The following is a 288,358-nucleotide window of genomic DNA, read 5'->3' on the forward strand; positions in this document are numbered from 1 at the left end:
CCCCCTTGAGGACGTGGTGACACCATTTGACATAAAAATGGTAAGCTACGCTGATGACACTCAACTGGTCATCTCCTTATCCCAACTAGTCGACCACCCAGAGAACCTGACCAACTGCCTCACAGTAATCCACAGCTGGATGAGTGACTCATCATTAAAATTAAATGGGTCAAAGACGGAAGTGATGCTCCTGGGGAAACAATGGACGACCATCCCTCCAGCACTCTGGCCCGACGTGTTCGGAGAAATCCCCCCCCCCCCCAAAGCGTGAAATCAAGACCCTCGGCGTATGGCTCGAACCAGAGCTTTCTATGAAGACGCAAGCAGCCAAAACCTCGGGCACCTGTTTCGGGCTCATGCGCACGACCCGCAAAATTCTCCCCTTACTGCCACCTGCTTCCAGGAAATTGCTTATCCAGGGACTAGTACTGTCTCGCCTGGACTATAGCAACATGGTCTACCTGGGAGCCCCTGAGGCCACCCTGACGAAACTGCAGCGGACACAGAACGCTGCAGCACGTCTGCTCACCAATCTTCCCCCTAGAGTGTCCGCCAGACCTGCCCTCAAGGCTCTGCACTGGCTCCCTGTGCGCCAAAGGGTGCATTTCAAAGCCATGTGCACAACACACAAGCTGATCAACGGATCTGGTCCCGCGATCCTCAGCAGCATGATCACTCCCTACAAAGCACCCAGATCCCTACGATCCGAGAATGAGCACCTGGCCAACATCCCCAGATTCAAAAAGACACGCACAGGAGGACGACGCTTCTCTGTTCAAGCAGCCACTGGATGGAACGCCCTACCACGTTCCCTCAGACTTGAACCCAACTACCTGGTATTTCGTAAAAAGTTGAAAACACACCTATTCCCTAATTAAACGTCTCTCCTCCCTTCTTCTCCCTCAACTGGATTACAACTCCTACAGCGCGGGGATGCCCTTGGGTCACCAGGCGCTTTACAAATCGTTATTAAATTAAATTAAATTAAAATTCCTGGCCAGTTTCTCCTCCCCGCTCCCGCCTCCCAGCTGACCCTTCCTCGCCCCGCCCCCCCTCCACTCTCCACTTATGACAGATGCATTTGCGCGTAGCGTTCACGCGCTGCAGACGCGCCCCATGCGCGCCAAAGGTGCGTCAAAGGTAAGCCTGTCTACGCCCGTCCGCTCCTGGACCGCGACCAGTGCCAGACCCCCTGGCCCCCGCACTATCCACTCCACCCGCATAACGTACGACGCCGCAACCCTTTCTGCACTTAACCCCGGCCGACCACCAAACTGCTACCAAGCCGCCCCTGGTCTCACCCATGGACCCTTCACCTGCCATTCCTGTAAGTTCGACTGCACCAAGATCCACACCAAATCCACAAACTCCAAACAGAGCTCCGACACTAACCACCTGAAGTGCATCCTGCTCAACACCCGCTCGCTCCACAGACACGCCATTAACCTTTGGAACCTACTAGACACCACAACGCCGGACGTCGCCTTTCTTACAGAAACCTGGATGAACGCCTCATCAGCACCCGACATCGCTATAGCCATCCCGGACGGTTACAAGATCATCCGAAAGGACCGCATCAACCAAATAGGAGGAGGCATCGCCATCGTCCATAAGAACATCATCCGCATCACGACCAGTTCCGACGATAACCTCGTAGCCGTCGAACACCTTCACTTCCAGATCCACACCGACCCCAAGACCACACTCAGAGGCACCCTCATCTACAGGCCACCAGGACCCCGCGCACAATTCAGCGAAGACATCACTGACTTCATCAGCCCACACGCCCTCCCTTCCGAGGACTACATTCTACTTGGAGACATCAACTTCCACTTGGAAAAGAAAAACGACAGCAACACCACCACCCTTCTGGACAACCTCGCCAATCTCGGACTCAAACAACTTGTCGACACCCCCACCCACTATGCCAGGCACACGCTCGACCCAATCTTCACCTCTAGCAAGCACATCTCCTTCAAATACACCACAGCTCTCCATTGGATGGACCACAGCTGCGTTCACTTCAACTACAAAAAGACTACAACCCACAACCACCCTCAACCAATCCCCCGCAGAAACTGGAATAAAATTACCACCGACCAGCTCTTCACATCACTCCACCAAAACCCTCCTACTATATCATCGGACCCAAACCTTGCAGCCACCAACCTCACACATTGGATCACCCACAGCGCTGACGAACTAGCACCCTTGAAAAAACATCAAATCAAGCAAGGTAACAAAAAAGCCCCCTGGTTCAACGATGACCTTAAGAAATCCAAGAAGATCTGTCGCACCCTCGAAAAAGCCTGGCGAAAAAACCCAACCAGTGACAACATGACCACCTTCAAAAATGCTACCCGCAAACACCACCAACTGATCTGATCCACCAAGAAATCAGCATTCAAGAATCGACTAGACAACAACATCCACAACAGCAAGGAACTATTCAACATTGTCAAAGAATTTACCAACCCCACCGCCGGCACCAACGACATCACTCCCTCTCAAGACCTCTGCGACTCCCTAGCCTCTTTCTTCCACAACAAAATCGCCGACATACATAACAGCTTTGTAAACCAGCCCGGAGAACAGCCCACCCCACCCACTTCTGAACATAAAACCCCCTCCAACTACCTTTGCGCATGGAACCCAATCACCACTGAAGACACCATCCGCCTAATGAACTCCATCCACTCAGGATCACCTACCGACCCATGTCCCCACCACATCTTCAACAAAGCTAACTCCATTATTGCTCCTCATCTCCGAGACGTCATCAACTGCTCCCTCAACTCCGCTACCTTCCCGGAAAGCTGGAAACATGCCGAACTCAGCGCCCTTCTGAAGAAACCCACAGCAGACCCCACTGAACTTAAGGACTACCGCCCCATCTCGCTCCTCCCATTCCCTGCCAAAGTCATAGAGAAAGCCGTCAACAGTCAGCTCGCCGCCTTCCTCGAATCCAACAAATCCCTCGACCCTTCACAGTCCGGCTTCCGAGCCAAACACAGCACCGAGACCGCACTCATCGCAGCACCAGACAACATTCGAACACTACTGGACAACGGAGAAACAGCTACCCTCATCCTACTTGACCTCTCCGCAGCCTTCGACACAGTCTGTCATAGCACCCTTATTCAACGCCTCAGCAACGTCGGAATACAAGGAAAAGCATTGGACTGGATCATCTCGTTCCTCGCCGGAAGAACCCAGAGAGTCCGCATCCCCCCTTTTAGATCAGAAGCCACCGAAGTAATCTGCGGTGTACCACAAGGATCATCTCTCAGTCCCACCCTCTTCAACGTATACATGAGTCCCCTCGCATCCATCGCGCGCCAACACAACCTCAACATCATCTCTTACGCAGACGACACCCAGCTGATCCTCTCCCTCACCAAAGAACCAAACACCGCCAAAACCAACCTACACGAAGGGATGAAAGAAGTAGCTGACTGGATGAAGAACAGCCGTTTAAAACTAAACTCGGACAAAACGGAAGTCCTCATCTTAGGATCATCCCCCTCCGCCTGGGACGACTCATGGTGGCCACCGGCCCTGGGACACGCACCCATACCCACGGACCACGCACGTAACCTAGGCTTCATCCTGGACTCCTCCGTCTCGATGACCAGACAAGTCAACGCCGTCTCTTCATCATGCTTCATCATCCTACGTATGCTCAAAAAAACCTTCAGTTGGATCCCCACCGAAACAAGAAAGACGGTCACCCACGCACTGGTCACAAGCCGACTGGACTACGGAAGCACCCTTTTCGCTGGAACCACAGCTAAACTACAGAAAAAACTCCAACGCATCCAAAACGCCTCAGCCAGACTCATACTAGACATCCCCCGCCACGCTCACATTTCCGGTCACCTGAAAGACCTACACTGGCTCCCCGTCAACAAGAGAATAACATTCCGTCTCCTCACCCACGCACACAAAGCCCTCTACGACCTAGGACCCGAATGCCTCAACACGCGCCTTTCCTTTTACACCCCCACCCGACAACTACGATCGTCCAATCAAGCCCTCGCCACTGTTCCACACATCCATAAATCCACCATGGGGGGAAGATCCTTCTCCTACTTAGCGGCAAAAACCTGGAATTCCCTCCCCACCCACCTCCGCCTTACACAGAACCACCTATCCTTCAGAAAACAACTAAAAACTTGGATATTAGAGAAGTAAAGTTCCCCCCTCCCTCAAGCGCCTTGAGACCCTCTGGGTGAGTAGTGCGCTATACAAATGCTAAACTTGAAACTTACTTCACATAAGGCCCAGATATGTGACGCAGGGCACCTGGAAAGCTTCGATCACCTGAGAGAAGTCTTCCTTAAGGGTGTATGCATGTTAAAGAACTCACCCTACTCGGAGGAGGTTTTGCACAGGTTGATCAGCAAAGTGGTTGCACCAGACTTTCACCTTGAGGAGGGGGCTCCAAACATGGGCAGAGTGACACAGATGAGGGCAGATCCTCAGATGAAGGTCAGGATTCAGGAAGACCCTGGTGCCCAGGCTCTGCCGCTTATGGATCCTTTGAAGGGGATTTCCCCTTGATGGACATGTTTGAGCCTGATGGTATCTACCACCCGAGATCCTCGAAATGGCTGCCTGACCAGAAAGTGTCAGATTATGTGGCCAGTAAAATACGCTAGCCCCTGGATAAAGAAGTGAGCGCCCGCTTGCAGGCGGAGTGCCCTAGGCCAGCCTTAGGGGGCAAAGTGGCAGCCACCCCTGACATAGACCCCAAGATGTGAACCTTTTTTTTTTCTCTAAGTACATGAAAGATCCCAAGAAGGGGATTGACCGCTCCTAGAGGGCATGTCAAGTTATTAGATGTCGGGGGACCCCTGACTAAAATCATTGAGTTGGCAGGCGGGGCAAACAGGGGTCAAGCCTGCCATAACAACAGATGGAATGACAGCCGGCAAAGAGCCTTCTTTCCCAACCAAGAAGACGGAAAGGGGAGAGCCAACCTCACTGCCCAAGGAGGGGCTAATGCACCTGGAGATTTCAACAGTATGCAATACCCTTTCTTTCCCTCAAAGACTGGAGGGAGGCTGAGACTGTTTATGCACAAGTGGGCAGAGATCACATCGGACCCTTGGGTCCTGGAGATGGTTTAAGGCTACCACATAGGGTTCTATGGACCTCTGGTTCAGATGGTAAAGCTGCATCTTTTGATTTTTTTCGGAGCAGGATACGGCTCTGATCGACTCAACGGATTGAGGGGTACCTGATTAAGAGCATTAGCGGAGCTGGCCAAAGACTTTTGGTGCTATGGCCTTCATCACCAGATTTCAGTGACAGCAGAGTCCCTTACGGGGTCTCAGAACACAGTGGTGAACTAGAACTAAAGACACTTCAAGGATACCAGCAACTGGCAGCTAAAGTAAGTGGTCTTTCGGTCCCTGATGGATTGTTGAAGTGCTTGCAAGGTGGACCTGTTTGCCTCCAGACTGAGCGCCCAACTGCCAAAGTATGTCAGCTGGAAACCAGATCCAAGCACCTTGGCGGTTGACGCTTTTCTGCAGGAGTGGATGACAGGTTAGGCCTATGCGTTCGCACCGTTTCTTCAGATTCCCAGAGTGGCTTCTCAAGTCTGACATCAGAGAGCTTTTTTGGTTCTTGTACCTCTGATCTGGAAGTCTCAGACAAGGTTCCTCACACTGCTGGAGTTGTCATGAGTCACACAGTGCAACTTCCATCTTCCCCAAGGATCTTACGGCATCCCAGCGGCCATCCACATCCACTGGTCTTGCAGGGTCACCTAAATCTCATGGCTTGGAGGATTTCAGGCAACACTGGGCAGATGGCAGACTTTTGGACGAAGCGGAGAGACTCATCCAGCAAGCATGGGCCCCATGGACAGTCAAGCTGTATAGATCGGCCTGGAGAAGATGGGTACAGTGGTGTGTGGAGAGACACCTGGATCCTGTGGGGACGCAGATTACCAACTTCTTGAATTTATTTGCAGAGCGGTCTAGCTCAGGTTTTCTTATTGAACAGCAAATTCTTTCAGATTGACAATTTCAGCTGGGCATTATCCCATCAATAACATCCTGGTGGGGGACCATTTGTGGGTTTGTAAACTGTTTAAAGGCATTAAATTGTCCCGCACCCCAGTACCCAGATATTCTGGTTATGGGATGTCAATTGGGTACTACGTCTTCTCTCAGACTGGCAGGATAATCAATTCCATTCCAGGAAGGAGATTTCAGCAAAATTGGCTATGTTGCTTCACTTCATTTTTTTTAATAGGGTTTCTGATGTCAGAGCCTTAAACATCACTGCAAGTGGTTTTAACCCAGATGGAGTTACTGTTACCATATCCTGACAGACCAAGACTAATACCAGGTCAGTAACCTATCCTGCTTTTGAGGGTTCTCCTAAACTTTGTGTTGTTCGATGCCTTAAGGCGTACGAGGAAATGACGCAGCTTGTGCTTTGCCCTGGAGTGAATATCATTTGCTAAATTCCTGTTACACAAGCAGAAAAAAAAACAGGAAACAAATGCACACACACAAACAGCATATTTAATAAGACTTATTATAAATGATGGTGACTCTGGTTAAGTTGTGTCTTTGTAGTGGTACGAGGGTCGGGTGAAATGTGAGCAACAGCATGGGGGCATTGGCCTGCTCACCGGACATGGAAGGGTTCCCGGAGAGAGGCGCTTAATTACCCTTGACACAGGAAAGGCAGATGGCCGCGTGTGCTTTCGCACGTACACTCAAGCTTGTAGCCAGCAAGCAAAGGCTGGGTTGCACTTTTCAGATCCCCATTTACTAAAAGTCGAGCAAGCTTGACCTAAAAAGCATGAGCCAGAGAATGAGGTTAAAGGAGTTAGACAGACAGAGAGAAAAAAAACACAATAGCGAGAGGGAGAAATGAATAAGTATTAGCAAGAGACCTCGAAGAAAAAAGCATGAGTCAGAGAAGAAAGTAAAATGTGAGCCAGAGAAAGACAGGAAATAAGTAACGAGCCTTCTAGAAAAAAAAAAAGCTCTCGCCATTGATGTGGCAGGGGAGTGCATTCCATTGAAGTCTGATGCGGGGGAGCAGCAGCCTTTGAAGTCTGATGCGGGGGAGCGGCAGCCTTTGAAGTCTGATGCCGAGGCACAGACAAATGGTGGTGAGTGATGTGGCTGGCGATGATGTGCGCGCGCATATCTCACATGAACTGTGCGCGATCCGCAGCTAGGTAGACTTTTCTTTTCCGCTTACTATAATCTCGCCTATTTATCCCTGTGGGATAGAATAGGCGAGACCTAAAAAATGTATGTGTACTGGGTCAATGAAACCATGACCCCAGGAGAATTTATCATATTTTTTTAAAGCAGCTCCACAGCTGTGACTGCAGTGCCACCTAGTGGCTAGTAATATTTTATGTGGGCTGAAGTAATAGCACACATAAAATACAATGCTTTTATGCTCTTTTTATGATGGCATTTTTTGGGGGTGTGTAAAATGATAAAATGCAGGCTAAGAAATGTGTTTGTTTTATTTTTTCTTGAAGAAAAAATCATTTATATCTATTTATGTTCACATTTTCCATCCCCGAATTGTAATAATAAAAAATATATAAAAAGAAACAGTCAGAGACAAGTAGTTTAATAAAACTTAATTAAAGGAGGGGTCTGCCGCAGTGTGGCCAACCCGCAACACTGTTTCGCGGCTGTCCCTTGTGGGTTTGGTCACCTGCGGGCGAAGGCCGTGAGCGGTGGTGGGTTAGCTTTACTTACGGGAAAAATATATTTGATGTTAAAAAAAAGCTAGAAATTCACAGAAAAAAACAAACGTCAAAGAAATGTTACAGGGAGGTCAAATGTTCAGTAACTATGTAACATTTTTAACTCTAAAAAACATAGAAATTCAGCAGTTATAGTTATCTCAAGTAATTATAACTCGTGCCCTGTGGTAACTATAACTTGCGCCCTCACCATGCATTTCTAATTGTCCCACATATTACATTACTCATGACATCTGCTATGACATCATTGATAATATCACTGCAACATTTGCAATGAAATTATTGATGAGAAAACTGTGCATGGCAGGGCGAGAGTTGTCGTTTCCCTTGGGCAGGAGTTATAGTTATTTGAGATAACTATAAGTACACCTGGGTGAATATCTATGGATTTTAGAGTTTAAAATGGTACGTTGTTGATGAACATTTCACCTAGCTATAACTTTAACCTTTGCTTTTTCAGTGAAGATAAAAAAGATGAATGCAGTCATGGACTTTTGGAACTTTCGACTGGTGGAATATTTTGTTGATGTTTATTGATATTAGCTACAACACTCATATGAAATGTAATTTATGTTACATATCCTGTTGCATTTAATACCTTTGTTGCTGACGAGCAGTAAAGGAATGTTAAAGCCCAATATTCGGCTTTGTATCTTTATTATAATCTATACTTTCATTTTTATTAATTTCAGTCCTCGAACTTGAAGACTCTCGCCACCCCAAATGGTTGATTATAGGATCCTGGTGTGTTTATTTCCAGTCACATAGTACGTGTCCACGAATTAAATTACCTTGCAGGTACATACACCCCAATAATACGTGTGGCCGTAGTTTACAGAACACGAGGCAAAATCAGAGCTGAGGGAAGAGGTAAGAAGACCTCAAAAGGGTGTACAAAAACTACTAAGTTTTGGAAGCAAATTACATTTTAAAAATTAAGGATATTTTGGATGAGAATAGTAATTTAAAAATATCATACGTTTTGAATAATTATCGCCTTCTTCATGTTCGGAAAATTGCTGAAATAGAGAACTTTTTCTAAAGCGAGTGTACAAAGGGACGGGGGTCCGCTTATACAGTGCAAATCCTCCCTTTCTCAAAACCGGTTTGACAGTGTCTAAACAGCTGCAGATCTCAAAGATGTCCACGATATTTATACATAGCATAGAGGGACGTCCCCGTTACACCTTCTTCTGTTTCTATTTATCTCAGTGCTTTCGGGAACGTTACTTCGTCCTCTTTTTATTTCCATAGTCGTGTTACTTTTCTATGCTCCTCCTACTTCCTATCATCTTCCCAAGCGTGCAGCTGTCTAGTGCTTGTATCGCCGGTTTTTAGGAGCTACTTACCGCAACGCCTGTGGAGCTGCCAGCATGGTGAGTTTGTTTGGGAGGGGGGACCCTTGCAGTGCCACACCCCATCAAAGCTGTGGGATTGTTATCGCCTTCTGAGAGATAGTGTTAAGTGCGATCCTGGGCTGTCACCTATCACTGACTACCACCCCAAGGAGCAGTAATCTTGGAGTTGTTATTTGTGTTCCACCTTACCCTTCACAATCTACAGCTGACGCATGCCTCAGCTATTAGCTGTTTTCTGAGCATTGACTCAGTGGTGTCACCTGTGCCATCTCCTTGCCACCTGATTACAAATGACACAGAGATAGATGAGACATTTTAGTGTCACTGGAATGTATCCGTGAATTCGAGATTTCCTCACCAGGTCTGGGAGCCATCGAGCAGTGTTCGTAAAACCTCTTTTGTCAGACACGCAGATTTAAGATAGTGATACTGGAATACACGTGTACATCTGCTTCTGAGTACAGAGAACAATAACGCTTAGACTGTCAACATCCTCTTCTTACCAAGCAACAACGATCGTAGGGGCTGTCAACAGTGCTTAATTTGTAAAAAAATAATAATAGGTGTAAGTGCAGGCGACCAACTCCCCCTCTCTCCCCAGGAGGTTGCAAGTTGCAGCCCAATGACTGTTGGTGTTGCCATTGAGCAAAATTGCCTAGCTGTTATTCCACAACATGCTTTTTCCCCCACCATCCTACATTTCCCCTTTGTTGCTTGAAATGATGGAATCTAGCTGGATAGCGTATCTGGCAGCGTTCGTTGCGCTAGTTTTGTGCCTGCCATAGTGTGACGTGCTGACCTCGTTCCTGTGCAATTTGTTGACTCCTAGGCATGTCTGGCAGTGCCTGCTCTTTGCTTGCTTTGTGTTCAGAGCAGCAACCTACAAGACGTGAGGGAAGTCTATTATGTTCGGTTCTAGTCATGCCCAACTCAAATGCCACACTTAAAGGGTCATTGACAATTATTTTGTTTGAGTCTTGACACTGCCGGGCTCTAGCTGCAGCTACACCCTGGTGCCAATGTCACCAAAGACATTCGCTTTTCGCTTCCCAAATGCTTACGAGATAAACTGATTAGGCTACAGTTAAAAAATTCTAAGCTTGGTATGCGAGATATTTATTCTGTATAGGAATGTCAGGTGTACCTATCTATATGTGTAAATTCACTAATGACTATTTATGTATCACTTACTAATATGTTAATTATTAACCAAAGAAACCCTTTTTAGCAACCTTAAAATAATGAAAATTTGTGGAAAAAGAACTACGGTTCTAAATGTATCCCTTAGCAGTCTTCATACAGCTCCATTATGACTCATTAACCAACTGAGTAATCCTAACTTACAGATCTAAGCTGCAGGTCCCTTAACCCCATTAGATATTTTAAAGTGCGACTTGTTTGTGACCAATTAAGTAAGTCAGAAAGGATTCACTTTTACAGTTGTCCTTGTTATCAGTTTCTTTGGGCCAGCTTTTTTTCCAAATAAATAATTGTCACACTCTGCTCTTTGTAACTCCACCCCTTTTTGCTGCCTCTCACTGACCTCCAATTTATGGGATCCATGAGTAAAATCTTTCTGTTTTCAGGACTGCCAGTCCCTCTCTCACACTCTTGCAGTTTGTTTTTCATACCTGCTTTTCTTCTTGTTTTTCTCTTCCTACTTTCTCCTTTTTCTGCCTTCATCACTTTCTCGGTGTCAAAATCTGATGATGAAAAGTTAGACCAGGTCCCTAAAACTAACTCCCAGTGCCCATCACCCTTAGTCATGAAGTAAAATTAAGCATTGGCTTTCAGTGACTTTTCCTCCTAATTATTCATTGATGGGTAACTATGGCACCGCCGCAGAGCTGGCTGGGGAATTCCTATCTTCTGATTCCCAGGATATATAGTTTGAGTTCAGGAACATTATTTTTCCATGCTTATTTTGTCCTTGCAGGGGTGTGGAATTTAATAAAATACCTACTTGTCCATGGGGTAGGTTGCTTCATAAATCTTCTTGTGCTGTAACAAAATCCACTTGTCCCTTTTGTACCAAGTAATGTGGCGAAAAAATTATGGCAGCAATCTCTTTATGTAGGAACTCTGAAATAGCCTCTCTGATTTGCCAGGGCTCCTTCCATAGTAGGGTTTGTATATCAGCAATTCCCTTATGTTGCCACAGGTCTACATACTGGGGCTGAAGGTAATGGTAAGCACCAGTTCCATGGTTGGAATGCCCTTTCGAGTCTGTTCAAACCTACTAACTTGCATGTGTTCACTGTTCTCATCAACCATTCTTTAATATTTTTCCATACTGAGAGAGGCTGGATATTATTCCTGACAATGGCAGACCTAAAACTTCCTCCACGGTTGTGGAAAAAAGTGGTTGGAGGGAAAGTAAACTTACACACACTCAGATTTTCATATGAGCAAATGTACAACTGCATATTTGCTCATGATAAAATAAAGTTCACAAATATTTTTTAGGAGTGCTGTTTCTTGGCCTACTTCTGTAAAGTCTTGTGAATTCATGAACGTCGTATATCTGCAATTTATCCAAGGACATGGGTGCACTTTATTTAATAATTGGGCCCACTTATTAGCTCTGGTGTAAACCATGATGTTTTGTGTTTATTAAAATTGTGAGTCTCTCTCTCGGTCTATCGGCAAGCTTCTCTGTGAGTGACAGCATTTTGTTCTTTCACAAGGAGCATATTGACACAACGTTGTTTTGTTCAGTGCCAGCAACTACTGTGCAATGTGTGCTTTTTGAGACCAAAACAATTTTTGCTTTTGCCAATGTTTGTTATAATTGTGAGGGCCCGGCAGCTTCCACACCAATAAGGTTTTACAAAAACCATGCTAAAACAAGAGACGCATTGACAAAACCAAAAGGCTGACCAACAATTTCAGACCTACTGGTTTTACCATTCCTTGTTTATTTTTGTTTCCCATAATCTTATTGAAACTGGTTACACTGATTTTCCATTATGAATATTTTTGGGAAATACTAGCGTACATCAACATACTTGCTGATGCTGCAAAGAAATGGTACCTACATTTTTTCAGTAGTTTAGCAAAATATTTTAGCATTTTTCTTGTGAACATTCTATTTTGAAAGCAAACGATCATCAATCTTGTTTACATGCTTCTGCAAATATTTGCATCTAATCAGAGAGCATTCTGGGAGCAGTATACATAGGCTCATATTGCTAAATATTGAAAACATGTGCGCAAATTCTTATACTCTAACCACTGTCAGTAGTGCAATCTGATCTTATAACATTAACTTAGAGTGTTCACCCTAATAAAGCCTTTACATCAATGAACCATAAATACAAGTTTAAACAGCATTAACACATGTACACAAATATTACCTTAACTGCAGGCAATGCCTCCCTGATCCAGGGAGGCATTGCTAATGTTGCTGACATTATTGTGTTTGGAAATTTTGCATAATAAAGTTATTAAATGATCATGGAATAGCTTCTTTCTTAACTTTAAGATGAATATATGTTTAGATAATAAACGCTCCTACCTTATCTTTGTAAAAAAAAGTATTTCCATGTAGTGATTCATGGGCAGTAGGATCAGAGTTGCACGATTTTTCTGTTTTACTGATAAGATAGATAAGATATGGTGCGATTGTTCTGATAGTCCTACTGCCGCCTTCCTTTTTTGCTGTAACAATCCTATGATGATTGAATACTATTCCTCTACTTGTGTGTTTTTGCAAACTGAAGAGTCACCAAGGACGGATGAAAAACTATATATTTTCAGTTTTTTTGTAATCGCTTTGGAGCCATTCAGACTGCATCTTAGGGCTAACCAGAATTAACTCTTGAACATCCTTACCAAATGCCCCATTGGGCAAATAACCAGACTTGTAATGCATTTCTAAGGTTCGGTTAACAGTTATTTCCCAGCCGGAAGATGGAATGGTATTCAAGAATTTGGCTTTGAACACTGAGAATGCTCTGCCTCCTTACCATGCTTTCTGTTCAGTGGAAACCCTTAAAACGTCCTTCATTACATGACAATGCTGGGTCTGGAACGTGTTAATACTTGATTTTATAAACAATAAGGGGTTCTTGACATGGTGGGATTTAGTTTTGTTTTTCCACCAGAAACCATATGAGGGAGCCCTGGGCTGAAGAACTAAGGCTTGGAAATAGTTATTCCTAACGTAACTACACTGCTGCGTTCTGCACTCTATGAAACTGTTGCATCTGTTGATAGGTTTTTGCTATCTGCAAATCCCAAAGAAACCAATGAACATGGCATAGACGTCTTGTAGAATGGTTAAGTCTAGCATCGCTTTCCTGCGTATGCAAGGATCGTAAATGGACATTGTGACTACTGTGTGAGGACAAAAAGAGATAATTCTGTATAATATGATCTAAAAGAATTTTTTTTCATGAGACACAGGTATGCACTGATGAACTTAAATATCAGTTTTATAGAGTATTGTGTCAAGTTTCAGACACAGCAGTAATTTTTTTTTTGTTTCTTACTGCTTTGTAGTAATAATGTTTACACTTTTACTCATAAGCCAAATAATATGCTTGAGCGATTTATATAGAATGTTGTTGTTAGATGCTAACTTAAACCTTCCTGCTTTCTTTTGTAGGCACGAAATGCAGAAAAGGCCATGTGAGTAAAACCACGTATATATTCCACAATTTATTCTCTAATGTTTGCAGATAAGGCCCTCTGTGGCCTGTTATTTTCTTTTATAAATCTTTACCCATAATTATTTTGTGAAAAAGGAGTTGTGGTTCTTTTGGTTGGGGCAATTGCTTAGGAATACAGCTGCCTATGCTTGACATTCTATATGAGATCCCCCTTCATCACAAATGCCTACTACTTCCAGCTACCTTTTTATCTATGACCACTGCATCTCCTCATCGTTATCTGACCCGGGACTTATAGGAAACCCTGCATTCCTAACCTTTCTGTTTCATTCATGGCTGGCATCCCCCGTAAGGGAAATAAGAGAAGTGAATCCTGCTCCTCTTTTTTTAGTTACCCCGGATGTAAATGGATAGAATAATTTCTTCATGCCTTTTGTCATTGTTCTATTGTTATGTTATAAATGATTTGTAGCGCGCACTAATACTCTGGAGTGTCCTGGAGCATATTACCCATCTCCTCAAAACTGTAGTTGTGCTTCATCTTGGTCTACTAACCCATTGCCAGAACCTGATCCTAGACCAACATGAAGATGGCATTGGTCTCACTAGAGACTTCTGGAAAACGTTTATTTAGCTTTTTATTAGGTATTTATGGTAGACATTGTTAATTTCTAAACAGGGTACATGGCAGTCTGCAGTGATTCTATTAAAGCACTGGATTAATGTCAAGTATGTAGTGCAGGCTATAAAGACAGCTTCATTCCATATGAGCTTTTTAGGGTATTACCCTCTACATTTATACAGTTCCAGAATGAGTTGACAAAAGCCATGTTGTCTATAGCCATCAGAGAAGCAAGGCTTATTTTGAGTCTCGATCTGCACTGTGGTGTTGACCATCTACGATTAAGTTGTTGCTGTGTGCATCTGTCAAATATGAAATTGGTTCTAGTGTAAAGCAAATGTAAATGTAAATGTGTTTGCATTTATATAGCGCCTTCTACCCAGAGGTCTCGTAGTCCTGTATTCATACCGCTGTGGAACCCTTCCTGGCTTTCCTGTGAGATGTCCACTCCTGGGCACCCCCAAGGTGAAGCAAGGCATCCAAACGCTGCTGGGGCCGTTGTGGAGATTAAGCAAGCTATTGCAGAGCTTCGTAGTGCCTGTCTTCAAGATGGCCGCTCCCAGCCCAGAATATCTATAGCGCCCCTTTTTAGCATGCAGCCCGGATCTGGGGGGCACGACCCTGGATTTCTCAGAACCCAAGTCTTGGCCATTTACCACTGGCTTTGAATTGTGCACAATTCACAATACTCGCTCAGGAATCACAGATGCCTGACCTTATGATGGCCGCCCCCCGGGGCTGATCTCGGAAGGATGACCCATGGCGCCTTATCTCGACACTGTAGCCCTGATCCAAGGATGCCTACCCCTGACTCCGAGCACCCCAACGCGCCGAGGAATCTCATCTCTCTATCTCCCTGCTCCAGAGTCTTGCCATCATATGCCAACTGCCTGAGATCTACAATGAGCAAATAAATAAGTCTTCCCACCATTTACCTCCCGCCTGCTCACTTCTAATCTACGCTGTGTCTCACGGTGTGACGGGTTTGGAGATGAAGCTAAGGAGTTCAACCACACGCATCTCACAAATTTTAACAGATCGTAAGGGACTGAGGCACATTGTGGACTAATGCAGGGCTGCTGAAAGACTCTACGGACGGACTCAGGGGACACACAGAGACTTGAGGTACTTGTTTGTTTCCCTCCCGCCTGCTCACTTCTAATCTACCTTCCTTTGTTCAAAATGGCTGGAGCCATAAACATGTAGCAGTAAATCCCCCCCACCCTCCCCCCGTACCTCTGTCCACGAGGCTCCTCACGTTAACTCCCCCACACAGCATTCCTCCCAGATAGCTGGAGCATTGCGGGCTCTGAGGGAAAGTGAAATTCCTCCCCCGATGCTGAAAGCAATAACAACAGACAGAGGACTAATATTTCCACCTCCCCTACAGGCATGAAGGAAAAGGGAAACTGCAACAAACAAAGGACTGATGTCTCTATCCTACCTACTTGGCGGACATGTCTGACTAGTCTCTCTCAGGGGCGGACTTCCTGGATTAGTCACTCTCTGCCTTACCTGAACACTCGATAAGAATTTTACTTTCTAGAATAATCACAACTGCTGAGCACTTGGCTCAGGGCAGCTGAAATTCCAGGAGCCTAGTCCCGACAGCTCGACGACTTCGGAGGGCTGGAAGAGGTCCCCCGCTACACGGCGGAGGAGGGCACTGGACATCGAATGCTGTCTCATACTATGTGACCTATTGTTCCACTACACCTCCCCGCCCGAACTCTCTCACTCAACCTTCCAGTACTGTTATTAATTGCACATCACAGGGGCAGCTGAAATTCCAGGAGCCTAGTCCCGACAGCTCGACGACTTCGGAGGGCTGGAAGAGGTCCCCCGCTACACGGCGGAGGAGGGCACTGGACATCGAATGCTGTCTCATACTATGTGACCTATTGTTCCACCTGTCTGTCTATGCTCCCCCAGGTACTTCTCTTGTAAAGCGCTCTGATATCCGCAAGGATCTTGTCCGCGCTATATAAAACTTTCTAAATAAAAAAAATAAAAATAAAATAAAAAATAAAATAAATTGCCCAGAGTCACAGAGTGGGACCCATGATTAGACTAGGCACGGAGGCGAGAATTATCAGGTCCGGGGAGATTGAGTCCAAGAGCCGCCGAGGCGGGAATTGAACCCTGGTCCTGGGCCAGACCTCTGCATCAGGGTCTGCCGCTCTAACCATTGAGCCATGCTTCTTTATGGCAAACGAGCCATAAAGCAGTGAAGGGACTAGTTTAGTAGCAGCCTCTGTAATAGTAGACCCAGTTGCCCAAACCCCATATTTCCTAGAGAAGCTCTTAAAGGCATTTATGTCCGAACATCAAGTTTCCAACTTAGCCCTCATGTACATCCCAGGTTAATTTATCAGTGATTACCCAAGATACATATATTTACTCACTAGGTCGATAAATAATGTACCTAGGATCACACACAGTGCACAGCACCCTTACATATTTTGAATAATTATTTTAATAAGCATTGCCGCTCTTCCCCACCTTATATACGATTTATAAATAAGACACATGATGATTTAAAGGTCTGGTGCAATACATTATCTTATTAGCTAGGGACTTGATTACGTTCACTTAGTTTCAAATGAGCAATTATGGAATCTCACTGTAATTTTTTAAAAAAGTTAGAAGCCTCAACACGTTGGAACATTATTGCACTTTTATATTACTTAATGGAACTTTGCTTAAATGGATCCAACCAGGAAAACTATACAGTCTTGTTTTCATTGGGGCCCTGCAGACAGAATTTGCATATTTGGTGCTTTCTGGGGGAATTTGTGGTAATACCTAAATGTTGTTATAAACAAATGAAATGTGACCAATTAACATTTGCAGTGTTGGTAATTGGCTGCACCATGTCCTGCAATTTGTTTAGTAACCTTTGATCTGTTTGAGCTAGAAACAATTTATCTTGTTGACATCAGCAAATTATGTTGCTGATTTTGGAATAGGGTCAAGTTATAAACAATTTTCAGTGTTGCATATTTGGGCACCATAGCTGCCATGTGACGATCAATGTCTTTTGTGACACCTTCAGCTACTCTTGGCTTTTAGTCAGGTCAGAAGCCCTCAGCAGCTGGAATATTTGAGCCCATGCTCACAACAGAAAAGGAAAACAATAACCTCCAGGCCTACTATTCAAAAAACCTTTAATATGTTCCAGTAACGTAGATATGTTGGTTATTGCACTCCTTATCAATATCTGAAGTCAACAGACACCAACTGCTAGTGTGACAGAACAAAGTCCAAAAGATACCCCCCTACAGCAGCGACACTGCACAACAAACTACACTTTCGAAAATGCAAAAAGTTGTGTTGGCCAAAACTTAGGATTGACTGAAGATAATATTCAGAAATATGTTGTCAAATAGCACTTCAGCAATTTATAAGTGATGTGATTAACAAGTCCGTGTTTCCATTTTAGTAGTACTCTGTTTACTGACCAAAAGTTGGTTATGTCAGATTCGAACTCATGACATGCAGACCACAGATCTAAATCTACTTTGATGAAAAATGCTCCCCCACAACCACAGTTCTGAAGAGTCACCTCAGCCGTTCTAAGATGAACATCACATTAGAATTGGTACACGAGTGGCCCAGAAACAGTGAGTGCCCTGGTAGCTGCAGCATGTGGGCTCAGGAGTAGGAAATGGATACTGTTCTCCAACAGTGGCCTTCTGTTGGCAGAGCACACAATCTGTCTAAAGACAGACCTTAAAGATGGGTAGTACAAACGGCTGGTTAACCGAACTTCCGATTTTATAGGTTTTTGATAGACGCTAATGCCATTTCTTTTCTGTTCTTTATTTCAGGACGGCCTTGGCAAGATTTCGCCAGGCACAGCTTGAGGATGGAAAAGTTAAGGTAAGCTACACAAAACATTTTGCTACTGTTCATACCTCTTTATGAAATGCCTTTAAAAATCAAATTGGCCAATGCACACTAAGCAAAATCCCTGAAGGAAACCTTTCCTTGCTGTTGCTGAACTTGTGGTTAGACATGGTCCCTCATTACAGATGGGCCGGTAAATCTGACTTGGGATGTTTGTGCCTCAGTCAGGTTTCGAAGTCGAGCTCAAATTTAACATAGACCTGGTGTTTTTTTCCCTGCACACATTTAGTAAGGTAGAGCTGCAGCATTCAGTGTTTTGCAGCTTGTAACTTGAGGACTCATGCAGCATTACTGCATTATCCTCCATCTTGACCGAGGAAGTAAAACTCCACAATTGAAACTGAACATGTATTTCATGAGGTTTTATTACTGCATAGTAAATTCCTAATACTTAGTATGAGTGGCACAGTCTTTATAGCCAAAAATATACATTTACTTTGCGTGCCTTGCTTTATGCCTAGTTTTGGTTGTCCAGTTTCATATCTCTATATGTATCACAGACAAGGTGATGAGTAGCATATTGTACACAATAGAAATTGAAACACTTCTACCCATACCATGGATGTCAATAAAAGCATCCCGCTATCCTTACACTTGTGATCCCGAAGCTAAACTATGCCAATAGTCTGTACCTTATTGACACCTGCTTAATTAAGCGCAAAATAAAACGAATCCAAAATGCTGTGGCAAGACTACTCCTTTGTCTTCACCCCAGAGAACTCATGATGACTGTATTGAAAGCACTCCACTGTCTACCTTTAGCTAGAACATCGATCTTCAAGGCAAGTTGTATCGTTCACAGTGCCTCCCTCAGAAAAGGACAACTGTACCTACACATTTACATTTAAGTAATACAAACCAAATTGAACGCTGCACTCTAGGCTAACACCATGGATCTATTGGCTTGTAATAAAAAAATACATAGGATGCTCCTCTTTCTCAGTGCAAGCCTTGTTACTAATTCCAGCCAAGTTTTGAAGCATTCAGTATTCTATAAAGCTCTGATGAGAGGTGAAAACACGTTTTTTCTAAAATAATGACATCAACCATTGGCCCTGGTAGAGAACCCAGAACAATAATCCATCCTGTTGGTGTAAGTACTATCCAGAGCTATGGAACATTCGTGGCCAGCACACCACACCACACCAAGGAGATCAATGCAGGCACCATACCCACTTCTATTAGTATAGGTACAGCCTAGAGCTATGGAACAGCGCTGACCAGCATACTGCACCATAAAGATAGACACAGACATCTCACCCAAACTGGCGACCACCGCCCAACTTAGCCATGCATTGATCTTGTCATACTGGTAGGGTATAACTATGCTATTTGTATCATAAGGTGTGCCTCTGTTTTTGATATTAGAAGTAACCCCAGCCACTCAGCACCTGAAGAACTGATTTCTGACTATGTTGTCCCCTCCTACATATGACAGGTAGAGTAAGCTGACTGCTCTACCTCCTACCTCTAACCAACAGAAGGATAATAGTAACTCTAGTCTTTCTGTTGGTCCTTGTGAAATGTTGTTAGGAAGCACAGAGACTTTGCTTGGCGTTAACAAGTGCTTTATTGGGCGTATTACACGCTTTTTGTAAGGAATGGGTCTATAGTAGGGTAGAGGGGGCTCCGAAGTCCTTTCTGCAGGATTCAAGTCCCGCGGCGGGTTCTGTCCTCTCTTGCACTCCAGTGCAGTGCCGTCAGGTCGAGGGTCAGGGTAGGGGATGTGTGTAGGGAAAAAACAAAAAAAGGACTTCGTTTCAGTATAGCGTTCCAACGCTCAATCAGTGCTGAGGGAGGGTCAGTGAAGGAACACTCGGTGCACACACTTCTATCTAAGTGATGGATGTGCTCGGGGCGGGGTTACCGGGAGGATAGGAACCGGTTCTCTAGCTCGTGGGCCTTCCCCTTCGGCCTGCCCACCCCGTGAAGCGCTCGCGTACCTGTGCTAGCAACGCTCTTCCTCCTAGAGTGTGGCTGGGCGACTCGTGGGGACGTTGACCTCCTGGCTCTGGGGCGTCGCCACACTCCCTTATTCCTCCGAACTCTGACTCTGTCTGTCTGCTTCCCGCGTTCTTGCCTACTCCGTCTCCTCTGGTGTACTCATACCCCACTTTCTGCTGACTTTCTGGATTTGACGGCCCGGGTCTTTCAACGTCATCAGTTAGGGCGGGGCTAGAGGATAGTTCTCCCCAGTTATAGAAACAGTTATAGAAACAGTGCCCTTTATCGCTGTCCTCGGAAATGAGCATATATCCTGGGTCTGTCCATTCATCCTGTTGCTGCAGAGAAAAGGGTTTTCAGGACATTCAGCAATACAGTTTTGTGCCCTGTTTACGGTCCGTCCGCCCTTGTCGCAGTCCTCCAATCGCAATGTGATCTAATCTTTCACCACCCAATGTCTTGGACCATTCCACTATTGGGCCCCTCATCATCAGGAGAGGCATATAATATATGAAAGGACCTGTGGAACCATGCTGGTAAATTCAGAGCTTGGAGACAGGCTATACCAATCCTCTCATCTAACCACTCAGTACTAGCCAGGCAGGCATGCAAAGATCGAAAGATCTACCACACATTGCTGGTCACTAGATGACTCTAACATAGTCCATCCTGTAGATCCCAGGTAGTTACATAGTCTGAGCACTGACCTAATGTCAAAGGTAACAAGCACTGGCGTTGCCAATAGGTCTCGCAGTAGGAAAGTTGGAGCTATTGGTTGTGTAAATGACAAAGCCCTTTATGTATTAAAAATGATAACAACAGTGAAAGGCATTGTTATTTGCAATTGTAATGGCTCCAACTGTCGTACTGCGAGATCTATTGGCAACGTGAGTGGTTTTCGTGTGTGAGTGGCGTTGTGTGTGTGAGTGGCGTTGTGTGTGTGAGTGGCGTTGCGTGTGTGAGTGGCGTTGCGTGTGTGAGTGGCGTTGCGTGTGTGAGTGGCGTTGCCTGTGTGAGAGGTGTTGCCTGTGTGAGAGGCGTTGCCTGTGTGAGTGGCGTTGCCTGTGTGAGTGGCGTTGCCTGTGTGAGTGGCGTTGGCTGTGTGAGTGGCGTTGGCTGTGTGAGTGGCGTTGGCTGTGTGAGTGGCGTTGGCTGTGTGAGTGGCGTTGCATGTGTGAGTGGCGTAGCATGTGTGAGTGGCGTTGCATGTGTGCGTAGTTGAGTGGCGTTGCGTAGTTGAGTGGCGTTGCGTGGTTGAGTGGCGTTGCATGTGTGAGTGGCGTTGCATGTGTGAGTGGCGTTGCATGTGTGAGTGTCGTTGCGTAGTTGAGTGGCATTGCGTAGTTGAGTGGCGTTGCGTAGTTGAGTGGCGTTGCGTAGAGTGGCGTTGCGTAGTTGAGTGGCGTTGCGTAGTTGAGTGGCGTTGCGTAGTTGAGTGGCGTTGTGTAGATGAGTGGCGTTGCGTAGTTGAGTGGCGTTGCGTAGTTGAGTGGCGTTGCGTAGTTGAGTGGCATTGCGTAGTTGAGTGGCGTTGCGTAGTTGAGTGGCGTTGCGTAGTTGAGTGGCGTTGCGTAGTTGAGTGGCGTTTTGTAGATGAGTGGCGTTTTGTAGATGAGTGGCGTTTTGTAGATGAGTGGCGTTTTGTAGATGAGTGGCGTTGCGCAGTTGAGTGGGCAGCGTTGCGTAGTTGAGTGGCGTTGCGTATTTGAGTGCCGTTGCGTAGTTGAGTGGCGTTGCGTAGTTGCGTTGAGTAGTTGCGTTGTGTAGTTGCGTTGCGTAGTTGCGTTGCGTAGTTGACAGTGGCGTTGCATGTGTGAGTGGTGTTGCATGTGTGAGTGGCGTTGCATGTGTGAGTGGCGTTGCATGTGTGAGTGGCGTTGCGTAGAGTGGCGTTGCGTAGTTGAGTGGCGTTGCGTAGAGTGGCGTTGCGTAGTTGAGTGGCGTTGCGTAGATGAGTGGCATTGCGTAGTTGAGTGGCGTTGCGTAGTTGAGTGGCGTTGCGTAGTTGAGTGGCGTTGCGTAGTTGAGTGGCGTTGCGTAGTTGAGTGGCGTTGCGTAGTTGAGTGGCGTTGCGTAGTTGCGTGTATTTGCGTGGCGTTGAGTAGTGAAGTTGCGTAGTTGAGTGGCGTTGCGTAGTTGACTGGCATTGCGTAGTTGAGTGGCGTTGCGTGTGCGTAGTTGAGTGGCGTTGCGTGGTTGAGTGGCGTTGCGTGGTTGAGTGGCGTTGCATGTGTGAGTGGCGTTGCATGTGTGAGTGGCGTTGCATGTGTGAGTGGCGTTGCATGTGTGAGCGTTGCGTAGTTGTTTAGTTGTGTGGTGGTGTTATTTATTGATTCTTTGTTGGTGCTGTCTGAGTGTATTTTAGTGTTGCTATGTTTATAGTGTGATGTGTATATTTGTAGATGTGATGTTGTGTAACTATTTTTTAGCATTATGTAATAAATGGAATGTGTATGTAATATTTTTGTATTTTTTTGTGTGTAGTAATATGTTGACTGCCTTTGTTGATGCTTATGTATGTTTTTGAAATCAAAAATGGCGGACGCAATGCGTCCCCTTCACGCAACCTCCGTTTAGTAGGTCATCGTTCTAGTTTTTTTTTGCTTTCCTTTTGGAAGTGTCCAATTTTTGATTGACGTTTTATTTCAGCCAATCGGAGCGCTACGTTTTTGACGTTGCGTTTCGATTGGCGTGCGTCAACGGTGGAATTCCCCAGAAGATCGAGATTCGCGGGTCGCAGAAGGCGTGTTCTTGTTCCTGTGCTGTTGTTGCGTCGTTAGACAGGTAAGACTTTATTTCTAATTGTTTTATTTATGTATTCGAATGTAGTATTGATAGTATGTATAAAGTAACGAATATTATATTTTTTATAAAAATGTAAATCTTTTGTTCGCGACTATATGACTTTTTTGTTATTTACTTATAATATAGTTAATTAACTGTTTCTAAAGTTGATATATAATGTCTGTTTCTGTCAATTTTAATGTTTTAATTGTTTCTATTTGTATTTTTACGTACATGATCTGTATTTTAACTTAGAAGAAGTATGTACTTTGTATTTATGTAATAACTGGATGTGATAAGTTTTAATGATTTAAATTGTTTATTTTTTCAATGACAATGTTTGTAAATGTTTCGGAGGCACAGTGTTTAATTGAAGATGTGTAAATGTATACTTTTGCGAATGTTATTTATGTTTTTAATTTTTATTAACGAAATATGCGAATAATGTAAGGCAACTGCAAATGTGGATGTTTCTTTGTGTTTTAATTTGCAAATGTATGTTGACGTTATTTTCATTATTCCTTCATTTATCTGTGTTGATTGTTTCGCTTTTAAATTTGTAGTTTTGTGATTGTTACCTAAAGGTGTTAATAATGTACGTATTATGAGTTAGTTATGTGGTTGTTAGCTAGTGTCGTTTTTATTTACTTGGTGCGTAACAGATCTTGTGCATTTTATTTATTTTTTATTTTATTTTTTTGCATTTTCGTTTTGTTGTTTGGCCTTAGTTTTGTAGTTGATTGTCTAGGTCTCAAAAGGATATCGTACATTATTTTTTTTAAAGTAGTTGATGTGAAACGTTAATAATAGTGTGTAAAAAAACTTGCTGTATAGTACTCGAATAAAAAGAGCATGCTAGTTTAATAATGATGTGAATTTTTTAAACGCCGGAAGTTGTCTGTAGGTGTTAATTGGAGGTGAAGATAGTTCTAGACAATGTACCCTTCAGAGTGAAGGCATCTTCTTTCAGCATAGCATTATTGTTAGGTTGATAAGTTGGCAGAAACCTTTATTTTTGATGTTTCCTATTTGTGGGTAGGCGGACATTTTCAGAATGTTCTGAATCCGTGACCTGGGGGACTCCTGTGTAGTGCCTTGTGGACGAAGCAACGATCCACAGTCTGAGCATGTGGTGTAAAGGGTGCTACCTGTAGCTTTGTTGTTTGATGATGAACAAGTTGTGTGTGATAGTAATGTGTTAATCCAGTCTAGGAGTGTTCACCGCAGGAGCAGGGTGCCCTTGTGTGGGCGAACAAGAATTTGCAAGAGTCCCCAAAGTAAGCTTAGGTGATAAAAGACACAATAGATTACGTCTTTGACATTATGAATGATAGTGAAGCATAATATTGTGTGTGTGAGGATGAGGGTGTGAGGGTAAATATTGCCTAACGCTATTTATGTGTTTTACGGTGTAGTTGGAGGGTGGACTTGGACGGTGTGAGTGTGAGTGGATGTGAGTGTCTGGGCATTTGATGTTGTGAGTGAGGCTGAGCGTGTGTTGGTGAGTGATGGTGTGTGAGGGTATGAGTGTGATTGAGGGTGTGAGGTTGTGAGAGTGTGAGAGTGTGATGTAGGGTGAGGATGAGTGAGGGTGTGTTCGGCTGAGGGTGTGATTCATAGTGATGATGCCTATAAGTGATCATTTTTTCCTTGTGAATATTGTACACTTCAAATGTATTAATGTTGTGAAGCGTTTTTTCAGAAAGCTAATCCTGCCCTATGTAATGTTGATTGATGCTGTTGTTAAGGCAGAATCAAAAAACAAACACATCAGTAACCTTTGTTATATAATGCATGTCAAAAGTAATCATTTTTTTGTACGGTACACATCAATTTGCACTGCAAAAGCTTGGCTTGCATTAACATAGATGCGCATTGATTTTGTCTGTGTTTGCTTATTCGAGACAATGTTTACCTCCTTATAAATTTCCGACAACAGATGTGCATTAATTGTGGCAAACTATAAGTATGAAGCCACCTTTAAAAATAGTATTGTTGTTGTTGTTTAGTTTGAGTGAAATTCTTTCTTGTACTTATTAGTGAATTGCAAGTAGGATGTGATGTCTAGTGTTCTTGTGATGACGGACTTTATTGTTTTTGTGGATTATTTCCACCATTGTTTAATTGTTTATTTACTTCCCCTTACTTTAGTGACTGCTTTATGTTGTGAATTCTTGTCCTTTAGAGGTGTTTGTCCCCTTTTAAATAGGTGTATTACTCGCTGTGTATTCAGATGTTTCCCTTTTTTCTTCGTATTTTTTTTGTTTCTTGAAAAAATGTTATATTGAACAATCCTTTACTGCGTTTTTATGTATTAATTTGTGCACTGTCCTTGCGATGCATTAAGTTTTAATTTTTGAATACCTACAAGTGTGTAATCTGATGTTTTGTTATTGAATTAAATTTTGCCTAATGCTATTTACTTTTGGAGTTGGAGGGTGGATTAGTAGTTGGAGGGTGCATTAGTAGTTGGAGGGTGGATTAGTAGTTGTAGGGTGTAGTTGTAGGGTGGTGTTGAAGGGTGGTGTTGTAGGGTGGAGTTGGAGGGTGGACTTGGACGGTGTGAGTTTGAGGGTGAGTGGATGTGAGGGTCAGGGGGTGTGAGGGTGTGTGATGGTGTGTAAGGGCGATTGAGGGTGACTGTGTGAGTATGAGTGAGGGTGTGAGAGTTGTGAGGGTGAGGGGGGTGAGGGTGTGTGAAGGTGAGGGGGTGAGGGTGTCTGAAGATGAGGGGGTGAGGGTAATGGGGTGTGAGTGTGTGTGATGGTAGGTGTGGGTGAGTTAGGGCGAGTGTTCTGAGGGTGTGAGTGTGTGAAGGTGAGTGAGGGTGTGCAAGTTTTAAGGTTGAGTGTGTGACTGTGGGTGAGGGTGTGTGAGGAGGTGTGAGGGTGAGGTTGTTGAGGGTGAGGGTGTGTGAGGAGGTGTGAGGGTGAGGGGGGGATGTAGAGTGAGGGTGAGTGGGGGAGGGTGAGTGAGGGTGTGTGAGGGTGATGTTGTTGAGGGTGAGGGTGTGTTGTTGAGTGATGTTGTTTGAGGTTGTGAGGGAGTTTGAGGATGAGTGATGGTGTGTGAGGCTGTGTGTGAGGGTGTGAGTGGGTGTGAGTGAGAGTTGTTGTGATGATGGCTCTAAGTGTTTATGTTTTTGCCTTGAAAATTGTCCACTTCAAATGTATTAATGTTGTGAAGCGTTGTTTCTGAAGCTAAGAGACCTATGTAATGTTTCTTGATGCTTTTGTTAGCGCTGAATCCAAAATCACAGACATCAGTAATTGTTTTATATGATACATGTAATTGTTTTTCATTACTTGTTTTGGTAAGGTACACATCAAGCCGCACTGCAAAAGCTTTGCTTGCATTAACATAGATGCGCAGTCATTTTGGAGGGTGGAGTTGTAGGGTGGTGTTGTAGGGTGGATTAGGAGGGTGGCCTTGGACGGTGTGAGTGTGATGGTTATTGGATGTGAAGTTCAGGGGGTGTGAGGGTGTGTGATGGTGTGTGAGTGTGAGTGAGGGTGACGGTGTGAGCATGAGTGAGGGTTGTGAGGGTGGACTTTGAAGGTGTGAGGGTGATTGGATGTGATGTTCAGGGGGTGTGAGGGTGTGTGATGGTGTGTGAGGGTGAGTGAGGGTGACGGTGTGAGTATGAGTGTGGGTGATGGGATGAGGGTGTGTGAAGATGAGGGGGTGAGGGTAATGGGATGTGAGAGTGTGTGATGATAGGTGTGGGTGAGTGAAGGTGAGAGTTTGAGCGTGAGTGAGGGTGAGTGTTGTGAGGGTGTGAAGGTGAGTGAGGGTGTGGGAGTTTGAATGTTGAGTGTGTGACTGTGGGTGAGGGTGAGGGTGTGTGAGGGTGAGGGTGAGTGAGGTGGTTTGTGGCTGAGAGTGTGTGATGTATAGTGAGTGTGAGAGTGTTGTGATGGGTGTGAGTTGATCGTGGGTGTGTGAGTGTAAGTTGTTTGAGGGTGAGGGGGTGTGTGAGTGGAGTTGCATGCGTGAGTGGCGTTGCATGGATGAGTGGCGTTGCATGCGTGAGTGGCGTTGCGTGGGTGAGTGGGGTTGCGTGGGTGAGTGGCGTTGCGTGGGTGAGTGGCGTTGCGTGTCTGAGTGGGGTTGCGTGGGTGAGTTGCGTTGCATGTGTGAGTGGCGTTGCGTGGTGAGTGGCTGAATGGGAAAGACATAGAGTCTGAGGGCTGTGTGTTAGTTACTGTGGTGCGTGTGGACGGGCCTGATTGGGATAGAAGAAGCAAGAGGCACGACCAGAAAGTTGATTTTGGTGGACTGTTTGTGCATGTTGCCTTGCGTGCTGAATGGAAGTGAGAGATGATTTGGTGTAATTGTTTCAGCAATTGAAAGTCAGGGTGTTATGCTTAAAAGGACCAAAATAACTGCACGCCTGAATAGGAAATGGAGAAAGGTGTAGATGAATGAATGAGACAGAAGGCAGGGGGGTTTGCTTGCAAGATGCACGTTTAAATGTGGTCAACGTGTACGTATTTCCGTGCGTCAATGGAAAAGAGAGAAAGTCTGTGAGCTAGTTGTTGTGCATGTTTGCGTGCGTGATTGGGATAGGATAACAAAGAGAGACGAACCGAGAGGTTTTTTTTTTTCGTGTATGTGTTCCAGCAATTGAAAGACAGGGAAATTATTGGATTTTCTGGATTTATGAGGCCAGTTCCAATGCACATGCTGCACGAAAGGAAAGCGTGTCTGTGAGAGTGTGTGCAATTTTTAGTGGAGACACTTTTTTTTGTAATCCTACAACATTTTTGTAGGCTCATACTGAATGTTTAACTTTGTCCGCACACGTAAAATGTCGTCTCATGATGGTCGATTTGTTGTGGGTGAATGGCCTAAGCAGGCCCTTAGGGATGTTGCTATGCATGTTTTGTGTGTAACTTTGCACTATGAAACGTAAGTATAAAAAAAACAACAATAAGACCATTGTACGTGCATGTCATCGAATGTGTAAAAGAACGTGCCGCTTGACACATTGTTTCTAAAGTTGCTTGCCTTGCTTTATGGTTTGGCGGAAAAAAAAGGCGCCTTTCGGTCTCTTTACTTAACATTTGCATTTCCCCGCGGATGGCCGACAACAGATTACAATCTTTACGACTCTGATGAAAGCAATTCAGTCTCCTGGGGTGGTTAGGCCCCAGACGTTTGACTCTGGCCCCCTCCCCACCTTACAGAGGGGAAAAGAAAGAAGAAAAAAAAGTTGTCGTGCATGAAAGTGAAAGAGTCTAGACTGTTTGTTCTTTTAGTGCGTATTTGCGCGAGTAAAAGGCCGAAAGGTGCAGATGAATGAATAAGACTGAAGTTAAGACAGGGAGGGATAAGCTAAGGCAGGGTGGGTATGCTTGCAAGATGCACGTGTAAATGTTGTGAACGTGTGCATGTTTCCGTGGATGAATGGAAAAGAGATAGTGTGATGGCTGTGTGTTACTGTCGTGCGTGTGGACGGGCCTGATTGGGATAGAATAAGCAAGAGCCACGACCAGAAAGCTGATTTTGGTGGACTGTTTGTGCATGTTGCCTTGCGTGCTGAATGCAACAGAGAGATGTTTTGATGTTATTGTTTCAGCAATTGAAAGACAGGGTGTTATGCTTCAAATGAAAAAAAAGTGCACGTCTGAATAGGAAAGGCAGAAAGGTGTAGATGAATGAATGAGACAGAAGGAAGGGGGTGTTTGTTTGCAAGAAGCACGTGTAAATGTGGTCAACGTGTACGTGTTTCTGTGCGTGAATGGAAAAGAGAAAGTCTGTTGTCTGTTTGTGCATGTTGGCGGCCGTGATTGGGATAGGATAACAAAGAGACACGAACAGAGATGTTTTTTTCGTGTATGTGTCCCAGCCATTGAAATAGTGTAAAATAATTTGATAGTATGGATTGCTGAGTCCGGTGTCACTGCACCTGCTGCACGAACGTAAAGCGTGTCTCTGAAAGAGTGTGTGCAAGGGAGAGGGGAGAGGCATGGTGAGTTGTGCTTGGTGTTTACTCAGAAGGAACGTGCAGGGCGTTGTAGGTGACAGGCCATGTCAGCAGAAGATATATATTCAAAAGAAATGCGCGTCCAACATTATTTACTGTGAAAATAAAGACAAAGATGTGTCAGAAATGTGCTGGAAGTAGAGGTGTGGTTCGGAAGAGACAGTAGCAGGGGGATTTTGTTTACAAGATGCACGTGTAAATGTCGATGCTACAGACTTTTATATATGTGTCGGCGTGTTGTGATCTGTGCGTGCATTAGGAGGTAGCTGCAGAATTGGATCAATATACTGTGTAGATAAAAGGTAGTGACGAAGGGTGTGCTATTTAAGAACACATACAGCTGTAGTTAGTATATAGTATTGAAGACGTGTGTCGTTCTTTTGAGTGAGTGCTGGGTGCACTGTAAGTTCTGTCTGTGTGCAGTAAGTGTGTGCAGTACGCACTGATAGCGTACTGTATGCAGTGTGTTTTCTGAAGTCTGTGTAAAGTCTTAGTGAGGGCTGTGTGCACTTTGAGTGAGGCCTGTGTGCAGTGTGAGTAAGTGCTGTGATCAGTGACTGAGAGGTGCTTGCACTGAGTAACGCACTTGCTTACAGTTTTCTTTTGATGGAAATGCGTTAGTGATATGTTTAGAATTAGTGTGCCCTGTGTGTTTGCAAAAGGAGTGAGCTGCGGAGTCTGAAAGCTAGTGTGTGCAGGCATGGCCTTATTATATGTACAAAGCATAGGCACTTTCGTTTCGTATTTGCAGGTCAAATCCTTCAAGAGATGTGGCAAAGTGGTATGAGCTCCCTGTGCCTAATGAGTGAGTAGCTGAATAGGATCACGATTGTGTAGATGCATGTCACTAATGTGTGTTGATAAGTAGTGTACATTTAGTGTGATGTGTGGCCAAGTTGTGTATTGTTTGTCAAACATTGTCAATTCCGATGACACAGACTTTTATATATGTGTCGCAGTGTTGTGATCTGTGCGTGCATTAGGAGGGAGCAGCAGAATTGGCTCAATATACTGTGTGGATAAAAGGTAGTGACGAAGGGTGTGCTATTTAAGAGCACGTACAGCTGTAGTTGGTATATAGTATTGAAGATGCATGTTATAAATAATTTGTTTGTCGTCAAATGCCTCACTTATTTAAAGTGTTGTGAGTTCTATGTAAAACGAAAGGATGGAATAGCGTAGTAGGAAGGATGGCCTATGGAGTCATGGGACAAATGTGTCTAAAATGCCGTGTAATATTTTCTGTTATTTTTCACGCAAAATATTTTTCAAGATGTGGCGAAGTGGTGTGATCTGCCTGTGCAAACTGAGTGAGCAGCAGTGTTGTTTTTCGAGGGTGTGCATTTATGTGACGAATGTGTGTTGTGAATGAGACTGAAGTTAAGACAGGGTGGAATAAGGTAAGGAAGGGTGGGTATGCTTGCAAGATGCACGTGTAAATGTTGTGAACGTGAAACTTTGCACTATGAAACGTAAGTATAAAAACTAAACTAATGAACAACAATAAGACCATTGTACGTGCATGTCATCGACAGTGTAAAAGAACGTGCCGCTTGTTTCTAAAGTTGCTTCCCTTGCTTTATGGTTTGGCGGAAAAAAAAGGCGCCTTTCGGTCTCTTTAGTTAACATTTGCATTTCCCCGCGGATGGCCGACAACAGATTACAATCTTTACGACTCTGATGAAAGCAATTCAGTCTCCTGGGGTGGTTAGGCCCCAGACGTTTGACTCTGGCCCCCTCCCCACCTTACAGAGGGGAAAAGAAAGAAGAAAAAAAAAAGTTGTCGTGCATGAAAGTGAAAGAGTCTAGCCTGTTTGTTCTTTTAGTGCGTATTTGCGCGAGTAAAAGGCCGAAAGGTGCAGATGAATGAATAAAAGTGAAGTTAAGACAGGGGGGGATAAGCTAAGGCAGGGTGGGTATGCTTGCAAGATGCACGTGTAAATGTTGTGAACGGGTGCATGTTTCCGTGGATGAATGGAAAAGAGATAGAGTGTGAGGGCTGTGTGTTACTGTCGTGCGTGTGGACGGGCCTGATTAAGATAAAATAAGCAAGAGCCACGACCAGAAAGCTGATTTTGGGGGACTGTTTGTGCATGTTGCCTTGCGTGCTGAATGGAACAGAGAGATGTTTTGGTGTTATTGTTTCAGCAATTGAAAGACAGGGTGTTATGCTTAAAATGAAAATAAAGTACACGTCTGAATAGGAAAGGCAGAAACGTGTAGATGAATGAATGACACACAAGGAAGGGGGTGTTTGTTTGCAAGAAGCACGTGTAAATGTGGTCAACGTGTACGTGTTTCTGTGCGTGAATGGAAAAGAGAAAGTCTGTTGTCTGTTTGTGCATGTTGGCGGCCGTGATAACAAAGAGACACGAACAGAGATGTTTTTTTTTCGTGTATGTGTCCCATCCATTGAAATCGTGGAAATTAATTTGATAGTATGGATTGCTGAGGCCGGTGTCACTGCACCTGCTGCACGAACGGAAAGCGTGTCTCTGAAAGAGTTTGGGCAAGGGACAGGGGAGAGCAGTGACGAAGGGTGTGCTATTTAAGAACACATACAGCTGTAGTTAGTATATAGTATTGAAGACGCATGTTATAAATATTTATTTTTTGTCGGAAAATAGGTCACTTAAAACTTTGAAAGTGTTGTGAGTTCTATGTAAAAAGAAAGGATGGAAGAGCGTAGTAGGAAGGATAGGCTATGGAGTCTTTGGACAAATGTAAATTATTTGATTTTATGTATTTTCTGCGTCCGGTTCCACTGCACGTGCTGCACGAACGGAAAGCGTGTCTCTGAAACAGTGTGTGCAAGGGAGATTGAAGACGCATGGGGAGAGGGTACACCGAGCAACAGGAAGGGAAGGCAAAGAAAGGAAGGTGGGTGAAGAAAGGTGGAGAAAAGAGCGCTGCGACGTGGAAAGGCAAGGAGGGGGGTATGGCAGAGATGTAAACAAACTACATGCGCGGCCGCCATTTTTTTTCGTGGGAGGTGCTGGTGTGGCAGGAGTGCTGATACGGCAAGGCTGTGTTGGCGGGGAGAAAGAGAGGAGGTGCTGATGTGGGAGGGGGAAGTCGCGGAGCGAGAGGGGAGGTGCTGTTGTGGGAGGGGGAAGTTGCTGGTGTGGGAGGAGTGCTGCTAGGGCAAGGCTGTGTTTGCGGGGGAGAGAGAGGGGAGGTGCTGGTGTGGGAGGGGGAAGTTGCTGGTGTGGGAGGAGTGCTGCTAGGGCAAGGCTGTGTTTGCGGGGAGAGAGAGGGGAGGTGCTGGTGTGGGAGGGGAGAGTTGCTGGTGTGGGAGGAGTGCTGCTAGGGGAGGAGAAGCCCTGGACGTGAATGCTCGTGCATGTTTGATCACGTGATTCACATGAACTGCAAGAAAACCGCGGCTGAAAGCCCTTTGGTTTGAAGAGAAAATAGCCGACTTGAATTCTCCCCATTTCCCATTCCTGCGGAATGGTAAAGGCGAGACCTAAAAAGGAAGAATATAACACAGTGCTTTCTGGCAAACTGCTTTCTTGACATCTCCTATTTGCAATCCTTTAAAGGAGGATAGTAAGAGTCTGTCATGCCTGATCTCTACACGTTTCCTCTCGCGGATCTATAAGTTCTTATAGAAGATGACCTCCTACTACAGCCAGCATATGAAATTAGATTGAGAACATATAAGAAAAAAATAAAGAACACAATGAATGAACCCTTAGAGCCAATCAGAGCTGCCAGCTTACCACATATTATAAAAGTGGGTGTCAATTTCTCAAGCTTCCTCTTCTATCACTTCGATAAGCACTATGTCCCATAACTCAATAACTTCACGTTTTGGTCTTCCTGCCCAAGATGGAAATACTTGCCACATAAGCTCAAAGCATAGACGACACATTTCCAACCCCACATCCACACAGTGTAGTTTGCTATCCATGTAGATAAGCGGGTCAGTACTCCATATAGCAGTAAGAATGCTACAGTACAGTACATACTGATGTTCTAAATGCAAGTTCTGCCTGCCAGAAGAAATTGAAAGTGTATTCTTTTATGGAGAAAGTGAAAAGGAAGCATTCTCTTCATTTTAAGATTGGAGCAAAAATCTATTGCCGTGCTCATACATTGCTGTTAACATATATTTTGCCAGTTTATCTGCCGTGGCACCTAAAGGCCACCGTCTGCAGATATCTGTATCCTGTCTTTACTTTCCTCATCCTTTTAGATTCAGCTGTGGTGTGTGACAAAGGCTGTTTTCCCGCACTCCCCCAGTTATTGGCATTATAACACTGGCTACATTTGTTAGTCGGTCATAGTGATTTTATTTTGGCTTGCACCATAAAGCTGCTCAGAATAGTGAAACAATCCACAGTCAAGTCCTATTAAGGTGTATGAAAACATTTTGTCTGAAATATGTGGAGAAGATAATGTATATATGCATTTTATAAAATCCACCCAGTTCTCCTTTCAAAATGATTTTTTTTCTGCTGCTTTTTTGACTGGGGCACAAACACTCAAAGTCAAATTTACCAGCCTCCAGTGATAAAATGTTCCAAGGCCCAGCATACTTGTATGTCATTCGTTAGTTTCATATAATAGGATGTTGTCTGAACAAGACTATAAGAAAAAGAATAACATGTACAGGATATATGGATGGATTCAGTTGTTTTGTGATAATCTGAGCCAACGGATGAGAGCAGAGGGAGTTGAATACTTCATCAGGTAGATGTTGTCAGAATAGATTTAAAAAGGAACTTAACTCAAACACATTTTATTTAATAATAGTATAGAAATCCATTTCAATGTTAGTCTTGTGCATAACATGGAAACATCAACATTGACACATTTCCGAAGTATCATAACATAAGAAAAGTACACTGTTTTAACTTCTAGTATAGCCAGTAAAAGGCAGCCTTAGTATATTCAGTGCTTAATCCTCTGCAGTGCCCACCTTCTCAGCGAACAACTGCTTGACTGAAGAAGGCGGAAATTAGCGTGAAGTTGTTTCAGTTGTCCAAGTTGGCCTAAGCTTTAAAACTGAAATGTAGTCGAACAAAGTGTACTTCGTGAGGGATACTGCAAGCGACAATATGTATTTCATTGCTGCTTTGAAAAAAAAGCATCACTGTAAGAATATATCTTGTGTAGTCACTACATCAATTTGGCAAAGGTGAATATAAAAACTTTTTCTCCATTTTTGAGTTGAGTACCACTTTTACACGAGAAGGGGAATATGCTTGTTACAATTAGCATGCATATTCTCATTACACCATTGGCAAACTCGTAGGAGTATGGTTGTACTTTAGTACAATTAAAATCCCCGACATAACATGGCTAAGACGATTTTCCAAATTTGGATAGCAACTCCGAATGTAAAGGACAAGTATGAATTGCTCTACCCACCAGCGACTAAAGTAGGTTGTTTGGTAAACCTGATCAAGCAACAATATCTCCTATAGGTCCTACAAATCCTAGAGGAGCCCACTGCTCACCTTGTAATGGCCTCTATGCATTTCTTTATCTCTGGGTGCCAACTTGGTATATGGAGTATGCATGGTAACCCGATATTGCCTGTTTAAAGAGGCATACCACTCCAGATTCGAATGCTAATTAGGTGTATGGCCTTGTTGGGGTATGGAACCCCTGAGTCCAAGGTCACTCCTTCATATTGGCCCCTCAGTTGCTTCAAAGTTATGATCTATTCCTCAACACATATGGCAGCGCAATGTGTTAAATTTGGGAGAACCTTAGGAAGTCTAGCTCAATTTTCTTATAAATCTGAGGGCAGAGGTGGCTTTAAAATGATACATTCATGTTCTGTAGCTTGTTTTATACTAACTTTATACATTTTGATGCACCTTGTACAGGAGATGGCTTATGTGGCATAGCTTCATAAGGTAGAGATACGTTTACGGTATCCACGTTGTCATCACATAACGATCACACTATTAATCTTTTTCTCCCAGGGGAGAACACAACAGACTACACGATGTCTCTGATTGAAGCTCCTGAGTGAGGGATGGTCCAGTCAGTTTAAATAGTCTTAGATTTTTTGCACAAATAGAGCTGCACCATCAGGGACTGGGTGAGCTCCTACATCATCAATGAATGGGGACCACACTTTATCATATTTATGTATTGTGTGATGTACAGTCGCTGTTAGCTTTTCCATGATGTAAACGTTCTGTATTTTGATCCACCATATGCTTGGTGGTGGTGTGGTATGTGCCTTACAATTATGTGCACTGTAGAGCTTTTCAGCTTGGAACATGTATGTTAGCAGTTTCCGATAGGTGTTGTGAAGGGATAGTAACTGTTATCCGATTGTACACCAATACAACAATCAAGGAGTCCAAGTTATAGTGCTACCTGTTATGTATCTAATTAAGAATACTATAGATGCCTAATATGCTTGGATATGGGTGAATTGCCAACATGTTTACCTTTATTACCTGTGTTTTAAGATCCCCTTCAGCATAAGTTTTACACCCCAAAGATCAACCCATCCTAGCTTCTGTGAGCTATGATGGCATCCGGATTTTGTGTGTGTTTTCCTTACTTTTTAGAGCACTTTGCTGACTGCAGCCCTTTGTGACGCCTGCTATCTCTGTGGTGTCTACTGATGAATCCAGTATATGTTGGGGTGTCGTTTCTTTGAATAGGAAGTGACCAATTCTTGTATGTATTCTATATGTATTAGAACAGAATGTGTTGTCTTTCTTCTTTATGTTAGGCTCGCATATGTCCATTAGATTTAGGTACCCTAATCCCTCTTTTAGGGATGCTCCTTCGAATTGCAGTGAATGCCCCTTTGAGGAGCTATAAATGCTGTTTTTTAAGACAGCATTGAGGTTTTCTCCTATTAATATGTCCCCCTGGGCAAACTCTGAAATTATGGGAAAAAGGTCACTGAAAAACTCCAATATTTTTGGTGCATTGTATAGGGAGAACAGGGTTGTCTATTTACATGCTACAGTTCCTTCACTAAGTTGAAATGACCCTGGCTTTGCCTGATGGTTGCTACAATCTAAATAAAATAATTATTTATTTAACTAACGCAGCAATAACCTTTTTGAAACAAGCATTTGCAATGCAGTTGTTCTCTCATTAGGAAAGTATGAGCTATTGGTATTGTAAATGACACATTTTTTATTTATGTGTTGGTTTTGAAAATAGCGAAATTAATAGCTTTGTCATTTACAATGCCAATAGTTATAACTTTGTGTGACACCTATAGCATTTGTAATGCAATATGTGTTGTATTTACGTGACTTAGATGTATTGATATTACAAATAACAATGGCTTTTAATTTTTTGAAATAATTAATACTTAAATAAGTTATTGTAATTTATAACGGCAATAGCTTAAACCTTTGTAAATAACTTTTGTGAAGATTATGTTCAGTGTATTTTATTGTGACGAAAATCCAAGAACAGAAGTGAAATATTAACATCTTTTTGTGACATTTGTAATAAAACTTGAAACATTGAGAGAACATATTTGAACCAGTTGTTGTTGAATGGTTGCACAGATTGATGCTGTAGTGGCACTGAGTGATGTTGTGGTGGTTACGAGTGATGCTGTGATGGTGCTGAGTGATGCTGTGGTGATGTGATAGATAGAGTGAGGGCGATTAGATAGATAGAAGGCGGGCGATAGATAGCTAGAGGGAGGGCAATAGATAGTTAGATTGATAGTGAGGGCGATTGATAGAGTGAGGGGCGATAGATAGAGTGAGGGGCGATAGATAGAGTGAGGGGCGATAGATAGAGTGAGGGGCGATAGAGTGAGGGGCGATAGAGTGAGGGGCGATAGATAGAGTGAGGGGCGATAGATAGAGTGAGGGGCGATAGATAGAGTGAGGGGCGATAGAGTGAGGGGCGATAGAGTGAGGGGCGATAGAGTGAGGGGCGATAGAGTGAGGGGCGATAGATAGAGTGAGGGGCGATAGAAAGAGTGAGGGGCGATAGAAAGAGTGAGGGGCGATAGATCGAGGGAGGGCGATAGATAGCTAGAGGGAGGGCGATAGAGTAATTATGTGGCGTGTAATTATGTAGCCCTGAGTGGTATTATGAGGAGTGTATGTTGTATTCAGTAGAGTGTAATTGTGTGGCGTGTAATTATGTGGCACTGAGTGGTATTGTTTGGAGTGTATGTTGCATTGTAATTCTGTAGCATATAATTATGTGGCACTGAGTGGTATTGTGTGGAGTGTGTGCTGCATTCAGTAGAGTGTAATTATGTGGTGTGTAATTATGTGGCACTGAGTGGTATTTGGAGTGTATGTTGCATTGAGCGCAGTGTAATTATGTAGCACTGAGTGGTATTGTATGGAGTGTATGTTGTACTCAGTAGAGTGTAATTATGTGGCATGTAATTATGTGACACTGAGTGGTATTTGGAGTGTATGTTGCATTGAGTGCAGTGTAATTCTGAAGCATATAATTATGTGGCACAGGTAAGCAATGTCAGTCAGTAAGGCCCCCAAAGGCGTGTGCCAATAGGATTTTCATACACCCATGTACCTTAAAAGTAATTTAACAAATCACACAAGGATAGGGTGCAACAGCTTAAATGTACATGATGAAACCCGGAAGAAAAATCTGTAAAGGAAGAGCCATGGAATCTACAAAAGAGAATCAACGGTTGTGTTTGAGGGATGCTCTCGCTGAAGGATGGCTAAGTTCGGCAAACATTGATGCAGCGCTATGAAGACCACAGTTCAAATCCCGAAAAGGTCGGCTCAACCGTCCACCTTCTGAGGGCGGTGAACTGAATACACATTACTAGAGTGACAGTAACCTACGTTATTTACAGCACTTAGACAAACAGTAGTTGTTACACAGAATGCCTAATTGATCCTTGCTGATATTTATACAAACTGGTACTTACCAACTCAGGTACTTCCGAGACGCCTACATAAAGAGCTTCGTCCTAACAGAATTTCACGCACAACTGTATGTTGTGTCGTATCATTTTAAGAACATTCCTGCATTTAATTGTCCGTTTTTAATTGATACACGAAGACTTGATTCAGTTAAGAACAACAAACGAGAGGAAGCCAGCACTCCACACACAGGAGAGACTCCATTTCTAGATAGCATACGATACACAGCCTTGAAAAAATCAAGGTGGCAAAACAAACACACAAGGCTGCTTCAATTGTACAGTATGGGAACCGAGAACTGTGATAACTGCGAACACAGCAAAAACTGTCCTCGATCGTAGCCCTCATCCCCCTTATTTAGCTTCCGTTTGGAACGTATCGGAACACAGCCGGAAATAATGCCGTTGTTTATTCCCATCACTGGAAGCAACTTTTGGACACCTGGCGGGAAAAGCACTTCTGTCCCATCCTGCTCCCACACATACACCCGACACTTCAGGATACTTTTAAGCCGTCGTGCCCAGCTTTGTCTTTATGAGGAGTGTTTCAATAACTTATAAATTCCCTATATGGCTTTGGTAATGTATTATACTTTGATGGGAGGGTGAGGCCTAATAAGAGGTAGAATGTGTAAATAATTGCAGCTAATCGCTAATTGGTGGCAGGGCCAGTGCTGCATTAAGGCGAGTGTTGACAACCGTATACTGCACCATTACAAATGGCTACAAGAGAGCGCCAAATTGCAACAAATGGCACCAACAGGCCTTGCTTCTAGGCGAGGTAGCACTCGAATGGCAAAAAGTAATTTAATCTGGTGCTTAAGATCCTTCCACTGGAGCAGGGTTGCAGGTCTAAGACAGTTGTGGTGTCTTAAAAGTCTTGTCTGGGTGAGCTTTCACGCAGAAGCAGCAGTGTCAAGCAGTAAAGTTTGCATTGTGAAAATGAAAGGGCACATTGCGCGCTGCAAATGCAATCCAAATACAATAGGTCTCGCGTTTACGTGAGTTTGATCTATTGACATTGCAAATGACAATGCCTTTTATGTATGTTTTTAAAAACATAAATAAAAGGCATTGTCATTTACAATGCCAATAGCTTAAACTCATGTAAGTGCGAGAACTATTGCATTGCAAAGTGCTTGTTTGTTGCTGAAACCGTAATCCTGCCTTCCTGTCCCAGTTTAGAGGGCAGCTAAGGAATGAGCTTCCCAGAGATAAGCAACTCATTTATGAGGTCTTTGAGCTCCGCATGAAGGCCCCTTGATGTTTACAATCCCTTACGTTTGCACTGAAAGAGGGGTTTTATGGCCTTCACAGTCGCCTGCTAGAAGCTTCTTGGATGCTAGCTGTGCACTGGCAGAGCTGTGGAGGTGTTTATCCAAGTACTAGAATATCTGTGTATACAGCCGATCAGGAGAGAGGTGCACTGGCAGAGCTGCAGATGTGTTTGTCCAAGTACTAGAATATCTGTGTGTACAGCCGATCCGGTGAGAGGTTCACTGGCAGAGCTGCAGAGGTGTTTGTCTGGGTACTAGAATGTGTGTACAGCTGATCAGGAGAGAGGTGCACTGGCAGAGCTGTGGAGGTGTTTGTCCGGGTACTAGAATGTGTATACAGCCGATCAGGAGGGAGGTGCACTGGCAGAGCTGCGAAGGTGTTTGTCCGGGTACTGGAATATCTGTGTGTACAGCCGATTAGAAGAGAGGTGCACTGGCAGAGCTGCGGAGGTGTTTGTCCGGGTACTAGAATGTGTGTATGTACAATCGATCAGGAGAGAGGTGCACTGGCAGAGCTCTGCAGGAGGCGGGGGCGGTCCGGATGCGAGCGATTAAAAGGCGTTAGGGCAATGACGTATCGTGACCTGAAGTTTGAGGGTGGGAGGGGTAGTTTTGGAGAATGCGGCAGTGTAGAGCAGGGAAGAAATGAGGCTGTAGCAGATAAAAGATAAATACATGGGCATGAGAGCAAATTCCAGGAGAATGGCGGAGAAGTGGGAGGATGTGGTGGGAGACGAGGAAGTAGGAAGTGAGTGGGGCAAGGAGGAGGCAGATGGCGAGAGGAGAGTACAGACACAGCTGGAGACGAGAGTCTCCCCCTGAGGGCGAGATGGCACACAAACGTGAGTGGTGAGGTTTCTAGATTGTACGAGTCCTTGGATGTAATCTGACAGCCGGATGGGTTCTGGGAGCTGTAGTGATCATTTCTTTAATGGCACCAAGTGGACTACAGCGCTTCATGACAATCTTTTACAACAGGATAAAGTCTGGACCTAAATGCCAGGCCCCCAGTGCCTTGAGACTCTCATGGGTGATTAGTTCACGCTTTACAAATACCGGGCTTATGTAGAGGAAGGTGGCACCCGCAGGGTGGGATTGCTGCATGGTGAGGCGAGGGGGGCTGCGGTTCGCTTTAGGAGCTTGTTAGGAGTAGTAAGCACTATCCATGCATTCCGTACAACCATGAGGGAAGTGGGTAGAAGGTGACGGTGAGAAAAAGATTGAAGTGGGGGTTTGACAGTCGTGCAATTGGCGAGCTGACTGTGGAGGACTGGTGGGGTGGGAGAGAGACAATCAGAAGTGGAAATTGAGGGGTCGAACTAGCAGAGGGATTACAAAGAAGGGGAGGGCGGACGGAGATGATGAGAATAAATGGGACTGGGAAGCGAAGATTGTGATTCTGGACCGATGGAAATAAGGTGAGGGGCAAGAGAATAGGACGTGCACAGACGCGCTGATGGGGTGGGTGGCAGATGAGACCTAGAGCTAGAAAGTGATGTGGTGTATTGAACGTGCATAGCAGGCAAATGGGAGGACAGAGGCGTGAGACGGAGGGGAGGCGAGAAGGGGGTGGGGCAGCAGCCGGCGGGGACAGGTAGAGAGTCACTCTGGGAGAAGGTGAGTTAGGAGGATGGAACAATGGGGGCAGAGAGCCAGGGAGAGGCCGGAGAAGGAGAAAAAGAGAAAACTCCCGCTTGGATATCAGTTAAAAGGGGAGGAATGAGCGGGAGAGAGTGAGCTAAGGGGGCAGAAGAAAGGTCTGCAGGGGAACAGAGACAGGAGAGAGATGCACAGAGACAAAAAAGATGAGAGGAAAGGGCGAACGGGGAGGCAGAATCGGACGTGGGAAGAGAAGCAACAGAGAGCAGCGGACATGGGTGGGACATTCAAGAGAGAAAGGTGAGACTAAAAGCAAAAGGCAGAGAAGTAGCGAAGGAGAGAAACCGAGGGACTGACAGGAGAGAGCTGGTGTGGGGGGTGGACAGAAGAACACACAGTGATGGAAAGAGGCTGAAAAATGGGTAGAACATGAGAGCGAAAGCAGCAAAGAAAGCGAGTAGCAACGATGATGAGTAGAAACAAGCTCTCGACATTGCTGTGGCGGGGGGGCGGGGGAGCGGGAGCACATTCCTTTGAAGTCTGATGGGGGGGGGGGGGCGGCTTGGAAGCGGATTCCTTTGAAGTCTGATGCTGAGTCATGGTGTGGGATGTGGCTGGCGATGATGTGCACGCGCCTGCCTCACATGAACTATACGTGATCCGCAGTTTGGTAGACTTCTTTGAACCGCTTACTATGATCTCGCCTATCCAATCCCTAATGGAATAGAATAGGCGAGACCTAAAAAGGGCCAGCAAGAGGACTTGTTTCATGTGCGCACTGAATGCTACTGTAGCAGACCATCAATAGATGAAGTACATACCGCTAGAGATGGCTTTACCCCATGAGATTGTGATCTGGTGTTAACTTGAGTTGGGAAGCAGGATCACTGCTTAATACCTGCGCGTGGTGACTCCTCTGGAAGGTTGTTAGATTTTCAGGAGCATTTTAAGAATGTTTGTACTGGGAGGCAGTTCTTTTGATCTGGAGCGGTTTGTGACCACATCATCACAGATAGTGGTAGCACTCAGAATATGCAGCGCAGATCCCATCACTGGGCTACGGCTTCACCGAGTCCTCATAGCAGTCTTTTCCGTCACCATTTCTTTTGACATATGGTGTAGCCACTGTGTTTGCACATAGAAAGCTATCATTTCCACATGCACACTTAGGCTAAGATGCAGAGAAGCGAGTGAGATAAATCCGAAATTCACTCACCCGGCAGTCTTAGGATATCTAAGGGCTATAAGCCACTGTAATGTGCAGCTTATTACATTTTACAGCAGTCAGCTCTCAGTTTTAGAAATCACAAGAGCCAGAAGCAATTGATTCACGCACTACTTTGTTGAAACCATTTCTTTTTAAAGTAGGTTACTTAAAAACCCATTCTGGCTTGTGATTCTCACTAGTACAGTTTTGTTTCCTGACCTGTGGGCAACGATATGCGAAAGGAGCACAGTGGCAATGGAGCACCTCAAACATAGCAAGTACAAGATCACAGTAGTCTCCAGCTGATAAGTGTTGTTTACATCTGCCTTTGCTGCTGTTTGCTTTGTAAGAGCATGTTACCATTCTCTGTGCTAAAATTGTGTATATTTGTTTTTTTAAATTCAATAGGAGCGAAGACCATTTCTTGCCTCAGAGTGCCACGAATTGCCGAAAGCTGAGAAATGGAGACGACAGGTATGGGTTGCAGGCCTAGCTCTAGGATTCTTGCTCGGGGAGGGCCATGAACAAGGATGTTTGGGCCACGAAGATGAATGGGCAGTGGTACAAAGTATTGCAGGAATCTAATATTTTAGGTAGTGACATTACCAACTTTTGATATTTTAACACCATAACCACCAACCAACAAGGTAACTACTTCGCTTTCCCTGCTTTGCTTCTGGATTTGCGGAAGGGGAGGGACACAGCATACAGATTTGGCCACATCCTGCTCCTGGTCATGCTACCACACATCGCTTTTCATGTTTTTTTAAAAACAAACTTGTCCGCTTTGCAGTTTGCAAAGCACATAGTTTAAAAATGTGGTGCAGTAATCCCTTGGACAACTTTGCAAACCCCTACCTAATTAAATAATGCAGACTTTACACTTATTTATCCTCCCTTTCTATGCACATGTTCATTAAAAAAACACAGTTAAAACTGAGTTATGGTTTTGACAAACGTGCAAAACCAAGGCAACTCAAAAGTTATGGCAACAAACTCTTACAATATAGGCTATTACTCACATTACCTGTCATGCTCAAAACCCATTCTCAACTGGGCCTGGGTCTTTCTCCCAACTGTTTTGAGGCCATTTCATCTGAGATATTGCTTTTTGGCCATTCTAGCCTCTGGAAGTCTTCCCTGTAGTGGCAATACTTTCAGAATACGCATATCTCCCTTACTGGAAGAAGTAATATATGCTTGAACTGCTAGTATTGAGTTCTCGTTGTTATGTAGCGTGCATTTGGTTTACAGTGTGTAAATGGTAATTAACGTGTACCAAGTAATAAAAGAAGCTTTATTCAGGAAAACAATACTGCAGTGCCATGTACTAAACAAACCAGCTCAGAATAGACAACACTATAGTGTGCACCACAGAACTCCGCTTAGTCTATCTTTAATGCACTGAAATACATAAGGTAATATGCTTGGCCTTGACCAACATGCCCCCCGAAGCTCAAGCTTATACTCTTGTCTGTAGGTTTCTGTTCACACTTAATAACCCATAGGTGCTGCTCATCCTCAGGTCTCCAGACTACCATCACTTGGTTTCTAAACTACCCTCTTATTAAAAGGACCCTGAAGCTCATTTCCTGTCTTGAAAATTCTCCCTTTCTTCAATTGTATTTTTAGTCACGCTCATTTCCCTCTAGTCTTTGAATTTGTTTGTGTCCTACACCTAATGTTATATTTCATTGTGTCCCATTTACTGAGTTGCTGCTTTCGGTATCTACCTGCTTATCAAACATTGACGTTCTCTGTAGACATTAAATAGATTCCTGTCCTCGTAAGTTCTTTCAGTTCTTAATGCTTTCAAAGGTTATTTATGAAAGTGGAGGGGCTTTGTTCTGCCTTTAGTAGAGATTAGACCAAAAGTATGTTTTATTGTTGAGTGGTAAAGGGAAATCCATCTATTTCTGCAGGAAATGTTAGATACAGTGGAGAATCCACAGATGGCATTCCTTTTACCATACTATCCCTTTCTTGAAGGGAGAGTATCATATTAGCCATTTCTTTGGGTTCTACTCCTTATTTGTCACTTCCTCTAGGTATCGCCAACCTCTAAATCAAGCTGTAGACTGCTCAACCATCTGAACCAAGAAGTGTGTGTGAGGCCTTGATTCATTCTTTCCTTATTACTACTGGTCAGGATACTGCTGACATCCTCTTCTGCATCCATCCTTCACTGTGTCATTCACTATTCTTTTTCTCCCTTTGTAATAACCCTTCTCTCCACTTTTGATTTCCTACCCTAACTTTATCAATCTCTTGTTCTACCTTTCTCTCCACTTAGACTGTCCTCACTTCATCTTTCCCTTGGCTGTTTCCCTCTCCTTTCCTCCTGATCTATAATTATATCCCTCCCATCTGGCCTCTTTTTATCACTTCTCTCGTCAATCATTTCTCCCTCCATGCTCTTACCTTTTGCTCCAACATGGATGCATTTTTTTTCCACTGCAACATTGTCAAAATAGAATCTTCCTTTTACCCATTCCTAGTCATATTTTTCTTTACGTGTAAAGTTATTTCAGTCCTTAGTATTTTTTTCTGAAGTTCTAACACTCTCCTGGTAGCATAAAAGGATGGAATCTCATTAGAATGAAAATTCAATTAAATCTGCAATGTCACTGCACAGTTTTTAAACCAAGAATGCTGGCATTGTGGCCTGCTGTGAGGGAATAAAGCCAATCTCCTCACCTAAGACTTGTTAATTGTGCTGCTCAAAAGCATCAGTAGCTCCCCGAGGACTCTGTCATCTCCTGAGACCTGGGGTGGAAAGAGATGCACCAAGCTGTTCCTCCTTTGCCGTTCCATTGTCATTCTGCCCATGATGATGGACCGGGCTGACTATGTGGCTTGCTGAGAGTCACACTAAAGCTGTAGCAGCCTTTGGGGTTGTGCGCTAGCAGAAAGGTCGGCACAGGTATGTGGGCCTTCGTTTCCATTTCTGAATGACCTTGGGTGGGCCAAGATCTTCTTTGGGTGGGCCTGGCCCACTCTCTAGAACCAAGCCCGATGGGTTGTATGACTGCTGTACACATGGTGACTGGGAGGTATGAAGCTTTCCTTTTAGAAGACTTTAACCGAAGCAGGTTGAATTTTTGATTTCTGTAAAAAGGGTCATGTTTTATTATTTTTTCATGCTCTTTGACCTGAAACAGGGTGGGAGAGCTATAGAAGTTCTGAAGTTTTATTTCTGCATTTCTGACATTATAGACACTTTCACCCCCGTGTGATGGTTGGAGGGAAATACTTGGTTACAATCGTCCTTGGGTCATCTCGTTTCACAGTTGTTTTGAAATTAGAAATCCGTCGATGCATTACCCGGCTGTGAAGGAAAAAGGTAAATTCATTAGAGCAGAGGTTTTCAACCTATTTTGGTCTTAGCTTCCTTCCCCAAGCAAAATGTTTTGAAGTCTGGTCAGCCCCCCAAACTTTAAGCTAGATTTGTGGAAGCGAGAATGGCAGGGCTGAGGTGTTATGAGCCCCTCACACTCATGGGACCCAATGCGGCCTCACCTGCTACACTAATGATCTTTATGGGCCTGAATATCAGGCTGTCTCCTCTGCCTCTTACATCCCTTCCCAACCATGCATGGCCATTATCACTCCAGTCTTGAATCGGGCTGTCCATTTCCAAAAATATAGCTCCCACTTGTTGCCTCCCACTTTGCAGCAAGGATTTTCTCAGCGCCAATGCTAATAAGGCCCCAAGCCTCTATTAAAAAGTAAGACAATGTTGATTGTGATGCAGTGGGCTCCTCACACACCCCTGGAATCCAGTGCGACTGCGTCTGCTTCACTGATAACCATCACCTTGCCAGATGAGTAGTCCCCTCTGACCTTTGTTAAAAACATGGGCCGATCTTGCCCTATCCACCTCTCTGTCTTTTCTCTGAGGCCCAAGCTAAGATGTCCTCTCTGCTTAAACATTCCCATCAGTACGATATCTAAATCAACACTGTCACACAAAGGGTGCACTGGTCCCTAATGCAAACAAGAAAGGATAGTCAAACAGCCATAATTTGGTTTTAGTTGGCCCTTCACACCTTGGGCCCTAGTGCCACTGCAACTGCACCACCAATTTAACCTACAGCCCGATGAAGCAGGTGTTTTTCTCTGCCCAATCCACTGAGCCATCACTCCTAGGCCTAAGTCCTAGGACTGCCTGCCCCTTGTGTAATAAGGGGGGAAATCCCCACGTTTAGCACCCTATTTATTGGCCCCTCTTCCCTGTGTAAGATTGGCGACTCTGGCCCCAACACCATCATTGCTAATAAGACAGCTATGATTGAGGTGCAGTGGCTCCTCACACTCTTGGCCTTAGTGCCCCTGTTTCAACAATTGTAGCGAAGGCCCATTCTTAAGAAAAAACTAAATGTTCCGATATCTTTTCACCTTCATCAGGGCTTCTCTCTGAAAAAGCTTCTGTGAAGCCAAGAGGGATGACAACAGAGGACCAAAGAAGAAATAAGCCTTCTCACATAGATGCCTGCTACCTGAGAGAAATGTAAATGTGTGCAATTGGATAATCGCTAAATGTTTGGGAGCCAAAATAGGCTGTAATTGATGGGAGTCACCTGAATCTTCATGATATCACAGATGTATTCTTTTTGGGAGGTAACGTAAGGATGTTGAGTTCTGGAAAGCGTCCTTTTAAAGGACATTTATAAAAAATGATTGCACTAGGGACAGTTTGATTAACTATTACTAAAATATATACTTTGAAAGCACTTGTTTTACATTAAACACTAAATTGTTTTGTGGCAACCTATCGTATACTGTGTGCAACAGAGTTTTAAAATAGCGACTTATATTTTTACAGTGCTCTGTTACCTGGGACCTTGTAGAACCAAAAATACATAAGCCCCTACTCCCCGCTGTGCGAACAAGGATTCAGTTTTGTCGCACACAAACAACTGCAACAAAACCGCATTAACCAATTGAGGTTTCATAACAAAAGAGTGCATTTCCTACTGATCCGTTTAACTTGCATTTATTTTTCATTTAAGGTGTGTGTATTTTTTTTACATGCAGTTACCTGAAGGTGGAAAAAACAATGAAATAAGTACAGAATGTTTTGGTTTTCTTTTAGTCATGGCTTTGATTCCGCCACCACAGGCTTCAGAATCACAGTTCCCCCCTATTTTGTATGCATTTCAGCTGCTGCATGTAAATGAAGACTGTCCGCTAGTGCTCCAAATAAACAAAGTCGCATTTCCAGGCCATCTTCACTTACAAGTTCTTACTGAGGCATTTGCGTCCCCTGGGAATAGAGCCACCGACCTCCGGGGTGCACGCCCCATAGTTTGAGGTCCATCAGCATTGGAGACACACAGATACAAGTTTTGCATTCACTTCTTTAAACTGTCAGTGGTTAATATTTTTAGTATGGGTAGAGTATGAGGAATGGTTTTAACCAAGTGAATTGTTGGTCCAGTCTACCAAGTCTTTTTACCCTATCTCTGTCATGTCTGTTGTGGTAAGTATTTCTACAATAACCTATAAAGTGTTTCTAGAATAACCTGTAAAACACTTCTTGAAATCGGGAACTCTGTCTCTAGTAACGTGACCCAGTTCTTCTTTGAACGTGATGTAAAATACAGTTCCTTCTAAATTGTCTCTCATTAGGCTATAAGGTAGTCACTCCAAATTGACTGCCACAGGAAAAATCAGCAAGGGTAATATGAATGCATAAATCTATGCCTTTGTGTCTTTTGCAACATACCTCCCATCATTTTTTTTTATGTAGATTGCATCCACTTTGGTAACCAATTTTAAGGATAAGTGTTGGCCACATTGAATTCTAAATGGTGTAGATTGCCGGCCTTTTACAAACAAATGACTCATTCTGCTGAGGCCATCTGAGAGGCAGATGGTACTTCCAGCTATTGTATTTATCCTACACTCCGCCACAGTGGTAGAAAAATAGGCACACTTAAACGCAGAGACACATGTTGTAATTAACAAGTCCATGAGTCAGGTATATAAAACACACTGGATTTAATAAAGCTTAGTTCCAAGTTAAATTTCAAGTAGATAAGTAAAAGATAACAAAGCTCCACCAGGAGCAGCCTCCCCGCTGCTCAGCCTGCATCCACCAACTGCCACTCCACACATCTTCAAACTCCAAGCATCCCGTGACATCACACACATCCAACATTCCAAACATCATCAAGTACACCAGCACTAACTCTGGCTGAGCAGTAGGGAAGAGACAAGTAAGTTATAACACATCCCCTTTAAAAGCAGAAATGATGCACATAAATTGAAGCATCATACACTACATTACATAAGAAGGGATGGAATCAATCCACAATATACATGCATAACATAGAAATAATGCAGATAAATGGAAAACCCCGGAAAAGATGGAAGTCCACCATACACATACATGAAATTATGGAATTGACCAAATACAAAAATAAATAAACTGGTAGAGATTAACAGCCTGCATCAACCAACTGCCACTCCACACATCTCCAGAATCCTAGCATCCCGTGACATCACACACATCCAACATTCCAAACATCATCAAGTACACCAGCACTCACTCTGGCTGAGCAGTAGGGAAGAGACAAGTAAGTTATTACAACCCACTTCCAGAGTGGCCCAGCTGCTCCCTTTTTTTTGCACCTTCAATTGGCGAGACTGCCAACCGTGAGGACCTGCGACACACTGGGCCAGCCGACTTAAACACTGTGTACCCGAGCACCCGCCCCTGATCTCCAAGAACCAACCGTGCTTTCTTGCTTCCAGGCCCTTTGTGAACCCGTGCAAAAACCACAGTTGATGGACAGAATGCAGAACAATGTCATACATTCACCCCAGTACAGAGATCTGGGCCTAAATCCATCGTTGTTTTGCACTCCATACCACCCCAGTTCGGACATGGCCATATGCAAATCAGTCTGACCCTGTGCCTCATGGGAACAGTCCAGCCCGAACTGCCAAGCCATGCCTTCCCTGGACCGGAAACAAGCTTCCGAGGACCGGTTTCTGGCATTCCAGCCGTCTTCAGCCCGGCTTCCTTGAATCCAGTGGTGTGGAGTGCATGGGACTCACGTCTGACTATACCCATCCCACTCGGGGTGACAAATGCAAAAACCACAGTTGATGGACAGAATGCAGATCAATGTCATACATTCACCCCTGTACAGAGATCTGGGCCTAAATCCATCGTTTATTTGCACTCCATACCACCCCAGTTCAGACATGGCCATATGCAAATCAGTCTGACCCTGTGCCTCATGGGAACAGTACAGCCCGAACTGCCAAGCCATGCCTTCCCTGGACCGGAAACAAGCTTCCGAGGACCAGTTTCTGGCATTCCAGCCGTTTTCAGCCCGGCTTGCTTGAATCCAGTGGTGTGGAGTGCATGGAACTCACGTCTGAGCATACCCATCCCACTCTGGGTGACAAATGCAAAAACCACAGTTGATGGACAGAATGCAGAACAATGTCATACATTCACCCCAGTACAGAGATCTGGGCCTAAATCCATCGTTTGTGAACCCAGCTCCCCGTCGGTCGCTCCTGGACTTGTCCGCAAGTCCCCCTCTGCAGCCTGTTTTCAGGTGGCCTCCTTCTCTCCTTTGGTGTAGCGCACAAAAGTAACAATCCGACCAGTGCCTCTGGACCCATACGCCCCAGGACAGGTAATGAGTAGCTGCTGGTGATTCTTTGGCCCTTGTCCCCCTACCACCTTAAGTCCTGAAGGGTACCTCCGAAACCTACCGTAACTAACTATTTGCAATATATGCCTTTTCTCCCTTAGGAAAGCATTACTGTGTAAAAACGCGTTTAATTAAACATTTTACTTACCTGTGACATTCGATATTTTATAAAGTACTTACTATTTTATGAAGTTCTTTCTATCAACATTTATATAAAAATAATGTATTTTTCTAAATTGATCTTGGATTTATTCTTTGAGTGTGTCTCGTTTATTGCCTCTGAGTACAACAAATGCTTAGCACTACCCTCTGATAAGCCTAAACTACTCGCCCACACTACTACAAAAGAGAGGATTTAGTGTTAAGCATTTTTGCCTCTGTAAACAAATAATGGTCACCTGTACTCTGCACAGTGTACCTCGTATTGATGCACTACATAGACAGCCAGCTTCTTACCCACGCGAATGTAACTGTGGTACTTATGTTCTTGTTTCACTCTATGCTTAACTGCTAATAAAGGTTCTCATTTCCCACACAGGGGAACACAAAGCCCCCCTCATCTTCCTATTGCCTGTGGTAGTGACACGTCCATTACTTACCACCCCGTCAACTGCAATCCTGGCACCTGAAAACTGTTTTCAAAGCTGCAACGTGGCCTCCCCCCATCCTTCCTAGTTAAAGTATTACTATTGTTTAGTTGGTATTATTCAAAGATAGTCCCCTCTAGCAGGGATACCTATACAGATTCTTTACGCTGTGATTGTTACCCATGGCAACAACGCATAAATATCCTCTTAGTATGGGTTGTTGAAACAGGCATGTGCAGACCTAGATGCATGAAATACTGACCGCTCTTACTAACTATTTCCCTTGTACGGTGGTTACTGTAAATATGTAAGCTTGAGAAATGTTTTAAAAAAAAAAAGTAAAAAAAACTGCTCTTAGAAGTTTTACACCACACCTTTAGCTCAACCTTCTGAACCCCATTCACAACACCTGTACTCTTCCTATGTAGGCCACTCTACACATCCACCCTCTATCGGCCATGTACAACAAACCAATGAATCTCCTATCCACCCAGCCTCAAGTGCTTTACGGCCTTAAAGGATAAAAGGAACTTTGCAAAAGCTGCAATAACATATAGCAGTAAAGCCTTCACTCATGCAGTACAAAGATCACTTTAGAGTGAGCCTCACTTGTTCCTTCAACAGAGACCCTTACCCTTTGGTTTTATGACCCATGTAGGCCTTATGACCCATGTAGGCCTTATGACCTTAGTAAGATTATACATGACAATATGTGGTTATTGGAAAAAAAATGAAATGTGGCTTTGCTACAGATGACTGGACAAGCTTCATAGACCTTCCTATATTTCAATACACAAACTTAGTTACTTTGAAACTCTGGATGATACATTAAAATTGAAGTCAGTATGTCCATTCATTGAAAATCCAGGCTTCTACATTAAAGAATGAAAGAGAATTTAAAAAACATACAGTTGGGATTATGGTTACACTGAGGAGGATTTGTTAAATTGGGTTTGTGGGGAGCACTCCGTTTTATATCCAAATACTCTTTGATTATCCAATGGTGCTGCGATTAATCAGGATAGTCACTCCTGAATGTTGTACAATGGTTATGATGGTTTTTTTGGTGCCCACCTAATCGCACGATTAGGTGGGCACCAAAAACCCATCATAACCATTTAGCAGTTTGAGAAACAAGACATGGCAGTGGACCGCAGAAAGGTAGGTAAGGAGAGGTTCCTTCCTTGGATGCCACAGCATAGCAAGCACAACTGCTGTCCTGGGTTTCACAAACCTGGGTACCACAAACAGATTGGCAGTGCTGGAGTAAAGCGATCTGGATAGTGACTGATGTTTCAGGTAGAAATTCATATAAATGTAGGATAGGGCATAGGTGTCCTTATGACAGAGATAAAGAGCTTTGAAAAGTCCGCATTTCACAATGTGCACCCAGGGTAAAGATTTAAGATAAGAGGAAATGCCTGTTTCGACCAAGTATGAGGTGTGCTTTGGCATTCTGAATAGTGTAGTTTGTTAGCGAGTACTCAGGAAGGCCTGACTGCAGTTCTACAGAAGGAATCTCGGAGGAGCGGAAAAACTACCTCCTTCACCTGCAAAATGAGGAAGTCAGTGAGCATGAGTTAATTCATGTGCAGAGTAAAGGTAAGCTGAGAGTCAAAAATCGCCGCACAATAACCGGCTGATGAGACAGGAGGGCAAGATGATCCGATAGATCAGAGTAAAATTATTACAACGGATACATAACAAAAACATTGACGTTCTTTATCCTAACATTGGTACCTTCTGTATGGTATGTTTAGCTGAAATGTGTTAACATTTTATTCCTGGTCACATGTAGAAAAAAGATTTGTAGTTATATAGTCATTTCACAAACAGGTGTACTCTTGTATCAGTAGCTTTAGAACATGTTACTCCTTTGAGCAATCTGCAAACTAAAAGTTGTGCACCTCATTAACCACCTGCTCAGACCCTTGGCCATGAAATCACTCGTTGGAACAAGTTAATGTTTCTTAAAGCTATTCTCTCTCCATTGGCACACAAGGGAAGGAAGTGAATGTACCATCTCTACCAAAGAAGACCAGTCTGGACCCATAACATTTTCTAACCTAAAATACTCCATAATTCAATTGTTGGAAGACCTGAGGGCCCATGATTTCTTTATAAAGATAAAAGCAATTGCTGAAAGGCCTTGGTCTCTCAAGGTCCCCTTGACATTTGAGGGGTACTATTGGAAGGTAGCCATACAAACACAGTGCTTTTGGACTGAAATCCTCTGGGGTCAGCTGGCATCAACAGACAAATCTGTGCTGGAAGGATGGTTAAGGGACAAACATATCTGTAGCACCTCTAATCTTTAACAAAATCACCCTGAGCTTGCCAAGTTACAAAAACCTACTGTCCTTTTAAAGCCTAAATAAAAGCAATGGAATAGCTCCAACTAGACAGCGCATTGAAGACCAAGAACAGCTCTGAAATCAACCTCTCAACCATATTTCAAAAATTCCACAGACTCTATATGAACACTTATAACGGTTCCTTAGAGCATGAGGATCTAAACACAGGTCCAAAAACAACAATATAGTGGCTTAGTTTCACAATCCCACTTTTAATAACTGGAACCTGCAGCCCTCAAGTTTGAAGTCTAGATTCTGAGCATATTCCCCCTATTAAAAGTGCCCTTGCACCTCAATGCTTCCCACATATCCTCCACTCCTCACCAATTTCAAAACGAAATCCTACTCCCAGTAGTATATTAATACTATAGCAAGTGGGACAAAAGTTATGAACTCCATAATGACAGCCCACAGCATTGGGAGGTGTACTCTTTCATTGAACACCAAAAGGTGGGTGACCATCTCATCACATAATCTAAGAGAGCAAAATCAAAGTATGTGAATTTCTCCGCTATAGCCAGATCAATTGTACCCATGGTATTCATATTCCCCAAGAGCATGTTTAGACCATATAGTGCAAGAAAGTGAACAGGTTAAGTGTCCACAATATCTATAATAGAGTTCAGAAAGAATTGCACGATGAGGGTAACCCATAGGATCGCTTACATGTCTTATACAGATATTGACAACATTTGGGGAAATTTGCGCCTGTGATCAAGGTCGGAACAACAAAACTCAAGAATTGACCTGCATGCAAATGGCACTGCAGGACCTAAAAATATTATATTTCAAAAAGATAAGACACTAATCATGCCATCAAATTCTGAGTATGAAAGGTGACTTCTTTAAAGTTATCTATTCTTCTTCTTGAATTTTGTGTATTGCCATTGATTGACCTTGATGTTTAAAGTAAAATAGCAAATATAGACAAAATGCTTAAAAGCCCATCATACTGAATAGTGTTGTTCTCTACCAAACCAATAGCTGTGAAATCAGGGGCTGAGAAAATGAGGGAAAGACTAGTGCCTGGTAATTGAGAGAGGGTGAATGTTAGTGTAAATGTGCTTTGTTTTCCAGGTTACTGAAAAGAATAGAGAATACTGGAAAAAGAAATGAAATGTGTAACTTCCTTGTCAATAGAAGTGATTATCATGACTGAGATGCACAAAGTTACTAGATCCACAGATGTTGTTTGTTTCTTCACTTGCCCATTCACTCTTAAATGTATTCAAAGCTGCACAGAAATATTGTCCCTTAGGTCTTTTTAATCTTGCAGACACATGTCCACTTTATTTTCTTCTGAATTTGTTCTTCAACAAAAAAAAGGTGGACGTCAACTTTTCAAATTTGTAGTAGAAAAAGCTCCAATTACAAAGGACTGTAACTCCCAAACCTTATCAGGAATGCCATCTTGTTTAGGACCCAGTCAGTGGTAGCCCTCTGATTTCTTGAATTCCGGTCGGCTAAAGCATTTCTCAGACCAGAAGGTAGTCCACCCCAAGAAAAATGCTCCCCAAGAAAAATACTCCCCCCGTATTCCAAAACTGTCTATTTCTGCCCAAAGTGTTGGAGGATCTCCCATCGTAATTATAAGCCCATATTGCCCATTACTGAAGAAAACAAACTGGGACCTGCTGAACCCTGGCAACTACAGATCAATTACAAATGGACCTTTCCTTGGTAAACTAAAAGAAAGAGCAGCATTAGACCAGATGTCACAATTCATTGAAGAGAATGCCATACTTTCAGACTTCCAATCGGGATTCCATCTGGGATGACCTGAATAACACAGTTGACCGCAACTGGGTTGCTGCGCTACTTCTCTTGCACCCCTCGGCTGCCATTGGCATGGTTGACCATGACACTCTGATACAAAGACTCTACGAAGCCTGCATTGAGGGGACTGCTCTTCTTGACTGGATTACATCCTACCTTTGCAACAGAACTAATTACATCCATACTCCCCTCCCCCCCCCCTTTCTTGTCCAAACCGTACTTCAGGAAAACCGTGGTCCTTCAAGGCTCTATCATCTCGCCCATGCTGTTCAACATCTACATGAAGTAGTTACTGTCACTGGTTAGCTCAACTGTTTGTATCCCAGCTTGTTAAATTAGAAAGCTTTAGCTTGGTTGAATTAAAATACATACAAAAACATTGAAATTATACAACACTAATAATATCAGTAGCTCTCCATGTGTTTCATTAAATATAAGTAGTTCTCAGTACAGAAAAGGTTGGAGACCCCTGACCTAAAGTATCAAAGGAAGTAAGAAACCTCATAATGACCATTGAACCCTATCAATGAATGCCCAAGTGAACAAACGAGCAAGAGCAAGCTTTGTTACTATTTAAACTCTGTGACAAATCTTCCCCCATTTGGGATTTCCACACATGGCCCCGGCTACCATCTCCTTTGTGCTGTCCAAACTTGATTCCGCCAATAGCCTCTACCATGGATCACCTTTAACGACTATGAAAAGACTACAACTGATTCAGAACTCGGCTGCGAGACTACTCTTACGTATAAAACCTTAAGACCACATCTCTCCTGCCTTGAAAGCCTTGCATTTGTTACCAGTTGCTAGAAGATCCACATTCAAGCTGCTTTGCATGACCCACAAAGCGATACATGGAACGGGACCGCTCTTCATCAGGAATAAAATCAACAAACAAATTCAACAAAGGAACCTCCCCTCTAGAGTGGCACGTCGCCTCAAAATCCCAACGTACAAGAAAAAACCATGGGTAGCTCATCCTTCTCAGTTTAAGCAGCCAAACTATGGAACTCTTAACCCCCGAACATAAAATCCACAGATAACCACCTTATTTTAAGGAATCTACTCAAGAATTGGCTCTTCACCACATAACCAACATACACAAACAGAAATATACAGCATATCCCTCTATCTATAAGCATTTATTTGTACTATAGATATGTACCTATATATGTGTATTTTGTATAAATGTGTAGAATAATTGTTTTTAAAAATATATATATTCATTAGTTCTGCTTAACAAATGTACATATTTCTTTCCATTATTCTGTTTTTAACTTGTATACAAGTGACTGCATAAATAAGTGTGGGCCAGATGTAGGTGGCCAAATACCGGTCGGTAACGGACGATTTCCAGTATTTGGAGTATGAAATGTAGGGGGCCTAAATATTACCGAATCTGTAAATTTACCAAATCGGTAAATCAAGATGTAGGTGGCACTGAAAACCGTGCCACAGGCCCTTAAGAATTCGTTATTTACCACAAAATAATATTTCGTGGTAAATAACGAATTCCAGTGTACATGCACATCTGTGCATGTACACCGGTGCCATGTGGCACACATACATGCCCTAAGGGCATGTATGTGTGTCACATGGCACGCAAGCCAGAATCAGGGGTGCAGCAGGGTGTCAAAGTGACACCCTGTCCCCCTTTACAATTCGGTAATTTTACCGAATCGGTATTTACCGATTCAGTAATTGCCATTGATTCCTATGGGCATCAAGGCCCATAGGAATCAATGGGCAATTACCGAATCGGTAAATACCGATTCGGAAATTACCGAATCTTAACGATTCGGTAAATGTTACAGAATATTTACCTACATGGCATTTACCGATTTAGTAAATACCGAATCTGTAAAATTCGGTATTTATGAATCGGTAAATGTCATTTACCTACATCTGGCCCTAAATCTTTTATCATAACTATCTACAAGTACAACAATTTTTGAAAGCCGGAGTTTATTTAATGCATCTTTAATCTACATGTACTACCTTCCTTTATACATCTATATACCTTTCATGTACTTATGGATCTATATATTTATTACTTCTCCTCTAATTCAGCATGTCCAACGCACTACCATATTTCTCACCCTATACTGTTCTCAATATATCTCTACCTCAACGCGTTGACTCATCTCAAACCTTTTTCTACTGCTCTTTCCAATGCTCTACCCTATTTCTCACCCTATACCTCTATCAATATATTGTCTACCTCCACTCTCATTCATCCCAAACCCCATACTACTACTATGATCCCTAAAATAACCCTTTCAAGATTCTTCACTACTCTACCCCTCCTTGTATCATCTCACACCTCTTTTACTCTTCCGATCCCCCAAAACAAGCTTATCTAAACCCTTCACTCTGACTCTTCTCCCCACCTATCTATTACTTATCCCAAGCCTCCTCCTACTGCTATAATCTCCAAAACATCCATCCACTATCCTTTTCATTCCAAATAACAGACTAACTCACCCACCACTCAAATTAATTTAATATTTCTTATATACTAATTACCACTAATTCTTTATAGGTTCCCAGGTAGGGTGCTACTCGCCGTAAGAGCGCTTCAACACCCCATCAGGGGTAGCAAGCACAATATAAATGCAAACCTTTTCCCTCTTCTATCCCTCCACTATCCTTCTCAATCCAAATAACTGACCAACATATCCACCACTCAAATTACTTTCATTTTTCACTATACTAATTCACCACTAATCCTTGATGGGTTCCGGAGTAGTGTGGCACTCGCCGAAAATGCGTTTTGATGCTTCGTCAGAGGTAGTAAGCGCTATATAAATGCATTTACAATACAATACAATACAATATGTTGACCGACTGAAATATTGCCCTTTCTTAGAAGGATGCCATCATTGAGCTTAGCTTTTGAAGACAACAATCCCACCAATAATTCCAAAGACTTGTTGTGGAGTCTCATTTCTTAACTGCTCTGTATCCCCCAGTGCAAGTCTTCTTGCCTTGTACCCTCATCTCATAAAGCTGCGGCTCTAGACTGTATTGAGACCAGGATCCTGACTAAACATGGCTTTCCATTTCCTAGTGTGTATATGCTTCAACCATCTTTCAAACTCTCCCTTTTCTTTGGTGATCATTGATTTCTGTCTTTCTTTGTATGCAAAGGATATATGCTGAGGAACCTATTGCAGCAAGTTCCTCAGAATAATTGTCTCAATGATGATACTTTCTTCATATTTGTAAGAGGACACTTGGACAATACTGTTCCCGTTTTGAGTTTCAGGCTGTCTTTGGTTTGGAACTTAGTACTATTATCAATAATTTAATCTCATCTGCTGTTCAGGGAGCCTTTTCACCTCAAGTATGTTTAATGAGTTTAGCAAGGAGATGCTGCCTGTTTTCCAGCTTTTATTATTGGCTTTTTTTATTTAAAGAATTGTTCTGTTCATTATACATTGAAGAAACGTCTTTGCTGGAAAACAATATTCCAACGGTGTGCATATGTCCAGTTTCTCATATCTAGCCTTTGCTGAAAGTTTGGACAAGACTGTTTATCTTGTGCAATAATTCCTTTAGGTCCACAACATCAGAGTCGGACTGCCTATAGGACAATCAGGCAGTGCTTGATGGGCTGGTCTCACAGTTCGACGTGTCGGCCGTTTTTGATCAGTTTTGGGAAGGTTTATGGGCAGGTGGACCGGTTTTATTACTGTTTATTTCCCATATATTACCACTTTTTTCAACTTAATGCTTCGCTAATGTGGGTCACTTTTTAATTTGGTGCCCCTACCTATTTTCTGTTTCAGTCTGACCCTGCATAACATTCTCGATGATGTGCAATCTTTGTTCCTTCTTAAAAGGGGCACAGAGGCTCCACTCTGACGTACACTCATTCATTCATAGTGTCTTGTCAAAAGGTAATCCTGCCATATTCATACTGTTGAATTTGTCAGCTGGTTTCAACACCTCCGATCTCCTTTGGCCTAAAATCAGTGAAGTGGCTTTGAGAGTTAAAGGTTGTAGACGAGTGGTTTCATTCTCATCTGGCAGGCAAATCAAGGTTTGCATCTGAGAGATATCTTTTGCTTATACTTCAGTCACTTTCTGTGTTCCTGTGAACCCTTGCTTATTTCCATCGTTCCTATCTACGTTGGGCCACTGCATCAGCTTCTCTTATTTCTTGATGACCATTTTAATAAATGCACGGAATGCACTCCAGATACAAGAAAATTAGGAACAGCTATTGGAACCTATGAGTAGGAGCAACTAAACTCAAATCCGCTGTAACAGTAAACACTTGGGAATGACAGACTTCTCCTATGGCATGTGACTGGCCTGCCTGCATTACACTTTTATATTAAGTTACTCCACTATCTCCGCCTGGTGCTGCAATTTTGGGTCAAAAGTAATTTGTATAATTTGTGGAACATTTTCGAACTCCAGGTGAGTTCAAATCTTGCTGCTAAAAAAGTTGCTCGCATTTCTAAAACTCAGCATACATCACTCATGGAAAAATCACTTCCTCAGGTTTTGGTTGAGTCCATATTACGTTTAAGCCCTTGACTTTGGCTTACAAATTTGTGCGGCAATGTCCAATTATATTTGTAACACTAAATGTAACACTAAATGAAAACGGTAGCTCTCCACAGAATTTAGCATTCTGGAAATAAATGATTTCTCAATCTGCCAACATTTTTAAAACCCAGGTCATTTGGTGTTGCTTTTCTTTTCTAACTGCCAAGCTATGTAATTTGCAGTTTACATAAGACAATTTAGGCCTCTTCTTGCTTTTAAGAGCGTGATCAAAACATTTCTTTTCTGATTCTTTACTCTCTCCTATGATGTCTGGAGTGGGCAAATATAAATCAATTGATGATGTTTATGTAAATCGATCTAGGCGACAAGGCAACTTTCTTAATGAGATTATCTAAGATCAAAACAGGCTGTTGTTCCTCTATTATAATTTGCAGCTTGGACAAATAAAAATAAAAGCATGTTGAAGGTATGTTTTCTTCGAATCCCAGGAGCTACAGATTCTGTTTTAAATGGAGAGCATTCTCTTGTGTCTGTCGCTTTATAACATTAATTTACCATTGCTATTAATCTCAATCAAATGATGGCCTTTGTCATCAAATGCCGCAACCATAGATTTCAGCATGTTTCTTGAAGCATCATGGATAATCTAATCAAGTGGATGAACAGGACTATCTTGAATTACCTTCAGCTGTGCAGTCAAAGAGGACAAACTGGCTATTTATGGTCTACATAGAAATCAATCTATATGCTGTGCTACAGATTGTGAACACAGAATATAATGTGCACAATTTTAAACATCTACAAAATTTCACATACCATAAATTGCATCATGAGATATCAAAAATATTTTTGATGTAAATGTAAATAGTACAAATATAAATTGCTTACAATGTAATATAACAACGAAAAAAACTAAACACTGCTGAAGGTCTCTTACTTTTACATTTTGATTAAAAAAATTAAAGGCTGGTCATCACATATTTTATTCTAAATGAAGATTGGAATATTGCTAAAGTAAACTCTTCTCTCACCAACTGTTGACACTTTTTAAAATGCAGTACACCTTGCTTTTCCATCCCATTTTTATTTCCGCCAACAAGAACTTCGAATATTCATTTATTATATATATTTTTTTGATTTTGCAAAAAGGGTTTTTTCCTGTTTTCTTTAAATCAAAATAATTTATCAGGTGTATATGTTTCTTCGCCTTGTCCTGATTAGAGCTGCTTCTTCACAGAGATAGTAGTTTTTGCAGCCAGACCTTTATGAGTTAACCAAGCTAGTAGACGTCACCATACAGTTAGCCACCTTTTCTTTTTACAGCAGAAAAAAGGATATGGATTTGAGCCTCGGACAGACCTTATGGACGTTATTTTGGAGCAAAGCCTTCTGCCATATTTCCCTTGGAGTCAGTCTGCACATTCCGTAAACATACTTCATTCAAAGTAACAATGTTCACCACAAATGGAGCATTTCTTGCAGTCAAAGATTCTGCAATGGCAAAACGATGTCCAATCATTGGCTCATACCTGCTTCATAAGAAGACAAGGTCTTGGGACCCAACTAAGCGATGCTGCTACAGCACACCTGGGTGAACGACTTAGCTTCTTGTGCTGCGGGCATGACATCTCACTTCTATTTTGCCTTGGCTTCATACATGTAGCTTAACCACCTTCTCAACAAGTAATAAAGTTATAAAGACAATATACAGCGCTACTCGCTTTGTGGAGGAAGTTGAAGTGGGTCCCCCAAAGTGGTCCAGCCTTAACACCATTAATTTGTATGTATATTTAATAAAGCAAAAACAAAATACATTGATTCAAACACCTCATTGACGGAGCAGCTAAGGAATTACATCAATAGAGACTTTGTGACCTTTGTACAAGTTAGTGCTAGCTCGTTGGTGTTAGTCTAATAAGTACCCAGTGTTTGCAGCATGTTGGCTCAAACATTTTTGGTCTGCACCATATGTGATCCCATTGCTGCTGACTTATCAAGCACAATTTAAGGTGACCGCTATTGCAGTAATTGTAGGGACAAATGTTTCAGTTTCTTTTTTGTTGTTTTTTTTAATTCTAGGGTGTTTCTGATCTTGAGTCAAAACTGTTATTGCACTGCTGGGAGAGAGCTATTTCACTTAGATTGAATCTTCGACTTAAATCTTCTATAAACAATTCTTCAGTGTGTCACTTTAACCATTCAGCCTTCTACTGGGAATAGTACCCATGACCTGCATGTTACACTTGGATGTCGCCAATGTGTTTGAGCCTTCTCAATTAGGATTGATAGGGGTGACCTGTAGTATGCATTTATATATCTGTAGTAGATACATTGCAACACTAAGGTATCTCACAAAAAATATAACCTCCAACGTGCAAAGCCTGAAGTGTGGTACGAGAATATTGTAAATGAATATGAAGAAATTAGAAGGACAGCATGGTCCAACCTAGAGCAGCAGGGAGTGCAAAAAATAGTATAATTTGTTTAGGGGAGATTGTGAATCGCCCTTGTTTTCTGATAGTGCTGCCCGAAGTATGGATGCCTAATTCCAGGTGACATATGGGTCTCTCATGTCTCGCAGGTGTTTAAATCTATCTGCCTGTCTTGTACACATACAGGAGTAGGGGGAGATAGAACAGTTGATTTTGTTGCTGCCTCTGTATTAAGTGATTCAATTCGGGTTAACAAAATAGTTTTAGCAATGGAAATAAAAAAAAAAGCCTGCATCGAAAGACCCTGGGTTTGAATGGTGTTCCAGTCGACACTTTTAAGGAGAATATGGCTTTTTGGGCCCCTTTACTTACTAATGTGCTTCGATCATCAATACTGGGACCATTGATTCCATCTTTGCAAGAGGCAACTGTTATACCTGTTTTTAAGAAGGGCAATAGGAATCTGCCAAATTGTTATAGCCTAATCTCGTTATTGGACTCTGGAATAAAAAATAACCACACTGGGTTCTCCTCTCTAGACCAGAGGTATAGGCTAAGACTAACAGTAATCTGTCAGATGCCCAATTTGGCTTTAGGCCTTGTATTGGGACCATGGAACAATGTTTAAATGTGTCCCTCCTAATAGGACAATATGTCCAATTAAAGAAAGGTGCTTTACATTTAGCATACATAGACCTTTCAAGCTTTTTTGATACTGTAAATCACTCGATGTTGGAAAGCCTTGGGGTTAGAAAAGGCACTGGTCACTTCATTAAGGCATTTACATTAGGATACAATGGTTAGGATCTAACACAGTCCCAAAGGCGAGTGTCCGTCACTGATAAGTTGTATTAGGGGTGTCCATCAGGAATGTGTCCTGACTCCATTTCTGTTTTCAATTTATATTGATTGGCTAGAAAGGCACTTACTTCATATTGGGAAGGATGTCCTGAAGGTGGGTTTTCGCTTCATCCCAACTTTATTATATGCGCGATGCAGTCCTCCTAGCGCAAACTGCATAAGGTCTGGAAATTTTGATAGACCCCTTCTCTGCTTTTATGAGCAATCTTTATTTAAAGGTATATCTATCTAAAACTTTTACTATGACTTGTGGCTCCAAATGTACAAAAAGTACATCTTACCAAAGGGGATCCCGTTGCTAAAGTGAGAAACTTTAATTACTTAGTAATCGCCTTTGACTCAGTTTGATACTTGTTTTCATGACGATTTGTCAAACAGCCCCAAAGATATAGGTAAGCCAAAATAAACGCTTTTTTCTAAAGAAACATGCTCCTAACTATACCTACTGGCGACTGCCAGTAGATAATATATATAGGCATTTGTTGCAGGGACCTCTCAAGGAGGTCCTCACATTTAAATGGCCCTCAGAAGTGTTCACTTTGTAAGAAAGCCTGCCTAAACCAGCTTTGATCTGCTACTCCCCAACATTTTTCTCCAAGAAAATAATAATCCAGAATAGGGCTATTCCACACTCCTCATCTTCCTCTCCCAAAGTTAATCACCTGTTGTAGTATTTCAAAATAAACCCACATGTGATTCCCTCCCCTAAGAAAGTTTCTCTTAGCCAACTTTGATGCCTTCTTCTGCCTTCCATTCATCAGAAATATTTAGGTGTAGTGCCTATATCATGTTTATCCACATTCCAGAATCAAATGCACACCGGCCATTGCAGGGGAGGCAAAGCTGTTAGCAAAGTGCAAATACTTGTGCTGTGAAAAAAACCAAATCATCCATGTTGTAGAAGTAGGTAACAGTTTGGGCACATGCTCCTGTGGAAAATATATGGGGAGGAGTAAGAAACTGAGAAAGGTGAAAAAAGAAACTGACCCATAAGAGAGAAGAGCACAGCATAAACTGTCTACCGTGGAATACCAATTTCAAGGCTTGGTGGGGATGGAACCTGGAAAAGTTGATCCTTTCCTACTTTTTACAGCAAAGCTAACTATCTTCCGTTCGAGACATGACCAGTATTCCATGGGGCAAGACCAGAAATGCAAATCTTCATGCCGTTTGGGGAATTTGGTATCAATTTTGCGGCCTTGCTTCTAACAAGAGATTGTATCTATTGATCAGTCTCAGGATATTCATGACCCGTTATTGTGGAGTTGTTTGATAATCCAGGGTGGTTTAACATTGATGTGGGACTCTTGCCTCAGTCCTTGTAAACATTTTAAGGAAGGTTTTATTTGGTTGCAAGCCTAGAAATATATTATTAGCCTGCCAGTCATATCTGAATTTCATATGATGATGTTAGCTTGATCCTGGAGAGTAAACATTTTCGGTTTACTGGTTAAAATATGGGGCAGATTTCCAGACTTCATCAACCATCTAAGCTATTTCAAAGGGAAAGAGTCAACAGTCCAAAGTCATGTGTATTGTAGGAAAAGTGTTTTTTCGATTTGTAAGGCATCAGGCAGTGTTTGCGAGCATCACCTTATTGTATTTACACTTCATTGCAAATAATGTTTCTCCTCTTAATAAATACAAGTTTGTTTATATTTATTGAAGATTTGATGATAAACACTGATAATCTCTTCATTTCCTGTTTATTTTTATTAACAGATTATTGGTGAAATTTCCAAAAAGGTTGCACAGATTCAAAACGGTAGGTTTCTTTGTCACTATGTCATTTATGTATGCAAAGGTTTTGAATGTATCTATTGTGTATGAGCAGTTCTTCAACTTTTTTTTTTTTTTTTAACCCAAAGCTGGTTTAGGTGAATTCAGGATTCGGGATTTGAATGACGAAATAAATAAACTACTCCGAGAAAAAGGACATTGGGAGGTGCGGATAAAGGAGCTGGGAGGCCCCGATTACACAGTAAGTTGAAGCATCTCATTCTTAACTCAAAGTTTAAAGTTGAGTTTCATGTAGAAAAGTTTGATGAAACTTCCAAGCGTGAGAGTAGAATGCCACAAATGACAACAATGCTCCGACTGTAAGAGTAGCCTCTGCAGTGCCTTCAAAACAACAAATGTATTGTAAAGTTTGTCAACTTCGTAACTCCAGTGAAGCACTTGTCCATTTTTATCCTTCAGATTCCTAACTTTTTATAACTATCATCTGGGTATAAAAAAGACTGCAATCTATTTCTTAGCATTAAATGTATGTACTCAATATTAACACACATTTTTTGTAGTCTCACTTTTATACATGTCTTGGCTCTTCAGAGATCATCCCCACTCGAGAGCTACTGCCATTTATAAAACCAAACTCACAATCTGAGAGCGCGTTTTTTCAAGCATAGTGGCTGGTTAAAGTGATTCTTCTTAGCTGCACTTGAATACACTCTAGTCCGTGTCTTTTGTAATCAATCAGAAGTTTTAATAGCTTGTTCTTGAAGTAGGAACTGAATAGACATTCAGGAAAAGGTAAACCTTAATGCCATGTATTATCTTACCACTGCACTAACTAAATCTAGGCATACCTTCAGCTACATGTTTTCACAAGCTCATTTTTAATGAATTTTCAGGTCGTAAAATCTTTCCACCCAATTTAGAGTCAATGTAACTACTCTCCAACTCTATACTTATTAACTAATTCAGGCCATGGAATTAGTGCTTGACAATCCTCACCCCTCAATTGATTATGCTCCTTGTGTAATCACATAGCCATTTTACCACCAACTAGTATTGTTATAATGGGATTTTAAATGAATTTGATACATTTCCAGATTGCCTCATGAGCTTGATTAATTCCTGATTAGTTCAATAGCAGAATCTTGATTATTGTATCCACCCACTTCATGAACACCAAAATAGTCTCATGTTTACAATGTTAAAGATCTGTGCTACATGTAACACATGAAGTAATATATTTACATTTCTTAAGAAAAAGTCTAGTAATCATACAGAATTCTAAAGAGAATAGAAATATCGTGTGCACCTGTGTCTCAAAATGAAATGTTAACTGGATTTCTGCCCACCCAATTACATCTTTTTGCAAGGGGCGGTTTAAAATCTCCCTCCATTTTAGAGTTCTTTGAGATGGTCCATCTCTCCTGCATGCTTAGCTTATTATCCCAACATTTAATCTTGAAACATGTTCTTGAGAACTCCGCTTTTATCACATTGCCCTAAGTGCTGCCCTTGGGGTTGCAGATGAAGTGGCTTAGCAGGGAGAGATAGATAACAGAATATTTGGTGGGGAAAGTACAACACTGGCATCACTCACATATAGCATTCTTTTCTGTAAGACATTGTTTTGGCTGTGCCCAAAGGAAAATCTCCATTTATCATATGTATAAGGAACTCAAATTGCTCACTAAATGCACTGGTTGTTACCAAGATATTCCCTTTTTACAGTTAGAATAAACTCGTAACTCAATCTCTAAACAGGTCTGATGGATTGTTTCCCTAATTGTAATTAGCACATGGTCAATGACCATGGTCCATTAAACATGAATAATGGATTTCTAACAGCCTGTGCAAAAATCAGCATTTTTGAAGACTCCTTCAGTGCCAAGTTTTTTTTCTGTGGTTAAATAAGTTCTGTGCTTTCTTTTGTGCTTACCGAAGTCACTACATGTGGAGGTGCTTTTTATGCTTTACAAGGTCACCTGATGTGAAAGTGCCTGCTACACCCTCTTCACAGTGAATATTCAGAGATGCCCCACCCCCCAGCTGGCATTCTGCCAACAAGTTTACTCTTAGGCATGCACTGTCTGCAAGTTGTGACTTTCACTCAATCTTCGGGTAAGTAAACCATAATTTCTAAGACCAATTTTGATAGAATCCCTGCTGTCATCCCATTTCTGTTTGCCAGACATTGTTATGGTAACTGAATTTGCAACTCACTCACTTGCCCTAAAGAGAGACTTCCTAGTGCAGGAAGAAGGATGCTGACTGGAGCTTAAGAATAGCCAGGTTTTGAACTTTGTTTGGAAAGTGGGAAGAAGCTAGTCCAACTCGGATCAATGGGGATTTTGTTCCAGCTTGTGGCTGTCAAATACAAAAAGGATCAACTTCCCCTTCTGGAGAGACAAATACATGGAAGAGTGGCTAAGCGCTGATGGCATGAGGAAAGAAACTGAGTAGGCTGAAGGACAGAGATGCTATTGGGCAGACACCTTGACCAGACATTGTAGAGTGCCCTGTGAGTGTGGCAAATAAGCTGAACATTTTAAAAATGGCCCTTTTCTGAACTCTGAGCCAGTAGAATGCCTTGAGCTGGGAAGATACCAAGGCCCACACAGTTCACTTAAGTACTAGCTTTTCAGCCACATTTTGACCTGTACAATCCTTTACTCAAGTGGTCAGGGATGCCTATACACAGAGCACTGTTAACTAGACTGCCAGTAACGAGGGAATTAGTTGCAGTTTTGCTTAATAGGAATCCATCTGAAAACTTTAAGAAGCATTCTCAAAATGCCAACGCAGGATGCAGAGACTGGATTAATTCGGTCAGCCATAGATCACCTGTTGTCTAGTACTATACCCAGGTTTCTGACCGGGTTGGTTGACCATGGGGTGTTCCCTAGCTCAGAATACCTCTAGCCTTCTACCCAATAAGATATGGTTTTTCAGAACAGCTTATCTTCAGGTTTTTTTCCAGTTTAGCTTAAGGTAGCTGGTTCTCATTCAGCCATCGACTTGGAGCATGCAACCATTGAAGTTAGTGTTTGTGATGTTTTCAGAGATGGAGATTATGAGCTGGGCATCTTCAGCATAGATGATTTCAAAGCTGTAGGATCTGATAAATATTCTAGAAGGATAGAGAGGGCCCACTTTACACCAAAGGAACAGGGTTCAAATAGTCTATTAGAGAGGGAAAACTTCCTTTGGGTTAATTCCACTGGTTCATACACCTCAGAGAACACACAATCATCCAATATTACTCACACACTGTACCCTGATGGGGGAATCCAATTGTCAACCCAAGGTCAAAACAAAAAGGAAAAGTTTTTCAAAAAATATATCAATTTATTCTTCTAATTTAAAAACAAGTACATGCCGGTATATTTACACAAATTAAAAGATATTCAATTAAAAGTTAATAAGTGTACTATTTTTTTTTGTCATGACCACATAACGTGCATAATATCAATATTTCTGCACACAGTATTTCTCAATGCCACCTAAGGCGCCACATAAAGTATATTACTGAATAATTCATATACCATATATTCATAACCATCTTCAGTGCTGAAAAATTCCTACACTGAAAACGCCTTCCACGGTCACTTCCAATGACCAGGAGCTGCCAATTTAGCAATGCCTGCAGCAGTAACTGGACGCCAAGCGGGAGCAGATCCCTTAAAGGCCCACGATACCAAAGCTCTCGCAGTGGAGCACTAAACCACCGGCCAAATTAAAGAAGCTCCAGGACTGGGGCACTAGCCCGCTTCAGCCTCCTCTTCGTCCTTCTTCTTTGCCCCACCACTGCTCCTGCACCTTTTTCTCCTCCTCCACAGGGTCACCCCTCATCACACTCACCAGGGGTTCTCCTCACTCGGGTGTGGGGTAGTCCTTCTTATTCCTTGGATCCCTATGAGGCTCCTTTGAAACTCGAACCCCATGAAGACCCTTGGAATGACTACAGCATAGCTTTCCCCTGGGGATACCGATCCAGACCTTTACCCTGACCTGCCTTCCCTCCCCACCCGACCCTCCTCCCACAGATGGTAGCACCTCGTATCACCAGCTCCTCCTCCATCAGGCTGCCGCCTTTCACAAGGCTGACTTGCATAAGATCCAGGAGGGTGAGGATTTCCTCGTGGAGATGCTATCTTCCACACAGTACTTCCTCCGATTCCTCCCCATACTCAAGGGCATGTTAAGGACTGCCACTGAGGCATTCAAGGAGCCGGTTAAAGCCAGGGTGGTCACACCCAGAGTGGACAAAAAACACAAAGCCTCCCCTTCTGACCCCCCCCCCCCCCCCCCTTATCAGGAGTCCACTCCCCTCTGGCTCCCTCGTGGTCCACACAGCCCGCAAGTGAGCAAATCCTCAGGGTACTGGTGATGCTCCACTACCGGACAAGGGACCTCAGGACCCTCAACAAATACATCCTGTCAGAATTCTTCCATATGGTGACACTCCTCAATGTCATACCTCTACTGCAGCAAGGCGACATAATGACCGCCCTTCACATGAAAGACACCTACCCTGCACATCGCCAGTACCTCTGGTTCGTGGTAAGTTGCCAGCATTATCAATTCAGAGCACTTCCCTTTGGGGTCCCTACCACCCCCAGGGTGTTTACAAAGTATCTCTCTGTGGTAGCCACTCATCGCAGGAGGAGCGGCATCTATGAGTTCCTTTACTTCGACGACTGGCTGATCAAGAGTGCATCTACAGTGCCTCACCCACGTGCCAGCCACCATCGACCTGCTACATGCTCTAGGGTTTGCCATCTATAATGCAAAGTCCAACTGTCAAGCTCTTCCTGACCAACCCTTCTTGGGGGCAATACTCAACATTGTTGCCAGCAAAGCCTATCCCAGCCCCGCAAGGGTTCAAGCTTTCCAGTCCCTGCTCTCCCTTTTTTACCAGATCACCAAGTAGCGGTTAGGACAGTCATGCACCTCCTCGTCCTGATGGCCTCTTGTAATGCCATAGTTCCCTGAAAGAACTTTTTTTCTCATTTCAAAATGACAGGGTAGTCCACTGGACATACCCCATGTTCCTCCCCAAGATGGTCTCTAGTTTCCACCTTAATCAAAGTTATTGAACCACCTGCATTCTTCCCACATCCAGAGGCAGTAACAGAAAGGGCTTTTCACACATTAGATGTCAAAAGGGCCCTCATGGACTTCATTGACAGGACAAAACTCTTCCATAAGACACTGCAGCAGTTTGCCTTAATTTCCATACCACACAAAGAATGTTCTCAGGCTCTAAAGCATGACTAGCATATGTTATGTTATGTTAGGTATTTTTACATAGTGCGCAGCTGCCTCAGTGAAGGGGTGTCTCGGCGCTGGGAGCCGTGTCGTTAGAGAAGGAGGGGATTAAACCAATGGGAACAGGTAGGCTTTGGTGGCTTTACGGAAGGACAACAGGCAATCCAGGTGCCGAATCTGGATAGGGAGGGAGTTCCACAGTTTCGTGGCAAGATAGCTGAAGGACCAACCCCCAGCACTGAGGCGCTTCACCCGAGGGACCGTAGCCAGATATTGCTCAGCCGAGCTTAACTGGCGGGTGGGTACATAGGACACTAGCAGATTGGACAGAATCTCAGGGGAAGAAAGTTTAAGTATTTTGAAAGTCAAGCAGAAAGTTTTGAATTCAATCTTTTTGGACATGGGTAACCAGTGTAAACGGGGAATGGCCCCCGTCACGGAACAGGTTCTAGGAGCCACAAAAGAACTCGAGCCGCTGCATTCTGGACTCGCTGCTAGTTAGCGTCTAACAGGAGTGAATTTGCATTGTCCAGTGTGGACAAAATAGACGCCTGGACTATTAACTGGCGGGTAGAAGGATCAAAGAAACCTAACATGGGCCTAAGTCCCCAGAGGAGGCCAAAGCAGGTGCCTGCAACCTTCTTAGTATGTTCCTGAAACCCAAGAGTGTAATCGAGCCAAACCCCAAGATTTTTTTACCCCCAACTTAGGGGAGGGGGCATTGCCCAAGGTCGCAGGCCACCATTGCGCACTCCAGAGCCCCTAATCTCTCCCCACCAACAGCACCTCTGACTTATTGGCATTGAGCTGAAGGCAGTTGGTGGTCATCCACCGCGTGACCGCCGCTAGTCCACTCCGAAATTTGGAGTTGCCCCACGTGGGGTCTTCGGAGAGGGCCACCACCAACTGCGTATCGTCAGCATACAAGAATATGGTCAAGCCATGGTCCCTTACCACCGCAGCTAGGGGTTGAACGTACAGGTTGAAAAGTACGGGGCTCAAAGCCGAGCCCTGAGATACCCCCTGCCCGATGGATTGAGCGCGGGAGAGAAAGGGGGGTGGGCAGTTACTTGTAGTGTTCTGTCGACCAGAAAATAGCGAAACCAGTCCAAGACGAGACCTACCACCCCAGCCTCCTCAAGGCGATGTAAGAGGATCCGGTGAGAGAGCGTATCAAAAGCGGCGCTGAGATCGAGCGATATCAGGGCCGCGGTATGTCCCTCATCCAGAATGGTTCGCAGATGTTCGGTCACTGCTAAGAGGGCGGTCTCAGTGCTTAGGCCCGGGAGGAAACCATTCTGGGACCGATCCAAGACGCCGTTGTTATTCAGAAAGCCTGAAAGGATGTTGTTGGTGTGGGCCTCAGCAACTTCAGCAACCCAAGGCATCGAGATATATGGCGGAGGTTTTCAAGTTTAGTCGGGTCTAGTGAGGGTTTTTTCAGCAAGGGGACCACGCTTGCTTGCTTCCATACCAGAGGCACGACTGCAGTGGTGAAAGAGGAGTTAATTGCCTGACACAATGACATAAGGAGTACAGGTAGGGAGTCCCTAAATTGGGCAGGTCTCAAAGGATCTACGGGGGAGCCCGATTTGACTTTTTTGCTCAGCATGAGGAACTCATTTTGGGAGATAGGGGGAATAGCTGCCAATGTGAGGGTGGGTGGGGGACCTTGCGAGGCGAAGTGATCGGTAGGGCAAGTAGGCAAAGACTCATAGATGGCTTACACCTTCTTAACAAAGAAGGTGGCCAAGTCCTCGCATTGCTGCCCAGACGTGATCACAGGGGTGGTGGGGTCTTTCCTGTTTTTGAGATCATTAAGTATTTTATAAATGCATTTGGGAGGGTTCTTACTAGACTTAATCTCATTAGAGAAGTAAGCCGCACATGCCGAATGTATGGCCTTGTGATAGCACTTGATCGCAACCTGTAGGACTTCTTAGTCCCAAGGTCATAGTCCCTTCTCCAGACCCATTCCATTTTTTACAAGTACTTCGCAAGACATCCAGAAAATCATTGAACCATGAATTAGAGTTCGAGCAGCGACCCTTGGACCATTTAGCTGGAATGTGTGGGTCTAGAGCATGTAGGATCCAGTCACAGAGAGATTTGAACGCCAAATCCGGATCGGTAGCTGGAGTAAGGGGGACAGCGTGCCAAGATGGCATGCAGGTCCTCCAGTTTAAGTTTACGCCAACATCGTCTAAAGGAGGCCTTAGGATCAGCTCTCGACACTGGCTCTGACAACGGGAGGGAGATAGAGACCATAAAATGGTCAGACCAACACACCGGGCTAGGTGTCTTGACTACAAGAGAGGGGATGCTGGAAAAGACAGGGTCAAGCAAGTGTCCGGCAATGTGGGTAGGGCCCACCACAAGCTGGCTTCATTGGCAAGCAGCGAAATCAGCAAGCAAGCTGCTGATTTCAGAATCAGAGGGACGATCGAAGTGTAAATTTAAATCACCAATGATACTAAAGTTGGTGGCCGTCAGTGCCAGGGAACCAGCAGCCTCAATGTTAGCAGCTTTGAAATCCAAGGCCGGCCCCGGGGCTTTTAAAACTCTCCACCCACTTCACGGGCACTCTGCACTTCGCCGAGCAGTCCCCCGCAGACCCCCTGAGACAGCGGATATTATCGCTGAAACAGGGAATCCCACCCTTCGCAGTCAGTAGGCGGAGACACGCCCACACGGGAGGCCACGCCCACCCGACCAACTACTTAAGCGCCGAGTGAACGCGCCATTGTAGATTGTGTTTACCTCTGAGGCGGAAGCCGGAGGACTTGTCTTACTTTTAAAAATTGCTATTACTTTTGTTGTGTGCTTTTAAAACTCTCCACCCACTTCACGGGCACTCTGCACTTCGCCGAGCAGTCCCCCGCAGACCCCCTGAGACAGCGGATATTATCGCTGAAACAGGGAATCCCACCCTTCGCAGTCAGTAGGCGGAGACACGCCCACACGGGAGGCCACGCCCACCCGACCAACTACTTAAGCGCCGAGTGAACGCGCCATTGTAGATTGTGTTTACCTCTGAGGCGGAAGCCGGAGGACTTGTCTTACTTTTAAAAATTGCTAATACTTTTGTTGTGTGCTTTTAAAACTCTCCACCCACTTCACGGGCACTCTGCACTTCGCTGAGCAGTCCCCCGCAGACCCCCTGAGACAGCGGATATTATCGCTGAAACAGGGAATCCCACCCTTCGCAGTCAGTAGGCAGAGACACGCCCACACGGGAGGCCACGCCCACCCGACCAACTACTTAAGCGCCGAGTGAACGCGCCATTGTAGATTGTGTTTACCTCTGAGGCGAAAGCCGGAGGACTTGTCTTACTTTTAAAAATTGCTAATACTTTTGTTGTGTGCTTTTAAAACTCTCCACCCACTTCACGGGCACTCTGCACTTCGCCGAGCAGTCCCCCGCAGACCCCCTGAGACAGCGGATATTATCGCTGAAACAGGGAATCCCACCCTTTGCAGTCAGTAGGCGGAGACACGCCCACACGGGAGGCCACGCCCACCCGACCAACTACTTAAGCGCCGAGTGAACGCGCCATTGTAGATTGTGTTTACCTCTGAGGCGGAAGCCGGAGGACTTGTCTTACTTTTAAAAATTGCTAATACTTTTGTTGTGTGCTTTTAAAACTCTCCACCCACTTCACGGGCACTCTGCACTTCGCCGAGCAGTCCCCCGCAGACCCCCTGAGACAGCGGATATTATCGCTGAAACAGGGAATCCCACCCTTCGCAGTCAGTAGGCGGAGACACGCCCACACGGGAGGCCACGCCCACCCGACCAACTACTTAAGCGCCGAGTGAACGCGCCATTGTAGATTGTGTTTACCTCTGAGGCGGAAGCCGGAGGACTTGTCTTACTTTTAAAAATTGCTAATACTTTTGTTGTGTGCTTTTAAAACTCTCCACCCACTTCACGGGCACTCTGCACTTCGCTGAGCAGTCCCCCGCAGACCCCCTGAGACAGCGGATATTATCGCTGAAACAGGGAATCCCACCCTTCGCAGTCAGTAGGCGGAGACACGCCCACACGGGAGGCCACGCCCCTTTCACCCCCATAAATGTGCCAGTTGAGCAAGCGCAGCGGACGAGCGCAGCGGGAGCGCCTAAGGCAAGCCCGTCTGCGCCCGTCCGCGCACGACCGGGCCCAGGGCCAGAACCCCTGTTGGACAAAGCTGCCCCTAAGGTAAGCTATTCTCGTCGGGACCTCCTAAGTCTCAGACCTCCCACCGCCCCCTCATGTGAATACGTTCATGACATGAATGGACCTTTCATCAGCTGCACGCACTGCCAGCCAGTTCAGCTCAAGCTCCCCACACCTCCTCGCAAGCCCACAGACCTTAAACTATCATTGCTGAACTGTCGATCTCTCCCTAAACACGCCACGATGATCCACCATCTCATAGAAGACCATGAGATAGACGTCCTCTTCCTGACGGAAACGTGGCTCGCTCCACACTCAGACTCAGATATGGTGCTAGCCACCCCACCGGGCTTCCTCATTCAGTCCCTACCTCGCCCCTTAGGTAGAGGTGGTGGTGTCGCCATTATTCACTGGGATCATCTCCCTTGCAAATCTAATGATGCGCAGATTCCCGACTCGGAAAGCCTACAGTTCACAATCAAGCTAGACCCGACTAACTCACTCTCAGGGATCCTAGTGTACCGCCCCCCCCGGTCATCCAGGTCCTTTTGCTAGCGCTCTCCTGGACACAGTAGCGACGCAGGCCCACTCCATCACCAATTACATGGTACTAGGAGACCTAAATATCCATTTTGATGACCCGTCAGACTCTGGGGCAGCCGACCTGATCACTGATCTGGCGGCCCTTGACATCCGTCTCCTAAACTCTGGAGCTACTCACATCAAAGATCACCTGTTGGATCCTGTGTTCACAAGCACCCCCTCGATGCAAGCTAGGGAGTCCCTTCCCCTCCCCTGGACGGACCACTCCCTAGTCTCCTTCCTACTACCAGGAACCTTTAAGAAACCTCCAAAAACGGCCCACTTACACCAGGGACAGGACCTGGTCCAAACTGCCCACCGAAGATTGGGCCAGGACCCTAAAGTCAACTACCCCTGCCTACGCAGAAGAATCGGCTATCGCCGACAGTCAATTTAGAGAGTGGATTACGACCTCCCTAGACTCCATACTCCCAATTAGAACTCGGGAGGACAAAAACGGGAAACCAGGTTCCGCCCCGTGGTACACCCCGGAACTCCGACTACTCCGTAAAAACTGTAAGAGAGCCGAACGGCTATGGAGAAAAAACTGGCAGCACGCCAGCAAAGAAGCCTACCAAATCGCGGTTAGACTATACAAAACTGCCATTAGACGCTCCAAAGCTTCTCACTACGACACCCGGATAAAAGAATCCTCCAACTCAGCCAGGGAATCCTTCATTATCGTGAAAGAGCTACTGAAAGTACCAACCACTCCCTCCACCACCACCCCCTCTGTAGACAGAAGCAATGAATTAGCCACCTATTTTAATGGCAAAATTGCTCGCATCTTAGCATCCCTACCCCCTCCCGGTCCCTCTAGCTACATGGACAATAACTCACCCCCTAGCCAGACTGGAAGCAGTTTACTTCCCCGACTTGCGACATTTAGACCAGTAACATCGAACGAGGTAGAAGTTACCATGACCAAAATGAAAAGCGGATCACCCCTGGACCCTGCACCCATTAGATTCCTCAAAACCGTAGCCCCCGCCATAGTCCCCACTCTTACAGAGCTTATTAACAGCTCACTTGCCCAGGGATCTGTTCCAGCCAGCTGGAAGAGCGCGGTGGTGAAAGCACTCCTTAAAAAACCCCAGCTCGACCCAGCAGATATGGCAAACTACCGGCCAATCTCCCTCCTCCCGGCCATTAGCACAGTAACCGAGAAATTGGTCAACGGACAATTGTCTCAGTTTTTCGAGACAAACAACATCCTACGGCAATCCCAAACTGGGTTTCGCCCAGGGCACGGTACAGACACCGCCCTTCTCGCCGTCATCGAGTAGGCAAGGCGCATTCTAGATTCAGGAGGGTCAGTGGCAGTGATCCTCCTGGATCTTAGCGCAGCCTTCGACACCGTCAACCATCGGGTCCTTCTTCATCGGCTGGCGGCAGCAGGGATCACCGGGACGGCACTCAGCTGGATTGAGTCCTTCCTCACCGGTCGCACGTTCCAAGTATGGGACGGCAATCACCACTCGTCCACCCTCCCCCTCACGAGCGGGGTCCCTCAGGGCTCGTCCCTGAGCCCTACACTTTTTAATGCGTACATGGCCCCCCTTGAAGATGTGGTGACACCATTCGGTATAAAAATAGTGAGCTATGCCGATGACACACAACTGGTCGTCTCCCTATCCCAACTAGACGACCACCCAGACAACCTGGCAAACTGCCTTACTGAAATCCACGGTTGGATGTGTGAATCATCTTTAAAATTAAACGGGTCAAAAACCGAAGTGATGCTCCTAGGAAAGCAATGGGCAACTATTCCTCCAGCGGTCTGGCCAGACGTGTTCGGGGAAACTTCCATCCCGAAACACGAAATTAAGACCCTGGGAGTCTGGCTAGAACCCGAGCTCTCAATGAAGACGCAAGCGGCCAAAACTGCTGGTACCTGTTTTGGGCTGATGCGCACTACCCGCAGGATTCTTCCCCTACTCCCACCCGCGTCCAGGAAACTACTAGTCCAAGGACTCATTTGTCACGGTTGGACTATAGTAATACGGTCTACCTGGGAGCCCCTGAGGCCACCCTGACGAAACTGCAACGAACACAGAACGCAGCAGCCCGTCTAATCATGAACCTCCCCTCCAGAGTGTCAGCTAAACCTGCCATCAAGGCCCTGCACTGGCTCCCTGTGCGCCAAAGGGTGGAATTCAAAGCCATGTGCACGGCATACAAACTAATCAATGGATCCGGCCCCGCGATTCTCAGCGGCCTGGTCACTCCCTACAAAGCACCCAGATCTCTACGGTCCGAGAATGAGCACCTAGCCAACATCCCCAAATTCAAAAAGACACGCACGGGAGGCAGACGGTTCTCGGTAAAAGCGTCCACTGGATGGAACTCCCTTCCACGTTCCCTCAGACTGGAACCCAGCTACCTGATTTTCAGAAAAAAACTTAAAACCCCTCTATTCCCCAAATAAATGTCCCTCTCCCCTTTTTCCCTCTCATCTGGATAACAAATCTTCATAGCGCGGGGATGCCCTCGGGTCACCAGGCGCTTTACAAATCGCTAAATAATAATAAATAATAATAATAACTGGAAGTGGATATGCACCGGCTGGGGCTATGCAGTACTCCGTCCACAACAAACAGCCCTCTAAAGGCTGCGGTGGACCTGGAGGTGCACAACCAGACAACACACGGTCTCCTCAATTTAAGTACAACTAAGTACGTGCAACAGGTAATTTTAAAAATGAGCACTAGTGGTTAGTCAAGTATATTCAGACATGTTACTTCAAGCCAAGAGATCTTTGCCTGCCCCAGGCCCCACTCTACCCACAAGAAAGGGACATCTACAGCTCTTTTGGATACCATCCCTGTCCGTTACATCTGCAAGGTAGCTACCTTGTCTACTCCTCACACTTTCAATAAGCATTACCATGTGTATGTCCTAGCACACCAGCAAGCTATCCTTGGCCAGGCTCTACTTTGTACACTTTTCCAGTCCTCTGCAACATCCTCTGGCTAGCCACAGCTTAGTGGAGAACTGTTTACAGTCTATGCACAGCATGTGTATCTACCGCTACTCATGCCACAAATTGAAAATGTATTGGCATGTAGTGCTGTAGATTCACATGCACCCTCCCACCTCCCGGGACACCTGGGGGTGTTGCATATGTCTTTCTTTTCTTATTTTTATTTTCGCATTGTCATTGACTTTTGTATCTCTACGTACCATTTCTCATCCTCGCCCACCGTGTGGAAAAATAGTTTAATAATGGTGCTGGTGCTCATGTGCATTCAGTAATTGGTGCAGTCACTATAGCTTGTGACTCTCTTTGAAGAAAAACAAGTTGCACACGTCTGAAACCAACTCTAGATGGCAGGAGTATGTACAGAATGTGGATCTACGACACTACATGCCACAAACGGATTCTTACATTGTAAGTAACATTTTCTTTGTACACACTGAAGCCCATTGAGTTTTTGAGTTTCATGTCTGCTGAAATAATATGTAAGTTGAATGTTCTTTATGGAAGCAAAAGACTATCATCATCATTGATTTTTTTTGGGTATGTTTGATTTGCAAGCAACAATTTTGCCTGTCTTTTTTCTTAAGCCTCGTACACCCTCAGTGGAGAGAGAACTCGATAAACATTACATTCTTAGTACTTAAAATGTTTTGTCTCGGACTGACTAGGATCAAACTTGGTTTTATGTCATATTGGCGAAGTTGGGCTACATTGACTGTGTGGCTGGGTACTTGTGTTAGCTCACTATGCTGGTATTGTTTTCTGTTTAAAAAAAAAACACATTTTATTGCTTTTTAATGAACAGTAAAATTCAATGCAACCGTCACACTACCCTCCCCTGGTTCAATGTAGGAGCATGAAATACAGACATATAATGTCAAAGACATCATGAACAACGTATGCAGTCACGGTGAGAAGAGAATTGGAACTCTATAATTAGTCAGCTCATCAAATATAGAAACATTCCTGCTACAGCTTCCGAGAAATAACTTAAAACCAGTCATGAGACATCCTCTCAGTCAGGCATATCTCTATTGCGCCCATGTTTACTATCATTTCTTGGGGCAGTGACATCCTTCATAGGTTTACAGTTTCATATCTATACACCAATACTTACCCTTCTCCAGGGCAGAACGATAATACCCTCTATTCTCGTTCGATGTCCCCATCAGCCAGTTTAAGGCCCATCATGTACAGGGCTACCTGATAGTTTGCACATCTCTATCACCCTTCCTGCCTGACTTAGCTGTTTGTAGAGCCGACAACAAGGTTAAGACCAGTATCATCACGATTTCTGCATTTACTACATCTAAAAAGTGCAAAAATGTAGAGTATGAAATAATATACCTGGGGCATCATGACATCATATATAGTGTCCCCAAATAGCCCACGGCAGATCCTTAATCCAATAAAAGGATATCACATTAAATATCTGAAGTTGACAACATCTCAAACTGGACGACATAGGAACAATGAGGGCTTCTTCCCAATCATGGAGTGCTCGATTGAGCCCAAATCAGTCATACACTTTTCTCTCAATCCTCCTAACAAGTTGAATTTCAAAATGGGTATTGTAAATTTTAGAAACTCCCCTACCCGGCAGTTCTTTCTTAATAACCTTGACCTCGATAGAAGCTGTCTGGTACTTCCCCTTTGCCTATGCTGAAGCTGAACAAGGTATATCTGATAAACAGTTAGAAATAAAATTCAGCCTGGGCCAGGTCAAAATTTTTGTGCTGCTTAGAGAAAGAATGTATTTCCCCATCACATAAACCTAACTTGCTGATCCGGTCACCTATTCAGATTTCTTAAAAACAGATGTCTTGTAATGGTATGCAGAGCTGCTGTCTGGTCTTTGTAATTTTTGCACACTGCTTACATTTTTTTTAGATCTTTCAGTAGTAGGTACGGTTGAACCCATTTCTACGCACGATACTGTCTCTACATTGCTTCATGTTTTGAGATCTATCAGTACTAGGCAGTGTTGCATAACCGTTTTGTCCAGAGTTCAGTTTTCCTAGTATTCAATATCTGTTTTACTATCGATAACTAGAGAATATATAATTAGAATTTAGCAGAAGTAATTTCCGTGGTAATCGTGGTACTGTTGTGTGTTCTGTGGGAAACCACGCCCTAAGACTTTTGACTGAAATAGCTTTTCTCTTCTGGATTGAAAACCCTTACCTGGGATAAAGCCGTTCATAACTGGATGAATAGATTTGCGCTGGTGAAGTCATCGGTAAACATGGTACCACTTTGAGGTTGTAGCGTCCTGTTCAAATATCTTCTTTAGGCTTGTTTTAGAAGTCTGTCATTTTGATTGGGGGTGCATCAGAATACCTACAGTGGTGTGAACATGCCTCACAGTATTCCACATAATATTAAGGAGTACCCAGTCTTGGGAGGTGGGCTGCAGAGGATTTTTCAGAACAAAATGACTCACTCTCACATATCTTTTTAATGTGTATCATATCATCTGGTGAAAAGACATTACATTTCTGCATTAACTATTACCTTTACAAGTGGTTTGCAATACCTCATTCTGAATGTAAGGCTTCTTCAGCACATCGCTGATTGGATGACTTATCATCTTCTTACAATTGAATGCTAATACATCAGAGAACCTTCTTTTGGGTAGTAATACTCACCGAGGGAGTGATCACTGGTGGCCTACCGCTCTAGGAGCCCCTCCGGTGCCCAAACAGACGCAAAAAATCTTGGGGTCTGGGTTGACTCCTCCCTAACTTACCAGGCGCAGACAAAGTCAGTTGCTGGTGTCTGTTTTGGACTCTTACGTAGACTCAAGCCACTGCTTGAATTCTTCAACGCCAACACCCGCCAGGCCATCATCCAGTCCAACATACTTTCGAGACTTGACTATTCAAACTCTCTGTATCTAGGTGATTACAAAGCAGGGATACACCGCCTGCAAAGGGCACAAAACGCTGCTGCTTGGATGCTCTTCTGCCGGCCCAAATCTTGCGTAGCCTCCAATCTCCTATGTAGGCTCCATTGGCACCCAGTGGAAAAGAGAATCAATTTCAAAGTCCTGTGCATCTCTCACAGAATTTCAAATGCTCTGGCTAGAATGTCTGGGGCAAATCTCCTCACTCCCTACATTCCCAACCGCGTGCTGCGCTCCTCTGCCCAACACTTAGCATGTGTCCCTCCCGTCAGAAGAGCGCGTGCCTGAGGTCAGTCTTTCCGAGACCTCGCGCCCATAATCTGTAACACCCTTCCGGCCAACATTAGAAGTATCCATGAGCAAGGATCTTTTCAGAAAGCTATTAAGACACTACTCTTTCCAAACTAATTTCTTCCATACCCTGCAGTTTTTCTGTTTTTTGTTGGTCTAGGGAATAGCCCTGGGAAGGCCTGTTGCTAGGGTAGCCATATGCTTTACACATTTTGTAACATTACATATTTGCTTGAGAGGCTAGTTTATCATTGGTTGCTAGTAAATGGATCCTTCAAACAGGGTTGACCTTGCCAGTGGCTAAGTGTTCTTTGTTTTTATCTTGATCTTTGTTTTCTTATTTTTTTAATCTTTTTATGAAGCATTTTCATTGTTTTACTTATCTAGCTTAATACGTAGTCGGCAGTTAACAAACTTGTTAAACAACGCCCTCCCATTAATGATAGAGCAGAAAGTGCACTGGTGTGCGGAACATAAGTTAATAGAAGTGTACATACACAGCATCTGAGTGGAGAGAGCATGGGGTTGCTAGGGTAATAAGAAGATAGAATGCACATCAACTTCAGACAGAAGAACTAGCCCATAACTACGCAGTGATCGAGGAGAACTGTTACGGTATTGGAGCATGGAAGTACACGTTACCTGAAATAGAGGGATGGACATCAGCACTCAAAATTGAAAGTGCCTATCGGGAAAACTAAGAACTGCAGTTGGGCCTAAGGTGTTGTGAAATCAAGGACGGAGATTATCATCCTTCAAGGAAGACTGCAGCTCATTCAGGACAGAGTACCAGCTGACAGAGATGTGGTGCTTACGCAAGCCCCTGATATCTTCCCGGTGTAGGGCAGTGCTCTCAGCCTTAGAACATGGCATCCATGGAGTGGGCCCAGGCGGAGAGTTGAGGAAGTGTAGGTGACTTCCATCTGCAGGTACTCAAATGTTTAGCTAGCAAATGGTTAGCTAGCAAAAATCAACAAGGGGAGCCGAGCAAGCGTCTTTGCTTCCTCCTCTTTCTCTCTACTTTACTTGCTAGCTAGCAAAATAGCCATGTCCAATAACCGCACAGTTACTTTGTTCTTTTTGGGGCGTTCAAACATACCCAGCAGGCACACCGCCTATGTGTGTTGCAAGGGGTTCCCAGTACAGCTAGCTAAGAGAGTTGTGATACTAAGCCAGTATAGGGAGAGTACATGGCACATCTACAACATATGCAGGAAATCAGCATCTGGCTGGTTGATTTCCTCTGGAGTGAGGTAGGCCCTGTGTAGTATGTAGTATGGTTTATCTTGATCTTCATTATCAAGAGACTTACTTATACCAGAAGTGCTCCTGAAGATCATATAGTCTTTTTTTAGACAGCAACTTAGGGAATTATTTTCTTTTGAAATCTTTGGACTGATACCTTGACAAACTGCTTGCTCCACCCTGGCCTTAGCCATGGTCCTCACTCATCAATTAATGCTATTTTCTCTGGCCAGGCCCTTCTGTTTTTTTATTTAGAGTAGTTTTGTTCTATAGGTTTAAAATATGTTAAATCTGTCAATAAAGATGGTAATGCTTGGCTTGTTTGGCGGGGGGGGGCTGTCAAGTGAGAAAAGAGCAAAAATATAAGAAAAATTTCTTACTAGTAAAACTATTTCCTGATGTAGTCGCCACAGAAGTCTAGCACATAGTCTTGGATGATTTGTGGGGTTGGGATTGCAGATTCATTATATGATAATTATTGTTGTTATTATTGTCTTCTGAAAGATGTTATGTTAATGAACATAAAATGTTGAGCGTTGTTTTATCAGTAATTGCCCATTATATATCTGCTTCTCTAATATGTATACTTTGAACATGTATGTGCCAGATGAGTAATCCAATATTCTGTTTCAAAATGACACTATGTGGTCTCTTGATGAAAATTCAAGAAATACTTTAGAATGGTACTCAGGCCCCAGTAGGTTTGCCACATAAAGAGAATGGCAAGTGACTTTACTTTTATTTTGTTTCTTCATATTTCTAAAGAGGATTGGACCGAAAATGCTGGATCATGAAGGAAAAGAGGTTCCTGGAAACAGAGGTTACAAATATTTTGGAGCAGCGAAGGACTTGCCAGGTGTTCGAGAACTTTTTGAGAAGGAACGTAAGTAAATTTGGACATGTTTGTTTGCAAATAGTAATCGATGTTAGTGAAACACCTAAATATTGTAATAGGATTGTATTTGTATTGCTCTTAACATTTTTAGAATTTTGTTTCACCTTTCCCGAAGCAGTGTCTTCACATCTCAGTCATATACATTGACACAGCTCGCATATGTTTTACTGACAGAATTCTCACATTTGTTAATTCATTGTGTCTGTCCTTCAGTTGTTTTATGTCCATGACATATAAGAGGACGTCATAATGTAACCACATAACATATTTAGCAGTAAAACTACAAAAGGTTTTCTGAACAGCCGTGTTTACAATATGGAAACTACTACTTCCAAGATAGGGGTAAAGGGCTCTGCTATTGAAGCAATGTCAGGCCTAGTTCTCTGAAGTGTGAAGTAGTAGAGGCCGCTGTGCCGAGGGGGAAAGTTATGGGTCATGGTCATCAGCACTCAAGAGTTCAAGCCCACAACTGAAAGTGAGCCACACCTATGTGTGTTTGATTCCGTGGGAAGCTCAGCAAGAGTTCTAGGTCTCTCCACTCAAGGTATGTGAAAGAAGCCTAGGTGCAATGTAAGACAGTTCTCATCGCCACCAAGGTTCATGTGTTACCACTACTTTAAACCCTTAAGTGTTGTTGTCGGACAGTAACCGACACCTGCCCCACCTCCCCAGTGCATCTGTTGGCCACTGGCCACACTGAGGAGGCACATAAAGGGCCTTCTGTTGCACAACACCAGAGCGATTCCTTTATTGAATTTTAAAGTTGGGCTGCTTGGGTAGAGCATTCAGAACAGACTGCATCTTTTTAAATTGCAATTTTTTTTGTGTAATGACATTCAGACGTACTTTCACTAAATTGAAAGTAAAATGAGCCAATGGACGTTCACTGCATTAGGATTGGGGGGTATCTCAGCCCCCCAATCACTGATTGGGGTGGGAGAGGTTTCATTGGTAAGGAGAGAATCTCCCCTTTTCAATGATAACTGTGCCCAGTGGATCCCTGCTTGAGGATCACCATAGGAGAGCAATTTCCAAGCAGGGATGCGTCAAATAGACACCAGGGATATTGGTGGAGCTGCCCCTTCAGCAACGGCCTGTGCTCCCAACCAATAATGTATCTGGTAATCACCACTAATCTGACTCCCTGGGGATGGAAGAAAGCCCACTAGACATAAGGGCTTAATTAAAAGAAAAATATTTTTTTGATATATAATATATATATATATATATATATATATATATATATCTCCTATCCCACCACCAACAAATATGCAGGCAGTCTTTCTGCACCCTGCGGATGCAGATGAGAGGATGATTATTCCCCCCCCCCCTCCACCCCCCTGGGGGCGGCAGAAAGTCCAGTAGACATCAGGGACTTATAAAAAAATGTATAGGGATGGGGAGGGACAGAATGATTACTCCAGTCTGTCCCGATGGAGACAGAAAGCCCACTAGACAACTGGGACTGTATTATTTCGGGTGGGGATGGCCCCCCTGGACATGGGCCAATGCTGTCTCCTCCTTGCTGCTCAGTACACTTTTGCATCCCCCGAAGGGTAGGTACGGGTCTTCACCCCCAATCTGCTTTCCCAGGGGGACAGAAAGCCCACTGAGCACAAGGGATTGCGCCAAAGCAAACAAAAGGAGGGGCCGGCTTACCCTGGCATCGAGCCATACCCTTGCCCCTAGACGAGAAAGAATATGGTGGCATTAGGACTTCATGAAATGTTGAGTGTAAATAGTCTGCAACCCAGGCTAATGATGCAACTCTGGACACTGAGATCTTGCCATCTATGGATAAGAACCTGGTAATCAGTGGTGTCAAGGGATGCTGATAAGTCCAGCAGTATCAGTACTGCAAAATTCCTCTCATAATTTTCTCGTCATCTAGTGCACCAACGATTACCCCTTCAGATCCGCTACAAGAGTGGAAATCTGCTTCCATAAGATGGATTCAACAAAGGCAGATAACTGCTTGTAAACTCTCTCTCTGTCTCTCTCTCTCTTGCTCGCTCTTTCTCTCTCTTGCTCGCTCTTTCTCTCTCTCACACACAGTTTGTCAACTTCGGAATCTTACTGCTGCTGAGGTCAGGGTATGCTTTGTTTACCTCAGAGATCATACGGTGGCAGTGATATGTTCAATGCCTGTCCCAAAGTTCTTACACTTTCCCAATCCGGAATGATGTACTTCACTGGAATCTAATGCAAGAGAAGTTTTGTTTGCGACATGAAATATCAAAGGAGAGAAATCATGCAGAAAGTCCAAGACTACTAAAGAAACGAAGCAACTGAATCAAGGGGGAGTGCCTTGCTGGAAGTAAGGATAATTCATTTTGAAGCATCCCTACAAAGACCGGGAACTCTTTTGGTGAAGCTATAGTAGCATGCTCATGTTGTCAGCAAACGGAACACTACAAAGAACAAGCAGTGGCAAAGCCAGTAGTTCTCACCTATGCAAGAGCTATTGACGTTGCAAATGTGTTCTAGCCATGTTGTACACCAGCTTGGCTGCTGTGTAGCATTTCTAAAAGTTAGTGGCATACAGGAGAGTTGTGCCTTCAGTGCAAGATTCTGTTCCGTAACCACAGGAATTTGGCACCTGATTTCTCTCAACCCAAATTTAGATGTTGAACCAGGCTACATGCAGATACAAAAGGAAGCAAAGAAATTAGTCCATAGGAGAAACTGCTCCTTGAAGTTACAAAGCTTCCTGGTCAGTTGTATACAGAAAGGATGCAATCTTCTTTGATGTCAAGAAGACAGTTCCTCCCTATTTTACACGTGATGCCATCAAGTCATGGATATTTTCCTTACGTGTTCATTTGTCTTCTATTATTGCTTACATAAATAACCTCTCTCAGATTAAATATTTTTACTGTGCATGTAATTAGAGACTTCTTAGAAGACCTTGAGGGTTTAAGAAATCCAGAATAACTGCAAACCGGATTTATGCTTACAGTTCTTCTGGGTATTACATTCCAAAGCAGGTAAGTCCCCGGGGTAAATTGTCCAGGCGCACAGATTTTACCGCATTACTCTTAATACCTAAGGCCTGGGAAACCCTTCATACGGAGTCCATCTGAGATTAAGAGTGACTTGTAATGGGAGGGCCCCAACAAGATTTAGTGCATGCAGGTTATTTGTTTGTTTTTTCCAGGTGTAAAATTACAGTTCACCTGCACATCACACCAAACACCATTAGATAAAGACGGCCAAACATCAACTCACATGTCCTAATGTAGGTCACAGAGAGTAGAAGACCCTAGTTGAAGGACAATGGACTTCAAAATCATGACTATGTACTGTCAAAGCAAATTTCTTTAGGTCTTACGTTCCACACAAATGGACATGAACATCAGTTTGCATATGAAGACCGAATTGTCAGACAACAACATTGGCAATGTTGTAGAAAGAGAAATACATACACATATATATATCACAGCTTCCTTCGTCAGGAAATCAGTACGCACTCACAAGATTCAGCGTTTCCCCTTATTTTCTTCAATTAAAGATAAAAACCCAGTTCAAAAAGAAATCCCGACGCGTTATGTTATCTACAGATAACTTGATCACGGTAGGTATTTCTTTTTGAACTGGGTGCTTATCTTTAATTAAAGAACATTTGGGGAAACGCTGAATCTTGTGAGTGCGTACTGATTTCCTGACGAAGGAAGCTGTGGTGAATATTTTCGGCGTGGCTCTGCCGACGAGTTCCGCGCAGAGAAGAGAAGCACCAGGGGTCCGTGCCTTTGAGCCTTGCTGTGGAGAATATAGATCTCCTGGGATCCTCAATATCTTGTCTGCTAATGCTCCAGGTTTTGCTGCTACAGAGACACAAGCGCATGTATAATCTTCTTGTACGGCATTGCCCACGACATCAACCACAACATTGTATGTAAGAACACAACTACAGACCATTATCCCCTTAACTGCTGGACCTTCCAATCCCTCGTGTTGAGCCATTTTTTACAGTTTTGGGTAGTTAGGGCTTAGGGTTCCATAACTTTCTTTCCACATAAGGTATCCACACGGAAATTGCGTCCTTTCTTTTCAAACATCCTGTGGATTCTATAGGTACCCAGGGTGTTTGGATTCCCCTGGAGCGGACTGAGATAATGTAGCTAAATTTTGAGGTTTTGGAGAAAATTAGGAAAGAAGTGCTCTGGATAAAAATGTCTGGCATTTTTCCCAAAAAATGTCCTTAACAAATGGACTGCTGTGCTAAGTCAACATCTTCCCAGCTTTCAGGAACATGCAGAGCTGAATTTAAAAAACGAAATGTTGTACCACAGTTTAGGTACTTTTCAAGAGGTACCCCATTTTTACCATTTCTTGTTCACTCAACCTACTTCCAGTTTGTGGTGGAAACCAGTGTGAAGCGCATGAGTCATCCAGAAAAGCTATAGATTTTTTGAAAAGTAGACAACATTCCAAATTCAGTATAGGGTTATATGTGTGGAGATCATCAAGGTTTTTCAACAGAAACTGTTGGGGAAAACAAAATATTGAAAATCAGTAGAAAAAAATGCTGGTTTGTGACCTTTTTTTATCTGTAACTTTTTGTCACGATGGACGATTTACAAAAGCAATACGCCAATATGTCTGCTAGCCTCCTCTAGTTGTCGGGAAATATATTTGTGGGTACCCGTACTAGCATATGATTTAGAGAGTACTATTCAAAATGTCTTCTTTCTTCCACACTGGCTTACATTTGGGAGGCACAAATGCAGCGAAATCCAATAGGTAATAACACATGTTCTACCATTCTATGCTCCCTCCTGTCTGCAGATGAAAATGGCACCTCTCTTGTGTGGGTGAAGGTTCACACATGAGATTCACACACGTCATTGTTCAGGTTATGCATTGTGTATAGATTTCCTAAGCCCATTATTTCAAGCTCTTCCAATTGCATGTCTTTCACATTCATCACACCATATGTACTTTTGTTGTCAACTATTTCTCTGCCCATAGATATAGCAGGCATCTGTTGGACTCACTTGCTCTTTCCTGCTCCTAAACCTTCAGCGGGCCTTTTACTTGTAAGGTTGATGATTAATTGAACCTCTTCCTCTCAGGGTTGGAGCTCCAAATATTGTTCTGTTCACCTTCATTGGCAAGAGACTCCCAATTTTATTTGGAGAGCAGCCTTGGATACTTTGCTTCAGGTCTTGAAAGCACTTTTTGTAATCATCGCACATTGCTTTCACTTTGTTTATGAACTGCTGCAGCAGTTTCTTCATGGCCCATGAACCTAGGATCCTAGTTCACCACCAACTCTTAAAGGAAGTGCAGTTCATATTCACTGAACTTTACTTTCCACACTCACTCTGAGGCAATGGTCATGAATTTGGCACTAGATCTGAAACTGCAGGAACTAAACAAAAAGAAAGAAAACAATTTGGGGTGTGGTAGCTGATTCTACACACCAGAATTTGTATTACCGCAAGTGGTTTTTCCTCATCCAGATAACATGCCACTTGTTATCTGCCCCCTAATGTGATGTTGATGCTGGGTGGGATCAATCAATCAATCAGGGAATTGTTAAGCTCGCTACTCACCTGTGAGGGTCTCAAGGCGCTGGAGGTGGTAAGCAGCTCCGGTCAGTGGAAAAGCCAGGTCTTGAGGGTCTTCCTGAAGATGTGCATAGAGGGGGGCGCATTTGATGTCGACGAGAGCTCGTTCCAGGTCTTGGCCGCGATGTAGGAGAAGGCTCTTCCACCCGTTCTGGCTTTGCGGGTGCCCGGGGTTTGGCAAGGGCGAGGTCAGTGAATCAGAGGTTTCTCTTGGGTACATAGAAGGAGATTCTTTCGTTAAGGTATCGGGGTCCGGTGTTGTGGAGGCATTTGTAATCGTGGGTGAGTATCTTGAAGGTTACTCTCTTCTCAACGGGGAGCCAGTGGAGGTCTCCCAGGTGTTGTGAGATGTGTACTTGTTGAGGGATGCCGAGAATGAGTCTGGCTGCAGTGTTCTGTGTGGTCTGGAGTTTGCGGAGCAGAGACTTGTTCATTCCGGAATAAAGAGCGTTTCTGTAGTGCAGTCAGCTGGTTATGAGTGCGTGGGTGACGGTCTTTCTTGATTTTGGGGAGATCTATTTAAAGGTCTTGGGAAGGATGCGGAGGGTGTTGAAAGAGGTGGAGGCGATGGCTTTGACCTGTCGGGTCATGGAGAGGGCGGAGTCCAGTACGATGCAGAGGTTCTGGCCATGGTCCATGGGGGTAGGAGGGCTGCCGAGGACTATGGGCCACCAGGTGTTGTCCCATGCAGTGGGAGAGGGTCCGATGACGAGTACCTCTGTCTTCTCCGGGTTGATCTTCAGGCAACTGCTGCTCATCCAGGATGCAATATCCTTCATTCCTTCCTGGAAGTTGAGTCTGGTGGTGACTGGATCCTTGGTGAGAGAGAGGATGAGCTGGGTGTCTTCAGCTTAGGAGACTATGTTGAGTCCATGCTGTCTGATGATGGCAGTGCGGGGAAGCCATGTAGAAGAGCGTTGGGCTGAGTGATGATCCTTGAGGTACTCTGCAGTTGATCTCTGTGTGTTCGGAGAGGAAGGGTTGCAGTCTTGATTCTTTGAGTTCTGCCGGTGAGAAAAGAGCAGAGCCATACAAGGGCCGTTTCCTGTATGCCGACGGCATGGGATCAGGCGGTGAGTGTGCAGTGGGAGACGGTGTCGATGGCTGCGGAGAGGTAGAGTAGGATCAGGGCCGTGGTGTGGCCTTGGTTGAGGAGGGTGCGGATGTCATCTGTGGTGGCAAGTAGGGCGGACCCGGTGCTGTGGTTGCTGCAGAATCCGGATTGGGAGGGGTCGAGGATGGAGTTCTCTTCGATGAATAGTTGGCCATTGACGGTCTTCTCTGTGACTTTGGCCGCAAAGGGGAGGAGGCAGATGAGTCGGTAGTTCCTGAGGTCTGATTGATCTGCTGAGGGCTTCTTGAGTAGGGCCTTGACTTCTACGTATTTCCAGTAGTCTGATAAAATGCTGGTTTCGAAGGTGGTGTTGATGGTGTGTCTTAGTTCCGGTGCTATGACAGTGGTGGCTCTGTGGAAGATGTGCGGAAGGCAGGGGTCCGTGGGTGCTCCTGAGTGAGTGGATGCCTTTCATGGGCGATTTGGTGTATTTGGTGATGGCTGGGGTCCAGGTGGAGATGGTGGGCTGCCTGGCGTTGCTGGAGGAGTGGGTGGTTTCGCTGTCTGGTATCAGTTCGTTAAAGTGGTTTGGATTGCAGATTCAGTCAGGGGAAAATTTGAGCTGATGGGTTAAAATATTCACATCACCTCAAAAACTGGGAAATGTGATATTCTGATTTCAGTGGATTATATTTTCCATGTTCACATCCATTTACCATGTACCAATCGCAATACTTATCATCCACAGATTACAAGTGAAATCCACAGACTACATGATGTCGGGAGATCCCCGGCTCATTTTGATTAGTGAACGCCATTACTATTCATTCTCAGCAAACTTTAAAACAAGATTTATAACAAAACCCATAAAATTAACTGAATACAACTGTGTTAATGTTGATTCACTTTATATTCTAAAACCCTCTGAAGCTGGCCACATACAGCTATCAACATCGAGTAACCCATCTGTTGATCTGCACAAGCCTTGAAGTGAAGAATCTGAGATGGCTGCCTCACTCCTCTGTTACATTTTGTGCAAATTTGTCAGATGTTGCCAAAGGTGTTAACAAATCAAAGCCTTTGTTATGGACGTTTCTCTTAATAATACTTACATGAACACTCTTGCCAACTTAGTAACGTATGATATGTTACACAGTGCAAACGGGATACATTGTATCAAGCACTATCTGAAAGATGTGTGTTGTGATGCCATGTGTAAATATGTGTAAGTTACCATGCTTTTTATATATTTAAAAGTTTTAAAGGCTTTCTTTAGCATAATTGCCACTATATTGTGCATTTTGAATGGATGGGTCAGATTGGAATTTCATGGTCACTAGGTCGTTATCTTAAGTTTTGTAGCATTTTTTTCAGCTTGATCATATGTTTTTTGAGTGAAGAGGCGTATACCGATGGTCGTCAGTGATTTTTCAGAAATGTCAATATTGTTTCACTCATGCATAGTTGCCCTTGTTAATCATTTAAGTGACTTCCCTGATCGCTTAATAGGCACTTCACTGGAACAAGACATCTTTAGTTGTCCTTTGATGATACAGATTTTGCTCTCTATGAGAGTGTTCTGTAATGCTTCTCTGGTAGCTTTGTGGAAGAGCGAATTATATTGACTCAATCATCTAGATGAGCTGTGGACGTGAGCCTTTCGCTTTCCTCTAACCCGTATAAGTTAGGCTTACGTATGTATTAACTTCCCATGGGATCATTTGGTGGCGCCCTAGAGCAAGATCTGAGATGGTAGTTAACTTTTACGGCTTCCGACCGGATTAACTTTTTCAAGACATTGTACTGTTTATCTCGACTGAAGTGAAGATGGAATGCTTTTAATTAATATAAAGAATCTGAGCTGTTATGATGTAGAATACTTCTTACACAAATCTGTAAAAGAGAATTATTGACGAAACCGAATGCAGAACTGTAGATAGGTTTATGGATGTTTTAACTTCTAGCCTTTTTCAAGTGTGGCTTCCAATTTCTAGGCAATTATCTATTGATAGAACCTCTATCTGCTAGCTCAGATCTTTTGTAGGAATGTTGATGTCGTTGCAACCATGGTCTCTTATGTTCCAAAATTCGTTCAATTTGCAAACCTAATTTTGGTGGCAAGGCAACAGTACAGTGAAGGTGAAATCAAAAACAGCTGTGCTCTGCAAGTTAGCAAAGACTGCAGTCTTAACCTGTTTCATTCATAAGAGAAAGGCATGGTGCACAAAAACGTATTTGGGGGTGAGAGGTGCGCTGTATGTTTAGAGACATATGGAGAGGGGTAATGCATGACCACCACAAAACCATGGAGTGAACCAGATAAAGGCCTGCACTGAGTGTTCAATGAGGGGATGTGCAAGAGGAGAGAGTGTTTCTGGCTTGTCATCTTCTGCCAGGAGATGAACAGACCCAGTCCCCCCCTTCCCCGCCCACACGCACACACTCTGGCTAAAGCACAAGTAGCAGGGCGTTCTGCTAGCCTGTTATATTTTACAGATGGGTAACTGTACTGGTACAGCCATGCGACGGTTGAGAAACTTCGTGTGCTTTCTCTATAGGGAGACAAGGTTTGTTTCTCAATTCTTGTTCTGAAAAGGTAAATTTAGATTTGATTTGAATTCCATTCCCCCCACATGCCACCATGATCACTTACGTTTTACCCATGTGCTTTCTAAACAAGAAAATTAACTAGCAGTAAATGTAAGTCATGTGCTTAATTAAACAAATTGGCATTCCTCCTCATTTCCTGCTGCCTAGGTCAAATGGAATGCTACAGGATCCCGAGAATTGTAGTGAAAAATGATGGCAGTTTCTGCATGTTTGTGAGATATAAGAAGAGCTTTGTTTATGATTGAATTTCCAAGCTGCAGTTTCCAATTTCGTAGTATGTCTTGTGACTCTGTTGGATTTCTAAATGGAAACATTGCTTTTTAAACATCAGAGCATATTAGAAATTATTATTTTTTTCTTAATGTTATTCATTATGGCCCAGATGTAGGTCGCCAATTACCGGTCGGTAACGGACGATTTCGGCCGTTACCGACCGGTAATTGGTTTTTGAGATGTAGGGGCCATTATTTTACAGAATCAGTAAATTTATCGAATCGGTAAATTTACCGATTCTGTAAAATACCGAATCGGTAATTTGACCGATTCGGTAAATCCCAGATATAGGTAGCACTGTTTACAGTGCTACAGGCCTTCAGAATTCGGTATTTTATCACCCAATACAATTGTGTGGTAAAATACCGAATTCAGGTGTACATGCACATCTGTGCATGTACACCTGTGCCATGTAACACACAGACTTGCCCTTAGGGCATGTATGTGTGCCACATGGCACACAAGCCTGGAATTGGGGTGCTACAGGGTGTCAAAGTGACACCCCGTTCACCCTTGCAGGATTCGGTATTTACCGATTCGGTAAATACCGAATTGGTATTTCCCACTGATTCCTATGGGCTTCAAGGCCCATAGGAATCAATAGGAAATACCGATTCGGTAAATACCGAATCATACCGATTCGGTAATTCTAAAATAAGAATTGCCTACATCTGCCCCCTTCCTATTTACCTACTCTTAAATACCGAATCGGTATGAATCGTATTTAAGAGTAGGTAAATAGGAATTGCCTACATCTGGCCCTATGTCTCCTGCCTCATGTGTGACCTTGATTATTATTATTCTTTTAAATGCAGTTTTTCTTAATGTTCATCTATGTGCTCCTCTTGAGAGTCTTTAAAGAACACAATATTACTTGAAAATTGATGCAGGACTGATGTGAAATACCACGAGTGAACCGAGTTAAATTCAGTATGTATGCAGATATGGTAGTTAAAGATTCAATTTATTCTGGATTAAGCCCCAGTCATGGAGGATGTGTCTACTATCTTGCTCACCCATGTCCTCTCTTTGAAATTATACATCACATTGAGTGTCACATTCCTAGATTCTTTCCAACCTGTACCAATGCTTGTTGGTCTCCTCAATACAATACCAAAGGGGATGATGGACGGAGCGCTTGAGCAAATCAAACACTCACCACCAGTCAACTGATCTGGGTTTAATCCATCACCATTCTTTAGCTCACTCAGCCACCCCAGTTCAGACGTGGCCATATGCAAATCAGTCTGACCCTGTGCCTCATGGGAACAGTCCAGCCCGAACTGCCAAGCCATGTCTTCCTTGGACCGGAAGCAAGCATCCTGGGACCGGTTTCGGATTCATAATCCTCATCAGCCAGGCTATCTTGAATCCAGTGGCCAAGTGAGCAAGGGACTCACGTCTGAGCATACCCTGCCAACTTAGGGCGAACAAAGCAATACAAAAGGGGATGATGGACGGAGCATTTGAGCAAATCAAACACTCACCCCCGTCAACTGATCTGGGTTTAATCCATCACCATTCTTTAGCTCACTCAGCCACCCCAGTTCAGACATGGCCATATGCAAATCAGTCTGACCCTGTACCTCATGGGAACAGTCCAGCCGGAATTGCCAAGCCATGTCTTCCATGGACCGGAAACAAGCATCCTGGGACCAGTGTTCCCTCTAACGTGCGCGCATGTGCACGCGCGCTCTCTAACTTCCCCGAGCGTGCAATCGAAGTTGTAAAGCGCGCACACTTCACAATTCACGCAAGAGAGCGTTTTGCAGCTGCTTTAAATAACATGAGGTGCATTGTATAACGGTCACTTGCTTGTTAGCATACCGCAGGAAGAATCAGAGGCAATATAGTGTGGAGAAGGAGTTCACTGTGGAATAAGCAGTTGGGGCGGGGGAGGGCTGCAGAGGGTCACAACTCACAAGCAGGGCTGGCCGTAATCGATTGACTTGGACTACGCCCTGGGCTGAAAGAAACTTTGATGTTTGTTGTGGGGGCAGGATCGTTTCAGTGTGCCTGCGAGAGGTGTGAGGAAGATGGGAGGAGGTCAGGGGGTTGATGGGTTGTTAAGAGTGGCTCTGAAGTACATCAAGGGCTGGTCTCAAGCTACGCACATGCCACTTGTTTCATAAGTTTTGATGAACTTGACGGTGGCTACAGGGATATAGAGGCAGCCTTGGCCTCTCTGATTAATGTATTTTTGTCACTGCCATGTATCAATTGTCATTTTTGAAAGGCCTGGTATTAATGTGCTCTGTGCATTGTCCCCGTTTATGACCGGACAGCTGATGTTTGTGGGTAAAGATCAGCCTGATAGTTCTTAGAATATCAGTGCACTGGCCTCATTTACGAGCTGAGCCCTTAAACGCTTGCCATTAATTATGCAGCAAACATCACCTAAAATAAGATAACGCCTCTTCAAAATAAAAATATGCACCGTTCTTCAACACGATGAAGCTTTGACATTAACATGTCACATGAGTATATAATTGCACAACACTGATTAAAAGTATGTTTTTTAATAATCAAACCAGTCTTTCCCTTCCCCTGTAGCAATACCATTTGTGAACCTAGGAAAGAAGTTGTCATGTGCACCCTATATGTGGCCCACATTCTTGTATAGAGAGCAACAACATTATAGTCTAGTGCACGGGTACTCGTAGTCCTGCCCGCGGGCCGCCAGCGGCCTGGCAAGCCTTCCCTGGCGGCCCGCGGACCTTGCAGACAGTTTCCCGTGTTGAAATTTTTTTTTTAAATTAAAGTGTGTCAGCAAACACTGCGTCCGGCAACTTTGAGAGACTCTGCTGCTCTGTGGGGGCTCGGGCATTCCAGTGATAGTCAGAGTGCAGCTGCAGGGGCGCTAAGAGGTGAAATAAAAAGCCTCATTAACATGCAAATGGTCTTTTAAAGACCTGTGAAGTGCTCGGGTGGGGCTGTGTGTGCCCGGAGGCTGTGTCAGCCCTGGTACACACAGGCAGGGTGAGATGAAGAGGGTGACAGAGGGAGGTAGAGGGAGAGAGACAGAGGGAGAGCGAGGGAGGGAGTGAAAGGGAGGGAGAGGGAGGGAGGGAAAGGGAGGGAGCGGGAGGGAGAGCGAGGGAGGGAGGGAGGGAGGGAAAGGGAGGCAGAAACAGACAAGAGGGAGGGAAAGGGAGGGAGAGCGAGGGAGGGGGGGAAAGGGAGGCAGACAGATGGAGAGCGAGGAAGGGAGGGAGGTGGAGGGAGGGAGACCGGGAGAGAGAGAAAGGGAGGGAGGGAAAGGGAGGGAGAGGAAGGCAGACAGAGGGAGAGAGAGGGGAGGGAGAGCGAGGGAGGGAAAGGGAGGCAGACAGAGGGAGAGCAAGGGAGGGAAAGGGAGGCAGACAGAGGGGGAGCGAGGGAAGGAAAAGGAGGGAGGGAAAGGGAGGCAGACAGAGGGAGAGCAAGGGAGGGAAAGGGAGGCAGACCTGGAGAGCGAAGGAGGGAGGGAGGGAAAGGGAGGCAGACAGGGAGAGCGAGGGAGGGAGGTGGAGGGAGGGAGACAGGGAGGTAGGGAAAGGGAGGGGGAAGGAGAGCGAGGGAAGGAGAGGGAGGAAGAGAAAGGGAGGCAGACAGAGGGAGAACGAGGGAGAGCGAGGGAGGGAAAGTGAGGCAGACAGAGGGAGGGAGAGAAAGGAGGGAGGGAAAGGGGGGCAGACAGAGGGAAAGCGAGGGAGGGAGAGGGAGGAAAAGCGAGGGAGAGAAAGGGAGGGAGAGAGAGAGGGAAAGTGAGGCAGAGCGAGAGAGGGAGGGAAAGGGAGGCAGACAGAGGGAAAGCGAGGGAGGGAGGGAAAGGGAGGCAGACAGGGAGAGCGAGGGAGGTGGAGGGAGGGAGACATGGAGGGAGAGCGAGGGAAGGAAAGGAAGGGCGAGGGAGGGAGAGAGAGGTAGGGAGGGAAAGGGAGGCAGACAGAGGAAGAGCGAGGGAGGGAAAGGGAGGGCGACAGAGTGAGGAGGGCGACAGAGTGAGGAGGGCGACAGAGTGAGGAGGGCGACAGAGTGAGGAGGGCGACAGAGTGAGGAGGGCGACAGAGTGAGGAGGGCGACAGAGTGAGGAGGGCGACAGAGTGAGGAGGGCGACAGAGTGAGGAGGGCGACAGAGTGAGGAGGGCGACAGAGTGAGGAGGGCGACAGTGAGGAGGGCGACAGTGAGGAGGGCGACAGTGAGGAGGGCGACAGTGAGGAGGGCGACAGTGAGGAGGGCGACAGTGAGGAGGGCGACAGTGAGGAGGGCGACAGTGAGGAGGGCGACAGTGAGGAGGGCGACAGTGAGGAGGGCGACAGTGAGGAGGGCGACAGTGAGGAGGGCGACAGTGAGGAGGGCGACAGTGAGGAGGGCGACAGTGAGGAGGGCGACAGAGTGAGGAGTGCGACAGAATGAGGGAGAGGGAAGGAGAGAGAGAGAGGGAGACAGAGAGAGAGAGAGAGAGAGGGAGACAGAGAGAGAGAAACAGAGAGAGAGAGAAACAGAGAGAGGGAGACAGAGAGAGACAGACAGACAGAGAGAGAGGGAGTGAGACAGAGGGCGTCAGGGCTGGAGAGAGAGGCAGTGAGACAGTCGGAGTGAGTGAGACAGAGGGAGTCGGGGAGGGAGAGAGGAGGGAGAAGGAGTGAGACAGTCTGAGTGAGAAATAGGGAGAGATGGAGGGAGAGGGAGAGAGAGAGAGAGAGAGAGAGAGAGAGAGAGACACTCAGTGGACGAAGGGGTCCGCTGCAGGGACCTGTGTTCAACCTCATGGTCACAGTTTTTTCTGTTGCTCTAGCCCCGCCCCCTCCCCCACTGACCCCGCCCCCACTGGTGCAGCCCTCGGACTCAAACCACACTGTAAATTTGGCCCCCGAGAAACGTTTGTGAGTACCCATGGTCTAGTGGATATGGCCAAACAGCCAGGGTTGTCGACCTCGAATCAGGGGAACTAGGTTCGAGTCTCTGCAGTGATGCTCAACATTCTGTGATTCTGGGCCAATCACTTAATCTCCCTGTGCCTAACAAAAATGAATGTGTCAGTCTGTAACGCAACAGGTGCTCATGTAAAGCGCTCTGATACATTTGGGTCGAGTTTGCACTATATATAAAATTCTGCCCCCAAAAATCTTACAATATATTTGTATGCCTCTTATGCTGAACTCACCTATTTAAACCATAGCATTTTCCTGAAATAAACTATTTGCCTAAGGCCACACAATTTAGTTATGTGAGAAAGCCGGGTTCAATCCCAGGTTTTCTAGTTTCACTTTGTACAAATCGACCACTAATGGGTGTTTGAACTGTGAAATACGGCAATAATCAGCATTCCGTGGGCCCCTCTGGCCCTGTGCCCCGATGTCATTGCACCTGCTGCACCAATGAAAGCTACACATCTGCACAACACTAATTGCAGCATTTTCTTTTAGAGGCATCAGCTCACTGTTTCCATGTAGTGGACATGCACCGATGTCAGTACCAGGGAAGTAACTACCATTGGTGCGGCAGGTGCAGAGGCACTGGGGACCATTACACCATGTAAAGTTCTGTATTTTCCTATCCCAACAAGAGTCAGAAGAGCCATTTCCCTTGTCTTCTCCAGAGCCCATGGCGTCATTTCTATGCTTCTGGCCGCCTGGTCCTTCCAAAATATGCATACACGTTAGCTAAGTGTTAGACGGACCGGGAGGGTCGGCCGAGATTACGGGGAGAGGTCTCCAGGGAGAGCCGTCTCCAACGACTGTACAGGTAAGTAACTTCCCCCCCACAGACGGACACCACACAAGATTGAAGGTTAACGAGACTTTATATGCAATTCTTAGGTTACGTCGCTATGATACAAGGAGGTCTGGACTCAGGGGTCCCCTCGGTTCTGATCTCTGGTTGAGGAGAAAGGGTAGCGGGACAGTCTTAGTTACCAATGAGTTAAATAGCTCTCAATCCTCGAGCTCGGCGTGGTTGCTGATCGGGCCGTGGAGGAGCCAAGCAGGTCCCGAGATGGATGAAGGATGGTCGACGGGCCGTGGAGAAGCCAAGCAGGTCCCGATGAAGATGATGGTTACAACGGTCCGCGGCCTCGCCAGCAGATCCGGACGACGGTGAAGAATGAAGGTTACGACGGCTGTGGCAGCGCCAACAGGCAGGACGATGGTGCACAGGACAGAGCTACGGCAGCGCCAGTAGTCCGTCCAGGATGAGTTCCTCTTACGTCTCTCGACTCCAAGATACAACTGACTTCCTGCTCTGGAGCTGTCCCAGTTATAGGGCTGGCGTGCTTTGATGTCCGGACCCTCGCACTTGGAGGTCGGGAGGTCCGGGATGAGGGAGTCCAGACACCCAGCAGGGGGGTGGAGCCAGCGCCCGGGGAGGCGATGGGCGAGCGGCACTGGGCGGGGGGAGAGCCATCGGCACCTCTCTCTCCCATTGACTTGCCAAGTAGCCCGCTCACCTCCTGGGTGGGGGGTGGTGCCGGATTGTCTGAGGCTGGGCTAGGCCCAGGGTTGAGGTCGATCGGGGGCCAGGCGGCCTCGTGGCGAGGCGTCCAAGATGGCGGCCCGGGCTGGGTGCATGGGCCGGCAGTGGATCGGACCCACGAGGTTATCATGTTCGAGGGCAGGGGTCCCTGAGGGGACGTAGGGCGTGCAATGGTGGTGTGTGGTGCTTGCGTGACTGGGCTCGGGCCTGGTCGAGCCGGGGGAGAGCGGCCCGTCATGTGGCCTGTCCAACATGCGTCCCCCCCAGCTGAAGGCGGGGAGAGTTACCCATCCTCTTGGGGACTCTCTTCGTCGAGGCGGAAAAACCGGGACAGGCCATCGGCGTTGGCGTGGTCGGACCCAGGCCGGTGTTCGACTGTGAAGTCCATACCTTGTAAGGAGATGGACCAGCGTAGCAATTTTGGGTTTTCCCCCCGCATATGCATCAACCACTGCAGGGGTCGGTGGTCAGTCTGCACCCGAAAGTGGGTGCCAAAAAGGTAGGGCCGGAGCTTCTTGAGGGCCCATACCACAGCGAAGGCTTCCCTCTCTATGGTGCTCCAGCGTTGTTCCCGGGGTAGGAGTCTCCGGCTGATGAAGGCCACCGGTTGATCGAGGCCTTCGGTGTTCACTTGGGACAGGACCGCCCCAATGCCCTGGTCGGAGGCGTCCGTCTGGACGACGAACTCCCGGCTGTAGTCTGGGGCCTGGAGCACAGGAGCGGAACACATGGCGGCCTTTAACTGTTCGAATGCCGCTTGACACTCTGGGGTCCAGTTCACCTTCTTGGGCTGATTTTTTGACGTGAGTTCGGTGAGAGGCCCCACGATGGTACCATAATCTTTCACGAACCTTCGGTAGTAGCCCGTGAGGCCCAGGAAGGCTCGCACCTCAGTTTGAGTGATAGGGGGTTGCCAGTTCTGGATGGCGGCAATTTTCAGCTGTAGGGGGGCCACTAGGCCGCTTCCCACCTGGTGTCCGAGGTAGGTCACCGACCCTTGTCCAATTTGGCATTTGCTGGCCTTGATCGTGAGGCCAGCTCGCTGAAGGGCTTGCAGCACTGCTTGGAGGTGGTGGAGGTGCTCGGTCCAATGGTGGCTGTACACAGCGATGTCGTCCAGGTAGGCGGCGCTGAACTCTTCGAGCCCCGCCAGGACCTGATTGACGAGCCGTTGGAACGTCGCTGGGGCGTTCTTCATGCCGAAGGGCATGACCGTAAAGTGATAGTGGCCATCGGGGGTGGAGAAGGCAGAGCGTTCTTGTGCTCGGGGTGTGAGGCCGATCTGCCAATAACCTGCCGTCAGGTCGAAGATGCTGAGGTAGCGGGCAGCGCCCATTCGGTCGACCAGTTCATCTGCCCGGGGGATGGGGTGTGCGTCCGTTCTGGTGACTTCATTCAGACCCCGGTAGTCGACACAGAACCGGAGTTCTGGTGTGGTCCCGGGGGCGGCTGCTTTGGGGACCAGTACGACCGGGCTGGCCCATGGACTGTCTGAGGGCTCGATGACCCCGAGCGTGAGCATCTTAGCTACTTCCGCCTGGATGCAGGCCCGTACCCGATCAGGTACGCGGTAGGCCCGGTGGCGGATAGGAGGGCTGTCTCCGGTGTCCACATCGTGCACACACCAGGAAGTGACACCCGGGGTGAGGGAGAACAGACTGGCGAACCGTGATAGGAGGGCTTGGCACTCTTGCCGTTGTTCTCTGGTGAGGGTCTCCGAGAGTCGGACCCCATCCACGGAGCCGTCTTGCTCCTGGGTCCGCAAGAGGTCAGGGAGAGGCTCGGAGTCGTCTTCAACCCCATTGTCTGTGGCCATCAAGAGGCTGAGTTCTGTTCGTGCAAAGTGGGGTTTCAGTCTGTTGGTGTGGAGGACTCGGAGCGGATTCCGGGCGGACTCCATATCGATCAGATAGGTGGCAGGACCCTTGCGCTCGATTACCTTGAAGGGTCCCGTCCATTTGTCTTGGAGAGCGCACGGTTCGGTGGGGGACATTACCCAGACCTGTTGCCCCGGCTCGAATTCAATGGATGAGGCGTTCTGGTCATACCATTTCTTCATGTCCTCTTGACTGGCCTCTAGGTTGGCTTTTGCTAGGTCTCTGAACCGCCGGGACTGGTTGCGGAGGGTGAGGAGGTACCGGAAGACATCTGGAGGACTCTTGGCCGGAGGCATCTCCCAGCCTTCTTTGATCAGGCTGAGTGGCCCCCGTACTGGGTGCCCATAGAGCAGCTCGAAGGGGCTGAAGCCTAGGGACTTCTGTGGGACCTCCCGGTAGGCGAAGAGGAGGCACGGCAGCAGCACGTCCCACTGGCGACGGAGGGGCTCTTCCAATCCCCCGATCATCCCTTTTAGCGTGCGATTGAACCGCTCAACAAGTCCGTTTCCTTGGGGGTGATAGGGGGTCGTGAAGCGGTAGGTGACCCCACACTGTTGCCAGAGGGACTTCATATATTTAGAAATGAAGTTCGTGCCTCTGTCACTGACGACTTCTCGGGGGAACCCCACACGGGAGAAGATCCCCATCAGGGCCCGGCCGACCACTGGGGCTGTCACGGTCCGGAGAGGAATAGCCTCAGGGTAGCGGGTGGCGTGGTCCACTAGTACCAGGATGAAGCGATGGCCTTGTCTTGTACGCGGGTCCAGGGGTCCCACAATGTCTATCCCGACCCTCTCAAATGGGGTTGTGACTACTGGAAAGGGTTGCAGGGGAGCCTTTAATTTGCGGCCGCTCTTCCCACTGGCTTGGCACGTGGGGCAAGATCGGCAATGCTGGTGCACATCGTTTCTCATTTTGGGCCAGAAGAAGTGGGTCACTAGGCGGCTGTAGGTTTTATCCTGTCCCAGGTGCCCTGCCAGGGGGGCATCGTGGGCCAGGTTTAGCAGGAAGTCTCTAAAGCGGAGGGGCACCACTAGTACTCGGTTGGCCCCCAGCTCGGCGATTCGTTGCTCGCTGTACAATAGATCATTGTCCCAGTAGACCCAATGAGTTCCGGAGGTATCCCCGGCGCTTTGGGCGAGCGCTTGTTGTCGGAGTCCCTCAAGGGAGGGACAGGTCTTCTGTTCCTGACGAAATTGTTCTTGTGTGGGTCCCCCTTCTTGAGCCCACTGATCAAGATTAGCGAGGTCGGAAGGTTGAGCAAGTTCGAGGGGGATGCCATGGTCGGGGGTCTCGGCGGGGGCGACCGGAGGCGGTGGCGCCGGCCATTCTGGTTCTTCCGGGTGATGGTTGGCACGGGCGGCCATGGACCGGGTGGTGACGCACGCCCAGTCTGGGACGCCCAACATCCCCAAGTGTTCTTTTCGCTCCACGGCTGCCCACGGGGAGCTTTCCAGGTCATTTCCGAGGAGGCAGTCCACGGGGGCGTCGTCTCGGACCGTTACCTTCAACATGCCGGAGACCCCTCCCCACTCAAAGGGGACGCAGGCCATCCGACACAGACTTTCCGAGTTGTCGGCTGATCGCACAGGGCAGAGAACGTTCGGTAGATATTGTTCTGGGGTCACCAGATGACAGCGGACGGCTGTCACACTGGCCCCGGTGTCTCGAAGGGCTTCGGCCCGTTGTCCATTGATGCTCACCCATTGGCTGTACTTCTGGGTGTTAGCGGGTAGGGGGACCCGCGGGACCATGTCTCTTCCCCCTAAGCACGCGAGAGTCATGGCGGCTGGCTCCCACTCTTGATACTCTTGCTCGCCTGTTTCTTGTTCCTCGGAGATCTGTTCTTCCCCTAGTGCCGCGGCGGCCACCTGGCGGGGTCTTGGACTCTGATACTGCGGGCAGCTTGGGTCGTTTGCATAGTGGCCGACTCGTTGGCATCGGTGACATGTAACATTGGCTCTGTATCCCGGTCGCGCCGGGGTGCTGCCCCGGTTGGCCGGGGGGGTGGTGCTGGTAGCGGGGGCGGCCGGAGTATTGTCTCTTCCTCGTCCTTGGCCCCCTCCTCCTCCTCTGGGTCGGTAGTGACCATTGTTGTTCCTGTTCTGCTCGTAGGACCCATTCCGGCCCACTCTGGTGATCTCCCACCGGTCAGCTTCGGCTGCGAGCTGCCGGGGATCGGTTAACTTGCTGTCGAGGAGGTGTTGGCGTAGTTCAATGAAGCAATTGTTGGACAGATGCTCCCATACCATCAGATTGAACAGCTGCTCGTAGGTCGTGACGTTGTTCCCTCTGATCCAGCCTTCGAAGGCTCGGCTAAAGTACGTTACATAGTCCACCCAAGTTGTACCTGGAATGCGTGTGCAGTCTCGGAACCTCTGACGGTACATCTCGGGCGTGAGGCCATAGCGGGTGAGGAGGGCCGCTTTCATATGGTCGTAGGAGGTCATCTGGTGGTCTGGGAGCTGTAACAGAGTATCGCGGCCCTCATTGAGGAATTTGCCCCATAGGCCGGCTCCCCAGTCGGTTCTATCGATCCGGTGCGCAGTCATCGCGATTTCATAGGCCTTAAACCATTGCTGGATGTCGTCTTCTCGAAAATATTCTCGGACCACATCCTTGGGGATGTGCACTTTTTTCTCCGCGGTCCCTGGGGTGGACGGTCTGTCGGGCACCCCTAACTCTTTATTTTGTTTGCGCAGGTTGATCTCGGCTAGGTTCCGTTCGTGCTCGTACGTTAGTCTTTTTTCCTCGAGCTCCCTTTGCCTCTGTTTCTCCTCTCTTTCTTCTCGGAGGCGAAGGTGCTCTAAGTTTATTTTTTGCTCGGCCAATTTGAGTTCTATGTCCATCTTGAGTCGGGCCATTTCGAGTTCGTGTAGTCGGGCTTTTTCTCTTTCTTGGATCTCGTCTTGCGAGAGACTGGTTCTTTGCCCCTCAGGGGCCGGGTTGGTATTTTTCGCGGTGCTTTGCTCAGGGGTTTCGACATCCCCGGTCTCTGCCCAAGATTCTAGGGCATGCTTAAAATCGTCCTTGGTACTTAGTCCGGTGGTAGCGATTCCTAGTTCGATGCAGAACTGCTTTAGTTCACGATGGCTGTATTCCTCTAGTTTTTCCATTTGGAACTTCTCAGTTGATCCGCTCTCTTTAGTCGACATTGTTGTTCGTTGTGGGGTGAGCTACTCTCTGTACGTTATGCGGTGATTCGGATCGCGCCGCTGGCCACCAATGTTAGACGGACCGGGAGGGTCGGCCGAGATTACGGGGAGAGGTCTCCAGGGAGAGCCGTCTCCAACGACTGTACAGGTAAGTAACTTCCCCCCCACAGACGGACACCACACAAGATTGAAGGTTAACGAGACTTTATATGCAATTCTTAGGTTACGTCGCTATGATACAAGGAGGTCTGGACTCAGGGGTCCCCTCGGTTCTGATCTCTGGTTGAGGAGAAAGGGTAGCGGGACAGTCTTAGTTACCAATGAGTTAAATAGCTCTCAATCCTCGAGCTCGGCGTGGTTGCTGATCGGGCCGTGGAGGAGCCAAGCAGGTCCCGAGATGGATGAAGGATGGTCGACGGGCCGTGGAGAAGCCAAGCAGGTCCCGATGAAGATGATGGTTACAACGGTCCGCGGCCTCGCCAGCAGATCCGGACGACGGTGAAGAATGAAGGTTACGACGGCTGTGGCAGCGCCAACAGGCAGGACGATGGTGCACAGGACAGAGCTACGGCAGCGCCAGTAGTCCGTCCAGGATGAGTTCCTCTTACGTCTCTCGACTCCAAGATACAACTGACTTCCTGCTCTGGAGCTGTCCCAGTTATAGGGCTGGCGTGCTTTGATGTCCGGACCCTCGCACTTGGAGGTCGGGAGGTCCGGGATGAGGGAGTCCAGACACCCAGCAGGGGGGTGGAGCCAGCGCCCGGGGAGGCGATGGGCGAGCGGCACTGGGCGGGGGGAGAGCCATCGGCACCTCTCTCTCCCATTGACTTGCCAAGTAGCCCGCTCACCTCCTGGGTGGGGGGTGGTGCCGGATTGTCTGAGGCTGGGCTAGGCCCAGGGTTGAGGTCGATCGGGGGCCAGGCGGCCTCGTGGCGAGGCGTCCAAGATGGCGGCCCGGGCTGGGTGCATGGGCCGGCAGTGGATCGGACCCACGAGGTTATCATGTTCGAGGGCAGGGGTCCCTGAGGGGACGTAGGGCGTGCAATGGTGGTGTGTGGTGCTTGCGTGACTGGGCTCGGGCCTGGTCGAGCCGGGGGAGAGCGGCCCGTCATGTGGCCTGTCCAACACTAAGTGCCACTGCTAGCAAAGATGGAGGACTATTTTTTGACAGGAAAGTGGATTTGCTCAGGACCTCCCACAAATAACAATAACAATATTACGTGTAACTGCAGCACCACTGTCGGAGCAGGTGTGAAACCTTTTCCTGCCTCTTCTTGGATCATGCAGACTTCCCTTCAACGTAAAATAAAGCTTTCCATTTGTTTCATTTACAAACACAGTTTGCCTTTATAAAAGTAGAAGTAATAATAATCACTGCACAGTGCATACAACAATAAATCCATGTTTTGGAAATGCACATCTCACACATTCTTACATCAACAGTCACTCCATTACTAGCCCATTTTACACAGATGTTGCTGAGATGCGTTTTATTGTGCATTACCTGAGCATATGAGGTTTTACAAACATTGTCTATTTGCAATTTATTATGCACTATATGACAGTGCATACTGTGAACTGAGTTGCAGCAATGTGTGCTTAATTGCGTAGAAAAAGTGGGTGCGTGATTATGATGGGACATGATTGAGAGCTTTGTAGTTAAGGCCGAATGCAGTGCCTGTTTCTCACAGTTCCTGTCAGTGAGTCCTAAAGCTGTTCAGACTACATGTACCTCCCATTATATAAATACATGTTAATTGTAAAAATTTGAAAATTGTATGGAAGACTTACACAACTTTCCAACTAAGACATCACCAAAGAGAAACAACACCTAGCACTTGCAGCAGGTGAATGGGTGTGTAATGTGAGTGTGTTGGAGGTGTTGAAGTAGAGGAGGTGAAATGAAGTATGTTCAGGAAAGAGTGAAAAAATGGTGCACATTAAGAAAGAGATGACGAGAGATATGCATATTGAAAGTTTCAGAAAGCTGTGGGGACAAAAAGGATATGTGTTGAGAGAAGATATTTTCATTTCACATTACCTTAACAAAATCGTTGTTACTCATTTGTTTGATACACCTAAAACGCATTGACAAAGCCAATAGGTCTGGCTTGTGTCAGTCTTATATCCCATTGTTGTGTTATGCCTGATGTAGTAACTGAAAAATCCCCATGTTATGGTATGTGGAACCTAATGGTATATTGAAGAATGGCTCTTGGGGTTACAATCTGATGCTGCATATTCCGTGCAATTATGCGTTCGGTTTTAGGGTTGTGGCAGTCTGCTACCCAATTCCTATGTGTCAAAGTTTGTCATCCTCATTTTGCTGTGCCGTCATTTATTGTACTGGGAACACATTCAAATTCGGCTGTTATTAAAATAATCTCTTTTTAATTTGAAAGTCTTTGTTATATTTTTTGCATGCCACTGCTGTATCATTTCATGTGGGATATTCTAAAGCAGGGGTCTCCAACCTTTCTGTAGTGAGAGCTACTTCTGGTCAGTGAAAATCGCCATGAGCTACTTAAGGCCAAGCAACTCGCGCATTTTTTCGAGAGACGCCGCACGCCCAGTTTCATTGACTTTAAGCCTAATTTCTTCAGAACCCTTACTTTTGTTTGAAGAAAATGGGCCACACTCCCTCTTTTGAATAACTTGGGCAAATGAGTCCAGAACTGTTTTCAAGGACAACAGCCAATTGTGATTAACTAATCACATCACTCTGTTTTCTCCCACGTCCCCATCTTCCCTTTCCCCTAGCAAACTTAACACGCCAGTTCCTCCACCAATTGAGGTCTTTAAGGTCCCTACACCTCGAGTAAAACAACAACAGCATCTTGAATTTGCTCAGCAACTGGTGAACACTTGTGCCTCCCCAAGTCCTCAAGAAAGTCTTTCCCTTGACTCTCAGCAAATAGCTAAAAAATAAATAAATAATATCGATAATAAAGGCAACACAGGTAAGGTAATAACACAAAACAAAACAGAGAGAGACTTGGAATCTGGGCTCTGCACACAAAATGGACTTGACTAGATCGAGTTCTTACTGGCACTCAGAACTAAAGGTACACAAGGTTGCAGATATACCACAAGAAAAGTTTGAGCCTTTTTCTGGTGTCGGAGCCTATGTTAGTACATGAAGGTAATCAAAAGATTTCTGAACTCAGGGTTGAAGTAGTTTGCTTTCTCAGCTCTGGAACAATCTCGGATATGTCACAAAGTCTTACATCTACAGATCTCTTACCCGAGCGGTCTAGCCTGAATCAAATACAATCTGCAAAAACCCTGTGCAAAGTTCGGACAACATTGTACCATCCTGCCCAATTGTTGTAAAAGCCCCTATTTGATGATAGAAACAGTAAGCTTGCTATTACAAATTAATTCTGGGAAACTATAATGAAAAAATCACAGCTCACTGTGGATGCTTAAACAAATTGTTTTAAATATCATTTTCCTATAATTTATTATGAATGTGGATGACGTGTGACGGTGTGCTACAGACCTTTTGCAGAGAATGTTTGTGTTAATATTCATGCAATATCCATAAATAAGTTTCTTTTCATCCAAACACATTACATTTTAGAAATGCGACCGCATCACAGAGACTATTTGCATTAAGTGAGCTGCTGCTGTGTCAAATATTGAAAACACGCATCCCTATCCCTGAATATTGGATAAAACAAATGCATAATTTAGACGAGCGTGCCTGTGCTCTGTCAATGACCAGGCCACAGAGAGTATGAAAGAGTTCAAACGGGATCATAAAATCGTAGCTTTCTGAAGAGAGGAACAATTATGTTGTTTTCAGGAGTGCAGATTTATCGTGTGCCTTCAGCAAAGGAAACTGGAACTTGGCAACACACTACGGTCCTGTTTATAACCAAGAGCTGGAAAGTGGGAGAAAAAGATATTTCCAGTCTTTCAAGAGCCTGTGGCATACCAACGGCCAAGGTTAGAAGACGCACATTGCAGCTCTAGTCTAGAGAACAATGCATTAGTATGGTGTTTACGGGCCAGGCCAGCGCTTACCGTTTGATCTGCTGATGACATATGTTCCAGGCAGAAAAAGGCGGCTGGTGGGGTTCGTAGCAGTTCAATACTGCTTGCGCCACCTGCATGCTAGCAGGCTTTCTGGGACTTCCTGCTCCACTCCGACCCACCTGGTGCTTGCTCCAGCACATGTCCTGACTTTCCAGTCAAGACTGCGGTGCCAGTGTGTGAATGCAGGTGGCGTGGAGCAACAGCGTCATCATCTTTGCCCTGCCCACCCCAGCTAAGCTCAGTTAGTGACGGCCAATCAGAGCAGGTGGTTTTGTTTATGGCAGGCAACGGCAATGAAAAAAGGACTGAGAACACTAAATGATGAGAACAGGCTACACAATTGAGATGCAAGGCACGAGCTACTCATGGGGGTTTGGCGAGCTACCGGTAGCTCGCGATCGACCGGTTGGAGACCCCTGTTCTAAAGGATTGTATCTGGCTCAACCCTCCCTATTAATTTCCAGTCTTGCATAGCTCTACCTCTTGTGCCGCATGAATGCCAGGAAAAGCTGCATCACAGAAGGACTAACAGACAATTTGGGTTTATAAACCTGTTTAGCATAACAAATGCTAATAAAAAAACATGTGAGTACATGCCTGTTTGGCCTAAAGTAGAAATCAGGGTAATGTATGCATGCATGGTCAGTTTCTTGGCACACATAGCCTTGACTGCATTGCACAGAGATGTTACATTGCCGCACACAGAGGAAATAAATTAGAGCAAACATTTCGTGGGACCGGTTTCGGCTTCATAACCCCCACTGGATTCAAGCTAGCCTGGCTGATGATGGCTGATTAGCCAGAAACCGGTCCCAGGATGCGTGTTTCTGGTCGAAGGAAGACTTGGCTTGGCAGTTCGGGCTGGACTGTTCCCATGAGGCACAGGGTCGGACTGATTTGCATATGGCCATGTTTGAACTGGGGTGGCGGAGTGAGCTAAAGAATGATGATGGATTAAACCCAGATCAGTTGACTGGGGGTTAGTGCTTGCAATGTTCAACACTCCGTCCATCATCCCCTTTGGTTTTGCTTTGTCCGCCCTAAGTTGGCAGGGTATGCCCAGATGTGGGTCTCTTGCTCACTTTGCCACTGGATTCAAGCTAGCCTGGCTGATGATGGCTGATTAGCAAGAAACCGGTCCCAGGATGCTTGTTTCCAGTCCAGGGAAGACATGGCTTGGCAGTTCGGGCTGGACTGTTCCCATGAGGCACAGGGTCAGACTGATTTGTTCCCATGAGGCACAGGGTCAGACTGATTTGCATATGGCCATGTCTGAACTGGAGTGGTGGAGTGAGCTAAAGAATGATGATGGATTAAACCCAGATCAGTTGACTGGGGGTGAGTGCTTGCAATGTTCAACACTCCGTCCATCATCCCCTTTGGTTTTGCTTTGGTCTCCTCAATGCAACAAAGACCTTGTCGTTGTGCCACCTAAAGGTGTCCTGAGATCCCAGGAAAATACAAAGATTACCTCTTGTTATCTTCTTTTACCAGGTTTCTCATTAAATCCCTACCTGCAATATCAATGCTGACTGTAGATTGTACATGTTTACGAGTGGCAGAGATGGAGAAGAATAAACATTGTGGTTTCTGAGAGCAGAACTCTGAAAAACACTGCTTGTTTCTTGTTGCGATGGGAATGTCCCCTTTTGACAAATAGACACCTCCGCCAGGGTTACTGAAGGACAAGCTTCTTTTGGCTCGGCACCTATAAAATCCTGATTATGTGCGAAGGCTTGTGCCAAACATTGACCTTGAGGCCCCAGAACTTGGTTCTTATGTTAAGCAGTGAGCAACAGAAGCATAACCCTTTAGTGATGCAAGTCTACTGTTTGAATCCTTGGGGTGGGGACAGGCTATTTCTAGAACTAAGCACGATGCCTAGCAGCCCCAGTTCTGTGCAGTGTGCCTGCTAGCAGGATTCCATGTTGATCATGAGTGTATGAATGCTATAAGCCATTGGGTTCGTGTTGGATTGCATTAGGTTTTGACATCTTACTAGACAGAGGGGATGGTACAGCATCCATGGAGTGTGCAAATGTATTGGCTGCATTCCTGAGAGGAAGGGTGTACTCCAGACACTGAGGAGGCACGAAGATAGGATTGGTCTTAGAAACTCCATTTAGCATAGGGTAGCTGATTAGCCCTGCCTCGGTACTGCTATTTGTGTAAAGTTAGGGAAATGGATGTGAGAGAGAGAAGCTCCTAGGATGGGCCTGGCTTTTTTGTCTTCCCTTAAGTGACCCATCTAGGCTGGCTGATGACAGCCAGGGGCAGAGCTTAACAGTCATTGTGCCAGTGTTAAGTTGCTCTGCTTTGTGCCAGCATTATCCGTACCTACTGTGGCAGCCATCATGTTACACAAATACTTTTTTGCACTGAAGGATGAAAATAAACCTCCCTGAATCGATTGGTGAGCTGTAGACAGTGTATCCACGTCCCTTGTCTAGAATATCTTGTTTCCTGTTCCATGTTGCTTCTCTGAGTAATGACAGGGGTGCTCCAAATAGTACTCCAAGAGATGCTGTGATCCAAGGTTCCTACTGATGATAGCAAATCTTCCAGAGGTATGGGGATAGCACCTTAAAGTAAACGTCTTGTAAGTCTGCCTGAGACCTGGGTGCCTACCTGTTGAAAGGGAAGAAAGCTGGTGTCTTGTCCTACAAGTGCAATCTGCCTCAGGAGCAGAAGCTCATCTACCAAGTCAAAAAGAGGAAAAGCTCAGAATAACCAGTTTGCCCAAAGAAGTATTCTCTGGACCGGACCTGTGTAAACACGAGGCACTGCCTACTTCCTCCTTTATCCAAAGACCTTATTCAACAACAAAGATTACCCCAAGTGCCTGCTTCTGTGACTGTCACAGAGGAAGACTGGAATCCTGTTCTGACTGCTTTCGCTGTACCCAAGGACTGCATCTCCACATCCAGACTGGAGAGAACTGACTTGTGTTCGCCCACATACCTGAAAGTGCTGAAGCTGTGGACCCTTGCCTGAGCCACTAATCCTGTTCCCTGCCAATGAGCAGCGAAAGAGGCGGTGCTACTGAGACAAGCTCTGGTGAAAGCGAGCATCTCCCCATGCAGAGAATGGCTGCTCATCAACTCTTGGACGATCCGTGTTGACCAACAATCACGTTACACACGTGCTTGAGAAAGATTGACTGTGACTTGGCTAAACAGAACCGTTTGGTGGGACTTTTAGTACGGTCTGAAATGATCAGACTAAAAATGTCTAGTCAAGTGTATGGAATGACCTCCAGGTCATAGACTACAGGAAAGTGGCTTCACTTTAGCTAGTGAGCCTGCAATTAATTGAGAGGTTTCTGGTTTACTGTGTAGTGAACCCTGTTTCGTTCATCCCATTAGTGTACTTTTTCTTTGTGTTATGTTAAGTTTGGTGTGAGGAAAGCATTTTTTTTCGAAATGAAAAGCACTGAACTCAACAATCACTTATTGTGTCTCTTGTGTGATTTTTGATCTCCACTCTTCCTCACTAACGCCCTGAGATACCTTAGACTGTTCGCCCTCACCCTCTTCAAAGTCAAGCGCAGTTGGGGTATACGTACACTTGGCCCAGTTTGTAGTGCCGTAGTAAGGTGGAGTCCGGGACATCAGTGGTAAACAACCCCAACCACCACATTGTCATCCAGGAACCCCTACATGACCTGTATACTTCTAGAAACGTTTCTGACACTTTTCATCCCTTATGGCTGCAAGCAAAAAGTTTTATATAACCTTATCACCACACCATTTACTTAATTTCACCACTATTTTACTTTTTTATCCAACTCTGTTAAATTCTTTCTTCCATTGATGTCTTGGTGACATGCATGCGCAAGAGCATATTTTCAGACACAAAATTTTGATTTTCAAAACTAACTCATGAAGAAAGCATGCCTAAAGTAGGCGACTTGTACGTCTATTTTTTAAACATACCTATTTGAAATTGATTTTGGGATAGCACACAACTAATTTGCTCCCTTTTTCTGCATGTTAGGTAGTTTATCTTTATCTTTTTTAATCGAACAGCGAGTTTCCTCAGCTCCTCTGTCACCCACTGTAAACTCCTCTTCCTGCGATGAACAAAAGTCTTTGAAAGTCAGACAGATAATTTGTTTGGTTTGCCATCTATACTGTCACATTATTAAGTGCAACATATCCCAAGAGATGCCGTGTTGAGCTTGAAGAGCTTGTGCTAATCTGAGCCTTTTTTGATAGAGAACATGTCCATGCATCCCATGGTTCAATTCATGAAAATGTGCCACTGCAGGAAATATTTCTGCCTAAGGGCTCGTTGGGACTCTCCTTGAGACTACCCTTTGAAAACCAAACTCACTTCAGTTCTACTTTCTGCCATTCAGTTTTGAGGCATTAGATGTTGAGAACTTTGCTGGTGGCCTGCTTGATAGCTGAAGCACCTTTCACCATCAAGGTCTTCCTTGATGTGAAGGGGTCCACTTTTGGATCACCATGAATAGCCTCGTCATTCAGCCCCCCATCACATTTGAGGTGAGCTCAAGATGAGCTTTGACATCTAGACCAATAATATTAACATCTCGTTTATAAGGACATTGAGAGCCTTGAGAAGTGGCCCAAGGCTCACAATTGCTGACACCTCAAGAAGATGACCCTCTACTCCACCCCACCGTAGCAGCCTTAGTCTCTAGTGGTGACTCCATGGTAACCATAACCCATACCTATGCCACCATACCAAGGACATTCTAGTCTCCTGCCAGAGGGCTCCACAGTGAAAGAAGACAAGTCTTACTGCAGAGACCAATCCCTTTAATGACACTGCCACCATACTATGTCCATAAAACTTCAAAGGCATTTCTTGACAGAAGAAGGTAACAGGGTAGTCTCATACTGTGGTGTGCGGAGTTCTTCATCTTTTAAAAGATGGAAAGTTTAGGTTTTCAAATCAAGCCCCTCAATCTCTTGGGAGAATCCCCTTCCAGGTCACTTGCTATTGTCAGCTTTTGGCAAGAGGTTCTCTCCAGTCCGCAGCAACATTGTTTTGATTTGGAAGCTGTACAGCCCTCCTGATGGCTTTAAATGAGCCATCTCGGGCTCCCCATATTGTGGGCTTGAGACAGTTGGTGTGATTGTGCCTCACTTCACCCACACAGAATACACAGTTGACAATGCAAGCACGTGCATTCTCCTACAAAACCCTCCTTTGATCTCTTGCAGATGAGTAGTTTAAAAAGAGCACAACCGAGGCTGAAACTCCGAATTTGGTTGAAGTATAAGTCTTATGGGATGTGAGAGGGGCTTCTCCTACCAACGGGTTCATTCACTGTACTTACAGAGACCGCATCATGAGTATCTGCAACAAGAATTACCTTCTATCGGCAAAGCAGAAGCAGCCACCATGGGAAGAGGAGACCAGTAAGTTTCATCTTCTCTGTGAAAAGCCCATTCAACAACTAGACAATGCCCTTTCCTGTTACTCTGCCACCCCTGTTCACCACTGCGCTCCAAGAAAGCGCACGTAGCCATCTGGCATCATGGCATAGCGTGCCCCCCTCTGCTCCCCAGCAATCCGAGACAGCCAGACATCCGTCAACTTCCTACTGTTGGTCATAAGTCTCCCATCCTACTATCACACCAGACTTCATTCATCCAGACATTCTGAGCTTTAAGTGTGGCGGCTCCCTCAGGGTTGCAAACCTGCCAGTAATTAAAAGCTGGCATTATAATTTGGGCCCTATGTACATGTCCTTAACTCCAATGGCAAAACACAGACCGATTTCTGAACAAGGACTGTAAAAACCATTAAAGTAATCCGTGTCTGTGATGTAGTTCTTGTTTACAGTTCCCATGGTTTACTCAATCTTACAATCTTTAAGAGTGTTTGCTTTAGCCTGTGGGTTGTTCCGTGCTATATTACATTTGTATCATGCGTACTGCTGAGTGGCGTCTGCGAGTTCAGGTCGTGGGCGGGTGTTTGTTTCCGCCCATGCTGGAGAGCACTGGAGTTGAAGGCAGTGCCAGTTTCTTCACAGTGCTTGTTCATGGGTCATAAGGGTGTTCCGAATGCATTCTCATCCTATCCTTGGCCCCTCTTCAGATTGCATAGAGTAATGTGGGCGTTAATTGTACTTGTTATTCTATGCAAACGTGTTTGAATGAGGTACACAGCTGTTGAAATACTGACAGGGAGAAAATAAAAGAAATTGCAATGGTTACAAGAGGGTGGATTGTGTGTGTAGGGGGTATGTAAGGGCAAGGAAGTACACCCAGGAGAGAATGAAAAGAGGGTGTTGAAGAGGAAAGCGATAAGGTGTGAGGTACGCAGATGGAGCATTTTCGAAAGGTGTAGGGGAAGAAATGCCATAAGTGTTTAAAAGAGACTGCAGAGGAAAGTGGTGTGAAGGGAAGACCAGGATTGATTTAAACACCACCGCTTCCACAGGCCGTAGTATCAATTTAATTCAGTCTCATAAATAAAATCTTTGTTAGTCAGTTATCTGACACTGGTAACAAGCATTGACAAAGCAAATAGGTGTGTCTTGTTTTTGGGTGCATTACTATTATGGAGTGGTGTATCTGGCTACAATAACAGGAAGCTCACAGAGAAGCACTAAAATACTGTAACGGCCGGAAGGTTATGGCAAGGAAAGGATTCTAGTTTACATGTTTTAAGCCACACCCATAATACATAGGTCAGCCTGTTGGAAAACATTGCTGATTACGCTCAATAAACCATGCTGCTTTTAGAGACCCCCCCCCCTTCACACTTTTTTTATCCCAATTAAAACCCTGAATGCATTGATTTATCCTACTTTCAAAGCGTCAGCCATCGAGTGAACCATCCATCTGACTAGCTTTTCTGATCTACACTATTGTCTGACGCTGCCTCTGCCCACTCTGGTCCCCATAACGGCGGCCTGAGTGGCTCCGTTTATAATGCAATAGCAAGTATTGGCTCACCCTCAATCCCTTTCGCCCCCTGCCACAATACTGTTATATGTGCCCTCCCACACAGCCAAACCTCCATCCAATTCATAAGCTACCGTTTAAGAATTAAAAAAAAAAAACTTCATTCATCAGGCTTCTCCATCAGGAAAAAGTTGCACTGGCTCCCCATGCAAGCAAGGATTGAATTTAAGGCCTTGTGCCTCACTCACCGTGCTCTGCATGGACTTGGGGCAGAAGATATCTGTTCTCTGGTGTCCCATCACATCCCCGGCAGGGCCCTTCGCTCAGCGAATAAAAACCTCCTTGTCATTCCCAGAAGTACTAAAGCAAGGTGGGGAGGGAGGGCCTTCTCCTCCCTCGTTCCAAGGATTTGGAACTCCCTTCCAGTGGAACTCAAGGCTCAATCATCCTACCTCTTTTTCCGAAAGGCCCTGAAGACCTGGCTCTTCAGTGAATTCTATTGCTAGTCGGCACGCCCCCCCCCCCCACAGACTTTTCCATCATCAGCGCCTTGACGCCTACGGGCTAAGTTGCGCTATATAAGGCTTTAATCATCATCATCATCAGTCAACCATCTGTCAATCTCACCTTCACAGAAAACTTTTCACACAGCCATCCGGTAGCTAGCTACCCGCTGTCAAAACATGTTAGCCAGCCCCTCATAGAGCCATCCACTTTCACATGTCTGCCATCCACATTCACAGGACACATTTCTATCCACAAAGCAGAATGATGGATTCAACCCAGTTCTGTGACTTGGGGGTGAGTGTCGGAAAAGTTTCATCACTCCGTCCATCATCACTTTGTGTTTCCTTTATCCACAAAGCCACCCAACTTCACACATCAGCACATCTTCCAGACATCTAAAAAAGGGTTCAACATTTGAGGTTCCGAGCCCTTCATTCCTAATCAGCTTAGATTAAAATCCTAAATAATTTCTAGACTTAATTAGTAATTAATATAGTATAGGTCTGTGCAAATAGGCATAACTAATTAAAAGCATATCATGATTAAATAATAAACTCTTGTTAATGTAAGTAGGCATGTGTACTGTCTGAAGATAATGTGTGTATACCCATCAACATTGAGTTTTCCTAAAAAATTCTCATCGCTGCTTAGTTTATATATTTGTATCGCCAACAATGCCAGGTAACCAGAATAAAATTGATTTGAGGTTGACCTACAAGAATCTCTAGAGTTTTTGAAAAATCGTCTCACCCACAACTTTATGTAATATGCTTCATCATCAGCGATTTTCAACACCATGGTAGGTAAATACCACCATGGTGGACTCAACCATTGCTGGGATTTCTAAGATACATGATTGTTGGATTATCGCAGGGGTACAATACGAATACCTTGAGATATTCCCTGGAGTTATCCTTTATCAGTGGGAATACCAGATATGATTAAAACCTCAACAAATATGGGTATACGATGAAATATAATGGCTTATCCACCATATAATTATGCCAACATGTTTTGGCTAGTCGGAAACACCATTCGGGTCTCCGGCCTTCGTTAGGGCTACTCTAATCCCTGCTTGACTGCACACTCATACCATGCAGATATAATGAGACCTAATGCTCTCACCTTTCTGAAACGCTCTTATGAGAGTAGAACCTGTAGGGATAAATATAACATAAGACAACAAAAATAAAGAATCAGTAGAAATATCTGTTCTTTCTTATGAAATGGGACACTCACCCAAGATTTGTAGACTCTACACAACTCTCTTCACACTCGTAGAATCAACACAGTACATGACTCCATCCAAGTCTCTGTTGAACCTAATCTTGGTGAAAAATGTGAGATGAGTGACAATCACAGCAAAGAATACTGCAACGTAACACTCCACATGTGGGCATGCTCAGGTGTTCGAATCACAAACCAAAATGTGTTGTCCTGCAAATCACTTACTCTAAACAACAAGTTGCTGGAAATAGTTATGGTCAGATCATGGAGAGACACTTATAATTTAAATGACGGAAAATGATTTTTGGTAAACAAATATCTAGTGCTGGTATTTCTAGTTTAAGAGATTAGTTCATCAATACTTCATTCAGAAGTAAATTCTTATTCTTGGTTCATAAATATTCCTATCACCTAACACTCAAAACAAACAATATGAAGACAAATAAGTTAAACTTGTTAGACAGGCCTTAATGGAGCCGAATGTACCATTGTTTTATCACGGTATAGTAGTACAAACCATTGCGTTGTTTTTGTATATGCTGCTGTTACCGAAGTCAGGTGAGGGAAAACCTTCCCGGAAATCGCTTGCCAAACCTACAGCCGACCCCTCTGACCTAAACAACTACCGTCCCATTACCAACATTCCGACTCTTGCCAAACTGCTGGAAAAATGCGCACAAACACATTTGACTAAACACATTACTCAGTTTGATCTCCTCAACTCTCATCAATCAGGCTTCCGAGCAAATCACAGTACTGAAACTGCTATGACTCCCATAATCGACGACGCCCTCCAAATCCTAGATCATAACGATACCTGCCTCCTCATCCTCCTTGATCTCTCCTCCGCATTTGACACCGTCAAACATGAGAACTTACTCGAACTATTAAACACAAGAATGGGCCTATCTGGAACTGTGCTCAAATGGTTCACGTCCTTTCTGCATAACAGGTCGCAGAAATTCAAGAGCAACAACTTGATGTCCGCGCCAAGACCTGTATCGCTAGGCGTACCACAAGGATCCTCCCTATCCCCAACTTTGTTCAACCTAGTCATGGAACCTCTCACCACCTTGCTGCAAGAATCCAATGTACACTTCCATATGTATGCTGATGACACCCAACTTTATCTCAAACTACAATCACCCAAAGACATCACGCTCTTGAACTCAACGATCAGAAGCACCCAATCTTGGTTGGCCGCTAATCATCTCAAACGCAATGCCCTTAAAACAGAGTTCCTTCTGATCTCACCACCCGCGAAGATCACTACCGCACAAATGTGGCTTAAAGACCTAACAGCACTCCATGTTCAACCCACCATCGTGGACTCAGCAAAATCTTTGGGCATAACACTTGACACCAATCTCAGCATGCAGGAACACATCAACAAAGCAACTAAGGGAGCGAACTACCAAATCAACACCCTTAGGAAACTTAAACCTTTCCTTCCAGCCAAAGACTTCCAAACTGCGGTACAATCACTAGTCATACCTCGAATAGAATACGGCAGCACCGCCCTCTGCGGTCTCCCCCTAGCTACTACGGCACCCATAAGAGCCTCTTTAAACGCCGCAGCGAGACTTATCACTGGATCAAAAAAACACTCATACATTTCCCCTGACTTCAAATCCCTGAACTGGCTGCCGTTTGAAGCCAGAATTCACCTGAAAATCGCTTGTTTGACGCACAAAGCTGTCCACCTGAGCTCACCTAGATACCTCGCGCAGAAGCTGACGATTTCTGGAGGCTCCAGAAACACTAGAGGTACAAACAATCTTTTGCTAAAGCCTAAAAGATTCCGCAAGGAAAAAACCTATAAACGCTCTTTCTCAGGAATGGCTCCCAGGATTTGGAACTCGCTCCCCCCTGAAACCAGGCTCATCACCTCTACTATACTTTTCAAGAAAGAAGTAAAAGCGATCCTCATGGCTAAATACACTTGAACCACTACTGGGGAAAAACTACAAAGACTCGATACTCATCTGTACTACTTGTTCGAACCCTTTGTATTTTTATTTTGACTTTGAAATTGACTTACTTGATTGTTTTATGATATCACTTCAATGTACTTTTAACATGATTGATGTATCTGCGTATACATGCTCCCCTCCTCTGTAAAGCGCTCTGATATCTGCGAAGATCTTGTTCGCGCTATATAAAACTTTCAAAATAAATAAATAAATAAATAAACAGTCAGTACCACAATGAACTTTGATCAAGAAAACACCCCTGAGCCTCTTATATCGTCAATCTGTACACAAATGGTCGAGGCTATCAAAAGTAGAGTTGAACATTTTATTAACAAGGCATCTACATTTGATTCCTTTAGTAGATAGTGTATAACATACATTATCGAGTAAGGGATTCAAATGTAGATGCCTACTGAGGGCTCATGGATAAAGCATGTATATTCCTTGTGAAAGTGAATTAAAGAACCACGAATGGAGCTGAGGGGATATATTTGTATCACCACTTTAATCACTAGCATGTGCTGGGTATATGAAGTTATTGTATCACTCTTTGTAGGTCTCTACCGTTTGTACATCTCTGCTGTTTGCCTGGTTTGTGTGTGGTTCCTGTAGTTCTTCATTGCTTTATTGTAGTTTTTTAATGCAATTGTGTAGTTTTATAGATTATGATGTTGTTGATTTTTTTTAGTAATGATGTTTCAAACCCAACAAAGCATTTAGTTCTTCAGTACTTGCATTTCAAGTTGAATGTGACTTAGTAAGTGTAACATCTGTACGTTGTTCTGGTTCTTGGAGGCAGTATTGAGAGGGAGATGACTCTGTCACATTTTCCACCAGCTCTCCCTCCCCCTCGGAAAACTCGAGCTGAGCTTATGAAAGACATTGATGCAGAGTACTATGGCTACCGAGATGAAGATGATGGCGTTCTGGTGCCTTTGGAGCAGGAGCATGAAAAGAAAGGTATGTGGAGCAGGATCTGCAATATGTTTTACAACACAACATTTCATCTACGTATATGCATAATTTCTTTCATTCTCAACGCTCCTCTCCCCACCACCCATCTCACCCCCCCCACACACACTCTTATCTACCATATCTACCATGGGACAACTTGTAAGGAAGACTGATCTTTAATTGTCTAAGAAGGACCTATATTGGCTTCTTTCTTAGTGGGTAGATATGTGTCTGTGTATAACTATCGACTATAATAGTCAGTATGCATATTCTGGCCTTTACATTATCTCAGTTAGAACGCTTTCAAAGACATTTTCACCTGCTTAATGCTGATGCAAATGTACTTTAGAATTTGTGGGCATTAGAATGCTATAGAATTACAGAGCCATAAGTTGGGTTATTTCATCAGCTTTGCAAAGAGGAGACTAACTACTTTAACTCAGTAAGCAGCCTAACACCCTTGGCCCAATAGGAAAATGTAATTATTTTTCATAATTCATGAAACTTGGGCTAACCCAGTGCTGCAAAAATGAGCGTTGCTTTCACTTGAATTAGTTATACTCATTTTATAGACCTCAGAATGGTGGAAGTCTTAGTTCACCCTGCCGAGAATTAAACCTGTGACCTATGTATTATACACTGATCGCACAAATAGGCCCAACTAAGAGGAAGAGGTGCTTTAAAGAGTACTTGAGGAAGTCTAGGATCAATGGAAGCCAGATTTGGCTGTACAAAGAATATTGAAAGTGATTTCACGAGTGAGGGTAAGGAATTCACTCAGATAGTGGAACAAAGCAATGTAAGAGGGTGGCTAGAAGAACAAAAGTACACACGGCCCAAAAAAGGCCCTGACGACCTTCATTTGTTGTAAGAAAGAAAACGTTTGCAAAGTTTCTCAATTGGATTGATAATAGATGTGTCAGACAAAGTAGGATGACATTATTGATGCTATAAGCTTCAGAGTTGTATTTGGAAGCTTTTTCAATAATGGAGGCATTGTAAGTATAGTGGTAGGCTCTGATCTTTTCTTTTTTTTAATGAATTGTGAGCTGAGTTTAGCAGGTTCTGACTTTTGGGACAAGGATGTTTGTGCCAATCCCATTCAAATGTTTTACAAAAATACACGTAAGCAGCTAGAGCTTGAGGATAACACGGAACCGGTGTAGGGACTCAAATGATCCTTGAGGATATAGGTGGAGCTAGTTGGTATAACTGCTTGACAGCGAAGATGTATATGGCTAGGAATATATTGGTAAATAGCGGGGAGGGGAAGTCCTGGGCAGCTAATTTTGACCTGGGTTCAGAACTACTCCAAGTGAGGCAGAATACAAGATAGGAGGATTTCAAGATGTATGGGAAAGGGCCATGAAAGCGGTCAGTCCAAGCCAAAGGAAGGGGATTGGAAGGGTAAACATTCTCAAAGTGAGCGAGACCTAAAGTGGATCCGGTATCAAGCAAACAATTCTAATGATGATTGGTTGGCCAGCTATCACGAACATAAGTGGAAGAATGTTGCCACTGTGGATACAATCAGCCTCATCTAATTTCGAGCAATAAAAGATAAAGCCATATTTGCTACAAAAAGGCCACTTTTTATCCAAATACACAAAAGTAGCAAACTGTTGTTTCCGATGTATTCAGTTGAATATCCGACACTAAAATCCATTTGAAGGGGGCGTGGCCAAGATGGCGGGCTGAGAGGACGCTCTTGCGTGAGCTCCCGAGCCCCTGGAAAACCTGCACCTTTTTACACCGCTGATCTCCCCCGGATCGAGCGGAAAACGCACCCAGTGCTCCCCGTGGTGGTGTGGAGCATCCCGCAGCCCTCAGTATCCTTGTTGCGGCGGCGGAGCCGCTTGGGAACCGGCCCGCTTCGAGGGCCGCCAGAGGAACCGCCGGAAGGACCGGGGACCCCTCGATCGTGGGGCCTCGGTAACCCAACGAGGGAGGCCAGTAGCACGGAGTAGACCAACGGCTTACGGGCGCCCCGACACTGCGACCCCGCTGTGGCCTGAAACGACCTTCCTTAGCGGAGCGGAGCCGTATTAGCGGAGAGTGTGGAGGCGGAGCCGACAGAAAGCAGCTACGCAAGCCCGGGGATCAGGCAGGCCGCGAGGCCGGCGCCACATGGCCCGGCCCTGAGCCCCGCCCTTAGCCACTGCCGGGCGCTGCCAGCCCCTCCGGCACCCACGGTCGCCTTCGCGGCCCACGAGACCTAACCCCTCTCCGGTCCCAACTGCTGAACGACTCACACGACCAGCCTCCAGCCATGTGATAATCGAGTGGACCAGTGGGGAAGGACTGCTGCGATCTACTGGAGCGGGACTGGCCGGAATCGCCGGATGTGATGTTCGGGGACGATCACTGGAAGGACTGTCCAGTGGTGCCCTCTTGTACCGGCAGACCTTGACTTCAACCTTGGGCGGAGCGGAACAGTGCATACATAGCCTGGGAGACGAGACTACGCCACTCCGGCGCTGGTTCCCCAGGCTGTAGCGGACGGCCATCTTGGACGGGAACGGAGCGATTGCATCGGCCTCTTGGAGCATGCCTCGCTCACGGCGTTTGGAGGCGCCTCATTGGGATTGGGTCCTCATAGGCGCGAGCAGTGTGGATTGCCACCTACTGCTGCATTGCTGCCCGGGTCTGTATTGCCCCCTCGCCACAGCACGTGGGCTTTGGTGATCCCCCCCCTCCCGATGTCGAATGCCAGGGGGCGAAGAAGGGTGACCGGACCTTGCCGGACATGCTGGGAAGAGGCGCCCCGAGGCAAGACAGGAACCAACCAGCTCCGAGCCCCCCGACTAGTTCTCGGGGCGCAGAAGGCGGGGAACCCCCGGTGACTAGATCATTCCTGGAGTCACTGTTCAGCTCTTTGAGGGAGGACTTTCAAGCCCTGAAGCAAGAGGTGGCCGGGGAGGTCCGGGAAGTCCGGAGAGAGGTGGACTCCCTGGGAGAGCGAGTGAACACGGTGGAGGCGGCTGGCCACTCTAGGGATGAGGAAATCACTCACTTGCAGCAGGAGGTCCTGCGGCTGAGGGACCAGCAGATTGACCTACAGGCCCATGCCGAAGACCTTGAAAACAGGTCCAGACGTAACAACGTAAGGGTCCGAGGTGTTCCATCCAGCGAGGAGGGTGAGGACGCGGCCGCCTACTTAGGAGCCCTGTTCCGTGAAATTCTGGGAGAATCGGAAGACTTCCCAATCCGGATCGACAGAGCACATAGAGTTGGCCGGCCTCGCAGGGCCTCAGCGCCTCCTCCGGACATTTTAGCTTTCTTGCCGGATTTCCCCCTGAAGGAGCGGATTCTTCGTGAGGCCCGACGACAACAGCCCTTACGCTTCAGAGATCACCCGGTGGCTCTCTACCAGGACCTGTCCGCAATAACACTGCAGAAACGGAAGGCCTTTAAAATTGCTACGGACTTCTTGAGGGAACATGGCACACAGTACTCGTGGGGGCACCCCTTCCGCCTCATTTTTCGCTGGAATGGAACTCTACACCAGCTCCGGTCCCTCCAGGATGTCTGCGGAGTGCTGGGAATCACTGCATCGGACACGGACACCCCGGCGCCTCGACGCAGACGGAGCACGCGAGATGGCTGGCAGCTAGTCGGGGAACGGCGATCCTCGCCGCCCGCGAGAACCGACTCGCCTACAATCCGGGCAGAAATGTCCAGCGCCATACAGGAGGCTTCCAGGACTACGGCGAATGGGGATGTGGCCTTGACGGCCTGAACATGCTCCGGGGGGAGTCTGCAGTAGCCTATCTTCATCGCAGGTGCGGGGGTTCCGGGGGTGGGGAGTGGCGGGGGTGCTGGAGGTGGTGGCTGGACGTCCACTTGAACAACTTTCCACGGCCTTGTCCGTTGAGGACCAGACTGGGACAATGAAGTACTCTGCATGGTTTGGGGAGAGGGGGGTGGGCAGGGGAGTTGAATGGGTGAGTTTGGGGTTGGGGGCGTTCACTGGGCAGCGGGGGAGAGGGGGGTGCGTGGGGTTCCAGGGAGGGGGTCCTCACAGTTGGGGGTTTGGGGGCTCGGGGACTGTACTGTGCTATGAGGTGGTTTACTATCACTGTGTGCTGTGGTCGCACGCTGATGCCCTTGAGTTTGGTCTGGCGGACCGTGCCCGCCTTGACGAGCGATGCTGGTATTCCCCCCACTGATGGCCCTTAAGATTATTACCCTGAATGTGAAGGGGCTGAATAACCCGGTTAAACGGAAGGCTGTACTGTCCCTCCTGGAAGACTCACAGGCAGACATCTGTCTTCTACAGGAGACTCATCTTCTAGCTAAAGACTGTCACAGGCTACGGACCCCAAAGTTCCCCACGCAGTTGTTCTCCTCCTGCGCTTCCAAAACAGCAGGTGTAGCACTCATGAAATTTAGGAGGTTCAAAGGGGAGGTAATGCAAAAGGTAGCGGAACAAAAGGGGAGGCTTCTGCGTATAGAGTCAGGGTGGGGGGTCTAGTGTTAACTGTAGGCTCCATATATAGCCCCAATGATCATCAGGATCAGTTTCTGCACAGGGCACTGGAGGACGTGACATCCACTCCTGACAGACACATCGTGATTGGGGGGGACTTGAATATGGTATTTGATGCGTCCCTGGACAGGTTGGTGCAAAGGCGCCTACAATCGGGAGAGCTCTCGGGCTCGGTTTGTTCCCGTTTGGAGGATCTTGATATGCACGACATGTGGCGCCGCCTCCACCCCGCGACCCGCGCCTATTCCTACTATTCACACGCCCACAAATCCTATGCAAGATTGGACCATCTCCTGGTGACGGGCCCGATGTACGAGCTGGCCTCGGCCGCCGACATAGGGGTCCTGTCTCTCTCAGATCATGCCCCGGTGGAGGGCACTTTCCGGCTACCTCCGGTGTCTTCCTCGCGAGGGGTCTGGCGTCTCAGGGACACTTTGCTGCACAAACAATCCGTGGTGAGACATATCCGCGAGTCCATAGAGGAATATCAGCGTAATAATGACAATGATGACACCACCCGCGCGACGCAATGGGCCGCCTTGAAGGTAGTGCTCCGCGGCGAGTTTATTGCTATCTCCTCAGCGGAGAATAAAGACCGACAGCTTAAAAAGGACAAACTTACACGCCAGGTGAGGGAGCTGGAACAGGTGCATCAACGGACGGGAGCCCCTCGAGTCTGGAGGCAACTTAAGGCTGCCAGAAAGCTCCTGTCCGCGCTTGACATGGACAGAGCGGAGTACGCTGTACTTCGCCTGAAGCACAAATACTACACTGGCGGAGACAGGTGTGGCCGTCTTCTTGCGCATAAACTCCATGTACAACACCAGCAACATCGGGTGAAAGAACTGGCGGCCCCCACTGGGGGGACAGTCACGGAGGATGGCCAGATTGCGGACGTTTTCCGTGGTTACTACGCTGATCTCTTCGCCGGTGTTCCTCCCTTAGCGCGAGCCGAGACTGACTATTTGGAGTCGGTGTCGCTCCCGTCCCTCACGCCGGACCAGGCCCAATATCTTGAGCGGGAGATCCGGATTGAAGAGATGGTTACGGCTATCTCCCGGCTCAAACACGGGAAAGCCCCAAGGCCCGACGGTTTTATCCCTCTCTTTATAAGATTTTCTGCCAGGACCTTGCACCACTGTTGACGCGCCTGTTTAATTTGTTCTCTGAACCGGGCGCTATCCCTCCGGAGTTCCTTCAGGCAACGGTGTCGGTGATCCCTAAACCGGGCAAGGACCGGACTGAATGCGGGTCCTACCGGCCGATTTCACTTTTGAATTCAGACCTGAAGATCTTCACCAGTATTCTAGCGGCACGTCTGGCACTCCACCTCCCGGGTATGGTTGACCCGGATCAGGCCGGGTTTGTCCCGGGCCGGCAGACTGTCGATAATACTAAAAGAGGGTATTCACCTGTTACAACGCATTTTTTACTCCGCACTACCACTACAACGCAGGCATTACAACGCATACCGTTACAACGCATTGCGCTGGGGGGCGCTCTAGGATAAGAGGTAAGTTTAATTTACTATCCAACACCTTCCCTAGGGTCCACGGGGACTGGAGTTAGAATAGTAAATTATACTTACCACTATCCAGCACCCCAAAGCGCTATGCATTGTAGCGGTATGCGTTGTAAATACCGCGTTGTAATGGTACGCGGAGTAAAAGTATGCGTTGTAACGACATACATCCCTAAAAGAGTGACCCACATACTGGAGAAGGCCTCACGGATACCCGGGGAACGCATGCTCCTTTCCATTGACGCGGAGAAGGCGTTCGATAGAGTGCATTGGCCTTACTTGGAGAAGGTATTGAGTAAATTTGGCATAGGAGAGAGGTTTAGGCACCTGGTATTCAATTGCTACCGATTCCCGTCCGCGGTGGTGAGGGTGAACGGTTGCAGCTCCCGGCAATTTGCGATCGAGAGGGGCACCAGACAGGGGTGCCCACTGTCGCCACTGCTTTTCGCTCTTTACATGGAGCCGTTCGCACAAAGAGTTCGCCAGAACCCCAATGTCACAGGCGTCCGCATGGGGGAGTTCCACCACACCCTTAGTCTTTACGCGGACGACGTGATATTGACGCTTGACGACCCTAGGAGGTTGTTGCCTGCTTGTATTGAAGAGCTGGAAACCTTTGCGACGGTAGCGGGCTTCAAGGTAAAACTTGGGAAATCGGCGGCCCTCGACATCTCGCTGTCCGGCGCCACCAGTGCTGACTTACAGAGGCTTTTCCAGCTGAGCTGGTCTAAAGACCAAGTACCCTATTTGGGGATTCTCCTAGCACCCTCTCTTCCTGCTATGGTCGCGGCCAACTATACGGCCTTAAGTAAGAAGATCAAGGAGGAACTGGCCATTTGGGATAAGGGCACGCTGTCGTTGCTGGGCAGGGTTGCCGCAATGAAAATGACCCTTCTACGGCAAGTCCTGTATCTCTTTCGGGCACTCCCGTTGCAACCCCCCCAAGGGATGGCTCGGACAGACTCAGTCTGATATAACACGCTTTGTGTGGCAGGGCCGCAAACCTAGGCTCAAGAGAGCCATAGCCACGCTAGCGCCCGAGTCTGGTGGCCTTGGTTTACCGGACTTGCACAAGTATTTCCAAGCTGCTCAACTGCGCTACCTAGTAGAGTGGAGCCGGTGGGAATCAGATAAACACTGGTTGTTTCAGGACAAGGCGGTGGCGGGCAGGACGTTGCAGGAAGTGCCCTTCCTGCGGAGGGCCCACAGCCCCCCCAACCTATATGCGTCCTTCATCACGCGGGTCCCGCTCCGAATCTGGGACTCTGTGTCCACCAAACACAACCTAACCACCTTTCCTTCTCCTTTTACACCAATAATCGGAAACCCGGACTTTAGCCCGGGTATGGAACCGGGAGCCTTTGAGCTCTGGCGGGCGGCCCGTTGCTCCGCCCTATTCCACATGTATGGCCCGGAGAGTGCCGTCTCCTTCCAGGATCTATGAGGGGACTTCGGTCTGCCCGAGACGGAGCGCATGAGATACATGCAGGCGCGCCACTGGGCGCTCCAGCCGCAGGTGCGAGCCTCGGCGGACCGGAAACTCACGGCATATGAGCGTTGGTTGGTGACTCGCTCCTCGGACGCCAAGCTTATCTCTGACCTTTATAAATTGTTGCAACCTCCCCCATTTCACATCTACAATCCCGGGAGAGAACGTTGGGAGCGGGAGCTGGGGCGCTCGCTGAGCCACACTGACTGGGACCACATCTCCTACCGGGCACGACACTCTGCTTACCACACTGGGCTTACCGAGACTTTCACAAAAATTTCCACTTACTGGTATCGCACCCCCGAGAAACTTCACGAAATGAACCACTCAATACCTAAGACCTGCTGGCGAGACTGCGGACAGACTGGCACACTCACTCATATACTATGGGAATGTCCCCTACTGACTCCTTACTGGGGGGAGGTGCTGAACGAGGTTGACCAATGCTTTGAGATTGAATTACCCCGCTTTCCTGCCTATGTTCTACTTGGCTTGCCAAACGGTTTGTGTACCCACTAAGATCTAAGAAGGGTAGGCAGATAGCGATCGCCCTGGGGTCGGCAATACAGAATATACTCATTCACTGGCGCACTACCACGCCTCCTACTGTTGTTGGTTGGCTACATAGACTGTGGCATGTCTTAGGCATGGAAAAGATGTCCCTGGTGGTAGCGGGGGAGGTGGACACATTCGAGGAGCTGTGGTCACCATTTCACACACTGTTAAGGTCAGAATTCAAAGAAATTACTTGCCCTAGATATCTCGGATTGCTACGGCTGACGCCTCCGCCAGACCCACCCATCTGAGTTGCTCGAGTAGTTAGCTAGAGGGAGGGACGGATGACTACGCTGCCATAGTGAAAAGAAGGAAGTTTGATAGCACAGTACAGGGGGTGGGGGGGGGGGGATCGGGGGGGTTGGGAGGGGGCAGTTCGTTGGGGGGGTTTTTGTTTTTCTTTCTCCCTTTGGTTTGTCCCCGTCCACAGGTGCACTAACCATGCGACTCTGGAACAGGATGTGCCCATCGCACTGCACGAACGGAATTCATGCCTATGTTGAACTGTATACACTATTTCGCGGGGGGCACCTGTGGTTACTTGTTTGTAATGTTGTCCTTTTTCTTTCAATGCTGCAATAAAATACTTTAAACCTAAAATCCATTTGAAACTACAAACCTCGGTGATTGAAAAATTACCATATTCTAGAAACACATTCAGTGGAAAAATAAAGTTGCCTCTGAAACACCTACAAGATCCATCAACAGCTTCTATACTACATCCCTATAGGCTCTGAGAAAACCACTGTTGCCCAATTACAGACTCCACTCAACAATCTGAGCTCCGACCCACTGGATTTTGCCTCTTTCCTCTCCGCATTCCTTCTCCTTCGCACCATTGCCCCCGAATGCACCAAACTCCCATATCATGGCAATTAAACTGCCTTCCTTGAAAGTCTGGAAATGAAACCTTTTAGAGCGTGTTCCAGTCTTCAGCACTAAAGACGACAAGATTTCCTCTGTCTCCTCTCAAAAGATAAGCAAGTATTACATTCTGTTTTGCATTTTTTTTGGCTGTTCTCAATAGTTTAAACTGTTCTTGTCACTTTCCAGCTTCTTTCAGGGCTTGTGTGACATTTTAATAAATGTTCACCTCTGAACATCCGCCTCTGCTCTCTCTGCATCTCAGTCAACTTCTGAACTCTTCACAGAACATAAATAGCAGCAACCTACTCAATTGTTCTATTATCACTTCTGTGATTACTCACTATTCAGTAACTGTAACTAAGCAAAAATGATAACCAGTCCCTATAAAATCGCCTACATGTACGGATCTCAACAAAGTTGTTGCAGAGGCTAAATATTGTAGAAAAGTAGGATCTGCTTTATGGTTACCCCCACTTCTTGCATGGTGATATGCTGTTTCTGACTAGTCTGATTGGGATCCTGCTAATCGGGACCCCAGGCTCTGTGCTTTCTCCCCTAAATTGGCATGGTAAGTACTTCAATACACCCCAGATTTGCTACTGGTGTTCCCTTATAGATCCCTAGTATATGGTGCCAAGCCACACCAGAGGTCTCCCGTGTTATTCAGAAATCAGTTCTCCTTACCTAAAGCGCCGGGACACTCTTTTTGAGTAACCGTTGCGCTATACAAAAGAATAAATAACATAACATAACATAACATGGGCTGACTACAGGCCTGCCATTGCAGCCTGTGTAAGCTGGTGCTAGCACCACTTACAACAGATATAAGTTTGCTTATATCTGAGGTCCCTGCACTTAAAACCTATAAGTTACCCCAAAGGCAGGTCTTTCAATCCTAAAGGCAGGGTGCTCGGTTGCAAGTGTGAGGGTTTCCTTGCATGAGCGGACACCCCTACAACCTTCTAAGTCCATTTTTCCGCGTTGTGAGTGCATCAGCCATTACGACATATAGAGTGGCCATGCGTCATTAAGCGATGACCATCTCTAAACCGGCTGTAATGGACCCTGTCATGTTTGGTATCAAACATTTTGAAATCATACCACACACCGTAAATGTTGTGGGAGGCATGATTCCATGCACTGTAAAGCTCCTCCAGGAGGCACCCAGTGCTCCCGGTACCAGTCTTCCAGAACCGGACAGCAGGTTAGGGCTGCTGCCGATTAGAGACATGTTTCTGCCCTCCTGCTGCTGAGCCAAGCTCGAGCAGGGGAAGGCAGAGCAATAGATATCCTGTCACAGAGATGTGTGACCACCTCCCAGACAGGGTTTAGTGTATTAGGGCAGGGTTGGGACATTTGCGAGTGCCACTGAGACTGCTTGAAGGGCACATTTGGTGCCCTCCTTGCATACTCCAGTTCAAACCAGTTCAAGGACCTATTGGCTCCTGCTTTGGCCCGAAACTGGACAAAGGACATGGGAGTATCCCCCCACTGTCCGACCCGTCCTCTGGGTGGGAATCCTAAATCGTCCAAAACCTTTCCTTAGGGTACTTACGGGCTTACCTGTGGGTGGGTCTCTAGATTCATCCTGGGACAACTTCATCTTCGACTGTCTGAGCACTTTGTGCTTCGCTGGACTCAGCTCTGGCACCAAGACTGCAACTGGGAAGACTCCTGTTGCTCCTGGTCTCGTTGTCCTGCTCGTCTACAGCAACGTCTGTACCTGTGCTCCATACAGAATCCTTCCAAGGCCTGTGGACCTCCAAGACACCTGAAGGAATCTCCCTTGAAGTGAAGGAGTCACTTCCCTGCATCTCCAGGCACCCCAACAAAGCTGACCGATCTGCTGCTCCTGGGCTCCCACAGACTCCAAAAGGCTCAACAACACAGGTAGTGGTCCTACAACTCCCTCGAGGTCTGTACTGTCTTATCATCAATTTTGAGGCCAGTATCCCTCATCGGAACCGCCAGAACTGAACTCCTGTGCACCGTGTCGACATGCCGTTGTCAAGGCTTGTTGGCTCTCTTCCTCAAAGGTCTTCAGGCTCGAAGAAGTTCCAACCTCAAGCATCTCCTGCAGCCAAGATCTTCGCCTGCACCACATCCCTTGCACCGTGAGCCTTCATCCTTTGGTGAGCTGCTCAAAGTCCTCTTGCGACTCTTGTGCCTCTGGCCTGAGGGTCTTCTTCGACTTCAGTGGACTCCCCTGCTTGCTCGGGCCTGCTCCGACTTACCTGTGCGTGGTGAGTCGCTTGGACCTTGCTGGTCCATAACCTTTATTTGCTTTGCAGTTGCCAAGGCTTGTTAGTTCTCCTGGTGGACACCGACCCCTCAACTCTTGATATCTGACGTGGATCAGCTTGTGAACGGCTCCTGGTCTTCCATAGTGTTGGCTGGTCCACACAGCTGCAGCTCCAAGGTCAACGTCAACTCTCCTGCATCACCCGACATCTGTGGGCATTCGTCTTCCGTGCATCCTTGTCACTCCTGAGTGGCATAGACTCTCTCCCCTCTGTTTGCAGGTACTTCACATATTGGATCCACCTTTGGGTTCCATCGGACACTTTCACCTTCTTCTCCAGCGGCATCTTCCTGAAGTCCTCCATTGAGTTTGACTGCGGTTTCCGATGCCACTTCGCACCTATGCACCCGGCTTCCCTGGTGTAGGTATCCTGTTTCCTAGGGTATCCACGGGTGAGGTGGCTCTCCAACCGTCTATCTCCTAGGGGGTTTCTTCAGGGTCCACTGGTAAGGTTCCTTCTTTAAACTTGCAACCTTGACGTACCCATGGACTTGAATTGAGCATGCGGTTGTGTTCCCACTCTGCACACAGCCTCCGTGGGGTTCCTGGGTACTTACCTCGGGTGGTTCCTTAGGTCCGCAGCACTACTACGTCTTCTGGGTACAGTTCTGACTTGAGCCGTGGTTCACATACCCCTATTTTAGTATATGGTTTGGTCTCCCCCCTGGAGACCATTGTATATTTGTGCTACTTACCTGTTTTGTTTGCAAAGTATTATGTGCATTGTGTTATATCTCCAGGTACGAGATATTGTCATGTGTTAGTGAGTGTCTTATGATAAATACCTATTTTTATAAATACACTCTGTGGTTCTTTTTCACTTAACCTATACCAGTAAGATTAACAAGCTGCTTTACACTCCTTCCGGACTAAGCCTGAAAGCTGCTGTCCACAGCTACCACTTACAGAGCTTTCTAAGGTTGTCTAAGACCACTAAAATCACCTTAAGGGTTGTCTGGGTTAGTGCAGGGTGCTACACTTTCTTAAGTGAGCACCATATGCTAAGCCAGCCTTGTACAAATATAACTATGGTCCTATCTATAAAATGACCACCAATCTTTTATGTGTGTAAGTCTTCAAATCATAGGTTCACTAATCATGTTGTCTTAAATACATTCATTGATCGCATCACTGACCTAGGCATCTCAGTACTCTAAGGATAAGTCAACATGAAGGGTGATCGAGAGAAAGTAAAGTATGAAAGTGCAGGCGGCTAGATCTTTAGGAATTTCTTAAATCTAGTAGACATTTTTCTGTGGTTATCCAGTTTTGGAAATTGCTGGAGGTTTGAGCTCCAACTAACGATAAAGATATCCCCAATTTCCATGATTTTCTTGCTGGGCGTTCATAGGAGAGTGCTAGATTGGCCAAGTTAGTTTCAGCTGAACTTAAGAGCTACGAAGTTTTGATGCAAAATATGGTGAACTATGGTCATGCCTTTAAAGAGTACTCTTTTGTGGACTGGAAGCCACTAAGGAGACTGAAGAATTGGAGGAATATGTTGTCTTCTTGAGAGACTGTGCAAAAGGAGTATGTATAGCTGGTGTCGCAGTATTCCAGAAGAAGCAAGTTTTACAGTTTTCATAATGCAAGCATGAGTGGATGAAAGCTTTAATGAGTGGCATGTGTAGATTGTGGACAATGAAGGGTAAAATTACCTTCAGGAGTTTCAACTGGGAAAATAATATACTTATTTTATTAGAGACTTTAACATCCGATATAAGACTTAAATTAATATTGCTGCCCAGATTATGAACATATTTAGCAAGGTGGGGATTGGCCCATCACTGCTGGCCAGAAGGTGTAATTCCAGGTAACGGGCACTTTGGATGGAAGTGGGACTTCCATTTTTGCAGGGTTTAATTCCTGAAAATTATCTACGGTCCAGCATCTGCAAGCTAGAGTCTGTCAGGTTTTTTTGTTCTGGGCAGTCTTTGCCTCGTAAAATTAACCCCTTCCATGCAGCCGCGATTCCCCTGGTGTGCTGTAAACAACATGAACAGGGGCGGGCCGTAACGAACCCCAGCCGTCATCAGCACACGAGCACCGTAGTGCATGACGGCTGGGGTTCTTCATCAGCATGGAAGGGGTTAAGAAGGCTGGAAATCAACTAGCTGTCAGCTTAATTTTTAAAAGTAGGCTTCTGTTGTGTGTAAGATGTGAGTTAGGGGTCGATATACGTAGAAAGTAAGAAAGGAGATAACATTGAACCATGTTGCACGTCGGAGGTCCAGTCAAATTTGAGTCCCCTCGACTCAAATATGACTGGACATCTGGATTAAACCCAGAGTAAGCATATTCCATTGGATTCAGGCACCCAAGCCCTCATTCATTACGCCACAGTTTCCTGTCCAAAAGCACATTCGGTAGCCTTCGTTTTCACCCACACATGTGCATATAAGAACTACCCATAATACCTAGCCAGCAAAACACTCCTCTGCATCTCTGGTTATTTGCTTCGCTCTCTTGACTTAACCCTGTTTCATGTTGCGAATTCGCCTCAGTTCGGAAAGAGACACTCACTCCTCGTCGATTATGGAAAGTACTGCTTATCACCATTCACCCAGAGACCAGCACCACGCCTCGAGGAAGAAACACGAACGTGCCTTTCATGAATACTGCGTCCTCTCGATGGTAATCAGGAAGCACTTTGAGGCAGGTCCTTTTGCAAGGTCTCGGTATAGGGTATACATTCAGTCTTTTTAGTCTACTTTTCCTCTACCTGCTGTTAGGGCCAGTTTTAATGTGATGTTTTGCTTCATGTAATCCCAGCACCTCACGCCTAGACCGGTTTCATTTTGAGCACTGCAAGGCTAGTTTTTCTCATAGATCTAATAAATTACGCAAATGTGACAGTCATTTTCTAGGTTTTTTTTTTACCGGTTTGGCTGCATGTTTCCCGTGTACATACATCTAGCAGCCACAGCGACCTACTATTGCATCGGGAAACCTGCATTTGCAACAGGCCAAGCGTTACAGCGCATGCGAGTTCTGCGGTAGTTGTTGTTACCCATGCTGTGTTTGACTAGAGCTCAGTGTGGTTCTGTTATCTTCCTACAGAGAAACCATTACATTTCCCTAAAGCTAGAGCTTTGATGGGGGGTGTATCTAATCTAAAGCAAACCTTCTCACCTTGCTCCGTCCGAAAATGTAACACCTGCGCCACCTGTCGTGAAGCTAGAGCGAAGAAGCTAGTGAGATAAACACTATTGTACCTTTACCTAAAAGCGAGTGACTTTGTGAGCACCATATGGATCGGTCTGCTGAGGCGGCAGGCTTATCTGCAATGTCCCTGAGAGAGAATAGAGCTTGGTTGTTGTCAGGTGGCTGCCCCCTCCCCTCCTCCCTCCTCCCTTCCTATCTAAACGGACTTCTCTGGTCTTGAGATACGGCTACGGCAGGCAGCAGCTGCGCAGCGTGCAGCTGGACGGGGGTAGCACGCGCCGTGCGCCCTTTCAATCGTATCTTCTCCACAGTAAGTTATTTATTAGCTGAGGTGATAATCTAAGTATTGTGATAGGTAGCCAGGAGTTGTTCAAATGGTAAAATAGATGGGCCAGTTTGTTGCGAGCGTTGCATGAACTATTTACTGTAACAGTGCACAGCGTAGAGTAACACAGCTCATTACACAACACACCATAACACAACACTACAGGAAACAGAATACTGGATAACTCAGTACAGCTGATCACCTCAAAGCACAATCTACTCCGCTTTATTAAACTTGAAATATGGGGCTGTGTATGAGGCACTATAAATATATGTGTTTCTATAATGCAGGGTTGTGATGGGAAAATGCTTAGATCGGCAGTTTTCCTCTACCAAACTTTTAGTACAAATATTAACTTCAGTAACAGTAGGTGAATGGCAGTCGGTTACTGTTATGGTGGTGAAAGTGCAAAGGAGTTCCCTAACTGTGTTTAAACGTAAGCAGGTGCTATGTTAAGGTATGGCAGGGGGATCTGCTGATCAGGCTGCAAAATAAGCTTTGGAAACATGGAGTGGAGTTTTCCATGTGTGCTAAATCCACTTATGTGAATCGAGGCATAAAAAGCGGTACCAGCTTTTGCAGAGAAGAAAGATACAGCTTTGTTTGCCCTTAAGAAGATTAAAAAAAGAAAAGATAAAACTCGTTATCAAGACAGTGCACCTGAAATGATACACTCAAATAAAATACATATATGCATTATGCGCCATGTTTTTAAACAGGAACACGTAGGGGGCTGAAAAATAAATCGAGCTTGCTCTTGAACGAGTTTCTAAACCATTGCCCCAACATGTGGGTATGAGTAGGCCGGGAATAGGTCTCTATATTGGCGTATTAGTTAATGAACTCAAACACATGATAACATTCAGCGGAAAAGAAGGCCTGTGTCAAATTGGTTGTCAAGACAACTTTAAGACGCCTGTTCCTTGACAGGGGAATTTGGACAATGAAACTGAATTTAAAGACGCAAAACATTAGTGCTTAGTGACTTAGATGGCCAAAAACAATAATTGCTAAATGCAAGTTCCCAATTTTTATTTACGAATCCGGATTCAAACTGGTCTAATGTCTTATTTGTAAAGTGCACTTGTGAATGCGGATAGCAGCCAGCATGGTGGAATTGTTCCAAGTTCAGAAACAGCGTTGCTGTCAATCCAAGGATGGAGGTGCACTGTCAATTGCATTCAGAAGTTACACATAATGGCTTGTGGGTGTTGTGTGATAGTTTTGCATGCAATTTTGTACTTTGGAAATACATGCCAATTTACTCTTGTAAGTATCTTTCTAAAGTGGGAGAAGGAAGGGATCACCGCCATTAAACATCCAGTATAACGTGAGAGCTGAGCCTGAGCCCCCACCCCCTTTCTCTGCACTTTTTGCTGCGGAGGAGGAGATGATGGGGGGGGGGGGGGGGGGGAGGATGGGTGGTTTGTCACAAACACAACAGAAGGTCGTGGAGAGATGAGGCACCTTCCTGAGTGCATCCCTCTGGTGCCCGCACTAGCGGGATTTCAAATGCTTTGTGCAAGGACGGCCGGGAGCCGACCTACGCACATGAGCACTGGTGCTTCGGACGGCCCGGCCGTCTGACGGACCAAAGGGTTAAAGAAATGCAGACCTGAATGTGCGTGTTAGACCTGTCATCCTTAAGGTGGTCTTCCCCGCAACCCTTTTGCCTGCTTATCTCCACTTTTTGCTGCATCTTTTTCTTGGCCTTAGCACTTTACTACTGCTGAGCAGTGAAATAATCCATGTGCTTCTCTCCTAAATATGGTGACATTGGTGCATACTCCTATTTAGTTTACTTATAAGTCCCTTTTAAAGTGATTTGCCATATACCTAGGGCCTGTAATCTGAATGCTACTAGTGGGCCTGCAACACTAATTGTGCCACCCACACAAGAAGCCTTTCAATCCTGTCTCAGGCTTGCTATTGCAAGGCCTGTGTGTGCAGTTTACTGCCACTTGGACTTGACATTTAAAACCACTTAGCAAGCCTTAAACTCCCCTTTTATTAAACATAAGTCACCCGTTAGGTAGGCCCTAAGGACAAGGGTGCTATGTGACTAAAAGGTAGGACATGCTCTTTTACGTTTTACATGTCCGGTAGTGACAACCAACTAAATTCATTTTTTCACTACTGCAATGCCGTCTCCTCTCATAGGCCAGCATTGGGAATTGCTTAAAAAAGCTTTCCGCAGTCATTCCTGATTAGAAAGAAGTAGCTGCAACATGTTTCATGTCTTTGGAATGGTAATGATAATTCCTCTCTACTGGTGAATCTGGATTTAATGTTACTGTTTTAGAGATGGCACTTTTAGAAAGTGCAGAAAGAACAGATGATGGACAGAATGCAGAGCAAATCAAACATTCACCCTCCAGTCAGAGATTTGGGTTTAAATCCATAGTTTTTTTCGGCATGCTACAACACTCCAGTTTAGACCCTGCCATATGCAAATCAGTCTGGTGTCTGCTCCCCATGGGAACAGTCCAACCCCGTCTGCCTGGCCAGGTCTTCCCTGGACCAGAAACAAGCATCCTGGGACCATTTTCGGGGTATCACTCCTCATCAGCCAGGCTACCTTGAATCTGGTGGTGTAGCGAGTACAAGACCTACGTCTGGGCATACCCTTCCCACTAAGGGTGACAAATGCAAAAAGAACAGATGATGGACATTATGCTGAACAAATCAAATTTTCACCCCAGTCACAGATCTGGGTTAACTACATATTTTTTTCCTTCCACGCCCTTCCAGTTTTGCTTTTGTTGCCCTAAGCGGGAAGGGCATGCCCAGACGTGGGTCCAGTGCTCACTGTGCCACTTGATTCAAGATAGCTGGGGGAGATACCCCGAAAGCAGCCCCAGGATTCTTGTTTCCGGTTCAGGGAGGACCTGGCCTGGCAGTTCCGCCAGGACTGCTCCCATGAGGAGCAGAGTCAACACTGAGTTGCATATGTGTGGGTCCAAACAAATTGAATCCACATTTAGGTTTCAATGCGTTTTTATTAGGTCTTTATGTCACAAGAAAAAAGAAAAACATTTCTAGCACAACTTTGACCCCTTCCCACCCCAGCAACTCGCTTCCCAGGACCACCTCTGCATTCAGGAAATTATTCTTAAATCTTTTTAATTTACAAATGTTTTATTAAGGTTTTTCAACAATGAAGTACAAGTTTGCAGAACAGCATGAGGCAGTACCTACTTTAGGTGACGTACATTGAGTTGAAAAGTAAGCATTGACTACTACATGGCTGTATCAAGTTAGATAAAAGTTTGAGTTCTGGTTCCAAGGGAGATGTTATAAAAGCAAGTCACCTCGGCGAGTCTCCCAGTAACAAGCATGAGCTCTGCTTTAAAAAAGAAACGAGAGACCGAGAGGGTTGGAAATAGAAAGATGGGAGGAGCGGACAGAAGCAGTGGGAGGGTGAGGACAGAAGGAGTATAGGGGACAGAAATGAAGCACAGAGAGGCGAAGGGAGTGGTGATAGGAAGGGAGCCCAGTTAGCTCATGGTAATATTAATGAAAGAGCTAAGTCCCTGGGGTTGAGAGGCGAACCATCCCGGGGTTGGGTGGAGGGGCCGTGCAGGGGATATGTCATTGTGTTTGTGCTGCATAGTTGAGATTCATGGCGGTTTTAGTTTCTGTGGGTATATACCAAAGATGAATCACAGTTGGAGGCCTGATGATTGTGTTTTCTGTTGAGAATGATGTTGTCTGAGCTTCGAAGGAAAGATACCTCAGCCCACCAGGTGTAGTAAGGAATGGCATTGTCATTCTTCCTGTCGCAAAGTATTGTTTTGGCACCTAGTGTGAGTAGTAAGTGTAGTAAAAGGAGTTCTATGCAGTTTATTGAAAGTGGAGGAGTAACAATCCAAGGGCCCAATGTTATAAGTGCAGGGTTTAGGTTAATGTTGCAATGAAAAGTAGTATTAATGGTCTCTTAGATTCCTCCCCAAAAAGGGCGCAGAAGCTTGCAAGCAAAAATCATGTGATCTAGATCTCCAGTAGCATCTAAATAATTCCATCATTTATCTGATTCTGTCAGGCCTGAGAGTTGTTCAGAGGTCCTGAATAATCTTTGTATTTACCAATATTTGCATTGTGCAGTGATGGGTAAAATTTAACCTTTGTGACATATTTCCAGATGAAAGTCCAGCTGTGGTCAGTAGGAGCCTCAATGGCTAATTGGAGGCAAGATACCGCCCATTTGTCCTGAATGTGAGGTTTTAGGATCATCTCTTTGTAGAAGTTTGTGTATTTTTGAGGCTTGGTGGTTTTGAGGAAATATTAGTTTTCAGTGTGTCTACAATGCTTGGGATCCGGGTTCAAGAAGACTTCATTTCTCTTAATGGGCACTCTAAGTTTGAGGAAGTTGTAGAACTCCCTGCTGAATTTATGCGGTATTGGCGCTGAGGAGAAAGGGTTGTGTCTGTTATGAGAGCTTTTATTTTCAGAATGTTGTGGTGCATCATGTCTGCCGGTCTAGTGGCATGCCGTTAATTTTGATTAGGGGGTTGTGCCATTATGAAGCATATGAGGAGGTCCTTATTTTAACTGTACTTTCATTATTTGACACTGACGAAAGAAGGTGAATGCTGAAAGATTATGCTGCCAGATTCTGCTAAAAACCTGATGCGTGACTGATTGCAAGTGACGCCGCTTGTACTGCATTTTTAAATCACTCTGTTCATTGATCTCCGTCCGAGCATTGTTGAATACCGAACACACGTTCGAGTGCCACACTATTTTATCCCACTGCGCCGAATTGATTTTAAGGAACTGCACCGTGTGATTGAAATTGTGTAATCCACCTTCGAAATAGCTTTATAAAATACCTGTGTCCCCTGTAGCCCCGGTCCTCCGCAAGCGCTAGGCTTGTTTGTGGGGAGGGCGCAGGGCGGTACCTGCATCCGGCCTCCTGGCGGGAGCAGGCACTGATTGGGCCAACTGACTTGGAGAGGCGGAGCTGACCAATAGCCCGTCCTCTACAAAAGCCCTTGAACTGCCACTAACCTTTCTGTTGACACTGACGAAAGAAGGTGAATGCTGAAAGATTATGCTGCCAGATTCTGCTAAAAACCTGATGCGTGACTGATTGCAAGTGACGCCGCTTGTACTGCATTTTTAAATCACTCTGTTCATTGATCTCCGTCCGAGCATTGCTGAATACCGAACACACGTTCGAGTGCCACACTATTTTATCCCACTGCGCCGAATTGATTTTAAGGAACTGCACCGTGTGATTGAAATTGTGTAACCCACCTTCGAAATAGCTTTATAAAATACCTGTGTCCCCTGTAGCCCCGGTCCTCCGCAAGCGCTAGGCTTGTTTGTGGGGAGGGCGCAGGGCGGTACCTGCATCCGGCCTCCTGGCGGGAGCAGGCACTGATTGGGCCAACTGACTTGGAGAGGCGGAGCTGACCAATAGCCCGTCCTCTACATAAATCAGTCTCACCAGATGACGCGCAGCGAATACGCGCAGCAACCGCGCCAAATACCGCGCCAAAGACTAGCCTAAGACATGCCCGTCTGGGCCCGTCCGGGACAGGACGGGGCATGGGGCAGAAAATCTTCCTCCACAGACAAGTTCCCAGGTATGAACGCCTCGCAACTAAAAGCTTTACGTCCCGCCCCACACCATGATTGCATTGTACTCTCACTACTGGGCGAAACATTCTGCCCAAATTGTCAAGTGCAACTTACCAATATCCAACCTTACCCGGACCCAGTAAGACATACCCAAACCCCATCCAAACGCCCCAAACGCTCGAGCTGCAACTACTCCTTTTTCTCTGTTAATTGCAGATCCTTACCTCAGCACAAGCTAGATATTTTCACCCTTCTAATGGAAGAAGCACCCAGTGCTCTCTTCCTCACGGAAACTTGGCTACATGACAGCTCCGGCCCAGATGTAGCAACTGCTCTCCCTGCTAACTATGCCATAGCAAGAAAAGACCGACAAGGTCAAGTGGGTGGGTGTATCGCGATCATATACTGCAAAGATTTCATCTGCAACATGCTCCCAGTAAACATCCCAGACTGCGAAGCTGCCTCTTTTCAAATTACTCTGAACCCGAACTTTACGCTCTCCGGCCTCCTAATATATAGACCTCCTGGGAACGCTTCTTCCTGGACGGCCAGTTTAGCAAATTATATTTCACCATTTCTGCTAGACTATAAGAATTTTACACTACTAGGGGATCTAAATCTGCATCTTGAGGACCCAACCAATATAGCCTGCCGCAATCTACTAGACGACCTAATAGCTCTTAACTTATCACTCCTCAACTCCGGCCCCACGCACAAAGCAGGACATCTTCTTGATCCCATAATTACAAATCTCCCAGAATTAAAATGGTCCCTAACCAGTCCCATATGCTGGTCAGACCATCACCTTGTCAGTTTCAGCCTAGCCAGGACTCCCTCCCCCAGTAATACCATACAATCTTCAAACCCCATGAGAAACTGGAAACTACTTGACAGTAAAAAAATGAATCAAGTGCTGACATCTAGCACACCCGCCCACGACCAGAACGTGGAAATTCTCGCTGTAACCACTAACCAATGGCTAGAATCCGCAGTCAACCAATGCCTCCCCCTGCCGAAGGCTAATAAAAACTTCCACCGCCCCCCAGCCCCCTGGTTCAACGAACTTCTCAAAGTTGAAAAATCGAAATGTAAAGCACTAGAGAGAAATTGGCGTAAAGATTACTGCCCTGAAAAAAAGATTACATACAATAAGGCGAGAAACGCATATCACTCCTCTTGCATTAAAGCACGGGCCAAACATGTGGCAAACTCCATCAATAATGCCACAAACAAAGCAAAGACTCTGTTCAACACAGTAAAGGACCTAGCGGGGGCCCAAACAACGGCTACTGCCCATCCCCTCACAAAAAAACAATGTCAGGACCTTGCGACATTTTTTAATGATAAGATTGAGAACATTATCATCAACATCACGACTAGGCCCCTCAGCAACTGCTCACACCAGGATATCCCCACACCATCAGATAAAGTAAACACCTTGGAAAAGTGGCCCCTGGTAACTATGGACTCCCTAAAAACCGCCCTAAAATCCATCTCATCAGGCTCCCCCTGTGACCCCCTCCCTGTGAGTATTTTAAAACAACTTGATCCTACCCCCTTGACTGCCATAATGAACGTGCTTAATGCTTCCCTCCAAGCATCCACCGTTCCATCATGCTGGAAGCATGCAGTGGTAACCCCACTACTGAAAAAACCGTCATTCGACCCCACAGTTCTCTCGAACTACCGACCTATATCTCTGCTGCCTGCCTTTTCCAAACTCATGGAAAGGCACATACACTCCGCTATCACTAATTTCTCAGAGGATAACAATCTCCTCCACCCCTCACAGTCGGGTTTCAGAGCAGGATACTCCACAGAAACTGCCCTACTGGGTGTGACGGAAAAAATTCGACAACTGCTGGACAAGGGTCAAACGGTCGCACTCATTCTTTTAGATTTGAGTGCGGCGTTCGACACCATATCACACAATATTCTTCTGGCCACCCTAGAGAAAAACGGCATTCGCAAGGACGCCTTACAGTGGATCAAGTCCTTTCTCTCCGAAAGAACCTTTCAGATTAAATCCAGTATCGCAAGCTCCGACATCTTCCCTGCTCCACATGGAGTACCACAAGGTTCTATCCTGAGCCCACTGTTTTTCAATCTGTACCTCAGACCACTGGCAGATCTGGCAGATGGCGCAGGCCTAACGCTAATGACCTACGCCGACGATTCCCAAATCATTTTCTCCCTCTCCGAAGCAAACCCGTTAGCTCCTTCCATACTCAAAACTGGACTTCAAAATATTTTTAACTGGATGACTACCAACCAGTTAAAATTAAATGGGGACAAAACGGAGGTACTCCTACTAGGACGAAACAAAGAACTTTGGAACCCCTCCCATTGGCCACCGGAGCTGGGCAACATTCCCCCGCCAGCTACTCAGGTTAGAAACCTAGGGGTCATCATAGACGATACTCTGTCTATGAAACAGCAGGCAAATAAAGTCGCAGGACTATGCTTCACCATAATAAAATGGTTAAAGAAAATCGTTTGGATGCTGCCCCCGGATACGCAAAAAACCGTAGTAAACGCCCTAGTAACATCGCGTATTGACTACGGTAATATCCTCTATCTTAGCTCTAACTTAGCAGTAATCAAGAGACTCCAAATGATTCAAAACTCCGCTGCAAGACTCTTGAGAAGGATTCCAAAGGCTGAAAGAGTCTCAAAACACCTGAACGAACTACACTGGCTCAGGGTTGAACATCGGATCAGCTTCAAAACCCTGAGCTACATGTTCAAAATTAAACATAAAACGGCTCCCTCCTATCTTCAAGCCTTAGCCTCCCCCTACTTGCCAACAAGAAACCTCCGCTCCCAAACGGCCTCAAACTTCGCCGTGCCTAGATTTAGACTTCAAAGAACTGGCGGGAGATCCTTCACTGTTAGAGGTCCAATTTTGTGGAACTCGCTCCCCCTGCATATCCGGAAAGAAGATAGCTACACTAAATTCCGGAGATACGTAAAAACCTGGCTGTTTCAGAAACAACTGTGCTAATCAACAAACTCAGCATTTCCTTTATCCAACTCACTGTCACAGGCGCCGGGAAACCCTTGTTGGGTAGCTGAGCGCCATACAAATGCAAAAAATAAATAAATAAATAAATTTAATTGTTTTACAGCCTCTATCAGATCTATAATAATATCCAAGGAGTGTATAGGTTTAAACTTTTTAATGGAGATAATCGCAAGTGGCTCGAAGGGTAGAATTAGATTGTTTTCTATGGCTGCCCAAATGGGAGGTAGGGTTTTCAAGTTGGTCTGTGTCCAGAGTATGGATTGTTTAAGTATGCTGATTGGTATTTGCTGAAGTCAGAGGGTCCAGCCTCACATTTCACTTTATTTAGTCATAATTTATTGGGTTGAGACCCTGTGTTTTTAATTTCGCCAGATAAATTGTGTAGTGAGTTTGTAGAGTGTTTTGAAAACATTTGTAGTGAGGTCTTGGGGGAACATGCTTTAATGAAGTTTACTGGAGGGCGGGCGAGTGTATCATAATTTTAGTGCATTCTAGCCTCCCCACCACGTGATGGTTGGGGAGGCTAGAATGAGTTTAGGCAATCCCGTGTCGAGGCGGTCCTGTACTTTTTTTCTTCCTCACTGGAAGACCTCGATTCGCCTAAGGTCCTACAAAAATGAAGGCACAAGTATTTAAAATGGAGGTTTTGCCATTTGAGTTTGCTACTGTTGAGAATAGAGGGGGTGCATAGAGGGTTTGCGATCTCAGTCTTCTGTTTATTTAGTGTGTTGCCGGAAGCTTTAGCATAGGAGCTGATCAGTTTAAAAAATATTTCTTAAATCTTAACAATGTTCTGTAGTATTCCTAAATGTTAACAATTTTCCATCCAGCAGCTGCACTCCCCTCCTTCGCAATTCATGAGTTCCTTAGCTGGAGGGGACTAGCTTGTGTTGATAATAGTAGTTCAGCTTAGTGTCTTCTATTATGTGCAGCCCCTCAATCTCTTGGGGCCCTGGAGCTCCTTGAAGCCCTTAGCTAGATAATTTAGCAGCAGTCCCCATTGTTTGCCTAACCTTTGTTCCTTTGCCTGACGTATCTTTCACCTTTTTCCATACTCCGGAGCCACCAGACCCTCCCTCTCCACATGAGATCTAAAGGTATTGTCGTTCCTCAGTTTGCTAGAATAGGTTATTTGCGGTATGTAGCAAGTGGGTATAGTTTTTTTTTTACTATGTATGGGGTATAGTTCCTCCAACAGAGCTCTGAGCAAAATAACTTCCGGACACTTTGCAAGGTGTGAACTTCTCAGATTCGGTGGTTTGGCATACCATCTGCTAAAATTCTCCAAGCCTTGGACAAGACCACAGGATGTGGGGTGAATAATTGACGTTTCTACAGCCCCTCCAGCATAGGATCCTCTCCTCTGAGAGGGCCATGGTTCCCAATTTATCAGGTGTAGCAGTACCATCTATATTTTGAACAGTATTTCTTTCCGTCCTGTGTTGCTCACAAATCTGTTGAGGTTGATCAAGGTAACCTCCACCTGGTCTATGTCTAGTGGTATGTCAAGATCTCCTTCCCAGAATATCTAAAAGACGAGTTTGCTACTTGAATCTTTTCTTTTTTAAGAAGTTTATTTAATTTAATCAATGGTTGGTAACCTTTTGACTTCTGTGGACCCCCCACTTAATCGTTACAGGATTCTGGGGACTCCCACTAAATAATTAATGGAATCCAAGGAACCCCATTGTATCATTATTAGATTTCGGGGACCCCTACTTAGTCATGACTGGAAGCCAGATCCCAGCTTAAGCAATTTCGATTAATTGAACAGCAAAACATTTAACACAAATACAGAAACAAGCATTCATCAAACAAAAACATAAATTATGACATTTTTGTTTAATTCTCAAAAATATAATTGTAATGGTGGAGCTTTTTCAAATTCAATTAAGGCCACCGATTTTCCACATTATATTCAGTTTGATGCACTTGCACTGCTCCCACAGTCTGAGGATACCGACTTCATGTTTGGCTTACATTTGAAATGCCTTCACATTTATAGAACCTATTTTAAATGTTGCTTCTTTATTAAAATTCTTTATTAATCCAATAATATTTAATTTTCTGAGCAGTAGCAGACCCCCTAAGTAGGTGTGGTGGACCCCAAGGTGTCTTGGACCACAGGTTAACAACCACTGGTATGGATATTATCCTATCCCCAACTCCCGTCCACAGTCCCCAGCTGTTGGAAAAAAGCCAAGCAAATCCCTCTTCTGAAAAAACCATCAGCCGATAAATCTATACTGGCTAATTACGCGCCTATTCCGTTACCTCCTGACTCTCTGTAAGATTCTGGAGAAACTAAGCAATGCCCAACTGTCCAAGTACTTGGATTCTAATCAGTTGTTTTATCCATCTCGATCGGGCGTCCCCCCCCCCCCCTGGACATCAGACAGAATCCGCCTTGGTGGAAGTTTCCAATATCATTAAGCTTGCAGTGAACCAAATGACATTATTGCTCTTAGATATATCAGTGGCGTTGCATGCAGTATCCCACTCCGTTGTCCTACGGTGTTTAGGAAATATTGGGTTAAGTGGGCCGCTTGGATTGGGTCCTTCCTATCCAGCAGATGCTAGTCCTACGCGATGCTGGCTTTTGCTTTGGACCCCCAAATCTCTAAAAATTGGCGTTCCTCAGGGCTAAGCCCTGAGCCTAATCTATTGAATGTCTGTGTGGCTCAAATTATTTATGGATTAATGCAGTCTTTCCTGTCATAAAAATATGAAATTAGAAATAGTTTGACCGGGTGTTTACACTGTAGATTATTTTCTCAGCCATTTTTATTAACCACAGATCTTTGTTTGTTAGTTACATGATACTAATGTTTTGGAATTTGTGCTGGGAAAACTTTAGCTTGTTAATGTTGTTTCCCTTTATTATTTTATTTTTTAAATGAGATAAACTGTGATACATTTGAAGTTTAGTGTGAACCTCATAATGTTAATAACGCATGTTATCTTGTCAGTTTTCTCCCCCTAAATTCCTTAAAATGCCACGTTTAAGTGATAAAATAATGGATTACATAATATACGTTTATTATTTAATCTCACTTCTAATGAGGATAGTTCTTTGCTCCTTGATAGGAAACATAAATTTGCCCCTCAGTGTTTGAAGCTTCTTGGGAGCTTATCATTTCCTTATGGGTCCATGTCCAGGTCTTGTGCTCAGTACATGCATAGTACGAAAGCTTAGGTGCCTGGTTGCTCTATCAAGGTAGATTTTGATTTATGTTGGTGTGCCCGGAACCACAAACAACTTTTATTCTCGTTTTATGTTTTTGCTTGAGCCCTTTTAAGGTCGCACATTCGAGACCACTTGTACATACTTTAGTATATACTCATTATATACTTATATGTGTGTGTACTTTGTGGGCTCTGGAGATCAGCCCTAGGACTGGTCTGCTTCCGCTTAGGGACTTTTTTCTGTTTGACTGCCTCTATTTGACTGTCTTGATAGAAACCGACCAGCAGAGGTCCGTAAAATACCAGAATTGATTTCTGCAGAGGGACTTTCTTTTTTTCTTTTTCTGGCAACTGCCCCTATTTAACTTTCTTGATAGAAAACGACCAGCAGAGTTCAGTAACATACCAGAATCACTTTAGCATTCTCTATATTCCAGTCCATAGACATTGTCTTCCACGAGCACCCGTAGACAATAATATTGCTTGTAAATCTTGTATTTTCAGGGATATGACCACCGAAGGCACTGATAATATATAAAAAACAGAGCTTTGAACTATACCATTTCCAGCTGAAAGGTAATATTTCTCTCTATGTGCTCCCATACCTGGTGTGTCACGCATTTTGGTGCTTACTTTCCCTCCATGTTAAAGAACAGTAGATGTTTCAGTACTCAGGCTAATGTGCTGCATAGCTAAATAAATATAAGGTCCCAAAGGCGTGACTGATTACATTGCAAATGCTTGTTGACTATAGCAGCCTTTCTTGTTGCCACAGATTGCCAGCTTCCATGATGCAGTCAAGCGACGATGGTTCCTTGTCCCAAAGGGAATATATGTCCTTGATTCAGATCTTCCAGGACAGTCCCATGTGGGCACATATCTCGGTCTGAGGATGCTTACCTTACAACAACTTTGTGTGCCACTTCCTTCCAAAACCTAAAGTTACAAATGGAATAACAGAGTAATGGTGATTGTAGGTTTTTTATTTTTTATTTTGGGGAGCAGAGTACGTAACCAGAAAGAGCACCACTGGCTTCTCTGAATCGACCTTCAGTTGAACACCTATTGATTTCCAAGTGATTACTTGAACAGAGTTCTCAAATTGGGCGATTTGTTTTGGGATACCATCAGCCTCTACTTTATGGCTGGTTTTGGAGGAGCTCTTCAAGTGGATAAGGTTGGTGCAGACCTTTCAGGACAGTGATCTGTTTGAGTTTACTATTATTAAGCCTACTAGATAGTCTTATTTGAAACGTATCTGATAGGCTGGTAGAGCTCCAGAATTGCAATTAAGGAGGCTCTTTAGGATTGAAAAAAACTCTGTTGTTGTCGTCCATCGAACGGACTCTTTATAAAGTTCAGTACAACTGCAATAATTTCTCTGTGGCTCCTCTGTTCTTCCTATCCTGTCAAAGGTTTTGCATTAAAATGATTGGTTACTTCTCACCACACTCTTGTTTCACTGAAAAAAATTGTCAGGAATTTCTAGAAAAGCTCTTCTCACTGACTTCTGGAAAACTGATGCAGAAGTTGTGGTCTGGTGCTGCTCATTTATCGCAAGCCATGTTGCTGCTCTCCAGAAAGATTCTTGGCACTTTTTTCTTTTAAGGATGTGTTCTTTTCAGCTACGACTGGCCTCGTCCAACTATTAGCTTCCTATGACCAATTGAACAATGCGGTGAGAAGCATTGTCAGGAATGCTTGGTTGGCATCTACTGATGTTCCACAAGAAGGCCACACTGGTAGAACGTAGGATGGTGTTTTTTATTTTAACCGTCTTTCAGCAACTAGCTTAAATTTTCCAATTACTTTTTTACTCCCTTTGAGTTTTCTAAGTTGTTGCGTTAACAAATCACTTCCTTGAGCTAAATGTTGTCTTTGGGGCTACTAGCACTCTATTTTTAGGTCCATAGTGCGGTACTTCAGTTTCATCTTTACAGTGGTATGTATCATGGAAACTGACCTTGCATATTTTCACTTGAGGCTCGCCCTCCACAGCACTCTTATTACAGTTCATGTTCATTCGCTTTGGCGTTGCAGCTCTTTTAGAGTAAAGAGGTTTTTATTTTCACTCATCATTGAATCTCCTTCTATATGTTGAGATTTCGGCTTTAGTTTTCCATAGCTCCAGCCCAAAATCCCTCACAGTTTCACACTTGTTGTGCCTCTCATCACCATTGTGGCCCACCGGGTGGACAGTTTGAGCATTTGCCCTTGGATGGCTTCTCCGTTTTTTGCCAAGGTCATGAGACTACATCTGCTCTTTCCTCATTGGTGTGGTCTATTCCTAGTATAGTGCTTTCTTCCTGACTGAAGTTGTTTCCCTTCGTGCTTTAGCAGAGGTTTCATTTGAGTTGAACAATACCTATATCCAACACAATGGGTCCCTTATAATCCTACCCTGCGTTTGAAGGAAGGAAACTGCCCAAACTAATCAATGTAAATTGATCATGTAGTGGCTGCTAGGCCCCTGTCTCCAATCCTCCTTCACCTTACCGAAACCCATCCTTGTCGCGGTTGCCCCAGCCACTGTCTAGAAAGACATTAAAGACAGAGGCTATAGAAGGCAGTCGCAACGGAGGGGTGTCAGCCTGGTACATTTGCACTGCACACTTATCCCGATTTTTTTTTCTTTTTTTAATTTTCTTTATTATTTCTTTTTGCATAAAAATAGGTGGCAAAAAATTGTGCTACAAACAGTGGACAAATATGAACCCCAAGTAGAACAGAACATCTATTTTATACGCATACTACATGATTCATACCCATAATAAGATCTAAGCAGTCACAATCAAATATAATCTATTACTAAACAACACGTTTACCAGTGTCAAATAGGATGCACCCTTAAACAACATGAAACACAACAAATACAATGTCGACAGACCACTTTCACTCTGACCAAGGACCATCCCAGAATTGTAAAGTGTGCCTTATTCCAAAGGCACCATGGGCGATATAAACAAATTGAACGTAAGATTGCCATTAACCCCTTCGCTGCGGCGGCTATTCTGCCGCAGCGCTAAGGGGGCGGGGGGGGGCCGCGCAGCGCGCCCATACTGGTGACGGAACAAGTCCGTCACCAGCCGCGGTCGCGCTGTGCTCATGACGGAGCGGTTCCGTCACGGCCCGCCCGCTCAATGGAACGCTCAGCGCAGGCGCGGAATCCGCGCCGCGCAGGCCTGCCGAGCGGGCCGTTACGGAACCGCTCCGTCATCAGCACAGCGCGACCGTGGCTGATGACGGAGCGGTTCCGTCACCAGCAGGGGAGGGGTTAAAGAACACTATAATGAGTAAATGGTGTTTGTTCTTCAGAAACTATTAGAATTGTCATTATATGCAAAAAGAAATTGGGTACTTAGTTGCAGCATATTTTAGTTTTAAAGAGAAAAAACTGATGGATGTAGGTCTTCAAAAATATTTCAAAAGAAAAAGAATTGTAGCAATAGTACCGCTAGAAACAGGTAAATTATGGTGGGTTTACGGTTTGATTGTGAAAATCTCCATGTTAAACTCATCGTATCACTGTCTGTCAGGCTTTTCGCAGAATGGGTAATTGGGATGCTGTAACGGAGGCCCGTGAAGTGGAATTACATTTGGCAATATTGCTATCAGCCAAAATTGATGTATTAATGTCTGCTGTATTCACTAAATTTAAACTGATTTCATAAAGACACTTCTAACCTGATTTTTGTACACGTTTATTGTAATCGTTTTCCATTCCTGGACAATGTCATTATCTTGCTTAAGTTATGTTCCTATTTTTTTCTTAAACTTTGCTGTATCTTTTCTGTGACACACATTGCATTTCGTCCTACTCAGTTATTGCTGAAGCACTGGAAAAATGGAAAGCTGAGAAAGAGGCTAAGCTCGCAAAAGGTGACAAAGCTGAAGTTGAAGAAGAAGAGGAGGAAGTAAACATTTATGCAGTACAAGATGATGAGGTATTTTAGAGAGTTGGGAGCAAGACATTGTTTTGACTAATTCACTTATTACTGTTTTGGAGAGATGTATTCTTTGCGCTCATGCTAAGTACACACGTTTCAGATTATCACATTCCCTAATTGAGCTTTGAATATTACATGCTGTTTTTGGTTGACTTCTGTTCTCTTTATGTGATAAAGTCTTTAGTTCCTATTGCATCAGATACTTTTAGGGTTTCATTGATTTTTTTTATTTAAGTGTGCTATCGATTTATGTTAAACTTTTTTTCTTTATTGTTGGTGGTCCTACTGTCAGTCTGTGTTTTCAGCCTTTTCACAAGGCATTTTGTAGACAATTTGGAGTTATTTGACAAAACTTGCAATCTATTTCTGGAATGGGTCAGTGAGATCTTTCATATATTGAAAGCCTCTAGAGTTATAAACGGGTCCCACCAACCACGATAAAGGCGACCAATGAGATCAGGGCAATATTAGATTAAGGAGGGGCGGCAGTCCTTATACTCTTGGATCTATCCGCCGCTTTTGACACGGTCGATCATTCCACCCTGATCGACCGTGTCTCAACCTTAGGGATCAACCACTTAGCAAAAGACCTCCTTGCCTCATTTCTTTCCAACTGCACCCAAACTGTAAAGCTAGGCACTTTTTACTCACCCATCTTCACTCTTCCGTGCGGGGTGCCCCAGGGATCCTCGCTGACTCCAACCCGATGTAATATATATGTTTCAGACTTGGCGAGGGTCATTAAAGCACATGGGTTGAGCTTAACCACCTATGCCGATGACACCCAGCTGGTGTTGGCTGTGCATAAGGATGGAGCAGCAGTTGCGTCCAGATTCCAGGAGGGTATGCTAGCTATTAGCTCCTGGATGTCCAGTAATTGTTTAAAATTAAACTCCGAGAAGACTGAGGTCATGACCTTTGGCAGCCTTTCGCCTGGATGGTCTTCCATCTGGTGGACAAACGAAATGGGTCCCCCACCAGAACCTGTCGCCAAGATCAGAAACCTCGGAGTAATGTTCGATGATAAACTGCTATTTCATCATCATGTAAACACTGTGGTCTCCTCCTCCTTTCACACCTTAAATAAAATAAAGAAGCTACTGCCATATCTCCCAGCATCTGCAGGAAAAACCCTTATTACCACCCATATCTTCTCCAAGATGGATTATTGTAACGCCCTCCTTCTTAATGCTCAAGAAAAGGTCCTGAATAAGCTCCAGTCGATCCAAAACGCGGCAGCCAGAATCCTACTCGGCATCCCTAAAAACATCTCCATCACCGCAGCCATACGTCATCTTCATTGGCTGCGTGTCCGAAGCCGGATTAAATTTAAAGCGCTCTATATTGCTTACAAAGCCATCCACAATTCAGGACCTCAGTTCCTAAAGAACGCTTCTCTCATTTATACCCCCAGCAGACCCCTCCGCTCATCCTCCACCTGTCTCCTACCAGTCCCACGGACAAAACCCCTTCTTGGGGAGACAGACGTTTCCTAGTTGCCACTGCTAGACTCACCGCTAGACTCTGGAACACCCTTCCTCTCCCCATCAAAATTAGCCCCACTCTCACAGTCTTCAGGAAACAACTGAAAACCTGTCTTTTTAATCTATGATTCCTCTCTAGCGCCCCCTTGCCTGAATTGTAATCCTATGCGCCGAGACACCCCAGGGTATTTGCGCGCAATACAAATCACATAAACATAAACCTAAACATTCATTATTTATTCTTAAGCCTGACTCTGCACCTGGTAACAGGACTTCATTATTACAAGTCTAACCTGTAGTTGCCACATTTTGAGTTTGCTACCCTAGAAAAGATCTTTCTCTGTGATTTCTACAAGTTGTGACTGGTTTCCCAGAAAGGCCAGCTATGGTCCTAATTTACCTGTTCCTATAACTCTCACTGCCTTAGTTGCTTGAATCTGACGGTGTTGCCCGGTGTTGCACACATCGGAAGAGGTGTTGTTACCCCCACAATGAAAAAGTAAATAAATTGGGCCAATGCATATTTTTCCTTTTGCTCAATGTTTCTTCGGGTATGCTTTTCATCCTCATGTTGTATTCATCCTGTAATGTCTATATGGTGTTTGATGCATATCACACCAGTTCCAAGTGGTCTTCTGACATTGAAGAGCTATGAATCTGCCCTTGTAACTGCTGTAGATTAATGGTGCCAGGAGGCATTATCAGTGCCCTGATCCTCTTGGAACTTCAGGTAGGCTTTGGTACCATTAATCACAATACAAAATCGATCAGTAAAATAATAAATACATATGTGCCTTCCTGCTCTGCCCAAATAAGCATTTAGTTTCATGCATAACAGTGCGTTCGAGGCATATGAGCTGCACATAGTACACTGTGCATTAGATCGCCACCTGGTGTTGGGCTCGGATGATTGCAGGTTGTTGTCTTCTTGGAAGAAGTCTTTGCTAGTCCCGATAGGTGACTCCTCCCTTGGACAATACTGCGCATGGGCATCGGCTCCATCCTCAGATTGTTTTTTCCGCCACTGGGTTCGGATGAGAGTTTCTCCGCTCCGGCCAGAAACAGTTTTTCTGCTACTTCGATACGCAGAACTTCATAAAACAATTACTACCTACCTTTGACATTGACGGCGGCACCTTTCGACGCCAAAGTTTCCATTCCGGTCATCCAAGTGGGCCTCTGGGCCTATTGACGCCGTGCGGCCTACACCATATGGAAAGGACGCCATTCCGAAAATGCCCGAAAAGTCAAGCAAAGTTTCCACATAGCGACCACCACGAGGTCTGTAATCTCTGTCTGTCGCCGGAACACAACGAGTCGACCTCCACAGCCTGTGCTTCCTTCCGCTCGAAGAAAACCATCCGAGACCGGAGGGCCTGTCAACACAAGAGGAGGAGATCAGCCCCAAGACCGGAAGATATCTTCGACGACGAGGCTCCTCTCGTTCCCGAAGAAGACTCACTGGATCTCCAGATCGTCTCCGAGGCAGATGACTCCGACGACTCCATTCCATCGGGTCAGCACTTTAGTACTGCTGCTTTTGACACCACATCTTCCATGCCTTTCGGTGCCTCGACACCGACCAGGAGTCTTCCCTCGGCTCCAAGACAACATCCTCCGCCTTCCGGTGCCTCGTCACCGAGCAAGACTCCGTCGACACCGAAGCCAAAACACCCTTCGGCTCCGACACCGAAAGAAGTGCTGACACCGAAAACGAAACATGTGTCGGCCCCAAAACCGAAACCAAAAGACGCACCGGCTCCGAAGCTGCACACGGTGCCGAAAACCACAAAGCCTGTTTCTGATGCCACCGAGCCCCCGAACATGCCTTCCAAGCCAAAACCTAAGCCACAGGACCCTCTAATACCTCCTAAGGCTAAAGACACTCGACAACCTACGCCGGCACCGAAAAAATCAGCACCGAAGAAGGTTGCGCCTCAAGAGGACCTTTTTCGACCAGATCCTCAACAGAAAAAAATCATCATCATCGACCCGAAAACTGGTCATGTTGGTGCCACACCACTCAAGAAGAGACCTGCAGCTACACCACCTACACCTGTGGTTCCTGCCAAGAAGGACTGTGCAACCTCTTCTCTGCATTTTTCCTTTCCTGTCTCTCCTCCTTCTCCCGCTCCTCCCTATGTTTCACCTCAAAACTCTCCTATACAATCTCCATTATCATCACATTCACCACAGAATGATAATGAATCCGATTTAGGTGGAGGGTACGGGGAAGGAGATACTACATACCCTGAAGGTGAGGGCACATGGACTTTTCTATACACAAAACCTGTGCCTAGGTGGGAGTTTCCATACCCTGCAGATGAACCTGATGTCCCTGAGGCACCCCCATACCCATCTAAACCTTCCCCTCCTGAGGATACTATTGGGTTTGACCAGCTAATCAACAGAGCTGCTACATACCAAGGTGTCCCCATGCATTCTGAGGCCATTGAGGAAGATTTTCTCTTAGATACTTTTGAGCAGTCTCAGAGATCCGCTCAAATTCTTCCCATGATCAAAGGGGTGGTTAAGTATGCTACTGAGGTCTTTAAAGATCCTGTGCGTGCTAGTATTTTAAACCCCAGAATTGAAAAGAAATATAGACCTGCACCCTCAGACCCAGTCTATATTAAAGGACACCTACCACTAGACTCATAAGTGGTGTCCAACGCAAGTAAAAGGGCCAATTCTCAGACTTCTGGTGAAGCACCCCCGCCTGACAAAGAATCCAAGATTATTGATGCGTCAGGCAAGAGAATAGCTGCGCAGGCTTCCAATATATGGCGCATAGCTAATACGCAAGCCCTCCTCTCCCATTATGATAGGGCTCACTACGACCAATTGGAGAAATTGCTTGAACACCTCCCAGAGCAGTACAAAGATCAAGCTACTGACCTCATACAGGAAGGCAAGTTAATATCTAACGCTTCCATCAAATGCGCACTAGATGCCGCAGACACAGCATCTAGAGCTATTAATACCAGTGTCGTCATTAGGAGACATGCGTGGCTACGCATTTCGGGGTTCAAACAAGAAGTACAAACCACCATTTTGAACCAGCCTTTTAACAAAAAACAGTTATTTGGTCCGGAGGTAAACACTACCCTCAAAAAAATGAAAAAAGACAGACACTGCCAAGTCTATGGGGGCCTTACAATCTACCCCAGCTTGAGGCTCCTTTCGTCGCTCCTTTTACAGAGGCTTCTCGAAACAAACTGGAACAGACACTAACACGTCTTTCAAGACACAAACCTCCTCTACCAAGAGTTACTATAGAGGAGGATGCAGAAGCAATAATACCAAGGGCAGAGGTAGAGGCAATAACAACACTCGAGCCTCTTCCGCCACTAAGCAATGACTTCTCTACGCTCCCCCCGCAGTATTCCACTCCTGTAGGGGGCAGACTAACACAGTTCCTGCCTGTCTGGAACTCTATTACAACAGACAAGTGGGTAAGACAGATTATCCAACATGGCTACTGCCTAGAACTTACAGCAACCCCTCCACACATCCCTCCCAGACAGCGTCCAATGTCTACCGATCATCTAGCTCTGCTTCGACAGGAGGCTCTATCCCTTCTGCAGAAGGGTGCGATTCAGATAGTTCCTGTACAGGAACAAGGGACGGGGTTTACTCTTTGTACTTTCTAATTCCCAAAAAAGACGGGACCTTGAGACCGATTCTAGACCTCAGGTCCCTCAACCATTACATACAATCAGATCATTTTCATATGGTCACTCTGTAACAAGTGCTTCCACTGCTGCAACAGGGAGACTTCCTTGCTACACTAGATCTGAAAGACGGCTACTTTCACATCCCTATACATCCTGCTCACAGGAAATACCTACGGTTTGTACTAGAAGGACAACACTATCAGTTCACGGTCCTTTCATTTGGAGTGACAACGGCACCAAGAGTATTCAAGAAGTGCCTAGCAGTCGTAGCAGCACATCTGAGAAGACCACAGATCCATGTCTTCCCTTATCTAGGCGATTGGCTCATAAAAGCCAAATCGGCCAGCCAGTGCGTTGCACACACACACACCAAATGATCCAGATGCTGCACGACCTAGGGTTTACAATAAACTACACCAAGTCGCACCTAGAGCCTTCGCACGTACACCAGTATCTAGGGGCTACAGTAGACGCGTCTACAGCTCTAGCTTATCCCAGTCCAGCCAGGAAACCGAGCATTCAAAACTTAGTTGCTATTTTTCAACACCAACAATCTCTCCCAGCCAGAGTGTTCATGAAACTCCTAGGCAAAATTGCATCTTGCATCTTCATAGTTCCACATGCAAGATTGCAAATGCGTCCGCTACAAGAGTGTCTAGCACGACAGTGGAACCAAGCTCACGGTCAATTAGAAGACCTGGTGTTGGTGGAAAGCCGCACACATTGCTCTCTGCAGTGGTGGAACACCAAAAACCTGACAAGGGGGCGGCCGTTCCTAGATCCAATTCCACAAGTAGTGCTAACAGACGCATCCCTCACAGGATGGGGAGCCCATCTCCTACGACATACCACTCAGGGTCAATGGACGGCTCAACAGCGGCTACTCCACATCAACCATCTTGAGATGCTAGCAATATTCCTAGCACTCAAGTCCTTCCAACTTCACGTACAAGGCAAGGCTGTCCTCATCCGGACGGACAATATGACAGCCATGTACTACATTCAAAACCAGGGGGGGGACACCCTCTGTGCAACTGTCCCAGCTTGCACAAGACATTTGGAGATGGGCCATTCCCCAAAACATACATCTGTTAGCAGAACACCTTCCAGGAGTTCACAATCAGATAGCAGATCTGTTGAGTCGACAGTCACAACAGATTCACGAATGGGAATTGCATCCACAAGTTCTTCAGCCATTCTACCAACAGTGGGGTCATCCACACATAGACCTGTTCGCCACCCACGAAAACATAAAATGCCCAGCCTTCGCCGCCAGGTTTCCACACCCACTGTCCGAAGGCAATGCAATATGGATGAACTGGTCAGGCAGATTTGCGTACGCTTTTCTGCCTCTCCCACTAATTCCATTAGTGGTGCGCAAGCTCAGACAGCAGTCTCTCAAACTAATCCTTGTAGCTCCCACGTGGGCACGCCAACCGTGGTTCACCACGCTGTTGGAACTATCTCTAGTTCCACACCAAAAGCTGCGGCTCACTCCATCTCTGTTAACACAGAACCATGGCGAAATCAGGCACTGAATCTAGCGATCTGGCTCCTGAAGTCCTAGAGTTTGTTACTTAAACCTACCACCAGACTGTATCGTCATTATTAAAGAAGCCAGGAAAACCACTACCAGAGCGTGTTACGCTGCTAAATGGAAGAGATTCGCAATTTATTGCACGAATAAGCAAATTGACCCCCTGGATGCTTCCATCCAGAATATCATTTGTTACCTTCTACATCTTCAAAGATCTAATTTGGCATATTCTTCCATACGCCTGCACCTTGCAGCAATTGCAGCATATTTGCAGAACAGACAACACCTGTCTCTCTTCAGAGTTCCCACGATTAAAGCGTTCATGGAAGGCTTAAAAAGGATAATCCCACCAAGGTTGCCTTCTTCTCCTGTGTGGAAACTAAATCTTGTCCTTACCAGACTTATGGGACCCCCTTTCGAGCCCCTACATAGATGCGAGCTGCAATTCCTAACATGGAAGATGGCGGCCGGCTGAGACGCTCGGTCGCGAGCTCCGCTTGATCCAGAAACTACACAACTGAAAAGCGCTTCCCAAGACAGAATGGGATAGTGTCAATGACTGAAAACCTAAGAGCCCCCCAAAACTCCCACAGAAAACTGAACTAGGCAACCTGGCAGCCTGAAGGGATCGCCTACCTTTGCGGTGGTTTCGGTAGCAGTAGCGGCGGCGTTCCGCAGTGAATTGCTTGCTTCGCTGTTTTCTCTGAGCCGCCTTCCTTTCACGACCCAGCTTCAGTTGGCCAGCCGGGCGTGCCGATCTCGAACCGCTGCATAAACGAGTTTTTGGAATCTGCATGACTGGGTGGAGCAGAGACGAGACGCAGCAGAGCTGTGAGACTGCGACCCTTTCCACACTCGACACCGGGTTGTGGGCAAGAGCGCGAGACGCTGCTCAGAACTGCCAAAAGACGCTCGGCGGGATTACCTTTCTCTTCCGGGGTAGGAGCGGCAGAGTCAGCAGTGCAGCTGAGTGTGCTGCGAGCTGGAGTCGCCGACGGTGCAGCAGCGCCGAGACCATTGAACTAGGTATCTCAGGAGTGTCTGTGACCTCTAAACCACACGAACGCCGAGTGAACCCTCATGATGAGCCAAACAATGAGCAAAGTAATAACTCACAAATATTGACAGACTCACGCTGGATGAATGAAAAGGGTAGCCAACCTCCTAAGTCAGTGGGAGCACCTGGAGGAGAGGAGCTGCCACACAATCAACTGCCTATTAGTACAGAAGGGGAGGAAAATGAAATAAAAAACCAAAGCAAAAAAGAACTATCAACATATACTCTGGCTGAAACTTGTTGCAACTTTACAGCCCCACCCTTGACAAAGAACATTACTTGCAGAAACAAAAAGGAAGAGGGCGCCCCCCAATTTGTCTACGCAACAAGATCAAGATCAAGGAAGCCATTAATAGAAACAGCCCCTTTAACAATATTAGGGAGAGCCGAACAGGGGGATGCAAGGTCCTCATACTGCCTTAGGAACCAAATCCTGTCTAAACAAAACTTACTGCCTACTACAAGAAAGTACATGACCCCGAGGAGCACAAAGAAAAATCTAAAACACCCTCCACGATCGGAGGAACTATCTGAAAATATAAAAATCAGATCTTCTAAAGCGCAAACCAAGGGTCAAAAAATTAAGATAACACCATCTTTAAGATCATACTTCAAGGTGCAACAGGTGGTGCAAATAAGAGGAGGAGGTCAACCTTCAGCGGTTAATACGGTAGACACGGTATCCTCACCAGTCTTTGACCCTGATAGGCGGTATCTTAGCCCTACTTCTGAAGAAGAAGAGGAAATCGCAGGAGAGAAGGCAGAAGAAGAAGTAACTATGCAGTCAGCTCTGTCACAACCAATCTAGTCAATACAGTCAACACAATTACTACAACCAGTACAATCCTCACAAACAGACGAGTACCCCGATGGGGCAGCAAGTTGAAACAGAGATTGATACAGAGATACAAGAGGACGTATCGGGGCAGCATGATATGGACCAGCTAGGTGAAAATAAGACAGGAAAAATGTTGGAGATATGTATGGACAAAATGATGAACAAAATACTGGGGGAAATGAGAGAAAAATTCTCAATATCAGAAGGAAATCAAAATAAAATCCATGAGGTCGTTGAAAATCTAGATCAGAAACTAAATGAACTAGGGGTAAGAGTTACAGCTGTTGAAAATGAACTTGGATCTTTAAGTAAAAAGATAGACATAAACCAAAGGGAAATACGGCATTTAAAAGACAGCAAGAAAGCTATTAAAGAGAAACTTTAATCTTTGGAGAACCAGGGAAGAAGAAATAACCTCAGAGTGCTGAATGTTCCCAAAAATTTGGAAGGGTCTGATATTAAGGCTTAATTCGTATCTCTCCTAGAAGAGTTTTTCCCTTGGACAAAAGACTGTGATTTGGCTGCAGACATTCAAAGAGTCCATAGGGATCCATTTAGGAAAAGCAAGGAGAGAAAAGCCCCGAGGAAAATTTTAGTAAATTTCAGAACCTACTCCTTGAAAGAAAAAATTCTAAGTGAGGGATTGAAAAGTGGAACCTTTAACAAAGAAAATTGGTCTTTCCGAATCCGATCAGACAGTTCCAAAGCCACACAGCACAGACAATGGGAACTGGGGCAATTTATGCAGGAGCTAAAAGCTCCGGGAGCGAACGTGCAAAGGAAATTCCCAGCAGCCTTGAGAATAATGTGGCGAAATAAAATGCACAACATAAGGGAGCCAAAAGAGGTAGAAAACCTCATTCAACAAATAAAAGACCAAATCGAAATTGAAAAACTCAGCAAGGAGTAAGGCAGGTAGAAACTCTAACAGTACTCTACATAAACCTACATAAAGTCCACAGAAGAACCTGGAAAAACTAAAAAAAAAAAAAAAAAATTTGGGTGGCATGGGGGGAACGGCTGTACCAAGGAATCCAATACAATCCAATACATTACAAACAGTTATCTACTAAGTATAAAAAAAAAAATTAAAAAAAAGGAAAGCGCTTATGTAATAAAGAATAAAACAACTGGTGAAACGGAGCACGAAACGGGTCTAATAACATCTGAAAGAAGAAAAAGGGAGGCTTCCTCAGGGTGGGGACTTCGAATCACACTGTATTATAAATATGTAAAATGTAAGTGTACACGGGTGGGGAGCAAAATAGGGAAAAAAAATGAAAAAACATCCTCAAAATTGAAAAATAAAAGGAATAGTACGGGAGTTAGATGGTTGTCTCAATCTCAACCCCAAAGCAAGACAACAACCAATACGAAATGGCAAAAGAAAAGATCATAAAGATCCTAACATGGAATGTTAATGGGCTTAGAACTCCCAAAAGGAGAAGAAGATTTTTGGAATACTTAAAAGAGATAGAAAGCGAAATCATCATTCTCCAAGAAACACATCTTGTAAAGTCCGAATGGATTCAATTGGTAAAAAATTTCCACTGGGTCGGTGCAAGCATACACACCTCACAAGATTGCAACATAAAAGGGGTGGCAATCATTATAAAAAAATCCTTGAATGCTAAGCTAGAATCCGAAGTAGTTGATAGCACAGGTAGATGGGCGGTGGCTAAAATCAGGATTGAGGATAGTATACTCACGATTGCGAGATATTACGGTCCGAATATGGACGACCCAGCGCCTCTTCAAAAATTATATTCAGAAATTTTGACATCTTCAGCTCCGACTATTGTAGGAGGAAATTTTAATAACATAGAGGATCCTAAAACAGATAGAATGCCCCCAACAAAACAAATGAATTTACCAAAAATGAGAGAGTGGCTAGGGATATATAAAAAAGATTTAAATTTGGGAGACATGTGGAAGTTAAAAGGAGAAAAGACCTACCCGTATACCTTTTATAATAAGAAATTAGGCCATAAATCTAGAATAGATTTCTTCTTATTGAACAATTCTCTTCGGGTCAATGTTAAAAGCATCGAACATTTACCAGTACATTTATCAGATAACTCTGCAGTCTTGTTAACTCTCTCATTACCACAAACTTTTTTGCCTCCCAGATGGACTGTTGATCGGTCGATTCTTAGGGATGAACAAAGTGTGGACCAGCTCAAAACAACCTCCCTTCATTACTTTGCAGATAATGCTGTTGGAGCGCCCAAAGGAATAACGTGGGATGCCTACAAAGCGGTAATAAGAGGTAAATTACTTAGCTTGGGAGCATACAAGAATAAGCAAATAAAATCGGACATTAAAAAGATAGAAACAGAAATTAAAGAAGTAGAAGTACAACTAGGGAGTGGCACATCTCTAGATTCAAGAGAAAGACTAGAAGAGAAGAGTCGCAATCTAAAAGAGAAATTGGTGGACTATCTGGAGAATATAGTTCAAGATAAATGGGAGAATAGCAAATTAGCTAACCATGAATATGGAGAAGGTTGCGGAAAAATGTTAGCCTGGAAAATGAAAACGGATCAAACTAGAAATACTTTATTAAGCATTCACACTCAGGATCAATTATCAACCTGTTCAGACGATGTCTCAATAAGGCAAGGATTCTTAAATTTCTTTTCCACAATATATAGAGAAGATATAAATCCATTGGATGAGGATATAAAGAAATATCTTGAGTGTCCCCCTTCCAAGTTTGACGGAAGAAGAAGTGGATTCCCTGAATAGTGAAATCACACCAGAAGAAGTAAGAACTACTATAAATAATCTAAAGAGAGGAAAAGCCGCGGGACCTGACGCGCTTCCTAATGAATTCTATATAGCTTTAAAAGAAACACTAATCGAACATCTAGCAGAAGTAATGAATAAGACCTACTTGGATCATGATAAGATACCTGACGCAACGATTAGTATTATATTAAAACCAGGAAAAAACCCAAAGATATGCGAGTCTTATAGGCCGATATCACTACTCAATTGTGATTACAAGCTGTTTATGAATGTAATAGCTAAAAGATTATCAAAAGTAATGTCGAAACTGATTAACCTGGACCAGAAGGGGTTCATAAAGGGCAGACACATTCAGGAAATTACTCATGAGTTAATAGCAGCAATTGATGTTGCTGTCTGCGAAAAACTACTCCTAACGGTCATTACATACGATGCAGTTAAAGCCTTTGATCGCGTCAATTGGGCCTTTCTAAATAACATCATAGGAAAAAACAATCTAGGGAGAAATTTTGGTCACATGGTGAAGGAAATTTACACGAACCCAAGAACGAGAATAGCAGTAAATGGGAATCTCACTGGTAACATCGAGATTCAGAGGGGCACTAGACAAGGTTGCCCCTTGTCTCCACTGCTTTTTAATCTATATATCGAACCCCTGGCCTGCTCTATCAGAAACCACCCACTTATAACACCCTATAAATACCAAAATTGGTCAAAGAAAGTTGCACTATACGCAGATGACCTGATGGTGTTTACTGATAATTACAACCTCTCAAAATCAGCGATTGATGATACAATGAATAACTTTGGCAAGGTTTCAGGATACTTGATTAACAACGGTAAGACAGAGGCAATAAGCTGGAACACTAACCCAAACCCACCTTTCACAAAGGACAAAATAAAATATCTAGGCATCATCATAACAAGAGAGTTGGAAAAAATTCCACAACTAAATCTAAATATAGTGGCTAAAGAAATGAGAAGACTCCTCAAAACCTGGTCAGGTCTACCGTTAAGTTTTCTGGGCAAATCTAATGCAATAAAAATGACAATCATTCCCAAATTCACTTATCTCTTCAACACCATTCCGTTAGAGTTTAAAAAAGAAGCCCTAAAAAAAATACAAGGAGAAATATCTAGCTTTATCTGGTCAGCAAAAAGTACAAGAATATCATGGAATAAACTCAGGAGAAGAAAGGAACAAGGTGGAATAGCAAGCCCTGATATATATATGAGTATTACAGATCTTTTCAATGTAAAAATTTTAGAGTCATGCTAAAGGAACACCATGCTTACCCAAATTTTTTACAGCATTTAACGAAAGGAGAAGACCATTTCCTCTTCAAATTTGGTCATCCAAAATTTTTCAAAAAAGTAAAACTGAAGATCTTAAATAACGCTGTTAAACTTTGGAGCCAGATAAGAAATGTAGTAAAGATACCATACTATAGCAACATGGCCCCAATATGGGACTCCCCTGGCACGCCGGAATGTTTAAAAGATTCGTTATCTAGGCCAATTATACAATCAGGAATAGAAAAATGGGGACAACTTCTGGTAGAAAATGCCTTAATATCTTGGGAACATCTGCAAACAGTTAGAGAAGGAAAGTGTCAAAGTTTAAATTTTACCAACTGAGTAGCTGGGCCAACACTATCCCAAAAGGGGCAATGGACTCGGGCAACTTAGATGAAGAAATGATAACAGAAACCCCAATAAATAAAAAAAGGAAGTCTCGAAATGGTACTGGGCTCTAATTGAATCTGGCGAAGAGGATTTAATAATACCGGAAAAAATATGGAGAAAAGACCTACCAAACGAAGTCATGGATCTAAAGCTAATTTGGAAAAAATCAATAGAAAAATGCTGGTTATGTGTAAAGCCGGCAGCTCTAAAAAGAAATCATCTTTTTTCTATACATAGAGCATACTGGACACCCAAAAGACTATCAAAATTTAAAGGCGCGCCGATAAAATCATGCTGCAAATGCGGAGAAGAGGAAGTGGATGATATTCACATGTTTTACAGCTGTCCAGCAATCGCGCACTATTGGCAAGAGATTGGTAAGACACTAACCGCGGTAATGGCAACGCCTATAACTGTAAGTATGCTTTTAATTATTTTCGGGATCCACTACACTACTCAACCAGGCATGATAAAGCTAAGCAAACACCAAGAAAGTTTAATATTTGTTTTGATTTTGTTAGCACGAAGAGAAATTTGTATTAATTGGCTAAAACCGGCACCACCAATACATGAAAACTGGCTAAATTCTGTAATAAAAACCTGCAGACTAGAAAGAATAGGGAAACGCTCTAAAAGATCGCTACACTGGGAGATTTGGGAAAGCTATATCATCTCTAGATGATAACCTAGAACTTCTCCTGTTCTTTTTTGATATATTTCCAATGATTAAAGCGGGACAATAATTCCAGGCAGGATTTGAAATCTGCTGAGTAGCCTTTTAGGCTAGTTACTTCCAGAAGCAACGGAATTATTGTGTATGATAAAGGTAAATAGGAGCAAACTGACTGGTCATAAGTATCATTTCGGGAAACTCCCCTTGAACCAGCGATAGACACTTTTGGGGCAGTGAAGGTACAACTCTCGTAAAAAGACCGTCAAACTCCCAAACACCTTCCTATCTACATATTCGCAATATGAGGGGGAAAAAAAAACCATCTGTCTCTCTTCAGAGTTCCCACGATTAAAGCGTTCATGGAAGGCTTAAAAAGGATAATCCCACCCAGGTTGCCGCCTTCTCCTGTGTGGAAACTAAATCTTGTCCTTACCAGACTTATGGGACCCCCTTTCGAGCCCCTACATAGATGCGAGCTGCAATTCCTAACATGGAAAACTGATTTCCTTGTTGCTATCACCTCTCTCAGAAGAGTAAGTGAAATACAAGCTTTCACTATACAAGAACCATTTTTTCAGATACATCCCAACAAAGTGGTTCTTAGGCCTAATCCAACATTTCTCCCAAAAGTCGCCAATCCTTTTCACCTCAATCAGTCTGTCGAGCTACCTGTGTTTTTCCAAAACCCAGACTCAGTAGCAAAAAGGGCTTTACACACCCTAGATGTTAAAAGATCTGTACTCTACTACACCGACAGGACTAAATCATTTAGAAAAACTAAACAACTGTTTGTAGCTTTCTCTCCTCCGCACAAAGGCAACCCCATCTCCAAAGGCGGGATTGCACAGTGGATTGTAAAGTGTATACAAATATGCTATATAAAAGCTAAACGTACACTAACAGTTCCTCCTAGAGCGCACTCCACTCTCAAAATAGGAGCCTCTATGCCTTTCTTAGGAAATATACCACTAGAGTACATATGCAAGGCAGCAACATGGTCTCCACCACACTCCTTCACTAAACACTATTGTGTTGATGTGCAAGCCAAGCAGCAAGCTGCGGTAGGCCAAGCTGTCCTTAGAACCCTCTTTCAAACTACTGCAACGGATACAGATGACCACCGCTAGAGGGGATACTGCTGCACAATCGATGCACAGTGTACTATCTGCAGCTCATATGCCTCGAACGGAAAATGCTACCTACCAGTATGCATCTGTTCTTGGCATGTAGAGCTGCAGAGTAGTACACGCCCTCCTGCCTCCCCGGGACTTGTATCCGTTCCAGTTCTCATCTTACTTAGATGCATACGCATGGACATCCTTCTTTTCTTTACTTCTACTGACTCCGTTTCCCATCATGGCGAAAAACAATCTGAGGATGGAGCCGATGCCCATGCACAGTATTGTCCAAGGGAGGAGTCACCTATCGGGACTAGCAAAGACTTCTTCCAAGAAGACAACAACCTGCAATCATTCGAGCCCAACACCAGGTGGCGATCTAATGCACAGTGTACTACTCTGCAGCTCTACATGCCAAGAACAGATGCATACTGGTAAGTAGCATTTTCCTTTTTAATTTTATAGTGTTATACTTTAATAAAATACATTATTAACATATGCACTTACAGGATAACAGAAATTGTGTTAACAATAAATTCAATAATATCATGCAGTGGTCGTATCCTGTGTACATCTAATGGTGTGCATTTAATGCTGACGGGCTTTCAGGAAAAGACGATACTTCACTCATTTATTGCATTTAGCTCCACTCAGAATCAGCGACTTGACAGAGTAGGTAACTTATTAGTGGATCACAAATGCCTCTGCAGCACGAAGAAGAGGTTAGCAAAACTGCGTATATTTCGAGCTCCTTGTTGCAGTTTGAGATCTTGAAGCCATTTATTTTGGGTCTGTGTTTGACCACTTCCTGAATGCATAGCAGTCTTTCTTTGTGTGCGCAGTAGTTCTAGAGCCATGAACTTCCTCAAACCCGCGAGAACATTTTTGACAAACCCTAGTAGAGAAGCTCTAGGGTCTGGTGTAATGGGACAGTCTATCATTTTCTTAATCGCCTTTGTAATTGTTTGCCAGTATTTGTTGATCTTGGGAACACAATAATAGAATTGTAGTCCAAGGTTCAAGAAGTTCAAGAAGAGTTGGTCATGAAATCGTAGAACACTAGGAATAGGTCGTTGTTACAAGTGCTGCCATAAATTATGTTGTGAGGCTAGCTGAACTGGCAAGAAAAGAGTCAGCCAAATGTTCTGTGGTATAAGTGTTTTACTAGAAATAAACTTTAGACCCAGACATAAAATCCAGTTCAAGCTCACCTACTGAATATATGTAAGCTATGTGCTTTCTAGACCTGAATAACCTATTTTTGATTTGGGAGCTAAACATATTGGCTGTTGTCTTGTTTTGTGGTCAAGAATTTGATATTATATAAAGAACAACTATCCAAGGATTTAAGCATCTGTAGTTTTTGCCGAATTATTGGGCTCTTTGAAGGAACATTACAAGAGTGCTTATATTGCTAATAATCCCTGTCATATTATATTGGCTAAGGCCGCTTTTCATCAGACTGAGTGGGTAGCGATACATTCTCTGGAGAAACAAAATCTATAATATGAAGCCTGCTACTGGGTGACAGGGTGCTGGTTTGTGAATAACAGTAAACCCAGACCCCTTCAGCTAAAGGGTTATCTAATACACAGTTCCATTTATCGCTTGAAGTAAATTATAGGTGCTTTAGACTGCATTGAGTTATATAAGCATTTAATAAGACCCTTAGCGGTTTTAACAGGGAGAAGGGATGTAAATGTGTTGCAATGAGGGGGCCTGAGTGAAAATTACATAAAGGCGGCTTTGTAGGCTGTTCCTGGTCTGTAATAAGGAAATGGCACACGTGGGATATGGTCCTCAGTGCTGGCCATGTCTTGTAGCTAAAAATAATTATCCTCTAAGAATATGTTACAGAATGTGACCAGTTCAACTTTGTACAACATCTGCAATATATTTCTTCACATGTCGGGGTAAGTCTTGGGGTTCTACAGGAGTAGATGGTCATTTAAGTATAAGGTGTTTAAGCATGCCTTTGAGCACATTTTCCCCATGCCAATACAAAGCATTTGCCAGTATCAATTTCACATCTTCTGCTTGCCATTTTTGTGATAGAACATGACTTTAAGAGGGCTTGGTGATACCCTGTCTCCCTAAATCACTAAATGGGGTGATAATGCGGTAACATAGTACCAGTATTGAGCATAGTGTGCTTCTGCACACAGGTAGTATAGCTCCAGATCCAGTGCTTCAAAGCCACCCTGATCAAATAGCAAGGTGAGAACTACCCATTTAAGCCTAGTATGATGGCCCGCCCAAGCAAGCTTAATTAATAAAGCTCTTAGTACATAAAAAATGTCTAGGCAGCAGGATATTATTAAATAAATACTAGAGGAAGAATAATCTCTTCAGCTTTGTCCTACCTGCCATGGAGAGAGTTAGCTTGGACAAACGCTCTGTCTGTGTTTAGAGACTGATAAGTGCAACACCATAGTTTTCTTTGATGATGGCATCCAAATCCTGATTGTTCCATATTCCAAAAAAATTTACTCGCCTGTATTCCACTCAAGGGGACGTTTCTGAGTAATGGGAGTAATTGGAAAAACAGAGGACTTGTTCCAATGTATATTTAAGACAAAGGTATGTAACACTTAGTATACTATTTGCATATTGTATAATAATAATAGAAGAAAAGTTGCATTTTGGATCACGGAAATAGAAAACCATCTTATCTACATAAAATGATATAAGTAATTTCCTGTCAGTAAAGGCAAGAGCACAGTTTGCATTGTATTTTCGTAATATGCATGCTAGAAGCTGTAATGCAAGGGCAAACACAATTGGAGATAAGGGGCATCCCTCCCTTGTGCCACATATTATTGTCATATGTAGAACGCTTTTATGCTGTCCTTTTTAGATTTGTGAGAGATCTCCTGGGAACATTGTAATGGTGTCTTGGGTTTGGTTGGAGTTGGTTAAATCACTACACATACTTGGATGTACGACATTACAACGCATGCTTTTACATTGCATGCTTTTACAATGCGGTTTTTACAACGCATACCATTACAACGCCTAGTGCTTTGGGGCGCTGGATAGTGAATAGTTTAATTTACTATTCCAACTCCAGTCCCCGTGGATAGTAGGGAAGGTGTTGGACAGTAAATTAAACCTATTCCCTATCCTAGAGCGCCCCCCAGCGCAATGCGTTGTAATGGTTTGCGTTGTAAAAGTTGCGTCGTAAAGGCACTGCGTGGTAAAAGTTGCGTTGTAAGTGATGTTTCCCCACATACTTGGTATGCAAAAGGTTGTACGTAGAAAGAGTAGGGGGTAAAGGAAAGGTTGTGTTTTTATTCACAGACTATTATTCATTGTCTCAATTAAAGGACTGGATATGTGATTATTTTACTTTTTTCATGGCTTATACCCATACCTGATTTAAAAAGTAAAGAGCGGCCCACAGTCGCTTTATATTACTGGGTGTGGTTTGTCACTGTTCAATCTATTTTACAGAAAGAAGAATGAGGGAATAGTTTTTGCATCGAATCTCCAATATTGGGTCCTGTGATATTGTTTGAGTTAAGGAGCTACATGAGATCAGTTTAGCTGCTCTTTTAAAGGGACGTAAAGATTAGCTGAAGACGGCAAGAATTGTGTGAGGTCCAGTTTGACAGTGTCTTGAACAGGGATGGGCTGATTGTATGGGAAGAGGTGAATGTAGTGTGAGCAGGGGGACCTGGAAGATAGAGTGAGGAGAAGTAGTAAGGGTAAGAATATGTAGATTGATGGAGCAATGTCCATTCAGTTCATGGGAAGTGTAAAAGTAGAGTAATGAATAAAGGTATGCGATAAAGTAGCGAGAAGTATACAGTGTAACTTTAAGCAAGTGGAGATGTTTAAGAATGGGTGACACAAGTGGTATGTATTGTAATCACTAGGGAGAGGTTTTCGACAGTGGGTGGAGCAGGTGATATGAAAGAATGAAGATGATTCATTTTAAGATGTCGGCTATAAGAAGGTACTACTTGTGCCTTGTCCGAATGCTGTAGAGTAGTCCTTTACTTCTATCAGAAGATGGGAAGAGAAGAGGACTGTTTAATTGATATGTGATACTACTGTTCTCATGTTACTGTGGGCCGAAAGATCCTGAAGAAAGAACCAGGGGAAAGCACCCAAAGGAAACTTAGGCTGTGTTGATCAGACCTAGCTTTCTAATCCTGACAGGGAACACGGATGTGCAACTCAGGCTCATGTGAAATGGATCAGCCTTCCAATTTGTGCACAGGATCTGCTGCCTTGAGAAACTCTGTCCTGGTTCTGTAACCCCTTTCCCATTGTTCTGTAGAGGAACAGTTCCTCTGTTTCTGGGAAAGAAAACGCGTCTGTTACATTTTGAGGTTTTGTTGTTAGAAAGGAGGTTATAATTAAATACAATTAATGGGCTGATGTGATGTGCTCTGTCATTCAGATTTTGATTCTTATCCTCTCTAAGAAAGTAAGATTTGCAAGCGTTCCTACCACCAACCTCTTTGGATACCTACAGAAGGGTAAGAAACCAATAGCCATATCTTTGGATGCAGATTTTAAGGATGAAATCTTGCTAGACACCTGGAGGATTGAACATTGCTCCACTTGGGAAGCAGAGCACAGAGGAACCAGCAAGAATGGTGAAAAGTGGAACTTGCCTTGTACCTGTGTTTGGCAGTCTTACCTTAATTTACTTGTGTAGGAAATCAACATTTTCTGCGTGGTCACCCTGGATTTTTCAGCTTTTGCTGAATCCTATATTTTTCCTGGCTTTAGAACTCTGTGCTCTATCCCCCTGCTAACCAGCAGTAAAGTACCTGTTCTTGGTTAATTTGACCCATTCATGATTTAACTTGCCCGTAAGTCCCTAATATATGGTGTATACATTATTGCACCCAGGGACTGAAAGTTAAATGCCACTACTGGACTGCAGCACTTATAGTGATTTAACAGTAGGACAGTTTGCACAGACCTGGCTCTGGGAACATCAAGCAGTCCACAATATATTTAAACACATTGTAGAAAACCTCAAGTGTGGCAAAGATGCAATATTGGCAACACACACAAGCATGAAGCATCTCCACAAATCTTTAAGTTTAAAAAAATCTTCTCAAGTTCATGTCCATTTACTGGACAAAGAACGGCCCAAAGAAATGCTTTACAGAAATGAATGATACAAGGGAGATTTCTGGAAACAGGACTAAAGTAAAAGCGCTGGGGAAATGTGTTTTCAGAATTAGTTGCTAATGTCCATTTGCTTGAGAGAGTGTTTGCCACAAACAACTTGTTTTCATGGGAAAAAAAGCTAAGCAATTTACATCTAATTAAAATTGTACAATTCTTACCTAGTCACAATTCCAGCATTGCCAGCTGTTCTGGTACCGAAGGGACCAGACGTTGCATTCTCTTTTCTGTGATAGCTAACTTTATCGTTGTTTTTGTCTTGAGGAATAACAGTAACAAACAAGCATTGGCAAAGTCTGTCATTGCGTATAAACACTGGCATTCACAAATGCTGTTTACAATGAGGTTAGCACATTGAAGATTGCCCTATTGGCTTTGCGAAACCTGGAAGAAAGTAGCAAAATATGATGCCTACTGTAGAGAATGCATATACATGATAAGGTTTTGAATGTGACGAACAGCATGATGAGTGAGTGTACTTTTCAGGTGTTAAATAGCCCCTCATAAATTCCAATGGAAGCATTTCCTGTAAGAGCTAGATAGTTAATAGCATGATGTGAGAGAGTATATAACTCATGTTGTTGGGGCCAAGGACCGACTCTATGCATATCTTAAAGAATATTTAACAATATGTCCAATAGACAGCTGTACTGTCAAGCCAGATCTAATAACGACACAATGCAACTTTCTTTGGCAGTGACTTGACAAATACAAATGAAAAAAACAGGAAGAACTTGTTTTATGTTGGCTTATTTTGCCAGGCGGTTCATGGTTGGAGTGAGCAACAGAACAGAGGAGACATGTATAGAGGGGGAGGGGAAGTAGAACAGAAAGCCTTGGTCTGAAAAACAGAAGTGGTTATTACAATAAGAGTCAGTTCGCTGCATGCAGTTTTGGGAAATTTACAACACTGGCTCATATTTTTTCTTTAGAGCTAAATATTTTTCTTTGGTTGCTCTCTGCACCGAACCAGAAAGGGCAGGAATGCTCTTTGACAGTATAGCATGCAAATGGAGGTTCTTGTTGTTTACATTTGTTCGATCCAACTCTCAAACAAATTGGTTGCGTCCCCTTCCCATAATATTATGCCACATTTACAAGATCCACATATTCCCTTGGTACTTACCCAGCATTTGCACTGTTGAAAATTGAATGTCATTGAGAAATTATTGGCAACACTTATGTATATGGACTGTCAAATGTGACCTGTTCTGATTTAAAAAAAGATGTATCTCTGCCTTTGTGGGTCAGGGATGTAAAGTGACTCTGAAGATCAAATTTGACCAAACGGTGAGGGGTTCTTGTAGAAGGGCAATTTAAGCAGGTGTGTTTGATGGATGTATGACGGTACAACACATGGTATTACCACGCGTACCCTTACAGCGCATGTTTTACAAAACAAGTCGTTACAACGACTTGCGTTGGGGGGCGCTAGATAGTGAATAGTTTAATTTACTATTCCAACTCCAGTCCCCGTGGATAGTAGGGAAGGTGTTGGATAGTAAATTAAACTATTCCCTATCCCAGAGCGCCCTCCAGCGAAAGTTGTTGTAACAACTTTCGTTGTTAAACCTGCGTTGTAATGGTACAGCGTTGTAAGGGTTTTGTTGTAAAGGATGTTCCCCGTGTTTGATGGACTTTAGATACATTCTTTGTAGGATTTCTTTTTTTTTTGTTGTAAACACTGTTCTAGAGAAATTGTGGCTTACAAGGGGCCGTAGAAGTCTGCCTTTGCTAAATCCTCTGCTCTTCAGGGGAGCAGAGCGTAGCACAACCAGCAGGAATGTTCAAAAGGTAAAAAGTGGAACTAGTCATGTTCTTCGGTTTGGCAAAACCTTCATAATTTACTTGTGTTGGAAATCTGCCTTTTCTGCATAGTCAACCTGGATTTTTCACCTTTCACTGGACCCTATATTGTATCTGGCTTTAGAAATGTGTGCCCTTTCTACTTGCTAAGCAGTAGTAAAGTGCCTGTGCTTCCCCTTTTACTATTTGCCTGTACGTCCCTCGTATATGGTGTAAATGTTGCACCCAGGGCCTGGAAGTTAAATACCAGTAGTGGACTGCAGCACTTATTGTACCATCCACTTAAGTGGCTATGCAAGTAGGGCTTCTGACCTTCCACTGTTGCCAGACCGTAGCAGTGTAAAACATGCACCACTACCTGTCAAAATAATACTATTTATGTCTGTCAAAAGGTTAAAGTCCTGGATTTTAAAAGTGGGATATTACCTTGCCCCTTCATTGACAGTGCCCTAAAAGCTATTTTACTGTCGCTGGCCTAGCTGCCCTATGTAGAAAACCAGAATACAGATTAAAATATTAATACTGGATCTCTGGAATGGGACCAGGCAGAAAATAGTTTTCAATTATTTTGAATAGTTAATAATCCAATTTAATGGAGAAGTCGGATTTTTAATAATTATTAAGTAAAAGTGACTTTTATAAAATTTCCTTTTTCCTGCCTGGAGTTCCTGAGGCTGATATGCAGTGGCTCTACAGCTTCTCAAAGCCAGTGATTAGCGTTGAATAGGTGTGCAAACGTGTGACATTCCTTCAAGGAGCAAATAGTAAGCGGACCTGAATGAGCAGAGATTCCCATATCTGACAGGGGTTCAGAGGAGTAATCATGGTTGGCTGAGGTATGCACCCTGACCAGGAAGAGACCACCACTCTAGTCAGGGAAAGCTAGATACACAATAAGATAACCTGTGCTCACCCTCTGGTAGCTTGGCACAGAGCTGTTAGGCTTATCTAAAGAGGCAATGTGTAAAGTATATGTGCAACACACATACAGTAACACAATGAATACACCCCAGAAAGACGCCACACAGGTTTAGAAAAATACAGAATATTTATCTGAACAAAACGACAAAAAAACTTCAACCAGTAGAAGTTGAAATATGATTTTTTTAAAGATTAAATAAAAAAGAGGTTACTAGTGGCCAAAAGGTTACTTGAGGTCGCGGGGTACCAGTGCAAATGCAAAGTTCAGGTTGACCTCGATGAAGGGAAGGCTGGCTTCAGGGTCCACACTGGGCCGGAGAAAGTGCCTTGGATGGAGCAAAGCGCTGACGCGGAGGGCTCAATGTGTTGATCTTTTCACTGCAGTCTGGTTGCTGCGTCGTCGTCGAACTTTATTGAAGTGAAGGCAATGTATCATCATTGAGCCGTGCAGAGCGTCACCATCGAAGGGTGATGCAGCAGAATTTATCACACAGTCGATGCAATCTGTCATCTTTTGATGAAAGCAGATGCAGTACCCACTTCTGAGGCTTGGAGGAGGCACCTCAGGCAAGGGTAGAACTCACAGAAAGCAGAGTCCAGCAGAATTGCAGGAACTCTTTTATATCCCTCAGACGTCAGAAAACAGGAGGCAAGCCAGCAAGGAGATCACTTGGAGAGAAGGCAGAGTGCTTAGAGCAGAATCAGGGAGCAGCAGGCAGGGCGACAAACAGAAAAGCAGTCCAGTTGAGTCCTTTCAGCAGCACAGCAGTCCTTCAGGCAGAGGTTCAGTTCAAGATCCAGAAGTGTTGATTTCAGGGGGTCAGAGACACAAGTAAAGTGCCTTTGTTGTAGGGGGTGACTTAAAAGTAGCTCTCTGAAATGCACAAGGATCCCTTTCAACTCAGCCCTATGTGCAGGCTAACCCTGGGGGCTAAATCATTTTTTTTGTGTGATAAAACGACACAGCCTTTTCAGAAGTAAGGTGAGCCAACTCTTACTCTTCCTGCCCAGGATGGATATCAGAATACAGATGAGCCTCTGTCACACCCAGCCCTTCCTGTCTCTGTGGCTGTCTAGAGGGAATACACAAAGAGTACCAGTCCCCTAGCCCAGATGTGCATTGAAGACAGGCTGTCAGGTACAAAGAGCAGTAGGGACAGAGACATGTCCACTTTCTAAACGTTTCATTTCTAAAACAGTAATATTAAATACAACTTCACCAGCAAGGAGGATTTATCATTACCATTCTGACATCTTCCTCAATAATAGAGAACCCTGGGGGAAGTACATACTATTACTGGCTAACATGGTAGCCAGTGGATCCCCAATACCCGAATCCTGGAACGGGGCGGAAATAATCCCCGTCTTCAAAAAGGGCGATAAATCGCTCCCAGGCAATTATCGCCCGATCGGTCTAATTGATACCATCCAGAAGATCTATGGCAGACTGGTATTAAATAAGGTCCAAGAGTGGGAGCGGGAGATGGACATCTTGACCCACCTCCAAGCAGGATTGAGAACCTCCATAAGCACAGTCGATCAAGTCTTACATTTTGCAATGCTCTATTGGAAGGTCATTCAAATTGGGGGAGGAAGCCTGTATGCTGCCTTCATAGATTTGAGGGCAGCTTTTGACCTTGTACCACGGTCCAACCTTTGGTTTGTCTTGAATGATATGGGCATGCCCCCCACCCTTCTTTCTAAGATTATCAAATTACAGGAGCATAATTACGCCCAGAAAAGATGGGGTTCCCCAGGACATGTTACTAATCAGTTTCCGGTAGAGAGAGGAGTGCGCCAAGGCTGCGTGCTAGCGCCTACCCTCTTCTCCCTCTACATTAACAATGTCGCAAAGACCCTGTTAGAGGCAAATACTGACGTACCAATTCAAGCAGGCGCTAAGATACCAATCTTAATGTTTGCCGACGACTGTCTCATTAATTCTAAGACCCCAAGTGGTCTGCAAAAAGCACTTGGGATCTTTGAAACATATTGTACTGACCATGGCCTGGAAATTAACGTCTCAAAATCCAAATTTATGTCTTTTAATCAACACAAGTCATTCAAAGGAAAAGTCTTGATGAATAACCTACCCCTAGAGCAAGTAAAATCGTTTTCATATCTAGGTGTTACCATCCAACATGACCTACGATGGAATGAACAGATTGACCTGGCCACCCTCAAGCACAGGCAAATCGCAGGCGCATTGACCCGCGAACACGCAAAATCCCTGACAAAACCGATGGCACCTGCAGTTAAAGTTTATAATGCAAAGGCCGTGAGTGCAGCACGTTATGGGGTTGAGATGTGGGGACATGGGAACCTAAGTAAGTTAACGGCCTCCGAAAATAGGTTCCTACGAAATCTTATGCTCCCACACAGTACCCCCATGGGCCCGGTTTTACAGGACCTAGGCATAAAACCAATTGAGATTATTGCAAATCTCCGTCCTGTATTGTACTGGCGACGAATATGGGTAACGCCTGAGCTGAAAATATTTGCCATGGGACTCCTGGACATTATTAAATGTGATGTCTTCCACCAGATAAAATGGCTCTCTGGAATTAGAGCGGTTCTCAGAGAGCTGCGTCTGGCGGAAACATGGGAAGACCCAACCAATGCTGTATTTCCATCAAAAAAGGTCATCAAGGGCTTGTACTGGGAGATGATATCTTCAAAACTTTTTAGGACCGTTCCCTCACTTTCACTAACAGGGGTGTTTATGGAGTTCAAGGATGAAACTCGTTTCGAGACATTCTGGGACGACATAACAAAGCCATTGGATAGAAAACGTTATTTTCAATTGAGAATTGGTAGTATACCTATCAGATCTTTCACATCCAGATGGTCAAACGGTGGAAGTAGCTCTTGTCCATTTTGCCCAGATCTCAAAGAAACAGTTAGCCACTTACTTATTGTGTGCCCGGCCTACTCTGCCCCGCGCAGAGTCTGTCTGCGACCTATGGCTAAACTATTAGGCACTCAGAGCGGAACTGTGGCTACTAGAATTATCTGTATAAACCCAAGCCCTGTAATATATATAGCTGTGGCGAAATATCTAGGATGGGCCTGGATTATCAGAAGCAAAAAATGTAAAGGGGTTGGTTTTTGAAAATGCACTTTATACATGAATACTTGATGTATCTTAAATTGGTCATTTTTATTATAATGAATTATTTGTTTTAAACTTTGTATAAATTTGAATTCCATTTTTATATACATTTTTATATGTAATGCTTTTATGACTATGTCGAATAAAGCTTGTTTAACTGACTGACTGACATTACCATTCCAAACATATCAAACATGGAAGAGCCGCTTCTCTCTGATCAGGAATTGCAGCTTAAAAGTATATTAAGTAATTCCCAATGCTGGCCTCTGAGAGGGTAGGCCTCACAGTATTGAAAAACAAACTAGGCTGTTTGTCACTACCAGGACATGCAAAACATAAAGGTACATGTCCTACCTTTTACTTACATAGCACCCTGCCCTTAGGGCTACTTAGGGCCTACCTTAGGAGTGACTTATATGCAATAAAAGGGGAGTTTAAGGGGCGTGGCCAAGATGGCGTCGGAGTAAGACGCACTTTCGAGTCCCTCCGGCGCCTGACCAGCTCAGCCTTGTATAGCATTGTCCACGGAGTGCTGACCAGCTTCCAGGGGCCAGCGGAGGCCACTGACAACGAGTGGTGCGGTCCGGCGCTGCCGGCGGGGCTGCGAGCGGCCTGAAACAGCCGGTGGAGGAGAGGCGACTTCCGGCCCTGTAAGCACCGGCCTTGCGTGGGGAGGAGGCTGGCTCTTGTGTGCGGCGGCGCCCGACCTCAACTGGGCGCAGTGCCGCGAAGCCACGGGTCTTCCCGGCCCCCCCCTACTGCCTGCAGGTTCTGCAGCACACCACCGGAGGAGAAACGGCGGCCCTGGGCGCTCTATTGCAACCGGAGGAAGGAAGCTGGTACGTCCGGCCGACCGCGGGGGAGCGCGACTCGGACCAACGGCGGAGCGGAGAGAGGCTGGGAGCGGCCATTAGAGGAGTGCGCCGGAGGCACTGAGTGCGGCCGCTGGAGGAGGGGGTCGGCCCTACTGCGGTAGAGTGCGACTCGGTGCTGCCTGCGGTTCTGAACGCCGCGTGGTACGGCTGGTGGCGGAGTAACAGGCCCCGACCTGAGGAACACCGGCCTGGCGTGGAGGCGGAACCGGACCTTGAGTTCGTGACGCCGCGGAGCTCAGCAGTGAGAGGGCCGCGGCGACCTCGGGGCCTTCTGGACTGGTTGGCTGCCGTCTGGAAATGTGACGCGGCATTGTGTGCCCTGGGGGAGCCGGGAGACGAGAGCTGGTAGGTCTGGAGGCCAGGGACACACCGAGACCAACAGTAGCGGTTCTGCCTACACCGCTTCGCGGACCGAAAGGCCGGTCTGATCTATTCTTCCGGCTGAGGTTGTGCCATAGCTCTCGGAGGGAGTGAAGTGCGGCCTTGAGCTGCCGGACGCAGGGGGCGCAGTATTGACTATCGGAGAGGCGCCTCTTGGCGGGAAGCTTCTGCGACGCCATCTTGGCTGGGCAGCCACTGACTGCAGCGTAGATAAGTTGGGTCGGGCAGGTCCAATCTGGCCTGTGCCACTCCTCTGTGACCTGGGCTGGATATCTGGGGAGGCCCTGCATTACCCTGGAAACCTCTTATTTGACTTAGCACCGGGGCCCAGCGGAGCTTGGTTCCCGCTCCGTCTTCTGGTGTGGAGTGCGCCTCGGAGGAGCTTTAGTGCGGGTGGCCTCCTGCGGAGAAGATTCAGCGGGGCTCTCTGGCGGAGAGGGAGAGGCCATACCCCTGGTTGAACTGAGTGGGGGGGGTGCTGTGCGATCTGCTGCCCCAGAGACCCCTTAGCGACATTCCGCCTTTTGTTCCTGGAGAGTGAGGGACCACCTTGACCTCGCGCCGCAACCGGAGCTCCACGATGTCCAACACGCTACGTAAGGGGAGACCGGGGAAGGATGGCGCCTCTAAATCTTCGCAGCAACCGGCCTCTCCCGGGGCCAGTGGGTCTTCCAAGCAGTCGGATGATGACGCGCCCGCCACCAAGACCTTTATGACTGAGCTATTCGCCTCTATTAAAGAGGACATCTCTGAACTCCGCGCTCAATTGGCATCGGACCTCCGGGAGGTGCGGAGAGATGTGGATGGAATTGGTGAACGTGTGGCGACGCTGGAGGATCATGACCTGAGTGTGGCGAACGACGTGCACCAGCTACAGCAAGACATCATCCGCCTCACTGAACAGAATTTGGACCTGCAGACCCACACAGAGTGACGTAAATAATTAATTTACTCTCTTAATTTCTATGCAAGTAAGTACTTTAATCAATAATAACTCCGATCGGAAAGAAAAAAACCAGAGTCCGTGGTGTTAGAGTTTCTAAGGGTTTTATTCCTCAAAAAGGAATGGTCATGACCAGGGTATCGGATTCTGACCACCACAGGGGTGTCAGAAGGGATAGAGCGCTACATTTTATTAACAATACATAGCTTATATACTTAATTCATTTCATAAGAAACAGTGCAGGAGGCGTAACAGTTGAGAGAAGACAAGATAACAGTATACACGTGGTACTAGTACGTAATCAAGAGGCGTGAACTGGAGGTGTGTGCTAGAAACGTCACTGATAGGTGACGCGGGTGGGTGGCACCAAGCAGAAATGTGGCAATGTCAGCAGAAATCGGAAGCTTGGATGCGCGCGCAGCTGCATGACGTGTGATTGGAGGGGTGCAGGGGACTTGACATTTACACTGACGGAAAGAGACAGAAGTCTGGCATGTCAGATCAACTTGTACTTCTATCATATCTGATATCTGATGTTTAGGAACCATATTATCTGGGCGGAAAGGTCTCTAGGGCAGAAGCTATTCTATGCTAACTGTGGATGCGTGTATAAGCGCCTAAGTGTCTACATGAGAAGCGTGGGGCACGGGGCCTTCCATGAAAGCATGGTAACAGGAGCTATGAATTACTTGCACTGAGACAGGTCGGCCCTTGGCTCTGCAGCTGGGGAGGATGTTTACTGAAGCTGGTAGGCAGGAATGCATTTTCGAGGAGCGGAACAGATAACTTGAAGGTTATAGTCAGTCTTGGCAGAAAGCAGGCTGAGCTGAGCGCAAGGGGCCGCGCTGGAAGTAAGTCAGAGTTCACGGGGACAGGAGCAGCCTGGGCTGAGGCTGTCATAGTCAGAAGCCAGAAAAAGAGGCTCGATGGTAGAAATTCAGGGCCTACTTCGCCAGAGCAGAAAAAACATGTAAAGTACACTACAAAAAGACGTTGGCATAGCATACTTAGGAACGGACTATTTAACCCATTCAGGGTGGATCTGAAAGAGGACAAGTTAACGTTGGACGCAAATGTATTTGCGTCTTCATAGCTGGCACAGGAGGGAAGTTACATGCACTTTAAGCTGGTACATGGAGTCGGTGGGGTACGCGCTAGGGAACATGACATGACCAAAAATTTATATTTCCTCATTCCCTCCTTGTTCCCTACGGACCCTTCATGATATATCGATCCTCATGAATCGATCAGTTTGTTCTTGTAACATCATTTGTTCTTCTTTCTTTCTTTTACGTTTTGAGAAAAAACTGGAATGTTCAATACAAGAGGTGGCACATAGTCCACAAATCGCTGGCCCACACTGTAGGCACAGGCAGCAACTGAATACTAGGACTAGGCCAATGCCTAGGAAGGATAGGATCTTCCATCCCCAAGCGGTTAACGTTGTCCAGAACCAACCGGACCAAGTCCAGGTGCCTGGATCCTGATGTATCTGATTTGCAATTTTATGGAGACGTGTAATAGCTTGATATACAGATGGTGCATTTTGTGGTATGAAAACACAGCAACTTGACCCGATGACCTTACAGGCTCCGCCTCTATCTGCCAAGATGACGTCAATAACAAGACGGTTCTGAAGGACAACAACCCGCATGGCGGACTGCTCTTCTGTTAGGTTACCTAAGGCGGAGGCAGTTTCATTCACTACTGCTTCAAGCGTTCTAGTTAATCTACGTATTAATTTACTATTCTGAACAGGTCCTAAAAAGAAAAAGAATCCTTTATTAAAATCGGTGTACTGTTCCCATGCCGTTTCTGTGTAGTCGACAAGTGGAATATCTCTTCTGGGTCTATTCTTTACTAGATTTGTATTTCTATGGTAATCAGGGGGAGCTAGGAAAACAGGTGGCAGAAGGAATGCAATGTAACAGGTACCATCCCAATCTGGAGGTAGACGTATGTATGCGGTATGACCACAAACAAAGTAGGAATGACTGATAGCTTTAAAGGACGATTTTCCATGATCGCTGAATTCGACCACAGTAGTGCATTTACTATGACCTAAGTGTACCGAACCTTTCTTCCTGATACATAATTCGCCAGTAACTGGCAGTACTGACATAGTGGGTATAACAGGTGCGTCTTCGGATTCAACAGTAAGAATCATGAGGCTAATTGTATAGTTACCTAATCCATACACTTCATTTTCTAGATCAGTTCCTATTCTAGTGGGGAGTCCCTCCTTATCAGGGTAACAGACGTCGAGCAGGACCAAGTTCAGGTTTCCCCAAACCCAGCCCCCGTCGAAAACGGCAATATCAGGATCTAAGGAATTAATTATTTTGAACCATGCACCGCAGGAGCCATTGTGAGTGAACGGGTACGGAAAGAGGGGCAGAGCTCCCTTGTAATTCTGGTAGGGAGGGAGTCGGCCACATATCCAGCAGTCTGTAGCATTGTTAGTTTGATGAGAATGATGTAGCATACTAATGAATGTGTTGTTGCGCAGCGCAAGTCTGTAGGAGAGTTCATGTGGAGGTAACTTGCTAAAAGTGTGTTCAGCAGAGACATTGTAGGCAGATTGTTCACGCTTGAAAATAGGGTAGTAGATAGGTAAAAGGATGCTAGCAACAATAATTAAAATACTCAGAATAAACATGATTAATAGTGTCACTATACAGTGACTACGGAGTGATTTACAATATGTACGTTTCTTATATTCTCTCTCTCTATCTCGATCTAGGGGATACATGTCAGAAACTATTTAACCGATTCACCTAGGGGAGGACTTAAACAATTAAACTGTCTGACTTGTTAGATCGGAGTTTCATGCGATACTCTTCTTGGGGAGTTTTTTCTCGTTCAGATTCTGTAAAGTCTTTTGGCTCAACACAGTCTTTGGTGGGGGTGGACGAGTCTCGATCAGGTTTCAGTCCAACAAATTTTTTCACATGACTCGTGTGAACCCACCCCTTTCTCCCTTCGATCTTCACGGCGGTCCTTGTGGTGAGAAGGACGGTCTTCGGTGATTTCCAGCGGGGCTCCAACGGACTCTTTCTATCAAAATTGCGCACTAGGACGAGGTCCCCAGGACGGACGTCATGCGGCTTTACATCAGTGTTGTCAGGGAAGGCTGCGGCAACCTGTGAACGACATGATTGGAGTGCAGACATCAAGGAGGCAAGGTAATCTGTCAACATGTTACAATCAACATCAGTAATCTTTTTCGGAATGGGCGTCCCCCACATATTCGGTGGTCTGCCAAAGACCACCTCGTACGGGGATAGCCCTGATCTTGAATGGGCAACCATTCTCATGTAGAATAGTGCCACTGGCAGGGCGACTATCCAGTCGACCCCTTTCTCCTGACATATTTTGGCAAGGCGGATCTTTAGTGTCTGGTTATGCCTTTCTACAAGGCCTGCGGCTTCGGGATGTCGGACACAATGGAATTTCCACTGGTATCCCAGTAATAAAGAAACTTCTTTCATTAATGCAGATGAGAATGGCTGACCGTTATCTGAGTACACGACACGAGGCAAGCCGTATCGTGGGAAGAATTCACGAACCAACTGCTTGGCAGTGGTCGGAGCAGTGTAATCTGGGACTGGGTATGCTTCGGGACAGAGCACAGACAATTACGAGAACATATTTAAATCCTCGACAACGGTCCATCTGGATATAATCCATCTGGAGGACTTCAAAAGGGTGATCGGGAGGATGAAATCCACCTTGCTCTACAGGGACGCTTTTACCTGGATTGAACTGACAACAGATCATGCAAGTACGCACTTTCTGTTTCGCTGCTGCTCGTAAGTGTTTATTGTTCCAAAGATTTTGTAAGCTGTCTAACATCGCTTTCTCTCCTAGGTGTGCTGGGCTATGTGCTGTATTTATCATGACTTGAACCATAGAGTCAGGGAGAAACCATGTAGATTTTCCCTTCGTCATCCAACCTTGATCTGTCTGGATCCCTCCTAGTTCAATCCATTTCTTTATTTCTTCTGGGGTAGCGTGTGTCTGAATATCAATAACATCTAGTGCGGGATCCCTGACTGTCATGCAATTTGTCGGTCCTATTGTCTTTGTCATGTCAGTTGTCTGAGTGTGAGTCAATGCTGTATGTTTTGCTGTCTGGTCTGCCAGGTCATTACCCTGGGAAACAGAATCTGTGACTTTAGTATGTGCTTTACACTTCATGACGGATATTCCTGAAGGCAGATGTATTGCTTCTAACAGTGCTTGAATGAGGGGACCATGTTGGATCTTGGTACCGTGAGAGGTCAGGAAGCCTCGTTCTTGCCATAGCATGCCGAAGTCGTGTACAACTCCGAACGCATAACGGGAATCAGTGTATATGTTGACATTTCTGTTCTTGGCTAGAATACAGGCTCGGGTCAGAGCGATGAGCTCTGCCGCTTGAGCAGACAGTGTATCAATACGATGTGTTTCTTTAACTTCAGTTTCAGTGGTCACGGCATATGCGGCCACTAATTCTCCTGTACTTGTTCTCATACATGAACCATCCACATAAAGTGTCAGGTCTGGATTTGTCAATGGGACATCTGTTAAGTCTCGTCGGGGCTTTGTTACTGCATTAATGATCTCTATGCAATCATGCGGAGCTGGATCTGTCATAATGGTAGGTAACAGTGTTGCTGGGTTCAGGATACTGCAGCGTCTGATTTCTATGTGTGGCTGGAATAGTGTCAATTCGTAACCTGTCAGTCGTGCTATAGTCAAGTGTTGAGTCTGGGTTCTGTTTAACAGAACCTCTACAGAGTGTGGAACTTGTACTGTTAACTGATGGCCTAGAACAATTGAATCGCTCTGTCTTATTGCTAGTGCTGTTGCTGCTACTGACTTTAAGCACGCAGGGAGTGCCTGAGCTACTGAATCCAATGTACTTGAAAAATAAGCGCAAGGCTTATGTGAACCTGCTTGATCTTGAGTGAGGACAGACAATGCTGTACCATCACGTTCTGTAACAAAAAGTGTAAACGGTTTGCTGTAACATGGTGTCGCTAAAACTGGTGCTTGGCATAATGCTTTCTTTAATTCCTCAAAGGCTTGTGTATGTTCCTGAGTCCAAGGGAGGACAGTCGAAGTTGCTGCCTCCTGCGTCGTTAACTGGATGAGTGGTTTAGCTAGAAATGCATATTGAGGAATCCATTGTCTGCAGTACGAGGTGAGGCCTATGAAGGCCCGCACTTCCTTTTGTGTCTGGGGTCGTGGCATATGTACAATTAACTGAATGCGATCGGGAGTGAGCTGTCTCCCCACTTTGGACAGCAAGTGACCCAAGTACACAACTTGCTGAACACAGAATTGCAGCTTCGAAGGAGACACCTTGTGTCCCTTGTCTGCCAGAAAATGTAAAACTGTCAGTGATGCTTGTTCACATTCGGGCTCACTTCGTGCGGTGATCAGTAGATCATCGACGTATTGCAGTAAAGCGGTGTTAACTGGCATTTGAATACAATCTAGTTGTCTCTTCAGTGCTTGACTATAGATGCTGGGGCTTTCTGTGAATCCTTGAGGTGCGCGGGAAAATTTGAAACTTCGTCCATTTAAACTGAATCCGAAGAGATATTGGCTCTCCGGGTCAATAGGGACACTGAAGAAAGCGTTCTTGAGATCAATTACAGTAAAGAACGTTGCTTCTGAATCAATAGCAGTCAATAGGGAAGAGATATCGGGGACCACAGGGTACTGTGGTACAATACATTTATTCAATTCTCGAAGATCAATCACCAGCCGATATACTGGCGGTGCATTGGGGTCAGTACGTTTAAGAATTGGAATGATGGGTGAATTACAGATATTGGAGTCGGTCTCTACGACCACTCCCTGGGCAATAAGCTCTTCAATGATTTTCAGTAAAGCCACTACAGCATCGGGTGGTAACTTGTATTGTCTGATTCTGGGTAGAACAACTCCTGTCTTGAGTGTAACACGGTATGGAGTGATATGCATACAACCTACGTCAGCTGGGCCTTTTGCCCATAGGTGATCTGGTACATTTTTCAATCTGACATCAAATTCTCGTAAAACATAATGACCCTTGAAATCCCGTAGAAAGAGTCTAACTCCCTCCGGGGAACAGCAGATTATAGCTCCTAGAGCCTTCAGAGTTTTAATTCCTAACAGATTTTCTGGACATGAGTTCGTAAGTAACAAATCTGTAACTCGTGATAATGGACCCACAGCCAAGGGTACTGGTTCCGATACTTCATTTACAATAGGCTGTCCTGAAAAACCAAGGGAAACATTTTGTGAGCCTGAGAGGGGTGCCCCTGGGACTTCATTATGTCTGATTGTGGTGCGGCTTGCCCCTGTGTCAATTAAAAACTTTCTGTCTTTTCCCAATACGTGACTGTGTACATAAGGACCTTCTTGATCTACAGGAATCTCAATAAGAGGCAAACCACCTTCCCTCTCTAGGCTGTTTCATGTATATCGGGGGTAATCTGGATATGCAGATTGGGCATACTGGTACATCTGTTGCGAAACTTGCTGAGTCGCGGCAATGGGCTGTGGTCCTGCTACTGTCTGTACTGTATGAGATGGAGCATGCATAGGCTGTGTATTCTGCATTGGCTGTACATTTTGTGAGGTCTGTTGCTGAACCTGATCTTGTCTAGGCGGATGCGGTCTTTCTTTAGTTTTACCTGTTGCTATGTTATGTTTCAGGACTGGACATTCATGTACATAATCACCTGGCTGTTTACAATAATTACATGTCCCTTTAACGGAAGCTGTAGTGTGACTTGTCTGGGTCCCACCTTTTCTCTGACCGTCGGCTGGGACCGTCTGAGCTACTAACATTTTCATCTTGGTGTCTTTCATACGTTTCTGTTCCTGATCTTGTTCTTCTCTAATTCTGTTCTGATGATATTGTAACATTTGTAACATCTGGGATGGCGTATTTGCCTGCCAAGTACTTTCAACTTTGTACACTCTATTTTTAACTAATGGTAGGGAATTCTCGACTAGTTTTGATACAAAAAGGTGTGGATATGACTCGCTGCTCGGTTGTAGGCCACTATTTATAATGAAACATTTCTCGAATCTTGAATAGAAGTCACTAGTATCTTCATCATGTTTCTGTTTACAGGACGAGATTGCGTCCCAATCTTCCTTTCTAGTTGTCAATAATCTTGGCAGGACCTGTACTATTAAACCGGGTAATGCTTTAGTCTTGTCCCCAAGGCCTACTCCGGGGACCCGTTTGCTTTCCTCGTCTTCTATTTCTGCCCATGCAATCTTTGTGTCCCCCACCTCCCATTCTTTTTCCTTTAATTTCTCGTAAATGCCCGTGGGCAACAGTACTTTTAACATTTTCATGATATCATCATACGTGTAATCCCCCATCAACAACATGTCTTTAAGCTCTCTGTGAAAACCTGCAGGGTCTTTATCATGACACGGAACTAGTTTCTTCATTTCTAACAGTTCTAACTTAGTCAGTGGCGTGTGTACATATACACGTTTCAAGGCATGGTCCGCACCCATAACTGGGTGTACTTCTCGTAAGGGGTTCTGGCTTTCAATGCCACTTCCGCATTGCATGTGGTACATTTTCCTTTCTGGAGGCGGGGCCGGAACATATTCAGAACTTATGAAAGTGTTATATTTATGTCGTTGTTCTAGAATTATTTGTATTAACTTGGTACTGAAACCTCTCCATCTGTCCATGAGTAGTGCTTCTAATGTTTCGTGTAAGGGACCTGGATCAGAATGTTTATTTCTGTATTTCGTGAGGAGGTGCTGAATCATGTATACACCTGCTAATTTCTGTTCGTCTGGGGAAAGGTTCAGAAATGTCTGTGCTAAGGTATCATCATTATATATGTCTGGATTTTCAGCCCATAATATGGCTGACCGGGCTAGTTCTTGTTCATCCATTGAATTGAGTACATGGTACCCCATTCTTTCTCGTAGTCTTTTATCAGTCTCCTGGAACTGGTGTTCAGAAGAATTCGGGTTTGTTAAAGCAGAGAGAAAAACTCTCTTGCTTTCTGGACGGATGCCTTTCCTAAGGTAAGTTCCCTTACCTACATACGCTATAGTATCTGGAGTCCTTTCTGGTTCTTCAAGTTCTTCTTCCTCCTCGGAGGAAGCTTTTTCTTTCTGGTGTGCTGTTATCACTGCTTTTCTGATTTTCTTGTACATACTGGCTATGCAAGCCCCCTTGTCATGTTTTCCGTCGGCTATATTTTGACCCCACTTGTTTAGTGCATCTAATTCACTTTGATCTGTTCCAGGCCTGTCTCGTTCTCTTATTAGGCAATTTATGAAAAATCGTAGTATTTTTGCTTGAATGTCAACTTTCTGTTTCTCCATGGCATCCTTGATACTGTCAGGGTCTTTCCCTGTCTGAACAAACTCATATATTCTATCTAGACGGTCCTTCATCCCTACATAACATAGCAAGATATCAGTAGCAGATCTTAACCGTAGTGATGCCAATATCATTAGGTCGTTTTTTCCGGGTACTGGATCATATCTGCAAACGGAAATGTTTTCTTTAAATGCGTCAAGTCGGGGTGACCTGAACGTGAGAGGACTCTGCATATCCCTGATATTGAATCTGTGTGTTAATGGCGGGGTCCGTAGACCCGCGGTCGCACCTCCTGAGGCGGATGCTTGGGCATTATCTCCCTGTGGAGTCTGTACCTGAACTTGAATTTGTCGTTTGGTAGGATCAGGTAGATGTGGTTTCGGTAGGTCAGTTTTCGGTATGGGAAGTGGCGGAGCTGGCGGAGCGGGGGAGGTCTGTCGCGGTACTGTCGGGACATGATCCGGGGGCGGGGTGCCACCCTCGTCCCTGTCAGGAGGCAGGGCACGAACAGGCAGATTGGTGTAAGCCGGTGCTACATCCTCTAGATAAGAATTTAGGAATATGTCTTTAGTAGTCTTATGCATTACTTTAATTGGAACTAATGGTGGCGGTAAGTTTTTCGGTATTTCTGATAGGGCCTCAGGTGTACCCTCGACCGCGAGATACATACCATTTACAAGATTGTTTCGGGCACGGTCTATTTGTTCTGTTTTTACTCGGATCCCTTCAGTAACTAACTCGTTTTCTTGGGCCTTGTCTGATTCTTTAAGTCTGTCTTCTCTACGGAGTGCTTTCTCAGCACGCTTATGGGATTCCTTACGCCAGAATTCTATGGCGTCTTTCTGAGATTGTCTAGCTTTCTTTTTCCATAATACTTCTTCTACCTTCATGATGCACTCGGCATCCCATGTTCCGGTAACAGGCCATCTGTGTCTTTCGTCTAGGTGCTTGGTATAATCGGCCCATAAGTCTAGATACAATATGGCATCTATACCATGTTTATGATACATAAAGTTACCTGGAGTGTCCCTAGGGGGGATAGGAATTTCTTCCTCCAGTATTCCTTTCCTAGTTCCTAACTGTTTTAACTTGTTGAAAAACGGCATCTTGTTTACTTATTACTGAATACTCAATCCTTACTCCTTAATACTAGTTACAGCTACTTTATACGAGAAACACAATAATGCACATTAAACGGTCACATTCATACCACGACATTAATCACATAAAAAGACATTTGAGACATAGATGACTACCCCCTATACTGGATGTACTGCTCAACAGTACAGATACACTGGTGTAACAGTGCAGAAATTCAGAATACTAGATATACTGCTAAACAGTACAGATACACTGCCTAAAAACAGTGCAGACCGGACTTGTGTACCCAAACCCGTCTAGATACGTCCCAGCAATGGTACTCACCGGGAAGCACGGAAACAGAAGGCCTCGGAAAACTCGACTGGACTCGACTCGATACTTCGGAAAACTTCGGAAAACTTCGGAAACCTGGTGGGCCTCTTGACACCTCGGACCTTGCTTCTTTCGGCTAGGCTCTGGTCGGGGTCCTCCGCACTCCTCACCGCCTCGTCTGGGCACTGATCGCAGTCTTCGTCACCTCCGTGGGTCAGAGGGAGATGCAGGAAATCCTGCCGGTACGCGTTGGTTCCATCTAACTGATGGCAGGGGACAGAGCTTGCAATGCGCCAACCGGCGCGTGAGGTGGGGGAGGGGTCCCTATTCGGGCGCCAAAATGACGTAAATAATTAATTTACTCTCTTAATTTCTATGCAAGTAAGTACTTTAATCAATAATAACTCAGATCGGAAAGAAAAAAACCAGAGTCTGTGGTGTTAGAGTTTCTAAGGGTTTTATTCCTCAAAAAGGAATGGTCATGACCAGGGTATCGGATTCTGACCACCACAGGGGTGTCAGAAGGGATAGAGCGCTACATTTTATTAACAATACATAGCTTATATACTTAATTCATTTCATAAGAAACAGTGCAGGAGGCGTAACAGTTGAGAGAAGACAAGATAACAGTATACACGTGGTACTAGTACGTAATCAAGAGGCGTGAACTGGAGGTGTGTGCTAGAAACGTCACTGATAGGTGACGCGGGTGGGTGGCACCAAGCAGAAATGTGGCAATGTCAGCAGAAATCGGAAGCTTGGATGCGCGCGCAGCTGCATGACGTGTGATTGGAGGGGTGCAGGGGACTTGACATTTACACTGACGGAAAGAGACAGAAGTCTGGCATGTCAGATCAACTTGTACTTCTATCATATCTGATATCTGATGTTTAGGAACCATATTATCTGGGCGGAAAGGTCTCTAGGGCAGAAGCTATTCTATGCTAACTGTGGATGCGTGTATAAGCGCCTAAGTGTCTACATGAGAAGCGTGGGGCACGGGGCCTTCCATGAAAGCATGGTAACAGGAGCTATGAATTACTTGCACTGAGACAGGTCGGCCCTTGGCTCTGCAGCTGGGGAGGATGTTTACTGAAGCTGGTAGGCAGGAATGCATTTTCGAGGAGCGGAACAGATAACTTGAAGGTTATAGTCAGTCTTGGCAGAAAGCAGGCTGAGCTGAGCGCAAGGGGCCGCGCTGGAAGTAAGTCAGAGTTCACGGGGACAGGAGCAGCCTGGGCTGAGGCTGTCATAGTCAGAAGCCAGAAAAAGAGGCTCGATGGTAGAAATTCAGGGCCTACTTCGCCAGAGCAGAAAAAACATGTAAAGTACACTACAAAAAGACGTTGGCATAGCATACTTAGGAACGGACTATTTAACCCATTCAGGGTGGATCTGAAAGAGGACAAGTTAACGTTGGACGCAAATGTATTTGCGTCTTCATAGCTGGCACAGGAGGGAAGTTACATGCACTTTAAGCTGGTACATGGAGTCGGTGGGGTACGCGCTAGGGAACATGACATGACCAAAAATTTATATTTCCTCAAGAGGACTTAGAGAATCGTTCCCGAAGGAACAACATCCGCATTCATGCGGTCCCGTGGGACGGAGAGGCTGGGGACCTGCGTGGCTATGTCCAGGCCCTGTTCTTACAGATTTTAGACGAGGAAGATGTGCAGGAAATATGAATGGATAGGGTGCATAGAGTTGGTTTGCCTAGAAGAGGAGGGGGGCCCCCTCCGGACATCCTCGTTTGTGTGCACGACTTCCAGGTGAAGGAACGCATCCTGCGGAAGGCCAGAGCCATCTCCTCCTTGCAATTTAGGGACCACCGTCCACAGCTCTACCAGGATCTGGTGGCGTCGACACTTCAGAAGAGAAGGGAGTTCCGCCCAGTGACCCCTTTTCTGCGGGAACGCAACATCTCCTACTCATGGGGGCACCCCTTCCGTATCATATTTCGCTGGCAGAATCGGCTGGCGCAGATTCGCTCCCTTCAGGTGGCAAAGGATCTTCTGGGCCTGGATGACGTTCCTCCTTCCCAAGGGGCACGTACCTCGCCATCACGGAGACGACACCGTTCATCCTCCTGGCACAGAGTTGGTTCGTCCCCGGATCGGCGGCGGCCGGATCGCGCTGCTAGCTTGCAGGAAAGGGGTGATGCGGTGGCATCGGTGGCCTCAGCTACATTAGCAGATTCTCAACAAAGCTCTGGAGCAGCATGATCCCCGATCTTTGGAGGTTTGGCGCCGGAGGGACTCTGGCCCTAAGGTCCCAGGGGTACGATTGTACTTATGGAGGAGACACCCCGGACCGTGGCCCTGGGGGTCACTAAGTTTGTGCCCCCACCCCGATTCCAGTCCAGAGGGGGCCTTACGAACTATGGTCTACTGGAACTGCTGAGTACATTGTTCAGGTTCAGTGCCTTGAGTTATTTCCTATTGTTCTTCTGTTTGCAGGAGGGGGGTGGGGGGTCCTAAGGGCGGGGGGCGCAGGGGGGGAGTTGGGGTTCAGGGCAAGGGGGGATGGGAGGGTGGTGGCGACCAAAAGCTGTGTGTACGGTGCGTTGTTTGCTCTGGAGGTGTTCTCCCTTGGCTTCTACTGCTGGTGCCTTTCTTCGGGCGCGGTCACTATCTTGAGCCTTGTTGAGGATTATACACTCACTGTTGATTACTTGGATGTGGGGAGCTTGGAGTTCTGGGGTGGGATGTGTGCTGTCCGCCATGGAGGGGTGTTGGTCTGGTCATTGATATTGGTGTTTCTACTCCGATGTTGTCACTGTGAAATGCTCTGCGGGTCATCCTGTATGATTGGCTTTGGGAGGCCTGAGGGTGCGGATCTGATGGAGGGGGGGGGGTTGGAGGGGGGTGCTTGGAGTTGGGTCTGGCCCGGGGACGTATGGAGTGGTAGTTGGCAATGTCCGGGGGGTGGGCACTGATCACACTAATAGGCATACAGAGCGGAGACTCCCGACATCACTATGCCTGTTAGTGTAGGTACCTGGAATGTGAAGGGTCTCAATTCCCCGCAGAAGCGCCAGAAGCTCTGGAAGTACCTGTCGGATCATCATCTTGATGTAGTGGCCCTCCAGGAAACCCACTTAGCTAGGAAAGATGAGCTTAGACTCCGACACAGACACTTCCCCCTCATTTATAGGGCGTCAGCATCCACCAAGCATAAGGGGGTGGCTCTCCTGTTCCGGGCATCTCTTCACTTTCAGCCTCTGGGGGTGAGCAGTGATAAGGAGGGTCGTTGGCTAATGGTGAAGGGGTCATTATATGGTCGACAGTGTACGTTTGTGGTTGTTTACGCCCCTAATGCTGGACAGAATAGTTTTTTTACAGGACTTGCTGGACAGGGTGGGGGACTTTGTGGAAGGGCACTTGTTCCTCCTGGGGGACTTCAACATGGTGTGGGACAGGGACATGGATAGTTCGGGGGCACGCAGGGCAGACTCTGGGATCTTTTCGGATGAAACGCAACAACAAATAGGCGCTTTGGGGTTGGTAGAGAGCTGGCGTTTCTTACACCCACAAGCCAAGGATTACACATTTTTTTCTCATGTCCATCGCTCTTACTCCCGTATAGATCATATTTTTGTTAGTCAGGCCCTCAGGGGGGATGTCCGAATATCCAGTGTTTTCCACTCTCAGTATCTGACCATAGCCTGGTGGTCCTTGGATTGCATTGGCCTATGGGGGGGGACGGTTGGCGAAAGTGGTACTTCCCGGCAGCATTGGTACGGGATGAGGTGTCCTGTAAGGAGCTGCGGAGGGCTATAGGAGAGTTTATGGCTCTTAACCCACCTTCTGATACCTCAGTGTATATCACTTGGGATGCATGCAAGGCCTCGTTGCGGGGCACATGCCTCGCCCTCAATGCAAACCTCAACAAGCTTCGGAGGAAGGAGAGGGAGTACCTGGAGGCGGAACTCGCTATTTTGGAACAAGCACACAAGTCAAACCCCTCTAGGGTGACCCTCCGACCACTGACGGCGGTAAGAGGGAAATTGAGAGCCCACTACAACAACCGGGCTGAATTTACCCTCCTGCGCCTCCGACGCGTCTCCTATTCCCAGGGGAACAAGGTGGGGTGGCACTTGGCCCGGCAACTTCGAGATAAGCGCGAGAAGGATTACATTGGGGGTATACAGGACCACACGGGTTCTGTGCAGCACAGGGATGCGGACAAGGCAGCTCTTTTCGGACGCTTTTACGCAGATCTCTATTCAGGCGACACCCTTGACCCAGAGGCCCAATCCGCGTTCCTGAATGGTCTCCCGATACCACAGGTCTCCAGAGAATGGAATGACTTGCTGTCTTCCCCCATCACTAGGGAGGAGGTGCTAGACGCCATCAAGGCTCTGAAACTCCACAAAGCCCCGGGCCCTGATGGTTACACTGCCCTGTTTTACAAGACGTTTGCATTGGACCTCTGCGATTACCTGGTCTCCCTCTTTACCAAAATGGCGTCTGAGGGAAGAACATCTGAGACTATGGCCGAGGCCCTGATTACCGTCCTCCCCAAACCGGGGAAAGATCTTACCAAATGCGCGTCCTACCGCCCGATTGCGCTCCTCAACCTGGACGCTAAGTTGTATTCTCCTATAATCGCTGGTAGATTACAGGATTTGATGCAGGCCCTTGTCCACCCGGACCAGTCCCGATTTATAAAGGGCCGGCAAACTCATGACAACCTGAGGCGCGTGATCCATCTGATCGAGAAGGCTAATAGATTTCACATACCGGCGGTATTAGTTGAGCTCGACGCGGAGAAAGCCTTTGACCGCGTCGATTAGGGCTTTCTACATCGCACTCTGGATGCCTTCTGGTTTTCACCCCACTTCATAAGAATGATTGAGGCTAACTACAGCAACCCCACCTCTATGGTGATGATTAATGGCCATAGATCCGGGAGCTTCCATCATTCGCGCGGAACGCGTCAGGGGTGTCCGCTCTCCCCACTTCTCTTTGCTTTAAGTATTGAGCCGTTGGCTCTTGCGATTCGGGAGAATGAACAAATCTTGGGCCTTCCCTTCTCAGGTGAACAGCATAAGATTTCGCTATTCGCAGATGATGTGTTGCTTTCGATCAGAGACCCGGCGCTATCGTTGCCCTATGTCCATACGGTGCTCTCTGAATTTGAGACGGTGGCGGGATTCAGGGTCAACTTCGACAAATCGTATATTCTGAACCTGACTCTGCCTCCCGAGGAGGTGCACCGGATTCGAGCGCTTACACCACTGTCGTGGTCGACTTCATCCTTGTTGTATCTGGGAGTACGACTGACCTCTACCCTAGGCGCACTGTTCCCGGCCAACTTTCCACCGATGTTGACAGCGATACGCGCGGAGCTAGAGAGGTGGAAGCCGAAGTACATCTCGTGGCTGGGTAGGATTCACGCGCTCAAGATGGTCCTCCTTCCAAAAATTTTGTATCTCTTCCAGGCACTACCCATAACGGTGGAGTTAGACTATTTCCGTCGGTTTAAGACACTGATGTTGAAGTTTGTGTGGCAAGGCGGCCGGGCGCGACTCTCTTATGCAGTACTTCGTCGTCCGCGAATCGAGGGGGGGGTGGGGTTCCCGGACATGCACTTGTATTATAAAGCTGCACAATTGAGGATACTGGTGGAATGGTCCCAGCAGCTTTCAGAGAAGCACTGGCTCCATATGGATCGGAGTGTGGCCGGAAGATCAATCTGGGATCTGGCCTGGAAGCCCAAGGCTGACCGACCCAGGAATGCATATATTAGCACTCCCACCAGCACAGTATTAAAAGTCTGGGACACAGTCAGTGGCGACGACCGGTGGACCACCTTCCCGTCTCCGTTTACTCCTATTCATTTCAACCCGGCTTTCCCTCCGGCCTTGACTGACGGACCCTTTGGTTTCTGGAGAGAGAGTGGTTGCAGAGCCCTTACTCACCTGTTTCATGGTGTGACACCCCTTACCTTTCACAATTGTATGCGGGACTATGGTGTTCCGCCCACTGAACGCTTTCGACACCTTCAACTCTTACACTGGGCAACATCGACTGGGGTGGTAGACGCCGCTACTAGACCATTGACGAGGTTTGAGGCTTTTATTCTCCGCACGTCCACTATGAAGGGGACGATCTCCTTCATTTATGGGTTGTTACTGGACACCGCGGTGTCCCCCCGCCCTCGTTACATGGACCACTGGGAGACGACCTTGGGTAGGGACATTTCTGAAAACGAGTGGAGGAGCCTCTGGCGAGATGTAGCGGCACATAATCATTCAACAGACCTCAGAGAGGCTCATCTGAAGCTTCTGTTTGACTGGTATCTCTACCCATCCAAGTTGCATCTGATATTTCCGACTACCTCAGATAGGTGCTGGCGGGGCTGCGGTATGCTGGGTGACTTCCGCCACATTTGGTGGGATTGCCCCACCATCCAACCATTCTGGTCCGAGATCCTATCCCACATTAAAGATGTGATGGGCTATCCAATTCCGGACTCGATGGAGTATGTCCTGTTGGGGCTTAAGAGACCCGTTGTTGAAACATCAGACTAGAGCCGATAAACGCATTATATGGCTGTGCTTGGGGGCGGCCAAGTTGACCTTGGCAGCCGCCTGGAAAAGCCCGACTGCTCCGGCTATCGCTCTATGGCACGCACGGTTATGGCGACTACTGAGTATGGAGAGAATGTCAGATATATTTTGGGGGAATTTTAAAAACTTCATGTTCAACTGGGGACCCTTGGTTAGATTTCTATCTCGATATCTGCCATCTGCGGTTTGCCCCTCAGCACTTCGTGCATTACACCTCTTCCAAATTTAACCACCTGCTTGTATGAAGTTGTTCTGAGTGAATGCTGGTCGCCACCACCGGGGAAAGGGTGGGGGGTGGGGGGGGGGGGGGCAAGGGGGGTCTGTGGGGTGTTGGGTTGGGGTTGTTGATTTAATTTTGTTTGCGACAAAATTCGCATGTGGAGATGGAATGCACGGCCTTCCTATATGACTGCGATCCTAGCTGGGGACACCCCCTTCCTTTGTGAACTTTGGATCACCTGCTGGGGAGTTGGCGCTTCCTCCAATCGGTAATGATTGGCGAACAATGACATTTCCATGGGCATTTGACAGCGGTATATGCCATCTCCCTTTATATAATTTTGGTTTTCTACAGCAATATTTTCCAGCACCCCCTGTGTGGGGATATGTGGCGGATTTTCGCCTGTTCCTTTATTCTCATCTTCTCTCTTTTTCTTCACCTTCTTGTTCTTTCCTCTCCCTTTCTTCTTAAAACCTTGAATAAATAAATAAAAAAAGGGGGGGGGGGAGTTTAAAGCTTGGCAAGTAGTTTTAAATGCCAAGTTGAAGTGGCAGTGAACTGCACACATGGGTTCTCCAGTGGCAGGTTTGAGACGGGTTTAAAAGGCTACTTGTGTGGGTGCACAATCAGTGCTGCAGCCCACTAGTAGCATTTGAAGTACAGTCCCTAGGTATATTGTATACCACTCTCAGAATGCCATACCAATACAACAAATATTCTAATCAGGTATACACCAGTATCGTCATGTTTAAGGGAGAGGCGCATGCACTTTAGCACTGGTTAGCAGTAAAGTGCTCCGAGTCCTAAGGTCAGCAAAAGAATCAGAAAACATGAGGCAAAAGGTTGGGGGAAAGACAACCCTAAGGATGGTAGGTCTAACAATGCCACAGAATACGTGAATTGGGCGCTGTGGGCATCCTTTTTGACACTACAGTGTCAAATCCTGCTTGACAGGTCTGCTGGGTTCACATATAACACTTGGGGGGCACTTTAAAGGGAGAGAGCAGGATGTGAAGACCATTGTTTGTGCATCCACTGTCTGGTCACTGAAGACATTGCTTTTGTCAACCAAACTAATGTCTCTGGGTTTATTGTGGGTACAGTATCTGCTCCAAACTGGATTTTAGATTTGCATGTGGGAGGAGTCTAGGAGTTCCGTAGAACGAACACACACACACACACAGCTGTTTAGTGTGGCCAAAGATTTTTGCAACCTTGAAAATGCCGAGACACATTGCATTTGTGGCCTGTTCGTAGTAGGGCAAACAGGAAATATTGATAAAGTAGGTAAGGGTGACTGATGAAACGTTCACCCCATTGGTTAGTGTGGGGCCAGGAGTCACTACCCACTGTTCATGCCAGGCATTAAGTGTTACATCTCCAGGCACCCACATCAGCACACTTGATGAACCTGTCATAGATCAGAAGAGAACTTGACTTGGCCTGCTTTTTGTGACCTGAGAAGAGCCCTGAAAGACTGGACCTGCTCCCTCCTGTTCCCAGAACAAAGAAGTAATCTCTAAGGGTCAGTTGGCTGACTCCTGTGGCTATCGGAATGCAGCAAGCTGCAAGAAGTCTTTTTCTAGAAGTACCCACCTCGCCCATGGCAACTGGACCTGGACTGGATCCTTCTGTTGTCCTCTACCTAACACCATGTGAGACTCTTAAGTGCCTCCACTTGTAGTGTAGTTCCTATATTCCCAATAGGCTCTGTGCATTGGAATAATGTACACTATAGATTTGGCATAGGACTGAGGTCAGTATGTCTCTATCGAGTATACTAAACTTAATTGTGTTTGACAGCTATCTCAGAGGTCACTAGAAACTTCCTCGAGTACACAAGAAGGGATTCGTTTCTGACAACCGCATAAACATGATAACTTTGTTTCCCCAAGAATCGAAACGTATCTTCAGAGTCGTGGAAACAATAGATAACTATTTTACTCAGTCAATCGTGCATGCTTCGTTTCTACAGAGTATGTTCAGAAATAGAGAGACGGGTGTTTCAATAAAAGGGGTTTATTTCTCATGCAAGAGAGGTGAACTGCTACAATCGTTAGACAGAATGCAAAGTATAACACGTACAGCGTAAATAGTAATATAAAATAATACTGTAATAGCATTGTCTGGTGCTATGACATATAAAAATACATACTTAAATAACACAGGCTAAAATACTCAACTGGTGCTTCTAAAATACACCTACCCCAATGTACCTAACCTAGGTCTAGTACGAGGGAAGAAGTACGTTTTGTCTTTAGCATAGGTTTAGTTTTGCCAAGAATTGCCAAAGGTTTCTCTAGGTCCTAATCGGCTCCATACCTTAGAATGAGAGAGGTTGGTATCTCTTTCACAGACTCGATTTCCCAACACCCCGCAAGGGGAGTCAGAAACACTGGAGCTTGATTTCTCGGCAGGAGGATGACCGCTTCTGATCAGTGTGTCAGCTGGAGCGTTGGCTTCCTTCGGTACTTGCTGTAGCGAGCTGCTTCGGGCAAGTAGGTAGTCGGACTGCACCGAACCACACCGTGCTTTGCCATAGCAAGTGAAGGTATATTTATACCTTGAAGGTGTTTAGGAATGCCAACTTTGACGTAAAGTTGGGCATATGAACATCATGAATGAACCCCTAAGGAATAGATGTTCATGCATAATAAATGAGTTTTTGGAGAAATCAATATTCAAGCAAGGGGAAGACCCTAACGGCTTAAGAGTCTGGTTTTCTAAGAAATCGTTGTGACGTAGATAAACGGATGGAAGTAGCCATGCCTGTATTTGAGCAGCATGGGCTATGCCTACATAAGGACTGGATATCTATGCCTATATCAGGGCAACGCAAATCGTACCTATATAAGGGCATGAATCTGGAAATTCATTCGGAATCTAAAATCGAACACAACACACTGATGTCCTGGGAGCTTTAGAAGTGTACTCCTCTGGTGGATTGGGACTTGAAAGACTGAGTCCGAAGGAAAAATATTTGACCAGGATGAGCATTGTTGATGTATGCGACGTGCATTTCATCACTGTCAGCTTTAAATTCTACCTAGGTCCTCTACTACCACAATCATTGGCTATCATTGGCTCTTGGTGCTGTTTGGCGCTATTTCTTCTTAAAACTTTAAACAATTATAAATACAGATCACTTTATTGGTGTTTTGTCATTTTGTTTAGTAAATTTGACTCTTCTAATTCGATTTAGTATTTGTTTTGCGTTTTGACTTTATTACGGGTTTGGTACTGGATAAATACTTTACACAATGCCCCAGGTTGAGCCGGTCTGTTCTGCGCCAGAGCTACCAGGGGGTTGTACTCCGATTCATTTAGTGACTTAAGTTCACGTTGATAAGAGTTGTGCTTATTCATCGAGGTAGATAGTCACCCACCCCAAAATATACAATTTCTTACAACTCGCAATCCTAGGATTTTAGCATGTTTATATGCATCACATATTATGGAATTTCGTTCAGTTGTCAGATAAAACTCATATGCATTAGGATTCCTTTTGTCGCCATTTTTATCGAGCATGTACATTGCTTGAATTGAATAAACAAATAAATATATATGCAAGAAGTATTGAAATGAATACTTTCGGGTAACATAAAGTGAAAAAACAATTTAAAAATGAACGAATATTCCATAGCTAAAGAGAAAATGTTTTTCAGAAATCCTCAAACGATTATTAACGGCCAAATGCATCAACCTATTTAGGAAGTGCAAACGGTGCGAATCGGTAAATTCGGCCGTTTGCGATTCCTAAATAGGTTTTTGGGATGCATCAAGCATTTTTGGCAAAATCGCTATTTTTAGCTAATTCAAAAAATGCGATTGCTTTTAAGGAATCGCACATTTGCGATTCCTTAAAAGCAATGCATGATTACTTTTAAAATTGCGAATTCGCACATAGGGAGTGCAAATTACCACGAGGGTGAACCTCGTGGTAATTTGCGAAAATGTATTAAAATGCTCAAAATTGCATTTTAAAACACTGTCATGTTACAGACACACATGTCCTCAGGACATGTGTGTGTGAAACATGCACTTCAAAATACATTTCAGGGGTGCAGGGGGGGTCCTTTGGACCCCCCCCTGCACCCATGGAATGCATTAACATTTTGCGAATCGCTAATTGAAATTCGCAAAATGTCAATGCCTTTCCATTGATTCCTATGGGCCTTTTGGCCCATAGGAATCAATGGGAATTGCGAAATCGCAAATTGGAATTCGCATAATATTTGCGATTTGGTAAAAATTGCGATTTTTACCGAATCGCAAATTTTATGCGATTTAAATCATGCATCCTGTTTTGCGAATCCTTATTTGCGATTCCCTAAAAATCGCAAATAAGGAATCGCAAAACCGGACTTTGATGCATGTGGCCGTTAGAGTACAAAATACACTGATGTAAATGGCATGAGAGTTTCAAGGCCAATTAATAGTGAAACAAAGTAAGCTAAGCTAGTGATGGCCTTTCTGTGGTTTTAGCATTTGCTTTGCTGTGGAGATTCTACTAAATGGTTTCAGTACTTAAGAACGTGTTCCTTGTTAACAGGAAATGATTACAACATGCATATGAATTGATGCGAAATCTAATTAGGGGATGGTCTACTTACAGCTAACATTGAGAATCGCTACCATGCATTATTGCTGGCATGAGGGTCTGATCACACTGTAACGTAACTCTGAACGTGCTGTTTCAACTTCTCTTTTAACTTCTCACGTGCACAGAAGTAAGTCTTCCATCTGACTTAACAATGGGAGCTTTTCATCAGAGTCCAGAATTGTAAAAGTTTGTAGGATTGTACTAATGATAGACAGCATTTTCAATTGAAGACAGTAACACACTTATTACAGAATTCAATGATCACCATTCAGCCCGTTTCAATGAAGTCTTGTTCCATTTACTATTTATAAGGCTAATAGTTTAAAAAAAAATAGTTATTTACTGAGCAATCTTCCCTACATTACTACTTCTGCCATTACTAATTCATATCCTATTGGAAACGGATGGTCAACATTGAGGACACAAATTCTGAGGTGATTTAATTGCATGCTTATTTGATGGGATATGTTGAGTAAGTAGTTTGGAAAAGCACAAAATAAAGTAAATTCTTAGTTCAGGCTTATTCCAAGGAACACTCATCCACAGCCTTATCATTAAACTTTGTAACCCTTTATCAAATCTAACTGGACATCTCCTCGGATCTCCTCGTTAAGCTTCTGATCCCAGTGAAAAATAAGATCCTTCCTCACTACAGCATTCCCTAAAACCAGAAAAGATATCACTTTAATGTAACTTAACATTTTAGCTGTCTCCAGTGTGCATTTCCTCCACCTTCATTTTTGAGGCTTTTGTTTCTTTATGACACAAACTGACGACCCCAACTTTCACCCTAAACACAATCTATCAAATTCAAGAGAATCTTCATCACCAGACACCTCTGTATCTTGGAGAATGGTTCATTCAGTTGTTTTGTATCTTGTTTGCTTATTGATCTTTAAAGACAAAATTATCTTCTAGTGTACTAACTTATTTATTATATTTTGAAAAATGTTATCGTAAGCAATGCCCCGAAACATCTAACATCATCTTATTTTGAAATGAAAGCGAAACTGATAAAATGTGCTTATAATACGGGAAAATGCATGATGCATCAGTTATACAAATATTAGAGCTGCATATGCAGAAACCCAAGGGGTTAAAAATCTTCGTTATTCTTCGAACAGAAGTATTTGCACTAACAATTACACCTCCATACTTTACTGTGCAGCACGCAAAAAAGGATTTTCTCCCAGAATCAAGCCACAACCAGATTTTGTGGGAAATGTAAATTTTTAAGTAGAAAACCTTCTTTTCTGCACCTTTTCTGTGCCATACAGAAAAAGATAATAATGCCAATCTGTAGGCAGTGTGACTGTGATCCTAAATTTGTTTGCCAAAGAAACAACATTGTCCTAAATATTCAACAGTTTGACTTTGAAGAAGAAACAGGCAAAGTGTCTGTAAAAGTCGAAGTTCTCTGCCCAATGGTCTTTGTAGAAAAACCCATGATTTTAGCCATTTGTTTGGTGTTAGCTATCGGATAACAAAATAAGCATTTGCAATGCAATAGGTCTCGCATTATTAAAGAGTGAGCTAATAGTGTTGTATGAAAGGGAAAGTGAGTTTCACAAAATATTGTACGTTGGTAATTTTGATTGCCTTTTGTAGTTCTTGTATTGTTTTTATGTGGACTTCGATCGGAGCTACCACATTATGGATCAGGCAAGTGCATTGTCTGCAGTTAAGGTAACATTTGTGTCCATATATTAGTTACGCTGTGGTCTGCAGTGCTTCCCGCACTGAGCAAAGAGCAGGCTCAGGTAAGAGACAAAATGTGCTAGGAGTAAGCCTACTTGGTCTCCAGCCCAGATAGAGGTCATAGACAAAAGTGAACCTCACTATGACATATCAGGCTTGGGTGTTGCTTGACTGAAGTGCAAATACTCAAACTGATGCCAGTGCAAACTGAGCTCAGGAAGTGCCCCATCCCTCAACAGAATGCTTCCTGGTCCTTCATACAGCTTCAGCAGTCTTTGAGCATACACGTTTCGCTGTAACATGATGCAACAAGGGCTTGCTCTAATAGGCCTCTGTTATTCGGCAAATGTGTTACACTCTGGGTCCGATTCACAAAGGTGTTGCTGTAAGTAGGTGTTCTTACTCTATTCCCTACTCCTAGTTTACTACTGAATTCCATGAGTAAGCCAGGTGAACTCCGGCCTTACTCTTAGCATTTAGTAGCAAGCCAGGAGTACTTCGAAAGTAAGTTGCAGCAAATTCTGTGTGAATTAGACCCTCAGACCTGGAGTGCTTCCTGCTTCTGCCAGTCGACCAACCTGCAAAGAAAAGCAGGCAGAAGCAGTCACCAAGCCATACCTGCCAACAGGTCCAGGACAACAGGTTGAATTTCAGTCAGCTTTTTCTGGCAAACAACAGTAATCATGGTGGCATCTGTGAGATATACTTATTACAGGACTATTGATGCTTTGTGATGTCGGCAGGATAACAAGGACTGGCTGACACTCATCCTCATGACATGCGTAAAAGACATCTCTTAACAGTGCCTTAACAGTGTCACCAGCGCAGTGGTAACTAACAAACTGTTGGTTTTTGCCATTAAAAGAGAGGTTTAGAGCTTTTCAAGGAAACCTCACCTAGAAACCACCAAAAGTGATGGATGGAGTTCTCTAATTTATCGTGGTCATTGGTAATTACTCTAAGCTGCAGTTTAGGCATCCCTTTTCATAGTGGAATGGGATCAGGGCTCATCTGCATAAAATTGATTGCTGTCTGGGGTGGCACATGGACCAACAATAATGGCCTACAATGCGGTCGGAGTGATTATCAGTGGTGAAATGAATACATTCCAATCAGCTCGTTTTTGTCATTTTCAAAGGAACTACCTACAAAGCTTAGGTCAGAGGAGGCTGTGAGTTTCATGTCTTTGTCGCACAGCCCTAAGCTCAGACCAATAATACTTCCTGCCAATTAAAGCTCAACATATACTGCTAGGTTTATCATATAACTCCAGGTCACAGCTCGTTTCCAGACCTGGATATGCGTTTATCAAATCAATGTATTCTGGAAGTTGTAGTCCTGGTTATGTTCACCCGAGCTAACAGGTCTGTTAATCTGTTTGGTCTTATACTATGTACGGACTACAACTCCCATATTGCAATGTGCTAACAGCTTTAAAAGGCAGTTCAAAGTTAAAGTGTTAAGTGTGACATGAGGCCACTTGACAGTCAAGCTTTACCACAGATCGCAAGATGCTCCATGTTCCGCCTGGGGAAGACTCACACAATTCTGTGTTTTTCATCAGATTCAGCTACAAGTTGATATGCTTTTCTACTTTATAAACTCGAGACAGTAGGTGCCAGAATGCTCCGCAGAAAGCATGCAAGAGCTGTGCATACGGGTTAATAGTGCTGGGCAATCCGCATTAATGTGTTGTTATTTACAGGTAATCTTTATTACCCCAATTAAGGTCCTTCTCATCCCAGTCTGTACATTGGTGATGCGGAATCGCCTCCCTATTGTAAGGACTGGGGAGGAGGTGCTAAAGTGGAGGTAGGACAAGCTCTCCATTTCGAAAAATTACCTTTCTGACATTCAATACCTAGATTGTCCATTAGTCCATTAAAGTACCAGTTTGTGAAAAAAAAATCAATGGAAATTGGAGCATGGCTATGTTTGGGTCCATAAAATAATCTGATTGGAAGGCGCTGATGGCGGCAGGTAAATGCAAGCGCACCTCTGCTTGACCATTGGCTGCTCAGTTAAACATTGTTACTCAACCCTCTCCCTTTTGGACTTGGTAGTGAGGTACTGACACCCCTCCCCCTTTTTTACGCCATGAAAAGCAAATCCCTGTAATCCTCACAACAAATCCCAAGCGGCAAAGAGAGCAGCACCCTATAACGCGCCCCCACCCTCCCTATGGTGCATGTATGCATTTAGCCTAGCGAAGCAGAGGAAACATCCCTAGCCTGGCGCAGCCTCTTGTCCAGGTGACCCCCACCCTACCCCCATCTACACCGGCAGCAAAAAATGGGAACCTTACCCAGCAACTCTTTGGGAATATCCGAGCTTTCTTCGGTCATTTTGTCCACGCCTGAATTTGCAAAATGTTGTTTCCTTTTAACGTATAATCCACAAAACGGTGATTGTGCTGTCAAAAAACGTGGTGACCCATGTAAAGTTGCCTGCGGCAGAAGGCTATTCCATTGTAAGGTGTCTTTTCCAGGGCTCCCCCATGCCTCTGCTGCTGGAGTCGGTGTTTTGGATGAAAACGTTCAGTGTGTTCCAGTTGGGATATAGAAGTGAGCATTGGCTGCGAAAGGAGGAAGGAGGAGGGCACTGGAAAAATGAACAATCCCGCGAGTGGTGCGTGCGTGCCACAGGATACGTGCTTTCAATTATCGCACCCGTGTCTGGGCACAATAATTTAAACCACACGGCCTATTGGTGTCTATTACGCGCACCAATCGCGTAATAGACACCAATAGGCCGTGGGCGGAGCAACACGCCCGCCTTTGGCCAATTGCGTGCATTCCTTTATAAAAAGACACACGCAAAGGCCAATGGGGTAGCACAAAAGGAATCGCACATTCACGAGCGTGTGCGATTCCTAGGTCAGTGCTAAAACTCAGTTTTTCACTCAGTGCAACGCAGGCGCAAGACCTAAATACAGACTCCTTAATTTGAAATGAAACTGCTGCCTCTATACTAAATAGTTTGTGTTTGGGGTCCGTGGAGGAGCACAGAATTGTTAAATCACCAGTTTTCTTTTTCAAAGAGAACTATCCATTGTAATAAAAATAAACATTTTTATATTTTACCAGTAAAAATGGATACTGTAACCGACCTCAACTGCACAATCAATTACGTTTTTGTCAATGGTTTCCAAGTGAAGCTATTAGAATGCTTTATTTTTGTCTTTCTCCAAATCCTAGGTACTGGCAAAAATAGTTTGCTATCTTAGATCTGTTTCAAACTGTTTATTGGACAATTCTGATACCCACCTGTGGTTAATATTGTGTTATATTTGAGTTTGAATAGTTGGGATTGCATCTGACTCCTTTGTATCTACATAATTGGCAGCTTTTTAGCTGTAGTAAAATTAATTGCAAGCTGTTTGTGTTCTGCAGTCTGATAATGAAAGTGGTGAAGAGAAGGATGGAGAGGAAGGCCAGCAGAAATTTATCGCTCATGTTCCAGTGCCTTCACAACAAGAGGTGAGCCATAAGAAAAACATTTTAGTTGATGCTTATAATGCATGTGTTCTGCTGATATTAATGCTTTAACACGCAATCAGCCCGATTCTCAAAGGCATATGTCTACTTTATAGAAAGTTTACTAATTATTGGTATTTTGTATGCTGTTGCAAAATCAACCCCAGGATCAGAGGGGAAAACTAACACCAAAACACTTATCTGCTACTGGAATCTGTGAGATCTCATGTGTCGCAATATCAGTGAATAGGCTTTACCACAATATAATAATGATCCACTCTTAAAGGTATATTGTTGTAAACATTTTTTGTTCACTATGAATAGGTCCGCATCACTGCCTTTGTCGTAACTTATCAAAATAAACTGGTCAGACCTATGGCATATAAGTTTTCTCAAATGTAAATGTAAATCTGTATTTGTAAAGCGCGAACTACGCACCATTATGGGTCACAAGGCACTGGGGGCTGTAGTGGAAATTAAGTGAAATTAAGTGAGCTATTGCCCATAGTCACATGGTGCTGAGCTGAGCTGCCGCCGGAGCCGGGGATTTGAACCGTGAACCCTGTGCCTCGAAGTCGGCTGCCCTGGCCGCTGCACCACACCTCTCCACCAAAAAAACAGTCTGTCCCATTGTCTTTATCATTGGCTTGTCAACATAACCAACTCACACCTGCTTTTTTGAGCATACGATCTGTCTCAAGGCAGCCATCGGACAAATCTGTATGCAATTAATTACAAAGCAACAGCTGGCATATCAATAAGGGCTCTTTGATTCTGAAAGGAGGTCATTGTTCAAAGGGGCCTCGGCACATATGAGGTAGGCATGGATCTGCTAAGCTAATCACTAAGAGGAGGACCCTTTGCTAACCTTTTGATGCACATATTACTAAGGTTGACATTCTGGTATGAACCTATAGTCACTCTCTTGGCCTGTGTTTGGGGGTATCACGATTGGAGACTGTCCTGCTGTGATAGACTGTTCTCTTGAGGAGGAACACAACAAAGGAGTGGTCCCTTCAAAGTGGACAAACTCCAGAGCATGAGATGCTAAATTGCAAGTGTTTCTGAAAATGGATTATAAAAAAGGTAGCTTGAGACTCCTAAATTGTCAAACTGAAGCTTTGCATCAGTGTGAAGAAGCTGACCTCGGGGTCTGCCTGTTGTGGCCAGGCCTGTGTACCATGGGTCTGCCAGTTTCCCATGCTGGGTGAGGGAATGTCACCCATGAGGATCCAAGAACACATGCTTGGAGCTGCAGCTTCTGCCTGACGTAAGACCAGTGGGCCATGTAAGGTGAAGGAGATCGCTTTGAGGGAGCAAGGTCTAGTGGAGATCTCGTTGCTTGGATCCAGTGACCGGAGTGTGAAATTCTGCTGTTTCGAGAGTGCCTCACCGATTAGGCTGCCGGCACTGGTGCCAAAGTCCACGACCCCTTTCCAGGTGGGGGTCACAGTGAAGAAAAAGGGTTACCACCCTTGGCACTGCGCTCTGAGAGAAGGTGGGCCGTCGCCCAATACAGTGCTCTGACCCGAATAGGGTAGCTACTAAATTCATATCACCTGCTACACTTTTATGCCAGGTGGGGGCCATAGCGAAGAGAGGAGGCCATCTCCCTGTGTGTGCTGCTGTCACCTTACTTTGGTATCGGGAGGAATGGGCAATGAATGAGGAAGACTCATCACCCAAAATCCAAGTGCAGTTGAGAAGATACCACGGACTGTGACCCATGGAGAGTGAGAGCAGCAACTTCAACTCCACCATCCGGGAGCATTGGGGACATGGCCCCAGATTCTAGGAGAGACTTAACACTTGGTAGGAGCATCGAGGACAGTTGCTGCTGTAACTGCAGCTTCCTGGTGTCTGGGCACAGCTGTGCTGCAGAGATGTGGCCTGACACTCTGAACCACCATTTCCCTGGAGTGGATAAGATTGACAGTTTGGCTGCCTGTCCAGGGGAACTTGCACTGATTGACGCACTCCAGCGCGGGGATTCAAAGATTTTTGCAGCAAAACCCTCATGGAACATCTGAGACTTGAACGCCTTATCGAGGCATAATTTGGATGTCGCAACATGTGAACTTGGAAAAAACCTCAGTGGGGAAGTGGGAATGGAAAGTTGACCCAGGGAATGCTAGTGGGTTTCCATGAAGAATGCTGTGTATATTGTTTGCAGTGTGTTGTATTTTACTTTCTGTTAGTAGATAAATACTCTTTTTTACATAAAACCTAGAATTTGACAGGGTAGCCATTCATTGGGGTTGATAGATGTCTTTTGTGTTGTGATCCTGTGCCAGCCTTACACCTACCTCCTCCCTGAGAAGCCTTGGACTGCTAGACCCACACTACCACTAAGAGTCAAGTGCTGAAGGGGTACTTGGCCTACTCGCTCACAGGTTATAGTAGGTCGGGTCTCCGGTCATCAGGAGTAAAAGACGTAAACTACCACTGTTGGGCCCACTAACTCCTGCTTGCCCCTTGACCCTCTGAAAAGGGTTGTGACAGATACTTTATTAATATTACATTTTAAATATTACATTGAATAGGACTCAATGTTCCCTTATGCAAAGCGAACCCGTAATTAGACCTTGAGATTGGTTTAAGAGTTGTTGGGGTTTATTCAGAAGTATTATGAGGTCACCAGAGGTTTGCCGGGATAACTACAAAGTGTGAAAGATAGTGAGCCTTATTTAGCCCACAAAGAAACTTTGGAGAAGGAAGCTGCTGCTGGATAATCTCTAGCTGGCGTCTTCTGTCTGTTCATAAGTATTATCCTTGCTGTTGCCATTTCATATAATGTTGCAAGTGACTGGTATTAGTTCATCATTATCTTTGTTGTTTTTGGTTATGGACGATTCTACCCAGATCTGAAATGATGACGAGGGTTATGAGGAACTTTTTAATGATGCTAATGTTTACATGGAGCGGTCACTACGTTTTTTGGAGTCCCCACTGGTTGACCCGTGTTTACTAATGCTTATGGATTATTTGGGAAATTCCCGAAGAGCCATAATCTTTCACAACTAGAGTACAGACCTGTAGGGATTTGTGATGACGCCTTAACACTTTTCACTTTTTATTCTCACAGATTGAAGAAGCTCTGATAAGGAGGAAGAAAATGGAGCTTTTACAGAAGTATGCCAGCGAAGCTCTTATGGCACAAAGTGAAGAAGCAAAGCGCTTGCTTGGATTGTAACCGCCCCTCAACTTTAGAAACCAAAATAAAATATATTTTTTTATATGACCAGGAGAAACCCCATCACCTAAGGAGCTTCTGGGCGTAAATATATCACTTGTAAAAGAGCCTTTATTGAATCTGTTTCCACTGGCCATGACGTAAGTGTCTGTCAGTTTAGAAAGTTGTCTTCAGGGCCAGCGGGCAGAGGTATTTTCTTCCGCTATCTCGACAGATTAAACTCTGTCTGCCAAATTCTAAATTAGGCTTTGTTGCGATCTTGGTGGCTTTACACAGAGGAAGCACCATGTTGGGTCTCGTTTTTCCTTATAGCTCTATTGCTGCTAGTTTCCCCAATATACACACTTGCCTTAGATGACATGTGTACACTAGTGGGGTTTTTTTTGTCAGAAAATATTTTGCGACTAAGACTTTAGCTTGCATTTCTTGGCTGAAACCGATTGTGTCATCGGCCTAAATTCAAGTTAAAGTATTGTCTGTGTCTCTTTTGGTGCTTGCTTCTATAGAACCACCAAACGAGGGGTACCTAGGTAGCTCAATTTCTTTGCCCACATGGTCAAGCTGTCAGTCACGGTCTATCGCTGTCTATATGCTTTATGAGTTGGATTTAATGATCTGTTGAATGTGTAACTAGGAGACGCCAATTTGTAATCTGAACTTCTCCACATGATGTTGTGGAACCCTGAAAAAAATAGATTTGTCTTCCTGTGCTTCAGCTCCTTTGTTTGCCGGAGATTCCAGTGAGGAGAAGTTATCATAGATAACTTGGAATGAAAACTGGGAGTGCTCCCACCAGCCAGAAAAGCACCTTTTTAAAGTTATTTTTCTCCTCGCTGGAATTTCAGGCAAACAAAGCGATTTCTATTTTATGCAAATTTTTTGTGCTTTCTCACATATAGATTTAGACCTATGTATGGCATCAGGAGAGGAGAAGAGCCCTTATTAACTTTTCTGCAGCATTAGGTACTAAAAGTGGTGATCAACACGTCACATTGGATTTTATTTCTGTATTTCAGTTTTTAAAAAATGATGGCAGAGTTGTTAGCTTGGGATGCTAGGACACTTTTATTAAATCACTATCTTGGCTCCCCTAAATCACTTCTCCTTTGTGAAATCATCAGTACTATTAAAAGGGCTAGATGCCTGCTCTCAACACGCTTTAATGCTAGCTAGTTATACCCTGTTAACTATTTCCCCTAAATCTACATCCGCATGATAATCTTTCAAACAAGTTGAGGCTCTGCACAGTGCTTCTTCACAAGGAGAACCAATACTGTTTTATAAAACATTTATTGAGACTCCAAATAGTGTACACTTTCAAATGTGTAGCATCCCCAGGCTGGCTCTAGGGCTGGTGACTCTTTCACCTTCTAGTAATAATGGATTGGTCCATTTGTATTGGTTGCCGTGTAGAATTCGGCTGATATAAGTATTTTTCTGTTTGTTTTGCATTAAGGCCCAGCAGGTTATATAGAAATAGTGTGAATTGTTGAGCCCCTCAGTTGTTGGTAACTGCTGACTGTATAAATATTTACCTCACCTCGTATTTGATCATTTCTAAGATCCCTGACAGTTGTTTGTAGTGATGTCACAGTAAATAATGGCTCTTCCTCAATTGATATGTCTATTAAAACCCTTCCCTTATCCAGAAATGTTCCCCATCAGTCCTGTTTAACATACTGCTTCATCTGGTGATATTCATGTAATAATGTTAGACAAATCTAACAGATGTGAAAAAAATTAAAATGACTGGATCCATTTAACTAGATTTTCTATGCAAATGAAGCAAGTTAGAATATGGTCCATCTGTGTTATTCAACTGTTAGATATATTCCAGTGCAAGTCCAGTGCTCTCATGTGTGCTTGGAATTGATTATCAGATGCTGAATATTTCAGCGACTTATACTGTAAATATATGTTTTTGATTTATGCGATGTGATATACTGTTGGATATCATTTTAATAAACCATATTATGTTTTCTTAACTTTGTAAAAGGAGATTGGATTTTTTTGTTTTAGTTATATTCAGAATCCCTCCTGGCCCCACAGGAATGGGGTAAACAGTTTAGTGTGTTCTGTATCAAAGAAGGGCATACATTGTAAATCATGTATGAAAACGCTTATAGAGCTCCGGCTTCAGTCCAGAGCTGTTTCATGAAACACTACAATTTTTTTTAAACAGTCGATTTAGTATTTACAGTTTTTTTTAAAGAAAGTGAAACTGCGCATCAGATTTATTGGGTTGGTTTTTATGCTTTTAGTGATAACGCAGCAGTTTAATGGCTATACCTTGGACACTTAATTCAGTCACAATAAGTATTCCAGTTTAATAGGAGGCCTTTTTTTAAAAAAAAATTCCAAATACATTTTATTGGTATTTTCAAGAAAAACGAGAACATAAGTGGAAATAAAGAAATAAAGAAACACAAACTGTCATGAGAAGATATGCAATTACAAATGAGATTGTAAATGATCATAATTACCAAAGAGAAAGAAATAAAAATGACACAAGAGAGTTACAAATGGAGTGACAAATGGAATTGCGGTTAGATTGGAACCACAGTAGAACCTTGTTGCTGACACATTTATATAGACTGACCATGAGGTCATAAGATAGACATACAATTGCAGTTATAAATGATTGAATAAGCAGCGTCAAGAATATAGTGTCAGGGCATCCATTACAGTATTATAATATTCATAAACACATATCCTGTGTACAATCATGATGTAGTCCAGAATAACAAAACAGCAGGTAATCCCCATATCTTCTGATATCTTGTTCATTTTCAAATAACTTTATTCAATTCGAAAGTATCAGAAACGTTTACAAAAGTTCATACATTCATTTTAAAATCCAGAGAATTTTGAAGATACAAATGGTTTATACAAACAATACACACAAATTGGTGCCAAGTTACATAACAACAATAAAATCTATTGATGATTCACATCGTTTCCTTATTAAAAAAGCAATTCTAATAAAACTGAGCACAGAGCTACAGATAGTGGCAGTTGATAATGACCTCAAATACTCAAAGCCTTCTTTGTAGGTACAGGGACAGATACTCCTCAGAATAGGTTTAATAGAACGGCCTCTTGGAACTTTATAGAGTAAACAGAAAAACAGGAAGCGGTCATTCTCATTCAACAGCATTAGTTCTAGGAATCCCAGGAGGATGTATGAGAATTTTCCGAGTGGATCGATATTGAATGTGCTTTTTATACATTTGTATATTTTATCCGAGCATGTTTGCAAGATAGGGCAATGGAAGAGCATGTGGGCTAAATCTCCGTCGTGTGGTTTGCAGTTCCAACATGTTGGGTTTTGACTTAAGTTCATCCTAAAGATTCTTGTGGGGGTCCAATATGTTCTATTTATTAGCATGAGTTTCGTTAGGGATAGTACAGGAGAGATTTTATTAGAGAAGGCAGTTTTATGTATCTTACGCCAGTCAAAGTGAACATTTCTAGTGTTAGGCTCCGATTCCCATTTGACCTCATTACGCAAATGTGTTTTGCGTGGCTTTGAGAACAGTAGTTTGTAGATTTTAGATACAATGTGCCCTGATTTTAGTAGTTGGGATATCATTGAAAGGATCAACTGGTTGGAGGGTAGTATTGAGTGTAACAAGAGTTGAGTTTTTAGTTTCAGGAATTAATAAAAATCTACGGACTCTAGGACACGTCGTGTTTGAAGTTCGTGGGCAGTTTCCCTGTTAGAGGTCTTTGACTAGGTTTATGCCATTTTTTTACCATTTTCCCAAAATAACATTTCACTGTAACTTTAGATATGGGTTGTACCAGAGGGAAGTTAAGATGGATTTGCTCATTTTCACGGCCGACTATTGGTCTAGGCGCAGTAGGGCTCTTCTCGTATTTTGAATGATATATTTAGAATGGGGGATGAAGGAGATGTTCATAGTTAGGAGAGCAGCCGGTGGAATTTAATTGAAGAGTGATCTCTCAATGTCTACTCACACTGAAATATATTCAGTATCTGTCATCAATCAGTTAGTCCCCTGTTTGCAAAGGTAAGCAGTTTGGTAGTTCCTGAAGTTTGGAAGGCCCAAGCCCCCTTTTTCTTTGGATAACTGTTTTTTTTCAGGGAAATTCTAGGTCTCTTCTCTTGCCAAAGGAAAGAGTTAAAGGTGTTGTAAACCTTGTTCAAGAAATAATTGGAAAGTGTAATGGGTAGCCATGTAATTCAATAGTGGGGTGGTCATCATTTTTAATGTCTCAGCTCTTCCCCACCAGGATAAAAATGTTGGCGACCAACCGTGTAGCAACGTGGTAATTTTTGGGAGAATGGCATTTTCATTGGTCTGGAAGGTGGTGACTAGGTCTTTGGTGAAGTCTAGGTCTAAGTATTTGATACAATTTGGTTGCGAGGTGAGGTTTGAGTTGCCAATTATAATTTTATCGCCAATATTGTTGAGTAGCTTGACCTCGGTCTTGTCCTTGTTGAACTTCTATTCAGATACTGCAGAGAAATTCTCTATTGAGGACATTAGGGCAGTTAGGGCGGACCTAGCCTTTTCCGAAATGACTAGCACGTCGTCTACGTAAGCGGTTATTTTGACTGTGTAATTGTTGAACTTGTATGCCTGTTTGACCTTTGTTATTCCGTAACTGGTAGAGGATCGGTTCTATTGCTAACAGAAACAGGGAAGGTGAGAGGGGGCAGCCTTGTCTGGTTCCCTGTTCTAGTTTAAAAGATGAGGAGAGACTACCACCTGCTCTGACTTTGGCAGACGGGTTAATATACAGTGCCATAATCATTCGGATAAAATTGTCACCTAAGTTGAATTTCTCAAGTGTCACTCTAAGATAGGACCAGTCTATTTTGTCAAATGCCTTTTCGGTATCCAACGTGTTTGCTACTGTGGTGGAGTCAGATAGTTTAGCTTTCTGCAGGCCATGGCATAAAATGTGTATGTTGTCACTGGAAAATCTGTTTTTTAGAAATCCCACTTGTAAGGGGTGGATGAGTTTGGATATATATTTTTGGAGACGCTAAGCGAGGATCATGGCATACATTTTGCAATCTATGTTTATCAGGGTTTTAGGCCCATAGTTTTTAGGTTGTGGGGGATCCTTCCCATCTTTGGGTATCACTACAATGATAGCCTCTGCAAGGGTCTCACCTATTTGGCCCGATTCACTAAATTGATTGAACATGCTTAGGAGAGGAGGAATCAGAACAGATGCGTACGTTTTGTAGAATTTTGCGTTGTACCCGTCAGGGCCAGGGGCTTTCCCCATTTTAAGGGTTTTAATTGTATCTTCAATTTCGTGTGTGGTTGTTGGAACATTAATTACTTTCTTGTCTTGTTCTGAGAGAGCAGGTAAGTCACATTTACTTAGGTAGTTTTGGGCTTTACCGATGCACAGGTCAGGGTTTTTACTATACAGTCTGCTGTAGAAATTCTTAAATATCTATACAATTTGGTCAGGGTCCGAGTGAGCGTCGCCCTTCGGGTCTAGAAGAGTCTTAATCGTATTTTTCTGCTATACTCTTTCCAGCCTAGTTGGATTTGCAGAGTCTAATACTCTTTTGTTTATAAATCCAAACCCCTGACCAATTACTTACTAATTTATTATACTCATACTTCCTTTTTCCTATCTCGTTCAAGACTGTGGTGTCTCCAGTGGCAACGTGTTTCCCTTCCAGAGTTGAGATTTCTTTTTCTAGTTTTTGAAGGTTATTGTTGGCTTCTCTATACATGTTGGATCTAATTTTGATGATCTTACCCCTTATAGTGCTTTTTAATGCTTCCCACCTCATGAGGTCAGATGTGTCGCCTATTTTATTTTCAGTGAGATAGTTATGGATCGCCTCAGCAATTCTATGCCTGTTTGACTCTTGAGTCCAAAATGTCATTGTTAAATCTCCATAAGGTTTGTTTCTTAAAACGTGTCGGGTCAGAGATGGATAAACTGATATAAGAGTGGTCTGAAATCACTCTTGGCTCTATGGAGGTTTGATCTATTCTTTTTACGGCGTTGCCAGAAATAAGTAGATTATCAATGCGTGAATATGAGTTATGGGGCTTTGAGTAAAAGGTGTAATCCCTACCCGTGGGGTTCTGTACTCTCCAATTGTCCATCATATCAAATCGCTTACATAGGTTCTTTAGATCTGTGTGTGATTTATTGGCACAAAAGGAGTAATGTGAGTTTCTATCTAAGGCTGGGTCTAGAGGTAGATTAAAGTCTCCCGCAAGTATGTGTGTTGGGATTGTTTTAATTGGTTTAGTAAGTTCTTCCCAGAAAACCGAGTCGTTCTTGGTGAGGACTTATATGTTTGTAATATAAAATTCCAAGTTTTGTTGTGCCCCATCTACCCTGAGAGTCTGCAGAGCTTGACACCAGGTCAATGTTGGCTTTTTTAGCTATTAGGGCAAGGACGCCATTTTTTGTACCTATTGCGTCTGAACCTGCAACATCGTTGTATAACTTATTTCTAAGTGAATTAAATAGTTTGGAGTAGATTTTGGTTTCTTTTAACACGATGATGTCACCGTTCTGCTTGTACAGATAGTCCAGAATTTGCCTTCATTTGACTGGGTGGGTAATGCCTTTGACATTCAGTGAGAGTATCTTGATGTTTTGTTGGGTCATAGTTCTCTGATGGGGCTGAGACATGAGAGCTTTGAAATGATCATAGTGAGCGTTTTCCTACCTAGGGGCCTCTTGTTGGGCTGGATTTGTATGATGTGGGTAAAGAGTAGACCACACTTGTGTATGGTCATTTGTACCATCAGGATCATTGGGAGTACCTTTGGTATAGGGAACTTATAGGGCATTCTTCCTATTGTAGGGCTATCTGTGAATATGACGATTTTACAGCAATTCCTTTCGTTGAAATAATAATGATGATAATGATAATAATAAACAAAGGAAAATAAAACAAGTACATAATAAAGTATAGGATCGCAATCCCTTCCCCCAACCCCCCCATCCCAGAATCCCTCCCTCCCGACCCCCAAAGTAGCGAACTGGCATGGTGAAAGGGGAAGAGAGCTCTCCTCCAATGGAAAAACAGAGTTTAATAATCTGAACGCTTGAGACAAACTTTGCATTAGGACATGTACAACAATAGTAAATAGAGAACTCTGCTAGATACAAATGAACTGTTATGTTAACAGATGAACAAGATGGAGTAATCGGGTTATTATTTCAGTTTGCATAGTGACATGAATCTATGTGAATATTTACTCTGGCATTTAGCAGTCTGCAGAGTTAAGTAACATTATATGAACTATAAGGTAAGTTTTGGCATGAGCCCTGTGGTAAGAGGGCTAAACTAGTTCAACTTCCCCCGCAATAAACATGTTTGAGCACATTTCCAGGTAATTTGTTGCTATTATGCGGTTATGTAGCCAAAGGTTCAGAAAGACTAAGTGCCTATATGGCCAGTATAAGCTCTACTTCTAGTCATGATTAGAGTGAGTAGTAACTAACCCGATTACATTCGAGTATGAGCACATCTCCAAGTAATGTGTTGCTTTTATGCGGCTATGTAGCTAATGGTTAAGGGAGACTAAGTGCATCCATGGCCGATATAAGCTCTGCCTCAAGTCGTGCGTAGTGTGAGTTATGAGTATAATATGAAGGTCTGCAGCTGCCCGTGATCAAACGACATATCTGTGCATTGTCAACGCATCGTCATAACATTAACAAAATAATGATGTGACAGAATAAGAACAATTCTCATACAATTGGGCATAGTAGTAATGCCAAGACTAAGTTCCAACTCTAGTCATGATTAGCGTGTGGTATGAAAACAGTATAGAGATCTACACCTGACTGTGATCAGACAAGATATCTGTACATTAATAATACATTGTCATAATGTTAACAAAACAATGATGTCAGATTCAAAATCAGATCACTTTCCATACACTTGGTAGTGCGTTTTGACAAAACAGCAATGTCTATCAATGTGAGCACCTGACCACTAACCGGTTAAGTTAGTCAGTGGTACACTTAACTGGATTTCGTTGGAGGATTACTTAGCTGGATTGCTACTGGTAAATCAGCTAACCAACCTAAGATGTACTAAATACAAAAGGATCAAGAGTTTCAAAGATGGGCCCTGGCCATTAAAGTAAAAACTCTAGGAGCTTGTGACGGAAGAACCAGGTACTGAAGTGTCCATGAGTGTTCCTTCTTTTGCGTCGAATAATTTTTTCAGTGTTAAATGATCAATTAAAACATGTGGAGTCCCTTGGATTATGACACAATATTTGGCTGGACCTGCAAATGAGAACTGATACTTCAAGGCTTTTAATCTGGAACGAAGCGCCAGGAAAATCCTTCCTTGTGTCAACAGTTTCTTTACTGTAGTCCTGCGAGATATAAATGATATTATTTTTCCAGAGAATGTGGTATTTCTCCTCATGAAGGATAGGATCAGCTTAACCTGGTGATAGCGAAGAGGTTTGCACACAGTTGGTGTCTGTGACTTTTGATTCGGGTGAATTCTTGATGGTACCCTCTGTGCTCTATCAAATTCCAAAGGCTTACTGAAAGCCAGGTTCATAGCTTGAATAAACAATTTTTCCAGGAATGAGATGCATGATCCGGCCGGGTCCTCCTATCCTTCTGGAATTCCAAAAATCTGCAGATTCCTTCTCCTGTTCCTGTCCTCCAGGCCCAACAACCGTTTAGTGAGCAAGTCTGTGGTGATAGTTAGGCTCTTGACATATTTGCTCATTTTGTTCTCCGTATCTTCCAGTTGACTGATTCTGCTTTCTGTTTTTGTGATCCTAACGTTGGAATCTCTTATATCTTATCAAATCGCGGAGATCTCGTATTGCATTCTATCAGTGTTTTCTTTTGTGGATTTTGTGAGATTGTGCACATCCGCCAATTTATTCAGGATGGATTCCATACTGGAGTTGATGTCCTGCTTACTTTTATTAGGAGAGTCCAGGTTAGGCGGGTGGGCCTTGACTCTTTTGAGGCTTGTCTTGTTCTCTATGTCATTTTTGCTCGGGAGCTGTGCTTCTTCAGGGTTCCGGTGTAACTTCTGGCACTTAGGGGGACTGGTTGTCCCAACTATGCCTTGTAATGCCTTGTAATTACTTACCAATGAGATGATCTGAGAAAGGTCTGGTTTGAGGACCTCGTAATGGAATGTTACCAGTTTTACCGTTGATGAGCAGCCTAGTGACTGATGATAAGAGGTTGCGATGCAATGGGAGCGGCAGCCCACTTAACAACACGTACAAATCCTACAAAAGGTCCCCACACTATCTCATATTTCTGTATCGCTTTTCGGTTTCTTAAAGTTCCTCTTAAAGTTCCTCTTGGCATCAGATATTGCGTTGTTTTAAGGTTTAGGTTTATGTTTATGTTATATTAGCTTTAAGGTTTATGTGTATTAGCGTACACCCTCCTGACTCTCGCTGTATTCCTTCAGGGGACCTGCTATTTAATTCTTCCTATTCCTTTTTCCACTCCAAGTTCGCAGGACAAACAACGGGTTCGTATCAGAATATTATTAGGCACTTGCAACACCTTTTCTCATTAGGCAGAGGCTATACCTTTTCTCATTGATAGCCTGGATTGATGAGGCGTCACAAACTTTATGGGCTATCCTGCCACTGGAGGAGGTCTTTCTGGAATGTTCCTAGTGACTGCTCATTTTCGCCATATAAAAGCCAGGCATGAGGACCGACAAACTGAGAGATTGCATCTGTTTGCATGTGTTGTCTCCCCTATAACTTGTACATGTTTGTAAGCGGAGATAAAGTAGTACAGGCAGAGTGCAGGTGTCACTGACGTTGGAGAGAACAATGGTTGACTTGTAAGTTGGTCAGAGCATATTAAGAGAGGCTACCTTGTTAGAAACCGATACGGGTGAGGCACTAAGGGCTCAAATTGTTGCTGCTGGGCACTGTGTTTGTTGTATTGCTTTAAAGGAGTAGACTGTTTTCCTTAAATATAGTGGTCTACATATGAGGTTAGACGGAGAGTCACCAAGAATGCAAAGATAGCAGGTTACAAACGGCGCTTGTGCGAGACCGTCATTATGACCACCATTTTATTGACAGGCACTCTGAGCACAAGGGACCAACTTACTTCTATACTTCTTTTTTCTCACTTCTGTGTGGTGTCCATGAGGCTGAAATACAAAAAAAACTCACAGCACTCTGAAAACATCTGGTTGCCCAAAGGACCTGACCGGGCATGCACCGCTGCCTCAAAGCCGATACATGGCAGTATGGATGGTAGGGTCTGGCCGCTGCTCAATCAGTTTGTTTATCGCCACAGTAGCGGTGTTGCTTGCTTCTCTGCAGCTACAGCAGAGTTCCGGTGCAAAAGGTTTCCCCTGATGTCGGCAATAAGCACTAACAATGGCCTAGAGAGATTCTTCCATTGGAGGAGACGCATGCCATCGCCACCTTCTCCGCGCTCCAAACCACGTCCTATTTTTTAAGTGTTAAGGTAGAACACCGACATTACTACTTTTCTGCAGTGTCCAAAGAGTTTAAATGCTATTTTGGTGGAGCAATTCTAGGTTAACAATTTTTAATATGGATTTTTTGAGCAGCCCTATTCTTGGACCGACATCAATCGATGCAACCAACTTGTGTCAAGACATTTCAGCTAAACTCCATTTTAGAGATGTAATTAGCCCTGGACATATAGAAGAATTAATGGTGAGGATTACCTGCTGAATATTGCAGGTATACCAATTGGTTTCCGGGAGTGAGGGCAATGTCAGGTTTTGAGGGGGGAGGGTTGATGATTGGCTGCAGTGTGTCGTAAACTAAGACCCAGCTGGCAACAGACCATGGCAGAGACTCTGCACAATTTTGTCAGAGGCATGATAATTGATAGAGCATGCGCAAAGGCCATACCCAATGTAAATTGCCCATGGATTTGAGGATATGAGGATTAGGGTGCATGGCAGGCTGAGTGTCCAACTGGTCTATGTGCACAGCAAAGGTTGCGCACAATTGGTCAGTGAGAGGAGGTCTGGTTGCACTACATGGCTGATGAATACTGGACTCACTATACAGCTCTGGGTGCAGAGATTGGACGTTGAATATGCCTTGAGCAGAAGAAGGGGCACTGAGATTCTTCAGCAGTTTGCTTCAGTCTCTTGGCATAAGATCACACTTTCAGGCAGCCTTCTACTGAAGGTGAAACGGTGCATATGCCAGAGTGATCTATTAGGTTGTGTTTAGACTGAACTGTGGGACAGCTCCAAACAATGTGTGAGAATCATTTACCAAGCAAATTACATGTAGAACAGAAAACCTCTGTGGCTGGATTAATAATGCATTTGATGGTTGCTTTTGTGATCTATTTGCAATTACTTAGATTGTATATGCTAAAGTGTTGAGGGGGTTGATGTGAGCAGAGCGTGACCTATTAGAAACTTCTGATGACCCTGCTTGCTAGATAAGATTCGCATTTTTCTTGAGACATAATTTAATTGTTGTAGAAGGGCTTTGTTTTATCCCCGTATATAAACTTTGTTTCCTTTCTGGCTACACCCACTGTTATGAGAAATGAGATTTGGGCATAACTTCTGTTAAAGTAGTTGTTCTAACATAAACCAGGACATGTTTTTATCCATTTCGCATTAAGTGTAAGTGCCATAGGCCGCTTACTTCGAGAAAATCTCTTAAGCCTGAAATTAGATACCCAGCAAAAATGTTATCTTAAATGCTCCAGATGAGGTCACAAGGATGAAGACAGGTGCTGAGATTCTGAGGCTCGTCTGGGTGGAAGAGAGCAGGATCAAGGGGTACTTTGCATTGGTACCCTCGGCAACCGGTTCAGTTGTGATATGGATGTACTTTTACCTTCCATTGTACTCAAAAGGATCATAAAGAAGAGTACCAGCTCATTTTGGTTCTCAAGAGAGCAAATGATGAAAAGGGCCTGGTCGAAAAGGAGAAAACAATAATTATATTTGTGCTTAATATAACACTTTATTCCCCCAGTTTGCCACAGGGTGTTCATATTACCTAATTGAATGGTACTGAATTTGGCAACCTCAAAACAATGGAAGACTGAGTTGGCCTTTGCTGAATTTAAAACTTGTGACCTGCAGAGCACAACAGGTATTTACAGCAAGTGTTTAACTCACAAAGCCATCTTGCTGGCTATCACATCAGTTTGCTGGTTCTAATGGTGGCTAACCTAACCCTAAAAGTATTCTTGTATCCATCAACGTTGCAGACAAAGCTGGGGCACACAGTGTAACGTATTCGGTTTCAAAAACTTTTATTCGATTAACACTTGGATAATCATAAAAAGTACATCATACAAATTAAATACAGTTGCATAAAAACACATTATTACATTACAAAGTAGCATTTAAAAAGACTTTACATAAAATTTATATACAAATTGATTCAGATAAACATAAATTCAGTGAGACGATAGCCCCATTTTGCTGCGAGTCGTTAAACATGATTTTAGGAAAAGAGCTACGTTTTTTGCCACATATTGTGAATCTAACAACTGGAGTGCCAAAAATGCTGGTCGGCAGGTCCTCAACCCCATTTGGCGCAAAAGTGGAATAATCCAACGCTTGCGCGCTTGCTCATAGTATCGACAAAACAAAATAAGATGGATGGCCGATTGGGGAGAGACTCTGTCACACGGACATTTATTCAAGTCATGGGACCAGTTTGACACAGTGGGGAAAGTGACAAGACGAAAAAATAAATTAAAACGAAACCTAGTTAGTAAATATTTTTCGTAATTGGATAGGTAAAAGGTAAGGTAGGGCTGGATACCAGGGGAAACTTGGACCATCAATGCTTGCACATTTGTTTGCTTGGTTACTTCACAGGAGAGGCATAATTCCCTTAGGTGATTTAGACAGAGGTTTTTCAGAGCACCTCTGCTGATATCAGCCAATGAGGAAGGCTCAGTGAAGTATGATGTGCGGTTCAGGTCCTCTAAAAAATTAGAAACATACGTTAACCATGGAATTTTCTTCCAGCATACCATATTTAAGCAGTCGGAAATCAAAGAGCGTGTTAGGTGGCATTGTGGCTTGTTCCAGATACGGTGCCATAAGAGGATTGGCTGACATTTGATGTTATCTGATAGATAGTCAATGCCAAGCTCGATATGGCAACCGTAAATTGGAGCACTTTGTGGAAGTGCCAGTAGGTATTTTAAGAAGCCATTTTGGACTTTTTGCAACTCGTCTGTGGGTACATAGCCCCAGACGCCTGCGCCATATGTTGCTATGCTATGGCATTTGGCATGATAAATTTTAAGCAACTCAGATGGGGCAGGGTTGCCCAATTTCCTAGAAAAAGAGACAAGCGCCGAAGTTGCTCTCTGATAGAGCAGCTTCCTGCTTGCCGTAGCTCTTTTCCAAGATAATTGGTCATCAATTAAAATACCTAAGTATGGGTATTCCCTGGCTCGTTCTAATCTAACTTGCTCAATATAGAGAGGTTTGGGATTCTTTACCTTAGGTCCTGTATACATAACAAAGGTTTTGCTTTTGTTCACTTTTAACCCCAGAGAAAGCATGAACTGGCAATATTTATCCAGTTGTTTTTGTAGCTGGACTAGCGTTCTGGCTAATATGACGGAGTCGTCTGCATAGAGTAATGCAGGGATGGGGCGGTGATTAATAGTTGGTAGGTCCTGGTTCCTTGATAACATGGCTGTTTCCAGCCCGTTGGTGTATAGATTAAACAGGAAGGGAGCCAGGACACAACCCTGCCTAACTCCTCTTGTTATTGGAAATGAAGGTGAGAGTTCGCCACCTATCCCGTATCTTACACAGGCCGTGGCATCGGAGTAGAGCTCACGTAAAAACTTGATGAGTGAGGGATCAACACCCAATTCTTCTAGGATGGACTACAACCTGGCGTGTATCACGCAGTCGAACGCTGCACTGAGGTGGACGTAAACCAGGTACAGGTTACCCCCTTTTGCCCCCACGTACTTGCCTATTAGGAGGGTTAAGTTTAGAGCCTGTTCAACAGTACCAAGCCCCTCCTGGAAACCATACTGGAGGTCGGTCACGATGTTGTTCTCCGACGCCCAGTCCTGGAGACGTTCCAGGATCAGACGTCCCGCGACCTTCCCCATGGAATCCAGGAGGGAAATGGGCCTGTAACAGGCTGGGTTGTTTCGATCACCCTTTTTAAAAATCGGAAGGAGTATTGAAGAGGACTAGAAGTCTAATAAACCAACTTTTGATATCGCCGCCATCACCTGGGTGACGATGGGGGACCACAGATCTATGTTGGTAACAAAGATATCAAGAGGGACTCCATCAGGGCCAGGGGCCTTTCCGGTTTTTGAGGACGATAGAGCTTGTATGATCTCGCTTAGGCTGAAGTGGAGGTCTATCGGGTATACCTGCATCTTGGAGGGATCAGTTGACGGCTTGGCCTGTGTAGTGCAGGACACGGGGGAACTACCGAAGATCTTTGAAAAGTGGGTCACCCACTCATCTGCAGTCACAGCCACATCCAAGTGCTGGTGTGAGTTTACATCTGCCAGAAAGGGAGATTTGACTACACGCCAAAACTGAGAGCTGTCCTTACTTCGGCAACTCGCGTGTAGTTGGGCCCATAGTTTTTTCTTTTGATCCTTTTTACAATTATTCTGGGCCTTTTTATACTCTATTCTAAGTTTAGCTATTTCATTTTTGTCTCTAACTGGATTATGTAATGCCTTTTTTAAGGCGGATAGTGCTTTACGACAGGCCGAGTTAAACCATCTTGGAGAGGTCTGATTACCAGGTTTGTAATGACGGAATAGTTCGGCCTTCGTAATTTTTAGAATCTCCTGGAAGCTAGATAAAATCAGCTCAGGTGGGGATTCATCCGCCAAACAGGTGTTTATCCAAGGAAAAGCCTTGGATATAACCTTACTGGTAATTATTGTGGGATCAATCTTGGACCATTTCACAGAAAACCCATTGGTTCTATCCATGGCCAAAGATTTCTGAGTCAGTAAACTCATCCTGTTGGGATGAGAGTCATCCATGGTAATCATGAGGATGATACTGTTTGGGAAGTGGTCGCTTGAGATGTCTGAGCCTGTGGTGAACTTAAGGAGTTTGCCCTTTAAAATATAAGAACATAAAATAAAGTCTATGGTGCTTGACAAGCCCCTACCGTGGAAAGTGGGTCTGAAATCTACAGGGGGATCTACAAGATCATTTGCGTACATCAATTCTAATGAGATGAGGCTTTCATTGAGGGAGTCACCTGATTGAGAATGCGAAAAGTGGGTCAATGGACAATCCTCTTCATCTAGAAGCCCACAGATGCCTTTCTTGTAATTAAATGAGAAAAATTAGGAGTCAGCGGACAATCCCGCTGGCTGAGTGGTAATATTGTGCACACTTTTACTTGAACCTCCTCGGTTCTCCTCTGGTATATTTATAAACAATAATACTCCATTCAATGTATTGTTCTTGTTTCAATCTCTAGTATTTATTTCATCTTCTTAATCATCAATACGAATCCTTTTTTTTCCAGGACACTTCATATTACCAGGTTAATTGATAAGGTTTCATGTGATTACAAGATATGATTACCTGTGAGTTAGTGTTTTGTTTGCTTAATGGTCACAGAGTTCACTTAACTTGAGAAACGCAATTTGATGTTGTTACACATGTACAGAGATGTTTATGAGGCTGATAGTATTCTCCTTGATTTTTCTCACAGAGACCCCTGAGGAAGGGTCGCCATAGACCCGATATGCATTGGGTAAATGGGATATGTTAATATGAAGTGTCCTGGAAAAAAAAGGATTCGTATTGATGATTAAGAAGATGAAATAAATACTAGAGATTGAAACAAGAACAATACATTGAATGGAGTATTATTGTTTATAAATATACCAGAGGAGAACCGAGGAGGTTCAAGTAAAAGTGTGCACAATATTACCACTCAGCCAGCGGGATTGTCCGCTGACTCCTAATTTTTCTCATGTTTTTAAAGTGTTTCCAGACTAAACACTGGGTTAATGCTGCACAATAACGACCTGAACAAATAGGAAAAGAATATTAACAAGCACTGGCGTTGCCAATAGGTCTCGCATTAGGAAAGTGTGAGCTATTGGTATTGTAAATGACAATTATTTTTTTAATATGTGTTGGCATTGAAAATATATAAATTAATAGCATTGTTATTTACAAAGCCAATAGCTTGCACTTTCCTAATGCGAGTCCTATTGGCTATGGGAATGCTTGTTGTTAGCCAGCAAGGACAGTGCTGTTGTGGTGCTGAGTGATGCTGTTATGGTGCGGAGTGATGTGGTGGAGTCCCAGAGTGATGTGGTGGTGTCCCAGAGTGATGTGGTGGTGTCCCAGAGTGATGTGGTGGTGTCCCAGAGTGATGTGGTGGTGTCCGTGAGTGATGTGGTGGTGTCCGTGAGTGATGTGGTGGTGTCCGTGAGTGATGTGGTGGTGTCCGTGAGTGATGTGGTGGTGTCCGTGAGTGATGTGGTGGTGTCCGTGAGTGATGTGGTGGTGTCCGTGAGTGATGTGGTGGTGTCCGTGAGTGATGTGGTGGTGTCCGTGAGTGATGTGGTGGTGTGGTGTCCCAGAGTGGTGTGGTGGTGTCCGTGAGTGATGTGGTGGTGTCCCAGAGTGGTGTGGTGGTGTCCCAGAGTGGTGTGGTGGTGTCCCAGAGTGGTGTGGTGGTGTCCCAGAGTGGTGTGGTGGTGTCCCAGAGTGGTGTGGTGGTGTCCCAGAGTGGTGTGGTGGTGTCCCAGAGTGGTGTGGTGGTGTCCCAGAGTGGTGTGGTGGTGTCCCAGAGTGGTGTGGTGGTGTCCCAGAGTGGTGTGGTGGTGTCCCAGAGTGGTGTGGTGGTGTCCCAGAGTGGTGTGGTGGTGTCCCAGAGTTGTGTGGTGGTGTCCCAGAGTTGTGTGGTGGTGTCCCTGAGTGGTGTGGTGGTGTCCCTGAGTGATGTGGTGGTGTCCCTGGTTGATTTTGTGGTGTACATCAGTGATGTGGTGGTGTCCCTGAGTGCTGTGTTGGTGTCTCTGAATGATGTGGTGGTGTCCCTGAGTGATGTGGTGGTGTCCCAGAGTGATGTGGTGGTGTCCCAGAGTGATGTGGTGGTGTCCCAGAGTGATGTGGTGGTGTCCCCGAGTGATGTGGTGGTGTCCCCGAGTGATGTGGTGGTGTCCCCGAGTGATGTGGTGGTGTCCCCGAGTGATGTGGTGGTGTCCGTGAGTGATGTGGTGGTGTCCGTGAGTGATGTGGTGGTGTCCGTGAGTGATGTGGTGGTGTCCGTGAGTGATGTTGTGGTGTCCCAGAGTGGTGTGGTGGTGTCCCAGAGTGGTGTGGTGGTGTCCCAGAGTGGTGTGGTGGTGTCCCAGAGTGGTGTGGTGGTGTCCCAGAGTGGTGTGGTGGTGTCCCAGAGTTGTGTGGTGGTGTCCCTGAGTGGTGTGGTGGTGTCCCTGAGTGATGTGGTGGTGTCCCTGATTGATTTTGTGGTGTACATCAGTGATGTGGTGGTGTCCCTGAGTGCTGTGTTGGTGTCCCTAAGGGCTGTGGTGGTGTCCCTGAGTGCCGTGGAGGCCTCTTGCCTGGAATCCGAAACAGCTTGTCATAACACTTCTTAACACGTAAACATCGCCTTATAAATGACCATGCCCCGGTCCTAAATAAGGCACAAACACGAGCTCAGAAATGCCTTGCTTGCACTGGCCATTTTCGAGCTGCATTTCCTCCTCCAAACTAGAACATTCTTCCAATAACATAAACCTCTTGGTGGGGGCGGAGGGGGGCACTTCTCCGCAAAGCGTTTCTTCCTTCACACGAACACCCACTGCCCCTACAGAGACATACTCGGGCGTGTTGGTGGCCACGCTTGAGCGGACTCGAAAAACAACCCTCAAGTGAAAACACACGAGCTGTACATTTATAATTATGGCTCCTCGGGACTTCTGTGTAGGTGTGTGTCCGTGTCTTTCTGTTTCATTGGTGCAAACTGCGTTTAAAGCAAACACCACATTTGCAAGGAAAGTGTGGAGTTGATTCTGCTTACACTAGCCCTTTCTGTGTCGCACATTTGCACCCGGGAAAGTGCCGCGAGGACACACTTCCTACCCTTTTGTCTGCCCGTCTTTGTGGACGGGCCCTGGAGCATGTCAAATTCCCATGCAGAGCAAATTTAACCCGAGAAAAAAAAACAGCCGAACAAATAAGTATGTCTGACCGCAAGCAAGCGATCGCTTGATACTCGGCTACACTTTCTCTCGGTTCTTGATGAGTCATTTAAATATATAAATAATAATGAATACAATTCTGAAGTTTCCACAGAACTCTTGAAATGTGAGTGTGCTCGCGGAGAAGTTTACATACAGAAAGAGAGTTTGGGAGTGCAAACACAGCCTGGTGACCGTGAGAAGTGTGAAGTAGGGGGCGGGGGGAGTGGATGCCTGAAGTGAAGCTGCTGGCACCACGCTGGGGTAGCAACAGATGGCTGGCTTTGATGTGGTGATGCAATGGGTAAGCCTGTGGGGAAATGCGTGTGCTTGGCTGGGCTGCCTCTGATGATCTAATGCGAGTCAAGGAAGGCAGGCGCTGGAGAGGGAGGGGGTGGGAGAAGCTGTGTGCGGGAGGCTGGGCTGGCTGGGCTCGTTCACGAGAGGCTTGTGGTCACGTGATTCTCCCGTTTTTCACATGCACTCCCCATTTCCCATTCCTGCGGAATGGTATGAAGATGTGCACATAAATTCCGCGAAATTGTTTGAGAAATAAAAACATTTCTCCAGATTAGCGCCTGCTTCAAGGAGGAGTTACTTTGCATGACTCTTTGCTGGCGCAAGGTATTCGAAAACCTGTCATTTGATTTGAGTGCTGCGCTACCCCTCTGCTGAGTTAACAGAAGTAACTTAATTGTTTGAAAGAGCGCACAGCTCCGTCCTGCGCCTGCGCAGACTCGGTCTGTGCGCCCATCACACCATGGCGCCTGTTAAACCCACACCAGCGAGGGAATGAAAACAACAGCTGTGCGCCGAATGTTCCTCTGCATTCATCTGAGATAGAGGAGCGCTGCTGAGAAACGTGCCTGGAGAGGGGCTCCGTTTCACTGCAAGCGCAAGAGGAACAGAGCGTGTTTGCGGTAGAAATAGACCTCTGATGACCTCAGCGCTCCAGCTGCGCCCGGTTTTCCCCTTTCACAATTCCAACACTCCAGTAATTGTATCTAGAATTAGGTTACGTGAATCTCCTAAAATATTTGGCATGCACACAGCTTTCTTGGTCTCAGATTGGACACCACTACACCATGTAACGCAAGACGGCGATCCATGGCAAGACTACTGTGCAGGAGGCTGGAAGTGACTTATAATCTGGTGTCCAGATCCCAACAGTTCCTAACTTCATCATACACCACTGCAGCCGATATTGGGCGTTCATGAGCTGTCCCCACAAGAGCTAAGACTTACAAACTGTAATGGCTGTGACAGGTAGACTGGGACTGGCCCAGCTCTTACATAAAGGAAAGACAACACATACAGAAATAGTCCCAATGAAGGTGGGAACCAGGTGAGTTTCCTTTGAAAAGTGTGTCAGTGAGTTAAGACAAAGTACTAGCCAAACAAATGCAATGTAAGATGCCACCAGACGGCAAGGCTGTGATTGCGTGGAGAGAGAGGGGAGGTGCTGGTGTGGGAGGGGGGAGGAGTGCTGCTAGGGCAAGGCTGTGATTGCGTGGAGAGAGAGGGGAGGTGCTGGTGTGGGAGGGGGGAGGTGCTGGTGTGGGAGGAGTGCTGCTAGGGAAAGGCTGTGATTGCGTGGAGAGAGAGGGGAGGTGCTGGTGTGGGAGGGGGGAGGAGTGCTGCTAGGGCAAGGCTGTGATTGCGTGGAGAGAGAGGGGAGGTGCTGGTGTGGGAGGGGGGAGGTGCTGGTGTGGGAGGAGTGCTGCTAGGGAAAGGCTGTGATTGCGTGGAGAGAGAGGGGAGGTGCTGGTGTGGGAGGGGGGAGGAGTGCTGCTAGGGCAAGGCTGTGATTGCGTGGAGATGGGAGGGGGGAGGAGTGCTGCTAGGGCAAGGCTGTGATTGCGTGGAGAGAGAGGGGAGGTGCTGGTGTGGGAGGGGGGAGGTGCTGGTGTGGGAGGAGTGCTGCTAGGACAAGGCTGTGTTTGCGGGGAGAGAGAGGGGAGGTGCTGGTGTGGGAGGGGGGAGTTGCTGGTGTGGGAGGAGTGCTGCTAGGGGAGGAGAAGCCCTGGACGTGAATGCTCGTGCATGTTTGATCACGTGATTCACGTGAACTGCAAGAAAACCGCGGCTGAAAGCCCTTTGGTTTGAAGAGAAAATAGCCGACTTGAATTCTCCCCATTTCCCATTCCTGCGGAATGGTAAAGGCGAGACCTAAAAACTAGATTTATGAGTGCTAGATGGACTCTTTAAGGATTTAGTCAAATTTACAGTCTACCCCCCATCTGAGCACCGCAAAGATGAATTTGGAAGAAATAGCACAGATCACATCCAACAAGGCAGAGACCTTAGCATACACTGCAGAGGAAGCAGAAGGAATTTACAGTCTTATCAAGGAAACCAGAGCTTTCAGCCCACAGCCGAGCACGGTGAATCAACTAATAAAACAATTGGAATATGCAAGCAAACGGGAAATAAATCAAAGATTGCATGCGACAACTTTAATACACTATCACAGGAACCAACGAATCCCCAGAGGTTTAAGAATAGCCCTTAAACCAATGTTATGCAGGAATAACAAGGCTTTCCTAACTAAATGGTATCAAATCTTAAACAAATGTAGCTTGGATCTCATTTTGTTGATCGTGGAAGAGTTGTCAAAAGAACTAAAAACAATCGAAGAAGAACTGGCTAACGTAAAAAATGAGTTGAATCAATTTGAAGACTTATCAGCTACACTTGAAGAAATCAACAAAAAACTGGAAAATATGCTAAAGAAATTGAGGACAGAAAGATCAAAAAATACAGGAGAGACACAATAGATTATAAGCTTGAAGAAGTATATAGTTGGGCAGAAGTATATAATCAAAGGAAATGGCAACAACCGCAAACCAATGTCAGTTCATCACAAGAAAGCATGGTGTCCGACTCTGACACAGCACAAAACAGGAGACCTATATCGAAGGACAAACGCAAAGATCAACAAAAAAAGTGCCTTTTTTAGACATCAGCCCGGCGGCAAACAACGCTCCATCAACGAGTATAACAACAACAGAACCCCCAAAACAAGGAGGGGAAAAGGAAAAAGAAAAAGCACAAGTGAAAGAAACGGAAGCGGAAAGAGAATTGAGATCAAAGAAAAAGAAACCGACTTAGTTATCAATATATCAGACAGACAACTGACGGAGGCTCAAACAAAAGTATTAAATAAAGGTTTAACTTTTGTTCCAAGGTATAAATCTAATGCCCAAGAAACGGAAATATCAATTTATAAATTTTTGCGAAATTTGAGACTAAAGAATTTCTTCAATAACTTACCACCTAGTGAAAGACCTGAGACGGATCTGAAAGAATTTAGACCCAAGAGCACTTTTTGTGCTCCTACATCACATAAAACCATTGATGCATATGAACGAATCATAACATCTGAAATTCAGAAAATCAACTATTCCAGTGGTACCACCAGTAATTTTTCTAGAAAAGAATGGCAGATCCTACAAACCTTAAGAGACGCAAATGACATCACCATAATAAAGGCTGACAAAGGGGGAGCAATAGTGGTGATGAACACGACCTACTACAAAGAGAGCGTACAGGCTCATCTACAAGATGAAAACATATATCATGAGTTGGATCAAGACCCGACTGAAACCTTTGGAAAGACACTTAAAACAATTTTGGATAAAGCCCTGGAGATGAAATGGATCTCTCTGAAGACATACCAATTTTTGAATACCAAATATCCAAGGAGACCCCAATTTTACATGCTCCCAAAGATACATAAGGACCCCAAGAGACCTCCATTTAGACCTATAGTCTCTGCATGTGGATCATTATCAGAACCACTAGGTCAATACCTAGATTGGTTCTTACAACCTTTAGTACAGAAATGGAGTACACACATAAAAGATACCACCTCATTTCTCAACATGTTATCCACAGTAAACATCCCAACAGATGAAGAAATATGGCTGTGTTCGATCGATGTAACAGCACTCTACACTTCCATCCCACACAGTGAGGGAATTGAAGCAATGGAATGGTGCTTACTGGAAAATGAAGTGATCGGTGAAGAAAAAACATTAATGTTGGAACTGTTACAGTTTGCACTATTACACAGTTACTTCAACTGGGAGGACAATTTTTACAAACAATGTAGTGGTACCTCCATGGGGTTTGCGGGGGCGCCGTCCTACGCAAACACCTTTATGGCAAAGTTTGAGCATGATCATATTCATAACACCAACTGGACAATGGGGCTAATGGTATTTAAACGATACATCGACGATATCTTCCTCATATGGAAGGGCAAACAGGAAGAACTAATCAATAACATTCAAAGATTGAATGCAGTCCATGATCGAATTAAATTCACTCACCAAATGGATCAGAAAGAATTGGCATTTCTAGATGTAAAAATTCATCTTGAACAAAACAGGATAAGAACTAGTGTACACACAAAAGAAACAGACAGAAACAGTGGTCTACACTACCAAAGCTTTCACCATTATTCCCTGAAGAAACATCTTCCAATGTCTCACTTTATTAGTCAAAAAAGGATTACCTCCGATCCTCAAGACTTACTCACCACCATCGACAAACAGATCCATAAGTATCTACAACGAGGCTACCCAAAACCATTACTGGAAGAATCTAAGATCAAAGTCTTGAACATGAAAAGAGAGTCTTTACTTGTAACAAAAGAGAGAAGCGAAACTAAAATGACAGTGTGTGTTCTTAAACATTCTACACAATCAACGAAGATAGCCAACATCATGAGAAAACACTGGGCACTCATTGCACAAGAACGAGATCTAGAACCATTATTTGCCAATCAGATAACGTTTGCATACAATAGGTCCAAAAACATGAAAGAATTACTGAAAAAGAAAACAAAACTGAATGAAACTAACCACAAAGGCATGCAGAGATGCGAGAATTGCATACATTGTAACAATGTGATGGTAGGGCAAATGTTTACGCATCCAATGACCGGAAAGAAGGTGGCTTTGTTACATTCTGGAACCTGTGACACTAAAAACGTTATTTACGGCATCAAGTGCCCATGTGGAAAACTGTATATAGGTCAGACTGAACGGAAAATAAAAATCAGAATAACAGAGCATAAGAGCAACATTCGGTTGAAAAATCTGAAATCCACATTGACTGTACATTGGTTGGAAGCAGGACATTATGTTGCACAATTACGCTTCACCATACTGGAAGTTATCAAACATCACCCAGACAGAGACTCTCACAAACAAAGACTGAGATCCGAATATTTTTGGATAAAAAAGATGGGTAGCTTACAACCAAATGGTTTGAATGACAGGATAGAATTATCCTGTTTTTTATAAATAGACTTTGGGAGAGCTGATAGTATTTCTTTGCATAACTTTAAGTGTTGAGAATTTCCCCTACCCAAAATGGCCGATATTTTTTTGAGTGTTTACCCCAGCAATTTTGAATGTTCACCTCAGCAACTTACTTTTCTGTTTTATTTACTGTTGACCAACACAATATTGGGTCACCGACCTATATGAACTAAGGTAACATAGTTGTATGTAAAATGTGGAATCATTTTCGATGTTCGTATTTTTTAGTTTTCAGATATTCAATGAAAATAGCTCATGATTTTCGTTACTAAGGTTTAAAGATAACAGGAATGTTTCACAATGTTTATCGATTTTGTATAGTTAGCTATTAGTCAGATGAGTGTTTATCATGAGTTTAACATCGCGATCATGTGATCGCAAGTACAGCCAATCACAGCGTGCATAGCTTAAAACAGCCACAAACCTAGAGGTTGGGATTAGCGGACTGGAGGAGAGTTTGAATCGCGGGACGTTCACATTTCCCAGTAAGTTGAGCACGAACGAGGAGCATGGTTCTTTACATGCTCTAGAAGCTTTTTTAGTTTAACGGTTATTTTGCTTTTACTGGTTTTCACGAAGCGCGCAGGGAGAACTTTGAGAGTTTGGCTATGTAGGGATTACCAGGTTAATTGATAAGGTTTCATGTGATTACAAGATATGATTACCTGTGAGTTAGTGTTTTGTTTGCTTAATGGTCACAGAGTTCACTTAACTTGAGAAACGCAATTTGATGTTGTTACACATGTACAGAGATGTTTATGAGGCTGATAGTATTCTCCTTGATTTTTCTCACAGAGACCCCTGAGGAAGGGTCGCCATAGACCCGAAATGCATTGGGTAAATGGGATATGTTAATATGAAGTGTCCTGGAAAAAAAAGGATTCGTATTGATGATTAAGAAGATGAAATAAATACTAGAGATTGAAACAAGAACAATACATTGAATGGAGTATTATTGTTTATAAATATACCAGAGGAGAACCGAGGAGGTTCAAGTAAAAGTGTGCACAATATTACCACTCAGCCAGCGGGATTGTCCGCTGACTCCTAATTTTTCTCATGTTTTTAAAGTGTTTCCAGACTAAACACTGGGTTAATGCTGCACAATAACGACCTGAACAAATAGGAAAAGAATATTAAAAACTAGATTTATGAGTGCTAGATGGACTCTTTAAGGATTTAGTCAAATTTCTTGTAATTAACGCACAATGGAGTGTTAAAATCCCCCCCCCCCCATATTACGTTACAGGCAGATGATGGTTGCCTGGATCGTTGCTCATTTGTGAGATGGGAAATAACAGATACAGTTTTCACACAGTCTACAGGGGATAGGTTATTATAAAAATTAATAAAACAGTATGATGTACAGTTATTAAAAATAACCATTATAATTTGAAATTTCAAAGTGGTATGGAGAGCAGTGATTTTCTTTACTGCCAAATTATTTGAGATGTACACTGCTAAACCTCCCTTAGATCTGCCATGGGTGGTAGTGCTAGCTGGGGTATGATATGTTATATAACCTTGTAAATGTATTGGGTCTATTGCCCAGGTCTCCTGTAGACAAATTATCTGGTGGGTGTATACAAAGTCCAACCATGATTTAAGAATGATCTTAGAACGAAGACCTGCTACGTTCCAGTATAATACAGATAATGACAGAGTTAAGGTGTTAACAGCTGGGCTTCCTAATTGGAGTGGAATATGGGAGGTAGTGTGGTTGTCTTCAGTGACAGAGGCGGGCTGGGCTTCAAAACATAAATGAGGGGGTATTTCTGCTGGTGCAAGAGTGTCATCAATATGAGGTGGTGGCAAGGAACTGGGAGGTAGATTTGGAGGTAATGGAAGTTTAGGTGAATTAGATGGTTTTAATCTTGGGGAAAGGGGATTCACGTTATCCTGGACGTTAACAGATGGTGGTCAATCCACCATCTCCAGGCAATCATATCTGTTAAACAAAGGAACACCCCTCCAGCCAAAAGTTGGCGCGGTAGCTCTACCCCCTTGACCCGCCCAGTCTAGCCAATCAGGTCTTCTGTTCCAATTTCCTACCTGGGTCCAGTTCCATTCTGGACCTGAGGCATAGTGATTAACAGGAGGATAAAAGTATGACAGTCTTTTAGTGCCTATTCCGTCTGGTGTGAGTTGGGAACCCCAGGAGCAAATATGTTCGACTGTTTGGGGATCTTCAAAATTAATGATAACACAGTCCCCGTGAATTGTTTTTGGCTCTTTACCTACCCAAGGGACCCTACGGACCATGGTAACTCTATTATTGGAATAGGGAGGGAGGGGCCTATTGGCTGATAGCCAGTGTAACACTTTATTTTTTAGGGACCAGCCTGGTTCCTCTGAGTTTGGGTTTAACTCGGGGACCCCGGTCAAGATGACAACGAACGGGGTAGCTTCTGGGGGAAGGTGAAAAGAACGACCACCTTTCCGCCTTGTATTGTAGGCGGCATTTTTGGTTCCTGGAGTTTTTGCTAAAGTGGGAGCCTGAGTTTGAGTACGAGTAGGAGCTGGGGCTGGGACTGGGACTGATGGTGTAGCAGGGCCGTTTTTCGCAGCAGTAGATAATGTCGTTTGTTGCATGGCTGCGGTTGATGGTTTTTGGTGAACGACTGCGGTAGTAGTCGCAGATTTGGGTGCTTGATGTGTCGTTGTTGCCCCTATTTTGGTAGGTTTAGGGTTGGGTATTTGGGCCACAGGAAGAGTAGGAACTGAACTCTTCTTAGTTTTAAATTCTAGAGTAAGCATTTCCAACATCTTTTCAACTTTGGCCAGGGAAAGCTCGTTGGGTTGCACATGTAACTTAATTAGTGCCTCTAGTCTATCCAATAAATGGATATCCAGGGTGCAAGGGTCACGCCCTCTTCCCACATTGCTGCTAGGGCTAAGGTTAGGCATGTTAGATGAAAGATTGATAATATCTGGTGCTATAGAATTAGCCTCTTGCTGGGGTAACGCAGATTGACTGATACCTTGTTTAGAGAGTGAAGTTTGTAAACTAGGTTGAGTCGGGGATTGTGGATAGACTCGAGAGTTGGTTTATTGGGGCGTGTTCTTTTTCCCTTTTTTCCCTTTTCTTTTCTTCGGTATGGCTCCCTCCCTCAGACCCCTATTGTTGGTGGTACGGGAGTCCTCCCCACTCGGATTTGTGAGGAGAATCGGAGTTCTCTCCAGTGATAGGGGGGATTGGGGTATCGGAGACTGAGATAACTGAGTGGCTGAAAGATCGATGGAAACCGACAGGTCCACGGTACCTGGGACGGTGTGGGAGTCCAATGGTGCGCCAGAATCTAAATGGCGCTGCGGAGTTCTAGCTGCAGCCAATAGTCCTAATGAGGAACGTTTGGCTATAGCTAGATCTTGGGAGACCCTCCTTTCCAACAGGAGGACACCTTGATTGATAGCATCATTAGCCCTAGAAATGAATTTGTCATTTGGACCGATGGTCTGAGCAGCGTGTGATGGCTTACTACTTCTAGTATTTCTGGGCGACATGCTTACAGTGAGGCTGCACAGAGTTAAGAGAATAATGGTTAGCTCCGGGACACAACAAGGCAACGATGGTTAATATATCGCAAAAAAGGGGGTGATATGACTACAAATGTCAATAGGGTGGCCCAGTCCAGTCTTACCCGGTCTTGAACGGGCTTAAACGGGCCCGCCCTTGGCCCGGGCTTCGCCCGGCGTCCCGCGAGACGGGGGTGATGCTGTATTTGAGCGCCTCCTGGCGCGCAAATGTCGCGGAGTATGCCGCTAAAGATGCTGGGTCTTGTGGTCTTTTAGGCCTCACCCACGCTCCACTCGGCGGCCAGACCCCGAGGTGGAAAAGGAGTCAGGCGGCGGGAGGCGGGTGGGCAGAGACCCAGGCTATGGCGATCCTCGTGGTGCAGGGATTCTGCAAGAGTCGGCAAGAAACACAGCAGGAAAGTGGCAGATTACACAAAAGTTCCCCTCCTCGACCGGGGTGATGCTGTATTTGAGCGCCTCCTGGCGCGCAAATGTCGCGGAGTATGCCGCTAAGGATGCTGGGTCTTGTGGTCTTTTAGGCCTCACCCATGCTCCACTCGGCGGCCAGACCCCGAGGTGGAAAAGGAGTCAGGCGGCGGGTGGCGGGTGGGCAGAGACCCAGGCTATGGCGATCCTCGTGGTGCAGGGATTCTGCAAGAGTCGGCAAGAAACACAGCAGGAAAGTGGCAGATTACACAAAAGTTCCCCCCCTCGACCGGGGTGATGCTGTATTTGAGCGCCTCCTGGCGCGCAAATGTCGCGGAGTATGCCGCTAAGGATGCTGGGTCTTGTGGTCTTTTAGGCCTCACCCACGCTCCACTCGGCGGCCAGACCCCAAGGTGGAAAAGGAGTCAGGCGGCGGGAGGCGGGTGGGCAGAGACCCAGGCTATGGCGATCCTCGTGGTGCAGGGATTCTGCAAGAGTCGGCAAGAAACACAGCAGGAAAGTGGCAGATTACACAAAAGTATTCAACATGTACTACACAATGAATGTGACGAGGTGTTTCAGGTTAAATGCTGATGTATAATGTCAAGAATGGTGCTGGTTGACCTGTTATACACTACTGGGGGCCGACCTAGATGATCTTTTCAAAAGGGTTATTTTTACTTTTAGATACTTCCTCAACAAATGAATGAGATCCAGTGCTTATTTGCATGGAACTGAAACAAGCTAGCAGTGGCTTGCTGCCCAATTGCTGCAGATAATGATTAAGATGCCTCTGTTAAAAATGTGAAAGCAGCTGCATTAACTAAATCTCGTTCAGAAGATCCTAAATGGTCTGTCAATGACATGGTACTCAAAAAAGGTTTCTGTCAAGCTCTGGAAAATCCATAGCATGCACTCTTATTTGCTGCGGGAAATGATAAAGACTTTTCATCCAGGTATCCAAAACACACCTCCAAGGGAATGCCTTGCGATGAGATGGTCAGTGTCTTTATCTGTGCCTTCACCCATTCCCCTTCATAGTTCTTGCGACAGCACTGCACCTATTAACACAATACAGAAAGTGGCTAATCCTAACAGCTCTAGATTGGACTTGCCAGTGGTTGCTATTGGATATAAACGAATCACAAGAACTACACAGGAACTCTGCTTAGGGTGAGTTGCCAGTCTAAAAGAAAAAGATTGATGGAATGCTTTACTGAGACCCACATTATGTAAGATCTACCGCAATGTTTTGGAGAAATGGTTTTCTAATCTCAAGTGCTCACTAGATCTCATACTTCTCATCATAGAAGAATTAGCTAAAAACACAAAGAATTGGATTTTGAAATATTCCCTGTAAAAACCTCTATTGAGAAACGCATGAAAGAGGAGACATGGAAAACTACTCTAGAGTAAATCTATAACGGTTCAGCACCCCAAATTTAGCCAAAACATGCCAATTGTATTGAATAGGAGTTCAGTATAATTCTCACAAATGATCATCACTCACAATACATATTCTTTGCAATACACAATATCCTTTAGACGTATTTTGTTGAAAATTCGTTATTCCCTTACTCTAAACCACACCACAGGACGTCATCTGAACTAGGAATACATTAACTCTGTCCTTCACCAATAGGACTTCCTTAGCAGTACGAATGTTATTCCAGAATATTGGATATTTGGACACAATTAAGAATACTCTTTAAGTAATGATTCTACCTAAGGATCAGCGAGTCCTTTTTCTAAAATTAGAGGACTTTTGCTAGTTTTACAGATAAAATACTGGCAAACTACAGATGCAGCAATATAGTATGTCCAATTAAAAAGGAATCTAAATAGAGCCCTAAAGAAGTCTGGGAGGATGAAACATGGTGGCTATGGTTTTAAGTCGATTATCAAAAGAAGACAATGAATAAAGAATTTTCAACAAAATATGTCTAAAGTATATTGTGTATTGCAAAGGGTATGTATTTTGTGTGATGAGCATTTGTGAACATTTTGCTGAACTGCTATTCAGTACAAGTGGCATGTTTTGGATATATTTGGGGTACTGAGCCGTTATAGATTGATTGCACTTTTGGGAGTTTTCTCAACTAGAAGTTGAAAGGGGTTGAATTTCTAGTTCTGTGCACCACACTAACTATTTAATAAATTGTCCCCTATGTAATGGGAGGTGTGGTGGTTTATTGCCTCAACTCCTTGTATATTTAATTGTTAAGTACTCTAGAGTAGTTGGAAATTAAAATTGCTAATCACACCAAAGAAATAAACAAAAGAAACACCGGTGTCCCACAAGAAAATTGACAATTTTGACATTTTGGTAAATACGGATGTAAGAAGATTGCAGAAAAAACAGCTAAAGCAATCCAACCTCGCCCCAACGATTGAGACCCCATATGGGCTATTGCTAGCAATAGGAATTTTGTGTTTCAAAAAGCAGACAAAGGTGGAGCTCTAGTGGTGATGGGCATGGATATTACATAATGAAAGTGAACACATGCAGGATCTTCATACATACCTGATGTTAGAAACATATCCTACAGTAGAATTCCCAAAAATATTGTCATCAATCTTGGATTAAGCCAAAGAGATGGAATGGATACATGTTAACACTAAGAAACTACTTTTCCACTCCGCTATATGCTACCAAAGATTGTATCTGGATGTGGTTTGATTTGTGAAGCAATTGATAAATACATAGATGTATTCTTACAACCATTGATTCGGATGACTCTATCTTAAATCGGAGATACCACTGAATTTTTGAACAGGTTAAGTTATCTCACAGTTCAATCTGACACAGAAATTGTATTAGAACATTGGAATGTTGGGAGCTCCATTGCAGACAATGGAGTGCTCCCTGCTTCTACAGGCCGGTAAAGGCCCGCAGCGCAACATTCCAATGTTCTACAAAGGCTTCTCGAAGCTCGGGGGGATTTATATCCCCTCGAGCTTCGATAACCCTTTGTTTAATTTGTTAGAACATTCTGACCTCTAGTGGCAGAATGTTCTAATAGCCTTATAGCCCTTCGTAGCAGGGCTATACCGGCAATTAAAGTCCCGCTGTCTCGTTAAAGTCCCTTGCCTTCGGCTCGGACCTTTAACGATTCAGCTGGCCTTTAATAGCCGGTATAGCCCGCTACGCCGGGCTATAAGGCTATATTATGTACCATTGATGTGAATTCGTTATTCACATATATTCCACACAATCAAGGCTTGGAGGCAGTGGAGTGGCTACTTTTACAAACAGAAGACATGTCCGTGAATAAAGTATTCCTTCTTCAACTGCTTCATTTTGCACTTTTCTACTGTTACTTTAAGTGGCAAGATAATTTCTTTTTACAAATTAGTGGCACTTTGATTGGATTCTCAGGAGCACCATCATATGTTAATACCTTCATGTTTTCATTTGAGGACCAACATGTAGAAAAAGATATCACATGATAATACCTTCATGTTTTCATTTGAGGACCAACATGTAGAAAAAGACATAGAATGGACTAATCATTCACTAATGTATGTAAGATACATCAGTGATATTTTCATCATTTGGAATGGATCAGTTGAGAAACTGGAGTCAATATTTCTATCTTTGAATTAGAAAAACAAATACATTTGTTCTAGCTATGACATCAGCTAGATGAAAATACCATACTTGAATGTGATCGTTGGTTTCTGGATAACCTATCCCCAACAAACATTTACACAAAAAGCACAGATAACAAAACATATTTCACTTACCATTTTTCTCCGAATAGTTTAAAATAATTCTACCATTTTTCCAATTTAGAAGTTTGAAAAGAATTACATCACACCCTTCTGAATCACTGAAAACCACAGTAGAGCAATTTCCGAGATTTCAAAGGTAGAGCGTATCATGAGCAAATTTTAAGAGGAATCTCTTTAAAAAGGCAATCATGCATCTAGAGAACAACTACTTATTAAGCAAACAAGACCAAAAAAATGAGGATGACCTTCCTATCTACATATTCCACCAGTAGCTATGAATTGAAAGTCATCTGCAGAAAAAGATTGGAGATCCTAAAAATGCAATGTGATTTTGGCCGCTGTTCAAAGATCATCCTGTTTTTTGCTTATAAAAGATCTTAGAATCTGAAAGAACTTGTATCACATTCTACCCCTAGCTTAGGGACCACCACCCGTGGTACTTTTCCTTGTATGAATTGTGCCCACTAGAATAACGTGATAAAAGGGGCACTATAGATCACCCACATAGCGAGACTGCAGTAAAACTGAGTTTTTAGAAGGGATTGTAACCCACACAATTGCATTTCTCGATTAAATACCCTTGTGGTTTGTTGTATACTGACAAAACAGTAAATGAAACTGCGTATAACATTACATAAAAGTAATATCAGACAAGATTCCACTAAATTTGCAGTATCTATACACTTTAACGTAGCCAGGCGCAATACTGCACATTTGAGATTTCAGGTGCTGGAACAGGTTATACAAAATCCTGAGATAAACACATGCTGAAGACTCCTGCAAAGGTAATTATACTGGATACGAAGACTTGACACAGAGCAACCTATGGGTCTAGAAATCTGTTGTTTCATAGAGGAAACATGAGCTTTGAGTCTCAAATTGTTGGTTTGTGTGACTCCATTACATCTAACAGATGTTAATATATATTGATAATGTGCACAATGGAACGAATCTTCAAGTGTATTTTGATGTGCAGCATGTTTACTTTTAAATGTATTGGACATTTCTTAAAACATCAACATATGTATAATTTGGTTATGTGAAGTTTTTGGTTGGGTTTTTAACTTGAGTTTTTCTGTTGTTTTTCACACTCTGTTTAATAGTTCAGATTGGCTGCTGTGTACTGACTTTTACCATATGACCTATGCGTGAACAGATGAGGTTACTTATGACCCTTCAGTGCGAGATTGCTTTGGTGTTCGTGATCATGATGGTAGCGCAGCAGCCATGAAGTTTAGTTTACTCGTATTTGCAGAAACAGAGTAAGCAAGACACAGAGAATAGTTTGCATGTAACATATCAGGATAATGTTGCACTTAATTTTCATTGTTATTTTTAGCAGTGTTGGTTTTCATTTATTGGTCACCTGTGTTTCTCACACTCGCTGTAACTGTCATGGTTTCGCTTTTGGAACCGCTACCATGATGCAACACTGTTTCACTCTGGCATGATGATGGTGTAACAACAAGGATAGATTGACTGGATTTCCTACCCCAAGCGTCACATAGTAGACATGTAATTATGTACACTGAAATATGATCAATCTTTGCACTGAGATGAATGTGTTTTGATCTAATTTGATGATAAATTTGTATTCGTAGCCTGTGTTGGCTGCAGATAGAGATGCTATGCGACCCCCTCCCATCTAGTTTTAGACTCAGACTCAACAACTTGTTTATCTAGAAGTAGACTTTTGTATTGCTGACATGATATTGAGTCTCCTCCTCAAGAGACTGTGCATGTTCAACGGCTCCATAGTTAGGCTGATTTTTTTTCTTCTGCCATTGGGTTTGGACTTATTGCGCCAGAGCCCTGTGCATCTTCTACGCCTTTGTGGCCCACGAACACTTAACGGTCTTGAGGTTTGATTTCAGCAACCGCTTCATTCCGGTCAGCTTCAACACCAGAGCCCTTTCCAGGTTGCTCTGAGGATGTCCAGCTCCAAGTGATGGAAGGTAAACAAGAGACTGTTCAGGAATTTCCTCAATGTGGGGCAAAATACGGCTACTCGTATAAACACGTCTGCAGCCTCTGTTTGTCGCTGGAGCATTACAAGCAAACCTGAGTAGCCTGCTGCCTGTTCAAGTATAAAGAGACCTTGTACTCAAGAAGTGACCAATGCCCAGTTCATACTATGGAGATGGCAGTGTAAGGTGAATTCTCGGCAGACAAGAAACAGTACGTACAGATTGGTGACTAAGACAACGATGTTCCTGTAGGAGGGGGCGTCCTCCTGTTCAGTCTGCAACACATCACCTCCGATGAATCCAGCTGACATGATGATGAAGACGAGTCGGTGATGTTGACTGTGGATCCTCCAGAGGGACAGACCGCATTGGGTTTAGGGCCGAGGATCAAGATGGGCTTCCAAGGATCACCAAGGGCTGTGGGTACTCAAAGTCTACAGACACCCTCCTACACCAAAAGACTGTCTACACAGCCCACCCACTATCGTCTGGGTGTAGCACCGCCCTCGTGCCTCGGAGTCGAGACAGGACGAGACTGCCCTCGATTCCGATCGTGCTCCAGGCCACAGGAACAGGCGTGGATGTGATATGCCGCAGCACTCCGACTGACAAGGTCATCTAAACTTGCGCAGCCTATGGCGCCAGCAAAGCCTTCGACGTTCCGCCTCTTTTTGGGGTCGACAAAACCATCAGAGCTGAGCAAGCGCACATGCCAAAACACACCTTATGATAGCCAAGCCATATGTCAACTCTGAAGAAGTCTTCGGGGCAGACCCACACTCCCACGCTGAAAAAAAGACGCCATCTACGGCTTCGACATTGACCTCCTACGCTCCAACTGAACATAGGAAGAAACAAAATGTGAAAGACGTGGCGCCAGAGTAAAGTAGGACAATAGCAACCTCCGATACAGAGGTTAAAGTATTTAGAAATCTTCAAGGGCTCATGTACAAGAAGCACTCTATGGAGGGCGAACACTTGCCTGATATGGCCCATAAACAGAGAGGGCAGGATATTGACCTCCCACAGTCTCTTCCAAAGAGGAAAAGTGTGGAGCATAACTCCACTATTCGATGCCACTTGACATCACTCCACCTAAACAACTATGTCACTATCATCCATACACTCACATGATGCAGGCACAGGGAGCCCTTGTTATTATGAACGTGGCACAGAATCTCTGGGAGATCCTCACCCAAAGCCCAGATCCCTGGGATGCATACGATGTCGTACTGCCAAATCCAGATATTGGAGTCCCAGTAACAGCTAAGGTATCCCTTCCGGATAATACCTATTCCTACCATAAGTTAATCAGCAAGCTGCTGAATATCCTAAAGTACAAATATACACTACTGAAGAGGAAACAGATTTTCTAGTTAAGACACTGTCTATGACCGAGAGCTCTCTTCAATACCTAACCTTTGATAAGGTCCATGCTCAAAGTCTCCCCAGAGATCTTTGAAAACCCAGTCATGATTAGAGTCCTTATGCTGCGCATTGAGAGGAAGTACACACCTTCCCCCACCGACCTACTTTATATCAGGGGACAACCAACAGCTAACTCACTAGTGGTAACCACAGCAAGGAAGAAGGCAGCTTCCCAGAATACTGGAGACACACCTCATCCCGATTAGGAAAGCAAGCGCATAGATGCAGCAGGAAAACTGGTAGCAGTAGGGCTTGTTCATCAGTGGTGCATAAGTAACTCAGTAGGGTTAGTGTCCCAGTATAACCAGGCCATTTGGGATCATATGGAAGAGCTAATACAACATCTCCCAGACAATATAGAAAAAGGCGGGAGCTACTCACAGAAGGTAGACAGATCTCCACTGCAACCATATGCTGCGCCCTAAATATCACTAACACTGCTGCAAGAGGAATACATTCTTTCATTCTCTTACATCTACAGGTTCAAGCCTGAGCTGTAGCAACACCCCCTTAAAGTCCCCTTTGATGTGGACCATCTCCACAGAGGTGGACACCCAGGTAGAAAATACTAAGAAAGACAGAGAGCGCAAAATCCATGCGAGTTCTGTACCCCACTACATCACACCAACAGTCCTTTCGTAGGTATAAAGGCAGAGAGGCTTTCAAAACCATCACCTCTGACACCCAGATATATCAAAAGCAGCACTAATATCAACAAGCAGCTTAACGCTACTACAGAGAAGGTTCTAAATCGGGGTAAAGGAACTCCCACAAAGGAACCTCCACCTCAAAACAATGGCTCACAGCACAAGAGAATCCTTGCTGGTTGTGCCAGCTACCCAAGGGTAAGGCAGGAATTCAGCGAAACATTTGAACTAATAGGGCCAGATTGTTTGGGCTTTATGGAACGCTAGTCACAGCTCGTATCAAGACCATGTCCTTTCTCCCCTAGTTTAACAATCAGGTTTCCTAGGGGCACCCATAGGACTGGAGGCGGTCACAGGACCCGAAGACTTCGCCATTTTGAATTGGGAATTAGACTTTTGTATTTAGGATTGAATGCAACATTAAAATTGATCTTGCTCAAACAGGATAATCCAAACTTGCCCCATCCAAATTGCGTTACTAACTCATTTTGAGGATAATTTAAATATTGTCATTACATCATTTGAGGTCATGTTCAGCATAAACACTGGCTACAGAGGCTAGAGTGTCAAAGGATTGTGTGTGGGGCTGGGATTAAGATTGAAGGATTGTGGTGAAATTCGTGTTTGTGTTCGGCATGATTTTATCCTACATGACTTCTTAGACAAGTTTTTTTTAATTATTTCGTTTTACTTTGGAAGCTGGTGCTGGTCTGCTGTAAACTAGTGGCTTTTGGCATTTCACCCAGAATTTCAAACAAGGGGGAATTGGAAAGGGAAGCAATATGGGTGGCGTGGATGGGGATGGATGATCAAATGGATGATAGAGAGCGATGTGGAGCTAGTGAGGAAAAAAAGCACATGGATGAGAAGCCAATGCGCGGGGAGGAGTGAGGGAGAAGCACACTGGGGAGACAGCTGGAAAACACATGCACTCTTGTAGAATACTTAAACAAAAAAATTGTGCGTGAAAAGGCATGCAGTGGAAGTACATCGTATGCATCCATGCTCCAGGGTTGGGACAAACTGAAGAGGAGGAAGGAAAGCTCACACAGCTAATGAGTGACTATGATGCCAACCAATGGTAAGCAAATGGCAGTCTCTGGGCCCACTCTAAGATAAAAATATGTCTCACAAGAAACCTAAAAATGACCTGCACAAGCTAGAACTTGAAAACTAACATAAATTTCCAGCTGGACAAAAGCCATGTTTTGACACTATCTTACGAAATCGAAAACACTGCAATTTAGCACAACGTTCCGTACCCAACAAGAAGTCAACATGTACTGTCGAAAGGTCGCTTAAGCCTAAGTCCTTGTATTAACATTTGTGACTTTGGCAGAGTATTGTTTATCTGCTTTAAAAGACTGTCTTTGTTTAGCATGCGCTGAATAACAAGTTGTAGTAACTTTTAAAGACATAGTAAAATATTTCAAGATAATTTTAGTAAGGAAATGCTTTTGGTGAACTGCCCTGCTATTGTTGTAGAGTACATCTACTGGACACCGTGCAGTGCCATAACTTGTCAAGTAAAAAAAGGATTTTGGGACGATGGTAAGTACCTTGTACGTGTGTGGGCCTCTTTCCAATGCAAGAGTGGCCAGCCTAGTCCAGGACAATGCCAGACATCCATACATTACATACATTTATTTTTAATGGAACTTATTTACATAGTCATGATGATGATGCTGAAAATCTAACATGGATCCATGTCAGATATCTCTTCTAACAGAGTTCCCATAAAGTTCTACCGGATGCGTTGTCCTTCTGGACTCCTGCTCTTCTCCTTTGTTTTAAATGCGTTTTCATAACTTTCATTAACACAGAAAATAATATCTAACACAAATTTTCTTTGTTATTGTTTTCGTGCTTTTCTCCCTTTCCACTGAACCAACACTACCCTCTTTAATGAGCAAGTCACCCATTTAAATTATTGAATTCCTCTTCAAATGTAAGCAAGTTCCTTAAATCTGAATTGGAATTTCAGCATTTATATTTCTTTGGGGGAGAACACTTCCCTTTCGGAAAACATTCCATTGTTTAAAAGGTTCTCGGCGATTCTGGGGTTTAAAGCTACTGATTATGATGCAATATATCCATACAAGAACAACGTCACATCTGTAAGCTGGTCTCTGACCAGAGACCTTGAAGGGATTTTCATTAGAGTAATGTAAAATGGAGGTCTGAGAAGAAGACTGACTTCTGGCATACACCTTTACACCACGCCCGAGAAGCAGGCACTGAAATGGAGAGGAATAAAAGATGATGCTTGTTTGTAGGTGATCCCATAGGTTATTGTAACGCATTGAGTAAGCTTCTCCCCTCTCCTCCACTAAGTACTGTTCGCCAAATCTACCTAAAATGCAGCTCCTCAATCTGTGGCGCAAATGGAAACAACAGGGTGATGGGAGTTCGCCATAGAATTGGCATATGTCCTGCACCATTCAGTGCACAGCAGTTGTAAGTGACAGTAATTACGGTCCAAAGCAAGGGATGAAAGAAACTGGGGAAAGTAGAAAGTAGAGACGTTGCCACATAGTGCCTTAATGTGCTTTTAGTGGCTCGTAGTGAGTTAACTTTGTAGTTCATGATGAGTCCAGGGCTGCCTGGCAACTATTCCCCCACATTCTGCAGCAAACAAGGCCAGACAAGCAGGAGAGACAGACTCTAATCTAAAATGGTTTAAGAGATTTCCAGACTATCCTTTAAATAGGAAACCAGGAATCCGATTCGCTCAGATCTGCTTCTGCTCCTAATGCGGATGACAAAGTGAAAAAAAAAATGGGGGGAGGGGGGATAACCTCCACCATATACCACAAGTCATTCTCACAGGGAGGGAACAATCATAAACAAAAAGAGCAATTCAATGCATTGCAATAATAACCTTTAGGGCGGGATAATCCTCGCCTCCATGTCCTTCATAAAATTGAAAAATTTTCATTCTATGTCGGGACCGGAGGCTCAGATTTGATTGTTCAAAGCTGACCCATCACACAGGTGCTACATTCGCGATAGGTTTATAATAGAAATGTTTGAAATTGGAATCCAAGGACCAGTCCGCAGCTCTCATTATGTCCTCTTGGCGAGAACCCCAGGCAAAAGATTTCGAAGTCATAGCACCCCAGAGGGGAGTGGGCCCCAAACACATTTACATTCTCTCCCGCCTCAGCCATCTGACCCAACGTGTTAAGGTGGCAGAAGCCACTGGACCAAAGGGCTCTGTAGCACATCAACAAGTGTCCAGTAGTGTCACGCCTAAATAGGATAAGTAACACTTTTTAAGCTTTAAGACACTGAACAACACAAAGTTGAGGGTTGCCTGGAAAACAGGGATAAGGTTTATACGTCTTATAATCTGGAAAGAAACTCATTTCAGAGTAAAAACTCTGACTGCAACGTCGAGAACATTTACAGATGAAATCCTGTGATAACAAATGAGTCATATGAGCTGGGTCAATTTCGCTGACAATTGCTTCTGAGACAAACAATTATCTGGCCAATTGTGGATAAACCGAAGTACCACGTTTGCATCCCACAGATGGAAATAGTGAATGCCCTGCATAATCTTACAGATCAAAGAATGCTCGCTGATAGGTTTACCATGAAGAGGGAAATGACCAGTGGAGATGGCTGATTGAAAATTGTTACCCAATCTATAAACCAGTTCAAAGATGAAAGAAAATTCACTAGATGTTATATCTCATTGAAAATTGTTACCCAATCTATAAACCAGTTCAAAGATGAAAGAAAATTCACTAGATGTTATATCTCATGCCCACAGGATCAGTACATTGGGAAAAACACCAACTGACCCATCAACACCACGCAGATGAATATCGCTTGTGGGTATTTAAAGACCAGGATTGGGAGACACAGAATTCAGCTTGCTGCAGAGGCCCAGGCAATCACCAGCGACTCCTGAAAGACGCCACACTATGAGATGAAGAGAATCCTGTAACACTAGAGGATGAAGGCCCCCTGCCAGATCTGTCAGGAGTTCTGAGAAGAACGGAAGTTGGACTGGAAATCGCAAAAGAGATCCATCAGTCAGGAACTAGGACTGAACTCTCCAGGAGTGACAAGGAGCAGGTTCTCTCTCTGAAACCTCACCTGAGCTCCAGGAATCATCAGAAGAGGGGTAAAGGTGTATGTTAGGCCCTGACTCCAGTCCTGCAACAAAGCGTCCGTTTCCAAGGCCAGAGGATCCAGCCACAAACTGAAAAACAGTGGAAGCTGACTGTTGAGCCAAGATGCAAAAAGATTGATCTGACAAGGGTCCGACGGATGTTGAAGCCACTGAGCGGTGAATGAAGCCTCCTATCGCTGGCATCCCTCAAGTTTCTACAGCAACCTGAAAAATGTTCTGCAATTATTATTATTATTGAATTTGTTTTGTAACGCGCGCAGCTACCCAAAAAGGGTTTCCCGGCGCCTAGCACACAAATTGCTAGAAAAGAGCAGTCAAGAACCATTTGCTACTAAAAAAGCCAGGTTTTAAGATTTCTTCGAAAACTGAGATAGGACGGGTCATTCTACTGGGACACCGGAAGAGAATGCCAGATTTTAGGGCCAAGACAAGAAAAGGAACGGCCTCCCATTCTTGCAAGCTCAAATCTGGGAATCACGAAGTCTCCATGGGCTGTAGAGCGCAGGGGACGAGAAGGAATGTAAGGATGGATGAGCTCTTGCTGATACGCTGGTGCCACACCTTGTTTGATTTTAAAGATGTACCACAGGGTTTTAAATTTAATTCTTTGATCAATTCGAAGCCAGTGAAGGTCACATAAATACGGCGAGATGGAAGCATGTCTAGGAACTTGACAAAGAAGGCGTACTGCAGAGCTCTGAACTACCTGTAGCTTTCTCAATACCGTTTAGCAGCTACCGAGATAGAGAACATTGCCGTAATCGAGGAGAGAGGTGATGAGTGCCTGGACTATCGTGCATTGGGTTGAGGCAGGAAGCATCCAAATGATCTTACGAAGCCACCTCAAGATCGTGAAACAGATGGCAGCAACACTCGCCACCTGTTGTCTCATAGAGAGACTATCATCAATAATGATGTCCAGAATACGGACATGGGTGACAGGTAGGGGAAAGGAACCCATTTCCTGAGGCCACTGGTGAGGGCCCCATAGGTCCTTGTGCTTGCCCAGGATAAGGACCTCAGTCTTATCCCCATTTAACTTCAAAAAGTTAAGGCGCAATGGTTAGAGCGGCAGACCCTGATGCAGAGGTCTGGCCCAGGACCAGGGTTCAATTCCCCGCCTCGGCGGGTCTTGGGCTCAAACTTCCACGGACCTGATAATTCTTGCCTCGTTGCCTATTCCAATCATGGAGTCCCACTCTGCAACTCTGGGCAATAGCTTGCTTAATCTCCACAACAGCCCCCACAACGCTAAGGATGCCTGGCCTCCACCTTGGGGTTGCCCAGGAGTGGACGCCTCACTGGGAAAGCCAGGATGGGTTCCACAGTGGTATTCGTACAAGCGCCTTGAGACCCTTGCGGTGAGTAGTGCGCTATACAAATATCAATTTACTCTGTCACTTGCCGTAGGCCATACTGAAGGGCACTTGTCGTAGCGTCTTTAGTGGTGGACAGCGAAAAGACAATCTGCGTATCATCCGCATACGAATATAGGGAAAGACCCGCCTCTTCCACAATCTCTGCAAGAGGTCTGACATAGATGTTGAAGAGCAGGGGGCTTAAAATGGATTCCTGTGGGACTCCATATGCTGATACGCAGATCTTAGATGATGCCTTAGCAGAAAAGACTTGAAAAGTGCGACCATCAAGGAATGAAGCAAAGCAGGATAGGACATTGCCGTCCAGCCCAAGAGACCTAAGGGCGTTGAGCAAGATGTTATGCGACACAGTGTCGAATGCAGCACTCAAATCTAATAGAATGAGTGCCGCAGTTTCCCCTTGAACTAAATGCTGGCGCAGTTTCTCAGTGACCCCAAGCAGAGCGGTTTCAGTTGAAAAGTTGGCTCTGAACCCGGATTGTAAATAATGAAGAAAGCCAACTTTGTCTATGTGTTGTGTCAGTTGAGTATTGATATGTTTCTCCAAATTTTTGGAGAAAGCCGGAAGCAGAGATATAGGTCTAAAATTAGATAGTACAGAAGGATCTGCTCCTGCCTTTTTCAACAAAAGGATGACCATGGCTCGCTTCCATTCGGGGGGTACCAAGGCCTCCCGCATAGAGGCGTTAAGACGATAGATAAGGACGCCTTTGGATGTACTGAAATATTCTGCTGAAAATGCCAAAAGTCCTAGGCAATTTCTGTCAACATGTGGGACCAGGTGCTCCCTAGCTTGTTGCCATAATGGACATTTGGCATATTGCCCAGTAGCAGGAGAATGCAACATGAGGATTTTTTAGGGGACAAAGCTCTGATGATAAAGGACCCAGCCAACAGATCCAGGCAATTGATGTGAAGGCGTAGTTTGTCCTCTGACCAATGGCCCGAATGAGACTGAACCGCAGCAGGCTCCCAGCCCATCTGCTCATATCTGATTGAATGATGATGCCCAGCTGGGAACCGAAGATCGCAATGCTGTTCCATGCCACCATGTAATGCAACCACCATTCCGTCTCTTCCCTGGTCTCTTAGGTTAGCAGGATTAGGTCTAAGTAGGATAAACCATTCCAGAGATAATGAGTTTTTTTTATTTTGAAGGGTGTGGTAGAGAAGAGAGCTACTGCTGTCCCCCCTGCATCGGTCCCTGAGCACTAGGAGGATGCTGTGTACCCCGACACCACGGCCCCGGAGGAACACGGCATAGGAGGTGGTGGACAGGGCTCTGGTCAAGCTCAGAGAGCATGTAACAAAAATGCCAGAATTTGTTTTCCTAGTATTTTTGTAACACTCCACAACACTGAGCACAGTGGTTACGGGCATTTTAGACTATAGGACGACTTGTTTCTGTCCTATAAACTGATGCAAGTTTTTATTTGTTTTCCGAGGGCCACGTTACTCCTGAGCCGAGACCTTTAAAGAGGGAGCTGCTTATTCCTACACTGCCACGTATAATAGGAAGATTTCAGACCCGACTGGAGAGAATTGAAGGAAGGGGAACAACGGGCATCATATCACCGGTATACCAATATATAATAAACCAAAATCCCTGCATCCTATTCATTCTCTCTCCTGACTATATGGAAATGGCTAAACAAGGCGGGCAGGAACCCCAACTAGACTACAGTGGTGTTAGAAGTGGGATCAGGCCATGTCTGATATCATGACACAACCCAGTACAATGGAAGCGATGGTAGCGCAACTAGCTGAGGGACACAGGAACACCTCCAGCTGGTTAGGGAAAAACAGGTCCAGGAAGCCAGAGAGAGAGAGAGAGAGGGAGGCAATTCAGACAGCCCTAACGGAACAAGTCACTCTGTTAACCACAAATCAAAAGGTCCAGGATACTGCAGAACTAAGGTTAACAGATGTCTATGCCAGTAACCAAGTACACCCAATGCACCGGGTTCAGTACTGGAGAAATTTCAAGATGGAGATGACCCAGACTATTTTTCTGTCAACTTTGAAAGGGTGGCCACAACTGCTACCTGGACACAGAAATGCTTTGGTCAGTACATAGCCCCATTACTTTCTGGGGATTTACAAGCTGCCTATCGGATGGGACATCCTGACAGAACTGCTTCCTACACAGAGATTAGGAAGGCCATCCTTGAATGTTTAGGCTGTGATCCCAAATACTAGAGGGGAAGGTTTTGCAAGGAAAAATTAGGAACTGGGGATAATCTGAGGACGTTGTGTTACAGGATAAGAGACCTGGGGAATAGGTAGCTGCAACCCACTACCCCCATGATGGAAGTAGCCAAATTCAGATGAGCAGCTCCTTGTTCCACTGTTCAGAGTAGAAGTAGTAGTACCCGAATTGAAAGTAGGGGGGTAGGCTCACAACAGAAATTCCCAGTAAGAACCCCGGATGATGAGGCCGGGTCAATACAGGGACCCGGATGTTTCCACTGTGGGGAGTAGAGACTCATTGCCCAACTTTGTCTGCAGAAAGAAACTGTTGGAGAACCTATGGAAATAAGGTACAGGCAGAGAAGTACCAGAAAAATTACATATGAATGGCAAACCCACTGATGCCTTATTAGACACTGGATGCCACTATACTGTTGTCAATGCTGTGCTTATCTCTCCAACATAGATGACATCTGGAGAGTTTGTACAGGTGATTTTTATTCATGGAGTGATAAGAACTTATCCCATAGCTGAGGTCTTGTTGGAAGTGAAAGGTGACCCACAATTGAGGACGGTAGGGGTGGTACCTCACAGTATAAGGGAGCAATTTTGGGACAGGACTTACCCCTCTTTGACCAGTATCTTTACCATATGACCCAATGGCCAGTTCCTGTCAATTGGTTACAGGGAGCCCCTTTCTGTGATGTGAACTTAGATAGCCCCGAACCTGACTGCAAAAATCTAAGAAGGAAAAAGGGTGGGAAAAAAAGTTCATGAAAAAACATCTCCTGTAAAAGTCTGTCTCCTTTCTTCATCAGAAGACCTGCAGACACCCCTGTGGACTTTCCGGTCAGCTCAGGATGAGGATGGCTCGCTGGTACATGTATGGGAGCAAGCCACCGAGCAGAAGCCTGATCAGGTAGGCCTTACTTTTGTAAAGACAAGGGACTGTTGTATAGACACACTAAAAACGGAGACAAAGTCATGTCACAACTTGTGGTACTGCAAGCTTTTAGGGAACAGGTTTTTCATCTGCCCATCGTTAGGGAGAAGGGGGATGTTACAGACAGGAACACACCCTGAAATATATACTCAACAAGTTTTACTGGCCCAAGGTGTACAAAGAAGTCCTAGTCCTGTCCCCTGTGTCAATTGGTGAACCCTGCTGGGGTTTCCACAGCTCCCGTATAACCTCTTCCCATTATTGATATTCCATTCAAGAGAGTGGAGATGGGAAAAAGGAGTGAGAGGTCCTACAAGATCTGAGGCCACAAATAGATTTTGGTCCTTGTAGACAACGCGACTCGCTACCCCGAGGCAAATCTCCTAACCTGTATGACCTCTCAGGTAGTAGTTCAAGCTATGATTACATTCTTTTCTAGAGTAGGTTTTCCTTAGGAAATATTTACAGACTAAGGTACTCCATTTATGTCCCACCTAATGTCCCAAGTAAGCAAAATGGTAGAAATACAATAAATACGTACGGCTGTATGTCATACCCAGACAGATGGGCTGGTAGAATGTTACAATAGAACTATTAACACCATGTAATGGAAAAACATTGATGAAACTGGAAGAAATTGGGACAGGAAACTTCCATTATTCTTGTTTGCTATACTAAAGCATGAAAACAGGTCTACGGGATTTTCGCCTTTGGAGGTATTGTTTGAGAGGGGGGCTCGTACACTTCTGGGCATGCTGGCAGAACAGAGGATGGAGGAAGAAGAGGAAGGTCTCCCACTATTAAGTTACTGCTCTAGACTGCTCTGGACTGAAAGAGAATCTAGCTACCCTCTAGGAGGAGGGTAGAAGCAAAAGCAGTCCTATTATCAAGGTGCTAAGTTATCTGAATTCAAAGTAGATGAGAAAGCCCTAATATAGCTCCCTACCTCTGAAAAAAACTCCTGGCTACCTGGCAAAGTCCCTATTCCATGACAGAAAGGGTAACCCTGGTAACGTATTAAGTGGATGTTCCACAGGTGAGAGGAGCAGGACATGTTCATCATCTAAACCTGTTAAGGAAAGGGAAGAACCTGCTCCCCTTCCTCAGGTACACACTGCTCAGTGAATGTATCTTCTGCATATCCCCCTTAAGAAACTCCAGCACATCTCCTTGTGGAATCAGAGAGTAGTAAGCTTCACGAGAACACCTTTAAACTTGGCTTTTAAAAAAATTTGTTAACTTCTGTGTCCTGCCTTTTCGCTCCGTCAGTGCTGTGACACTCTTGTTGAGTAGCAGTACACTATATTAAATTCTGTTCATTCATTCATTCATTCATTCATTCATTCATTCATGGGACAACTGTAAACACAGGGAAAAACACCAGAAGTAACAGCCATGCGACCTCCTACAGAAATTGCCAGGCCACTTATCAGGTCATCCGGGTCATACCACTCTAGTTACCCATGATAATAGTCACTGATGATACACGACTAGTTGGATTGGAGCCTTACCGTATTCCAGATGCAAGACGACAGGCAATGGAACAAAGGTTCAGGCAATGTGAGATACTGAGAACATAGAACCCTCTCGTAGTGTGTGGTGCTTCCTGGTGGTCTCGGTTCTCAAACTAGATGGCAGTCTAAGATTCTGTGTAGACTTCCGGCAATTGAACGCCATTTCTCATTTTGATATGTACCCTATGCCGTGAGTGGATGAATTGATAGAGATGCTAGGGAGGGCAAAGGTGATGTCCACTCTAGATCTTACTAAGGGATATTGGCAAATACCACTGAGCCAAGAAACTAAGAAAAAAACGACATTTGCAACTCGTACAAGCCTCTATCACTTTTGAGTATTGCCTTTTGGCCTTCATGGTGCCCCCGCAACTTTCCTGCAGGACAAATAAAATAAAGGTGTACGTCAGAAATGACAATGAGTGTGAAGACCTATTGATAAGCATGATGCCCTAAAGGCTTTTATTCTTTTTCAGAGTGCAGCTCTTTACTTTAATAAACAGAGGTTGAAAGAGCATGAGATTAACCTTCTCCAAGATGAGATAAAAGTTAATGTGGATTTTTTAGTGCACACATTTGTGGGCAAAGAATGGGAAACTCAAAGTGAAGTAGGTCTCTGTATTTCCTGCCAGTGTTTAATATAACATTTACAACACATCTTCAATAAACAATGAAGAAAATATTTGGAAAGTCATGAGGTATTTATTAATAAATGGAAAATCATCTGCAGATCAGGAAAAGAAAAGCTTGTAATGTGGTATGTGAAATCAGACAGAACAGGCATATTCCAGTCAAAAGAAAGAGGATAAGCATAGGCCAGGCTATTGATGTTTTACATCTTTTCTTTTAAGATGTCTACACAGAACTGAAGACCAAAAATAAATTCAGGGAATGTTTAAAATCTTAAACGTTCGCACAAATGTTTAAGGAACATGGCAACTTAAAGAAAGCAATAAAGTTGTAAGATTTTAAAAAAGCAAGGTCTGAACATGGATGATATACCGCCAGATTTTTTTAAAGCATTTTAAAAATCAGGGAGAGTACTAATTTCCAAGATATTACTAAGTGTATTAGCTAGGTTATTGCACAGTTATTATACTCTCTTCTGTAGAGAAGGGAATGACCCATAGATGTATGGATTGTAGCTATTAAATCCTTTGTTTGAAATTGTACTAAAGTGAGTCTACTTACAACTTACCTGCCTAAGTCCAGAAACTGGTAGGTGAAGGATTGCAAGGCTTAGATCCTGATTACTCGGAGTCTGTGAAAGGGTGAGGTATTTATCACACCTGGTAAACACGGCCGTGACAATTCTACATGTACCAAACTTTCCTGCATATTGTTGCTAATACATTTCTGCAGGTTGGACCAACTGCAATTACAGGAGAGTATTACTGGGAGGCAGAGACCACCATAAGTCTCAGAATTTTGACCCTACACAAATTGGAGTTTGAACAGCGATTAGATTGTGTACATCACCTGTTGTCACTGCCTTCACGTTTGGTCAGGATATTCCATGACAGATGCACACACCGATCACTGCTGTTAAGGTGTAAGTCATGATTATGTTGCTTTGAGTTATTGGGGCGAAGGGAAAACACTTAATAATGTGTGTGCTAGATGTATTTAGGTAAGACTTTGGTTTTGGAGACAGCATTTTTTAGGTGACCGAAACCATGTTTGCTAATCCACTGGCGAAAATATCTGTAAATTATCAGAGACATTTCACTGTGTTCTTAATCTCTCTTCTCTATCTGCTATATATATTGTGTTTCTAGTGACAAAGATTCAAAGCAATCAAACCCTAATGACCTTTTATGCACTAGACTAAAGGAAAATATAAACGCCCATGTGTATAAAATATTGATCTAGCCATAGGAACTCAAGAGGAAAAAACAATTTAGAAGAGAGGATTAAACTAAAACATAGATTAACCACGTAGAAAATCAGTGATAATAAAATGAAAATAATGTTATGGGAAATTGATATTACTGGTAGTAAATTGCAAAGAGCTTGAAGAAATCACAGCAAGCCACTTTTACAGAATGTATTAATCATATGAGGTAGGATTTCAAACCTGGAGAAATAAACTACTTTTCAATGATTGAAGGCGTGTATTTTATAATAATTGTGGATCCTCCATATTATTTTTCCTTTGTCATAATTGTATTAGAACTTCCCCTAAATACATTTATTAGTCAGATTTAAGCGTTTATAAATGAGTTAATTTTGGTTTGAAAAAGTGAGAAGTTTAGTTAGAGAATATCATGAAAGCCGAAACGTATAGAGGCATAGATATTGTCATTCATTACTCTTTATTATTTGCATGCAAATTTAGAGTACTTAGGCATCTTTTTAATCCCACTGTGGGGAGAACCGCTCATTTACATATGTCTTTGTGCGATGATCATTACATTTCCCAAGGCTTTTCAGATATAAATCAAACCATTACATTAAAAGGAGCTATCAAAACTGTGGGTGATCCTAGCTGCAAATATGTTTATGGAATCTGTACAAATAGGCGTGGACTGAAAGAAGAAATGCACTCTTTTACTCTGAACTTTGTACTTAAACCAGGACAGAAAGGGGCCACAGATGGTTGCTTGAGGTGTTTAATCCAACAGCCCGAACATACTTTTTAGAATAAAACTGTATATACAGGGCACAGAGGATTGCAGGTCATAAATGAAAGCATCCTAACCTTCTGAGCCTATCAGAATGTGTAAAGAACTTAATTGTAGAGGTGACAAGAAGCACTTTATGTAAACAAGCATTGGCAAAGCCAATAGGTCTCGCCTATGAGATCTATTGGCTTGTCCAATTTGTCTTAATCATGGTGGAACATGGCTGGAAGTAAAGAAAAAAAACTGTATGACACAGCTAGGGTTGACCGCGTCATAGCACTTTTTTTTTTTAACTGTCATGCTGCACTGATGCCAGCACTGCTGTACAATATGGCTGAAAACATTGATAATGCCATTAGATCTTACAAATGCTAAACATATTGGCAATGCCTGTTTTCATTGATCGAACACATCTACACCATTGAACAGGCTACCAACATGTAAACAAATCGGGCCTTCGATATGCAGGCATTGGTGAGCTTTTTGCTCAGTGCTTTGCTCAAAATAGCATTAGAGATTGATCTCTAAATTCTTCTAATAAATGTTTTGAGTGTTACTGGTTGGCTTTATGCATACCATAGAAAGAGCTGTACTTAGGTGGTACGTTTTGGCAGGCTCACGCTTGCATTCAGAATGGAAAGCCCTGTTCCTGATAAATAAATAAAGGTATATATTTTAGATTTTCCCGGAGATGTCCTTCAATCACAGCATACTGTGCACAACACTGTTGGATTTCTTTTTGGGTTCCTATAGGTCTGCATTAATCTAAAAAACAATCTGTTAATCTGTAGGGGTCTTAGGTTAATCAGAAAGGGCCACCTCACAATGGGTGGATGTGTATCCAGGTGTCATTGGAATACAACATCTTTGTTAAAATACCCCTCACACACCAAAAGGGCCCTTGGTGTCATGCTTCATCATCGGGGTCTTCCCGTCCCGCTGCGGGGCGGGGCAGTGCTGCGACAAGCGGATACGCTGGAGCACCTTTTAGATGGAGGTGCTATGTGTTGGGAGTGAGTGTCAGTGGGGTCAGGGGTGATATCTGGTGTGAGTTAAAAAATACCTGGCCTAGTGGAAAAAAGAATTTTATTAAACACTGGCTGGTATTATTAAAAAGAAAAAGTGAAACGGAGAGATAGAGCAGGTTAATGGGCTCTCTCTCCTAAGTGGGTCAACATGTTTCGAGGCACGGGGCCTCTTCGTCAGGACCTAGGGGAGATCCCCCTGTCACTCACTAATGTATTCTCCACATAGGTAGAAAAAAATGTGTATGTACAAAAAAGTGAAAAAAGAACTATATGAGTAACTACCAATTAATAATTACAGCACATATATGCTACCACACTAATAATGTAGTATGCCTGCAAAATAAGAGTAAGAGATTAAAAATGCGCCGATCCCAAAGTGCGCTTAACTCTAAATTACCTGTAAGGAAAAATGAGAAACACACACAGAAATATTTTCAAGTAGGGGATCCAGTGTAAACATGTAGGATTCTTGAAGAGTTCCTTCAGCACACACACAGTCAGTCACACACAGGGTAGGTAACATACATAGGTTCTGCGTAGCCAGAGGTTATAGATATGGAAATGCATACTTATCAATAGGGGGATCAATGCCTCATGAGCCAGCATAAGACTGAAGGGTATGGTGGGGTGTCAGCTGCAAAGAAGAAAAAATGGATATACTGTAATCCTGCCTTAGAAGTGGTATAAGGTAACTCAACTAGGTTGAGTAGGAATACAGGCTTAGACCTCCTCGAGACGGCTATGCCGTACTTACTGTGCCCCTAGCACGGTTGTGCTTCCTCCTTCGTCCGCGGCTTCCGTGGATATGAAGGGGGGAGTGGGCGGCGTGTATATATACTCAATGGTAATTGGATAATTGATCCATTGAACTTGGCGGGAAGTTCGCCGGGTATGTGTGGCCAGCAAGGGAAATACGGGGGCGGCCATGTTGGATGGTTAGATATAGCCAATAGATATTGGTTCCTCGGCTGTGGTACTTGTTGAATAACGATCGTGGGTACTTTCTTGGAGTCTAGAGCTAGTTAAAGATGAGAAATTAGCCAGACCGGGAGGAAAACACCGCAGCGGCGCCCGGCGCTCTGCGGTCGGTCACTGCGCATGCGCTGGAGTTAGCACACTTCCGCGCATGCGCATAGGGCAGTCACTGAAGGTGGTGCGCATGCGCACCGTGATTCCCTAGTTGTGATCCTTGCTTTCACCAGCGCTGCTCAGATTGGACCAGCACACATGAAATCTGGACAGTATCATGACTGTTTGCGTTGGTATACACTCAGACTATCAATATTGATAAGTATACTGGAGTAGAAAAGTGCGTTTTATATGCAGCCTCGAGGAGTTTGAGTTAGGAGGAGGTTTTTTGAGAAAATGGAGGAGGGGATGTTTATCAAATATTATGACACGGTCCCATATATGTACACCTTTCAGGAACCAGGTTGGCTGGAAGGGGTGAGAATATATATGGGGAACTTGTAATGTAGTAAGTCTATGTTGCAGGGGCCATTCTTACAAACAGAAAAAGTTTTCTTATATACATACAAAACAGAAAAGAGTCCATTTTTGGAGACAGAGGTGTCTGCATTGTCACAAAGTACAACACGCCTTACGTGTGCAGTTGAGACCATGGGATGTCATCGTTCAGGCCAGTGCGATGTGACCCCAAACGGAACACCCAACGTTGTTCTTTTGATAGAAGCTCTCTATCATTGGGGAAGATCTCAATAACAGTCCACTTTAGGTCATGGACACTGTGTCCCATAGTGGCAAAATGGGCAGACATTTTTGTAGATGTCCTGTTGCAGCGTACATTGCTGCGGTGTTCTCCCATGCGAATTTTCACGGGTCTACTGGTCATCCCTACATACTCCTTGTTACACGGACAGGTGATCAAGTACACCACATTGCGACTGTTGCAATTCGTGAAAGCACGCTGCTCCCATGTAGAGTGGTTAGAAAAGGTGATATTCTTACTCTTCTTTGTGTACTGGCAGGATACACAAGAACCACAGGGGTGGTGTCCACTAATCCCTGCGACTCTAGGGGGTTCAATTACACCCGTTGATCTTGGTCTTGTGTGTACCAGGAGATCTTTTAGGTTCATTCCCCTCCTATGTGCAAACATTGGTTTAGGAAAATCCAGGGACACTCCTTTGCTGTAAACGGACTAGGAAGACGGCGCTTTTGTTTTCTTCAGGACCCACTACCCACAACTCGCGGTACCCGCTGCGCGGGTCCCGCTTCGCTGCTCACCTGCCAGACTCGTCGGTGGACCTTACGCCCAGCTGCTCCTGTGGGGCTCTGTGAGACGGTGAGGCGGCAGGGCTGCGAGCGCGACCCGGGACTCGCTTACCCAGGAGTCCCGGTGTCTCTGGCCGTGTCACCTGGCCCCGCTCTCCCTGACCGCCCCGCCCCCAGCAGCCCCAGGTGAAAAGGAGGGAAGGATCTCTTGCCAGTGGGACACTCCTTTGCTGTAAACGGACTAGGAAGACGGCGCTTTTGTTTTCTTCAGGACCCACTACCCACAACTCGCGGTACCCGCTGCGCGGGTCCCGCTTCGCTGCTCACCTGCCAGACTCGTCGGTGGACCTTACGCCCAGCTGCTCCTGTGGGGCTCTGTGAGACGGTGAGGCGGCAGGGCTGCGAGCGCGACCCGGGACTCGCTTTCCCAGGAGTCCCGGTGTCTCTGGCCGTGTCACCTGGCCCCGCTCTCCCTGACCGCCCCGCCCCCAGCAGCCCCAGGTGAAAAGGAGGGAAGGATCTCTTGCCAGTGGGACACTCCTTTGCTGTAAACGGACTAGGAAGACGGCGCTTTTGTTTTCTTCAGGACCCACTACCCACAACTCGCGGTACCCGCTGCGCGGGTCCCGCTTCGCTGCTCACCTGCCAGACTCGTCGGTGGACCTTACGCCCAGCTGCTCCTGTGGGGCTCTGTGAGACGGTGAGGCGGCAGGGCTGCGAGCGCGACCCGGGACTCGCTTTCCCAGGAGTCCCGGTGTCTCTGGCCGTGTCACCTGGCCCCGCTCTCCCTGACCGCCCCGCCCCCAGCAGCCCCAGGTGAAAAGGAGGGAAGGATCTCTTGCCAGTGGGACACTCCTTTGCTGTAAACGGACTAGGAAGACGGCGCTTTTGTTTTCTTCAGGACCCACTACCCACAACTCGCGGTACCCGCTGCGCGGGTCCCGCTTCGCTGCTCACCTGCCAGACTCGTCGGTGGACCTTACGCCCAGCTGCTCCTGTGGGGCTCTGTGAGACGGTGAGGCGGCAGGGCTGCGAGCGCGACCCGGGACTCGCTTTCCCAGGAGTCCCGGTGTCTCTGGCCGTGTCACCTGGCCCCGCTCTCCCTGACCGCCCCGCCCCCAGCAGCCCCAGGTGAAAAGGAGGGAAGGATCTCTTGCCAGTGGGACACTCCTTTGCTGTAAACGGACTAGGAAGACGGCGCTTTTGTTTTCTTCAGGACCCACTACCCACAACTCGCGGTACCCGCTGCGCGGGTCCCGCTTCGCTGCTCACCTGCCAGACTCGTCGGTGGACCTTACGCCCAGCTGCTCCTGTGGGGCTCTGTGAGACGGTGAGGCGGCAGGGCTGCGAGCGCGACCCGGGACTCGCTTTCCCAGGAGTCCCGGTGTCTCTGGCCGTGTCACCTGGCCCCGCTCTCCCTGACCGCCCCGCCCCCAGCAGCCCCAGGTGAAAAGGAGGGAAGGATCTCTTGCCAGTGGGACACTCCTTTGCTGTAAACGGACTAGGAAGATGGCGCTTTTGTTTTCTTCAGGACCCACTACCCAAAACTCGCGGTACCCGCTGCGCGGGTCCCGCTTCGCTGCTCACCTGCCAGACTCGTCGGTGGACCTTACGCCCAGCTGCTCCTGTGGGGCTCTGTGAGACGGTGAGGCGGCAGGGCTGCGAGCGCGACCCGGGACTCGCTTTCCCAGGAGTCCCGGTGTCTCTGGCCGTGTCACCTGGCCCCGCTCTCCCTGACCGCCCCGCCCCCAGCAGCCCCAGGTGAAAAGGAGGGAAGGATCTCTTGCCAGTGGGACACTCCTTTGCTGTAAACGGACTAGGAAGACGGCGCTTTTGTTTTCTTCAGGACCCACTACCCACAACTCGCGGTACCCGCTGCGCGGGTCCCGCTTCGCTGCTCACCTGCCAGACTCGTCGGTGGACCTTACGCCCAGCTGCTCCTGTGGGGCTCTGTGAGACGGTGAGGCGGCAGGGCTGCGAGCGCGACCCGGGACTCGCTTTCCCAGGAGTCCCGGTGTCTCTGGCCGTGTCACCTGGCCCCGCTCTCCCTGACCGCCCCGCCCCCAGCAGCCCCAGGTGAAAAGGAGGGAAGGATCTCTTGCCAGTGGGACACTCCTTTGCTGTAAACGGACTAGGAAGACGGCGCTTTTGTTTTCTTCAGGACCCACTACCCACAACTCGCGGTACCCGCTGCGCGGGTCCCGCTTCGCTGCTCACCTGCCAGACTCGTCGGTGGACCTTACGCCCAGCTGCTCCTGTGGGGCTCTGTGAGACGGTGAGGCGGCAGGGCTGCGAGCGCGACCCGGGACTCGCTTTCCCAGGAGTCCCGGTGTCTCTGGCCGTGTCACCTGGCCCCGCTCTCCCTGACCGCCCTGCCCCCAGCAGCCCCAGGTGAAAAGGAGGGAAGGATCTCTTGCCAGTGGGACACTCCTTTGCTGTAAACGGACTAGGAAGACGGCGCTTTTGTTTTCTTCAGGACCCACTACCCACAACTCGCGGTACCCGCTGCGCGGGTCCCGCTTCGCTGCTCACCTGCCAGACTCGTCGGTGGACCTTACGCCCAGCTGCTCCTGTGGGGCTCTGTGAGACGGTGAGGCGGCAGGGCTGCGAGCGCGACCCGGGACTCGCTTTCCCAGGAGTCCCGGTGTCTCTGGCCGTGTCACCTGGCCCCGCTCTCCCTGACCGCCCCGCCCCCAGCAGCCCCAGGTGAAAAGGAGGGAAGGATCTCTTGCCAGTGGGACACTCCTTTGCTGTAAACGGACTAGGAAGACGGCGCTTTTGTTTTCTTCAGGACCCACTACCCACAACTCGCGGTACCCGCTGCGCGGGTCCCGCTTCGCTGCTCACCTGCCAGACTCGTCGGTGGACCTTACGCCCAGCTGCTCCTGTGGGGCTCTGTGAGACGGTGAGGCGGCAGGGCTGCGAGCGCGACCCGGGACTCGCTTTCCCAGGAGTCCCGGTGTCTCTGGCCGTGTCACCTGGCCCCGCTCTCCCTGACCGCCCCGCCCCCAGCAGCCCCAGGTGAAAAGGAGGGAAGGATCTCTTGCCAGTGGGACACTCCTTTGCTGTAAACGGACTAGGAAGACGGCGCTTTTGTTTTCTTCAGGACCCACTACCCACAACTCGCGGTACCCGCTGCGCGGGTCCCGCTTCGCTGCTCACCTGCCAGACTCGTCGGTGGACCTTACGCCCAGCTGCTCCTGTGGGGCTCTGTGAGACGGTGAGGCGGCAGGGCTGCGAGCGCGACCCGGGACTCGCTTTCCCAGGAGTCCCGGTGTCTCTGGCCGTGTCACCTGGCCCCGCTCTCCCTGACCGCCCCGCCCCCAGCAGCCCCAGGTGAAAAGGAGGGAAGGATCTCTTGCCAGTGGGACACTCCTTTGCTGTAAACGGACTAGGAAGACGGCGCTTTTGTTTTCTTCAGGACCCACTACCCACAACTCGCGGTACCCGCTGCGCGGGTCCCGCTTCGCTGCTCACCTGCCAGACTCGTCGGTGGACCTTACGCCCAGCTGCTCCTGTGGGGCTCTGTGAGACGGTGAGGCGGCAGGGCTGCGAGCGCGACCCGGGACTCGCTTTCCCAGGAGTCCCGGTGTCTCTGGCCGTGTCACCTGGCCCCGCTCTCCCTGACCGCCCGCCCCCAGCAGCCCCAGGTGAAAAGGAGGGAAGGATCTCTTGCCAGTGGGACACTCCTTTGCTGTAAACGGACTAGGAAGACGGCGCTTTTGTTTTCTTCAGGACCCACTACCCACAACTCGCGGTACCCGCTGCGCGGGTCCCGCTTCGCTGCTCACCTGCCAGACTCGTCGGTGGACCTTACGCCTAGCTGCTCCTGTGGGGCTCTGTGAGACGGTGAGGCGGCAGGGCTGCGAGCGCGACCCGGGACTCGCTTTCCCAGGAGTCCCGGTGTCTCTGGCCGTGTCACCTGGCCCCGCTCTCCCTGACTGCCCCGCCCCCAGCAGCCCCAGGTGAAAAGGAGGGAAGGATCTCTTGCCAGTGGGACACTCCTTTGCTGTAAACGGACTAGGAAGACGGCGCTTTTGTTTTCTTCAGGACCCACTACCCACAACTCGCGGTACCCGCTGCGCGGGTCCCGCTTCGCTGCTCACCTGCCAGACTCGTCGGTGGACCTTACGCCCAGCTGCTCCTGTGGGGCTCTGTGAGACGGTGAGGCGGCAGGGCTGCGAGCGCGACCCGGGACTCGCTTTCCCAGGAGTCCCGGTGTCTCTGGCCGTGTCACCTGGCCCCGCTCTCCCTGACCGCCCCGCCCCAACCCCGCCCTATAGGTTTTGAACTATAAACTTGGAAGCTACTCGCTGCGCGGGAGCGCGCGGGAGCGCCCGGGGCTAAGCCCGGGCAAAGGGCGGGCCCTTTGTGGCCCTCCGTGGCCTGTAGTGCCTGGTCTGGGCGCACCTTTATTAGTCCCTTGTACCATTGGTTCGTATTGATTGCTACAGTTGCTTTCCTGATTGAAACTATTGGGGTCACTTTTTTCCTTTGAGTAGTCTATTTGCTCTCTTTGTGCTAACAGTTATCTTTGGATCATTTGTTGTGATATTTCATTATAGTTTGTTTCCTTTTTTAACCCTCCAGAGATGTCTACTCGTAAAACTAGGAGCCAGAGAGCTGGAAACGATAAAACTAAAAAAGTAATTGGCACCCTAGATAATTTTATTTCTCGAACACACTCTTTGATAGATGAGGGCATTTCTATCATGGAAAGGAGAGTATCATTGGATCTTGCCCACGCAAAAAGATCTTCATTGGGCAACATTGCAATGGTGCATTCCCCGCCGCCAAGTTTGATAAACCCTGTTGTTACTTCAGCTGGGAATTCCATTAATGATTCTACTCCCGCCACTAGTCAACCACTAATTTCTACTAATGCCCCTGTGACGAGCATACTACCCTCTAATATCCCCCATGTTCCCGTGATAGTTAATCATGATGTTCCTGACTCCTCCATTACGGCTGGGTCAGATATCATTACGTTAACTTCAACTGATGTGATTCCAACAAATCCTCCCATGGACAATCCCGCCATTACCACGCAAGGGTCTATGGGTTCCAACTTTGGGGGGGACAATATAGGTGTGGCGACAGCAAATGATGTGACTCTCCAGGTACTCACTGTTCAAACTGAGTCTGACCCCTTAGATTCTACCCCCCATTTGCTAACTTTAGGGGTTCCGGACGAAACAATTCCTGATAGCAGTCTGGCCAGTCTTCTGGATGAGAGCGGAAGCAATGACTCACTAACTAATTCAGGAGACGGTCTTGACTCCTTAATGGAATCTATGTCTAGTTTGTTAAAATCTTTGCTTTCACCCCTGGAGAATAGGCTTTCCAACATAGAACATCAATTGGCTACTATTCTTGCGCTACAAGACCCTAGGCTGACTACCCCTGGCCCCTCTACTCCGGTGGTTTCACCGCCTATTATTAACACTGGGATTGATGTCTTAAATCCACCTACGGGGAGTGCTCCAGCACCCGCAATTACCCTCCCAGCTCCTTCTCTGACAGCAACCAAAACAGTGAATAAAACCAAACCCTCCACTTCTACAGGTCCAAGTGCAGTAAATAGAAAGGCAGCTACCAAAAAGACCCCTGACAACCCAGCCCCTATTATTCCACAGTCCCAGTCCAGTAAAACCACATCGCGGCGCAACATCAATTTACCACCAGATGCTTGTCCGTATGTGGTTGTTCTGACAGGGATTCCTGAGCTGCCAATATCCACTTCTGAGCCCTTTTGGGCGATTAAAAATAAAATATGCCACTGGCTTGACAAAAATTACCCTCCACCACCCGGCCTAAACAAGAACATACTTATGGTTGAACGGGCTCCTTGGGTAGGTGGGAAGAAGAAAAGTATAAAGGGCGATTGTGTCGTTATCACGTTTGAGGACCCACGACTTGTAGAATTTATATGCTCAACTCCTCCTTGTGATAGTAAGTCAGTGGTAGCACCCAAACCCCTGTCTTTTTTTTATATGCAGGAGGGCCATGAGGATGTTAGATGGAGTTGGATGAGGCCAACTAGGAAAGGCTTGGGTAGAGGTGGTACATACCAGAATCCACAACAATGGGGAATGCCTGCAGAGGAAGGATGGAACTTAGTCCATGGGAGGAGGGGGCACCAGTGGAAGGGGGATTCACATTTCAATGGAGATGGGTGGGGCCCACAGCTCAATTACCCTTTATTTCCCTGTTATAACCGATTTGGTGGGTTGGAAGAAGTGGACTGACCATCACCCCAGTGTATTGAAAATGGCGGGGGTGGTGGGGTTCTTTCCACTGTAGATAGTGGTTCTATCGTTCCTATTATGGAAGAAGTACCGGAGCAGTGTAGCACTATTCCAGAGCCCTTGTTAGGGGATGTTGACACTCAGGCCGCCATGGATACACCTATGCTGTCCCCTTCCCTTGTTAAAATCTTGTCCTGGAACATAGCCGGCCTAAAGAAAAACCTGCCTGACCCGGAATGGAACAATTTTGTAGATGATTTCCATATTTGCATGTTCCAAGAAACCTGGTGTGTAGAGCCACAACACAAACAGGGCTACTCTACGTTTTTTGTCCCTGCAACACAGCTTGGGAGGGGGCGCCCATCGGGAGGATTACTTATTTGGATCAGGATAGATTTGAATTGTAAAATCACTGTGAATCATGTCCCCTGTAATGATATTCTACATATAACTGTTAAAAGGCAGTCTGCCAGGAAGGCTTTTGAACTTTTTTGTATTTATGCCAGGGGGCTCCCAGGGGGCCAATTGTCTCCAACACTGGAGTTGCTAGACAACACGCTTTCTGCCCTCTCTTCTAACTCTTCAATATTAGTGGGAGGCGATTTTAATTGTACATTCGAGCCTCTTGATGAGGATGAATTTTTGGGCTGCTATAATAAGCCAGGAAACCAGTTAATTCCATCCCTATCTCTGGACCCAATTCAGAAATGGTCGGCTCGATCCATACAGTTGAATGCTCTGGTGTCTGCACATGATCTATGTGCCTTAAATGGCCGCACCACATCCGATCGTAGGGGCGCTATGACCTTCAATCGATTAGGTTCCCCGTCACGGATTGACTACATCCTTTTGGATGTAGGGTCATGGGTTAACCTGGTTGATATGGAGGTCAGCCAGAGGATTGATAGCGACCATAATCCCCTTTGCATGGGTATGTTCTGGGGAGACAACAGTGGTGAGGAGGTTCACAATGAGCTGATTACCAAAGAACTAGTCCCCTCTAACTGTAATCGCAGGATTAAATGGAATGTGGTTAGGTGCAATGAGGGGACACTTGAGAATATTAGGGTCCTAGTTTTGGCTGCCTCATCTGCCTTGGCCCCAGCGAACCAAATTGCACTTCAGCCTCAGGGGTCGGTGCTGGCAACTAAGTACAAAGACTTAATAGGGGAGATCAGCATGTTCTTCTCAAAAAAAACAAAGGGTTGTCACTTGTTTAAATGCACGCAAAAAAAGGGGAACCCTTGGTACACTGCCTCCTGTAGAGAGAAAAGGAAAGCAATTTCAGTAGCTATTAAAAATAAGGATGCCCCAGCTGCTAGATTAGCTAGAAATGAGTACCGCTTTAGTATTATGAAAGCCAAAAAAGATTGGGAAGAGGAACATTGGCAGGCTCTTAAGGAAGCGGCTCATGGGAAAAATGCCACTGCATTTTGGAAACTGATCAACGTCATGGATAGACGAGGCGCTGAGCCCATACCAAACCATATTACTGAGTCCCAATGGTATTCCCACTTCTCAAATTTATATGGCGTGGGCTCCTTAGAAGCTGCGCCAGTATCCCCTACACTAGGTACTGATTGTATGGTCCTTGGGAACGATGGCTCTACCGATGTACTGTTTTCGCCCCGTGAGGTACAAGAGGCAATCCTTAAAATAAAACCGGGTAAGGCACCTGGCCCGGATGGAATACCGGGTGATTTATTGATGTCTAACCCACTGGTTTGGGCTGATTTTATTGTAAATGTTTTGAACCTTATTCACTTAGGCCATCAGGTACCGGACTCATGGAAGGGTGCTGAAGTTGTTACCGTTTTTAAAAAGGGCGAGAGAGAGGACCCTGCCAACTACAGACCAATTAGTCTAATTGATGTTATTCAAAAAGTAGTTGGCAGGGTAATTGTAAATAGGATTGAGGGTTGGCTTATGGAAGGAAACATTCTGTCCCACTTTCAGGCCGGATTCAGAAACAATGTTGGGGCCATTGACCAAGTCTTCAGATTCTGTGCAGTTTTCTGGAAAACAGTGTCAATAGCCAGAGGGAGCCTCTACCTGGCTTTTATTGACCTTAAAACGGCTTTTGATGTAATACCCCGTGTTAAACTTTGGAATGTCCTATTGGATATGGGTTTCCCATCTTACCTGTTAAATCTTATCATCAAACTCCATGAGGGTACATATGCAAAGATACGCTGGGGGGTGCAGGGGCAACTCACTAAGAGTATACCTGTCAACAGAGGGGTGCGACAGGGGTGTGTGATGGCCCCTACTTTATTTTCCCTCTTTATAAATGGGGTTGTGAAGCATCTGCAAGATACACCGGCCGATGCCCCCATTATGGCGGGGGAGAAAATACCATCCCTCCTCTTCGCCGACGATACCCTCCTCTTATCAAAAACCCCCACAGGTCTCCAAACTCTTCTTGATCAGTTTAGTGTTTTTTGTCAGGAACGGGGACTCACAATAAACACGACCAAAACTAAACTAATGGTCATGACCGCTAAGAGGAAATATAGGAATATCCACGTTACCCTGAATGGATCTCCTTTAGAGGTGGTCAATGAGTTTGACTATCTTGGTGTTAGGATTAATAACCACTTGAAATGGGAACCCCATATATGTAAAATGATTTTAAATCTTAAAAGGGTCTCCGGCACTATTTTAAAAAACCAACGCCTCTCTATAAGTAGGCCAGTTGCCCCTGCCTTATCAGTTTACGAGGGGAAAGCAATTGCCTCAGCTGTTTATGGCTCGGAACTGTGGGGTAATGAGAATACCAACGACCTTGTCCGATCAGAGAACAAGTTTATGAGGGACTTGGTGTCGCTTCCATCCTCTACCCCACTTAAACCTTTATTCTTAGACCTGGGAAGAAAGTCTATTCGGGATATCCTCCAACTCCGTCCCCTCTTATATTGGGTTCGTTTGAGGAGGACCCCCGAATTAGCTAATTATGCCCTTGTGCTAGATGAAATACTAAAATTAAACACCTCAGGCAAAATCAGATGGCTAAATGCATTAAAAAAGCTCGTAGCAAGTGTGGGTTTAAGCGACGCTTGGGTATCCCAATCACCTCCACCAAAACAAGTGGTGAAAAAATTATATTGGGATTGGATAGAGACCAAGGCGCTACAGAACCCAAACTGGGGTCATCTGACTGAGACCTTTTTGACCCATAAATGTACCCTAAAACTGGAATTGTTTTTGGATTTCATTCAGGTTCCTCGGGAAAGGACTTTATACCTTAAACTTAGACATGGAACACTGCCCCTCAAAACTTTTACATCCAGATGGAACAACAGGAGGGAAGAGGATACGATGTGTCCAGGGTGTACAAACCCCGAGGAATCATTGGGCCACTTTTTCTTTGCCTGTAAGGCATATATCTTACCTAGGAAGAAATGGTTAAAACCAGTACTAAAGATTCTTGGGGTTAGAGATTACAAATCAGCTTTGCGTATTCTTATCTCCGACACCACTTCTATGGTTACTATTTGTGGGGTTGCAAAGTTCTTATCATGTGCCTGGATCATTAGGACCAAGATTTTAAAAAAAGTTCATCAAGTCAATTTTTCCACATAACTCTTAGATATCTTTTTTAAAATAATGAACTGTTTTGTAATTATGTATGTAATGAACTGTTTTTATAATTATGTATGTATTTCATGTTTGTACTTTTTATGATACATGTGTCGAATAAAAGTATAATGACTTGACTTGAAAATCCAGTTGGCCACATGATAAAACCCTCCAATGTTTGTTCACGATTTTCGTGATCTTGTTGGAGTTGGTGTTGTAGGTGGTAACGCAAATGGGGCGTGGATCTGGTTCTTTTTCTTCCGTGTCGTCCAGGAGGGCTTCCCTGTTATTATTGCGAGCACGTTTCAGACCTTTACGGACAATGTTTGCCGGGTATTGTCTGTTCAGGAGTTTGCTCTCCAGGTCTGCCGCTTGAGTCTTAAAATCGTCTATGCTGCTACAGTTGCGCCGTAAGCGGAGAAATTGTCCGTATGGAAGGTTCTCACGTAAGTGGCGCGGATGGAAGCTACTGTACAGAAGTAGACTGTTCTTAGCTGTCGGCTTGAAATGAGTGCTAGTAGCAAGTTTGCCTCCTTTAGGAAAGATGTTCAGATCTAGAAACACTAGATTTTCGTTGGAAGCAGTATGAGTAAATCTCAAGAACTGATCTTGCTGATTTAGCCAGTTCATGAAACATGTAACCGAGTCTAGGTCACCCTTCCAGATGACAAAAATGTCGTCTATGTATCTCTTCCAAGTGAGTACATGATGCCTATAGGGATTGCTCTGATCCAGGATCTTGGTGGATTCCAGATGATGGACGTAAAGACCTGCCAGGCTGGGGGCACAGGTGCTCCCCATACTGGTGCCGTGTCTTTGGAGGTAGTAGGTATCTTCATATTGAAAAAAGTTCTTTGTGAGGGTCAAAGAGATGCATTCGAGGACCACTTGTCTGGGGGTGTGGTAATCCCATGGTGTGGAGAATAATACTTCCTCTATTATCTCCAGGGTTTCTCTATGTGGAAGACTTGTATATAGACTCTCCACGTCAAGTCCCACAAGAAGATCGTGTTCCGGGTCAAAGGGAACATCCTTGATCAATTGAAGGACTGCTTTGGTATCCCTCAAATAGGTATCGGTGCTCTGCACAATAGGCCGGAGGAATGCGTCTGCGAACTTAGATAGTGGTTCCAAGATAGAGTTTATACCCGACACTATCGGACGCCCAGGTGGATAAGGGGCGTCCTTATGAATTTTGGGTATAGTGTAAAAGTACGGTACTTTTGGTTTGTCTTGGGTTAGGAACTCACTCTCCTTTCTGGCCAGCCAATCGTGTGCTCTCGCTTCCTCAATCATTATCTGGATCGAGATCCTCACTTCCTCTGTGGGATCTTCTCTTAATACCTGGTAATTTCGTGCATCATTCAGTAGTTTTTTACATTCCCTATCGTAGTTACTGTATGTCTGTACAACCGTTGCCCCGCCCTTGTCGGCTGGTTTTATCACAATAGTCTGGTTATTAGCAAGTTCCTGCAGTGCAGCCTGTTCCTGACGGGAGGTGTTCCTAAAAGGGATCTTGTCACTGTTCGGTAACCTCTCAAGATCTTCCATTACTGCTTTTTCAAAAGTCAGGAGTTCTACAGGTATGGTAGAGTCTAGTGGGGTAAAAGTTGACTTTTTCTTCAACCTTGTGTCGGACTCCTCAGTACCTACGTTAGTGGCATCCTGAAAGAAAGCCCGAAGTTTGAGTTTCCTCATGAATTCTTTCATCTCTTGGCAAACTTTGAATTTATCCATTTTATTCGTAGGTACATAGCCTAAACCTTTTGACAGAACCTTCACTTGGTCTTCTGTGAGGTCTTGGTCCGACAGGTTAACTACTAAGTTCCCCGGCTGGTGGAGGCTGTTTGGCTCCGTGTTGATACACCCGGGGCGGTCTCTGGAGGTTGGTTCCAGTGAACCTGATTGCCTTTTCGATTTCTTCCCCTTCTGGGGCCTCGGCGCTGGCCTAAAAATGGCTGCTGCCCATAGTAATTGTACTGGGGAGCTTGTGGGTCCCAAGGTTGGAAGGGGTGATTCATGAAGGGTGGTGCCGGTGGGTATTGCATATATCCTGGGGGTACCTGGTATGGTATCCACCCTCTTCCACCCCTTGGAAATTGCCCTCTGGAAGAGGGTTTTCCTCTGTTTGCACCCTGATTGCTATTTCTACTAGAGTTGGAGCTATTCGAGCTGGTGTCAGAAAAGTTGGTGTCCTGATCACTGCTTTGATTTCTTGATACCTGGTATGGTGGATACGACGTGGAGAGTCTATATACAAGTCTTCCACATAGAGAAACCCTGGAGATAATAGAGGAAGTATTATTCTCCACACCATGGGATTACCACACCCCCAGACAAGTGGTCCTCGAATGCATCTCTTTGACCCTCACAAAGAACTTTTTTCAATATGAAGATACCTACTACCTCCAAAGACACGGCACCAGTATGGGGAGCACCTGTGCCCCCAGCCTGGCAGGTCTTTACGTCCATCATCTGGAATCCACCAAGATCCTGGATCAGAGCAATCCCTATAGGCATCATGTACTCACTTGGAAGAGATACATAGACGACATTTTTGTCATCTGGAAGGGTGACCTAGACTCGGTTACATGTTTCATGAACTGGCTAAATCAGCAAGATCAGTTCTTGAGATTTACTCATACTGCTTCCAACGAAAATCTAGTGTTTCTAGATCTGAACATCTTTCCTAAAGGAGGCAAACTTGCTACTAGCACTCATTTCAAGCCGACAGCTAAGAACAGTCTACTTCTGTACAGTAGCTTCCATCCGCGCCACTTACGTGAGAACCTTCCATACGGACAATTTCTCCGCTTACGGCGCAACTGTAGCAGCATAGATGATTTTAAGACTCAAGCGGCAGACCTGGAGAGCAAACTCCTGAACAGACAATACCCGGCAAACATTGTCCGTAAAGGTCTGAAACGTGCTCGCAATAATAACAGGGAAGCCCTCCTGGACGACACGGAAGAAAAAGAACCAGATCCACGCCCCATTTGCGTTACCACCTACAACACCAACTCCAACAAGATCACGAAAATCGTGAACAAACATTGGAGGGTTTTATCATGTGGCCAACTGGATTTTCCTAAACCAATGTTTGCACATAGGAGGGGAATGAACCTAAAAGATCTCCTGGTACACACAAGACCAAGATCAACGGGTGTAATTGAACCCCCTAGAGTCGCAGGGATTAGTGGACACCACCCCTGTGGTTCTTGTGTATCCTGCCAGTACACAAAGAAGAGTAAGAATATCACCTTTTCTAACCACTCTACATGGGAGCAGCGTGCTTTCACGAATTGCAACAGTCGCAATGTGGTGTACTTGATCACCTGTCCGTGTAACAAGGAGTATGTAGGGATGACCAGTAGACCCGTGAAAATTCGCATGGGAGAACACCGCAGCAATGTACGCTGCAACAGGACATCTACAAAAATGTCTGCCCATTTTGCCACTATGGGACACAGTGTCCATGACCTAAAGTGGACTGTTATTGAGATCTTCCCCAATGATAGAGAGCTTCTATCAAAAGAACAACGTTGGGTGTTCCGTTTGGGGTCACATCGCACTGGCCTGAACGATGACATCCCATGGTCTCAACTGCACACGTAAGGCGTGTTGTACTTTGTGACAATGCAGACACCTCTGTCTCCAAAAATGGACTCTTTTCTGTTTTGTATGTATATAAGAAAACTTTTTCTGTTTGTAAGAATGGCCCCTGCAACATAGACTTACTACATTACAAGTTCCCCATATATATTCTCACCCCTTCCAGCCAACCTGGTTCCTGAAAGGTGTACATATGTGGGACCGTGTCATAATATTTGATAAACATCCCCTCCTCCATTTTCTCAAAAAACCTCCTCCTAACTCAAACTCCTCGAGGCTGCATATAAAACGCACTTTTCTACTCCAGTATACTTATCAATATTGATAGTCTGAGTGTATACCAACGCAAACAGTCATGATACTGTCCAGATTTCATGTGTGCTGGTCCAATCTGAGCAGCGCTGGTGAAAGCAAGGATCACAACTAGGGAATCACGGTGCGCATGCGCACCACCTTCAGTAACTGCCCTATGCGCATGCGCGGAAGTGTGCTAACTCCGGCGCATGCGCAGTGACCGACCGCAGAGCGCCGGGCGCCGCTGCGGTGTTTTCCTCCCGGTCTGGCTAATTTCTCATCTTTAACTAGCTCTAGACTCCAGGAAAGTACCCACGATCGTTATTCAACAAGTACCACAGCCGAGGAACCAATATCTATTGGCTATATCTAACCATCCAACATGGCCGCCCCCGTATTTCCCTTGCTGGCCACACATACCCGGCGAACTTCCCGCCAAGTTCAATGGATCAATTATCCAATTACCATTGAGTATATATACACGCCGCCCACTCCCCCCTTCATATCCACGGAAGCCGCGGACGAAGGAGGAAGCACAACCGTGCTAGGGGCACAGTAAGTACGGCATAGCCGTCTCGAGGAGGTCTAAGCCTGTATTCCTACTCAACCTAGTTGAGTTACCTTATACCACTTCTAAGGCAGGATTACAGTATATCCATTTTTTCTTCTTTGCAGCTGACACCCCACCATACCCTTCAGTCTTATGCTGGCTCATGAGGCATTGATCCCCCTATTGATAAGTATGCATTTCCATATCTATAACCTCTGGCTACGCAGAACCTATGTATGTTACCTACCCTGTGTGTGACTGACTGTGTGTGTGCTGAAGGAACTCTTCAAGAATCCTACATGTTTACACTGGATCCCCTACTTGAAAATATTTCTGTGTGTGTTTCTCATTTTTCCTTACAGGTAATTTAAAGTTAAGCGCACTTTGGGATCGGCGCATTTTTAATCTCTTACTCTTATTTTGCAGGCATACTACATTATTAGTGTGGTAGCATATATGTGCTGTAATTATTAATTGGTAGTTACTCACATAGTTCTTTTTTCACTTTTTTGTACATACACATTTTTTTCTACCTATGTGGAGAATACATTAGTGAGTGACAGGGGGATCTCCCCTAGGTCCTGACGAAGAGGCCCCGTGCCTCGAAACATGTTGACCCACTTAGGAGAGAGAGCCCATTAACCTGCTCTATCTCTCCATTTCACTTTTTCTTTTTAATAATACCAGCCAGTGTTTAATAAAATTCTTTTTTCCACTAGGCCAGGTATTTTTTAACTCACACCAGATATCACCCCTGACCCCACTGACACTCACTCCCAACACATAGCACCTCCATCTAAAAGGTGCTCCAGCGTATCCGCTTGTCGCAGCACTGCCCCGCCCCGCAGCGGGACGGGAAGACCCCGATGATGAAGCATGACACCAAGGGCCCTTTTGGTGTGTGAGGGGTATTTTAACAAAGATGTTGTATTCCAATGACACCTGGATACACATCCACCCATTGTGAGGTGGCCCTTTCTGATTAACCTAAAACCCTGACAAGAGGAGGACGTGCCCACCTCGGTGCCCACCGGCATCACCTCTTCACTCCCCCCTTTGATTTCCTTAATCTGTAGGGGTCACCCATCCTCCACCCCTTAGCTGAAATGTGAGAGCTCTATGGCATATGTGATGGCAGTTGCCAAGAGCAATATAGTTTCGTCACTGCAAGGATCCTAAAAGGAAATGGGTGAATTAAGGCTTCTTTGTGGAGAGCCATCAAACGAATCATATTCTCTTGACGTACTCCGTTATAGCGAGGAACACCTTTTGTGGAGACACTGATGTTTTGCTTTAAGACAGCTTTTAATGGTATGTTCCGTCATCATGCTATAAACCCAGCAGGTCCGCAGCAGTCTGCATAGATGTACTCACGGCCACACTGGCACATAAACTGATCTGTGATTTGTGGAAAGGCCAAACAGGCTGGAGTGAATAATTTAAATTAAACCATGACAAATAAGGGAGTCTTTGTAGCAAACAGAAACAGTTTAGTCATTAAAGTTTGTTTTACAAACTTTTTTTGCTACTATTGTACTGTCAGATAAAAATGTGCCAGCCCACATCCTTTTGCTGATTGAATTTCGCTTATGAAAATAAATGTAAACCACTAATTTACTCCTGAGATTGTCTATGTGCATGTGAGTGTCACTCCATGCTCAATTTTATGCTTGGGATTCACACCACTTTGGAGATTACTAGAAACCTGATGCTGTGGTGTAGAAAATAAATGTCCTGCTTCACTTACAGACATTTTTAAACCATATTCTTATTTTGCAAACTCTTTTCAAAATGTTGCTATTTTTAACTGAATAAAGCACGTTTATGAAGGAATAAGAAAATGTAAACTCATAGATATTGTGTTTTTAACCTGTTTAACTTGTGTGCTATGTGACTTTTTAACATACAGTGGAACATTGATAGACTAGTTGCCATTAATCATTTCTTATGATAAATATAAGATTTAAGTTGACACTAGTTCCTCAAGAGTCTGTCAAATGTGCTTTACAGCTCCACACACATATCTGGTGACCCGTGCCGTCATACATTTAGAAGGTACTTTATTGACTCCCTTCAGTCTGCCATGTTCAGTAAAGAGTACCCAGACCTTTAAAGCCAGCTAACTGGCAGTAATGAGGCTTTACTGAATAATGGCTATCAGTACCAAGTGACTTCAGTGGATTTGGGCACTACATTTTATGTGTGGTACAGACTTTTTTTCCTTTTGTTGTTATAATGCATCAGTCACTAGCGTATAGTATGCTCTCTCCAGCTAACTCTAAAACAAACAAAGTCTCAGACAACTTTACACTGAAATAAGTATCTTGAATAACCAGAGGTAATGGGTCAAATGAGTCTCCTAGACATAGTAAACCTCCATCCGCCCCGAATGGGTCCTCTCCGCCTCGCTCACCTGTCTTATGCAGATGACATAGTGCTGTTCAGCATGACAAAAGTGGGCCTACAAAGATTAGTAAACACATTGGCCACCTATGTCAAAATCAACTATTTAGAGGTAAATGCAACAAAAACAAGATACATGTCCATGGTCAATCAACCAGGGTGGGCAGTCACTATCTTTCTAAATAACACCCACCGTAGTTGGCAAATAATTAAAAAAAACGTAGGGTTGTATCTGGACTCAATGGGCAATTTCATTCGCCAGAAGCAATACATGAAAAAAAGGGAACACATTAATCCACCTGTTTAGCCTGTTACCCAAAAAACTGGATGGCCCCTCGTTTCAGCCGCTACTTGCAGTCATCTCTGACAAGTTGCTCCCAACAATCACATACCGGAGGGCAGCCATTAAGGGAGAAGACACTGTTCTCTGGATAATTTACAGATCCATGCTTACAAGAGAGTATTTTCTTTGCCTAAAACATAATCTCCACCACAAATCCGCCTTGAGTTCGGACTCCTAAAGCAAGAGCTGAATACGAGCGCATCCATAATTAAATGCTGGTTCAAGATACGTCAAACCCAGCATGACCCACTAAACATCGCCTTACGGTTGGCCCTACAAAGTGATTTACAGTCGGCCTATCATAAATATTTAGACCAATCTATCAAACAGTTGGATTTGACTGCATTGTGGGGCATGAATAGGTCAAATGATATTTTTAAAATGGCGAACAACAAAGTTGTAAAATCGCACTTGAACATGGCAGAAATAAAAATTTCAGCTCCCGATCTCACGCCTGGATGATGATCAAAAGTTATTGTGCCTTAAAATCAGCTACGTACCTAGGCACCCCTTTTCCAGAACACACAAAACACTGACTGATAACCCTGTGCTTCGGCAGAATACCTGCATTGTCTAACCGGCCAACCTGGGACTACTGTGGACCTACAGAATGTAGATTTTGTTAAGTAGAAAAGGAGGACCTTATCCATCTAGTCTGTATCTGCTCCAAACTGCACAATCTTTGATCAAAGTTAGAAAAAAAAGTCATTTAACGACAAAGGCATTCGGTCATGCAGAGAAGCCATAATAGTGAACCTCAACCTAGATGACTCACAGTTAAATTACAAACTGGTGAAATCCCTGACAATGGCGTCCATCTAATAAATGTTTTCGAATATAACAGTTGGGGAATGTAGGGTCTAATTTTAGTAATTTGGGTAATCAACCAGGGGTGGGAGCCTTTTTAATTTGCCAAGTAATTGGTCTTAGTATTTCTCTTTTTAGCCCAAACTTAGAAAGGAAAATTGAGTCTGTACGTTATAATGCACAGTCGCACTTTATTCTTTTAACCTTTCTTATCCTACTTACAGATGTTTTTGTAATAGAAATATTGTTATGGTTTTAATTAACTAAAACAAACTATTTAATTGAATTGTATCACAGTCACTAGATTATAGCAGGCTCTGTGCAGCTAACTTTAATACAAACAAACTCTGACACAACTTTGCATTGAAAGAAGTATCTTGAATAATCAGAGGCAATGGGCCAAGTGAGTAACTTACCAGAACATATTGCTGTGTAGTGTTTGTGCAGCATCAACGACGTGAGCTGGCCAATCTTTGCACAGTGCTGGATGTATCCTGCAAATCGGTGATCGGCTTTGTCTAAATAAATTAAACCCAACTCATCTGGATCGAGATTGGCTGGCCTGCCAAATAAAACCAGCCCAGCTGCCGCCGACCAATGAAGACAAAAGAAGTCAGAGTGACGAAAACGCCAACAAGTGGAAAGTAATGGGTGGGCTCTAAGCGCTCATTTGTGTTTCTTGTCCTGAACTGCACCCTCAGGGAAGTAGTGGGCGTGGCTGTCACTGGAAGGTCAAATTCACTATTCTAACTCCAGTCCTAGAATATTTTGCTGAAAGAGCAACTTTCTTCTAAATATTCCAGGAGGCTTATTTACTATTCTAACTCCAGCCCTGGAATATTCTGGTGAAAGTTATACATTTCCCAAATATTTTTAGGTAAGGTTTAAAAGTAGTAATTTTGAATTGCAGAAAGTGCTGCCCTGAGGGCGCAACTCACGGCAAAAAACTAGGAATACCCCTTTAACCCGTTTTTTAGTGGGGGTTTTTTAGGATACAAGATCTCGAAGTGATACACACATGCACCCTGCCTCAGGCGAGACATGAAAACAAAAGTGCCTTTTTGTGGAGATTATATGGAGAGCAGCATGTCCAGTGGTCTTCCGTCTGCTGCACATGAAGACCACAGCTGTGCCCGACAGAAAGCTTCCACTTTGCAAGCTTTTACCAGTTAGTCGAACCTTCGGTGCATTGAGACTGCTAGAGTGGTCGAAAACCATAGATTTTTTAGTTTTATACCTAGGTATCAAAGCACTTTACATGAGCACCAGTTGCGTTACAGACGAACACATTTCATTTTTTTAGGCACGGGAAGATGAAGTGATTGCCCAGAATCACAGGATGTTGAGCGTCCCTGCCGAGACTCGAACCAGGTTCCCCAACTTCGAGGGCGACCAGGAGAAGAACAACCCTTTTGCTTCTCCGTTTTCATTGGATTTCCCAAAGGGTCGCCATGATGACGTTGGTTTTATCTTCATTACAGAATCTCGCTGTCATTTGACAAATTGAGATTTTTTTTTCCACTTATAAATCTGCCACTTTGTACAGCAACCTATGATGTGTGTTGCCAGGTTAATTTAGCACCAATGACGTGAAACGTAAACTAATAGGCCCGTGTGGCAGTTTTTCTTCCACAAACTGCATCTGTGGCACCAGCCAATTGAGCTCAGAAGAGAAAGTATTTTGCAGGCCTCTCGACAGTTAAAAGTTCCTGCCTTTGTTTACAAACAGACTAGGTCACAGTATCGACTGATTTGCCTTTCACCTGGAAATGCCAAGCTTTATGAGATTGTCTTTCTCATTTAACAAAATGTTCTTTGATACAAGGTACACATTCATCTACGTCAGTTGACTGAAACCCTGGCAGAGCATGCCAGACATAACAATGTTGTGCTTGAACCCTCTGTGAATAGACCTTTCGCAAACAGAGTGCCTAAGCCCATATGTAAATGTCAATATTTTATTTTAGAATGAATTAAAACACTAACAATTCAGAGATAAAATATCTTTAGCAAGTATTGAAAAAAAACAAAAAAACATTCAAGCGACACAATAAGATTCTTCTGAGGAGTCATATTTAGGGGCAGATTTACAAGACCCTTGCGCCACTTTTGCAACATTATTAACATGGAGAAAATGACACAAAAGTAGCGCAAGGGGCTTGTAAATCTGCCCCTTAGTGTTCAATACAAAAATGATATCAAAAAGAGACCTATTAAGATCCAAAACAATATATGTTAAGCACCCGAGGCCAGCTCAGGTTAAACAGAGCTAATGGGGCCCGTCTGAAGTTTGTTGCTGACAATTGGCATAAACTTGAAAAATCTTCCCTCAATCGAAGGTCAGAGCTTGGCCTAATCGATGATATACACATTCTGGGGCATATTTACAAGGACCACCAGAACGTCACTTTTTCTGGCATTCTGGTGGCATTAAGTCCTTCGCCCTATTTACAAGGCGGCGTTAAGCCACATAACACGGCCTAACGCTGCCTTATAAATAATGCCCCTACTCATACAGCACTCAGCGTGAAAGGGGCGTGCAGTAGGTGTTGCAGTAGGCATTCCACCGCAACACCCATTTCTTTTTGATGCTGGCCCATTTTTAGAAGGTATGGGGCAGTGCCATGGAATACCTGGCCTTAAGCAAGCCATACGAGGAGAAATGTTTTATTTTACCTCGTATTTTGATCTTTCTATGTGTGCTGCATTTTGCAGCACACATAGAAACAGCAAATCACCTGTAAAGCAGCTGTCCCTTCCTGCACATAAACAATCACCCCTGCAGCACAGGCACCATTGCAACATGATGCAATGGTGCCTGAGCTGGTGCTTGGCAGCTTCTTTGGTGCTAGAGAAAACGCAGGGGTGTGCCGCATTCTTGTAAATACAGCCATCACTAAGTTTTGAAACTGACGGTGCGCGGCGTTACCAATTTTGGCATAACACCGCGCTTTGCCAGTTTCTAGTAAATATGTTGTACTGTGTATCAAAGACTCTATGGCCTGGCCACACGAATGCAGCTGAGAGCTCCAAATAGGGCCGGACTGGGAACCACAACCGGCCCTGGCAAAGTGCTCGAAACCCCCCTCCCCACTCGGGGGGTTGGAGGTGCTGCGGAGCTCTTTGCCGGGGCGGGTGTTCGGCCGATTTTGGTACAGGACCGATTTTGCAGCTATGCTGCAAATATGGCCCTGTAACAAAAACGGCCCCCAGGGGCCCGAAACCACCCCACACCCGTGCGGCGCACCTGGGGATTGCCCGGTGCCCGCTATGGCCAGTCCGGCCCTGGCTCTAAATGTAACTATCTCATGCTTTTGATATAATGAAAAAAGGGAGATTCGGGAACAGTTGTCTTTCACTAAATCTATATAAGCTGCGAACCATCCATGAGTGTTTCATGGACTCTAGATAAGTTAAATCCTAAGAGAAGGAAAGAATTTCTCATAGAAAACCGCCGTTCTCGCGCCCGCAGAGTGGCTGCCAGACCCTGTTTGAGCACTTGAGCCACTTATTGTTTCTCTTTGAATTTTTAGTATGTATTTGAAATCTATTGCCTAGGATATGAAGCCTCCATTATTTTGGTGCACTTTGACCACGTAAGTCGAGGTACCAGGATTTATGGTGCATCTGTGACATTTATGCTTAGATGTCCTTTTGTGTTTGAAGAAAGGTTCTCAGTCTCACCTGATGGCAGTCTTGTTTAGCCCTGACCTGTATGCTTTCCACAGTCCAGCTTACAACCTTATCCTAGACCACATATGGTGACATGGCTACTAACCACCTCATGAGGGCCTACGCTTGCAAAGCTTGCAAGCCTTCTTTTACCCAGGACCAAACTGGAAACAAAAATCGGCCATGACAAATATGTTCAAGCCAGTGCCACACTGCAGGAGACCATCCCTAGACCTGGGACAAGGAGTCTTGGTTGGGTCTTGGCAACTCATCCTGCTTTGAAAGCAGCCCCCATGCCGGCAGCCCACTGGGAAAATGCCAAAGTGGAAGAATGGCCAGTCCTGCCCTGCTTTTACCTCGGGGAAAAGGGTCTGGTACTCTCTTGTGTATGTATGTATGTATGTGTGTTCTTATATAGCGCTCGATTTTACCCTTGGGCATCTCGGCACTTGCCTTGGGAACCCGTCCTGGTTTTTCCCTGTGAGATCACCCGTGCTGGGCATCCCCAAGGTGAAAGCCAGGCATCCCGCCGCGGGGGGCCGTTGTGGAGAGCTGCATAGTGTGAAATCATGCTTAGAGTGGGCACCGAAGCGAGAATTATCGAGTCCGCGGACAATTGGGTTCAGGACCCTGCCGCGTTGGGAATCGAACCCTGGTCCCGGGTCTGACCTCAGCTTCAGGGTATGCCTCCTCTAACCAGTGAGCCACACTTCTCCACTTGTGTCCAGAACTGATGAGAAAAGTTGAAAAAGTCCTCTTCTGAACAGCCTCTGGCACGCATTCTTTCACCTGAGCCTGTTAACTGAACTCAGACCATGAACAACTCTGCTGGGTCTACGGGTGATTGAGACTGTGCACTGCAAATACATAGAAAACCACCAAATGATCAGATTTAAATTAGGGTTATTGCAGTTTAGATTCTTGTGAAACACAATTTGACATCTCTTTCAGAACAGGTATCAGGTAGAGAGTATTTTTTACCAGCCATTTTTGAGTTCAGTAAGGTTTAAAGAAAGGGAACGTTTTGAAGTCTACAGACAAAGGCATAGATGCATCAAGCGATATTGCGATCGCAATCGCTGCGAAACAGCGATTGCAATTGCAATTCCCACTTCCGCAATGCATCAAGTACAAAAGCAGCAAATAGCGAAATTGCAAAACAAAGAATTGCAAAACCTTTTGGAAACCCCCATTGCGATTCCTTAACAGCGATTACCCACACTTTTAGCTAAATCAATAGCGAATTTGCAGTCAAATTGCGAAATCGCTAATAAATCGCTATTCCCATTCATCATAATTCGCAAATTGTGAAAATACCATAAATCGCTAAATATACGAGTCGCAATTTAAGGAGAAGCCATACCAGGTGGTAACCATGAAGTCCAATTGGTGAAAATTAAAATGGCAAACAAGAAACAAGTGTTGGGTAAATCAAGCACACTTAAGGAGACTCAGTAGGAGCATGAGAAAAGTCACAATGCCAGGTCTCTACATTGTGGCAAGGCGGCTGAAGCTCCAGGCTGCAGCCCAGAACCGGCGCAGTATCCAGGAGCGCATCTTCCGGCTGCGAATTACACTCCTGGGACAGATTGAAGAGGAGATCTACTCCAAATACAGGCTCAATGGGGCAATGATTAAGAAGCTCATCAGAGACCTTGACCCCCTGATGCAGCACCCAACACGGAGGACCAATGCCATGCCCACCCATGTCCAGGTCCTGTGCTGCCTGCACCTCCTGGCCTCCGGCAGCTTCCAGGGGATAGTCGCATATGCAGGGGGTATATCACAGAGTACACTGTCATGCTGCCTACAGAGTTTTCTGGACGCCATGCTGAGCCGGATACACCACTACATCACCTTCCCAACAACCCAACAGGACTTAATGCAAACAAAACTGGACTTCTATCACACCGCCCAATTCCCCCATGTAATTGGCTGCATCGACTGCACCCACATTCACATCTGTCCACCCGCAGAGACTGAATACATGTACCGGAACCGCAAGTCATACCACTCCCTCAACATCCAGATGGTCTGCAATGCGAAGACCATCATCACATACCTTGTGGCACAATACCCGGGGAGCACGCATGATTCAGTCATCTTCCGGCACAGCGGCATACACACCCGCTTGGCCAGGGGTGAATTTGGTGAGGGACATCTCCTAGATAACTACACTTGCCCACATACAGTATGTTAAGACCATGTTGCCGCGCATAACAGGCACTGACCCTCTGCTCCTCCCTTCAGGTGACAGCGCCTACGGCCTCTGTGAATACCTCCTCACCCCATACCTCAACCCTGCAACACCACAGGAACGGCGGTACAATGCTGCGCATATACACACCAGAAATGTGATAGAGCAGAAATTTGGCATGTTAAAGAGTCGATTCCGCATTCTCCACAAGACTGGCGGCGCCCTCAAATATCGGCCTGAGATCTGCTGCCGCATCATGGCCATGTGCGCCATACTTCACAATATTGCCACCAAGTGAAGGATACCTGTGGAGGTGTCTGGTAGTGTGTCGGAGGGGGACAACATGCCACCTGCACATGTGCATCATCATGCACACGGGGAGAATGCTGCTGAAGGTCACAGGCGCCGCGCCGCACCAACATCACACATAACTATTTCTAGTGCACCCATACCCTCACACAACACTGCACCCATGAAAACCACATGAATGATTGACATGGGGAAGATTTGTGTTCAAAATAAAGCTTTTGTTTAATTCACAAGCTCTCGATGTGTTTTAATCAGCAAACAATAATGCAACTTATTCAGACATACAGGCTCATGTAACCTGAGCAGGTGTGCGTGGTTACCTCACCACGGCACTGCCGGAAATATCTAGTAACTAGCGCCTCCTGCCGGACGCACCCTGTCGCCTCTCACCCTCCACGTTTGGCTGGTTTTGTCGTGATGCAGTGTTGGGCCGGGAACTGCGGCGCCTTTCGGATTGCACCGGCACAGACAGTCTGCTGAGGCTACATGTCCCTTCGCTGGCATCATCCCCCCCCTTGCATTGCCATGGTCGGCCACCTGTTGGTTCTCTACAGCGGTGGTGACCTGCTCCAGGGCCCTTGCAATGTCAGCACAGCATTGGACCAATCTGGATCTGCATGGCCAATGATCTGCGCAAGAGCTGGGAAGTGGCGTTCCCAATCAGGTGGTTTGAAAGTGTGTAGGATGATAGCTGTGTGAGCAGCTGCCTGTGGCGTCTGCGGGTGATGTCCTGCTGCGCCACCATCATCTGGTTGCTCTCCTTCACCGCTGTGGTCAGCTCCTGCACACTCTCAGTGAGTAAACTAATGTTGCGTGCAGTTTTATATAGCTGCAGCTGCATTGCTGCCATGTGCTGCGCCTGTTTACGGTGCACAGCAAGCATCGAGCCTCAATGCCCAGGCCCAAGTTGTGTGCCTGTTGCTCCATATCTGCTATGGTGGGCACAGAGTGCTGCTGCCTCAACCTGCTGCTTGCGTGGGCCCGCACACTTGCTGGGCATCGTGTCTGCCTCCTGGGTGGGGGTGGGATCTGCTCCACTGACATGCGTGCCGAGTGGTGAGGTTGTGCTCCACCTGTAGCTGCAGGGGTGTCCCTGTGTCTTGGTCCAGGTGCTGGTGCTGGCTGGCTCTCTCCCTCCATCTCATCAGGTGTCTCCGCAATGTGAAGTATCTCACTGTGAGACGTGTCAGCATCTGCAGCACCTGTGATGTGGATGAGTGCATGATTAATTATATGATTCAGGCACCTGGGATCTAGCAACATGCATGCAGGCTTGCATTCCCTGATTGGTTTTAGGGGTCTGTTTCACTTGACTATTCTGACTGTGTGTGGCTATCAGGGCACATTGACACACTACAGGTCCCACAATGCATTTGGGCGTTTGGGAGGAGCAGGAACTGGATTACTGGGGTTACAAATATGGCTTGCTCTGGGGGTATGGGCATGGTTAGGGCAGGGGGTCGCAGGAGCATGGCTCTTACCTTGAGATTGGTGTGTGGCGCGGGAGGTGTCCAGTTGAATGACGCCCACGCAGGATGCAGGGTTGATGGTTTCCTCCACTGGGTCCTCCATGGGTGTGTTCTCAGGTACTGTGGAGTGTCATCCTCCCGTAGCCAGTCTCTCCCTAGTCTCTCCGCAATGCACTCCTTGACAAGGCCTCTGAGGTAGTACCACCTCTTTTTTAGGTCATCGATGGACCGATGAGTGACTCCCACTGCGTTCACCTTAGCCTTGATGCGCACCCAGATGCGCCTCTTGGTAGCCTTGGGCACCTTCCAGGGACAGCTTCCCGAACAGTTGGCCATGGTCCCTGCTGGCTCCTTCTATCAGGTACTCCAGTTCTTTTTCTGAGAATTTTATTTTGCGCTGCCTGGGTTTTTCACTTTGTCCTGCAGCTTCCTGGGACCTTGTGGTATTTATTTCTATCCTGTATTGGAACTGCAGGGTGTGTCTCTTGGAGCTCAGTGCTCTGCCTCCTCCTGTATCCAGCTCTGTGATCCAAATGATGCATGGAGCAGGCTACTTCCTGGTAGTGATGTCATCATTGTGCTCAAAATGCAACTTCACGTTTTTGCGATCTCCCAATCTGTGATATCGCTAATTGCGATTTCGGTAATTGCAAAATCGCAATTTGGGGTTTGGAAACAGCCGAATCTGCGAATGTATAGCGATGTTAGCGAATTTTTACATTTGGCGATTGCGGGCGGTTGCGATTCGCAGATATTTACCGATTTTGGTGATGCACCCCATTCTGCGATTTCTAAATAGCGATTCGGTATTTTTCGCTATTTAGGATTCGCAGAGTGGGTGTTTGATGCATCTGGGGGAAAGTCATGAATTAATGGCATGTACAGAATACATGAACATTGTTCTCCCCTCACCAACACCTCTCTACAAGCTGAATGTACATTTATTTTTAGCAAGCATCTTCTGCATTCAAGTTGATCAAATCAAAAGAAGACAGTCATCTGTAAGACTTTCTGTATTTCAGGAAGGCCCGGGTTTTCCAGATACAAGATACATTTAGAATGGCTTTTCCAGGCTCAGATGTCCATTTCCTCTTTTCTGAGACCACTACTGGTTGCAGAAGGGAACCCATCACAAGTGCAGTACACAAAAAGGGAATTTGCTTTAGTGACTGGTTTCATTTTCTGCTATTTGTACTTATGGTGCAGCATTGTATTTCTAAAGGGTTGATTACAAGCCAGCCAGAGAGGTTTCCCTGGGTGGAATTCCGCTCAGACCTACCACAACTGGCCTGGTGTACTCCGCCCAGCATTAGCAGGTGCAGGCGAGCTGGGCCCATATCCTGGGCGCCAACATTCAGAGGGGCGCAGGAGCTGTCTGCAGCAGGGTTCCTCTGACCTGGGTCTTAAGAAAAGAGAGTTAACCACTGTTGCTGAAGGCTAATGTCAACAAGGTCTACATTTGTTGTATTTTTCTTCTCCTGGCTGTCCTAACTCTTGTCCCTCTCACTTCTTCCTAAACCCCCAACTTTCCAACACACTGACAATCAAAGATGGCAGGTGGTTGGGCGCCAAATTTGCCTGCTCCAAGAGCGTTATTTGTGCAAACGCCAGGTCTGGGTGCAGGAATGCCAGCCCCAATTTTAACTGGTGGAAAGACCAACCATTAATATTGAGTGCAGGACCAGACAGGAGCTGAGAGCAAAATTGCAGTCTGGTGCTCACCCAACCCCTGGTGGAACACAGAGAGTGAGAGGTTACCACACCTCCAACTCCCCCCCCCCCCCCCCACCCCAAAACCAGCCATGTCCACTCCAGAGGCGTTTTAAGGCATTGACAATGTGGGCCCTGGCCCAGGGTCCCAGCCTTTCAGGGAAGGAGGCTGGCAGACCCAGCTTTGTTTTTCAGCGAGTCTTGGCCTGATTACCTTGAATTATTCTTAAACAGTTTGTTTCAAATACGGTTTACCTTTAATTTATTTTGAATGAGGGCGATGTGTGAGAGTCTATGACAGACATTTTGTAGAGAAATGTTGTGTTCATGTTTCATGCAACATCCATACAAAATGTTTCTTTTAGATCAAAATAGGACCTGACATATGAGAAATGGGAGGGTGTTACTGAGATTCTTTGCAGTTACATTAGTGAGCCGCTGCTGTGTTACAATACTGACAACATGTCACTATCCCTGAATATTAGATGTAAACAATGTCAGAAATCTGTGCACTGTCAGTGACCTGTCCAAAAAGGGCATTAAAGAGCTGAAACTGGATCATAAACCTAAAGCCGCTCTGAATTGGGGCCCCCAAAAACATTTGATTCAGAAAAGGGAGTGATGATGAACAGAGTGGCTGAATTAAGCAGACCACTCTTACCCAGTCCAAAGATCAGGGCTTGATCCATCACCATTATTTAGCTCACTGCACCATCCCAGCTCAGAACCTGGCTATATGCAAATCAGTATGTCCCTGGCCCAGTGCATCATGGGAACAGGGCATACTAAACTACCAAGCCAATTCTTCACCAGAAAGGAGACAAGCTTCCGGGGACCGGTTTCTGGCATTTCAGCCGTCGTCAGCCCGGCTTGCTTGAATCCTGATGGTGCAGTGAGCAAGGGACTCATGTCTGAGTATACCCTGCCACATCTATAGTGGCCAAAAACGATTCAGAAAAGGGGGTGGTGATGAACAGAGTGTCTGAATTAAGCAGACCACTCTTACCCAGTCCAAAGATCAGGGCTTGATCCATCACCGTTATTTAGCTCACTGCACCATCCCAGCTCAGAACCTGGCTATATGCAAATCAGTCTGTCCCTGGCCCAGTGCATCATGGGAACAGGGCAGACTAAACTACCAAGCCAATTCTTCACCAGAAAGGAGACAAGCTTCCGAAGACCGGTTTCTGGCTTTTCAGCCGTCGTCGGCCCGGCTTGCTTGAATCCTGATGGTGCAGTGAGCAAGGGACTCATGTCTGAGTATACCCTGTCACACCTATAGTGGCCAAAAACGATTCACCACCCCGTTTTCTGAATAGTTTTGTCCACCATAAGCGTGGAAGGGTATACTCGGATGTGAGTCCCTTGCTCATTGCACCATCAGGATTCAAGCAAGCCGGGCCAAAGATGGCTGTAATGCCAGAAACCGGTCCCCGGAAGCTTGTTTCCTTCCCAGTAAAAGAATTGGCTTGGTAGTCTGGTCTGCCCTGTTCCCATGATGCACTGGGCCAGGGACAGACTAATTTGCATGTAGCCAGGTTCTGAGCTGGGATGGTGCAGTGAGCTAAAAAACGGTGATGGATCAAGCCCTGATCTGTTGACTGGGTATGAGTGTTCTGTTTAATTCAGATACTCTGTCCATCACCACCCCGTTTTCTGAATCGTTTTGTCCACCATAGGCGTGGAAGGGTATACTCAGATGTGAGTCCCTTGCTCATTGCACCATCAGGATTCAAGCAAGCCGGGCCGAAGACGGCTGTAATGCCAGAAACCGGTCCCCGGAAGCTTGTTTCCTTCCCAGTAAAAGAATTGGCCTGGTAGTCTGGTCTGCCCTGTTCCCATGATGCACTGGGCCAGGGACAGACTAATTTGCATGTAGCCAGGTTCTGAGCTGGGATGGTGCAGTGAGCTAAAAAACGGTGATGGATCAAGCCCTGATCTGTTGACTGGGTATGAGTGTTCTGTTTAATTCAGATACTCTGTCCATCACCACCCCGTTTTCTGAATCGTTTTGTCCACCATAAGCGTTGAAGGGTATACTCAGATGTGAGTCCCTTGCTCATTGCACCATCAGGATTCAAGCAAGCCGGGCCGAAGACAGCTGTAATGCCAGAAACCGGTCCCCGGAAGCTTGTTTCCTTCCCAGTAAAAGAATTGGCTTGGTAGTCTGGTCTGCCCTGTTCCCATGATGCACTGGGCCAGGGACAGACTAATTTGCATGTAGCCAGGATCTGAGCTGGGATGGTGCAGTGAGCTAAAAAACGGTGATGGATCAAGCCCTGATCTGTTGACTGGGTATGAGTGTTCTGTTTAATTCAGATACTCTGTCCATTACCAACCCGTTTTCTGAATCGTTTTGTCCACCATAAGCGTGGAAGGGTATACTCAGATGTGAGTCCCTTGCTCATTGCACCATCAGGATTCAAGCAAGCCGGGCCGAAGACGGCTGTAATGCCAGAAACCGGTCCCTGGAAGCTTGTTTCCTTCCCAGTAAAAGAATTGGCTTGGTAGTCTGGTCTGCCCTGTTCCCATGATGCACTGGGCCAGGGACAGACTAATTTGCATGTAGCCAGGTTCTGAGCTGGGATGGTGCAGTGAGCTAAAAAACAGTGATGGATCAAGCCCTGATCTGTTGACTGGGTATGAGTTTTCTGTTTAATTCAGATACTCTGTCCATCACCACCCCGTTTTCTGAATCGTTTTGTCCACCATAATCATGGAAGGGTATACTCAGATGTGAGTCCCTTGCTCATTGCACCATCAGGATTCAAGCAAGCCGGGCCGAAGACGGCTGTAATGCCAGAAACCGGTCCCCGGAAGCTTGTTTCCTTCCCAGTAAAAGAATTGGCTTGGTAGCCTGGTCTGCCCTGTTCCCATGATGCACTGGGCCAGGGACAGACGAATTTGCATGTAGCCAGGTTCTGAGCTGGGATGGTGCAGTGAGCTAAAAAACGGTGATGGATCAAGCCCTGATCTGTTGACTGGGTATGAGTGTTCTGTTTAATTCAGATACTCTGTCCATCAACACCCCGTTTTCTGAATCCCAAAAAACATTTGGCCCAGGGCCCTCAAAATCCTTAAGCTGTCCCTGGTCCACTCACACATTCTCTTCTCG

The 288,358-nt window shown here is 45.1% G+C and overlaps 1 protein-coding gene across 1 annotated transcript; it reads left to right on the plus strand.

The window, feature by feature from the left end:
- The first annotated feature begins 9,022 nt into the window (after positions 1 to 9,022).
- On the plus strand, positions 9,023 to 208,755 carry ISY1 (ISY1 spliceosome associated protein). The gene is made up of 11 exons (XM_086938980.1): positions 9,023 to 9,135; positions 13,727 to 13,749; positions 18,183 to 18,234; positions 42,333 to 42,398; positions 63,854 to 63,896; positions 64,000 to 64,112; positions 82,064 to 82,181; positions 118,662 to 118,784; positions 149,112 to 149,233; positions 203,494 to 203,580; positions 206,663 to 208,755. Exons 1-11 carry the CDS (start codon positions 9,133 to 9,135, stop codon positions 206,768 to 206,770), a joined length of 858 nt encoding a protein of 285 aa, XP_086795106.1. The 5' UTR covers positions 9,023 to 9,132; the 3' UTR covers positions 206,771 to 208,755.
- The last annotated feature ends 79,603 nt before the right edge of the window (positions 208,756 to 288,358 follow it).

This window comes from Lissotriton vulgaris, chromosome 9, assembly GCF_964263255.1.
Source record: "Lissotriton vulgaris chromosome 9, aLisVul1.2, whole genome shotgun sequence".
Taxonomy (NCBI): domain Eukaryota; kingdom Metazoa; phylum Chordata; class Amphibia; order Caudata; family Salamandridae; genus Lissotriton; species Lissotriton vulgaris.

What these genes read in the sequence shown, in the direction of transcription:
- ISY1 (XM_086938980.1), top strand. An exon ending in GGTTGCACAGATTCAAAACG is followed by an intron (nt 63,897 to 63,999) that starts GTAGGTTTCTTT and finishes TTTAACCCAAAG; the next exon opens with CTGGTTTAGGTGAATTCAGG. An exon ending in AGAACTTTTTGAGAAGGAAC is followed by an intron (nt 82,182 to 118,661) that starts GTAAGTAAATTT and finishes ATTTTCCACCAG; the next exon opens with CTCTCCCTCCCCCTCGGAAA.